The 288,358-nt window shown below is 51.0% G+C and overlaps 1 protein-coding gene across 1 annotated transcript; it reads left to right on the forward strand.

Moving 5' to 3' along the window:
* Positions 1 to 31,746: 31,746 nt before the first annotated feature.
* LOC147736708 (uncharacterized) lies at positions 31,747 to 207,599 on the forward strand. The gene is made up of 4 exons (XM_086953437.1): positions 31,747 to 31,825; positions 145,343 to 145,426; positions 160,846 to 162,158; positions 204,934 to 207,599. Exons 3-4 carry the CDS (start codon positions 160,877 to 160,879, stop codon positions 205,560 to 205,562), a joined length of 1,911 nt encoding a protein of 636 aa, XP_086809563.1. The 5' UTR covers positions 31,747 to 31,825; positions 145,343 to 145,426; positions 160,846 to 160,876; the 3' UTR covers positions 205,563 to 207,599.
* Positions 207,600 to 288,358: the final 80,759 nt, after the last annotated feature.

The following is a 288,358-nucleotide window of genomic DNA, read 5'->3' on the forward strand; positions in this document are numbered from 1 at the left end:
GCAAAACACGCACCCCACACCCACACGCAATTGCCCCCAGACCTGTTTTTGATTAGCATTTTGTTCGGTTATTACTTTCTTGAATTTGGTTTGAATCAAACATTCCCAGATTGGGATGTTGACAGTTGCATCAGTTAATACTCCTCCCTGGGCTACATGTAGAGACCGCCAAAGTGGATGACATCACACCGACGTTACAAGGTTCCCTGAAGCGGGAGTGTATTATTTGGTCGAGAAACGGTTGGTACGATCCCATGAGCAGGGATGATCCACTGAGAAAGCTGAGCCCTGACACTGGGGAGCACACTCAATTTTCCGCACTGCATATGCCCTGGTGTATCAATTACTCGAAACATTACATGTTAATAGCATACAGCCAGCACCACCTGGCTGGAGACACGCCTCTTGACTAATATAGACTTTGTTCAGTGCCTGCACTATATGGTTACAGTGTGGTATTTTTCACTTAAGTTCATTTAGCTCATAGGACGTATGCGGTGCCATTGGCTACGGCGCTGAACTGTTGTTGTATACGGATCCCAAGGCAAAAAATACCAGATGTGCATGTCTTACTGCATTCTTCAATTGCCCAGACCTAAACAACATGTATAACGAGTAGTACATGCGCCAGACCGATTGCTGCTGTATTTAATCCTGCCTGATGCATCCATGAAACCTAGTATTGTACAATGCAATAATGTTAATGGTAATAATAATAAAAACATTCAAACAAAACAAAAGACACAGACACTCATGACACAAGTGGAGAAGTGTGGCTCAAATGGTTAGAGCGGAAGACCCTGATGCAGAGGTCTGGTACGGGAACAGGGATCAATACCCGCCTCAGCGGGTCTTGGACTCAATTTCCTCAGACCTGATAATTCTCGCCTCGGTGCCTATCCTAATCATGGGTCCCACTCTGCAACTCTGAGCAATAACTTGCTTAATCTCCACAATCGCCCCAACAGCGCTGGGATGCCTCGCTTCACCTTGGGGGTGCCCAGGAGTGGACATTCCACAGGGAAAAACCAGGAAGGGTTCCTAAGCGGTATACGGACAGCACCGGGAAACCTCCGTTGGAGTTAGCTGTGCGCTTTACAAATGGCATTTACATTTACATTTACATTTACAAACACAGGCACTCATGACACAGGCACTCCTGATACAGGCACTCATGACACAGACACTCATGGCACAGGCCCTCATGAGACAGACACAGGCATTCACCACACAAGCACTCATGACACAGGCACTCATGACACAGGAACAGACACTCATGACACAGACAATCATGGCACAGGCACTCATGACTCTCATGAATCAGACACTCATGACACAGACACTCATGACTCAGACACTCATGACACAGGCACTCATGGCATAGGCACTTATGACACAGGCACTCATGACAAAGACACTCAAGACACAGACACTCATGACCCAGAAACTCATGACACAGGCACTCATGACACAGACACCCATGGCACAGGCACTCATGACAAAGACATTCATGGCGCAGGCAATCATGACAAAGACACAGGCACTCACCACACAGGCACTCATGGCACAGGCACTCATGGCACATGCACTCATGACACAGGCACTCATGACACAGGCAATCATGACACAGGCACTCATGACACAGGCACTCATGACACAGGCACTCAAGGCACAGGCACTCATGTCACAGGCACTCATGACACGGACACTCATGACACAGGCACTCATGACACAGGCACTCATGAAACAGGAACTCATGAAACAGGAACAGACACTCATGACACAGGCACTCATGACACAGGCACTCATAGCACAGGCACTCATGACACAGGCACTCACGACACAGGCACTCATGGCACAGGCACTCATGGCACAGGCACTCATGACACAGGCACTCATGACACAGACATTCATGGCACAGGCACTCATGACTGAGGCACTCATGACTGAGGCACTCATGACACAGACACTCATGAGACAGGTACTCATGACACAGAACTCATGGCACAGGCACTCATGACACAGACACTCATGACAAAGGCACTCACAAAACAGGCATTTATGACGCAGACACTCATGACAAAGGCACTCACGACACAGGCACTTATGACACAGACACTCACGACACAGGCACTCACAGCACAAGCACTCATTGCACAGGCACTCATGACACAGGCACTCATGATGACACAGGCACTCATGACACAGGCACTCATAGCACTGGCACTCATAGCACAGGCACCCATGAAACAGGCACTCATGACACAGGAACAGACACTCATGACACAGGCACTCATAGCACAGGCACTCATAGCACAGGCACTCATGACACAGACACTCACGACTCATGACACAGACACTCACGACTCATGAAACAGACACTCACGACACAGGCACTCATGACACAGGCACTTATGACACAGGCACTCATGACACAGGCACTCTTGGCACAGGCACTCGTGACACAGGCACTCTTGACACAGGAACTCTTGGCACAGGCACTCATGACACAGGCACTCATGGCACAGGCACTCATGACACAGGCACTAATAGCACAGGCACTCATGACACAGGCACTCATAGCAAAGGCACTCATGGTACAGGCACTCATGACACAGGCACTCATGACACAGCAACCTCCAAGATGATTAGAGGAAATAGTCGGGTGGAGGGCTGATACCTCGGTGTCTTATTCCGGATACTATTTAGTTGCCATAAATCCCATCTCGTGTTGCAATCGAGAAGATTGGGTGTAAAGTGTATATACAACCCTCGTAGGCGTATACACTTAAAATATCTTAGCTGGGAGTAAATACTCCTTAACTCGCGATCCGAGTCAGCTTCCAGGCGGTGTGCGCAATGGCAGTGCAGCCCTTCACGATGATGCGGTAGTTTTTAGGTCAAGACTGGGCTGTGAATGCGCTGCTTTGCAAGGCATGTTGTATTTGAGTATGGACTTAAAGCTCCGCCCACTCTCTGCCCATATTTTTTATTGGTTTGTGTCATTGATCTTTGTAAATGCTGGTTTCTGATTCGTTAATAGGCTTGTTAGTCCCTCCTTAGTATCGCCTTGTCTTCATTTCTAACCTTCCATGAGGACTGTCCCTTTTACTTCTGTTGTTACACGGTATGTCTTATTTAGTTTGTAAGCACTGTTTTGTTTAATGAGATTCTCTTACTGCATACGCAACATGCTTTCCTGCAACATTCAGCGCACCATGTGCACTTTCACTTTCCAAGCAGTCCGGAACAATATCGGCCGCTTCTTTAAAATGAAATAGGTCTCGCATTGCAAGAGTTTGAGCTATTGGCATTGTAAATGACAATGCTTCTTAGTTATCTGTTAATTATCAAAGTAGAGAAAGAAAGGCATTGTCATTTACATTGCCAATAGCTCAAACTCTCCCAAATTCGAGACCAATTGCATTGCAAATGCTTGTTTTGTAAAGGAGGGGGCATACAATGTGGAGGGGAGACACCCTCGAGAACAGATGGACTTTCTTGTTTAGGACAATGTACGCACTGAGCTCGGATAATCCGCTGGACACACTGGCTTTCACTCCTAAGGTCTGCATAGCTGCCGAGGTTTCAGATTGCTATGTGTGACATTTTAAAAATTTTAGTATATTTTCATTTCATTTCAAGAAAGCTTTATTCAATTGTAGAAGAAATCATAAAAGCATACAAACAATTTATACAAGACTAATTCCATAAAAGCCATAGTAATAACATTATACATAATAAAGGTAAAAAGAAGTTACAGTGTGAATCCTAACGTTTTAAGCATCATACTGTGCAAAGTAAGCATTCAGGTGGTCATAAACTTACTTTGGTAGAGCACTTTTTTCAGAAAGGATAAAATTCTCAAAACACAATTTGCCTCTGCTAATAACTGTAAGAGTAGCAGTGCCGGGCGAGATTGTCGAAATCCAAATCTCCTTAAGAAAGGGACTAGAAACATCTGCCTATCACTGGAATAAAACTTGCAAAATAAAATACCATGAATCGTGGTTTAGGGGAAAATGGAATCACAAGGGCAAAGTTGAAGATCATGTGACCAGCCATTCATAACAGGGAAAGTATCTAAACTATGGAAGGTTCCCAGCCTAAAACAAGTTAATAAAAATCTATCGTAGGCTCCTGGGACGAAAGACAGATAGGGTTGAATATTAAAAGTTGTTAAAATGAATTGATGATGAAGGACAGAGGGCTTTAGAATCTCTACCGTCATTCTCTGCATTCGCCGTATCAAGCAGCGTTAAACTCTCTTCTCAAGTCCTTTCTTTATACTGCTTCAATAGAAGAGGGATTTGTGTAATAGTGTAAATGGCCCATAAAAAAGTTATGCACATATCTCAGCCAGGGAATCTTCATGGCTCCTTCCAGTTTCAGTATGTCTGAAAGGATTTCTCTGTTTAAATTAGTCTGGGGTTTTGTCCACAGCCTGTGCCATAATAGCACAGGCGCTATTCTGATAGAGTCAGAAATTAACTGAATACCCAGTTTGGCGTGGCAGACACATCCTGAAGTACTTTTCGGTACAGCTAAAATGTATTTTAGAAAGGAGTTTTCGACTATCTGTATAGGGGAAAGATCTGCAAACCCCCATATTCCACTCCCATAAAGTACAACAGAAACACATTTGGCCTTATATACTTTAATTAGTTCTGCTGGTGGTCGCTTGCCAAGCTTCCTTGCAAAGATGATAAGTGCAGATGTAGAAAGTAAAAGGGCTAGTTTTTTAGCAGCCACTGCTTGTACCCAGGAGTCATTCTGGGAAAAAAGGATGCCCAGATAGGAGAATTTGTTTTTATCCTCGATCCTTTTACCTTCAATAAAAATATCTTTATTAATCCTAAAGCCAGTGCCACAACGCATAATAAACGTTTTTGTGGAATTGACCCTTAGGCCCAGGTCTTTCATAAAAAGGGTAAAGCTGTTCACGACTCATTGCAGCCCCACCTGAGTACGTGACATTAAAACAGCATCGTCGGCATATAATAGGGCTGGTATTGGCCGGTCGTTAATCTAAGGAAAGTCCTGGTTATCTTTACATAGGGCTTCTTCCAGCCCATTTATTAACAAATTAAAAAGGAAAGGGGCTGGACACAGCCCTGCCTGACACCACTCTTAATCGGGAATGCAGCTGTACACTCGCCCTTTACCCCGTAACGTACGCGTGCCTTGGCGCCGGAATAAAAACTTTAAAGAAAATAAATAATATTTACATCAACCCCCAGATCTCCCAACAATTTCCATAATTTCGAGTGGATCACACAGTCAAATGCGGCTGAAAGGTCCACAAAGGCTAAAAACAAATTCCCTTTCTTGGCCCTTGTGTATTTGCCCACCAATAAGGAGAGATTCAGACCCTTTTCTACTGTCAATAGTCCAGCTCTGAATCCATATTGCAGGTCAGATAGGATCGAATTATCATCAGCCCAGTCAAGGAAACGCTCTAATACAACCCGACCTGCAACCTTCGTGATGGAATCCAGAAGGGAAATTGGTCTGTAACAGCCCGGGTCGGACCTATCTCCTTTTTTAAATATAGGAACGATTACGGACTCAACCCAGGTCAGTGGGAGTCCAGCGTTACAACTCGCATTGAGGACCTGGACAAGAAGAGGCCCCCACAAAGATGTAATTGATTTGAACAAATCAATGGGGACCCCGTCAGGTCCAGGAGCCTTTCCGCCCCTGTTGCGTTCTAATCTAGGACCCCGATCAATACTGTGACCTTATGCCCCAATATGGCTATAATCCCTTTATACCCCTATAATGGCATAAACGATCAAGAGCGATATTTCAAAAACTCGTCTCTGGCCTAACACGATCAGAGCCACATTTCAGAATCTCTTCCTCTGCAGCTCATTAGAGCAAATGACACAGCAGAAGCCACTATCTAAGATTCCTAGATTACACTCTGAGTTCTTCAACAAGATAAAACTCAGCAACCTGGGAAAGCCCCGCTTGCTATGTTTTGATTAGTAATAGAACTCTAATGAGCACTGAGAGACGATCACTTCCTAGTGACATCTTTATTGACGTCTTATGTCCAAAAACTTACGTCAAACAAGGCACCTTTCAGGTATAAATATTACCAACGTTGCCTTAAGCAAACGCTGCCTCAACGACATCGATGATAGCGATGGTGTGGTGAACACAGGAGCAGATCAGCTGTCCCCTGCAGAGCCCAGCAGATGCAAGCTGCCCACGGACGCTGCCCCTCCTCCTCCTCCTTGACGCGCTGAGAGAGACGCTGTCTTTTCTCCTGTCGAGAAAATCCAGCTCTGGCGTTTCCAGCCTACTCTTGTGAGTAACTGGGATATCGAGTCCTGGAAGGAGATACAAGACCTCCAACATTCTATTTCAGAGGAATGGTGTTGACTAAACCCTTAGAGAGAATTCTTGAAGCAAACCTTGGCAAAACCAACTTAACTAAAACTGCTACTTACTTACTCCCTCCCAGGTATTAGGCTTAGGTCAGGTACACTGGGGTAGGCGTAGTTAGAAGCACCAGTTGAGTACGTTAGCTAAATGTATATATGAATGTATATATTTTATTCATTTTAACCATTGTATGGCTAAAAAACCATATCAATGCTTTTACAGTATTATTTCGCAATCCTCATTTTACTGTACGCACTTTTTATAATAACTAGTCTTGCAATTGTAGCAATTCATTTCTCTTGCATGAGAAGAAAGACTGTTCAATAAATAATACCTTTTTATTGAAAACGCCTGTCTCTCTATTTCTCTGCATCTTGGTGAAAGTAATCTGCACCACTGACTGAGTAAAATAACTGTCTATTGTTTCACACGACTCTAGAGATTGACTCTTATTCTAAGGAGCAAAGTTGTCATGTTTATGCGGTTGTTGGAAAACTGAATCCCTTCTTGTCTGTACCAGGGAAGTTGATCACTTCCTATTCAGTCAAGAAAGTTTCCAGTGACCTCTGAGCTAGTTGGTAACAAACCCAATTAAGTTTAGCAGAGTCAGACCTGGAAGACCGCACTTCTACGTCCATACTATTGTTTATGTTATTCCAATGCGCAGGGCCTATTGGGAAAATAGGAACTACACTACATGGCGCCCAACGTCTGGTAAGGCGATAAAATTAATGCAAGACGTTAGAGTAACTCAGTCGTGCATTTTTCACACAGACCCCTTTCTACCGTGAATACTCCAATAGACGTCTGGAGTGGGTGAAAGGTTAAAGTCCACCCGAACTTAGTAGGAAGAGATTCCTATGTAAAGCTCTGGTTTATTCAACGTTGAAGGATACAGTGTTCCAAAATATTGTGCACCTAATCTTTGTCTCCTTGGAGACCTGCTCTGCAAACCTTGCATTTATACAATGCCAGGAGAAAACGGAACCGCATAGTCAGTAGAGACCTGGAAGACCGCACTTCTACGTCCATACTATTGTTTATGTTATTCCAATGCGCAGGGCCTATTGGGAAAATAGGAACTACACTACACCCCAACTGGCATGTAAGGCCCTTTCGACCTCCTCCAGGGTAAAAGCTAAGGACATAGAATGAAGAGGATCACTTAAAACTTGAATCCCTACTGAATTTCCAGCTCCTCCATAAACCTGGGTAAAATGCTCTATCCACAGGGTTTCCGGGATAGCTGACTATAGTGGGGTAAATATCGCTGGATAGAAAGGGTGTTCTAATTACCTTCCAAAAGCCTGCCCAGTCATTGTTTACTGAGGCTAAATGAAGAGCCTCCCAGGCCTCATCCCTGAGTATATTCTTCCTATCTTTCAGAACTTGATTATAGGCTTGTCTAGCTCTCTTGACTTCTGAGGCAATCCTTGGTTTCCTGTGAAGTTCTTTTTTAAACAACAAGTGTAGTTTGGTGCACTTTGAACCGGACCACCCCCCCTTGTGCCCTCTTAACCTTATGTTGTCTGCTAAGACATTCCTTAATTGCCTTGGTTATCTTCTGAAAAGACACTAATAATACCGTGGAAGGAGTGTCTTCATTAAGGCATTAAGGCATGTCTCTATATCTCTAAAAGATGTAACAATAATTTGTTTGAGCATCTCTGTCTGATTTACCATTGCCCAGCGCAGAGAGTCACCGTTAGTGCTGGCAAAAGATAAATTCTCTAACAGTCGGTCTCTGTTATTGATAGCTACAACATTCTTAGACGGCAATGTGACTGTTAGACAGAGCGGGAAATGGTCGAGACATGAAAGGAGCGAAGTCTAGGAGCATGGCTACTAGAGGCCAACATAAAATCAATGGTAGAACAACAACCCCGAAGTTGTTGTCATGGGGACAGATGGTGAGCATAATTAGTTGGCAAAACAAAGATCAAAACTGTAAATAAATTCATTCAGTAGGTCCCCTAGAACAGAATGATTAAAATGTAGGGAGCAAACACCATCTTCACATAGAGCCCCACAAAGATTAGTCCCAGCATTGACACACTCAGTACAATTAAATTCCCCCACCAGAAGTAGCATGATATCTTTCCTATTACTTTTGCTTAACAGACTCAGGGATTTATGCATATTCTCGAATACGGCGCACTGTAAGCCTGAGGGAATATTATTATAAACGTTTACCATAGCTAAAGAAAATGTTGAGTCAAAGTCCAGGATGAGCAATTGATGATAAGAATCACTAGCAAGCTCAGTAATCAATTTCAGGCTTAGAGTGTTCGACACAAACACACACAAACCACCCTTTGCTCTGCCACTCCGGCATTCAACAGCAGGAATGTGGTACGTCATGTACCCATTTAAATGAATGGCTTCCTCAGCCCAGGTCTCCTGAAAACAGAGGGCTTCATAGTGTCGAACAAAGTCCCATCATAATTGGACATTTAGTTTAGAACCAATACCAGCGATGTTCCAAGATACGATTCGACAGACCTGGTTCTCATCAACAAGTGCGAGGGGTACAAGGGAGATTACGTCCTCAGTTGGAGTCATGGTAACGTGTACAGATTAAGCTAAATCATTACAACTATCGTGTTTACTATGCACAAGTTTGTTACCAGTGTCATGGGTCAATATGACCTTCTTGTAGTTCAGACTCTGTAAATCGCCACTTCCACACCATTCCTTAGATTTGAAACAGGGCGCATGGTTAAGTCAATCATTGTCCTCCAGACCACTAAAGACCTCAAAACGATTATAAGTAGGTAGGTAGTGACTAGGCTGTCTTATTTCCCAGTGTCTCTCTGGAGCACGATTGAGGCCAGGATTAAATGCAGGTTCTAAGGGGCGATAGAAATATCCTAAAGGTAGGATATTTATGTTGCGTGAGGTGACCGGCCCATTCCGCCCTCTCTCTATAATGGTGCTTACCAGGTGGGGGGCCCTAAAGGTTATAACTACGCAATCTCCTCTTAACAATTTAGGGGAGGGGCCAACCCAACCAATCCTGCGGACCATTTTGAATTCCGAGAAGAGGCATTCCTTCAGCCTTGTCCTGGAAGTCAAGAAATGGAGAGCCTTGTTCCTTAAGGTTGACCAATGTTCTAACACATTAGTAGCCAGTTGGGGGACATTGGTCAGAACCACCGTATACGGGGTTGCTTCTGGGGGTAGATTTAAGTTTTGTGAGGAATCAAAAAGAATCTTGTGGTATATATTCCTGCTGATTATTATCAGTAATGGCAACATTAGTACTTCCCCCTTCCTTCCCCCCAGCAATTTCCCTACTCTCAAGGCGGTCAGGGTGATTGGTGGTTATAATGGAATTTGCGGCCTTATTCCTCGTTTGCTCTGAGATTACCACATTAGAGGATGAGCCCGCAGTAGGCTCTTTCCCTATGCCGGGTGGTGGTGCACAGACAAAATATCGACTCCAAAATATCGACTGGACATAATATCGAGTTTTAAATATAGACTGGACAAAATATCGACTGGACATAATATCGACTACAAAAATATCGTTTTTCAGGTAAGTGAAGTAATATCGACTGTATAAAATATAGATAGCAAAAATATCGAATTTTTAATAATATATAATATTTTATAGTGTATTTTTATGTAATAATATGTGTGAAAAGTGTGTATTAATGTTATAAAATATTTTATTAAATGAATTTTGTTTTTATAATAATTGCGTAATGTAATTCTGTAGCGGGTTGTGGGTTTATAGGGGAATAGGGTGGGAAGTAATTTAATAATAATTAATTCATTAATATATGTTTGTAAATATTTTTAATTAATAATTAATTGATAATTAATTAATATTAATTAGTTAATTAATTAATATAATTTTGTACATATTTTGTATTAGTAATTAATTGGTAATTAATTAATTTTAATTAGTTAATTACATTAATTAGAGTACATTTTTAATATATATAATTTTGTGTTATTGTTAAGTAATTAATTGGGAAAAAATAATAATAATTATTAAAATAATTACAGCTAATGTGCTAATATATTTACTTTATTGTTATTGTTAATTAATAATTAATTGGTAATTAAATAATATTGATAAATTTTGGGTAAAGGAGTATTTTTAGGGTTCAGGGTCAGTTTTCAGTTTTAGGGTAAAGGGGTATTTTTAGGGTCCTCGGTCAGTTTTCAGTTTTTGGGTAAAGGGGCATTTTTAGGGTTCAGGGTCAGTTTTCAGTTTTTGGGTAAAGGGGTATTTTTAGGGTTCAGGGTCAGTTTTTGGGTAAAGGGGCATTTTTAGGGTTCAGGGTCAGTTTTCAGTTTCTGGGTAAAGGGGCATTTTTAGGGTTCAGGGTCAGTTTTCAGTTTTAGGGTAAAGGGGTATTTTTAGGGTTCAGGGTCAGTTTGGGGTTTTTGGGTAAAGGGGTATTTTTAGGGTTCAGGGTTAGTTTTCAGTTTTTGGGTAAAGGGGTATTTTTAGGGTTCAGGGTCAGTTTTGGGTTTTTGGGTAAAGGGGTATTTTTAGGGTTCAGGGTCAGTTTTCAGTTTTTAAACGATATTTTTGCAAGTCGATAATGTGACCGTTGATACTCTTTGGAGTGGGAATAGTATTTTTTACACTTCTGGTATTGTACGGTAATATAATAGTATCTTATTTAATTATAGTATGTTATTATATATATATGTTTTTACAAATATGATTGTAAAAAATTATTTTTATTAATTTCATTTATTATTTAATTATTATAATTTAATTTAAGTATTTTTAAGTATATTTTAGTAATTAAATTTTATTATTAATTTAATTAAACACTGTTTTTAACAAAGTCGATATTTTTTATAACTATATTATTGTAAACGATATTTTGTACTCGATATTTTTGTACTTACCTGTTTGTAGATACAAACTCGATATTTTGACTGTCGATATTTTGTCCACGATATTTTTGCAAGTCGATATTTTGTCCCTCGATATTATTTCAGTGATCCCCGGGTGGTGTGTAAACAGATTTAGAGGAGGCAGACTGTACCAGTTGGTGGGTGCCTGGTGCCAGCTCCTCTATCTTTGATTACCGAGATTCTATGTTGGAGATTTTTAGATGGATGGGTTCCAAAGCAGTTACCAAGATAGACTTCAATTTACCCCAAAAAGTATCGTCCTGTAGTAAACTTGCAGTGTTAGCTGTTTCTTTCTGCTTAATCGGACTGCCCGACTTGCATACACCCTCTGCCAGTTTCCTTTTCTTCCCCTTCGAGCAGATAGCATTCTTGCTCTGCTTAGGGGTATTTTTTCTTTTGACCTTAGCAGAAGTAGAAGGAAGTTCCGAATTGTGTATGTGTTGACGTTTACATTTAGCCATTTGGCCTCTCGTTGTGACAGTGTGTCTAATTGGGTTATATTCCAGAGATATTAGGGAAACGGGGTTCTCAGGTGAATCTGTTACGGACAGCAGTGGGGGACAAGTAATAGATTCGGGGGATAAGGGAGACACATTATTGGAGTCTGTGCTCGGTGCCATAAGATTAGGAGTCAGGGAGAGTCTGCTCTGAGGGCGTGACGGTTCTAATGACAACCTACAATCAGTAAGTTGAATTTCTCGAACAAGAACAGACTCAGCCCTCACCAGGAAGGCATCAAGTGTCCCGACCATGGTCCTACCTTTATCTTTGTTCCTGCTGGAAATACTGCTTACTGAAACCCCAGCCCTGTACTGCAGATTAGCAACTTCTGGATATCACTAACGACCCTATATTATCTGCTGAGGAAGACGAGGTAACAGGCCACAGATAAGATTAACATCCAAAGAATAACCATAAAATGAGTAAATGTATCTACGCTTAGCCAAAGTCCGTTGAAACAGTTTTTAAAGTGAATTGGCAAGTTCACTGAAGTGTTCCACTGGCTGGTGCAATTTGAACTTTCTTATAGCACAATACAATACAAACTGAATCCCCCTTATGTTCGGAGTCAAAGTTAGTCAGTCAGCTTACTTCGTGTCCAAGATGAGGATGTTAGGGGGATAGCCCAGCCCTGCCTCTGCCTGCCGCGGACGGGCGCGGATGGGCCCGCCCATGCGCGCGCGTCCCACGCTGCGGGAGCTCTTGCCTCTGTTTAAGCACCTCCTGGTGCATGTGACCTTGTTGGGCATGTTGGCGGCGCTACTGCCGCACGGGATGCTGGATGGTGTAGTCCCCTAGTGCTGGGTGGCAGTGACGGTCAAAGGCGGCTCTCGGCGGCACTCAGTAACCCGCACAAGTGTGGCGGCCCCCCTCGATCCTCCGGACTCTTCTTTGTGGCAGCAGGTAAGGAAAAGAACAACGATGAGTGACACTTTCATTTGATCAAAATCAAGCAATGAATACTACGGAAACGTATAAATATCAGAAATTACGCCCATTTGAGCAAAGAGAAACTCTAAGAAGAACTTAAAACTGGTGCAAAGTGCCAGAAATGGAAGGGCACTTAGGTGTCAATCAATCAATCAGGTGTTTGTTAAAGCGCAACTACTCACCCGTAAGGGTCTCAAGGCGCTAGGGGTGGGGGGGGGTGCAGGTTCCATTCCATCAAGGAGGGGGTCGGTCGAAGAGCCAGGTTTTGAGGTTTTTTTGCGAAGATGGGGAGCGATGTTGTCTGTCTGAGGTGGAGCGGACGGGTGTTCCATGCTTTGGCCGCGAGGAAGGAGAAGGAGCGGCCTCCCGATCTGGTCTTTCTGGTGCGGGGGACCTCGGCGTAGGAGAGCTGGGCTGATCGTAGGGTCCTTTGGGGTGCGTGGAATTTGAGCCGGCTGTTAAGGTATGCTGGTCCAGTGCCGTGGAGGGCCTTGTGTGCGTGGGTGAGCATCTTAAAGGTGATTCTCGCCTTGACGGGGAGCCAGTGGAGTGTGCGCAGGTGCTGGGAGATGTGGCAGTGTTTTGGCAGGTTGAGGACCAGTCTTGCGGCGGCGTTCTGGATGTTCTGTAGCTTGCGGATGAGGTTTTTGTTTATTCCGGCGTAGAGTGCGTTGCCGTAGTCGAGTCTGCTGGTGACCAGGGCGTGAGTGACTGTCTTTCGGTGTTCGAGGGGGATCCATTTGAAGGTCTTACGAAGGAGGCGGAGGGTGTGGAAGCAGGAAGATGAGACAGAGTTGATCTGGCGGTCCATTTTGAGCTCGGAGTCCAGGATGATTCCCAGGTTGCGTGCGTGGTCTGTGGGGGTTGGCGGGATTCCGAGGGCGGTGGGCCACCAGGTGTCGCTCCAGGCGTCGGGGTTTGGGTCCATGATGAGTACTTCTGTTTTGTTGGTGTTTAGTTGTAGGCAGTTGTTTTTCATCCATTTGGCGACGGCTTCCATGCCTTCTCGAAAGTTGCGTCTGGTGGTGTTGGGCTCGTTGGATAGGGAGAGGAGGAGCTGGGTGTCGTCTGCGTATGACACGATGTTGAGTCTGTAGGTTCAGACGATGGGGGCAAGTGGAGCAATGTAGACGTTGAAGAGCGTTGGGCTGAGGGATGAGCCCTGGGGGACTCCGCAGGTGGTAGGTGTGGGGTCTGAGAGGAAAGGGGGGAGTCTGACCCGTTCCGTCCTGCCGGAGAGGAAGGAGCAGATCCAGTCGAGGGCCTTGTCCTGGATTCCTGCGTCGTAGAGTCTGCGTATTAGGGTGCAGTGGGAGACTGTGTCGAACGCCGCTGATAGGTCTAGGACAATGAGGGCTACTGTTTCTCCTTTGTCCGGTAATGTGCGGATGTCGTCTGTTGCGGTGAGGAGGGCAGTTTCCGTACTGTGGTTTTTTCTGAAGCCGGATTGGGAGGAGTCGAGGATGTTGTGTTCTTCAATGAATGTGGCGTGTTGGCTGTTGATGGCTTTCTCGATGACTTTCGCTGGGAAAGGGAGCAGGGAGATGGGTCTGTAGTTTTTGAGGTCGGTGGGGTCCGCTGAGGGTTTCTTCAGGAGGGGGTTGACCTCGGCGCGGTTCCAGTCGTCGGGGAACGAGGCGGTCGCCAGGGAGCGGTTGATGGTGTGGCAGAGCATGGGTGCGATGGTGTCAGCGGCTCTGTTGAAGATGTGGTGGGGGCAGGGGTTCGTGGGGGCCCCTGAGTGGATTGACTTCATTGTCTTCAGTGTGTCTTTGGTGCTGAGGGCTGTCCAGTCATCAATCGCTGGTTTCCGGGTGTCGGGTGGTTGGTGAGGGTTCAGTGTGTTGGTTGTCTTCGTCAAAGTTGTCATAGATGCTCTTGATTTTGTGGTGGAAAAAGGTGCTGAGTTTGTCGCAGAGGTCTTGTGAGGGAGGGATGTCGGTAGACTCGCTGGTGGGTTGGGCGAACTCCTTGATGATGCTGAAGAGTTCCTTGCTGTTGTGTGCATGGGTGGAGATTCTGTCTTCAATCGCTTTTTTCCTCGTTTCTCTGATGAGTTGATTTTGAGTGTTGGTGGCGGCTCTGAAGTTATTGTGGGCTTCTGTGGATTTGGTGTTTCTCCAGGCCTTTTCGAGGCGGCGGCATGTGCGCCTGGACTCTCGAAGTTTGGTAGCAAACCATCTGGCTTTCTTGGCACGGGTATTGTTGTTTTTCTTGAGGGGGGCTATGGTGTTGGTGCTGTCCGAGATCTATCTATGCAGGGTTCAGGCTACGGTGTTGGGGTCCCCGTTTTCCGCGATGGTTGGGGTGGAGTTGTTGAGTGAGGAGATGAGCTGGTCTTTGATGATTTTGGTCCAGTTTCTATGTGGAAGCAGGTGCTGGTGTCTGTGGATGGTGGGTGTTCTGAAGGTGAAGTGGACGCAACGATGGTCGGTACATGGGAGTTCGGTGGTGTGGCTGAAGGTGATGGAGTTTCCTGTAGTGAAGAGGGGGTCGAGGGTGTGTCCTGCTGAGTGCGTGGGCTCGGTCACGATCTAGCAGAGTTCAATGTTGTGGAGGTTGTCCAGGAGGCATGTGGTGTTGGGGTCCAGTTGATTGTCGAGGTGGAAGTTGAGGTCTCCCAGCAGGGTGTAGTTGGCGGATGCGATGGCCTGCGGGGAGATAATGTCCGTGATGGAGTTGGCGAAGGGTCCGCGGGGTCCAGGGGGTCGGTAGATGAGGGTTCCTCGGAGGGCGGCAGTGGGGCTGGCCACTATCTTGAAGTGAAGGTGTTCCATCAGTTCTGTGGACTCGTCAGGGAGTGTGCTCAGGCGGAGGCTGGATTTGTGGACGATGGCGATTCCTCCTGTTGGGTGGGTGGGGCGGTCCTTCCTGTAGATCTTGTATCCTTGGGGGATGGGGATGGCGATGTCCGGTCCTGAGGTGGCGTTGGTCCAGGTTTCGGTGAAGAATGCTACGTCCAGGGTGGTGTTGTCGAGGAGGTCCCAGATTTCTGTGGCGTGTTTGTGGAGGGATCGGACGTTGAGGAGGATGCATTGCAGGCTCTTCGGTTCGGTTGTGTTCTTGTGGGCGGGTTGTGCTGGATCCGTGTTCTTGGCGGTGCTGCAGGTGTGCCGGCAGCGGTGACAGCTGAAGGGTCCATGGGTGTCGGCTGGTGATGCTAGCTTGCAGTTGTTGTTGCAGCCTGGGTTGAGTGCGTGGACTGCTGCTGGGTCGTAGCGTTGGCGGGGCGGAAATCCAGGGTTCCTGGTGCTGGTCGCGGATGGGCGCAGACGTGCTTGCCTTTGACGCACCTTCGGTGCACCAGCGGCGCGCCTGCAGCCTGTGGCCGCGCGGCAGTGGCCGCCATTAAGTAGGGGTCGGGGAGGGCTGTACAGCTGGGAGGCGTGAGCGGGGAGAGGAGCTGGATTGGGCCGGTCCCGCTGGGGGGAGGGAGGGGCCGCGGGGGCAGCAGCGGTGGGGAAAGGTAAAGGGAGGAAAGAAGGGATAAAGAAAAAAGGGAAAATAAGCAGAAATAAGGCACAAAAGAGCAGAGATGCAGGAAAGGGCAGAAAGGTGAAAGATGGAAAGGGTAGAAAAACGAGTGAAAACGAGTGAAGGAGCAGGGGGAGAGAAAGGGAAAATGAGCAGAAATAAGGCAAAAAAAGAGCAGAGGTGCAGAAAGGTGAAAAATAGAAAGGGTAGAAAAATGAGTGAAAACGAGTGAAGGAGCAGAGGGAGAGAAAGGGAAAATGGGCAGAAATAAGGCACAAAAGAGCAGAGATGCAGAAGGGTGAAAGATAGAAAGGGTAAAAAAACGAGTGAAGGAGCAGAGTGAGAGAAAGGTCCACTGGACCACCAGGGATGAGGCGCAGGGAAACCTGCGGGTGGAGGAGGGCCTCGATCACTAACACTCGAGAGTGCAGGGGCAGGGGCACCTCACTTAATGGTGGAGCTGCGAGGGTGGGAGAGCAATTTCACTGACAATGAGTCAGTGCTCTTGCTCGCCTGTCCCCGCAGGTGGGAGGTGCTCTGCTTTTAAGTGCCTGGCATCACACTGCCATCGACGACCTACAGCCCTCCATGGGTTCTGGGGAACTCTGTTCGCCCTATCATGACTCTCTCACTGCCATGTTTTCAGTTTGATTGTGTGGTATTTCCATGATTTCAGTATACTGAGGAGTGACATTCTATAGCCAAATCATTGACACTTTGAGTGACCATTATCTACTACTGTGCGCATTACAATCAATGACTTGCATAGTTAAAGTGCTTTCTCAGTCGTAGAAGCAGGGGATGTAATTGCATTATAAATAGAGAAGTCACCATGCCCTGCTGCGCCAAGCAGGTTTCAATTATTTTTGTCTCCTTAAAAACAGACAGACATATGCAGGAAGACTGAATTAACCAGGTGAGGTTCACAATGTAAGAGAATATTTTGTCACCGATTACTTGAACTTGCATTTATCTTTCAAAAAAGGTGCCTTATGTGTAAAAGTGAAATACTAACGAAAATACATACAGAATAATGTCCTATTTAACCACGCCTATGGCCCACACACTGACACTGCCCCCATTGCCGCTTGACTCACCTGTGCCATACCAGAAATGACTGACAGGGAAGGCTGAATCAGTAGATAATCACGTTCTGCAATGCACTGAGAGGAATAGTGTGTGTGCAGCATTTGAGTGTCATGCTACGTCATGCTACGCTGCCGGCTGTTTTCTAGCGTTGCTATCGGGCCCTAGTTAAGTCACGGTGTTAGAACCGGGGTCTCTAGTTGGCAGGCGTGTGCACCCTAGTCCAAGTAGGGACCACCGCTTCCAACCTGGTAGCTTGGTGCAGAGCAGCAAAGGCGTAACTTCAGAGGCAATGTGGGACACCCCGTTGGGGTAGCTGTGCGCGATACCAAAATACACTAAATAAAATAAATAAATGTGTAAAGTATTTGTGCAACACACAACGGCGATGACACAGTAAAAACACTCACAAAAAGGAACACCACACCTGTTTTGTATAAGGATAAAAATGTCTTTATCTAAAAGTTATGCGAGAACCAAAAGCAGGTAAATCCAGCTCTAGGCAAGCTGAATAATATAAAGGATTCCAGTTTCCAAGCAAGATCAATAATCAATAAGAATGAATCCAGTTCCCAGGCAGGATTAGCAGTCAGGTAAATCCAGTCGCATATAAAGCAGGTAAACCTATCTTGATCTTGAAATGGTGCACAGTTCAAAAATAGTCAGAATTCCCCACATAGAAAATCACACGTTTCAGTCCAATGTCTGGGGATGGTCGTTACTGTCTTTTAGTGGAAGAGTGACGGGGCCCGCATAACACTTCCTCAGTCACCCGCAGTTAGGCGCCAGTCTCTGCTCCATTAAGGCATACAGTTTCCCAAGGAAAGAACAGTTCCCTGATTGAGGCAAAAGGAAAGTGTTCCGCTGGTTCTACTCCCTTCGCCCCTGCTGCTCCGCTTATTCCCTCTTCCACCATAGTGTTGAAAGTACAAAGGCTCTTTATAGGCTGCGATACGGCTGGGCCCCTTAACCAACTGACTCCGGAGTCAGAGCGGACACACTATGCTCCAAATAGGAGTCCCTCCATGGGGGCTGCCAATCACACCCACAGCAGTCTCGCCGACACCCCAGCTCACCCGATCAACACAATCAGGGCACGCGCCTTGACGCCCTATGGGCTAAGTTGCGCAATTTAAGTTGGGTTTCATTCATTCATTCACGTTTACCTGGGGATGCTGGTCTCGTCTGCAATCTGCTTCGGGCGGTCCTCCGCCCAGAGGTTCTCCCCTCTTGTTGGGGCCACTCCAGGGGAGTCAGAACACTTCCTGGGGTCCAGCGGGGCAGGCTCCTTCCCCCGGACCCTCCCCAGCCTCTGGCGCCGATCTTCCTGTCCTGGCCACAATGCGGGGAAGCCCTCTTAGGCCGGGCCAATGACAGCGCAGTAGGCCGGTGACGCGGCGGAACTCCTGGGCGGTTGGAGCCAATCCCAGCGCGGCCCTGCCATGACGTAAGCTGCACAGGCCGCAGCTTCCTGAGGCTCCCGGGCCGCCGGCGGGGATTTTAAAGGGGCTTACCGGGCTGGCGGTGGTGCAGGGTTACATGCGCAGCTTTCCTCAGGGCACGGGCCGGCGGCGTTGACCTCTAGGTGTGCAATTGCGCTTTTCTCCACAGAACTTCCAGCGCACAGTGCGGCTGGGTGCCCGGACCAGTGGGGGTGATAATGGTTGGAACAGAGCTCCTCAGTGCGCATAAAAATCCTCACAGCACGATCAGGTCTCCGGGCAACAGCAGCGAAGTGGGGGCAATTTTGAGGCACTTTCCCCACGGACCAGCGCTGATGACGGTGGAAGGCAAGTTCCCACGCAGGCTGTAGTCATCAACACAAATGCGGCTGCAGCAGTTCTTGGCGGGGAGTCACAGAATTGCCTTTATGAGCTCTGCAGAGGGTTTCTTCAGAGAGAGGTGTTGCTGTCCTTTCGAACTCTACAGAGGCAGTTTTTAGAACAAGGTTGGTAGTCCCAGATAGGCAGTTATTATTATTATTATTATTAATTAAATTTATAGAGCGCGTAGTCACCCATGAGTATCCCAGCGCTAAGATCAGTACAGCTGCGGGTCAGTGGGGGCAAAGGGGGGGGGGTTGGGGTTTACGGGAAGAGGTGGGTTTTCAGCCGCTTTCTGAAGCGCAGATAGTTGGGTTCTGTTCTCAGGTCGCGGGGTAAGGCGTTCCAAAGGCGAGCGGTATGGACGAGAAGCGCCTTCCCCCAGTGCGCGCCTTCTTCACTCTGGGAACGATAATGAGATATTCCTGATCGGATCGAAGAGATCTTGGGGCTTTACAAGATTTAATGAATTTTCCTAGACTTGGGGGTCCTTTGTTTTGCAGCAGTCTGTTCTTGAGAATATGGTGGAGACATTCTGGAGATTATGTTTCAGTCTCCCATGCAGGGTAGGATCAGCAGACAGGGGGGCAGCTGAGCAGGTTGTGGGACAGCAGTTCCTTGGAGCAGTCAGCCTCCTTCCCAGTGGCAATCCTCTTGCGCAGCAGTCCTCACTCCAGCAGGGATTCTTCCAGGTCCAACAGTGTAACAAAGAGTGAGGCCAGGACCCTCCCTTATATATCTTTCAGTCTAGGGGCTAGAAAGTGGTAGAAGTCTCTGGAAGGGTCTGGGGGCAGGGGCTTCTGGAAGAGTCCAGGGAGTTCTGGTATGTTCCCTGCCTTCCCTGCCCTAGCTGTCACAGTGACGAGAGACAGGCCTTTAAGGCTACAGTGGGCAGCCCATCACAGCTCATCCCAGGGAAGAAGGTGTCAATCACCACTCCCACCTCCCAACCCAGGCAGGCTATCAGTATACAGAGGGGAGAGGGGATGCTGCAGAGCCTAATCTAAGTATAGGCAGCAAAAGGTCCCTGTTGGACCTGGGCCTCTTGGCAGGGTCATCCCTAAACTTTTTGCCTTTCTCCAATACTCTCTCTGACCTATTTTGTTTGCTTTAATGCCTCTGGGATCTTTACCACTGCTGACCAGTGCTAAAGTGCATATGCTCTCCCTACTGAAAACTGTACATGTGATTGATGTCCATGATTGCTTCATTGGATTTACTGTTAGTCCCTAGTAAAGTGCACCAGGAGTGCCAGGGCTTGTAAATGCCAATACTGCTAGTGGGCCTGCAGCGCTGGTTGCGCCACCCACAGAAGCAGCCGTAAAATGTGTCTAGGGTCTGCCATTGCAGAACCTGCGTGCAGTCTGGTACTGTCATGCTGGCTGGGCAAGTGCACCCACTTGCCAGCCCCTAAACCTTCCCTTAACTTCATATTAGTCACCCCTATGGTAGGCCTGAGGGCAGGGTGCATTGTAAGTGTAAGGTAGGACAAGCCCTGATGTGTGTGGCATGTCCTAGTAGTGAATTACATCCAAATTCGTTTTTCACTATTGCAAGGCTACCTGCTCCCCTTAGGCCAGAATGGGCTGCTGGAATTATTACACTCTATAATCCCAGCAGGCTCAGGGAACATGGTAGAGAGTCATGTTTAGTATGCCTGAACTCAGAATAATAAAATACTTCTTTTAGTAAAGTTTATTTTAATATCCTGGGTTTGCAATTTTACTTTTAGAAAGTTAGCATTTGCTTGCTTAACCATTTCAGCCCGCCTCTGCTCTTGTGTGTGTATCTGACTGTCTGGGTGTGTGAGTGACAGGGCTGGGAGTTGACAGGTTGTGAATAGCAGGATGACACCTTAGTGGGTGGTGGGAGTTTCCCCTGAGTGATGCATCAGGCTGTGCTCTGCCTCCACAATGCTGGCTCCGCCCTCCTGGGGAGCGACTGATGACTCAGCCTGCACCTGGACCAGGAAGGACCGAAGCTTGTCAACAAAGTGCTCAAGCTGCCCCTGTCTTCACAATGCCGGCTCCGCCCCCCTGGGGAGCGGCTGATGTGCCTGCCCTCACACTGAATGCAGAAGCAGAAGTACCCACCACAAGTGCTCAGGGACTGAGAACAGTTATGCAAAGGCCCCCCTGGCCTGAAAGAACAAAAGTAACTGGGTATAAAAGTAGGAGCCCTGCTCCTTGTAAATGAGATCCAGTTTGCGCAAAGAAGAAGCTCTGCCTGATGAGAAGGACCCTGGGAGCTGCAAGGAGAAGTACTGACTCTGACCCCAAGAGACTGGCCTGTGGTGGGTGCCTTGCTGTTGAAGGAGAGCAGGAAAAGAAAGACTGAAAGACTTTGCCTTTATTCAACTTGTGCCAAACTTTTACCAAGATCTCCAAGGGCTTGCTGTGAGCTTGCCCCCTGACCAGCGCCCCAGGAACAGTGGGCGCTACCCTGGAAGAGAAAGCTGCCGTGAGTCGTGCATCTGTCCTGCACCACTACTGAGGAGAAGCGGAGTGCACCGTGAGAGAATCACTGTGCCCTCTGAAAGGCTCTTGGCACCCCCGTCCAGCCGAGCACCACAACTGCTATCTGGCAGGCCCCAGCTGACATCGCCAGGACCAGCCTCGCTGGCCCCAGCACCGTGCCTGTCGCCTGCCTAACTGCGGTCTGCACCGCAAGAACGGACCCTGCCTTGTGCCTGCCTGCTTCACAGGAGAAGAAGTTGGCCTGAAGCCCCAGCCGCTGCCGTTTGCAAGCTGCAGCGGCGTGGGGAGAGAAGGACGACCCGCTGTGCGCCCAGAGGCTGTGTTCGCGCCTCTCACTGCTGCCCGGGGCCCTGCCCCCCTCTTGCCAGGCCGGGAGCACCTCGCCGGAAGATCTGACCCCCACCGCAACGCCGCCCTCCTGAGCCGAGCCGCCGCTCGGATCGACTGAGGAAGACACCGCGACGAGGGACCTACGATCAACCCCGGCATCGTCCGCCCCGGACCCCCGCCTTCAAGGATTAAAAGGTACTGTTGTGCTAAAGTGCGCCGCGCTCTGGACACGGAGTCCGTGAGGCGCGCACCCCTCGTCCCCTGCTGGCCCCCGCTCTGTGCGCTCTGAACTGCGAGACTCCGGGAAGCCGTCCCGCAGCTCAGTTCGAGACGCACTGCCAGCGGAACGCCTCTCAGCTTACGAGGTGCCCTAACGCCCTAAGGGGAGTCGGTACTCTGCCAACCTTGCCCCATCCTTGAAGGGCCCCTTCCCTGAGAGTGCCACATTCGAAGGTCCGCTCTTTGGCTGCCAAACCCTGTGCGCTAAGAATTGTGCGCCTACCACGGTGACTGGGAGGCCGGTACGCCTCCTCTCGGCCATCGGAGAGAACGCCGCGCACCCCTGCTCACGCGGAAGGCGTGAGGGTTAATAGGGACTTGCATCCAAAGCCGGGTACAGCGCCCAGAAGCCCTAGAAAAGCGCTGTACTGTCCTGGAACGGGGTAAAAGACCCCCAAGATCGCATTCAGGAACTGTGACACTCTTTTTGAAGGGTAAAGACTGCTTTTGATTACAAACTGAACAAGAACTGTGGTATATGTCGAAGAGTAAACTGGAATCCTGGAAAATAACCTGAAAAACTGTATTTACAAGCCTGCTTGAAATTATATAAAGAATATATATTTTTACAAAATACAGTTTGGTGTCATTGTGTGGTGGGTTGGTGGTGATGGTGTAATATTGCAAATGTTTAACCCTATGTGCCCCAGAGATTAGCCTAAGACTGCTTAAGCCACACTACCTAGAGGGTAAGCAGAGGTTGTCTTGAAGGTAACCCTCAGCCCTGACCAGGAAGAGAGAGTCCCTGCTTGTCGCTAGTACTGCACTGCGCCAACTAGAGACTCCCCCTTCCTACATTGGACGCAGCAGTGAGGATCGCGAATTTACATTTGCAGTGTTTTACCTTAGCTACTGACCATTGCATAGTGATTACAGTCCAGTAACTTAGCCACAGACTTTTTTTGATTTATGTTTTACTGAGAGAATCCCCATTTGTTGTGAAGTCATGCCTGGATCAGTCAGAATGGAAACTGAACCAGCAAGAAGCATCATGAATTTTGGTAGAGCCCTGTCGCCAGAGGAGTTGACGGACAGGAAGGAGGCCATAATACATGAAATGAAGTTGGCGGAGCTGAAATTGAATTGCCAACTGGAGCTAGAATCTAGGAAGTTAGCCCTGGAAGAAATGAAAATGGAGCTTGCGCATGACTTAAGAATGAGGAAACTTGACTTGGAGCTCGAGGGGCTTGAGGCCAGGAGGGCTTCAGCCCAGCAACAAGAAATATGTGTAGCTCAGAGATTGAGCTTTGCTGAGTTGGAGGTGGAGTCCAGCTCAGATGGTGGCAGCAACATTAAGGTATCTAGTGCTGACAGCATAGTGCGCGCACCTAGAGATATGGCACCTGACTTGGAGGGGGTTAACTTACATCAGGAGGTTCAAGGGCATGAGGTAGCTCCAGTAGTGCGCAGCGACCCTGAAGGGAGTAGGGTGACTGGCGTAGGAGTTCATGGTCCTAGTGGTGGGAGGGATTCCCCCATGGTTGAGGTCCTGGTGGGTGAGTGTAAGGACCGCCCAGAAGAGTGTGGGTTGTGTGACAGAGACAGTCCACTACTGTCTGGCCAGTCTCAGAAGGATGGTGTGGAGTATGTGTGTGAGGCGCTGGATGGTGAGGTGAAGGATAGTTTGGTTAACCCTGCTAGGGGGCTGTGTAATCCAATTGTGGGAGAGCATACTTTAAGTCCCAGTTTTCCAGAGCTATGCCAACACCTGTTTGAGAGTGAGTTCTCTGACCCCAGGGAGCTCACATTGGAGGCAGACCTTGTGGTGGATTCCAGAGGGTCTGAAGAGGCATTGGGGTGTGATCCTGTGGGGAGTGGCTCAGGTATCTACCAGCCCAGAGTGGTGGAAGTGGCGCAGAGTAGCCCAGCTAGGTCCTGTAGTAGTGAGAGGGGTGTAGGGCCTCACGTCCTGTCCTTGAGGGGAAGGAGTGAGAATGGGTTTTGTCCCGGTAGTGCCCAACCTCAGTCTCAGAGCCTGGATGGTTCTTTAAGGGAACACCAGGTGGGGAGCCTAGGCTGTCCGGAGGAGTCACCCGCTGAGGGGGATCCCCCAGTGGCTAGAGAACGTGGAGGCTCTGTAAACAGAGCTCCAGTAGTTCTGGTATCTGGCAGTACCGCTCCAGTTGGGAGGGTGCAGAAGTCCAGAAGGAGGGACGAGAGGGAGAAAGAGTCCCCAGTGGAAGAACCAGTGGGTCAGGGGCCAGCCAGCAGGGCTGCGTCCCCAGTGAATGACCATGGGGACACCACTTCTGTCCTGGGGGATCTTCCCGCACTGTCAGATGGACAGGGGTTGGGAGATCTGCGCCAGGCATACTGTCGCACGGCACATGAGCTATGTGCCACCCTCAGGGGGGGCATGCGTGCTCCCCGGGAAGTCCTGGTGCACCAGGCAAGTGTTCAACTGCAGGGTTGGGTCCCTGAGTTGGAGAGCCAGGTTCAGGTGTTGTCTGATCTGGAGGGCAGGACCACTGTAATCAGTGTCCTGGCCCATGTCGCTTCTAGGGGTACCACTCCAATTGGGAGTGGGCAGTACTCTGGAAGGGGGTGCAGAGGGAGGAAGTCCTCGCCTCTGACCCCGGTTCAACTAGAGGGTCTAGACCCTAGGTTTAAGGGCCAGGTGCAGGGTGTCCCCCCTGACCTGGTGCCCCAGTTGCAGGATAGCACCCCTGAACTGGTGGGCGAATTGTGCAGATCACCTGCCACAGGTGCGCTGACAATTCTGGAAGGGGGTACCACTCCAGGTGGGAGGGTACAGAGCCCCAAGGAGGAGGACCGGGTGTGGGAGAGCCCACCCCAGTTTTTGGTTCAGCTGCCAGGTACAGGCCTGGAGCTGGTGGGTCAGTGCCAGGATGACATACCTGACCTGACAGGAGGGAGAGTGGACAAAGGGTGCCAAGCACCTGGGGCTACTGCCCCCCACTCTCTGAGGCCACAGAGGTTTGGGAGCCCTGGGAGGCATGAGGCCTGGGTCTCAGCCCTGACTACTGTCAGTGGCCACTGTGATTTGATGACTGTCTGTTGGGACACACCTGTGAGCAAGTTAAGGTTAGAGGCTGCACAGGTGGTGTCCACAGAGGAAGAGAAGGGTGCCCCATGGAGTAGCTGGGTGGACCCTGAGAGTATGTACAGAGGATTTAAAATAGGTTCTGATTGGCGTAGAACTGGAATGTGCCCCTGCTGTTGCGGGCCAGGTCCATGTTCTATCGCCCCAAGCAGGGAAGCCCATCACAGTGGTGATTGGTCTACCCTGCGTTTTGGCTGGAAGGGGGTTGTGTTGGACCTGGGCCTCTTGGCAGGGTCATCCCTAAACTTTTTGCCTTTCTCCAATACTCTCTCTGACCTATTTTGTTTGGTTTAATGACTCTGGGCACTTTCCCACTGCTGACCAGTGCTAACGTGCATATGCTCTCCCTACTGAAAACTGTACATGTGATTGATGTCCATGATTGCTTCATTGGATTTACTGTTAGTCCCTAGTAAAGTGCACCAGGAGTGCCAGGGCTTGTAAATGCCAATACTGCTAGTGGGCCTGCAGCGCTGGTTGCGCCACCCACAGAAGCAGCCGTAAAATGTGTCTAGGGTCTGCCATTGCAGAACCTGCGTGCAGTCTGGTACTGTCATGCTGGCTGGGCAAGTGCACCCACTTGCCAGCCCCTAAACCTTCCCTTAACTTCATATTAGTCACCCCTATGGTAGGCCTGAGGGCAGGGTGCATTGTAAGTGTAAGGTAGGACAAGCCCTGATGTGTGTGGCATGTCCTAGTAGTGAATTACATCCAAATTCGTTTTTCACTATTGCAAGGCTACCTGCTCCCCTTAGGCCAGAATGGGCTGCTGGAATTATTACACTCTATAATCCCAGCAGGCTCAGGGAACATGGTAGAGAGTCATGTTTAGTATGCCTGAACTCAGAATAATAAAATACTTCTTTTAGTAAAGTTTATTTTAATATCCTGGGTTTGCAAATGTTACTTTTAGAAAGTTAGCATTTGCTTGCTTAACCATTTCAGCCCGCCTCTGCTCTTGTGTGTGTATCTGACTGTCTGGGTGTGTGAGTGACAGGGCTGGGAGTTGACAGGTTGTGAATAGCAGGATGACACCTTAGTGGGTGGTGGGAGTTTCCCCTGAGTGATGCATCAGGCTGTGCTCTGCCTCCACAATGCTGGCTCCGCCCTCCTGGGGAGCGACTGATGACTCAGCCTGCACCTGGACCAGGAAGGACCGAAGCTTGTCAACAAAGTGCTCAAGCTGCCCCTGTCTTCACAATGCCGGCTCCGCCCCCCTGGGGAGCGGCTGATGTGCCTGCCCTCACACTGAATGCAGAAGCAGAAGTACCCACCACAAGTGCTCAGGGACTGAGAACAGTTATGCAAAGGCCCCCCTGGCCTGAAAGAACAAAAGAAACTGGGTATAAAAGTAGGAGCCCTGCTCCTTGTAAATGAGATCCAGTTTGCGCAAAGAAGAAGCTCTGCCTGATGAGAAGGACCCTGGGAGCTGCAAGGAGAAGTACTGACTCTGACCCCAAGAGACTGGCCTGTGGTGGGTGCCTTGCTGCTGAAGGAGAGCAGGAAAAGAAAGACTGAAAGACTTTGCCTTTATTCAACTTGTGCCAAACTTTTACCAAGATCTCCAAGGGCTTGCTGTGAGCTTGCCCCCTGACCAGCGCCCCAGGAACAGTGGGCGCTACCCTGGAAGAGAAAGCTGCCGTGAGTCGTGCATCTGTCCTGCACCACTACTGAGGAGAAGCGGAGTGCGCCGTGAGAGAATCACTGTGCCCTCTGAAAGGCTCTTGGCACCCCCGTCCAGCCGAGCACCGCAACTGCTATCTGGCAGGCCCCAGCTGACATCGCCAGGACCAGCCTCGCTGGCCCCAGCACCGTGCCTGTCGCCTGCCTAACTGCGGTCTGCACCGCAAGAACGGACCCTGCCTTGTGCCTGCCTGCTTCACAGGAGAAGAAGTTGCCCTGAAGCCCCAGCCGCTGCCGTTTGCAAGCTGCAGCGGCGTGGGGAGAGAAGGACGACCCGCTGTGCGCCCAGAGGCTGTGTTCGCGCCTCTCACTGCTGCCCGGGGCCCTGCCCCCCTCTTGCCAGGCCGGGAGCACCTCGCCGGAAGATCTGACCCCCACCGCAACGCCGCCCTCCTGAGCCGAGCCGCCGCTCGGATCGACCGAGGAAGACACCGCGACATGGGACCTACGATCAACCCCGGCATCGTCCGCCCCGGACCCCCGCCTTCAAGGATTAAAAGGTACTGTTGTGCTAAAGTGCGCCGCGCTCTGGACACGGAGTCCGTGAGGCGCGCACCCCTCGTCCCCTGCTGGCCCCCGCTCTGTGCGCTCTGAACTGCGAGACTCCGGGAAGTCGTCCCGCAGCTCAGTTCGAGACGCACTGCCAGCGGAACGCCTCTCAGCTTACGAGGTGCCCTAACGCCCTAAGGGGAGTCGGTACTCTGCCAACCTTGCCCCATCCTAGAAGGGCCCCTTCCCTGAGAGTGCCACATTCGAAGGTCCGCTCTTTGGCTGCCAAACCCTGTGCGCTAAGAATTGTGCGCCTACCACGGTGACTGGGAGGCCGGTACGCCTCCTCTCGGCCATCGGAGAGAACGCCGCGCACCCCTGCTCACGCGGAAGGCGTGAGGGTTAATAGGGACTTGCATCCAAAGCCGGGTACAGCGCCCAGAAGCCCTAGAAAAGCGCTGTACTGTCCTGGAACGGGGTAAAAGACCCCCAAGATCGCATTCAGGAACTGTGACACTCTTTTTGAAGGGTAAAGACTGCTTTTGATTACAAACTGAACAAGAACTGTGGTATATGTCGAAGAGTAAACTGGAATCCTGGAAAATAACCTGAAAAACTGTATTTACAAGCCTGCTTGAAATTATATAAAGAATATATATTTTTACAAAATACAGTTTGGTGTCATTGTGTGGTGGGTTGGTGGTGATGGTGTAATATTGCAAATTTTTAACCCTATGTGCCCCAGAGATTAGCCTAAGACTGCTTAAGCCACACTACCTAGAGGGTAAGCAGAGGTTGTCTTGAAGGTAACCCTCAGCCCTGACGAGGAAGAGAGAGTCCCTGCTTGTCGCCAGTGCTGCACTGCGCCAACTAGAGACTCCCCCTTCCTACAGTCCCCTTTATCAAAGTAGGATCCCTAGCGTAGTAATTCCCAAACCCTATATATCATTGGAAAGGGTTCCCCACCCCGAGTCCAACAAGACCAAACATGACAGACTTATTAGGTCCCTGTCAGAAGTTATCCCATAAGGGGGGGTTCCCAATATTAGCCTATGGAGGATTACGCCTTACTGCGGTAGCAGTGGCTTGTGGCAGATATGCCAGCCTCACAAGGTTTTAAGGGAGAGCACCTGCTCCTCAGCACTGTTTAGCAGTGGTGAGGCGCCCAGAGTCCTAAGTCCAACAAAAGGTAAGGTAAAAATGAGAGGCTAAAGGGAAAAAAAGGTATGGGAAGACCACCCTAAGGCTGACAGGTCCAACACACGGTAACTGCAGTGGCCGGTGCTTGAAAGATGATTTGTGTCAGCTGAACAGGCAGCGTGACTCTCCCATGTCAGTGTGCCGCCACTCGCAAGGAACTGGAGTACAAAGAGCCCACATGTGACTGGAGGCAGGAGGGCAGATGAGGCCAAACAGGGTCCCTGCCCTCCACACATGTGGATGGTGGTTTTGGGAGCTGTTGGGGCGGGCTGTGTGCTACAGGACTGGCGCAAGGTAATTGGTGAGCCCACTACTGGCTGCAATCATGTGCGTGCGGACGGGACATTTGTTAAGTTGCGGCCGCCGCCTGCATGCGAGCTCTTGCATAATTATAATGCAGTTGCCATAACTGTACCTGAAATGCTGCAAGTTCACAAGAGGACCGGTGGGGTCTGGTCTATCGCTGCCTCACACAATGCGCGGTAGTCTAGGTTGTGAGCGGCCATACCCATTGCACAACCGGTCCGGTCCTCGGATGCTTGATTCCGTTCTGGGAAGGACATGGCTTTTGTAGTTCGGACTGGACTGTTCCCATGGGGCACAGGGTCAGAGCTGATTTGCATATCGCCATTGTCTAACCCAGGGTGGTGTGGAGTGCAAAAAAACGATGGATTTGGGCCCAGATCTTTGGACTGGGGTGAATGTGTGACATTGATCCACATTCTGTCCATCACCTGTTTTGTTTGCAATACCCATTGCACAAGTCACTGCAGTCCATGGAGAGAGACTGGTAAGGCGCCCAACGCGCCGCAGGAACCAGACAGTAGTTCTAAATTAAACTCCCCGCCTTTGGCAGGCGCAGCAGGAAGTGACGTCACCTGGCGGCACCAGGTATGGCTTTATCTCATTGGGGCTCCCCGGCCTGTGATGTTAGTAGCCTTTGAGCACTACCGTGCGAGAGCGGAGAGACATGCAGGGATATAATTTTCATATGATGGAGCTTCCTAGCACTCAGTCTAGCAGCTACAGAACCAAACCGGCAGGAGCAGGCCACGCTGCAGTGCTAGCTGCCAGATTCTATAATATTACCGTTTTAGGCAGCGCTTCGGTGATGCTCAGACACTATGCAAATGCGTGACAATGCATTTCAGTGAGGTGATGCGGATCACCCCACTGAAATGCGTTAGAGTCACGTCTGATGCATGATTCCTGGCAGGACTGAGTTTGGAATTATTTGTGGGAGTGTCAGTAGCTGCCATGTTTCTGAGCTCAATGACGCGTGATGGATTACTCCAGTCTGTTTTTTTTTATTCATCACGCATGGACCCCAGAAGGGTGGCAGGGCTGCTATCATCAAATGTTTAAACGTTTAATAAACAAGATAATATAAAAAGGGTATGTTTATGAGGTCAACAAAGGAAACAAGCAAGCTGTGGAAAGTGGAGCCAAGGAAATAACCACGTAAGACGTTTTAGTTTCTTTGCGGAAGTGTCCTGCAGGATGACAAACATGCCCTCCCTGGGCAGACATTTCCATATGGGGCAGAGGGGTCTGAGGTCAGTGGAGCGGGCTGTGAGGGTCTGAAAACGAAGGTAACTGCAGACAGACAGGGCTCCTCCCTCCACTGGTCAGACCGACAGACCCTCAGGGCTCCTCCTTCCCCTGGACGGACAGACAGACAGACAGACAGACAGACAGGATTCTTCCTTCCACTAGACAGACAGACAGACCCTCAGGGCTCCTCCTTTCACCGGACAGACAGATAGACAGACCCTCAGGGCTCCTCCTTCTATTGGACAGACAGACAGACCCTCAGGGCTCCTCGTCCCTGCCTGGACAGACAGACAGACAGACACTCGGGGCTCCTCCTTCCACTGCACAGACAGACAGACCCTCAGGGCTCCTCCTCCCTCCCTGGACAGACAGACAGACAGACACTCGGGGCTCCTTCTTCCTCTGGAAAGACAGACAGACAGACCCTCAGGGCTCCTCCTCCCCCCTAGACAGACAGACAGACAGACCCTCAGGGCTCCTCCTCCCTCCCTGGACAGACAGACGGACAGACAGACACTCGGTGCTCCTCCTTCCACTGGACAGACAGACCCTCAGGGCTCCTTCTTCCACTGGACGGACAGACAGACAGACCCTCAAGGCTCCTCCTTCCACTGGACAGACAGACAGACCCTCAGGGCTCCGCCTTCCACTGGACAGACAGACAGACCCTCAGGGCTTCTCCTCCCTCCCTGGACAGACAGACAGACAGACAGACCCTCAGGGTTCCTCCTTCCACTGGACAGACAGACCCTCAGGGCTCCTCCTTCCACTGGACGGACAGACAGACAGACCCTCAAGGCTTCTCCTTCCACTGGACAGACAGATAGACAGACCCTCAGGGCTCCTCCTTCCACTGGACAGACACAGACCCTCAGGGGCTCCTCCTTCCACTGGACAGACAGACAGACCCTCAGGGCTCCTCCTCACTGGACATGCAGATAGACAGACCCTCAGGGCTCCTCCTTCCACTGGACAGACAGACCCTCAGGGTTCCTCCTTCCACTGGACAGACAGACCCTCAGGGCTCCTCCTTCCACTGGACAGACAGACAGACCCTCAGGGCTCCTCCTTCTCCTGGACAGACAGACAGACCCTCAGGGCTCCTCCTTCCCACGGACAGACAGACAGACAGACGCTCAGAGCTCCTCCTTCCACTGGACAGACAGACAGACCCTCAGGGCTCCTCCTCCCTGGACAGACAGACAGACCCTCAGGGCTCCTCCTTCCAATGGACAGACAGACAGACAGACCCTCAGGGCTCCTCCTCCCTGGACAGACAGACAGACCCTCAGGGCTCCTCCTTCCAATGGACGGACAGCCCCTCAGGGCTCCTCTCCCCTGCAGGAGGCTGGGACCCCCGGTAACCCGGACACTATTCTCCTCCAGTCACAGAGGAGCTCAGCAGCATCCGGTATCTGGGCTGACTCTGCCGCCGCTGACCCGGAAACAGACCTTTCTTTAGGGGTCATGTTATCCTTCCTTCCGCCTCCGCTGCTGGTGTTGATTCTACCGCAATTGACCCGGAAGCAGCAGTTTGCTGGAAAAAAACAGATGCCACAAACAACCTCCGCTCAGAGCTGCCACAACCTCCTGTCACCCGGAAGTGAATATGTTCATGAGTTTACTACAGAGGGGAACAGAGGCAGCTGCGAGGAGAGGTGAGTCCAGGGGGCAGTGGGGAGAGGGGAGTAGGAGAGATGACACCAGAGGGGGTGAGTCCAGGGGAGAGGAGGAGAGATGACACCAGAGGGGGTGAGACTAGGGGGGAGGAGAGGAGGAGAGATGACACCAGAGGGGGTGAGACCAGGAGTGGAGGAAAGATGACACCAGAGGGGGTGAGACCAGGAGAGGAGAGATGACACCAGAGGGGGTGAGACCAGGAGAGGAGGAGAGATGACACCAGAGGGGGTGAGTCCAGGGGAGAGGAGGAGAGATGACACCAGAGGGGGTGAGTCCAGGGAGGAGGAGAGGAGGAGAGATGACACCAGAGGGGGTGAGTCCAGGGGGCAGTGGGGAGAGATGACACCAGAGGGGGTGAGACCAGGAGTGGAGGAGAGATGACACCAGAGGGGGTGAGACCAGGAGTGGAGGAGAGATGACACCAGAGGGGGTGAGACCAGGAGTGGAGGAGAGATGACACCAGAGGGGGTGAGTCCAGGGGAGAGGAGAGGAGGAAAGATGACACCAGAGGGGGTGAGTCCAGGGGGCAGTGGGGAGAGATGACACCAGAGGGGGTGAGACCAGGAGAGGAGGAGAGATGACACCAGAGGGGGTGAGACCAGGAGAGGAGGAGAGATGACACCAGAGGGGGTGAGTCCAGGGGAGAGGAGAGGAGGAAAGATGACACCAGAGGGGGTGAGTCCAGGGGAGAGGAGAGGAGGAGAGATGACACCAGAGGGGGTGAGACCAGGAGAGGAGGAGAGATGACACCAGAGGGGGTGAGTCCAGGGGAGAGGAGAGGAGGAAAGATGACACCAGAGGGGGTGAGTCCAGGGGGCAGTGGGGAGAGATGACACCAGAGGGGGTGAGACCAGGAGAGGAGGAGAGATGACACCAGAGAGGGTGAGACCAGGAGTGGAGGAGAGATGACACCAGAGGGGGTGAGACCAGGAGTGGAGGAGAGATGACACCACAGGGGGTGAGACCAGGAGAGGAGAGATGACACCAGAGGGGGTGAGACCAGGAGTGGAGGAGAGATGACACCAGAGGGGGTGAGACCAGGAGAGGAGGAGAGATGACACCTGAGGGGGGCGGGGTGAGACCAGGAGAGGAGGAGAGCTGACACCAGAGGGGGTGAGTCCAGGGGGCAGTGGGGAGAGATGACACCAGAGGGGGTGAGACCAGGAGTGGAGGAGAGATGACACCAGAGGGGGTGAGACCAGGAGTGGAGGAGAGATGACACCAGAGGGGGTGAGACCAGGAGAGGAGGAGAGATGACACCAGAGGGGGTGAGACCAGGAGTGGAGGAGAGATGACACCAGAGGGGGTGAGACCAGGAGAGGAGGAGAGATGACACCAGAGGGGGTGAGACCAGGAGAGGAGAGATGACACCAGAGGGGGTGAGACCAGGAGAGGAGGAGAGATGACACCAGAGGGGGTGAGACCAGGAGAGGAGGAGAGATGACACCTGAGGGGGGCGGGGTGAGACCAGGAGAGGAGGAGAGATGACACCAGAGGGGGTGAGACCAGGAGTGGAGGAGAGATGACACCAGAGGGGGTGAGACCAGGAGTGGAGGAGAGATGACACCAGAGGGGGTGAGACCAGGAGTGGAGGAGAGATGACACCAGAGGGGGTGAGACCAGGAGTGGAGGAGAGATGACACCAGAGGGGGTGAGACCAGGAGTGGAGGAGAGATGACACCAGAGGGGGTGAGTCCAGGGGAGAGGAGAGGAGGAGAGATGACACCAGAGGGGGTGAGACCAGGAGAGGAGGAGAGATGACACCAGAGGGGGTGAGTCCAGGGGGCAGTGGGGAGAGATGACACCAGAGGGGGGGGTGAGACCAGGAGAGGAGTAGAGATGACACCAGAGGGGGTGAGACCAGGAGAGGAGGAGAGATGACACCAGAGGGGGTGAGACCAGGAGAGGAGGAGAGATGACACCAGAGGGGGTGAGACCAGGAGTGGAGGAGAGATGACACCAGAGGGGGTGAGACCAGGAGTGGAGGAGAGATGACACCAGAGGGGGTGAGACCAGGAGTGGAGGAGAGATGACACCAGAGGGGGTGAGACCAGGAGTGGAGGAGAGATGACACCAGAGGGGGTGAGACCAGGAGAGGAGGAGAGATGACACCAGAGGGGGTGAGACCAGGAGTGGAGGAGAGATGACACCAGAGGGGGTGAGACCAGGAGAGGAGGAGAGATGACACCAGAGGGGGTGAGTCCAGGGGGGAGGAGAGGAGGAGAGATGACACCAGAGGGGGTGAGTCCAGGGGGGAGGAGAGGAGGAGAGATGACACCAGAGGGGATGAGACCAGGGGGGAGGAGAGGAGGAGAGATGACACCAGAGGGGGTGAGACCCAGGAGTGGAGGAGAGATGACACCAGAGGGGGTGAGACCAGGAGAGGAGGAGAGATGACACCAGAGGGGGTGAGTCCAGGGGGGAGGAGAGGAGGAGAGATGACACCAGAGGGGATGAGACCAGGGGGGAGGAGAGGAGGAGAGATGACACCAGAGGGGGTGAGACAAGGAGAGGAGGAGAGATGACACCAGAGGGGGTGAGTCCAGGGGGGAGGCAAGGAGGAGAGATGACACCAGAGGGGGTGAGTCCAGGGAGGAGGAGAGATGACACCAGAGGGGGTGAGTCCATGGGGGAGGAGAGGAGGAGAGATGACACCAGAGGGGGTGAGACCAGGAGAGGAGGAAAGATGACACCAGAGGGGGTGAGTCCAGGGGGCAGTGGGGAGAGATGACACCAGAGGGGGTGAGACCAGGAGAGGAGGAGAGATGACACCAGAGGGGGTGAGACCAGGAGAGGAGGAGAGATGACACCTGAGGGGGGCGGGGTCCAGGGGAGAGGAGAGATGACACCAGAGGGGGTGAGACCAGGAGTGGAGGAGAGATGACACCAGAGGGGGTGAGTCCAGGGGAGAGGAGAGGAGGAAAGATGACACCAGAGGGGGTGAGTCCAGGGGGCAGTGGGGAGAGATGACACCAGAGGGGGTGAGACCAGGAGAGGAGGAGAGATGACACCAGAGGGGGTGAGACCAGGAGTGGAGGAGAGATGACACCAGAGGGGGTGAGACCAGGAGTGGAGGAGAGATGACACCAGAGGGGGTGAGACCAGGAGAGGAGAGATGACACCAGAGGGGGTGAGACCAGGAGTGGAGGAGAGATGACACCAGAGGGGGTGAGACCAGGAGAGGAGGAGAGATGACACCTGAGGGGGGCGGGGTGAGACCAGGAGAGGAGGAGAGCTGACACCAGAGGGGGTGAGTCCAGGGGGCAGTGGGGAGAGATGACACCAGAGGGGGTGAGACCAGGAGTGGAGGAGAGATGACACCAGAGGGGGTGAGACCAGGAGTGGAGGAGAGATGACACCAGAGGGGGTGAGACCAGGAGAGGAGGAGAGATGACACCAGAGGGGGTGAGACCAGGAGTGGAGGAGAGATGACACCAGAGGGGGTGAGACCAGGAGTGGAGGAGAGATGACACCAGAGGGGGTGAGACCAGGAGTGGAGGAGAGATGACACCAGAGGGGGTGAGTCCAGGGGGCAGTGGGGAGAGATGACACCAGAGGGGGTGAGACCAGGAGAGGAGGAGAGATGACACCAGAGGGGGTGAGACCAGGAGTGGAGGAGAGATGACACCAGAGGGGGTGAGACCAGGAGAGGAGGAGAGATGACACCAGAGGGGGTGAGACCAGGAGAGGAGAGATGACACCAGAGGGGGTGAGACCAGGAGAGGAGGAGAGATGACACCAGAGGGGGTGAGACCAGGAGTGGAGGAGAGATGACACCAGAGGGGGTGAGACCAGGAGTGGAGGAGAGATGACACCAGAGGGGGTGAGACCAGGAGTGGAGGAGAGATGACACCAGAGGGGGTGAGACCAGGAGTGGAGGAGAGATGACACCAGAGGGGGTGAGACCAGGAGTGGAGGAGAGATGACACCAGAGGGGGTGAGTCCATGGGGGAGGAGAGGAGGAGAGATGACACCAGAGGGGGTGAGTCCAGGGGGCAGTGGGGAGAGATGACACCAGAGGGGGTGAGACCAGGAGAGGAGGAGAGATGACACCAGAGGGGGTGAGTCCAGGGGGCAGTGGGGAGAGATGACACCAGAGGGGGGGGTGAGACCAGGAGAGGAGTAGAGATGACACCAGAGGGGGTGAGACCAGGAGAGGAGGAGAGATGACACCAGAGGGGGTGAGACCAGGAGAGGAGGAGAGATGACACCAGAGGGGGTGAGACCAGGAGTGGAGGAGAGATGACACCAGAGGGGGTGAGACCAGGAGTGGAGGAGAGATGACACCAGAGGGGGTGAGACCAGGAGTGGAGGAGAGATGACACCAGAGGGGGTGAGACCAGGAGTGGAGGAGAGATGACACCAGAGGGGGTGAGACCAGGAGTGGAGGAGAGATGACACCAGAGGGGGTGAGACCAGGAGAGGAGGAGAGATGACACCAGAGGGGGTGAGACCAGGAGTGGAGGAGAGATGACACCAGAGGGGGTGAGACCAGGAGTGGAGGAGAGATGACACCAGAGGGGGTGAGACCAGGAGAGGAGGAGAGATGACACCAGAGGGGGTGAGTCCAGGGGGGAGGAGAGGAGGAGAGATGACACCAGAGGGGGTGAGTCCAGGGGGGAGGAGAGGAGGAGAGATGACACCAGAGGGGATGAGACCAGGGGGGAGGAGAGGAGGAGAGATGACACCAGAGGGGGTGAGACAAGGAGAGGAGGAGAGATGACACCAGAGGGGGTGAGTCCAGGGGGGAGGCAAGGAGGAGAGATGACACCAGAGGGGGTGAGTCCAGGGAGGAGGAGAGATGACACCAGAGGGGGTGAGTCCATGGGGGAGGAGAGGAGGAGAGATGACACCAGAGGGGGTGAGTCCATGGGGGAGGAGAGGAGGAGAGATGACACCAGAGGGGGTGAGACCAGGAGAGGAGGAAAGATGACACCAGAGGGGGTGAGTCCAGGGGGCAGTGGGGAGAGATGACACCAGAGGGGGTGAGACCAGGAGAGGAGGAGAGATGACACCAGAGGGGGTGAGACCAGGAGAGGAGGAGAGATGACACCTGAGGGGGGCGGGGTGAGACCAGGAGAGGAGGAGAGCTGACACCAGAGTGGGTGAGTCCAGGAGAGGAGGAGAGATGACACCAGAGGGGGTGAGACCAGGAGAGGAGGAGAGATGACACCAGAGGGGGTGAGACCAGGAGAGGAGAGATGACACCAGAGGGGGTGAGACCAGGAGAGGAGAGATGACACCAGAGGGGGTGAGACCAGGAGAGGAGAGATGACACCAGAGGGGGTGAGACCAGGAGAGGAGGAGAGCTGACACCAGAGTGGGTGAGTCCAGGAGAGGAGGAGAGATGACACCAGAGGGGGTGAGTCCAGGGGAGAGGAGAGATGACACCAGAGGGGGTGAGACCAGGAGTGGAGGAGAGATGACACCAGAGGGGGTGAGACCAGGAGTGGAGGAGAGATGACACCAGAGGGGGTGAGACCAGGAGAGGAGGAGAGATGACACCAGAGGGGTGAGACCAGGAGAGGAGAGATGACACCAGAGGGGGTGAGACCAGGAGAGGAGGAGAGATGACACCAGAGGGGGTGAGACCAGGAGTGGAGGAGAGATGACACCAGAGGGGGTGAGACCAGGAGTGGAGGAGAGATGACACCAGAGGGGGTGAGTCCATGGGGGAGGAGAGGAGGAGAGATGACACCAGAGGGGGTGAGTCCAGGGGGCAGTGGGGAGAGATGACACCAGAGGGGGTGAGACCACGAGAGGAGGAGAGATGACACCAGAGGGGGTGAGTCCAGGAGTGGAGGAGAGATGACACCAGAGGGGGTGAGACCAGGAGAGGAGGAGAGATGACACCAGAGGGGGTGAGACCAGGAGAGGAGGAGAGATGACACCAGAGGGGGTGAGACCAGGAGTGGAGGAGAGATGACACCAGAGGGGGTGAGACCAGGAGTGGAGGAGAGATGACACCAGAGGGGGTGAGACCAGGAGTGGAGGAGAGATGACACCAGAGGGGGTGAGACCAGGAGTGGAGGAGAGATGACACCAGAGGGGGTGAGACCAGGAGTGGAGGAGAGATGACACCAGAGGGGGTGAGACCAGGAGAGGAGGAGAGATGACACCAGAGGGGGTGAGACCAGGAGTGGAGGAGAGATGACACCAGAGGGGGTGAGACCAGGAGTGGAGGAGAGATGACACCAGAGGGGGTGAGACCAGGAGAGGAGGAGAGATGACACCAGAGGGGGTGAGACCAGGAGTGGAGGAGAGATGACACCAGAGGGGGTGAGACCAGGAGAGGAGGAGAGATGACACCAGAGGGGGTGAGTCCAGGGGGGAGGAGAGGAGGAGAGATGACACCAGAGGGGGTGAGTCCAGGGGGGAGGAGAGGAGGAGAGATGACACCAGAGGGGATGAGACCAGGGGGGAGGAGAGGAGGAGAGATGACACCAGAGGGGGTGAGACAAGGAGAGGAGGAGAGATGACACCAGAGGGGGTGAGTCCAGGGGGGAGGCAAGGAGGAGAGATGACACCAGAGGGGGTGAGTCCAGGGAGGAGGAGAGATGACACCAGAGGGGGTGAGTCCATGGGGGAGGAGAGGAGGAGAGATGACACCAGAGGGGGTGAGACCAGGAGAGGAGGAAAGTTGACACCAGAGGGGGTGAGTCCAGGGGGCAGTGGGGAGAGATGACACCAGAGGGGGTGAGACCAGGAGAGGAGGAGAGATGACACCAGAGGGGGTGAGACCAGGAGAGGAGGAGAGATGACACCTGAGGGGGGCGGGGTCCAGGGGAGAGGAGAGATGACACCAGAGGGGGTGAGACCAGGAGTGGAGGAGAGATGACACCAGAGGGGGTGAGTCCAGGGGAGAGGAGAGGAGGAAAGATGACACCAGAGGGGGTGAGTCCAGGGGGCAGTGGGGAGAGATGACACCAGAGGGGGTGAGACCAGGAGAGGAGGAGAGATGACACCAGAGGGGGTGAGACCAGGAGTGGAGGAGAGATGACACCAGAGGGGGTGAGACCAGGAGTGGAGGAGAGATGACACCAGAGGGGGTGAGACCAGGAGAGGAGAGATGACACCAGAGGGGGTGAGACCAGGAGTGGAGGAGAGATGACACCAGAGGGGGTGAGACCAGGAGAGGAGGAGAGATGACACCTGAGGGGGGCGGGGTGAGACCAGGAGAGGAGGAGAGCTGACACCAGAGGGGGTGAGTCCAGGGGGCAGTGGGGAGAGATGACACCAGAGGGGGTGAGACCAGGAGTGGAGGAGAGATGACACCAGAGGGGGTGAGACCAGGAGTGGAGGAGAGATGACACCAGAGGGGGTGAGACCAGGAGAGGAGGAGAGATGACACCAGAGGGGGTGAGACCAGGAGTGGAGGAGAGATGACACCAGAGGGGGTGAGACCAGGAGTGGAGGAGAGATGACACCAGAGGGGGTGAGACCAGGAGTGGAGGAGAGATGACACCAGAGGGGGTGAGTCCAGGGGGCAGTGGGGAGAGATGACACCAGAGGGGGTGAGACCAGGAGAGGAGGAGAGATGACACCAGAGGGGGTGAGACCAGGAGTGGAGGAGAGATGACACCAGAGGGGGTGAGACCAGGAGAGGAGGAGAGATGACACCAGAGGGGGTGAGACCAGGAGAGGAGAGATGACACCAGAGGGGGTGAGACCAGGAGAGGAGGAGAGATGACACCAGAGGGGGTGAGACCAGGAGTGGAGGAGAGATGACACCAGAGGGGGTGAGACCAGGAGTGGAGGAGAGATGACACCAGAGGGGGTGAGACCAGGAGTGGAGGAGAGATGACACCAGAGGGGGTGAGACCAGGAGTGGAGGAGAGATGACACCAGAGGGGGTGAGACCAGGAGTGGAGGAGAGATGACACCAGAGGGGGTGAGACCAGGAGTGGAGGAGAGATGACAACAGAGGGGGTGAGTCCATGGGGGAGGAGAGGAGGAGAGATGACACCAGAGGGGGTGAGTCCAGGGGGCAGTGGGGAGAGATGACACCAGAGGGGGTGAGACCAGGAGAGGAGGAGAGATGACACCAGAGGGGGTGAGTCCAGGGGGCAGTGGGGAGAGATGACACCAGAGGGGGGGGTGAGACCAGGAGAGGAGTAGAGATGACACCAGAGGGGGTGAGACCAGGAGAGGAGGAGAGATGACACCAGAGGGGGTGAGACCAGGAGAGGAGGAGAGATGACACCAGAGGGGGTGAGACCAGGAGTGGAGGAGAGATGACACCAGAGGGGGTGAGACCAGGAGTGGAGGAGAGATGACACCAGAGGGGGTGAGACCAGGAGTGGAGGAGAGATGACACCAGAGGGGGTGAGACCAGGAGTGGAGGAGAGATGACACCAGAGGGGGTGAGACCAGGAGTGGAGGAGAGATGACACCAGAGGGGGTGAGACCAGGAGAGGAGGAGAGATGACACCAGAGGGGGTGAGACCAGGAGTGGAGGAGAGATGACACCAGAGGGGGTGAGACCAGGAGTGGAGGAGAGATGACACCAGAGGGGGTGAGTCCCTGGGGGAGGAGAGGAGGAGAGATGACACCAGAGGGGGTGAGTCCAGGGGGCAGTGGAGAGAGATGACACCAGAGGGGGTGAGACCAGGAGAGGAGGAGAGATGACACCAGAGGGGGTGAGTCCAGGAGTGGAGGAGAGATGACACCAGAGGGGGTGAGACCAGGAGAGGAGGAGAGATGACACCAGAGGGGGTGAGACCAGGAGAGGAGGAGAGATGACACCAGAGGGGGTGAGACCAGGAGTGGAGGAGAGATGACACCAGAGGGGGTGAGACCAGGAGTGGAGGAGAGATGACACCAGAGGGGGTGAGACCAGGAGTGGAGGAGAGATGACACCAGAGGGGGTGAGACCAGGAGTGGAGGAGAGATGACACCAGAGGGGGTGAGACCAGGAGTGGAGGAGAGATGACACCAGAGGGGGTGAGACCAGGAGTGGAGGAGAGATGACACCAGAGGGGGTGAGACCAGGAGTGGAGGAGAGATGACACCAGAGGGGGTGAGACCAGGAGTGGAGGAGAGATGACACCAGAGGGGGTGAGACCAGGAGTGGAGGAGAGATGACACCAGAGGGGGTGAGACCAGGAGAGGAGGAGAGATGACACCAGAGGGGGTGAGACCAGGAGTGGAGGAGAGATGACACCAGAGGGGGTGAGACCAGGAGAGGAGGAGAGATGACACCAGAGGGGGTGAGTCCAGGGGGGAGGAGAGGAGGAGAGATGACACCAGAGGGGGTGAGTCCAGGGGGGAGGAGAGGAGGAGAGATGACACCAGAGGGGATGAGACCAGGGGGGAGGAGAGGAGGAGAGATGACACCAGAGGGGGTGAGACAAGGAGAGGAGGAGAGATGACACCAGAGGGGGTGAGTCCAGGGGGGAGGCAAGGAGGAGAGATGACACCAGAGGGGGTGAGTCCAGGGAGGAGGAGAGATGACACCAGAGGGGGTGAGTCCATGGGGGGGGAGAGGAGGAGAGATGACACCAGAGGGGGTGAGACCAGGAGAGGAGGAAAGATGACACCAGAGGGGGTGAGTCCAGGGGGCAGTGGGGAGAGATGACACCAGAGGGGGTGAGACCAGGAAAGGAGGAGAGATGACACCAGAGGGGGTGAGACCAGGAGAGGAGGAGAGATGACACCTGAGGGGGGCGGGGTCCAGGGGAGAGGAGAGATGACACCAGAGGGGGTGAGACCAGGAGTGGAGGAGAGATGACACCAGAGGGGGTGAGTCCAGGGGAGAGGAGAGGAGGAAAGATGACACCAGAGGGGGTGAGTCCAGGGGGCAGTGGGGAGAGATGACACCAGAGGGGGTGAGACCAGGAGAGGAGGAGAGATGACACCAGAGGGGGTGAGACCAGGAGTGGAGGAGAGATGACATCAGAGGGGGTGAGACCAGGAGTGGAGGAGAGATGACACCAGAGGGGGTGAGACCAGGAGAGGAGAGATGACACCAGAGGGGGTGAGACCAGGAGTGGAGGAGAGATGACACCAGAGGGGGTGAGACCAGGAGAGGAGGAGAGATGACACCTGAGGGGGGCGGGGTGAGACCAGGAGAGGAGGAGAGCTGACACCAGAGGGGGTGAGTCCAGGGGGCAGTGGGGAGAGATGACACCAGAGGGGGTGAGACCAGGAGTGGAGGAGAGATGACACCAGAGGGGGTGAGACCAGGAGTGGAGGAGAGATGACACCAGAGGGGGTGAGACCAGGAGAGGAGGAGAGATGACACCAGAGGGGGTGAGACCAGGAGTGGAGGAGAGATGACACCAGAGGGGGTGAGACCAGGAGTGGAGGAGAGATGACACCAGAGGGGGTGAGACCAGGAGTGGAGGAGAGATGACACCAGAGGGGGTGAGTCCAGGGGGCAGTGGGGAGAGATGACACCAGAGGGGGTGAGACCAGGAGAGGAGGAGAGATGACACCAGAGGGGGTGAGACCAGGAGTGGAGGAGAGATGACACCAGAGGGGGTGAGACCAGGAGAGGAGGAGAGATGACACCAGAGGGGGTGAGACCAGGAGAGGAGAGATGACACCAGAGGGGGTGAGACCAGGAGAGGAGGAGAGATGACACCAGAGGGGGTGAGACCAGGAGTGGAGGAGAGATGACACCAGAGGGGGTGAGACCAGGAGTGGAGGAGAGATGACACCAGAGGGGGTGAGACCAGGAGTGGAGGAGAGATGACACCAGAGGGGGTGAGACCAGGAGTGGAGGAGAGATGACACCAGAGGGGGTGAGACCAGGAGTGGAGGAGAGATGACACCAGAGGGGGTGAGACCAGGAGTGGAGGAGAGATGACACCAGAGGGGGTGAGTCCATGGGGGAGGAGAGGAGGAGAGATGACACCAGAGGGGGTGAGTCCAGGGGGCAGTGGGGAGAGATGACACCAGAGGGGGTGAGACCAGGAGAGGAGGAGAGATGACACCAGAGGGGGTGAGTCCAGGGGGCAGTGGGGAGAGATGACACCAGAGGGGGGGGTGAGACCAGGAGAGGAGTAGAGATGACACCAGAGGGGGTGAGACCAGGAGAGGAGGAGAGATGACACCAGAGGGGGTGAGACCAGGAGAGGAGGAGAGATGACACCAGAGGGGGTGAGACCAGGAGTGGAGGAGAGATGACACCAGAGGGGGTGAGACCAGGAGTGGAGGAGAGATGACACCAGAGGGGGTGAGACCAGGAGTGGAGGAGAGATGACACCAGAGGGGGTGAGACCAGGAGTGGAGGAGAGATGACACCAGAGGGGGTGAGACCAGGAGTGGAGGAGAGATGACACCAGAGGGGGTGAGACCAGGAGAGGAGGAGAGATGACACCAGAGGGGGTGAGACCAGGAGTGGAGGAGAGATGACACCAGAGGGGGTGAGACCAGGAGTGGAGGAGAGATGACACCAGAGGGGGTGAGACCAGGAGAGGAGGAGAGATGACACCAGAGGGGGTGAGTCCAGGGGGGAGGAGAGGAGGAGAGATGACACCAGAGGGGGTGAGTCCAGGGGGGAGGAGAGGAGGAGAGATGACACCAGAGGGGATGAGACCAGGGGGGAGGAGAGGAGGAGAGATGACACCAGAGGGGGTGAGACAAGGAGAGGAGGAGAGATGACACCAGAGGGGGTGAGTCCAGGGGGGAGGCAAGGAGGAGAGATGACACCAGAGGGGGTGAGTCCAGGGAGGAGGAGAGATGACACCAGAGGGGGTGAGTCCATGGGGGAGGAGAGGAGGAGAGATGACACGAGAGGGGGTGAGTCCATGGGGGAGGAGAGGAGGAGAGATGACACCAGAGGGGGTGAGACCAGGAGAGGAGGAAAGATGACACCAGAGGGGGTGAGTCCAGGGGGCAGTGGGGAGAGATGACACCAGAGGGGGTGAGACCAGGAGAGGAGGAGAGATGACACCAGAGGGGGTGAGACCAGGAGAGGAGGAGAGATGACACCTGAGGGGGGCGGGGTGAGACCAGGAGAGGAGGAGAGCTGACACCAGAGTGGGTGAGTCCAGGAGAGGAGGAGAGATGACACCAGAGGGGGTGAGACCAGGAGAGGAGGAGAGATGACACCAGAGGGGGTGAGACCAGGAGAGGAGAGATGACACCAGAGGGGGTGAGACCAGGAGAGGAGAGATGACACCAGAGGGGGTGAGACCAGGAGAGGAGAGATGACACCAGAGGGGGTGAGACCAGGAGAGGAGAGATGACACCAGAGGGGGTGAGACCAGGAGAGGAGGAGAGCTGACACCAGAGTGGGTGAGTCCAGGAGAGGAGGAGAGATGACACCAGAGGGGGTGAGTCCAGGGGAGAGGAGAGATGACACCAGAGGGGGTGAGACCAGGAGTGGAGGAGAGATGACACCAGAGGGGGTGAGACCAGGAGTGGAGGAGAGATGACACCAGAGGGGGTGAGACCAGGAGAGGAGGAGAGATGACACCAGAGGGGGTGAGACCAGGAGAGGAGAGATGACACCAGAGGGGGTGAGACCAGGAGAGGAGGAGAGATGACACCAGAGGGGGTGAGACCAGGAGTGGAGGAGAGATGACACCAGAGGGGGTGAGACCAGGAGTGGAGGAGAGATGACACCAGAGGGGGTGAGTCCATGGGGGAGGAGAGGAGGAGAGATGACACCAGAGGGGGTGAGTCCAGGGGGCAGTGGGGAGAGATGACACCAGAGGGGATGAGACCAGGGGGGAGGAGAGGAGGAGAGATGACACCAGAGGGGGTGAGACAAGGAGAGGAGGAGAGATGACACCAGAGGGGGTGAGTCCAGGGGGGAGGCAAGGAGGAGAGATGACACCAGAGGGGGTGAGTCCATGGGGGAGGAGAGGAGGAGAGAAGACACCAGAGGGGGTGAGACCAGGAGAGGAGGAAAGATGACACCAGAGGGGGTGAGTCCAGGGGGCAGTGGGGAGAGATGACACCAGAGGGGGTGAGACCAGGAGAGGAGGAGAGATGACACCAGAGGGGGTGAGACCAGGAGAGGAGGAGAGATGACACCTGAGGGGGGCGGGGTGAGACCAGGAGAGGAGGAGAGCTGACACCAGAGTGGGTGAGTCCAGGAGAGGAGGAGAGATGACACCAGAGGGGGTGAGTCCAGGGGAGAGGAGAGATGACACCAGAGGGGGTGAGACCAGGAGTGGAGGAGAGATGACACCAGAGGGGGTGAGACCAGGAGAGGAGGAGAGATGACACCAGAGGGGGTGAGACCAGGAGTGGAGGAGAGATGACACCAGAGGGGGTGAGTCCAGGAGTGGAGGAGAGATGACACCAGAGGGGGTGAGACCAGGAGTGGAGGAGAGAGGACACCAGAGGGGGTGAGTCCAGGAGTGGAGGAGAGATGACACCAGAGGGGGTGAGACCAGGAGAGGAGGAGAGATGACACCAGAGGGGGTGAGTCCATGGGGGAGGAGAGGAGGAGAGATGACACCAGAGGGGGTGAGTCCAGGGGAGAGGAGAGGAGGAAAGATGACACCAGAGGGGGTGAGTCCAGGGGGCAGTGGGGAGAGATGACACCAGAGGGGGTGAGACCAGGAGTGGAGGAGAGATGACACCAGAGGGGGTGAGACCAGGAGAGGAGAGATGACACTAGAGGGGGTGAGACCAGGAGAGGAGGAGAGATGACACCAGAGGGGGTGAGACCAGGAGAGGAGGAGAGATGACACCAGAGGGGGTGAGACCAGGAGTGGAGGAGAGATGACACCAGAGGGGGTGAGACCAGGAGAGGAGGAGAGATGACACCAGAGGGGGTGAGACCAGGAGAGGAGGAGAGATGACACCAGAGGGGGTGAGACCAGGAGTGGAGGAGAGATGACACCAGAGGGGGTGAGACCAGGAGTGGAGGAGAGATGACACCTGAGGGGGGCGGGGTGAGACCAGGAGAGGAGGAGAGATGACACCAGAGGGGGTGAGACCAGGAGTGGAGGAGAGATGACACCTGAGGGGGGCGGGGTGAGACCAGGAGAGGAGGAGAGCTGACACCAGAGTGGGTGAGTCCAGGAGAGGAGGAGAGATGACACCAGAGGGGGTGAGACCAGGAGTGGAGGAGAGATGACACCAGAGGGGGTGAGACCAGGAGTGGAGGAGAGATGACACCAGAGGGGGTGAGACCAGGAGTGGAGGAAATATGACACCAGAGGGGGTGAGTCCAGGGGGCAGTGGGGAGAGATGACACCAGAGGGGGTGAGTCCAGGGGGCAGTGGGGAGAGATGACACCAGAGGGGGGGGTGAGACCAGGAGAGGAGGAGAGATGACACCAGAGGGGGTGAGACCAGGAGTGGAGGAGAGATGACACCAGAGGGGGTGAGACCAGGAGAGGAGGAGAGATGACACCAGAGGGGGTGAGACCAGGAGTGGAGGAGAGATGACACCAGAGGGGGTGAGACCAGGAGAGGAGGAGAGATGACACCAGAGGGGGTGAGACCAGGAGTGGAGGAGAGATGACACCAGAGGGGGTGAGACCAGGAGAGGAGGAGAGATGACACCAGAGGGGGTGAGTCCAGGGGGGAGGAGAGGAGGAGAGATGACACCAGAGGGGGTGAGTCCAGGGGGGAGGAGAGGAGGAGAGATGACACCAGAGGGGATGAGACCAGGGGAGAGGAGAGGAGGAGAGATGACACCAGAGGGGGTGAGACAAGGAGAGGAGGAGAGATGACACCAGAGGGGGTGAGTCCAGGGGGGAGGCAAGGAGGAGAGATGACACCAGAGGGGGTGAGTCCAGGGAGGAGGAGAGATGACACCAGAGGGGGTGAGTCCATGGGGGAGGAGAGGAGGAGAGATGACACCAGAGGGGGTGAGTCCATGGGGGAGGAGAGGAGGAGAGATGACACCAGAGGGGGTGAGACCAGGAGAGGAGGAAAGATGACACCAGAGGGGGTGAGTCCAGGGGGCAGTGGGGAGAGATGACACCAGAGGGGGTGAGACCAGGAGAGGAGGAGAGATGACACCAGAGGGGGTGAGACCAGGAGAGGAGGAGAGATGACACCTGAGGGGGGCGGGGTGAGACCAGGAGAGGAGGAGAGCTGACATCAGAGTGGGTGAGTCCAGGAGAGGAGGAGAGATGACACCAGAGGGGGTGAGACCAGGAGAGGAGGAGAGATGACACCAGAGGGGGTGAGACCAGGAGAGGAGAGATGACACCAGAGGGGGTGAGACCAGGAGAGGAGAGATGACACCAGAGGGGGTGAGACCAGGAGAGGAGAGATGACACCAGAGGGGGTGAGACCAGGAGAGGAGGAGAGCTGACACCAGAGTGGGTGAGACCAGGAGAGGAGGAGAGCTGACACCAGAGTGGGTGAGTCCAGGAGAGGAGGAGAGATGACACCAGAGGGGGTGAGTCCAGGGGAGAGGAGAGATGACACCAGAGGGGGTGAGACCAGGAGTGGAGGAGAGATGACACCAGAGGGGGTGAGACCAGGAGTGGAGGAGAGATGACACCAGAGGGGGTGAGACCAGGAGAGGAGGAGAGATGACACCAGAGGGGGTGAGACCAGGAGAGGAGAGATGACACCAGAGGGGGTGAGACCAGGAGAGGAGGAGAGATGACACCAGAGGGGGTGAGACCAGGAGTGGAGGAGAGATGACACCAGAGGGGGTGAGACCAGGAGTGGAGGAGAGATGACACCAGAGGGGGTGAGTCCATGGGGGAGGAGAGGAGGAGAGATGACACCAGAGGGGGTGAGTCCAGGGGGCAGTGGGGAGAGATGACACCAGAGGGGATGAGACCAGGGGGGAGGAGAGGAGGAGAGATGACACCAGAGGGGGTGAGACAAGGAGAGGAGGAGAGATGACACCAGAGGGGGTGAGTCCAGGGGGGAGGCAAGGAGGAGAGATGACACCAGAGGGGGTGAGTCCATGGGGGAGGAGAGGAGGAGAGATGACACCAGAGGGGGTGAGACCAGGAGAGGAGGAAAGATGACACCAGAGGGGGTGAGTCCAGGGGGCAGTGGGGAGAGATGACACCAGAGGGGGTGAGACCAGGAGAGGAGGAGAGATGACACCAGAGGGGGTGAGACCAGGAGAGGAGGAGAGATGACACCTGAGGGGGGCGGGGTGAGACCAGGAGAGGAGGAGAGCTGACACCAGAGTGGGTGAGTCCAGGAGAGGAGGAGAGATGACACCAGAGGGGGTGAGTCCAGGGGAGAGGAGAGATGACACCAGAGGGGGTGAGACCAGGAGTGGAGGAGAGATGACACCAGAGGGGGTGAGACCAGGAGAGGAGGAGAGATGACACCAGAGGGGGTGAGACCAGGAGTGGAGGAGAGATGACACCAGAGGGGGTGAGTCCAGGAGTGGAGGAGAGATGACACCAGAGGGGGTGAGACCAGGAGTGGAGGAGAGAGGACACCAGAGGGGGTGAGTCCAGGAGTGGAGGAGAGATGACACCAGAGGGGGTGAGACCAGGAGAGGAGGAGAGATTACACCAGAGGGGGTGAGTCCATGGGGGAGGAGAGGAGGAGAGATGACACCAGAGGGGGTGAGTCCAGGGGAGAGGAGAGGAGGAAAGATGACACCAGAGGGGGTGAGTCCAGGGGGCAGTGGGGAGAGATGACACCAGAGGGGGTGAGACCAGGAGTGGAGGAGAGATGACACCAGAGGGGGTGAGACCAGGAGAGGAGAGATGACACTAGAGGGGGTGAGACCAGGAGAGGAGGAGAGATGACACCAGAGGGGGTGAGACCAGGAGAGGAGGAGAGATGACACCAGAGGGGGTGAGACCAGGAGTGGAGGAGAGATGACACCAGAGGGGGTGAGACCAGGAGAGGAGGAGAGATGACACCAGAGGGGGTGAGACCAGGAGAGGAGGAGAGATGACACCAGAGGGGGTGAGACCAGGAGTGGAGGAGAGATGACACCAGAGGGGGTGAGACCAGGAGTGGAGGAGAGATGACACCTGAGGGGGGCGGGGTGAGACCAGGAGAGGAGGAGAGATGACACCAGAGGGGGTGAGACCAGGAGTGGAGGAGAGATGACACCTGAGGGGGGCGGGGTGAGACCAGGAGAGGAGGAGAGCTGACACCAGAGTGGGTGAGTCCAGGAGAGGAGGAGAGATGACACCAGAGGGGGTGAGACCAGGAGTGGAGGAGAGATGACACCAGAGGGGGTGAGACCAGGAGTGGAGGAGAGATGACACCAGAGGGGGTGAGACCAGGAGTGGAGGAAATATGACACCAGAGGGGGTGAGTCCAGGGGGCAGTGGGGAGAGATGACACCAGAGGGGGTGAGTCCAGGGGGCAGTGGGGAGAGATGACACCAGAGGGGGGGGTGAGACCAGGAGAGGAGGAGAGATGACACCAGAGGGGGTGAGACCAGGAGTGGAGGAGAGATGACACCAGAGGGGGTGAGACCAGGAGAGGAGGAGAGATGACACCAGAGGGGGTGAGACCAGGAGTGGAGGAGAGATGACACCAGAGGGGGTGAGACCAGGAGAGGAGGAGAGATGACACCAGAGGGGGTGAGACCAGGGAGGAGGGGAGGAGGAGAGATGACACCAGAGGGCGTGAGACCAGGAGAGGAGAGATGACACCAGAGGGGGTGAGTCCAATGGGGGAGGAGAGGAGGAGAGATGACACCAGAGGGGGTGAGTCCAGGGGAGAGGAGAGGAGGAAAGATGACACCAGAGGGGGTGAGTCCAGGGGGGAGGAGAGGAGGAGAGATGACACCAGAGGGGGTGAGTCCAGGGGAGAGGAGAGATGACACCAGAGGGGGTGAGTCCAGGGGGCAGTGGGGAGAGATGACACCAGAGGGGGTGAGACCAGGAGAGGAGGAGAGATGACACCAGAGGGGGTGAGACCAGGAGTGGAGGAGAGATGACACCAGAGGGGGTGAGACCAGGAGAGGAGAGATGACACCAGAGGGGGTGAGACCAGGAGAGGAGGAGAGATGACACCAGAGGGGGTGAGACCAGGAGAGGAGGAGAGATGACACCAGAGGGGGTGAGACCAGGAGTGGAGGAGAGATGACACCAGAGGGGGTGAGACCAGGAGAGGAGGAGAGATGACACCAGAGGGGGTGAGACCAGGAGAGGAGGAGAGATGACACCAGAGGGGGTGAGTCCAGGGGGGAGGAGAGGAGGAGAGATGACACCAGAGGGGGTGAGTCCAGGGGAGGAGGAGAGACGACACCAGAGGGGGTGAGTCCAGGGGGGAGGAGAGGAGGAGAGATGACACCAGAGGGGGTGAGTCCAGGGGGGAGGAGAGGAGGAGAGATGACACCAGAGGGGGTGAGACCAGGAGAGGAGGAGAGATGACACCAGAGGGGGTGAGTCCAGGGGGGAGGAGAGGAGGAGAGATGACACCAGAGGGGGTGAGTCCAGGGGAGGAGGAGAGACGACACCAGAGGGGGTGAGTCCAGGGGGGAGGAGAGGAGGAGAGATGACACCAGAGGGGGTGAGTCCAGGGGAGAGGAGAGGAGGAAAGATGACACCAGAGGGGGTGAGTCCAGGAGAGGAGGAGAGATGACACCAGAGGGGGTGAGACAAGGAGAGGAGGAGAGATGACACCAGAGGGGGTGAGTCCAGGAGAGGAGGAGAGATGACACCAGAGGGGGTGAGACAAGGAGAGGAGGAGAGATGACACCAGAGGGGGTGAGTCCAGGGGTGGAGGAGAGATGACACCAGAGGGGGGGGTGAGACCAGGAGTGGAGGAGAGATGACACCAGAGGGGGTGAGACCAGGAGAGGAGAGATGACACCAGAGGGGGTGAGACCAGGAGAGGAGGAGAGATGACACCAGAGGGGGTGAGACCAGGAGAGGAGGAGAGATGACACCAGAGGGGGTGAGACAAGGAGAGGAGGAGAGATGACACCAGAGGGGGTGAGTCCAGGGAGGAGGAGAGATGACACCAGAGGGGGTGAGTCCAGGGAGGAGGAGAGATGACACCAGAGGGGGTGAGACCAGGAGTGGAGGAGAGATGACAGCAGAGGGGGTGAGTCCATGGGGGAGGAGAGGAGGAGAGATGACACCAGAGGGGGTGAGTCCAGGGGAGAGGAGAGGAGGAACGATGACACCAGAGGGGGTGAGACCAGGAGTGGAGGAGAGATGACACCAGAGGGGGTGAGACCAGGAGAGGAGGAGAGATGACACCAGAGGGGGTGAGACCAGGAGTGGAGGAGAGATGACACCAGAGGGGGTGAGTCCAGGGGAGAGGAGAGGAGGAGAGATGACACCAGAGGGGGTGAGACCAGGAGAGGAGGAGAGATGACACCAGAGGGGGTGAGACCAGGAGTGGAGGAGAGATGACACCAGAGGGGGTGAGTCCAGGGGAGAGGAGGAGAGATGACACCAGAGGTGGTGAGACCATGAGAGGAGGAGAGATGACACTAGAGGGGGTGATTCCAGGGGAGAGGAGGAGAGATGACACCAGAGGGGGTGAGTCCAGGAGAGGAGGAGAGATGACACTAGAGGGGGTGAGTCCAGGGGAGAGGAGAGGAGGAGAGATGACACCAGAGGGGGTGAGACCAGGAGTGGAGGAGAGATGACACCAGAGGGGGTGAGTCCATGGGGGAGGAGAGGAGGAGAGATGACACCAGAGGGGGTGAGTCCAGGGGGCAGTGGGGAGAGATGACACCAGAGGGGGTGAGACCAGGGGAGAGGAGAGGAGGAGAGATGACACCAGAGGGGGTGAGTCCAGGGGGCAGTGGGGAGAGATGACACCAGAGGGGGTGAGACCAGGAGTGGAGGAGAGATGACACCAGAGGGGGTGAGACCAGGAGTGGAGGAGAGATGACACCAGAGGGGGTGAGTCCATGGGGGAGGAGAGGAGGAGAGATGACACCAGAGGGGGTGAGTCCAGGGGGCAGTGGGGAGAGATGACACCAGAGGGGGTGAGACCAGGAGAGGAGGAGAGATGACACCAGAGGGGGTGAGTCCAGGGGGCAGTGAGGAGAGATGACACCAGAGGGGGTGAGACCAGGAGAGGAGGAGAGATGACACCAGAGGGGGTGAGTCCAGGGGGCAGTGGGGAGAGATGACACCAGAGGGGGTGAGACCAGGAGAGGAGGAGAGATGACACCAGAGGGAGTGAGACCAGGAGAGGAGGAGAGATGACACCAGAGGGGGTGAGACCAGGAGAGGAGGAGAGATGACACCAGAGGGGGTGAGTCCAGGGGAGAGGAGGAGAGATGACACCAGAGGTGGTGAGACCAGGAGAGGAGGAGAGATGACACTAGAGGGGGTGAGACCAGGAGTGGAGGAGAGATGACACCAGAGGGGGGGGGTGAGACCAGGAGTGGAGGAGAGATGACACCAGAGGGGGTGAGACCAGGAGAGGAGGAGAGATGACACCAGAGGGGGTGAGACCAGGAGTGGAGGAGAGATGACACCAGAGGGGGTGAGACCAGGAGAGGAGGAGAGATGACACCAGAGGGGGTGAGACCAGGAGTGGAGGAGAGATGACACCAGAGGGGGTGAGACCAGGAGAGGAGAGATGACACCAGAGGGGGTGAGACCAGGAGAGGAGGAGAGATGACACCAGAGGGGGTGAGACCAGGAGAGGAGGAGAGATGACACCAGAGGGGGTGAGACAAGGAGAGGAGGAGAGATGACACCAGAGGGGGTGAGTCCAGGGGGGAGGCAAGGAGGAGAGATGACACCAGAGGGGGTGAGTCCAGGGAGGAGGAGAGATGACACCAGAGGGGGTGAGTCCAGGGAGGAGGAGAGATGACACCAGAGGGGGTGAGACCAGGAGTGGAGGAGAGATGACAGCAGAGGGGGTGAGTCCATGGGGGAGGAGAGGAGGAGAGATGACACCAGAGGGGGTGAGTCCAGGGGAGAGGAGAGGAGGAAAGATGACACCAGAGGGGGTGAGTCCAGGGGGCAGTGGGGAGAGATGACACCAGAGGGGGTGAGACCAGGAGAGGAGGAGAGATGACACCAGAGGGGGTGAGACCAGGAGTGGAGGAGAGATGACACCAGAGGGGGTGAGTCCAGGGGGCAGTGGGGAGAGATGACACCAGAGGGGGTGAGACCAGGAGAGGAGGAGAGATGACACCAGAGGGGGTGAGACCAGGAGAGGAGGAGAGATGACACCAGAGGGGGTGAGACCAGGAGAGGAGGAGAGATGACACCAGAGGGGGTGAGACCAGGAGTGGAGGAGAGATGACACCAGAGGGGGTGAGTCCAGGGGGGAGGAGAGGAGGAGAGATGACACCAGAGGGGGTGAGACCAGGAGAGGAGGAGAGATGACACCAGAGGGGGTGAGACCAGGAGTGGAGGAGAGATGACACCAGAGGGGGTGAGACCAGGAGAGGAGGAGAGATGACACCAGAGGGGGTGAGACCAGGAGTGGAGGAGAGATGACACCAGAGGGGGTGAGTCCAGGGGAGAGGAGAGGAGGAGAGATGACACCAGAGGGGGTGAGACCAGGAGAGGAGGAGAGATGACACCAGAGGGGGTGAGACCAGGAGTGGAGGAGAGATGACACCAGAGGGGGTGAGTCCATGGGGGAGGAGTGGAGGAGAGATGACACCAGAGGGGGTGAGTCCAGGGGAGAGGAGAGGAGGAGAGATGACACCAGAGGGGGTGAGTCCAGGAGAGGAGGAGAGATGACACCAGAGGGGGTGAGACCAGGAGTGGAGGAGAGATGACACCAGAGGGGGTGAGACCAGGAGTGGAGGAGAGATGACACCAGAGGGGGTGAGTCCATGGGGGAGGAGAGGAGGAGAGATGACACCAGAGGGGGTGAGTCCAGGGGGCAGTGAGGAGAGATGACACCAGAGGGGGTGAGACCAGGAGAGGAGGAGAGATGACACCAGAGGGGGTGAGACCAGGAGAGGAGGAGAGATGACACCAGAGGGGGTGAGTCCAGGGGGCAGTGAGGAGAGATGGCACCAGAGGGGGTGAGACCAGGAGTGGAGGAGAGATGACACCAGAGGGGGTGAGACCAGGAGAGGAGGAGAGATGACACCAGAGGGGGTGAGTCCAGGGGGCAGTGAGGAGAGATGACACCAGAGGGGGTGAGACCAGGAGAGGAGGAGAGATGACACCAGAGGGGGTGAGTCCAGGGGGCAGTGGGGAGAGATGACACCAGAGGGGGTGAGACCAGGAGAGGAGGAGAGATGACACCAGAGTGAGTGAGACCAGGAGAGGAGGAGAGATGACACCAGAGGGGGTGAGACCAGGAGAGGAGGAGAGATGACACCAGAGGGGGTGAGTCCAGGGGAGAGGAGGAGAGATGACACCAGAGGTGGTGAGACCAGGAGAGGAGGAGAGATGACACTAGAGGGGGTGAGTCCAGGGGAGAGGAGGAGAGATGACACCAGAGGGGGTGAGTCCAGGAGAGGAGGAGAGATGACACTAGAGGGGGTGAGTCCAGGGGAGAGGAGGAGAGATGACACCAGAGGTGGTGAGACCAGGAGAGGAGGAGAGATGACACCAGAGGGGGTGAGTCCAGGGGAGAGGAGGAGAGATGACACCAGAGGGGGTGAGACCAGGAGAGGAGGAGAGATGACACCAGAGGGGGTGAGTCCAGGGGAGGAGGAGAGATGACACCAGAGGGGGTGAGTCCAGGAGTGGAGGAGAGATGACACCAGAGGGGGTGAGACCAGGAGTGGAGGAGAGATGACACCAGAGGGGGTGAGACCAGGAGTGGAGGAGAGATGACACCAGAGGGGGTGAGTCCAGGGGAGAGGAGAGGAGGAGAGATGACACCAGAGGGGGTGAGACCAGGAGAGGAGGAGAGATGACACCAGAGGGGGTGAGACCAGGAGTGGAGGAAAGATGACACCAGAGGGGGTGAGACCAGGAGAGGAGAGATGACACCAGAGGGGGTGAGACCAGGAGAGGAGGAGAGATGACACCAGAGGGGGTGAGTCCAGGGGAGAGGAGGAGAGATGACACCAGAGGGGGTGAGTCCAGGGAGGAGGAGAGGAGGAGAGATGACACCAGAGGGGGTGAGTCCAGGGGGCAGTGGGGAGAGATGACACCAGAGGGGGTGAGACCAGGAGTGGAGGAGAGATGACACCAGAGGGGGTGAGACCAGGAGTGGAGGAGAGATGACACCAGAGGGGGTGAGACCAGGAGTGGAGGAGAGATGACACCAGAGGGGGTGAGTCCAGGGGAGAGGAGAGGAGGAAAGATGACACCAGAGGGGGTGAGTCCAGGGGGCAGTGGGGAGAGATGACACCAGAGGGGGTGAGACCAGGAGAGGAGGAGAGATGACACCAGAGGGGGTGAGACCAGGAGAGGAGGAGAGATGACACCAGAGGGGGTGAGTCCAGGGGAGAGGAGAGGAGGAAAGATGACACCAGAGGGGGTGAGTCCAGGGGAGAGGAGAGGAGGAGAGATGACACCAGAGGGGGTGAGACCAGGAGAGGAGGAGAGATGACACCAGAGGGGGTGAGTCCAGGGGAGAGGAGAGGAGGAAAGATGACACCAGAGGGGGTGAGTCCAGGGGGCAGTGGGGAGAGATGACACCAGAGGGGGTGAGACCAGGAGAGGAGGAGAGATGACACCAGAGAGGGTGAGACCAGGAGTGGAGGAGAGATGACACCAGAGGGGGTGAGACCAGGAGTGGAGGAGAGATGACACCACAGGGGGTGAGACCAGGAGAGGAGAGATGACACCAGAGGGGGTGAGACCAGGAGTGGAGGAGAGATGACACCAGAGGGGGTGAGACCAGGAGAGGAGGAGAGATGACACCTGAGGGGGGCGGGGTGAGACCAGGAGAGGAGGAGAGCTGACACCAGAGGGGGTGAGTCCAGGGGGCAGTGGGGAGAGATGACACCAGAGGGGGTGAGACCAGGAGTGGAGGAGAGATGACACCAGAGGGGGTGAGACCAGGAGTGGAGGAGAGATGACACCAGAGGGGGTGAGACCAGGAGAGGAGGAGAGATGACACCAGAGGGGGTGAGACCAGGAGTGGAGGAGAGATGACACCAGAGGGGGTGAGACCAGGAGAGGAGGAGAGATGACACCAGAGGGGGTGAGACCAGGAGAGGAGAGATGACACCAGAGGGGGTGAGACCAGGAGAGGAGGAGAGATGACACCAGAGGGGGTGAGACCAGGAGAGGAGGAGAGATGACACCTGAGGGGGGCGGGGTGAGACCAGGAGAGGAGGAGAGATGACACCAGAGGGGGTGAGACCAGGAGTGGAGGAGAGATGACACCAGAGGGGGTGAGACCAGGAGTGGAGGAGAGATGACACCAGAGGGGGTGAGACCAGGAGTGGAGGAGAGATGACACCAGAGGGGGTGAGACCAGGAGTGGAGGAGAGATGACACCAGAGGGGGTGAGACCAGGAGTGGAGGAGAGATGACACCAGAGGGGGTGAGACCAGGAGTGGAGGAGAGATGACACCAGAGGGGGTGAGTCCAGGGGAGAGGAGAGGAGGAGAGATGACACCAGAGGGGGTGAGACCAGGAGAGGAGGAGAGATGACACCAGAGGGGGTGAGTCCAGGGGGCAGTGGGGAGAGATGACACCAGAGGGGGGGGTGAGACCAGGAGAGGAGTAGAGATGACACCAGAGGGGGTGAGACCAGGAGAGGAGGAGAGATGACACCAGAGGGGGTGAGACCAGGAGTGGAGGAGAGATGACACCAGAGGGGGTGAGACCAGGAGTGGAGGAGAGATGACACCAGAGGGGGTGAGACCAGGAGTGGAGGAGAGATGACACCAGAGGGGGTGAGACCAGGAGTGGAGGAGAGATGACACCAGAGGGGGTGAGACCAGGAGTGGAGGAGAGATGACACCAGAGGGGGTGAGACCAGGAGTGGAGGAGAGATGACACCAGAGGGGGTGAGACCAGGAGTGGAGGAGAGATGACACCAGAGGGGGTGAGACCAGGAGAGGAGGAGAGATGACACCAGAGGGGGTGAGACCAGGAGTGGAGGAGAGAGGAGAGATGACACCAGAGGGGGTGAGACCAGGAGTGGAGGAGAGATGACACCAGAGGGGGTGAGACCAGGAGAGGAGGAGAGATGACACCAGAGGGGGTGAGACCAGGAGTGGAGGAGAGATGACACCAGAGGGGGTGAGACCAGGAGAGGAGGAGAGATGACACCAGAGGGGGTGAGTCCAGGGGGGAGGAGAGGAGGAGAGATGACACCAGAGGGGGTGAGTCCAGGGGGGAGGAGAGGAGGAGAGATGACACCAGAGGGGATGAGACCAGGGGGGAGGAGAGGAGGAGAGATGACACCAGAGGGGGTGAGACCCAGGAGTGGAGGAGAGATGACACCAGAGGGGGTGAGACCAGGAGAGGAGGAGAGATGACACCAGAGGGGGTGAGTCCAGGGGGGAGGAGAGGAGGAGAGATGACACCAGAGGGGATGAGACCAGGGGGGAGGAGAGGAGGAGAGATGACACCAGAGGGGGTGAGACAAGGAGAGGAGGAGAGATGACACCAGAGGGGGTGAGTCCAGGGGGGAGGCAAGGAGGAGAGATGACACCAGAGGGGGTGAGTCCAGGGAGGAGGAGAGATGACACCAGAGGGGGTGAGTCCATGGGGGAGGAGAGGAGGAGAGATGACACCAGAGGGGGTGAGACCAGGAGAGGAGGAAAGATGACACCAGAGGGGGTGAGTCCAGGGGGCAGTGGGGAGAGATGACACCAGAGGGGGTGAGACCAGGAGAGGAGGAGAGATGACACCAGAGGGGGTGAGACCAGGAGAGGAGGAGAGATGACACCTGAGGGGGGCGGGGTCCAGGGGAGAGGAGAGATGACACCAGAGGGGGTGAGACCAGGAGTGGAGGAGAGATGACACCAGAGGGGGTGAGTCCAGGGGAGAGGAGAGGAGGAAAGATGACACCAGAGGGGGTGAGTCCAGGGGGCAGTGGGGAGAGATGACACCAGAGGGGGTGAGACCAGGAGAGGAGGAGAGATGACACCAGAGGGGGTGAGACCAGGAGTGGAGGAGAGATGACACCAGAGGGGGTGAGACCAGGAGTGGAGGAGAGATGACACCAGAGGGGGTGAGACCAGGAGAGGAGAGATGACACCAGAGGGGGTGAGACCAGGAGTGGAGGAGAGATGACACCAGAGGGGGTGAGACCAGGAGAGGAGGAGAGATGACACCTGAGGGGGGCGGGGTGAGACCAGGAGAGGAGGAGAGCTGACACCAGAGGGGGTGAGTCCAGGGGGCAGTGGGGAGAGATGACACCAGAGGGGGTGAGACCAGGAGTGGAGGAGAGATGACACCAGAGGGGGTGAGACCAGGAGTGGAGGAGAGATGACACCAGAGGGGGTGAGACCAGGAGAGGAGGAGAGATGACACCAGAGGGGGTGAGACCAGGAGTGGAGGAGAGATGACACCAGAGGGGGTGAGACCAGGAGTGGAGGAGAGATGACACCAGAGGGGGTGAGACCAGGAGTGGAGGAGAGATGACACCAGAGGGGGTGAGTCCAGGGGGCAGTGGGGAGAGATGACACCAGAGGGGGTGAGACCAGGAGAGGAGGAGAGATGACACCAGAGGGGGTGAGACCAGGAGTGGAGGAGAGATGACACCAGAGGGGGTGAGACCAGGAGAGGAGGAGAGATGACACCAGAGGGGGTGAGACCAGGAGAGGAGAGATGACACCAGAGGGGGTGAGACCAGGAGAGGAGGAGAGATGACACCAGAGGGGGTGAGACCAGGAGTGGAGGAGAGATGACACCAGAGGGGGTGAGACCAGGAGTGGAGGAGAGATGACACCAGAGGGGGTGAGACCAGGAGTGGAGGAGAGATGACACCAGAGGGGGTGAGACCAGGAGTGGAGGAGAGATGACACCAGAGGGGGTGAGACCAGGAGTGGAGGAGAGATGACACCAGAGGGGGTGAGACCAGGAGTGGAGGAGAGATGACACCAGAGGGGGTGAGTCCATGGGGGAGGAGAGGAGGAGAGATGACACCAGAGGGGGTGAGTCCAGGGGGCAGTGGGGAGAGATGACACCAGAGGGGGTGAGACCAGGAGAGGAGGAGAGATGACACCAGAGGGGGTGAGTCCAGGGGGCAGTGGGGAGAGATGACACCAGAGGGGGGGGTGAGACCAGGAGAGGAGTAGAGATGACACCAGAGGGGGTGAGACCAGGAGAGGAGGAGAGATGACACCAGAGGGGGTGAGACCAGGAGAGGAGGAGAGATGACACCAGAGGGGGTGAGACCAGGAGTGGAGGAGAGATGACACCAGAGGGGGTGAGACCAGGAGTGGAGGAGAGATGACACCAGAGGGGGTGAGACCAGGAGAGGAGGAGAGATGACACCAGAGGGGGTGAGACCAGGAGTGGAGGAGAGATGACACCAGAGGGGGTGAGACCAGGAGTGGAGGAGAGATGACACCAGAGGGGGTGAGACCAGGAGAGGAGGAGAGATGACACCAGAGGGGGTGAGTCCAGGGGGGAGGAGAGGAGGAGAGATGACACCAGAGGGGGTGAGTCCAGGGGGGAGGAGAGGAGGAGAGATGACACCAGAGGGGATGAGACCAGGGGGGAGGAGAGGAGGAGAGATGACACCAGAGGGGGTGAGACAAGGAGAGGAGGAGAGATGACACCAGAGGGGGTGAGTCCAGGGGGGAGGCAAGGAGGAGAGATGACACCAGAGGGGGTGAGTCCAGGGAGGAGGAGAGATGACACCAGAGGGGGTGAGTCCATGGGGGAGGAGAGGAGGAGAGATGACACCAGAGGGGGTGAGTCCATGGGGGAGGAGAGGAGGAGAGATGACACCAGAGGGGGTGAGACCAGGAGAGGAGGAAAGATGACACCAGAGGGGGTGAGTCCAGGGGGCAGTGGGGAGAGATGACACCAGAGGGGGTGAGACCAGGAGAGGAGGAGAGATGACACCAGAGGGGGTGAGACCAGGAGAGGAGGAGAGATGACACCTGAGGGGGGCGGGGTGAGACCAGGAGAGGAGGAGAGCTGACACCAGAGTGGGTGAGTCCAGGAGAGGAGGAGAGATGACACCAGAGGGGGTGAGACCAGGAGAGGAGGAGAGATGACACCAGAGGGGGTGAGACCAGGAGAGGAGAGATGACACCAGAGGGGGTGAGACCAGGAGAGGAGAGATGACACCAGAGGGGGTGAGACCAGGAGAGGAGAGATGACACCAGAGGGGGTGAGACCAGGAGAGGAGGAGAGCTGACACCAGAGTGGGTGAGTCCAGGAGAGGAGGAGAGATGACACCAGAGGGGGTGAGTCCAGGGGAGAGGAGAGATGACACCAGAGGGGGTGAGACCAGGAGTGGAGGAGAGATGACACCAGAGGGGGTGAGACCAGGAGTGGAGGAGAGATGACACCAGAGGGGGTGAGACCAGGAGAGGAGGAGAGATGACACCAGAGGGGTGAGACCAGGAGAGGAGAGATGACACCAGAGGGGGTGAGACCAGGAGAGGAGGAGAGATGACACCAGAGGGGGTGAGACCAGGAGTGGAGGAGAGATGACACCAGAGGGGGTGAGACCAGGAGTGGAGGAGAGATGACACCAGAGGGGGTGAGTCCATGGGGGAGGAGAGGAGGAGAGATGACACCAGAGGGGGTGAGTCCAGGGGGCAGTGGGGAGAGATGACACCAGAGGGGGTGAGACCAGGAGAGGAGGAGAGATGACACCAGAGGGGGTGAGTCCAGGAGTGGAGGAGAGATGACACCAGAGGGGGTGAGACCAGGAGAGGAGGAGAGATGACACCAGAGGGGGTGAGACCAGGAGAGGAGGAGAGATGACACCAGAGGGGGTGAGACCAGGAGTGGAGGAGAGATGACACCAGAGGGGGTGAGACCAGGAGTGGAGGAGAGATGACACCAGAGGGGGTGAGACCAGGAGTGGAGGAGAGATGACACCAGAGGGGGTGAGACCAGGAGTGGAGGAGAGATGACACCAGAGGGGGTGAGACCAGGAGTGGAGGAGAGATGACACCAGAGGGGGTGAGACCAGGAGTGGAGGAGAGATGACACCAGAGGGGGTGAGACCAGGAGTGGAGGAGAGATGACACCAGAGGGGGTGAGACCAGGAGTGGAGGAGAGATGACACCAGAGGGGGTGAGACCAGGAGTGGAGGAGAGATGACACCAGAGGGGGTGAGACCAGGAGAGGAGGAGAGATGACACCAGAGGGGGTGAGACCAGGAGTGGAGGAGAGATGACACCAGAGGGGGTGAGACCAGGAGAGGAGGAGAGATGACACCAGAGGGGGTGAGTCCAGGGGGGAGGAGAGGAGGAGAGATGACACCAGAGGGGGTGAGTCCAGGGGGGAGGAGAGGAGGAGAGATGACACCAGAGGGGATGAGACCAGGGGGGAGGAGAGGAGGAGAGATGACACCAGAGGGGGTGAGACAAGGAGAGGAGGAGAGATGACACCAGAGGGGGTGAGTCCAGGGGGGAGGCAAGGAGGAGAGATGACACCAGAGGGGGTGAGTCCAGGGAGGAGGAGAGATGACACCAGAGGGGGTGAGTCCATGGGGGAGGAGAGGAGGAGAGATGACACCAGAGGGGGTGAGACCAGGAGAGGAGGAAAGTTGACACCAGAGGGGGTGAGTCCAGGGGGCAGTGGGGAGAGATGACACCAGAGGGGGTGAGACCAGGAGAGGAGGAGAGATGACACCAGAGGGGGTGAGACCAGGAGAGGAGGAGAGATGACACCTGAGGGGGGCGGGGTCCAGGGGAGAGGAGAGATGACACCAGAGGGGGTGAGACCAGGAGTGGAGGAGAGATGACACCAGAGGGGGTGAGTCCAGGGGAGAGGAGAGGAGGAAAGATGACACCAGAGGGGGTGAGTCCAGGGGGCAGTGGGGAGAGATGACACCAGAGGGGGTGAGACCAGGAGAGGAGGAGAGATGACACCAGAGGGGGTGAGACCAGGAGTGGAGGAGAGATGACACCAGAGGGGGTGAGACCAGGAGTGGAGGAGAGATGACACCAGAGGGGGTGAGACCAGGAGAGGAGAGATGACACCAGAGGGGGTGAGACCAGGAGTGGAGGAGAGATGACACCAGAGGGGGTGAGACCAGGAGAGGAGGAGAGATGACACCTGAGGGGGGCGGGGTGAGACCAGGAGAGGAGGAGAGCTGACACCAGAGGGGGTGAGTCCAGGGGGCAGTGGGGAGAGATGACACCAGAGGGGGTGAGACCAGGAGTGGAGGAGAGATGACACCAGAGGGGGTGAGACCAGGAGTGGAGGAGAGATGACACCAGAGGGGGTGGGACCAGGAGAGGAGGAGAGATGACACCAGAGGGGGTGAGACCAGGAGTGGAGGAGAGATGACACCAGAGGGGGTGAGACCAGGAGTGGAGGAGAGATGACACCAGAGGGGGTGAGACCAGGAGTGGAGGAGAGATGACACCAGAGGGGGTGAGTCCAGGGGGCAGTGGGGAGAGATGACACCAGAGGGGGTGAGACCAGGAGAGGAGGAGAGATGACACCAGAGGGGGTGAGACCAGGAGTGGAGGAGAGATGACACCAGAGGGGGTGAGACCAGGAGAGGAGGAGAGATGACACCAGAGAGGGTGAGACCAGGAGAGGAGAGATGACACCAGAGGGGGTGAGACCAGGAGAGGAGGAGAGATGACACCAGAGGGGGTGAGACCAGGAGTGGAGGAGAGATGACACCAGAGGGGGTGAGACCAGGAGTGGAGGAGAGATGACACCAGAGGGGGTGAGACCAGGAGTGGAGGAGAGATGACACCAGAGGGGGTGAGACCAGGAGTGGAGGAGAGATGACACCAGAGGGGGTGAGACCAGGAGTGGAGGAGAGATGACACCAGAGGGGGTGAGACCAGGAGTGGAGGAGAGATGACAACAGAGGGGGTGAGTCCATGGGGGAGGAGAGGAGGAGAGATGACACCAGAGGGGGTGAGTCCAGGGGGCAGTGGGGAGAGATGACACCAGAGGGGGTGAGACCAGGAGAGGAGGAGAGATGACACCAGAGGGGGTGAGTCCAGGGGGCAGTGGGGAGAGATGACACCAGAGGGGGGGGTGAGACCAGGAGAGGAGTAGAGATGACACCAGAGGGGGTGAGACCAGGAGAGGAGGAGAGATGACACCAGAGGGGGTGAGACCAGGAGAGGAGGAGAGATGACACCAGAGGGGGTGAGACCAGGAGTGGAGGAGAGATGACACCAGAGGGGGTGAGACCAGGAGTGGAGGAGAGATGACACCAGAGGGGGTGAGACCAGGAGTGGAGGAGAGATGACACCAGAGGGGGTGAGACCAGGAGTGGAGGAGAGATGACACCAGAGGGGGTGAGACCAGGAGTGGAGGAGAGATGACACCAGAGGGGGTGAGACCAGGAGAGGAGGAGAGATGACACCAGAGGGGGTGAGACCAGGAGTGGAGGAGAGATGACACCAGAGGGGGTGAGACCAGGAGTGGAGGAGAGATGACACCAGAGGGGGTGAGACCAGGAGAGGAGGAGAGATGACACCAGAGGGGGTGAGTCCAGGGGGGAGGAGAGGAGGAGAGATGACACCAGAGGGGATGAGACCAGGGGGGAGGAGAGGAGGAGAGATGACACCAGAGGGGGTGAGACAAGGAGAGGAGGAGAGATGACACCAGAGGGGGTGAGTCCAGGGGGGAGGCAAGGAGGAGAGATGACACCAGAGGGGGTGAGTCCAGGGAGGAGGAGAGATGACACCAGAGGGGGTGAGTCCATGGGGGAGGAGAGGAGGAGAGATGACACCAGAGGGGGTGAGTCCATGGGGGAGGAGAGGAGGAGAGATGACACCAGAGGGGGTGAGACCAGGAGAGGAGGAAAGATGACACCAGAGGGGGTGAGACCAGGAGTGGAGGAGAGATGACACCAGAGGGGGTGAGACCAGGAGTGGAGGAGAGATGACACCAGAGGGGGTGAGACCAGGAGTGGAGGAGAGATGACACCAGAGGGGGTGAGACCAGGAGAGGAGGAGAGATGACACCAGAGGGGGTGAGACCAGGAGTGGAGGAGAGATGACACCAGAGGGGGTGAGACCAGGAGTGGAGGAGAGATGACACCAGAGGGGGTGAGTCCCTGGGGGAGGAGAGGAGGAGAGATGACACCAGAGGGGGTGAGTCCAGGGGGCAGTGGAGAGAGATGACACCAGAGGGGGTGAGACCAGGAGAGGAGGAGAGATGACACCAGAGGGGGTGAGTCCAGGAGTGGAGGAGAGATGACACCAGAGGGGGTGAGACCAGGAGAGGAGGAGAGATGACACCAGAGGGGGTGAGACCAGGAGAGGAGGAGAGATGACACCAGAGGGGGTGAGACCAGGAGTGGAGGAGAGATGACACCAGAGGGGGTGAGACCAGGAGTGGAGGAGAGATGACACCAGAGGGGGTGAGACCAGGAGTGGAGGAGAGATGACACCAGAGGGGGTGAGACCAGGAGTGGAGGAGAGATGACACCAGAGGGGGTGAGACCAGGAGTGGAGGAGAGATGACACCAGAGGGGGTGAGACCAGGAGTGGAGGAGAGATGACACCAGAGGGGGTGAGACCAGGAGTGGAGGAGAGATGACACCAGAGGGGGTGAGACCAGGAGTGGAGGAGAGATGACACCAGAGGGGGTGAGACCAGGAGAGGAGGAGAGATGACACCAGAGGGGGTGAGACCAGGAGTGGAGGAGAGATGACACCAGAGGGGGTGAGACCAGGAGAGGAGGAGAGATGACACCAGAGGGGGTGAGTCCAGGGGGGAGGAGAGGAGGAGAGATGACACCAGAGGGGGTGAGTCCAGGGGGGAGGAGAGGAGGAGAGATGACACCAGAGGGGATGAGACCAGGGGGGAGGAGAGGAGGAGAGATGACACCAGAGGGGGTGAGACAAGGAGAGGAGGAGAGATGACACCAGAGGGGGTGAGTCCAGGGGGGAGGCAAGGAGGAGAGATGACACCAGAGGGGGTGAGTCCAGGGAGGAGGAGAGATGACACCAGAGGGGGTGAGTCCATGGGGGGGGAGAGGAGGAGAGATGACACCAGAGGGGGTGAGACCAGGAGAGGAGGAAAGATGACACCAGAGGGGGTGAGTCCAGGGGGCAGTGGGGAGAGATGACACCAGAGGGGGTGAGACCAGGAAAGGAGGAGAGATGACACCAGAGGGGGTGAGACCAGGAGAGGAGGAGAGATGACACCTGAGGGGGGCGGGGTCCAGGGGAGAGGAGAGATGACACCAGAGGGGGTGAGACCAGGAGTGGAGGAGAGATGACACCAGAGGGGGTGAGTCCAGGGGAGAGGAGAGGAGGAAAGATGACACCAGAGGGGGTGAGTCCAGGGGGCAGTGGGGAGAGATGACACCAGAGGGGGTGAGACCAGGAGAGGAGGAGAGATGACACCAGAGGGGGTGAGACCAGGAGTGGAGGAGAGATGACATCAGAGGGGGTGAGACCAGGAGTGGAGGAGAGATGACACCAGAGGGGGTGAGACCAGGAGAGGAGAGATGACACCAGAGGGGGTGAGACCAGGAGTGGAGGAGAGATGACACCAGAGGGGGTGAGACCAGGAGAGGAGGAGAGATGACACCTGAGGGGGGCGGGGTGAGACCAGGAGAGGAGGAGAGCTGACACCAGAGGGGGTGAGTCCAGGGGGCAGTGGGGAGAGATGACACCAGAGGGGGTGAGACCAGGAGTGGAGGAGAGATGACACCAGAGGGGGTGAGACCAGGAGTGGAGGAGAGATGACACCAGAGGGGGTGAGACCAGGAGAGGAGGAGAGATGACACCAGAGGGGGTGAGACCAGGAGTGGAGGAGAGATGACACCAGAGGGGGTGAGACCAGGAGTGGAGGAGAGATGACACCAGAGGGGGTGAGACCAGGAGTGGAGGAGAGATGACACCAGAGGGGGTGAGTCCAGGGGGCAGTGGGGAGAGATGACACCAGAGGGGGTGAGACCAGGAGAGGAGGAGAGATGACACCAGAGGGGGTGAGACCAGGAGTGGAGGAGAGATGACACCAGAGGGGGTGAGACCAGGAGAGGAGGAGAGATGACACCAGAGGGGGTGAGACCAGGAGAGGAGAGATGACACCAGAGGGGGTGAGACCAGGAGAGGAGGAGAGATGACACCAGAGGGGGTGAGACCAGGAGTGGAGGAGAGATGACACCAGAGGGGGTGAGACCAGGAGTGGAGGAGAGATGACACCAGAGGGGGTGAGACCAGGAGTGGAGGAGAGATGACACCAGAGGGGGTGAGACCAGGAGTGGAGGAGAGATGACACCAGAGGGGGTGAGACCAGGAGTGGAGGAGAGATGACACCAGAGGGGGTGAGTCCATGGGGGAGGAGAGGAGGAGAGATGACACCAGAGGGGGTGAGTCCAGGGGGCAGTGGGGAGAGATGACACCAGAGGGGGTGAGACCAGGAGAGGAGGAGAGATGACACCAGAGGGGGTGAGTCCAGGGGGCAGTGGGGAGAGATGACACCAGAGGGGGGGGTGAGACCAGGAGAGGAGTAGAGATGACACCAGAGGGGGTGAGACCAGGAGAGGAGGAGAGATGACACCAGAGGGGGTGAGACCAGGAGAGGAGGAGAGATGACACCAGAGGGGGTGAGACCAGGAGTGGAGGAGAGATGACACCAGAGGGGGTGAGACCAGGAGTGGAGGAGAGATGACACCAGAGGGGGTGAGACCAGGAGTGGAGGAGAGATGACACCAGAGGGGGTGAGACCAGGAGTGGAGGAGAGATGACACCAGAGGGGGTGAGACCAGGAGTGGAGGAGAGATGACACCAGAGGGGGTGAGACCAGGAGAGGAGGAGAGATGACACCAGAGGGGGTGAGACCAGGAGTGGAGGAGAGATGACACCAGAGGGGGTGAGACCAGGAGTGGAGGAGAGATGACACCAGAGGGGGTGAGACCAGGAGAGGAGGAGAGATGACACCAGAGGGGGTGAGTCCAGGGGGGAGGAGAGGAGGAGAGATGACACCAGAGGGGGTGAGTCCAGGGGGGAGGAGAGGAGGAGAGATGACACCAGAGGGGATGAGACCAGGGGGGAGGAGAGGAGGAGAGATGACACCAGAGGGGGTGAGACAAGGAGAGGAGGAGAGATGACACCAGAGGGGGTGAGTCCAGGGGGGAGGCAAGGAGGAGAGATGACACCAGAGGGGGTGAGTCCAGGGAGGAGGAGAGATGACACCAGAGGGGGTGAGTCCATGGGGGAGGAGAGGAGGAGAGATGACACCAGAGGGGGTGAGTCCATGGGGGAGGAGAGGAGGAGAGATGACACCAGAGGGGGTGAGACCAGGAGAGGAGGAAAGATGACACCAGAGGGGGTGAGTCCAGGGGGCAGTGGGGAGAGATGACACCAGAGGGGGTGAGACCAGGAGAGGAGGAGAGATGACACCAGAGGGGGTGAGACCAGGAGAGGAGGAGAGATGACACCTGAGGGGGGCGGGGTGAGACCAGGAGAGGAGGAGAGCTGACACCAGAGTGGGTGAGTCCAGGAGAGGAGGAGAGATGACACCAGAGGGGGTGAGACCAGGAGAGGAGGAGAGATGACACCAGAGGGGGTGAGACCAGGAGAGGAGAGATGACACCAGAGGGGGTGAGACCAGGAGAGGAGAGATGACACCAGAGGGGGTGAGACCAGGAGAGGAGAGATGACACCAGAGGGGGTGAGACCAGGAGAGGAGAGATGACACCAGAGGGGGTGAGACCAGGAGAGGAGGAGAGCTGACACCAGAGTGGGTGAGTCCAGGAGAGGAGGAGAGATGACACCAGAGGGGGTGAGTCCAGGGGAGAGGAGAGATGACACCAGAGGGGGTGAGACCAGGAGTGGAGGAGAGATGACACCAGAGGGGGTGAGACCAGGAGTGGAGGAGAGATGACACCAGAGGGGGTGAGACCAGGAGAGGAGGAGAGATGACACCAGAGGGGGTGAGACCAGGAGAGGAGAGATGACACCAGAGGGGGTGAGACCAGGAGAGGAGGAGAGATGACACCAGAGGGGGTGAGACCAGGAGTGGAGGAGAGATGACACCAGAGGGGGTGAGACCAGGAGTGGAGGAGAGATGACACCAGAGGGGGTGAGTCCATGGGGGAGGAGAGGAGGAGAGATGACACCAGAGGGGGTGAGTCCAGGGGGCAGTGGGGAGAGATGACACCAGAGGGGATGAGACCAGGGGGGAGGAGAGGAGGAGAGATGACACCAGAGGGGGTGAGACAAGGAGAGGAGGAGAGATGACACCAGAGGGGGTGAGTCCAGGGGGGAGGCAAGGAGGAGAGATGACACCAGAGGGGGTGAGTCCATGGGGGAGGAGAGGAGGAGAGAAGACACCAGAGGGGGTGAGACCAGGAGAGGAGGAAAGATGACACCAGAGGGGGTGAGTCCAGGGGGCAGTGGGGAGAGATGACACCAGAGGGGGTGAGACCAGGAGAGGAGGAGAGATGACACCAGAGGGGGTGAGACCAGGAGAGGAGGAGAGATGACACCTGAGGGGGGCGGGGTGAGACCAGGAGAGGAGGAGAGCTGACACCAGAGTGGGTGAGTCCAGGAGAGGAGGAGAGATGACACCAGAGGGGGTGAGTCCAGGGGAGAGGAGAGATGACACCAGAGGGGGTGAGACCAGGAGTGGAGGAGAGATGACACCAGAGGGGGTGAGACCAGGAGAGGAGGAGAGATGACACCAGAGGGGGTGAGACCAGGAGTGGAGGAGAGATGACACCAGAGGGGGTGAGTCCAGGAGTGGAGGAGAGATGACACCAGAGGGGGTGAGACCAGGAGTGGAGGAGAGAGGACACCAGAGGGGGTGAGTCCAGGAGTGGAGGAGAGATGACACCAGAGGGGGTGAGACCAGGAGAGGAGGAGAGATGACACCAGAGGGGGTGAGTCCATGGGGGAGGAGAGGAGGAGAGATGACACCAGAGGGGGTGAGTCCAGGGGAGAGGAGAGGAGGAAAGATGACACCAGAGGGGGTGAGTCCAGGGGGCAGTGGGGAGAGATGACACCAGAGGGGGTGAGACCAGGAGTGGAGGAGAGATGACACCAGAGGGGGTGAGACCAGGAGAGGAGAGATGACACTAGAGGGGGTGAGACCAGGAGAGGAGGAGAGATGACACCAGAGGGGGTGAGACCAGGAGAGGAGGAGAGATGACACCAGAGGGGGTGAGACCAGGAGTGGAGGAGAGATGACACCAGAGGGGGTGAGACCAGGAGAGGAGGAGAGATGACACCAGAGGGGGTGAGACCAGGAGAGGAGGAGAGATGACACCAGAGGGGGTGAGACCAGGAGTGGAGGAGAGATGACACCAGAGGGGGTGAGACCAGGAGTGGAGGAGAGATGACACCTGAGGGGGGCGGGTGAGACCAGGAGAGGAGGAGAGATGACACCAGAGGGGGTGAGACCAGGAGTGGAGGAGAGATGACACCTGAGGGGGGCGGGGTGAGACCAGGAGAGGAGGAGAGCTGACACCAGAGTGGGTGAGTCCAGGAGAGGAGGAGAGATGACACCAGAGGGGGTGAGACCAGGAGTGGAGGAGAGATGACACCAGAGGGGGTGAGACCAGGAGTGGAGGAGAGATGACACCAGAGGGGGTGAGACCAGGAGTGGAGGAAAGGAGTGGAGGAGAGATGACACCAGAGGGGGTGAGACCAGGAGAGGAGGAGAGATGACACCAGAGGGGGTGAGACCAGGAGTGGAGGAGAGATGACACCAGAGGGGGTGAGACCAGGAGAGGAGGAGAGATGACACCAGAGGGGGTGAGACCAGGAGTGGAGGAGAGATGACACCAGAGGGGGTGAGACCAGGAGAGGAGGAGAGATGACACCAGAGGGGGTGAGTCCAGGGGGGAGGAGAGGAGGAGAGATGACACCAGAGGGGGTGAGTCCAGGGGGGAGGAGAGGAGGAGAGATGACACCAGAGGGGATGAGACCAGGGGAGAGGAGAGGAGGAGAGATGACACCAGAGGGGGTGAGACAAGGAGAGGAGGAGAGATGACACCAGAGGGGGTGAGTCCAGGGGGGAGGCAAGGAGGAGAGATGACACCAGAGGGGGTGAGTCCAGGGAGGAGGAGAGATGACACCAGAGGGGGTGAGTCCATGGGGGAGGAGAGGAGGAGAGATGACACCAGAGGGGGTGAGTCCATGGGGGAGGAGAGGAGGAGAGATGACACCAGAGGGGGTGAGACCAGGAGAGGAGGAAAGATGACACCAGAGGGGGTGAGTCCAGGGGGCAGTGGGGAGAGGTGACACCAGAGGGGGTGAGACCAGGAGAGGAGGAGAGATGACACCAGAGGGGGTGAGACCAGGAGAGGAGGAGAGATGACACCTGAGGGGGGCGGGGTGAGACCAGGAGAGGAGGAGAGCTGACACCAGAGTGGGTGAGTCCAGGAGAGGAGGAGAGATGACACCAGAGGGGGTGAGACCAGGAGAGGAGGAGAGATGACACCAGAGGGGGTGAGACCAGGAGAGGAGAGATGACACCAGAGGGGGTGAGACCAGGAGAGGAGAGATGACACCAGAGGGGGTGAGACCAGGAGAGGAGAGATGACACCAGAGGGGGTGAGACCAGGAGAGGAGAGATGACACCAGAGGGGGTGAGACCAGGAGAGGAGGAGAGCTGACACCAGAGTGGGTGAGTCCAGGAGAGGAGGAGAGATGACACCAGAGGGGGTGAGTCCAGGGGAGAGGAGAGATGACACCAGAGGGGGTGAGACCAGGAGTGGAGGAGAGATGACACCAGAGGGGGTGAGACCAGGAGTGGAGGAGAGATGACACCAGAGGGGGTGAGACCAGGAGAGGAGGAGAGATGACACCAGAGGGGGTGAGACCAGGAGAGGAGAGATGACACCAGAGGGGGTGAGACCAGGAGAGGAGGAGAGATGACACCAGAGGGGGTGAGACCAGGAGTGGAGGAGAGATGACACCAGAGGGGGTGAGACCAGGAGTGGAGGAGAGATGACACCAGAGGGGGTGAGTCCATGGGGGAGGAGAGGAGGAGAGATGACACCAGAGGGGGTGAGTCCAGGGGGCAGTGGGGAGAGATGACACCAGAGGGGATGAGACCAGGGGGGAGGAGAGGAGGAGAGATGACACCAGAGGGGGTGAGACAAGGAGAGGAGGAGAGATGACACCAGAGGGGGTGAGTCCAGGGGGGAGGCAAGGAGGAGAGATGACACCAGAGGGGGTGAGACCAGGAGTGGAGGAGAGATGACAGCAGAGGGGGTGAGTCCATGGGGGAGGAGAGGAGGAGAGATGACACCAGAGGGGGTGAGTCCAGGGGAGAGGAGAGGAGGAAAGATGACACCAGAGGGGGTGAGTCCAGGGGGCAGTGGGGAGAGATGACACCAGAGGGGGTGAGACCAGGAGAGGAGGAGAGATGACACCAGAGGGGGTGAGACCAGGAGTGGAGGAGAGATGACACCAGAGGGGGTGAGTCCAGGGGGCAGTGGGGAGAGATGACACCAGAGGGGGTGAGACCAGGAGAGGAGGAGAGATGACACCAGAGGGGGTGAGACCAGGAGAGGAGGAGAGATGACACCAGAGGGGGTGAGACCAGGAGAGGAGGAGAGATGACACCAGAGGGGGTGAGACCAGGAGTGGAGGAGAGATGACACCAGAGGGGGTGAGTCCAGGGGGGAGGAGAGGAGGAGAGATGACACCAGAGGGGGTGAGACCAGGAGAGGAGGAGAGATGACACCAGAGGGGGTGAGACCAGGAGTGGAGGAGAGATGACACCAGAGGGGGTGAGACCAGGAGAGGAGGAGAGATGACACCAGAGGGGGTGAGACCAGGAGTGGAGGAGAGATGACACCAGAGGGGGTGAGTCCAGGGGAGAGGAGAGGAGGAGAGATGACACCAGAGGGGGTGAGACCAGGAGAGGAGGAGAGATGACACCAGAGGGGGTGAGACCAGGAGTGGAGGAGAGATGACACCAGAGGGGGTGAGTCCATGGGGGAGGAGTGGAGGAGAGATGACACCAGAGGGGGTGAGTCCAGGGGAGAGGAGAGGAGGAGAGATGACACCAGAGGGGGTGAGTCCAGGAGAGGAGGAGAGATGACACCAGAGGGGGTGAGACCAGGAGTGGAGGAGAGATGACACCAGAGGGGGTGAGACCAGGAGTGGAGGAGAGATGACACCAGAGGGGGTGAGTCCATGGGGGAGGAGAGGAGGAGAGATGACACCAGAGGGGGTGAGTCCAGGGGGCAGTGAGGAGAGATGACACCAGAGGGGGTGAGACCAGGAGAGGAGGAGAGATGACACCAGAGGGGGTGAGACCAGGAGAGGAGGAGAGATGACACCAGAGGGGGTGAGTCCAGGGGGCAGTGAGGAGAGATGGCACCAGAGGGGGTGAGACCAGGAGTGGAGGAGAGATGACACCAGAGGGGGTGAGACCAGGAGAGGAGGAGAGATGACACCAGAGGGGGTGAGTCCAGGGGGCAGTGAGGAGAGATGACACCAGAGGGGGTGAGACCAGGAGAGGAGGAGAGATGACACCAGAGGGGGTGAGTCCAGGGGGCAGTGGGGAGAGATGACACCAGAGGGGGTGAGACCAGGAGAGGAGGAGAGATGACACCAGAGTGAGTGAGACCAGGAGAGGAGGAGAGATGACACCAGAGGGGGTGAGACCAGGAGAGGAGGAGAGATGACACCAGAGGGGGTGAGTCCAGGGGAGAGGAGGAGAGATGACACCAGAGGTGGTGAGACCAGGAGAGGAGGAGAGATGACACTAGAGGGGGTGAGTCCAGGGGAGAGGAGGAGAGATGACACCAGAGGGGGTGAGTCCAGGAGAGGAGGAGAGATGACACTAGAGGGGGTGAGTCCAGGGGAGAGGAGGAGAGATGACACCAGAGGTGGTGAGACCAGGAGAGGAGGAGAGATGACACCAGAGGGGGTGAGTCCAGGGGAGAGGAGGAGAGATGACACCAGAGGGGGTGAGACCAGGAGAGGAGGAGAGATGACACCAGAGGGGGTGAGTCCAGGGGAGGAGGAGAGATGACACCAGAGGGGGTGAGTCCAGGAGTGGAGGAGAGATGACACCAGAGGGGGTGAGACCAGGAGTGGAGGAGAGATGACACCAGAGGGGGTGAGACCAGGAGTGGAGGAGAGATGACACCAGAGGGGGTGAGTCCAGGGGAGAGGAGAGGAGGAGAGATGACACCAGAGGGGGTGAGACCAGGAGAGGAGGAGAGATGACACCAGAGGGGGTGAGACCAGGAGTGGAGGAAAGATGACACCAGAGGGGGTGAGACCAGGAGAGGAGAGATGACACCAGAGGGGGTGAGACCAGGAGAGGAGGAGAGATGACACCAGAGGGGGTGAGTCCAGGGGAGAGGAGGAGAGATGACACCAGAGGGGGTGAGTCCAGGGAGGAGGAGAGGAGGAGAGATGACACCAGAGGGGGTGAGTCCAGGGGGCAGTGGGGAGAGATGACACCAGAGGGGGTGAGACCAGGAGTGGAGGAGAGATGACACCAGAGGGGGTGAGACCAGGAGTGGAGGAGAGATGACACCAGAGGGGGTGAGACCAGGAGTGGAGGAGAGATGACACCAGAGGGGGTGAGTCCAGGGGAGAGGAGAGGAGGAAAGATGACACCAGAGGGGGTGAGTCCAGGGGGCAGTGGGGAGAGATGACACCAGAGGGGGTGAGACCAGGAGAGGAGGAGAGATGACACCAGAGGGGGTGAGACCAGGAGAGGAGGAGAGATGACACCAGAGGGGGTGAGTCCAGGGGAGAGGAGAGGAGGAAAGATGACACCAGAGGGGGTGAGTCCAGGGGAGAGGAGAGGAGGAGAGATGACACCAGAGGGGGTGAGACCAGGAGAGGAGGAGAGATGACACCAGAGGGGGTGAGTCCAGGGGAGAGGAGAGGAGGAAAGATGACACCAGAGGGGGTGAGTCCAGGGGGCAGTGGGGAGAGATGACACCAGAGGGGGTGAGACCAGGAGAGGAGGAGAGATGACACCAGAGAGGGTGAGACCAGGAGTGGAGGAGAGATGACACCAGAGGGGGTGAGACCAGGAGTGGAGGAGAGATGACACCACAGGGGGTGAGACCAGGAGAGGAGAGATGACACCAGAGGGGGTGAGACCAGGAGTGGAGGAGAGATGACACCAGAGGGGGTGAGACCAGGAGAGGAGGAGAGATGACACCTGAGGGGGGCGGGGTGAGACCAGGAGAGGAGGAGAGCTGACACCAGAGGGGGTGAGTCCAGGGGGCAGTGGGGAGAGATGACACCAGAGGGGGTGAGACCAGGAGTGGAGGAGAGATGACACCAGAGGGGGTGAGACCAGGAGTGGAGGAGAGATGACACCAGAGGGGGTGAGACCAGGAGAGGAGGAGAGATGACACCAGAGGGGGTGAGACCAGGAGTGGAGGAGAGATGACACCAGAGGGGGTGAGACCAGGAGAGGAGGAGAGATGACACCAGAGGGGGTGAGACCAGGAGAGGAGAGATGACACCAGAGGGGGTGAGACCAGGAGAGGAGGAGAGATGACACCAGAGGGGGTGAGACCAGGAGAGGAGGAGAGATGACACCTGAGGGGGGCGGGGTGAGACCAGGAGAGGAGGAGAGATGACACCAGAGGGGGTGAGACCAGGAGTGGAGGAGAGATGACACCAGAGGGGGTGAGACCAGGAGTGGAGGAGAGATGACACCAGAGGGGGTGAGACCAGGAGTGGAGGAGAGATGACACCAGAGGGGGTGAGACCAGGAGTGGAGGAGAGATGACACCAGAGGGGGTGAGACCAGGAGTGGAGGAGAGATGACACCAGAGGGGGTGAGACCAGGAGTGGAGGAGAGATGACACCAGAGGGGGTGAGTCCAGGGGAGAGGAGAGGAGGAGAGATGACACCAGAGGGGGTGAGACCAGGAGAGGAGGAGAGATGACACCAGAGGGGGTGAGTCCAGGGGGCAGTGGGGAGAGATGACACCAGAGGGGGGGGTGAGACCAGGAGAGGAGTAGAGATGACACCAGAGGGGGTGAGACCAGGAGAGGAGGAGAGATGACACCAGAGGGGGTGAGACCAGGAGAGGAGGAGAGATGACACCAGAGGGGGTGAGACCAGGAGTGGAGGAGAGATGACACCAGAGGGGGTGAGACCAGGAGTGGAGGAGAGATGACACCAGAGGGGGTGAGACCAGGAGTGGAGGAGAGATGACACCAGAGGGGGTGAGACCAGGAGTGGAGGAGAGATGACACCAGAGGGGGTGAGACCAGGAGTGGAGGAGAGATGACACCAGAGGGGGTGAGACCAGGAGTGGAGGAGAGATGACACCAGAGGGGGTGAGACCAGGAGAGGAGGAGAGATGACACCAGAGGGGGTGAGACCAGGAGTGGAGGAGAGATGACACCAGAGGGGGTGAGACCAGGAGAGGAGGAGAGATGACACCAGAGGGGGTGAGTCCAGGGGGGAGGAGAGGAGGAGAGATGACACCAGAGGGGGTGAGTCCAGGGGGGAGGAGAGGAGGAGAGATGACACCAGAGGGGATGAGACCAGGGGGGAGGAGAGGAGGAGAGATGACACCAGAGGGGGTGAGACCCAGGAGTGGAGGAGAGATGACACCAGAGGGGGTGAGACCAGGAGAGGAGGAGAGATGACACCAGAGGGGGTGAGTCCAGGGGGGAGGAGAGGAGGAGAGATGACACCAGAGGGGATGAGACCAGGGGGGAGGAGAGGAGGAGAGATGACACCAGAGGGGGTGAGACAAGGAGAGGAGGAGAGATGACACCAGAGGGGGTGAGTCCAGGGGGGAGGCAAGGAGGAGAGATGACACCAGAGGGGGTGAGTCCAGGGAGGAGGAGAGATGACACCAGAGGGGGTGAGTCCATGGGGGAGGAGAGGAGGAGAGATGACACCAGAGGGGGTGAGACCAGGAGAGGAGGAAAGATGACACCAGAGGGGGTGAGTCCAGGGGGCAGTGGGGAGAGATGACACCAGAGGGGGTGAGACCAGGAGAGGAGGAGAGATGACACCAGAGGGGGTGAGACCAGGAGAGGAGGAGAGATGACACCTGAGGGGGGCGGGGTCCAGGGGAGAGGAGAGATGACACCAGAGGGGGTGAGACCAGGAGTGGAGGAGAGATGACACCAGAGGGGGTGAGTCCAGGGGAGAGGAGAGGAGGAAAGATGACACCAGAGGGGGTGAGTCCAGGGGGCAGTGGGGAGAGATGACACCAGAGGGGGTGAGACCAGGAGAGGAGGAGAGATGACACCAGAGGGGGTGAGACCAGGAGTGGAGGAGAGATGACACCAGAGGGGGTGAGACCAGGAGTGGAGGAGAGATGACACCAGAGGGGGTGAGACCAGGAGAGGAGAGATGACACCAGAGGGGGTGAGACCAGGAGTGGAGGAGAGATGACACCAGAGGGGGTGAGACCAGGAGAGGAGGAGAGATGACACCTGAGGGGGGCGGGGTGAGACCAGGAGAGGAGGAGAGCTGACACCAGAGGGGGTGAGTCCAGGGGGCAGTGGGGAGAGATGACACCAGAGGGGGTGAGACCAGGAGTGGAGGAGAGATGACACCAGAGGGGGTGAGACCAGGAGTGGAGGAGAGATGACACCAGAGGGGGTGAGACCAGGAGAGGAGGAGAGATGACACCAGAGGGGGTGAGACCAGGAGTGGAGGAGAGATGACACCAGAGGGGGTGAGACCAGGAGTGGAGGAGAGATGACACCAGAGGGGGTGAGACCAGGAGTGGAGGAGAGATGACACCAGAGGGGGTGAGTCCAGGGGGCAGTGGGGAGAGATGACACCAGAGGGGGTGAGACCAGGAGAGGAGGAGAGATGACACCAGAGGGGGTGAGACCAGGAGTGGAGGAGAGATGACACCAGAGGGGGTGAGACCAGGAGAGGAGGAGAGATGACACCAGAGGGGGTGAGACCAGGAGAGGAGAGATGACACCAGAGGGGGTGAGACCAGGAGAGGAGGAGAGATGACACCAGAGGGGGTGAGACCAGGAGTGGAGGAGAGATGACACCAGAGGGGGTGAGACCAGGAGTGGAGGAGAGATGACACCAGAGGGGGTGAGACCAGGAGTGGAGGAGAGATGACACCAGAGGGGGTGAGACCAGGAGTGGAGGAGAGATGACACCAGAGGGGGTGAGACCAGGAGTGGAGGAGAGATGACACCAGAGGGGGTGAGACCAGGAGTGGAGGAGAGATGACACCAGAGGGGGTGAGTCCATGGGGGAGGAGAGGAGGAGAGATGACACCAGAGGGGGTGAGTCCAGGGGGCAGTGGGGAGAGATGACACCAGAGGGGGTGAGACCAGGAGAGGAGGAGAGATGACACCAGAGGGGGTGAGTCCAGGGGGCAGTGGGGAGAGATGACACCAGAGGGGGGGGGTGAGACCAGGAGAGGAGTAGAGATGACACCAGAGGGGGTGAGACCAGGAGAGGAGGAGAGATGACACCAGAGGGGGTGAGACCAGGAGAGGAGGAGAGATGACACCAGAGGGGGTGAGACCAGGAGTGGAGGAGAGATGACACCAGAGGGGGTGAGACCAGGAGTGGAGGAGAGATGACACCAGAGGGGGTGAGACCAGGAGAGGAGGAGAGATGACACCAGAGGGGGTGAGACCAGGAGTGGAGGAGAGATGACACCAGAGGGGGTGAGACCAGGAGTGGAGGAGAGATGACACCAGAGGGGGTGAGACCAGGAGAGGAGGAGAGATGACACCAGAGGGGGTGAGTCCAGGGGGGAGGAGAGGAGGAGAGATGACACCAGAGGGGGTGAGTCCAGGGGGGAGGAGAGGAGGAGAGATGACACCAGAGGGGATGAGACCAGGGGGGAGGAGAGGAGGAGAGATGACACCAGAGGGGGTGAGACAAGGAGAGGAGGAGAGATGACACCAGAGGGGGTGAGTCCAGGGGGGAGGCAAGGAGGAGAGATGACACCAGAGGGGGTGAGTCCAGGGAGGAGGAGAGATGACACCAGAGGGGGTGAGTCCATGGGGGAGGAGAGGAGGAGAGATGACACCAGAGGGGGTGAGTCCATGGGGGAGGAGAGGAGGAGAGATGACACCAGAGGGGGTGAGACCAGGAGAGGAGGAAAGATGACACCAGAGGGGGTGAGTCCAGGGGGCAGTGGGGAGAGATGACACCAGAGGGGGTGAGACCAGGAGAGGAGGAGAGATGACACCAGAGGGGGTGAGACCAGGAGAGGAGGAGAGATGACACCTGAGGGGGGCGGGGTGAGACCAGGAGAGGAGGAGAGCTGACACCAGAGTGGGTGAGTCCAGGAGAGGAGGAGAGATGACACCAGAGGGGGTGAGACCAGGAGAGGAGGAGAGATGACACCAGAGGGGGTGAGACCAGGAGAGGAGAGATGACACCAGAGGGGGTGAGACCAGGAGAGGAGAGATGACACCAGAGGGGGTGAGACCAGGAGAGGAGAGATGACACCAGAGGGGGTGAGACCAGGAGAGGAGAGATGACACCAGAGGGGGTGAGACCAGGAGAGGAGGAGAGCTGACACCAGAGTGGGTGAGTCCAGGAGAGGAGGAGAGATGACACCAGAGGGGGTGAGTCCAGGGGAGAGGAGAGATGACACCAGAGGGGGTGAGACCAGGAGTGGAGGAGAGATGACACCAGAGGGGGTGAGACCAGGAGTGGAGGAGAGATGACACCAGAGGGGGTGAGACCAGGAGAGGAGGAGAGATGACACCAGAGGGGTGAGACCAGGAGAGGAGAGATGACACCAGAGGGGGTGAGACCAGGAGAGGAGGAGAGATGACACCAGAGGGGGTGAGACCAGGAGTGGAGGAGAGATGACACCAGAGGGGGTGAGTCCATGGGGGAGGAGAGGAGGAGAGATGACACCAGAGGGGGTGAGTCCAGGGGGCAGTGGGGAGAGATGACACCAGAGGGGGTGAGACCAGGAGAGGAGGAGAGATGACACCAGAGGGGGTGAGTCCAGGAGTGGAGGAGAGATGACACCAGAGGGGGTGAGACCAGGAGAGGAGGAGAGATGACACCAGAGGGGGTGAGACCAGGAGAGGAGGAGAGATGACACCAGAGGGGGTGAGACCAGGAGTGGAGGAGAGATGACACCAGAGGGGGTGAGACCAGGAGTGGAGGAGAGATGACACCAGAGGGGGTGAGACCAGGAGTGGAGGAGAGATGACACCAGAGGGGGTGAGACCAGGAGTGGAGGAGAGATGACACCAGAGGGGGTGAGACCAGGAGTGGAGGAGAGATGACACCAGAGGGGGTGAGACCAGGAGTGGAGGAGAGATGACACCAGAGGGGGTGAGACCAGGAGTGGAGGAGAGATGACACCAGAGGGGGTGAGACCAGGAGTGGAGGAGAGATGACACCAGAGGGGGTGAGACCAGGAGTGGAGGAGAGATGACACCAGAGGGGGTGAGACCAGGAGTGGAGGAGAGATGACACCAGAGGGGGTGAGACCAGGAGAGGAGGAGAGATGACACCAGAGGGGGTGAGACCAGGAGTGGAGGAGAGATGACACCAGAGGGGGTGAGACCAGGAGAGGAGGAGAGATGACACCAGAGGGGGTGAGTCCAGGGGGGAGGAGAGGAGGAGAGATGACACCAGAGGGGGTGAGTCCAGGGGGGAGGAGAGGAGGAGAGATGACACCAGAGGGGATGAGACCAGGGGGGAGGAGAGGAGGAGAGATGACACCAGAGGGGGTGAGACAAGGAGAGGAGGAGAGATGACACCAGAGGGGGTGAGTCCAGGGGGGAGGCAAGGAGGAGAGATGACACCAGAGGGGGTGAGTCCAGGGAGGAGGAGAGATGACACCAGAGGGGGTGAGTCCATGGGGGAGGAGAGGAGGAGAGATGACACCAGAGGGGGTGAGACCAGGAGAGGAGGAAAGTTGACACCAGAGGGGGTGAGTCCAGGGGGCAGTGGGGAGAGATGACACCAGAGGGGGTGAGACCAGGAGAGGAGGAGAGATGACACCAGAGGGGGTGAGACCAGGAGAGGAGGAGAGATGACACCTGAGGGGGGCGGGGTCCAGGGGAGAGGAGAGATGACACCAGAGGGGGTGAGACCAGGAGTGGAGGAGAGATGACACCAGAGGGGGTGAGTCCAGGGGAGAGGAGAGGAGGAAAGATGACACCAGAGGGGGTGAGTCCAGGGGGCAGTGGGGAGAGATGACACCAGAGGGGGTGAGACCAGGAGAGGAGGAGAGATGACACCAGAGGGGGTGAGACCAGGAGTGGAGGAGAGATGACACCAGAGGGGGTGAGACCAGGAGTGGAGGAGAGATGACACCAGAGGGGGTGAGACCAGGAGAGGAGAGATGACACCAGAGGGGGTGAGACCAGGAGTGGAGGAGAGATGACACCAGAGGGGGTGAGACCAGGAGAGGAGGAGAGATGACACCTGAGGGGGGCGGGGTGAGACCAGGAGAGGAGGAGAGCTGACACCAGAGGGGGTGAGTCCAGGGGGCAGTGGGGAGAGATGACACCAGAGGGGGTGAGACCAGGAGTGGAGGAGAGATGACACCAGAGGGGGTGAGACCAGGAGTGGAGGAGAGATGACACCAGAGGGGGTGGGACCAGGAGAGGAGGAGAGATGACACCAGAGGGGGTGAGACCAGGAGTGGAGGAGAGATGACACCAGAGGGGGTGAGACCAGGAGTGGAGGAGAGATGACACCAGAGGGGGTGAGACCAGGAGTGGAGGAGAGATGACACCAGAGGGGGTGAGTCCAGGGGGCAGTGGGGAGAGATGACACCAGAGGGGGTGAGACCAGGAGAGGAGGAGAGATGACACCAGAGGGGGTGAGACCAGGAGTGGAGGAGAGATGACACCAGAGGGGGTGAGACCAGGAGAGGAGGAGAGATGACACCAGAGAGGGTGAGACCAGGAGAGGAGAGATGACACCAGAGGGGGTGAGACCAGGAGAGGAGGAGAGATGACACCAGAGGGGGTGAGACCAGGAGTGGAGGAGAGATGACACCAGAGGGGGTGAGACCAGGAGTGGAGGAGAGATGACACCAGAGGGGGTGAGACCAGGAGTGGAGGAGAGATGACACCAGAGGGGGTGAGACCAGGAGTGGAGGAGAGATGACACCAGAGGGGGTGAGACCAGGAGTGGAGGAGAGATGACACCAGAGGGGGTGAGACCAGGAGTGGAGGAGAGATGACAACAGAGGGGGTGAGTCCATGGGGGAGGAGAGGAGGAGAGATGACACCAGAGGGGGTGAGTCCAGGGGGCAGTGGGGAGAGATGACACCAGAGGGGGTGAGACCAGGAGAGGAGGAGAGATGACACCAGAGGGGGTGAGTCCAGGGGGCAGTGGGGAGAGATGACACCAGAGGGGGGGGTGAGACCAGGAGAGGAGTAGAGATGACACCAGAGGGGGTGAGACCAGGAGAGGAGGAGAGATGACACCAGAGGGGGTGAGACCAGGAGAGGAGGAGAGATGACACCAGAGGGGGTGAGACCAGGAGTGGAGGAGAGATGACACCAGAGGGGGTGAGACCAGGAGTGGAGGAGAGATGACACCAGAGGGGGTGAGACCAGGAGTGGAGGAGAGATGACACCAGAGGGGGTGAGACCAGGAGTGGAGGAGAGATGACACCAGAGGGGGTGAGACCAGGAGTGGAGGAGAGATGACACCAGAGGGGGTGAGACCAGGAGAGGAGGAGAGATGACACCAGAGGGGGTGAGACCAGGAGTGGAGGAGAGATGACACCAGAGGGGGTGAGACCAGGAGTGGAGGAGAGATGACACCAGAGGGGGTGAGACCAGGAGAGGAGGAGAGATGACACCAGAGGGGGTGAGTCCAGGGGGGAGGAGAGGAGGAGAGATGACACCAGAGGGGATGAGACCAGGGGGGAGGAGAGGAGGAGAGATGACACCAGAGGGGGTGAGACAAGGAGAGGAGGAGAGATGACACCAGAGGGGGTGAGTCCAGGGGGGAGGCAAGGAGGAGAGATGACACCAGAGGGGGTGAGTCCAGGGAGGAGGAGAGATGACACCAGAGGGGGTGAGTCCATGGGGGAGGAGAGGAGGAGAGATGACACCAGAGGGGGTGAGTCCATGGGGGAGGAGAGGAGGAGAGATGACACCAGAGGGGGTGAGACCAGGAGAGGAGGAAAGATGACACCAGAGGGGGTGAGACCAGGAGTGGAGGAGAGATGACACCAGAGGGGGTGAGACCAGGAGTGGAGGAGAGATGACACCAGAGGGGGTGAGACCAGGAGTGGAGGAGAGATGACACCAGAGGGGGTGAGACCAGGAGAGGAGGAGAGATGACACCAGAGGGGGTGAGACCAGGAGTGGAGGAGAGATGACACCAGAGGGGGTGAGACCAGGAGTGGAGGAGAGATGACACCAGAGGGGGTGAGTCCCTGGGGGAGGAGAGGAGGAGAGATGACACCAGAGGGGGTGAGTCCAGGGGGCAGTGGAGAGAGATGACACCAGAGGGGGTGAGACCAGGAGAGGAGGAGAGATGACACCAGAGGGGGTGAGTCCAGGAGTGGAGGAGAGATGACACCAGAGGGGGTGAGACCAGGAGAGGAGGAGAGATGACACCAGAGGGGGTGAGACCAGGAGAGGAGGAGAGATGACACCAGAGGGGGTGAGACCAGGAGTGGAGGAGAGATGACACCAGAGGGGGTGAGACCAGGAGTGGAGGAGAGATGACACCAGAGGGGGTGAGACCAGGAGTGGAGGAGAGATGACACCAGAGGGGGTGAGACCAGGAGTGGAGGAGAGATGACACCAGAGGGGGTGAGACCAGGAGTGGAGGAGAGATGACACCAGAGGGGGTGAGACCAGGAGTGGAGGAGAGATGACACCAGAGGGGGTGAGACCAGGAGTGGAGGAGAGATGACACCAGAGGGGGTGAGACCAGGAGTGGAGGAGAGATGACACCAGAGGGGGTGAGACCAGGAGAGGAGGAGAGATGACACCAGAGGGGGTGAGACCAGGAGTGGAGGAGAGATGACACCAGAGGGGGTGAGACCAGGAGAGGAGGAGAGATGACACCAGAGGGGGTGAGTCCAGGGGGGAGGAGAGGAGGAGAGATGACACCAGAGGGGGTGAGTCCAGGGGGGAGGAGAGGAGGAGAGATGACACCAGAGGGGATGAGACCAGGGGGGAGGAGAGGAGGAGAGATGACACCAGAGGGGGTGAGACAAGGAGAGGAGGAGAGATGACACCAGAGGGGGTGAGTCCAGGGGGGAGGCAAGGAGGAGAGATGACACCAGAGGGGGTGAGTCCAGGGAGGAGGAGAGATGACACCAGAGGGGGTGAGTCCATGGGGGGGGAGAGGAGGAGAGATGACACCAGAGGGGGTGAGACCAGGAGAGGAGGAAAGATGACACCAGAGGGGGTGAGTCCAGGGGGCAGTGGGGAGAGATGACACCAGAGGGGGTGAGACCAGGAAAGGAGGAGAGATGACACCAGAGGGGGTGAGACCAGGAGAGGAGGAGAGATGACACCTGAGGGGGGCGGGGTCCAGGGGAGAGGAGAGATGACACCAGAGGGGGTGAGACCAGGAGTGGAGGAGAGATGACACCAGAGGGGGTGAGTCCAGGGGAGAGGAGAGGAGGAAAGATGACACCAGAGGGGGTGAGTCCAGGGGGCAGTGGGGAGAGATGACACCAGAGGGGGTGAGACCAGGAGAGGAGGAGAGATGACACCAGAGGGGGTGAGACCAGGAGTGGAGGAGAGATGACATCAGAGGGGGTGAGACCAGGAGTGGAGGAGAGATGACACCAGAGGGGGTGAGACCAGGAGAGGAGAGATGACACCAGAGGGGGTGAGACCAGGAGTGGAGGAGAGATGACACCAGAGGGGGTGAGACCAGGAGAGGAGGAGAGATGACACCTGAGGGGGGCGGGGTGAGACCAGGAGAGGAGGAGAGCTGACACCAGAGGGGGTGAGTCCAGGGGGCAGTGGGGAGAGATGACACCAGAGGGGGTGAGACCAGGAGTGGAGGAGAGATGACACCAGAGGGGGTGAGACCAGGAGTGGAGGAGAGATGACACCAGAGGGGGTGAGACCAGGAGAGGAGGAGAGATGACACCAGAGGGGGTGAGACCAGGAGTGGAGGAGAGATGACACCAGAGGGGGTGAGACCAGGAGTGGAGGAGAGATGACACCAGAGGGGGTGAGACCAGGAGTGGAGGAGAGATGACACCAGAGGGGGTGAGTCCAGGGGGCAGTGGGGAGAGATGACACCAGAGGGGGTGAGACCAGGAGAGGAGGAGAGATGACACCAGAGGGGGTGAGACCAGGAGTGGAGGAGAGATGACACCAGAGGGGGTGAGACCAGGAGAGGAGGAGAGATGACACCAGAGGGGGTGAGACCAGGAGAGGAGAGATGACACCAGAGGGGGTGAGACCAGGAGAGGAGGAGAGATGACACCAGAGGGGGTGAGACCAGGAGTGGAGGAGAGATGACACCAGAGGGGGTGAGACCAGGAGTGGAGGAGAGATGACACCAGAGGGGGTGAGACCAGGAGTGGAGGAGAGATGACACCAGAGGGGGTGAGACCAGGAGTGGAGGAGAGATGACACCAGAGGGGGTGAGACCAGGAGTGGAGGAGAGATGACACCAGAGGGGGTGAGTCCATGGGGGAGGAGAGGAGGAGAGATGACACCAGAGGGGGTGAGTCCAGGGGGCAGTGGGGAGAGATGACACCAGAGGGGGTGAGACCAGGAGAGGAGGAGAGATGACACCAGAGGGGGTGAGTCCAGGGGGCAGTGGGGAGAGATGACACCAGAGGGGGGGGTGAGACCAGGAGAGGAGTAGAGATGACACCAGAGGGGGTGAGACCAGGAGAGGAGGAGAGATGACACCAGAGGGGGTGAGACCAGGAGAGGAGGAGAGATGACACCAGAGGGGGTGAGACCAGGAGTGGAGGAGAGATGACACCAGAGGGGGTGAGACCAGGAGTGGAGGAGAGATGACACCAGAGGGGGTGAGACCAGGAGTGGAGGAGAGATGACACCAGAGGGGGTGAGACCAGGAGTGGAGGAGAGATGACACCAGAGGGGGTGAGACCAGGAGTGGAGGAGAGATGACACCAGAGGGGGTGAGACCAGGAGAGGAGGAGAGATGACACCAGAGGGGGTGAGACCAGGAGTGGAGGAGAGATGACACCAGAGGGGGTGAGACCAGGAGTGGAGGAGAGATGACACCAGAGGGGGTGAGACCAGGAGAGGAGGAGAGATGACACCAGAGGGGGTGAGTCCAGGGGGGAGGAGAGGAGGAGAGATGACACCAGAGGGGGTGAGTCCAGGGGGGAGGAGAGGAGGAGAGATGACACCAGAGGGGATGAGACCAGGGGGGAGGAGAGGAGGAGAGATGACACCAGAGGGGGTGAGACAAGGAGAGGAGGAGAGATGACACCAGAGGGGGTGAGTCCAGGGGGGAGGCAAGGAGGAGAGATGACACCAGAGGGGGTGAGTCCAGGGAGGAGGAGAGATGACACCAGAGGGGGTGAGTCCATGGGGGAGGAGAGGAGGAGAGATGACACCAGAGGGGGTGAGTCCATGGGGGAGGAGAGGAGGAGAGATGACACCAGAGGGGGTGAGACCAGGAGAGGAGGAAAGATGACACCAGAGGGGGTGAGTCCAGGGGGCAGTGGGGAGAGATGACACCAGAGGGGGTGAGACCAGGAGAGGAGGAGAGATGACACCAGAGGGGGTGAGACCAGGAGAGGAGGAGAGATGACACCTGAGGGGGGCGGGGTGAGACCAGGAGAGGAGGAGAGCTGACACCAGAGTGGGTGAGTCCAGGAGAGGAGGAGAGATGACACCAGAGGGGGTGAGACCAGGAGAGGAGGAGAGATGACACCAGAGGGGGTGAGACCAGGAGAGGAGAGATGACACCAGAGGGGGTGAGACCAGGAGAGGAGAGATGACACCAGAGGGGGTGAGACCAGGAGAGGAGAGATGACACCAGAGGGGGTGAGACCAGGAGAGGAGAGATGACACCAGAGGGGGTGAGACCAGGAGAGGAGGAGAGCTGACACCAGAGTGGGTGAGTCCAGGAGAGGAGGAGAGATGACACCAGAGGGGGTGAGTCCAGGGGAGAGGAGAGATGACACCAGAGGGGGTGAGACCAGGAGTGGAGGAGAGATGACACCAGAGGGGGTGAGACCAGGAGTGGAGGAGAGATGACACCAGAGGGGGTGAGACCAGGAGAGGAGGAGAGATGACACCAGAGGGGGTGAGACCAGGAGAGGAGAGATGACACCAGAGGGGGTGAGACCAGGAGAGGAGGAGAGATGACACCAGAGGGGGTGAGACCAGGAGTGGAGGAGAGATGACACCAGAGGGGGTGAGACCAGGAGTGGAGGAGAGATGACACCAGAGGGGGTGAGTCCATGGGGGAGGAGAGGAGGAGAGATGACACCAGAGGGGGTGAGTCCAGGGGGCAGTGGGGAGAGATGACACCAGAGGGGATGAGACCAGGGGGGAGGAGAGGAGGAGAGATGACACCAGAGGGGGTGAGACAAGGAGAGGAGGAGAGATGACACCAGAGGGGGTGAGTCCAGGGGGGAGGCAAGGAGGAGAGATGACACCAGAGGGGGTGAGTCCATGGGGGAGGAGAGGAGGAGAGAAGACACCAGAGGGGGTGAGACCAGGAGAGGAGGAAAGATGACACCAGAGGGGGTGAGTCCAGGGGGCAGTGGGGAGAGATGACACCAGAGGGGGTGAGACCAGGAGAGGAGGAGAGATGACACCAGAGGGGGTGAGACCAGGAGAGGAGGAGAGATGACACCTGAGGGGGGCGGGGTGAGACCAGGAGAGGAGGAGAGCTGACACCAGAGTGGGTGAGTCCAGGAGAGGAGGAGAGATGACACCAGAGGGGGTGAGTCCAGGGGAGAGGAGAGATGACACCAGAGGGGGTGAGACCAGGAGTGGAGGAGAGATGACACCAGAGGGGGTGAGACCAGGAGAGGAGGAGAGATGACACCAGAGGGGGTGAGACCAGGAGTGGAGGAGAGATGACACCAGAGGGGGTGAGTCCAGGAGTGGAGGAGAGATGACACCAGAGGGGGTGAGACCAGGAGTGGAGGAGAGAGGACACCAGAGGGGGTGAGTCCAGGAGTGGAGGAGAGATGACACCAGAGGGGGTGAGACCAGGAGAGGAGGAGAGATGACACCAGAGGGGGTGAGTCCATGGGGGAGGAGAGGAGGAGAGATGACACCAGAGGGGGTGAGTCCAGGGGAGAGGAGAGGAGGAAAGATGACACCAGAGGGGGTGAGTCCAGGGGGCAGTGGGGAGAGATGACACCAGAGGGGGTGAGACCAGGAGTGGAGGAGAGATGACACCAGAGGGGGTGAGACCAGGAGAGGAGAGATGACACTAGAGGGGGTGAGACCAGGAGAGGAGGAGAGATGACACCAGAGGGGGTGAGACCAGGAGAGGAGGAGAGATGACACCAGAGGGGGTGAGACCAGGAGTGGAGGAGAGATGACACCAGAGGGGGTGAGACCAGGAGAGGAGGAGAGATGACACCAGAGGGGGTGAGACCAGGAGAGGAGGAGAGATGACACCAGAGGGGGTGAGACCAGGAGTGGAGGAGAGATGACACCAGAGGGGGTGAGACCAGGAGTGGAGGAGAGATGACACCTGAGGGGGGCGGGTGAGACCAGGAGAGGAGGAGAGATGACACCAGAGGGGGTGAGACCAGGAGTGGAGGAGAGATGACACCTGAGGGGGGCGGGGTGAGACCAGGAGAGGAGGAGAGCTGACACCAGAGTGGGTGAGTCCAGGAGAGGAGGAGAGATGACACCAGAGGGGGTGAGACCAGGAGTGGAGGAGAGATGACACCAGAGGGGGTGAGACCAGGAGTGGAGGAGAGATGACACCAGAGGGGGTGAGACCAGGAGTGGAGGAAAGGAGTGGAGGAGAGATGACACCAGAGGGGGTGAGACCAGGAGAGGAGGAGAGATGACACCAGAGGGGGTGAGACCAGGAGTGGAGGAGAGATGACACCAGAGGGGGTGAGACCAGGAGAGGAGGAGAGATGACACCAGAGGGGGTGAGACCAGGAGTGGAGGAGAGATGACACCAGAGGGGGTGAGACCAGGAGAGGAGGAGAGATGACACCAGAGGGGGTGAGTCCAGGGGGGAGGAGAGGAGGAGAGATGACACCAGAGGGGGTGAGTCCAGGGGGGAGGAGAGGAGGAGAGATGACACCAGAGGGGATGAGACCAGGGGAGAGGAGAGGAGGAGAGATGACACCAGAGGGGGTGAGACAAGGAGAGGAGGAGAGATGACACCAGAGGGGGTGAGTCCAGGGGGGAGGCAAGGAGGAGAGATGACACCAGAGGGGGTGAGTCCAGGGAGGAGGAGAGATGACACCAGAGGGGGTGAGTCCATGGGGGAGGAGAGGAGGAGAGATGACACCAGAGGGGGTGAGTCCATGGGGGAGGAGAGGAGGAGAGATGACACCAGAGGGGGTGAGACCAGGAGAGGAGGAAAGATGACACCAGAGGGGGTGAGTCCAGGGGGCAGTGGGGAGAGGTGACACCAGAGGGGGTGAGACCAGGAGAGGAGGAGAGATGACACCAGAGGGGGTGAGACCAGGAGAGGAGGAGAGATGACACCTGAGGGGGGCGGGGTGAGACCAGGAGAGGAGGAGAGCTGACACCAGAGTGGGTGAGTCCAGGAGAGGAGGAGAGATGACACCAGAGGGGGTGAGACCAGGAGAGGAGGAGAGATGACACCAGAGGGGGTGAGACCAGGAGAGGAGAGATGACACCAGAGGGGGTGAGACCAGGAGAGGAGAGATGACACCAGAGGGGGTGAGACCAGGAGAGGAGAGATGACACCAGAGGGGGTGAGACCAGGAGAGGAGAGATGACACCAGAGGGGGTGAGACCAGGAGAGGAGGAGAGCTGACACCAGAGTGGGTGAGTCCAGGAGAGGAGGAGAGATGACACCAGAGGGGGTGAGTCCAGGGGAGAGGAGAGATGACACCAGAGGGGGTGAGACCAGGAGTGGAGGAGAGATGACACCAGAGGGGGTGAGACCAGGAGTGGAGGAGAGATGACACCAGAGGGGGTGAGACCAGGAGAGGAGGAGAGATGACACCAGAGGGGGTGAGACCAGGAGAGGAGAGATGACACCAGAGGGGGTGAGACCAGGAGAGGAGGAGAGATGACACCAGAGGGGGTGAGACCAGGAGTGGAGGAGAGATGACACCAGAGGGGGTGAGACCAGGAGTGGAGGAGAGATGACACCAGAGGGGGTGAGTCCATGGGGGAGGAGAGGAGGAGAGATGACACCAGAGGGGGTGAGTCCAGGGGGCAGTGGGGAGAGATGACACCAGAGGGGATGAGACCAGGGGGGAGGAGAGGAGGAGAGATGACACCAGAGGGGGTGAGACAAGGAGAGGAGGAGAGATGACACCAGAGGGGGTGAGTCCAGGGGGGAGGCAAGGAGGAGAGATGACACCAGAGGGGGTGAGACCAGGAGTGGAGGAGAGATGACAGCAGAGGGGGTGAGTCCATGGGGGAGGAGAGGAGGAGAGATGACACCAGAGGGGGTGAGTCCAGGGGAGAGGAGAGGAGGAAAGATGACACCAGAGGGGGTGAGTCCAGGGGGCAGTGGGGAGAGATGACACCAGAGGGGGTGAGACCAGGAGAGGAGGAGAGATGACACCAGAGGGGGTGAGACCAGGAGTGGAGGAGAGATGACACCAGAGGGGGTGAGTCCAGGGGGCAGTGGGGAGAGATGACACCAGAGGGGGTGAGACCAGGAGAGGAGGAGAGATGACACCAGAGGGGGTGAGACCAGGAGAGGAGGAGAGATGACACCAGAGGGGGTGAGACCAGGAGAGGAGGAGAGATGACACCAGAGGGGGTGAGACCAGGAGTGGAGGAGAGATGACACCAGAGGGGGTGAGTCCAGGGGGGAGGAGAGGAGGAGAGATGACACCAGAGGGGGTGAGACCAGGAGAGGAGGAGAGATGACACCAGAGGGGGTGAGACCAGGAGTGGAGGAGAGATGACACCAGAGGGGGTGAGACCAGGAGAGGAGGAGAGATGACACCAGAGGGGGTGAGACCAGGAGTGGAGGAGAGATGACACCAGAGGGGGTGAGTCCAGGGGAGAGGAGAGGAGGAGAGATGACACCAGAGGGGGTGAGACCAGGAGAGGAGGAGAGATGACACCAGAGGGGGTGAGACCAGGAGTGGAGGAGAGATGACACCAGAGGGGGTGAGTCCATGGGGGAGGAGTGGAGGAGAGATGACACCAGAGGGGGTGAGTCCAGGGGAGAGGAGAGGAGGAGAGATGACACCAGAGGGGGTGAGTCCAGGAGAGGAGGAGAGATGACACCAGAGGGGGTGAGACCAGGAGTGGAGGAGAGATGACACCAGAGGGGGTGAGACCAGGAGTGGAGGAGAGATGACACCAGAGGGGGTGAGTCCATGGGGGAGGAGAGGAGGAGAGATGACACCAGAGGGGGTGAGTCCAGGGGGCAGTGAGGAGAGATGACACCAGAGGGGGTGAGACCAGGAGAGGAGGAGAGATGACACCAGAGGGGGTGAGACCAGGAGAGGAGGAGAGATGACACCAGAGGGGGTGAGTCCAGGGGGCAGTGAGGAGAGATGGCACCAGAGGGGGTGAGACCAGGAGTGGAGGAGAGATGACACCAGAGGGGGTGAGACCAGGAGAGGAGGAGAGATGACACCAGAGGGGGTGAGTCCAGGGGGCAGTGAGGAGAGATGACACCAGAGGGGGTGAGACCAGGAGAGGAGGAGAGATGACACCAGAGGGGGTGAGTCCAGGGGGCAGTGGGGAGAGATGACACCAGAGGGGGTGAGACCAGGAGAGGAGGAGAGATGACACCAGAGTGAGTGAGACCAGGAGAGGAGGAGAGATGACACCAGAGGGGGTGAGACCAGGAGAGGAGGAGAGATGACACCAGAGGGGGTGAGTCCAGGGGAGAGGAGGAGAGATGACACCAGAGGTGGTGAGACCAGGAGAGGAGGAGAGATGACACTAGAGGGGGTGAGTCCAGGGGAGAGGAGGAGAGATGACACCAGAGGGGGTGAGTCCAGGAGAGGAGGAGAGATGACACTAGAGGGGGTGAGTCCAGGGGAGAGGAGGAGAGATGACACCAGAGGTGGTGAGACCAGGAGAGGAGGAGAGATGACACCAGAGGGGGTGAGTCCAGGGGAGAGGAGGAGAGATGACACCAGAGGGGGTGAGACCAGGAGAGGAGGAGAGATGACACCAGAGGGGGTGAGTCCAGGGGAGGAGGAGAGATGACACCAGAGGGGGTGAGTCCAGGAGTGGAGGAGAGATGACACCAGAGGGGGTGAGACCAGGAGTGGAGGAGAGATGACACCAGAGGGGGTGAGACCAGGAGTGGAGGAGAGATGACACCAGAGGGGGTGAGTCCAGGGGAGAGGAGAGGAGGAGAGATGACACCAGAGGGGGTGAGACCAGGAGAGGAGGAGAGATGACACCAGAGGGGGTGAGACCAGGAGTGGAGGAAAGATGACACCAGAGGGGGTGAGACCAGGAGAGGAGAGATGACACCAGAGGGGGTGAGACCAGGAGAGGAGGAGAGATGACACCAGAGGGGGTGAGTCCAGGGGAGAGGAGGAGAGATGACACCAGAGGGGGTGAGTCCAGGGAGGAGGAGAGGAGGAGAGATGACACCAGAGGGGGTGAGTCCAGGGGGCAGTGGGGAGAGATGACACCAGAGGGGGTGAGACCAGGAGTGGAGGAGAGATGACACCAGAGGGGGTGAGACCAGGAGTGGAGGAGAGATGACACCAGAGGGGGTGAGACCAGGAGTGGAGGAGAGATGACACCAGAGGGGGTGAGTCCAGGGGAGAGGAGAGGAGGAAAGATGACACCAGAGGGGGTGAGTCCAGGGGGCAGTGGGGAGAGATGACACCAGAGGGGGTGAGACCAGGAGAGGAGGAGAGATGACACCAGAGGGGGTGAGACCAGGAGAGGAGGAGAGATGACACCAGAGGGGGTGAGTCCAGGGGAGAGGAGAGGAGGAAAGATGACACCAGAGGGGGTGAGTCCAGGGGAGAGGAGAGGAGGAGAGATGACACCAGAGGGGGTGAGACCAGGAGAGGAGGAGAGATGACACCAGAGGGGGTGAGTCCAGGGGAGAGGAGAGGAGGAAAGATGACACCAGAGGGGGTGAGTCCAGGGGGCAGTGGGGAGAGATGACACCAGAGGGGGTGAGACCAGGAGAGGAGGAGAGATGACACCAGAGAGGGTGAGACCAGGAGTGGAGGAGAGATGACACCAGAGGGGGTGAGACCAGGAGTGGAGGAGAGATGACACCACAGGGGGTGAGACCAGGAGAGGAGAGATGACACCAGAGGGGGTGAGACCAGGAGTGGAGGAGAGATGACACCAGAGGGGGTGAGACCAGGAGAGGAGGAGAGATGACACCTGAGGGGGGCGGGGTGAGACCAGGAGAGGAGGAGAGCTGACACCAGAGGGGGTGAGTCCAGGGGGCAGTGGGGAGAGATGACACCAGAGGGGGTGAGACCAGGAGTGGAGGAGAGATGACACCAGAGGGGGTGAGACCAGGAGTGGAGGAGAGATGACACCAGAGGGGGTGAGACCAGGAGAGGAGGAGAGATGACACCAGAGGGGGTGAGACCAGGAGTGGAGGAGAGATGACACCAGAGGGGGTGAGACCAGGAGAGGAGGAGAGATGACACCAGAGGGGGTGAGACCAGGAGAGGAGAGATGACACCAGAGGGGGTGAGACCAGGAGAGGAGGAGAGATGACACCAGAGGGGGTGAGACCAGGAGAGGAGGAGAGATGACACCTGAGGGGGGCGGGGTGAGACCAGGAGAGGAGGAGAGATGACACCAGAGGGGGTGAGACCAGGAGTGGAGGAGAGATGACACCAGAGGGGGTGAGACCAGGAGTGGAGGAGAGATGACACCAGAGGGGGTGAGACCAGGAGTGGAGGAGAGATGACACCAGAGGGGGTGAGACCAGGAGTGGAGGAGAGATGACACCAGAGGGGGTGAGACCAGGAGTGGAGGAGAGATGACACCAGAGGGGGTGAGACCAGGAGTGGAGGAGAGATGACACCAGAGGGGGTGAGACCAGGAGTGGAGGAGAGATGACACCAGAGGGGGTGAGTCCAGGGGAGAGGAGAGGAGGAGAGATGACACCAGAGGGGGTGAGACCAGGAGAGGAGGAGAGATGACACCAGAGGGGGTGAGTCCAGGGGGCAGTGGGGAGAGATGACACCAGAGGGGGGGGTGAGACCAGGAGAGGAGTAGAGATGACACCAGAGGGGGTGAGACCAGGAGAGGAGGAGAGATGACACCAGAGGGGGTGAGACCAGGAGAGGAGGAGAGATGACACCAGAGGGGGTGAGACCAGGAGTGGAGGAGAGATGACACCAGAGGGGGTGAGACCAGGAGTGGAGGAGAGATGACACCAGAGGGGGTGAGACCAGGAGTGGAGGAGAGATGACACCAGAGGGGGTGAGACCAGGAGTGGAGGAGAGATGACACCAGAGGGGGTGAGACCAGGAGTGGAGGAGAGATGACACCAGAGGGGGTGAGACCAGGAGTGGAGGAGAGATGACACCAGAGGGGGTGAGACCAGGAGAGGAGGAGAGATGACACCAGAGGGGGTGAGACCAGGAGTGGAGGAGAGATGACACCAGAGGGGGTGAGACCAGGAGAGGAGGAGAGATGACACCAGAGGGGGTGAGTCCAGGGGGGAGGAGAGGAGGAGAGATGACACCAGAGGGGGTGAGTCCAGGGGGGAGGAGAGGAGGAGAGATGACACCAGAGGGGATGAGACCAGGGGGGAGGAGAGGAGGAGAGATGACACCAGAGGGGGTGAGACCCAGGAGTGGAGGAGAGATGACACCAGAGGGGGTGAGACCAGGAGAGGAGGAGAGATGACACCAGAGGGGGTGAGTCCAGGGGGGAGGAGAGGAGGAGAGATGACACCAGAGGGGATGAGACCAGGGGGGAGGAGAGGAGGAGAGATGACACCAGAGGGGGTGAGACAAGGAGAGGAGGAGAGATGACACCAGAGGGGGTGAGTCCAGGGGGGAGGCAAGGAGGAGAGATGACACCAGAGGGGGTGAGTCCAGGGAGGAGGAGAGATGACACCAGAGGGGGTGAGTCCATGGGGGAGGAGAGGAGGAGAGATGACACCAGAGGGGGTGAGACCAGGAGAGGAGGAAAGATGACACCAGAGGGGGTGAGTCCAGGGGGCAGTGGGGAGAGATGACACCAGAGGGGGTGAGACCAGGAGAGGAGGAGAGATGACACCAGAGGGGGTGAGACCAGGAGAGGAGGAGAGATGACACCTGAGGGGGGCGGGGTCCAGGGGAGAGGAGAGATGACACCAGAGGGGGTGAGACCAGGAGTGGAGGAGAGATGACACCAGAGGGGGTGAGTCCAGGGGAGAGGAGAGGAGGAAAGATGACACCAGAGGGGGTGAGTCCAGGGGGCAGTGGGGAGAGATGACACCAGAGGGGGTGAGACCAGGAGAGGAGGAGAGATGACACCAGAGGGGGTGAGACCAGGAGTGGAGGAGAGATGACACCAGAGGGGGTGAGACCAGGAGTGGAGGAGAGATGACACCAGAGGGGGTGAGACCAGGAGAGGAGAGATGACACCAGAGGGGGTGAGACCAGGAGTGGAGGAGAGATGACACCAGAGGGGGTGAGACCAGGAGAGGAGGAGAGATGACACCTGAGGGGGGCGGGGTGAGACCAGGAGAGGAGGAGAGCTGACACCAGAGGGGGTGAGTCCAGGGGGCAGTGGGGAGAGATGACACCAGAGGGGGTGAGACCAGGAGTGGAGGAGAGATGACACCAGAGGGGGTGAGACCAGGAGTGGAGGAGAGATGACACCAGAGGGGGTGAGACCAGGAGAGGAGGAGAGATGACACCAGAGGGGGTGAGACCAGGAGTGGAGGAGAGATGACACCAGAGGGGGTGAGACCAGGAGTGGAGGAGAGATGACACCAGAGGGGGTGAGACCAGGAGTGGAGGAGAGATGACACCAGAGGGGGTGAGTCCAGGGGGCAGTGGGGAGAGATGACACCAGAGGGGGTGAGACCAGGAGAGGAGGAGAGATGACACCAGAGGGGGTGAGACCAGGAGTGGAGGAGAGATGACACCAGAGGGGGTGAGACCAGGAGAGGAGGAGAGATGACACCAGAGGGGGTGAGACCAGGAGAGGAGAGATGACACCAGAGGGGGTGAGACCAGGAGAGGAGGAGAGATGACACCAGAGGGGGTGAGACCAGGAGTGGAGGAGAGATGACACCAGAGGGGGTGAGACCAGGAGTGGAGGAGAGATGACACCAGAGGGGGTGAGACCAGGAGTGGAGGAGAGATGACACCAGAGGGGGTGAGACCAGGAGTGGAGGAGAGATGACACCAGAGGGGGTGAGACCAGGAGTGGAGGAGAGATGACACCAGAGGGGGTGAGACCAGGAGTGGAGGAGAGATGACACCAGAGGGGGTGAGTCCATGGGGGAGGAGAGGAGGAGAGATGACACCAGAGGGGGTGAGTCCAGGGGGCAGTGGGGAGAGATGACACCAGAGGGGGTGAGACCAGGAGAGGAGGAGAGATGACACCAGAGGGGGTGAGTCCAGGGGGCAGTGGGGAGAGATGACACCAGAGGGGGGGGGTGAGACCAGGAGAGGAGTAGAGATGACACCAGAGGGGGTGAGACCAGGAGAGGAGGAGAGATGACACCAGAGGGGGTGAGACCAGGAGAGGAGGAGAGATGACACCAGAGGGGGTGAGACCAGGAGTGGAGGAGAGATGACACCAGAGGGGGTGAGACCAGGAGTGGAGGAGAGATGACACCAGAGGGGGTGAGACCAGGAGAGGAGGAGAGATGACACCAGAGGGGGTGAGACCAGGAGTGGAGGAGAGATGACACCAGAGGGGGTGAGACCAGGAGTGGAGGAGAGATGACACCAGAGGGGGTGAGACCAGGAGAGGAGGAGAGATGACACCAGAGGGGGTGAGTCCAGGGGGGAGGAGAGGAGGAGAGATGACACCAGAGGGGGTGAGTCCAGGGGGGAGGAGAGGAGGAGAGATGACACCAGAGGGGATGAGACCAGGGGGGAGGAGAGGAGGAGAGATGACACCAGAGGGGGTGAGACAAGGAGAGGAGGAGAGATGACACCAGAGGGGGTGAGTCCAGGGGGGAGGCAAGGAGGAGAGATGACACCAGAGGGGGTGAGTCCAGGGAGGAGGAGAGATGACACCAGAGGGGGTGAGTCCATGGGGGAGGAGAGGAGGAGAGATGACACCAGAGGGGGTGAGTCCATGGGGGAGGAGAGGAGGAGAGATGACACCAGAGGGGGTGAGACCAGGAGAGGAGGAAAGATGACACCAGAGGGGGTGAGTCCAGGGGGCAGTGGGGAGAGATGACACCAGAGGGGGTGAGACCAGGAGAGGAGGAGAGATGACACCAGAGGGGGTGAGACCAGGAGAGGAGGAGAGATGACACCTGAGGGGGGCGGGGTGAGACCAGGAGAGGAGGAGAGCTGACACCAGAGTGGGTGAGTCCAGGAGAGGAGGAGAGATGACACCAGAGGGGGTGAGACCAGGAGAGGAGGAGAGATGACACCAGAGGGGGTGAGACCAGGAGAGGAGAGATGACACCAGAGGGGGTGAGACCAGGAGAGGAGAGATGACACCAGAGGGGGTGAGACCAGGAGAGGAGAGATGACACCAGAGGGGGTGAGACCAGGAGAGGAGAGATGACACCAGAGGGGGTGAGACCAGGAGAGGAGGAGAGCTGACACCAGAGTGGGTGAGTCCAGGAGAGGAGGAGAGATGACACCAGAGGGGGTGAGTCCAGGGGAGAGGAGAGATGACACCAGAGGGGGTGAGACCAGGAGTGGAGGAGAGATGACACCAGAGGGGGTGAGACCAGGAGTGGAGGAGAGATGACACCAGAGGGGGTGAGACCAGGAGAGGAGGAGAGATGACACCAGAGGGGTGAGACCAGGAGAGGAGAGATGACACCAGAGGGGGTGAGACCAGGAGAGGAGGAGAGATGACACCAGAGGGGGTGAGACCAGGAGTGGAGGAGAGATGACACCAGAGGGGGTGAGTCCATGGGGGAGGAGAGGAGGAGAGATGACACCAGAGGGGGTGAGTCCAGGGGGCAGTGGGGAGAGATGACACCAGAGGGGGTGAGACCAGGAGAGGAGGAGAGATGACACCAGAGGGGGTGAGTCCAGGAGTGGAGGAGAGATGACACCAGAGGGGGTGAGACCAGGAGAGGAGGAGAGATGACACCAGAGGGGGTGAGACCAGGAGAGGAGGAGAGATGACACCAGAGGGGGTGAGACCAGGAGTGGAGGAGAGATGACACCAGAGGGGGTGAGACCAGGAGTGGAGGAGAGATGACACCAGAGGGGGTGAGACCAGGAGTGGAGGAGAGATGACACCAGAGGGGGTGAGACCAGGAGTGGAGGAGAGATGACACCAGAGGGGGTGAGACCAGGAGTGGAGGAGAGATGACACCAGAGGGGGTGAGACCAGGAGTGGAGGAGAGATGACACCAGAGGGGGTGAGACCAGGAGTGGAGGAGAGATGACACCAGAGGGGGTGAGACCAGGAGTGGAGGAGAGATGACACCAGAGGGGGTGAGACCAGGAGTGGAGGAGAGATGACACCAGAGGGGGTGAGACCAGGAGTGGAGGAGAGATGACACCAGAGGGGGTGAGACCAGGAGAGGAGGAGAGATGACACCAGAGGGGGTGAGACCAGGAGTGGAGGAGAGATGACACCAGAGGGGGTGAGACCAGGAGAGGAGGAGAGATGACACCAGAGGGGGTGAGTCCAGGGGGGAGGAGAGGAGGAGAGATGACACCAGAGGGGGTGAGTCCAGGGGGGAGGAGAGGAGGAGAGATGACACCAGAGGGGATGAGACCAGGGGGGAGGAGAGGAGGAGAGATGACACCAGAGGGGGTGAGACAAGGAGAGGAGGAGAGATGACACCAGAGGGGGTGAGTCCAGGGGGGAGGCAAGGAGGAGAGATGACACCAGAGGGGGTGAGTCCAGGGAGGAGGAGAGATGACACCAGAGGGGGTGAGTCCATGGGGGAGGAGAGGAGGAGAGATGACACCAGAGGGGGTGAGACCAGGAGAGGAGGAAAGTTGACACCAGAGGGGGTGAGTCCAGGGGGCAGTGGGGAGAGATGACACCAGAGGGGGTGAGACCAGGAGAGGAGGAGAGATGACACCAGAGGGGGTGAGACCAGGAGAGGAGGAGAGATGACACCTGAGGGGGGCGGGGTCCAGGGGAGAGGAGAGATGACACCAGAGGGGGTGAGACCAGGAGTGGAGGAGAGATGACACCAGAGGGGGTGAGTCCAGGGGAGAGGAGAGGAGGAAAGATGACACCAGAGGGGGTGAGTCCAGGGGGCAGTGGGGAGAGATGACACCAGAGGGGGTGAGACCAGGAGAGGAGGAGAGATGACACCAGAGGGGGTGAGACCAGGAGTGGAGGAGAGATGACACCAGAGGGGGTGAGACCAGGAGTGGAGGAGAGATGACACCAGAGGGGGTGAGACCAGGAGAGGAGAGATGACACCAGAGGGGGTGAGACCAGGAGTGGAGGAGAGATGACACCAGAGGGGGTGAGACCAGGAGAGGAGGAGAGATGACACCTGAGGGGGGCGGGGTGAGACCAGGAGAGGAGGAGAGCTGACACCAGAGGGGGTGAGTCCAGGGGGCAGTGGGGAGAGATGACACCAGAGGGGGTGAGACCAGGAGTGGAGGAGAGATGACACCAGAGGGGGTGAGACCAGGAGTGGAGGAGAGATGACACCAGAGGGGGTGGGACCAGGAGAGGAGGAGAGATGACACCAGAGGGGGTGAGACCAGGAGTGGAGGAGAGATGACACCAGAGGGGGTGAGACCAGGAGTGGAGGAGAGATGACACCAGAGGGGGTGAGACCAGGAGTGGAGGAGAGATGACACCAGAGGGGGTGAGTCCAGGGGGCAGTGGGGAGAGATGACACCAGAGGGGGTGAGACCAGGAGAGGAGGAGAGATGACACCAGAGGGGGTGAGACCAGGAGTGGAGGAGAGATGACACCAGAGGGGGTGAGACCAGGAGAGGAGGAGAGATGACACCAGAGAGGGTGAGACCAGGAGAGGAGAGATGACACCAGAGGGGGTGAGACCAGGAGAGGAGGAGAGATGACACCAGAGGGGGTGAGACCAGGAGTGGAGGAGAGATGACACCAGAGGGGGTGAGACCAGGAGTGGAGGAGAGATGACACCAGAGGGGGTGAGACCAGGAGTGGAGGAGAGATGACACCAGAGGGGGTGAGACCAGGAGTGGAGGAGAGATGACACCAGAGGGGGTGAGACCAGGAGTGGAGGAGAGATGACACCAGAGGGGGTGAGACCAGGAGTGGAGGAGAGATGACAACAGAGGGGGTGAGTCCATGGGGGAGGAGAGGAGGAGAGATGACACCAGAGGGGGTGAGTCCAGGGGGCAGTGGGGAGAGATGACACCAGAGGGGGTGAGACCAGGAGAGGAGGAGAGATGACACCAGAGGGGGTGAGTCCAGGGGGCAGTGGGGAGAGATGACACCAGAGGGGGGGGTGAGACCAGGAGAGGAGTAGAGATGACACCAGAGGGGGTGAGACCAGGAGAGGAGGAGAGATGACACCAGAGGGGGTGAGACCAGGAGAGGAGGAGAGATGACACCAGAGGGGGTGAGACCAGGAGTGGAGGAGAGATGACACCAGAGGGGGTGAGACCAGGAGTGGAGGAGAGATGACACCAGAGGGGGTGAGACCAGGAGTGGAGGAGAGATGACACCAGAGGGGGTGAGACCAGGAGTGGAGGAGAGATGACACCAGAGGGGGTGAGACCAGGAGTGGAGGAGAGATGACACCAGAGGGGGTGAGACCAGGAGAGGAGGAGAGATGACACCAGAGGGGGTGAGACCAGGAGTGGAGGAGAGATGACACCAGAGGGGGTGAGACCAGGAGTGGAGGAGAGATGACACCAGAGGGGGTGAGACCAGGAGAGGAGGAGAGATGACACCAGAGGGGGTGAGTCCAGGGGGGAGGAGAGGAGGAGAGATGACACCAGAGGGGATGAGACCAGGGGGGAGGAGAGGAGGAGAGATGACACCAGAGGGGGTGAGACAAGGAGAGGAGGAGAGATGACACCAGAGGGGGTGAGTCCAGGGGGGAGGCAAGGAGGAGAGATGACACCAGAGGGGGTGAGTCCAGGGAGGAGGAGAGATGACACCAGAGGGGGTGAGTCCATGGGGGAGGAGAGGAGGAGAGATGACACCAGAGGGGGTGAGTCCATGGGGGAGGAGAGGAGGAGAGATGACACCAGAGGGGGTGAGACCAGGAGAGGAGGAAAGATGACACCAGAGGGGGTGAGACCAGGAGTGGAGGAGAGATGACACCAGAGGGGGTGAGACCAGGAGTGGAGGAGAGATGACACCAGAGGGGGTGAGACCAGGAGTGGAGGAGAGATGACACCAGAGGGGGTGAGACCAGGAGAGGAGGAGAGATGACACCAGAGGGGGTGAGACCAGGAGTGGAGGAGAGATGACACCAGAGGGGGTGAGACCAGGAGTGGAGGAGAGATGACACCAGAGGGGGTGAGTCCCTGGGGGAGGAGAGGAGGAGAGATGACACCAGAGGGGGTGAGTCCAGGGGGCAGTGGAGAGAGATGACACCAGAGGGGGTGAGACCAGGAGAGGAGGAGAGATGACACCAGAGGGGGTGAGTCCAGGAGTGGAGGAGAGATGACACCAGAGGGGGTGAGACCAGGAGAGGAGGAGAGATGACACCAGAGGGGGTGAGACCAGGAGAGGAGGAGAGATGACACCAGAGGGGGTGAGACCAGGAGTGGAGGAGAGATGACACCAGAGGGGGTGAGACCAGGAGTGGAGGAGAGATGACACCAGAGGGGGTGAGACCAGGAGTGGAGGAGAGATGACACCAGAGGGGGTGAGACCAGGAGTGGAGGAGAGATGACACCAGAGGGGGTGAGACCAGGAGTGGAGGAGAGATGACACCAGAGGGGGTGAGACCAGGAGTGGAGGAGAGATGACACCAGAGGGGGTGAGACCAGGAGTGGAGGAGAGATGACACCAGAGGGGGTGAGACCAGGAGTGGAGGAGAGATGACACCAGAGGGGGTGAGACCAGGAGAGGAGGAGAGATGACACCAGAGGGGGTGAGACCAGGAGTGGAGGAGAGATGACACCAGAGGGGGTGAGACCAGGAGAGGAGGAGAGATGACACCAGAGGGGGTGAGTCCAGGGGGGAGGAGAGGAGGAGAGATGACACCAGAGGGGGTGAGTCCAGGGGGGAGGAGAGGAGGAGAGATGACACCAGAGGGGATGAGACCAGGGGGGAGGAGAGGAGGAGAGATGACACCAGAGGGGGTGAGACAAGGAGAGGAGGAGAGATGACACCAGAGGGGGTGAGTCCAGGGGGGAGGCAAGGAGGAGAGATGACACCAGAGGGGGTGAGTCCAGGGAGGAGGAGAGATGACACCAGAGGGGGTGAGTCCATGGGGGGGGAGAGGAGGAGAGATGACACCAGAGGGGGTGAGACCAGGAGAGGAGGAAAGATGACACCAGAGGGGGTGAGTCCAGGGGGCAGTGGGGAGAGATGACACCAGAGGGGGTGAGACCAGGAAAGGAGGAGAGATGACACCAGAGGGGGTGAGACCAGGAGAGGAGGAGAGATGACACCTGAGGGGGGCGGGGTCCAGGGGAGAGGAGAGATGACACCAGAGGGGGTGAGACCAGGAGTGGAGGAGAGATGACACCAGAGGGGGTGAGTCCAGGGGAGAGGAGAGGAGGAAAGATGACACCAGAGGGGGTGAGTCCAGGGGGCAGTGGGGAGAGATGACACCAGAGGGGGTGAGACCAGGAGAGGAGGAGAGATGACACCAGAGGGGGTGAGACCAGGAGTGGAGGAGAGATGACATCAGAGGGGGTGAGACCAGGAGTGGAGGAGAGATGACACCAGAGGGGGTGAGACCAGGAGAGGAGAGATGACACCAGAGGGGGTGAGACCAGGAGTGGAGGAGAGATGACACCAGAGGGGGTGAGACCAGGAGAGGAGGAGAGATGACACCTGAGGGGGGCGGGGTGAGACCAGGAGAGGAGGAGAGCTGACACCAGAGGGGGTGAGTCCAGGGGGCAGTGGGGAGAGATGACACCAGAGGGGGTGAGACCAGGAGTGGAGGAGAGATGACACCAGAGGGGGTGAGACCAGGAGTGGAGGAGAGATGACACCAGAGGGGGTGAGACCAGGAGAGGAGGAGAGATGACACCAGAGGGGGTGAGACCAGGAGTGGAGGAGAGATGACACCAGAGGGGGTGAGACCAGGAGTGGAGGAGAGATGACACCAGAGGGGGTGAGACCAGGAGTGGAGGAGAGATGACACCAGAGGGGGTGAGTCCAGGGGGCAGTGGGGAGAGATGACACCAGAGGGGGTGAGACCAGGAGAGGAGGAGAGATGACACCAGAGGGGGTGAGACCAGGAGTGGAGGAGAGATGACACCAGAGGGGGTGAGACCAGGAGAGGAGGAGAGATGACACCAGAGGGGGTGAGACCAGGAGAGGAGAGATGACACCAGAGGGGGTGAGACCAGGAGAGGAGGAGAGATGACACCAGAGGGGGTGAGACCAGGAGTGGAGGAGAGATGACACCAGAGGGGGTGAGACCAGGAGTGGAGGAGAGATGACACCAGAGGGGGTGAGACCAGGAGTGGAGGAGAGATGACACCAGAGGGGGTGAGACCAGGAGTGGAGGAGAGATGACACCAGAGGGGGTGAGACCAGGAGTGGAGGAGAGATGACACCAGAGGGGGTGAGTCCATGGGGGAGGAGAGGAGGAGAGATGACACCAGAGGGGGTGAGTCCAGGGGGCAGTGGGGAGAGATGACACCAGAGGGGGTGAGACCAGGAGAGGAGGAGAGATGACACCAGAGGGGGTGAGTCCAGGGGGCAGTGGGGAGAGATGACACCAGAGGGGGGGGTGAGACCAGGAGAGGAGTAGAGATGACACCAGAGGGGGTGAGACCAGGAGAGGAGGAGAGATGACACCAGAGGGGGTGAGACCAGGAGAGGAGGAGAGATGACACCAGAGGGGGTGAGACCAGGAGTGGAGGAGAGATGACACCAGAGGGGGTGAGACCAGGAGTGGAGGAGAGATGACACCAGAGGGGGTGAGACCAGGAGTGGAGGAGAGATGACACCAGAGGGGGTGAGACCAGGAGTGGAGGAGAGATGACACCAGAGGGGGTGAGACCAGGAGTGGAGGAGAGATGACACCAGAGGGGGTGAGACCAGGAGAGGAGGAGAGATGACACCAGAGGGGGTGAGACCAGGAGTGGAGGAGAGATGACACCAGAGGGGGTGAGACCAGGAGTGGAGGAGAGATGACACCAGAGGGGGTGAGACCAGGAGAGGAGGAGAGATGACACCAGAGGGGGTGAGTCCAGGGGGGAGGAGAGGAGGAGAGATGACACCAGAGGGGGTGAGTCCAGGGGGGAGGAGAGGAGGAGAGATGACACCAGAGGGGATGAGACCAGGGGGGAGGAGAGGAGGAGAGATGACACCAGAGGGGGTGAGACAAGGAGAGGAGGAGAGATGACACCAGAGGGGGTGAGTCCAGGGGGGAGGCAAGGAGGAGAGATGACACCAGAGGGGGTGAGTCCAGGGAGGAGGAGAGATGACACCAGAGGGGGTGAGTCCATGGGGGAGGAGAGGAGGAGAGATGACACCAGAGGGGGTGAGTCCATGGGGGAGGAGAGGAGGAGAGATGACACCAGAGGGGGTGAGACCAGGAGAGGAGGAAAGATGACACCAGAGGGGGTGAGTCCAGGGGGCAGTGGGGAGAGATGACACCAGAGGGGGTGAGACCAGGAGAGGAGGAGAGATGACACCAGAGGGGGTGAGACCAGGAGAGGAGGAGAGATGACACCTGAGGGGGGCGGGGTGAGACCAGGAGAGGAGGAGAGCTGACACCAGAGTGGGTGAGTCCAGGAGAGGAGGAGAGATGACACCAGAGGGGGTGAGACCAGGAGAGGAGGAGAGATGACACCAGAGGGGGTGAGACCAGGAGAGGAGAGATGACACCAGAGGGGGTGAGACCAGGAGAGGAGAGATGACACCAGAGGGGGTGAGACCAGGAGAGGAGAGATGACACCAGAGGGGGTGAGACCAGGAGAGGAGAGATGACACCAGAGGGGGTGAGACCAGGAGAGGAGGAGAGCTGACACCAGAGTGGGTGAGTCCAGGAGAGGAGGAGAGATGACACCAGAGGGGGTGAGTCCAGGGGAGAGGAGAGATGACACCAGAGGGGGTGAGACCAGGAGTGGAGGAGAGATGACACCAGAGGGGGTGAGACCAGGAGTGGAGGAGAGATGACACCAGAGGGGGTGAGACCAGGAGAGGAGGAGAGATGACACCAGAGGGGGTGAGACCAGGAGAGGAGAGATGACACCAGAGGGGGTGAGACCAGGAGAGGAGGAGAGATGACACCAGAGGGGGTGAGACCAGGAGTGGAGGAGAGATGACACCAGAGGGGGTGAGACCAGGAGTGGAGGAGAGATGACACCAGAGGGGGTGAGTCCATGGGGGAGGAGAGGAGGAGAGATGACACCAGAGGGGGTGAGTCCAGGGGGCAGTGGGGAGAGATGACACCAGAGGGGATGAGACCAGGGGGGAGGAGAGGAGGAGAGATGACACCAGAGGGGGTGAGACAAGGAGAGGAGGAGAGATGACACCAGAGGGGGTGAGTCCAGGGGGGAGGCAAGGAGGAGAGATGACACCAGAGGGGGTGAGTCCATGGGGGAGGAGAGGAGGAGAGAAGACACCAGAGGGGGTGAGACCAGGAGAGGAGGAAAGATGACACCAGAGGGGGTGAGTCCAGGGGGCAGTGGGGAGAGATGACACCAGAGGGGGTGAGACCAGGAGAGGAGGAGAGATGACACCAGAGGGGGTGAGACCAGGAGAGGAGGAGAGATGACACCTGAGGGGGGCGGGGTGAGACCAGGAGAGGAGGAGAGCTGACACCAGAGTGGGTGAGTCCAGGAGAGGAGGAGAGATGACACCAGAGGGGGTGAGTCCAGGGGAGAGGAGAGATGACACCAGAGGGGGTGAGACCAGGAGTGGAGGAGAGATGACACCAGAGGGGGTGAGACCAGGAGAGGAGGAGAGATGACACCAGAGGGGGTGAGACCAGGAGTGGAGGAGAGATGACACCAGAGGGGGTGAGTCCAGGAGTGGAGGAGAGATGACACCAGAGGGGGTGAGACCAGGAGTGGAGGAGAGAGGACACCAGAGGGGGTGAGTCCAGGAGTGGAGGAGAGATGACACCAGAGGGGGTGAGACCAGGAGAGGAGGAGAGATGACACCAGAGGGGGTGAGTCCATGGGGGAGGAGAGGAGGAGAGATGACACCAGAGGGGGTGAGTCCAGGGGAGAGGAGAGGAGGAAAGATGACACCAGAGGGGGTGAGTCCAGGGGGCAGTGGGGAGAGATGACACCAGAGGGGGTGAGACCAGGAGTGGAGGAGAGATGACACCAGAGGGGGTGAGACCAGGAGAGGAGAGATGACACTAGAGGGGGTGAGACCAGGAGAGGAGGAGAGATGACACCAGAGGGGGTGAGACCAGGAGAGGAGGAGAGATGACACCAGAGGGGGTGAGACCAGGAGTGGAGGAGAGATGACACCAGAGGGGGTGAGACCAGGAGAGGAGGAGAGATGACACCAGAGGGGGTGAGACCAGGAGAGGAGGAGAGATGACACCAGAGGGGGTGAGACCAGGAGTGGAGGAGAGATGACACCAGAGGGGGTGAGACCAGGAGTGGAGGAGAGATGACACCTGAGGGGGGCGGGTGAGACCAGGAGAGGAGGAGAGATGACACCAGAGGGGGTGAGACCAGGAGTGGAGGAGAGATGACACCTGAGGGGGGCGGGGTGAGACCAGGAGAGGAGGAGAGCTGACACCAGAGTGGGTGAGTCCAGGAGAGGAGGAGAGATGACACCAGAGGGGGTGAGACCAGGAGTGGAGGAGAGATGACACCAGAGGGGGTGAGACCAGGAGTGGAGGAGAGATGACACCAGAGGGGGTGAGACCAGGAGTGGAGGAAAGGAGTGGAGGAGAGATGACACCAGAGGGGGTGAGACCAGGAGAGGAGGAGAGATGACACCAGAGGGGGTGAGACCAGGAGTGGAGGAGAGATGACACCAGAGGGGGTGAGACCAGGAGAGGAGGAGAGATGACACCAGAGGGGGTGAGACCAGGAGTGGAGGAGAGATGACACCAGAGGGGGTGAGACCAGGAGAGGAGGAGAGATGACACCAGAGGGGGTGAGTCCAGGGGGGAGGAGAGGAGGAGAGATGACACCAGAGGGGGTGAGTCCAGGGGGGAGGAGAGGAGGAGAGATGACACCAGAGGGGATGAGACCAGGGGAGAGGAGAGGAGGAGAGATGACACCAGAGGGGGTGAGACAAGGAGAGGAGGAGAGATGACACCAGAGGGGGTGAGTCCAGGGGGGAGGCAAGGAGGAGAGATGACACCAGAGGGGGTGAGTCCAGGGAGGAGGAGAGATGACACCAGAGGGGGTGAGTCCATGGGGGAGGAGAGGAGGAGAGATGACACCAGAGGGGGTGAGTCCATGGGGGAGGAGAGGAGGAGAGATGACACCAGAGGGGGTGAGACCAGGAGAGGAGGAAAGATGACACCAGAGGGGGTGAGTCCAGGGGGCAGTGGGGAGAGGTGACACCAGAGGGGGTGAGACCAGGAGAGGAGGAGAGATGACACCAGAGGGGGTGAGACCAGGAGAGGAGGAGAGATGACACCTGAGGGGGGCGGGGTGAGACCAGGAGAGGAGGAGAGCTGACACCAGAGTGGGTGAGTCCAGGAGAGGAGGAGAGATGACACCAGAGGGGGTGAGACCAGGAGAGGAGGAGAGATGACACCAGAGGGGGTGAGACCAGGAGAGGAGAGATGACACCAGAGGGGGTGAGACCAGGAGAGGAGAGATGACACCAGAGGGGGTGAGACCAGGAGAGGAGAGATGACACCAGAGGGGGTGAGACCAGGAGAGGAGAGATGACACCAGAGGGGGTGAGACCAGGAGAGGAGGAGAGCTGACACCAGAGTGGGTGAGTCCAGGAGAGGAGGAGAGATGACACCAGAGGGGGTGAGTCCAGGGGAGAGGAGAGATGACACCAGAGGGGGTGAGACCAGGAGTGGAGGAGAGATGACACCAGAGGGGGTGAGACCAGGAGTGGAGGAGAGATGACACCAGAGGGGGTGAGACCAGGAGAGGAGGAGAGATGACACCAGAGGGGGTGAGACCAGGAGAGGAGAGATGACACCAGAGGGGGTGAGACCAGGAGAGGAGGAGAGATGACACCAGAGGGGGTGAGACCAGGAGTGGAGGAGAGATGACACCAGAGGGGGTGAGACCAGGAGTGGAGGAGAGATGACACCAGAGGGGGTGAGTCCATGGGGGAGGAGAGGAGGAGAGATGACACCAGAGGGGGTGAGTCCAGGGGGCAGTGGGGAGAGATGACACCAGAGGGGATGAGACCAGGGGGGAGGAGAGGAGGAGAGATGACACCAGAGGGGGTGAGACAAGGAGAGGAGGAGAGATGACACCAGAGGGGGTGAGTCCAGGGGGGAGGCAAGGAGGAGAGATGACACCAGAGGGGGTGAGTCCATGGGGGAGGAGAGGAGGAGAGATGACACCAGAGGGGGTGAGACCAGGAGAGGAGGAAAGATGACACCAGAGGGGGTGAGTCCAGGGGGCAGTGGGGAGAGATGACACCAGAGGGGGTGAGACCAGGAGAGGAGGAGAGATGACACCAGAGGGGGTGAGACCAGGAGAGGAGGAGAGATGACACCTGAGGGGGGCGGGGTGAGACCAGGAGAGGAGGAGAGCTGACACCAGAGTGGGTGAGTCCAGGAGAGGAGGAGAGATGACACCAGAGGGGGTGAGTCCAGGGGAGAGGAGAGATGACACCAGAGGGGGTGAGACCAGGAGTGGAGGAGAGATGACACCAGAGGGGGTGAGACCAGGAGAGGAGGAGAGATGACACCAGAGGGGGTGAGACCAGGAGTGGAGGAGAGATGACACCAGAGGGGGTGAGTCCAGGAGTGGAGGAGAGATGACACCAGAGGGGGTGAGACCAGGAGTGGAGGAGAGAGGACACCAGAGGGGGTGAGTCCAGGAGTGGAGGAGAGATGACACCAGAGGGGGTGAGACCAGGAGAGGAGGAGAGATGACACCAGAGGGGGTGAGTCCATGGGGGAGGAGAGGAGGAGAGATGACACCAGAGGGGGTGAGTCCAGGGGAGAGGAGAGGAGGAAAGATGACACCAGCGGGGGTGAGTCCAGGGGGCAGTGGGGAGAGATGACACCAGAGGGGGTGAGACCAGGAGTGGAGGAGAGATGACACCAGAGGGGGTGAGACCAGGAGAGGAGAGATGACACTAGAGGGGGTGAGACCAGGAGAGGAGGAGAGATGACACCAGAGGGGGTGAGACCAGGAGAGGAGGAGAGATGACACCAGAGGGGGTGAGACCAGGAGTGGAGGAGAGATGACACCAGAGGGGGTGAGACCAGGAGAGGAGGAGAGATGACACCAGAGGGGGTGAGACCAGGAGAGGAGGAGAGATGACACCAGAGGGGGTGAGACCAGGAGTGGAGGAGAGATGACACCAGAGGGGGTGAGACCAGGAGTGGAGGAGAGATGACACCTGAGGGGGGCGGGGTGAGACCAGGAGAGGAGGAGAGATGACACCAGAGGGGGTGAGACCAGGAGTGGAGGAGAGATGACACCTGAGGGGGGCGGGGTGAGACCAGGAGAGGAGGAGAGCTGACACCAGAGTGGGTGAGTCCAGGAGAGGAGGAGAGATGACACCAGAGGGGGTGAGACCAGGAGTGGAGGAGAGATGACACCAGAGGGGGTGAGACCAGGAGTGGAGGAGAGATGACACCAGAGGGGGTGAGACCAGGAGTGGAGGAAATATGACACCAGAGGGGTTGAGTCCAGGGGGCAGTGGGGAGAGATGACACCAGAGGGGGTGAGTCCAGGGGGCAGTGGGGAGAGATGACACCAGAGGGGGGGGTGAGACCAGGAGAGGAGGAGAGATGACACCAGAGGGGGTGAGACCAGGAGTGGAGGAGAGATGACACCAGAGGGGGTGAGACCAGGAGAGGAGGAGAGATGACACCAGAGGGGGTGAGACCAGGAGTGGAGGAGAGATGACACCAGAGGGGGTGAGACCAGGAGAGGAGGAGAGATGACACCAGAGGGGGTGAGACCAGGGAGGAGGGGAGGAGGAGAGATGACACCAGAGGGCGTGAGACCAGGAGAGGAGAGATGACACCAGAGGGGGTGAGTCCAATGGGGGAGGAGAGGAGGAGAGATGACACCAGAGGGGGTGAGTCCAGGGGAGAGGAGAGGAGGAAAGATGACACCAGAGGGGGTGAGTCCAGGGGGGAGGAGAGGAGGAGAGATGACACCAGAGGGGGTGAGTCCAGGGGAGAGGAGAGATGACACCAGAGGGGGTGAGTCCAGGGGGCAGTGGGGAGAGATGACACCAGAGGGGGTGAGACCAGGAGAGGAGGAGAGATGACACCAGAGGGGGTGAGACCAGGAGTGGAGGAGAGATGACACCAGAGGGGGTGAGACCAGGAGAGGAGAGATGACACCAGAGGGGGTGAGACCAGGAGAGGAGGAGAGATGACACCAGAGGGGGTGAGACCAGGAGAGGAGGAGAGATGACACCAGAGGGGGTGAGACCAGGAGTGGAGGAGAGATGACACCAGAGGGGGTGAGACCAGGAGAGGAGGAGAGATGACACCAGAGGGGGTGAGACCAGGAGAGGAGGAGAGATGACACCAGAGGGGGTGAGTCCAGGGGGGAGGAGAGGAGGAGAGATGACACCAGAGGGGGTGAGTCCAGGGGAGGAGGAGAGACGACACCAGAGGGGGTGAGTCCAGGGGGGAGGAGAGGAGGAGAGATGACACCAGAGGGGGTGAGTCCAGGGGGGAGGAGAGGAGGAGAGATGACACCAGAGGGGGTGAGACCAGGAGAGGAGGAGAGATGACACCAGAGGGGGTGAGTCCAGGGGGGAGGAGAGGAGGAGAGATGACACCAGAGGGGGTGAGTCCAGGGGAGGAGGAGAGACGACACCAGAGGGGGTGAGTCCAGGGGGGAGGAGAGGAGGAGAGATGACACCAGAGGGGGTGAGTCCAGGGGAGAGGAGAGGAGGAAAGATGACACCAGAGGGGGTGAGTCCAGGAGAGGAGGAGAGATGACACCAGAGGGGGTGAGACAAGGAGAGGAGGAGAGATGACACCAGAGGGGGTGAGTCCAGGAGAGGAGGAGAGATGACACCAGAGGGGGTGAGACAAGGAGAGGAGGAGAGATGACACCAGAGGGGGTGAGTCCAGGGGTGGAGGAGAGATGACACCAGAGGGGGGGGTGAGACCAGGAGTGGAGGAGAGATGACACCAGAGGGGGTGAGACCAGGAGAGGAGAGATGACACCAGAGGGGGTGAGACCAGGAGAGGAGGAGAGATGACACCAGAGGGGGTGAGACCAGGAGAGGAGGAGAGATGACACCAGAGGGGGTGAGACAAGGAGAGGAGGAGAGATGACACCAGAGGGGGTGAGTCCAGGGAGGAGGAGAGATGACACCAGAGGGGGTGAGTCCAGGGAGGAGGAGAGATGACACCAGAGGGGGTGAGACCAGGAGTGGAGGAGAGATGACAGCAGAGGGGGTGAGTCCATGGGGGAGGAGAGGAGGAGAGATGACACCAGAGGGGGTGAGTCCAGGGGAGAGGAGAGGAGGAACGATGACACCAGAGGGGGTGAGACCAGGAGTGGAGGAGAGATGACACCAGAGGGGGTGAGACCAGGAGAGGAGGAGAGATGACACCAGAGGGGGTGAGACCAGGAGTGGAGGAGAGATGACACCAGAGGGGGTGAGTCCAGGGGAGAGGAGAGGAGGAGAGATGACACCAGAGGGGGTGAGACCAGGAGAGGAGGAGAGATGACACCAGAGGGGGTGAGACCAGGAGTGGAGGAGAGATGACACCAGAGGGGGTGAGTCCAGGGGAGAGGAGGAGAGATGACACCAGAGGTGGTGAGACCATGAGAGGAGGAGAGATGACACTAGAGGGGGTGATTCCAGGGGAGAGGAGGAGAGATGACACCAGAGGGGGTGAGTCCAGGAGAGGAGGAGAGATGACACTAGAGGGGGTGAGTCCAGGGGAGAGGAGAGGAGGAGAGATGACACCAGAGGGGGTGAGACCAGGAGTGGAGGAGAGATGACACCAGAGGGGGTGAGTCCATGGGGGAGGAGAGGAGGAGAGATGACACCAGAGGGGGTGAGTCCAGGGGGCAGTGGGGAGAGATGACACCAGAGGGGGTGAGACCAGGGGAGAGGAGAGGAGGAGAGATGACACCAGAGGGGGTGAGTCCAGGGGGCAGTGGGGAGAGATGACACCAGAGGGGGTGAGACCAGGAGTGGAGGAGAGATGACACCAGAGGGGGTGAGACCAGGAGTGGAGGAGAGATGACACCAGAGGGGGTGAGACCAGGAGTGGAGGAGAGATGACACCAGAGGGGGTGAGTCCATGGGGGAGGAGAGGAGGAGAGATGACACCAGAGGGGGTGAGTCCAGGGGGCAGTGGGGAGAGATGACACCAGAGGGGGTGAGACCAGGAGAGGAGGAGAGATGACACCAGAGGGGGTGAGTCCAGGGGGCAGTGAGGAGAGATGACACCAGAGGGGGTGAGACCAGGAGAGGAGGAGAGATGACACCAGAGGGGGTGAGTCCAGGGGGCAGTGGGGAGAGATGACACCAGAGGGGGTGAGACCAGGAGAGGAGGAGAGATGACACCAGAGGGAGTGAGACCAGGAGAGGAGGAGAGATGACACCAGAGGGGGTGAGACCAGGAGAGGAGGAGAGATGACACCAGAGGGGGTGAGTCCAGGGGAGAGGAGGAGAGATGACACCAGAGGTGGTGAGACCAGGAGAGGAGGAGAGATGACACTAGAGGGGGTGAGACCAGGAGTGGAGGAGAGATGACACCAGAGGGGGGGGGGTGAGACCAGGAGTGGAGGAGAGATGACACCAGAGGGGGTGAGACCAGGAGAGGAGGAGAGATGACACCAGAGGGGGTGAGACCAGGAGTGGAGGAGAGATGACAGCAGAGGGGGTGAGACCAGGAGAGGAGGAGAGATGACACCAGAGGGGGTGAGACCAGGAGTGGAGGAGAGATGACACCAGAGGGGGTGAGACCAGGAGAGGAGAGATGACACCAGAGGGGGTGAGACCAGGAGAGGAGGAGAGATGACACCAGAGGGGGTGAGACCAGGAGAGGAGGAGAGATGACACCAGAGGGGGTGAGACAAGGAGAGGAGGAGAGATGACACCAGAGGGGGTGAGTCCAGGGGGGAGGCAAGGAGGAGAGATGACACCAGAGGGGGTGAGTCCAGGGAGGAGGAGAGATGACACCAGAGGGGGTGAGTCCAGGGAGGAGGAGAGATGACACCAGAGGGGGTGAGACCAGGAGTGGAGGAGAGATGACAGCAGAGGGGGTGAGTCCATGGGGGAGGAGAGGAGGAGAGATGACACCAGAGGGGGTGAGTCCAGGGGAGAGGAGAGGAGGAAAGATGACACCAGAGGGGGTGAGTCCAGGGGGCAGTGGGGAGAGATGACACCAGAGGGGGTGAGACCAGGAGAGGAGGAGAGATGACACCAGAGGGGGTGAGACCAGGAGTGGAGGAGAGATGACACCAGAGGGGGTGAGTCCAGGGGAGAGGAGAGGAGGAAAGATGACACCAGAGGGGGTGAGTCCAGGGGGCAGTGGGGAGAGATGACACCAGAGGGGGTGAGACCAGGAGAGGAGGAGAGATGACACCAGAGGGGGTGAGACCAGGAGAGGAGGAGAGATGACACCAGAGGGGGTGAGTCCAGGGGGGAGGAGAGGAGGAGAGATGACACCAGAGGGGGTGAGACCAGGAGAGGAGGAGAGATGACACCAGAGGGGGTGAGACCAGGAGTGGAGGAGAGATGACACCAGAGGGGGTGAGACCAGGAGAGGAGGAGAGATGACACCAGAGGGGGTGAGACCAGGAGTGGAGGAGAGATGACACCAGAGGGGGTGAGTCCAGGGGAGAGGAGAGGAGGAGAGATGACACCAGAGGGGGTGAGACCAGGAGAGGAGGAGAGATGACACCAGAGGGGGTGAGACCAGGAGTGGAGGAGAGATGACACCAGAGGGGGTGAGTCCATGGGGGAGGAGTGGAGGAGAGATGACACCAGAGGGGGTGAGTCCAGGGGAGAGGAGAGGAGGAGAGATGACACCAGAGGGGGTGAGTCCAGGAGAGGAGGAGAGATGACACCAGAGGGGGTGAGACCAGGAGTGGAGGAGAGATGACACCAGAGGGGGTGAGACCAGGAGTGGAGGAGAGATGACACCAGAGGGGGTGAGTCCATGGGGGAGGAGAGGAGGAGAGATGACACCAGAGGGGGTGAGTCCAGGGGGCAGTGAGGAGAGATGACACCAGAGGGGGTGAGACCAGGAGAGGAGGAGAGATGACACCAGAGGGGGTGAGACCAGGAGAGGAGGAGAGATGACACCAGAGGGGGTGAGTCCAGGGGGCAGTGAGGAGAGATGGCACCAGAGGGGGTGAGACCAGGAGTGGAGGAGAGATGACACCAGAGGGGGTGAGACCAGGAGAGGAGGAGAGATGACACCAGAGGGGGTGAGTCCAGGGGGCAGTGAGGAGAGATGACACCAGAGGGGGTGAGACCAGGAGAGGAGGAGAGATGACACCAGAGGGGGTGAGTCCAGGGGGCAGTGGGGAGAGATGACACCAGAGGGGGTGAGACCAGGAGAGGAGGAGAGATGACACCAGAGTGAGTGAGACCAGGAGAAGAGGAGAGATGACACCAGAGGGGGTGAGACCAGGAGAGGAGGAGAGATGACACCAGAGGGGGTGAGTCCAGGGGAGAGGAGGAGAGATGACACCAGAGGTGGTGAGACCAGGAGAGGAGGAGAGATGACACTAGAGGGGGTGAGTCCAGGGGAGAGGAGGAGAGATGACACCAGAGGGGGTGAGTCCAGGAGAGGAGGAGAGATGACACTAGAGGGGGTGAGTCCAGGGGAGAGGAGGAGAGATGACACCAGAGGTGGTGAGACCAGGAGAGGAGGAGAGATGACACCAGAGGGGGTGAGTCCAGGGGAGAGGAGGAGAGATGACACCAGAGGGGGTGAGACCAGGAGAGGAGGAGAGATGACACCAGAGGGGGTGAGTCCAGGGGAGGAGGAGAGATGACACCAGAGGGGGTGAGTCCAGGAGTGGAGGAGAGATGACACCAGAGGGGGTGAGACCAGGAGTGGAGGAGAGATGACACCAGAGGGGGTGAGTCCAGGGGGCAGTGGGGAGAGATGACACCAGAGGGGGTGAGTCCAGGGGGCAGTGGGGAGAGATGACACCAGAGGGGGGGGTGAGACCAGGAGAGGAGTAGAGATGACACCAGAGGGGGTGAGTCCAGGGGGCAGTGGGGAGAGATGACACCAGAGGGGGTGAGTCCAGGGGGCAGTGGGGAGAGATGACACCAGAGGGGGGGGTGAGACCAGGAGAGGAGGAGAGCTGACACCAGAGGGGGGGGGTGAGACCAGGAGAGGAGTAGAGATGACACCAGAGGGGGTGAGACCAGGAGTGGAGGAGAGATGACACCAGAGGGGGTGAGTCCAGGGGGCAGTGGGGAGAGATGACACCAGAGGGGGTGAGTCCAGGGGAGAGGAGGAGAGATGACACCAGAGGGGGTGAGTCCAGGGGGCAGTGGGGAGAGATGACACCAGAGGGGGTGAGACCAGGAGTGGAGGAGAGATGACACCAGAGGGGGTGAGACCAGGAGTGGAGGAGAGATGACACCAGAGGGGGTGAGACCAGGAGTGGAGGAGAGATGACACCAGAGGGGGTGAGACCAGGAGAGGAGGAGAGATGACACCAGAGGGGATGAGACCAGGAGAGGAGAGATGACACCAGAGGGGGTGAGACCAGGAGTGGAGGAGAGATGACACCAGAGGGGGTGAGACCAGGAGTGGAGGAGAGATGACACCAGAGGGGGTGAGTCCAGTGGAGAGGAGAGGAGGAAAGATGACACCAGAGGGGGTGAGTCCAGGGGGCAGTGGGGAGAGATGACACCAGAGGGGGTGAGACCAGGAGAGGAGGAGAGATGACACCAGAGGGGGTGAGTCCAGGAGAGGAGGAGAGATGACACCAGAGGGGGTGAGTCCAGGGGGCAGTGGGGAGAGGGGAGGGGACACCAGAGGGGGTGAGTCCAGGAGAGGAGGAAAGATGACACCAGAGGGGGTGAGTCCAGGGGGCAGTGGGGAGAGATGACACCAGAGGGGGTGAGACCAGGAGAGGAGGAGAGATGACACCAGAGGGGGTGAGACCAGGAGAGGAGGAGAGATGACACCAGAGGGGGTGAGACCAGGAGAGGAGAGATGACACCTGAGGGGGTGAGTCCAGGGGATAGGAGAGGAGGAAAGATGACACCAGAGGGGGTGAGTCCAGGGGGCAGTGGGGAGAGGGGAGGGGACACCAGAGGGTGGAGGGGGTGTTTCGAGATCATTATAAGGGGGCTATTCTTATTGTCTTCATGCACTCAGAGGCAGAGGGGCTTTGAGCAGCCATGTCTCCTGCCTGTTGTTTAGACTGACATTGCTTTTATGCCGGATGTCCTGTAGCAGATCTTTGGTTATAAGAGCTTTAGACCTAAGAGGTATCTTCGCCTGAAGGGATATCTTTCCACATTTCTGGACAGAATATCACCTCTTCTAACTGATTCATATTTAGGTTTTCCTTATGACCCTAAATGTTCTGTTGTACAATGTTTGAAAGCGTATGAGCTTTGCTCGATGGGATTCAAGCAAGATGCTGAAGGCCATTTGTTGATTGCCAAAAGCCCTTTGGTCCTGTCAGATCAGCTGATCTGGTCAGATGGGTTGGGCATTCTATGGCAGAAGACGGGGTTGACGTGAGTATATGTAGGCACACTCAGTCAGGGGCTCAGTAGTGTCCAAAACATGTATATGAGGCTCTAGGTTGGTGAACATTATGAGGGTATAGATTGGTCATCTGATTTTACTTTCAAGACATTTTATTATAAACCAATATCCAATGTGCCATCTGTACTCGTTGACCAGCTTTAAACAAGCATAATCTCAGCCTCCGGTCCTGACATAGAATAAAAAATGATCTAGCTCCAGCATCAAGAATTTTCAATTCTATTAAGGGCACAGGATGAGGATTATCCCAGTGTTAGTCAACATGTGCATTAGGTGTGAATTAGGGCCTCATTTAAATGTTGGTGGCATGTCCAATGTAGATGTTTGACATGTAGTAATTGTTTTACTGTTTGTTACTGCCAGAAGGAACAATAAAAGCATTATAATGCTCCGCTCACCATGGGAGAAGACTCCCATGGCTAAAGGAGCATTATATTTTTTGTTTACACTACAGAAAGAAAATACCATTTCAGGATTCCTTTTTGCAAACAAAAGACAATTACTCCATGCTACAGGGCTGCGTCCTACTGGCACAGCCCCGTAGAATGGAGTAATACTCGATGCCAGGAACCGCTGTCATGTTTTGATAAACGAATGCCTGCTTGGCGGTAATTTATAAATTAGGTGGACGCCCTCAGCACCATGTGGATAGAAAAATTTACTTTCGTCCCATGGCGGAACTGCATACCATCCGCCCAATAATAAATCAAGCTCTTAATATTATATTCTATGATTGTGCCGGGTTTGAATATGTTCATTTAATGTCCTTCTCTGTTATTTGAATGTTCTGTTTTGGGTTGGACCTTATCTTGTTTAAAGTTGTTTCACGTACTAAGCAGGAGTAAAGGCTATTCCAGAAAACTGCACGACCATGTGGGCATTGCGCCATTAACAGGTTGGATCCTGTTGTCTTTCTGGAATGGCTGTCTTTAGTGACAAAGTTTTCTCCTCCATGACCTCCTGGAGGGTTTTACGCTATAGTGGAATTCTGTATCGTAACATCCATATTGGAGTTACAGTGACTTTTTGTTCTTCAGTAAGTGAAGTTCCAAGTTGTTGATCTTTTGTTGGACTGAGCAAAGAGGAGTAGTTTTGGTGCCTCTGATTGATAAAGGGACATGTATGTGCTGATTAATTACTAAATTGTTGGGAAATTAATTTTTTTGTTTTTGACTGTTCTTAATGGTTGCTGCAAATATTATAGCAAAGACTGAAAAGCATAATCTTCACCTCTGTGTTGTTAATAAAATTGATTGTTCTTGACGCAAAACCTACTAAACCTATTATCCTTTTAAGTGTTCTATTACGTAGTACACTCCAGTGCACATGAACAGTTTTCAACTCACAGAAAGCCCTTTAAATGTTCAATTATGCCCTCCACTCCAGTGAGCGTGAACAGTTTCCAGTGTAAGATGCATTTATGATGCCTCTCCATCTCTAGGACTCTCTGAGGCCACATGTCATATGTTGCTATGTACTGCAGGAGAGGGATTCGTTTATAACATTCTTCAGCCAGGCTCACGAAGCAGCACCCTCATCGCACATGTACTATCAAAAGTTCACATGCTCTTCTCTCTTAATGCTGGTAAGTGAGATCTGACAACTCACACCTGAAATATTGAATGTGGTGCAAGGGTATTCCAGGGAATCTTCATTTGCAACACTGCTTTAGCTCATAATACATCTGGTACTTGTCCTTCGTACTGATACAGGTGCATGGACTCTAGTCGTGAGTCAAAGATTATCTGCTATTGCTGTCAACTTGTGACCACTTGTTTAGCCCTAAGATATGCAGTGTGTTATCACATCTCCATCTCCATCACCAGACACTGACTTCAACCATCCATCTCTAACATTCTAACACATCATGCACACACCACAGTAGCATAGGTAGGTCGCAGGTGTAGCCACGCCCAGTGAACACCACAAGGCCTCTGTGTCTCCTTCCTTCTGAATGTGTATTGTGTTACACTGTTGAGCTTGGCCTTTGGAGTCAAGAACTGAGAGGAGCAGCTCAGGGTGTGGCAACAACAGACGATGGGAGACAGCAACTTGGCAACCCGCTAATTCACTCGGTGCCGCCGTGTGTCACACAATATCAGCTGAGCAGGTGATAACACACAGCCTGCACACAATTAGCTGGAAATCCCTTCATAGAACAGATTTCCTGCGAATTGTTTGGAGGTTCTGTGACGCCGATGTCCATGTGAGTTTAAACCATCCCGGGACAGCGGCGGCTGCCTCAGAAGCTTTATTTTTAGACAAACTGCAATTGGTAACAGTTAACAACAGGGCGCTCAACTCAAATTAAGGAAAAGTTACACTGAAAGTCTCTCACGTTGCTACTAAGGGCGAAGGGTATGGTTACCAAACATACCCACTTTAGATCCACTCAGGAGGATCTATATTAAAACTTCAAAAGGTTCTCCCTGAGCACTCTGAACCAAATTCACAAATACATTCTCATCTAATCAAAAGTGGTCATCCAAGTTTTCAAAAATTGCAGGAAGGCAATTATATTCCAGTCCTTATATTGATCCAGTCAACAAAGTCCTTGTATCCCAGTTAGACTTTATTCTTCCAATGTTCTCATCAAAACCGCAGCCAACACGTGTTTCGTCGTGCTATGTAAAGCACAAATAACTTCGTCAGGGCTGTCCTACAAGATCCCAGCAGAAAATCCTCTGCTCGTCCATAAAAAAAGTTCACCCAGTCAGTATCCGTATATTCGATATCCAGCGCTGTAAATTCGTAATCATCAATTCTCCTTGTGTCCTCTATATGTCCTTCGTTCCCCATGGTTTCAAATCGACACTTAATATTCTTCCAATCCTCTGTGTCAGTTCCCAATCTCACTGATCGCTAGTCTCCAAGTCTTGATCATGTGCATCTCTACACACGTCTTTCCTTCACGGTAGCCGGCGTCCTACGCTAGTGCCATCTTGGTGTTCCTTGATATACACTAGTATCGATACTGGTGTATATCAAGGAACACCAAGATGGTCCTACGCTAGCGACATCTTGGTGGATTAGGATAACACTTTCTAAGGTGGAGAAATAACCATCTATTACGGTCCGCTTATACAGCATTTGATTGTATAAGTATATTAAAATTATGCACTTTACCTTTAAAACAGCTTTAAAAAAAAATTCAAAAACTTAAACAGATTATAGCATACACATTAATTAACTGGAGAATTACACAGCAAGATTAAATCATTTGATAAAATAACTTTGTACTTTAACCCTTTCGATGCTGATGACGAGCTCAGCTCGTCATCACCCACAGGTGGCGTGTGCTGATGACGAGCTGAGCTCGTCATGTAACGCGGCTTTTAAAAAAAAGCCGCACAGCGCAAAAATCGCCGCAGCAGCGATGCGGTTAATTGAATTGAAATTATGTATCGTCGTCGATCCTCTACCATACTTGAATTAGGACAAATTAATAAAACGTGAAGCAAATCTTGTCATACTCCGTGACACAATTCACATATACCTTTAGCGTTATTTGTACCGTCCCAACTGGCTAAAACTGTTGCTAACGGAAGTATGCCCATACGTAAGAGTAGGATACAGTGCTTTACCCCATGTTCTAATTGAAATCGTAGATAGGGAGCTTGGGTATTAAATTCTATATTTTCTGCGAACACTTTGTAATGCTTTAGCTTGCTGCAATATTCTTTATCCTTTTCATAACTGATTCTAGGGGCCGGATGTTTTTAAAAAGAGCTTCAGGTGCGCGCGCTAGTGAGCGCTCCTGTAACAGTGCACTGTGAAATTTCAATTCAATCAAACTTTTTTGTGCAAAACCATAAAAGTGCAAATACAATATTACAGAAGATTCATAATTTCTTTTAAAAAAACTCATATTATAGCAAGATACAGAGGGGCAGAAGTATGATTTCATCATTTCATTAAAAAAAAAACAGGAAATTAAAAAATTTCATTGAATGAAGCCCATTACAAATCCATACATTTTCTGTATTTAACAGTTAATTAAAAAAAATTCAGTGACCTGGAGAATGCTATCTTTGTGCTAAAGTTGTAAATACATCTGGGCCGGTCTGATCTGAGTAAAGTTAAGATTTCTTAAAAGTGTCACCAGATAGCGCTTATGGGGGTATTCATAAAAACTACATAAAAATATAAAATGCAGCATGTCCTGCGGAGACTTTCCGTCGCAGCCGCAGGGAGCTGCAACTTCACTCAAATTAGCAGTTCTTGGCCTAATAAGCAAATGATGAAAAAGATTCAGCCTGAATCTATTCAACAAAAATTTTTCATGAGAGGTCCAAGAGCCCATTAGATACGGCTCAGTAAAAGCACATGTTTTCAGCATAACATATTTTCTGACACTCGGCTTCTGGAGCTCTACTCCTTCCCTTTGGGTCTTCCTATCCTTGAGGAAGGCCAGTTTCATTGCCTCCAGGTCCCCCTTGACAATGCTACTAGGGTTTTCAAACAGTTCGGGACGCCCCAATCTAGAAAAGCTAGACTTCAAGTATTTTATCCATGGGATGGTCAGTGCCTTATCCTGAGACAAACAATCCTTCAAGATTAGGTGCGTCAGTGGAATATCAAGATTCAACCAGAGTTTTATCCAACAGGTCAGTGGGTGTAGGGAGAAAGTGTTGCATATATATTGTGTCCCCAGTTCTTCATGGACTGCAAGATTAGACGTGCCCGAGGGGACACACAGGAGACGCTTCATGAAAGTGTTTTCCGCAATCTGAAGCTGCTCACCTGCGACATACCCCCATATTTCACTGCCATATACAGCCGTGGCCACTGATTTGGCGTTGTATAGTTGTAGCATGGCACCGGTTGGTTTTTTCCCCAGTTTGGAAGCAAAATTAAAAATAGAAACGTTCACCCTGACCAGTTCACCTTTCTTTTTGTGAAGATGCGGGCCCCAGTTTAGTTTAGGGTCAAAAAGGACCCCAAGGTAGGAGAACGTCTTTGATGTGGGGATTACTGCTTCGTCGACTTTGAATAAACTAGTGAAACAGCAAACAGTCCCCACCCTTCCCTGCTCGGCATACCCTTCTCTCACTAAACTCCCTGAAACAAACTAATAAAAACTTACTAATATCGAAATAACCTCCCGATTTTCTTTGAGCAAAGTCCACTTGTAAACACGTAGATTACTTCCCCGTGGTGACTCCCACCATACACCCCGTTTTTCAGTGCACCCTCATTCGGAATAATTAGGGAATACCTTGATGGAACCGCAGCAGGCGGCCTGACCTCCTTTTCCACCTTCCCCATTCTGTTAAATAACCCGTTCTAACCAGTAAATTTTAATCACCTGGTAATCTGCTTCCACCCAATCCTAACGTGGTGAATAACCATGTGACCTGTTCTTATACGCTGCGTTATTTCGATATTAGTTCATTTTTATTAGTTTGTTTCAGGGAGTTTAGTGAGAGAAGGGTATGCCGAGCAGGGAAGGGTGGGGACTGTTTGCTGTTTCACTACTTGGACGGGATACAGTAATGAATGGGAGTTAGCAGCTTTGGTTACATAGTGCGCATTATAATTGACTTTGTACGATTATGATTTAACTGTGAAGGTCAACTGGGAACAACTAGCAGAATTGTGTTTTTTGTTTTTTATTGAAACCCCTGACGAAGAGCCCATGAGGCTAGAAATGCATTGGGAGAATAACAGGATGAGCCTACTCTGTTTCGTTTCACCTCTAATGTATGAAGTGACTGTGACAAGCCTGGATGGGCACTCAGTAGACCGTTTAAGACGCTAAAATAAAGATTGGAGGAGAAAGGTTGCTGTCTTAGCTGTGTTTCGAAGTCTGCATAATATCTCGAATAAATAATGATAACGACGGATGTTTCAAGATTACATTTGATAATCTTGGTTTATGTTGAAGAAACGGATACAAAAGCAAGGGAAGGTTTCCCACGTTTGCAGTGCGTCAGGTGGGGTGCGAATCAGCGCCCCTCAGGCATATTGTGTATACAATGCTGTGTTTTAGGATGGTACACAGCACCTGTATCGCACGTAGTAAAGGACGACAGAAAATCAGATAAATAAAAGTTTGAATAATAACATAAGGGAAGGAGTGCATTTTCTACATATTTTCAGACGCTGGATTGGGACATGTGTCCAGTGTATGGATTAAGAACCTCAGTGGTAGTTCAGAAGGTACAATTTCAGGGCTTTTTTGAAGCTGTAGTAGGAGGGGTTGCAGCGTAATTCTATCTGGAGTGAATTCCAGATGGTTGGCACATTTCCAGAGAAGGAGCGTGATTGTGTGGATTTCTTATTTAACAGAGGGGTATGAGAGCGAGTGTGTCGGTGCTCCTCAACTCTCTGGAGCTGTCAGCTTTGTGGAGTTTCTCCGATAGGTACTGAGGGGTGTTTTGATGAAGGGCTTTATGCATGATGCAAGCGGTTTTGTAGGTGGATCTGCCTTCAACGGGGAGCCATTTGAGGGATTTGAGGGCAGGAGAGATGTGATCGAACCGTTTGCACTCTATGATAAGCCTAGCAGGAAGGTTGAGGACAGATTTGATTGAGGCTAAGTGGATTTTAGGTGTTCCAGTGAGGATGGCGTTACCATAGTCGATTTTAGACAGGACCAGTGATTGGACAACAGATTTAAAGTCCTCAGCAGGAATGAAGGTTTTGATTTTCTTGAGGTGATGTAGCGTGAAGAGAGCACCCTTTGCTGCATTTTTTATGTGGGAAATTAGACTAAGGTTCTGGTCAATGTTGATGCCGAGGGATTTACTGAGCTGGAAAAGGTGAGAGAACAGTTGAGAGCATTAAGGCCCGAGATCAAGGCCTGGATGAGCAGCGGGTTGTTTTTTGGCGAGAAGAGGATGATTTCGTTTTTTTAGGGTTGAGTTTGAGGTGGTTGCAATAGAACCAGGATTGCATCTTAATCAGGGTATCATTGAGGTGTAAGATATCAGAAAATGATTTAATCTTGCAGTAGATTTGGGTGTCATCGGCGTAAAGGTGGTAATTGATTCCAGATTGCTTAAGAATGAGAGTTAGAGGTTCCATGAAGAGGTTGAAAAGAGAGGGAGAGAGTATAGATCCCTGGGGGACACCAAGGGAGATAGGACTAGATTTAGATAGGCAATCGATCATTTTAATTTGTTGAGTTCGGTGTTGGAAGAAGGAAGAGAACCACTTGAGGACTGAGCCATTAAGGCCAAAGCGGTCTTTGAGAGTGCTAAGAAGGGCAGAGTGGTTAACAGTATTGAACGCAGCAGAGAGGTCAAGGAGGATGAAAAGGGAGGACTCGCCCTTGTCAAGGGATTGGTGAATGTCATCAATTACGTTAATCATGGCTGCTTCAGTACTGCAGCCCTTTCTAAAACCTGCTTGAAGTGGGTCCAACAGATTGAAAGTGAAAATGTGTTTGTCCAATTGATGCAAGACACATTTTTCGAGGGCTTTATAGAGAAGCGGGAGGTTAGAGATAGGACGGAGAATGTTAAGGTCATTTGGGTCTGCTTGAGGATTACACAGCCTGTAGCCAATGAAAAGTCAATGATACTGGTCCAATAGGGAGCAATGATGTGTTTTAAATCTTGGACAAGGTTAGTAGGGAGCGGGTCTATGGTGTGAGAGGAAGGTTTGAGTCTAGAAATGATGTTAAGGACATCACGTTCAGTAACAGGGTGGAAATTATGCCAGGAGGCGTTATTTTTTAGCAGGGGGTAGGAGGGGCAGAGTTCAGGTGGGGGAATGATGCAGGGGAGGAGAGAGGCGTCAGGAGGAATAGAAGGAACGGGGAAATCGTTGGGGGAAATGTCAAAGGGGGTAAGGTATTGAGGTGGTGGGGGGTTAAGATGAAGGATTGCTCAATTTTGTTGATTTTTTCAGTGAAGAAGTTGACAATTTCTTCACATTTCTCAGTTGAGGCCTGTAACTTGGGGAGAGCAGAAGCTGTTTTGTTTTTAACAATGCTGAACAGTTCTCAGGGTCTATTTTTGGCCCGATCCAGTTGTGAATGGAAGAAGGAGGTCTTTTCGTTGACAATGTGTTTTTTATACTTAGACCTTAGGAGGGTCAGATTTGTGGGAACGGGTGTTGTCTCCAAGTGCGTTCAATCATTCTAAGAGAACGTCTGTCCCTGCCTATCTCATTTCTTAGAGGGATTGCTACGCCGCCTTTTGCGTGGCCTCTTCCAGAGGCCTCTGCTGCCTTGACGAACATGAAATATTCTTTTTGAAAGAAAGGCGCCAAGGACCATGTTTCCTGTAGTAGCACAGTAGAAGGTGAATTTTCCAATATGACAGACATCTTATCATTTTTTTTCCTGCGATGTTCAATTGACTATCACTAAAAAGGCAGCTTCAATTCCTTGTCAGACTTATTCCTGTTCAGAGATCCCGCAATCCATGCCCAGGAATTTTCATCCGATAATGACGTTTTTCTTGTGTGCAAGCCATTCCAGATTCACCGAATTCCATCTTTTATAGAGATCAATAGGGGGTTATCTTGCACGAATTTCCTTGTTTCACCTCCCACACCCTGCTGGTTAAGATTATCAAAATTGGCCCTGTTTTCTTCATCATCTTTTGAATGATTACAAGTTTGGCTGGCCTATTTAACTATTCTGATGTTGAAACCGTTTTTATGAAGAATGTCTTGTTCTTTAATTATGATAGCTGGGCCTAGGTGTGACCAGAACTCCCTGTGAGCCACCGAGCAGAGCGATATATTAGGGGAAGAAACTAGTTTTATTTCTTCTGTGGTTAGTGATTGAAGGGGTCTAATTTTGCGTAATAAATCAAATATTCTCCTGCGGTTTAATGGATAATTACAGCTGGGAAAAATGTCAATTAATTCTAGGGTGCTTGAGTCTGAACATTCCAGGCCACCCTGATGTTCCTGGTTGGCATGTTGTACTTGAAAATTACGCTCTTTAATTTTTAAAGGTTTTATTGAGGATTTAAATCTTTTGTGGCTTTTGCTTCGACTTGAGGTGCTTTTGAAGACTGCTGCTGATTAGTATTTGAATACTCATTTCTGCTTTTCTTGCTGTGATTATTTTCTTCCATTTCTTGCTCTGAAAGGCTTGTCTGGAGAAATTTTACTTTTCGCAAGGCTCTTTTTGTTATTCTTCGTTTAGTTCTTTTCTTTGATGTTTTCTTCTTGTTAATTTGCCCATTCTTGTGAATCTCCTTTTTATGTGACATTGTCTCGGCTTCAAGTTGTGACGTTTTATTCGGAGTGAGGACTTCCTCTGACCGTTTTACGACTATCGATCGCAAAGTAGATAGATTAATTTTTCGATCTTTTCCTTGAAAAATTGGAAAAAGAGGTATTGGGTTTTGCATGGCATTTCCCCTTGCATTCTCTGGACAAAGGTCTTTAGTGGCACGATTAGATTTTTGAGGTTGGGTTCTCCACGTCTGGGTCGCCTTCTGCTCTACCTGCTTTCTGTGTGTCGGAGAATTGCTAGAGAATGGGGATTTTAGATTACACTTGTCTTCTCTGTCTATGTCGAGCTGTAAATGTAATGACTGCAGTTGGGCTATTTGAGCAGGTTGAATACGTTGAGTCAATTGTTTTTTCCTTTTTTTGTCAACCAGATATTGTAAGATTCCTGTATGAGTTTCTAATATCTGGTCCGTGTTTTCCAGGTTCTTTTTTAGAAGTGTTAACATAGGATCCATAATTCTCTGCAACGATAGTATGGTACCTGAGACAGGGTCTTGCCTATTTACAGTTAGTTGTACAATGTAAGACGGAAACTCAGAGAAATATGAGAAGTTGTGTTCCATCTCCGCCAGATTACTCGGAGAACTAGATAGAATATGCACTGGCTGTTTTTGAAAATCTTTTGTGTCAGGGTGGCGAGGCGACATCAAATTGATATCTGAGTGAGTGAAATCAATTACTGCTATTTGCCTAGGGCCCTCCTGGGTCTCTATTTTGACCTTATGCCCGATAGGTCTTTCCTAGGCCGAAGTTCCGCCGTCTCTTTGAACTTAGTCTCTTGTGATGTTGCAGAATAATGAACTTTCCAGTGGTCCATTGTTTGAATACTTTCATGTGCAACATCCTTGAGTAGGGAGAGATTAGGCTCTGAGCTCTCTATTCTTACATCTACTTTGTCTTTGTCTATACTAACAGGTTGTTCCTGCTGAGCCTCCAGAGGAATTCCTTTAGGTGTTGTTGTATTTGTTATTGTAGGTTTAAAAAAGTTTGTTATTATAGTATTCTCTGTGGGCGCTCCGAACTGAGACATTTTACAAATGCTCTTGTAATTAACTGATGTTCGTACAGTGCCCACTTTTTTCATATGACCTGTGCGGGACCACAACCTTTTATAGACCATACTGTTTGAACTGAGGCTGAACAGAGTGGGGTAATTACAGAGATGGATTAAGCTTTTCTAAACACAATGCAAACACTCTTGTGTTCTAGCAGTTTGTAACTGTCGTTTATGATGTGTGAAATATAAATCGAGCTTTATCAATTGTACCGTTGAGTTTTGACTTTTTTGAAAACGATGATATGTCCGTTTGTCAAAAGAGATGCTCAGGATTAATATTAAAAGTATCCTATTAAAGTGGGAGCACTTAAGTCAAGAACGGAGTCAAGTCCTGAGTGGGGGCACTCAGGAGCACTGCAAGCCTGGCCTGGCGGCTTCCGTGGTAGCTCCCGGCCCACTCTCTGCAACTATGAATGTTCTGTTGGAATGTTTCTGTTGGGCGACCACCAACAGGCGTATTCTTTACTGCCCCCCTTCCTTGCCACCTCTCTCTCCTCGCCCTCCTTACTTGCTGCTCTTGGCTACAGCCACCTCACATCAGCTGCTCACAGTCTTTTTCAGACGATTTCTTGCCTCCGCCTCATTGCCGCTCTCCTCTCCCCTGCCCCAGGCAACTCCGGGCTCAAGGTTCAAGGCTCCAAACTCCCCATAGCACTGTACACCTGGGTCCGCTCCCCACGGCCACAGTCGCGACCGGGGGATACATGTCCGCTGTCCCAGATCGTACCCCCTTAATCTAAATAGCACAGGTGTCTGGGGAGTTGGAGATCTGGGGGTCCGGGATCGGTGAGGCTTGGCGTGGTGCGGACACTGTGCCGAGCTCGAATACCGGCAGCTCTGCGGCGACGACAATTGTGAATACACGAAGTGGACTTCTCTTTGCAGTTACGATTCGAATGTTTGAAGGAGGAGCTGAGCTTGTTGCAGAGGTCCCGGGATGGTGAGACGTCCGTGGCTTCGCAGGGGGGTTTGGTGAAATGCTGTATAACGTTAACGAGTTCTTTTGCGTTACTTGCGTTGGTGTGGATTTTATTCTTGATAAAGGTCCGCTTGGTGGCTCTTGTGCGCTGGTGGTATTCATTCATGGCATTCGGTGGTTTTCCTGTTCCGCCAGAGTTTCACGAGGCGTCTGCAGGAGTGCCTGGATTCTTGGAGGTCGGTGGTGAACCAGGCGGCCTTCATGGGGCGTTGTATGACAGGGTTTATGAGGGGTGCGAGCTTGTCAGTGCAGCCAGCGATCCAGCTGTATAGTTCTTTGGCTGCGGAGTTGGCGTTGGTCGTAAAGGATAGGGGGGTCATGGAGGAGGTTGGTGTTGACGTGTTCCTCTGTAATCTTGCTCCAGTTCCTTCATGGTAGGCGCGGAGCGGGTTTTGGTGCAATGGTGGTGGTGAAGTGCACGCAGTGGTGGTCTGTCCAGAGGGTATGCGTGGTGTGGCTGAAGTGGATTTTAGTCCCTCCTGCGAAGATGGGGTTGAGGGTGTGTCTGGCTCTGTGGGTGGGGGTGGTGACAAGCTGCTTCAGTCTGAGGTTGGCGAGGTTCTCAAGGTGGGTGGTGGAGTTGCTGAAGTTGTTGAGGTGGAAGTTCAGGTCGCCAATGAGAATGTTGTCCGTGGAGGCCATGGCGTGTAGTGCGCTGAGGTCGGCAATAATGGTGGTGGAGGAGGCACGGGGGCCTGTGAACGAGGGTTCTGTGCAGTGTGGTTCTGGGGGCTGGTTTTGATCTGGAAGCAGAGGTGCTCTGTGTTGGAGAGGGGGTCATTCGTGCTGGAGGTGGAGAGTCAGAGGGACCTCTTGTGTGGGATGGCGAGTCCTCCTACTGGCCTGTGGGAGCGGTCCTTTCTCTGGATCTTGTATCCGTCGGCGGTGGCGGTGGCGATGTCGGGCGGACGTGGAGTTGGTCCATGTTTCCGTGAAGAAGGCGATGTCTGGCGGGAGGCTGTCGAGGAGGTCCCAGATCTCTGTGACATGTCTGTGGAGGGAGCACACGTTGAGGATAATGCACGTCAGGGCTTCGGTGGTGAGGGAGTCCGGTGTGGGTTCAGCGGTCGTGGGGGGGCTGTTGATGGTGAAGGATTGTCGATATTGTAGGCAGGAGAACTGTCCGAGGGTGGCGTTCAGCGTCGATCTCTGGCAGTTGTTGTTGTAGGAGAGTAGGGTCTGCTTCCTATGGTCACCCCCACTTTTTGCTGTGATTCTCTGGTTTTTCGACTTTAGTGTGGCTGTGGGCCTGCTAATCAGACCCACAGCCCAGCTGTTCTCTCTCTAAATTGATACCATGTACTTTAGGTACATACCTGATTGGTTATTGGGTCACCTTTGTGAGCCCCTGAATAGTGTACCATAGGTACCCAGGGCATAGGTGCATCCAAGGCCTACCAGGGGCTGCAGCATGTATGATGCCACCCCTGGCTGGCCATCCAAACTGACACCACAGGCTGATCACTCAGCTTGGGCAAGGTGGTGTAATCACCCCTTGCTTAGATATAGTATACCTATATCTACCCTTATATATAGACACATATATACCTATAAGTCACTCCTATGGCAGGCCTTGACAATCCTGAAGGCAGAGTGCTTGGTTTTATGTGAGAGGCTGATCTAGCATGAGCTGAGCCCTTCTGCAGCTTTCGGAACCATGTCCTTATAGCTGTTCTATGATATAGCAATACCATATACTCTTAAGTGCATTATAATCCTCGCGGTTAATGCTAACTTTGGTTTGGTTGTGTAAGGTGTCAAACACTTTGGAATACTACCCCCCCCCCCCACCCTCCGCCAGTTCTGGCGGCGGTGGTAGCATTACACCCTTCTAGAGGGAGAAGACATGTAGTTACTGCTTTACCCGGTTAAAGTTAAACAGAGCCGGGGGAGGAGCCAAGATGGCGACCGGGACGGTCGAGTAGTCCCTCGGCTCCTTGGACCATCTCCTCCTGCGCATCTATCCTGCCAGTGCTCCTGTATTAAAACGGCATGACTGTGTACCCGATTCCCTCCGGCGCCCGGCGGAGAAACTCTGAAGCCTCAACTTGAATGCTAGCGGTAGCGCCGATCGAAAACGTCGTGAGGCCTGTTGTGGACTTGAGACCGGGACCTCCAGTTGGAATCCAGGCCGGCCGCTGAGCGATCAACAGCGGATGACTGCGGCGATTGGGTGCCGGCCGGAACACGTCAACCGGGAAGTGGCCGATTTTCGAGCTGTGCCTCGGCTGGACTGGCGGCGAAGCTTGGGATGCGCCGGCTACTCTTGGGCGCATCTCTCAGCTGTGTTCACACGGCTTGCCCGGTTATAGTTACGGCTTGTATTTCGGCTGGCAATCGGCGGGCAACTCCCGATCTGTTGTTCGCTTTCACACCCGACGGGGCACTTTGCCTTACGAACTGCTCTTGAGGTTCTGACTTCCTTTGCCGCTACTGTAGCCCTACGCATTTATCCCGGCCTGTGACGGTGGGACCGTGCAGGTGAGTACAACGGACATGGATATCGCCAACCGGGAGGGGGCTGAATCCCGAGTGATTTCTGGATGGCAGGAGAGGACCGATGTTGTCGGGGTGAGGCACAACAGGGATGGCCGATATGGGGATCTGATGTCGGCTATTGCCGACCTCCGAAGTGCAATGGAATACTCTGCTCGAGATCTTGCCAGCAAATTTGATGCGCTTGGTTGTAGAATGGAGAGTTCGAGGCTGGCTGGCAGACAGAGCACGGCTTCACACCGCATCTCCTGCCTCTCCATTACAAGATGGCGGCCCGAGTGCCATTGATGAGACTCTTTGTCCTGTTGCATCCCCTGCTGAGGAACTTCTACATCCAGAACACGGTGTGGACTCTGAGCCGTACTCGTATTTGAAGCGCCCGCTCCGATCCTTGCTCCCTTCGTACTGGAAGTCGCCGTTGCTGCCATTGGTGGACTTTGTGTCTTCCTTCTTTTCCCGACACTGTCACATGCTACCTTGCCTATCTGCTTTCGGTCCTGGTTGGAGTCCCCGGAGCGCCCTGAGGCGGCCATGGCTGACGCCCGGTTGCCTAATATTGGTGTTTTTGGACTATGGTTCTCGCCCGTACTCCACAATGCGAAGGTGGTGTACTTTGTACCCTCTCTGGGATCACTGGATTTCCTTGTGCTTGACATGTCTGGGTGTTTATACCACTGTGACACTTTTGGACTACCGAACACGTCTTCCTCGGTTGCATTGATGTGCAGCGGCGGTAAGGAGAAAACGGGACAGGGATAAACGCTTCTTCCTGCGGACAGGCAGATTCCTCGTTATTGACCGTGGCAGATGGGCGGCGTGCTGTTTTCCCTGATGATGCGATGTGTTGACTTTGTGCTTTACACTGTTTTGCTGCGAACTGTTTCTTGTCACCGGACTACCTACCTTGTGTTCATAGTGTACTTGCGGGAGGGTGCAGCCGAGGGACGGCTTCCCTTTGGATTTTCATAGTTCGTGGTGGTGGAGAAGAGAGACTGGGTCAGGGGTGTGCGCTTGTGCTCATGGTATGGCGGTTTTCTAGTTGCTGCCCTGGACATGTGGGTTGTGTGTCGCTACCCTTGATTACGCTGTGGGCTGCTTTTGCGCTTCCAACTTCTTTTGATTGTAATGCTTACCATCACCGGACATCATACTTTGTGCTGTTACTGGCCTTGCAGGAGGGTGGAGCCGGGGGACGGGTGGTGGACTCCTCCCCGCCTTTCTTTATTTTATGAGAGTTTTAGATTAGGATCCTTTTCTTACTCTCTATATTTCGGGGCTCCTTTTATTGGGCGACAGGCACACTGCTAGGGGGGGGGTAGGCCGTAGCCAGCTGCAGGGGTGCAGGGTGGGGGGTGGATGGGGGGGGGGTTTGTTTTTATTTTTTGGTTCTATGGGCCTTCTATTCTTTTTCTTTTTCTTCTTTTCTGGGTTTAGACGTTTATCTTCTGGGTGGTGCGCAGCGATTCTGCCTTTTTGTTACACTGTGTATTTGTCTATCCTGATCGTATGAGGCTGGAACCAACTTGTTGTGCTGCAATATCCTGCTCCTGTCTATCCTTCAGAAAAACCCTTTAAAAATTTGACCTCAATATTCCTGTACCAGATCCTTTGCGCTTATTATGTTGCAACGTATTGTATCTGTGAGCCCTCGGGCTCTTTGCTGAGTTGTAATTGCGTTTTTCTATCAATAAAGGTCTTCCAAAAAAAAAAAAAAAAAAAAAAAGTTAAACAGAGCCTCAGCATCACAAAATGGATGCTGCTGCCACAAACACGAATCTGACCTCCTGCAGGTGGATGAAACTCCGGCAAGGGAGGCCTGGACAATAAGTTTCCTGTCGAGGGAGGTGCTAGCACCTCCCCAGACAGCCTGTAGTATATTGGGGCAGGATGGGTTGAATGGAAAGATGCTTTTCCAGACACTGCTTGGGCACTCAAGGTGCTCCATGCATAGCCCTATTCAAACCAGTTGCTGGGCACTCCAGCCCAGCTCTGGCGCAAAACTGGACAAAGAGAAAGGGGTGTAACCACCCCCTTCTCAGGTTCCACCCATAGGAGGGACCTAGCAGGTAATCCAGCCCCTTAGATTAGTGTAAAGATAGGAGCTGTGTCTAGAGACATTAGATTATCCTGGACTGAAACTCTGAAACGAAACTCTTGGACCTTCGATGTTCTATACCGACTAGAAGACTGAAGACATCTCCCTTGTGGTCAAGAAGTGACCACCCTGTGCAAACAGGCACCACCAGTAACTTGCCGGTTTGCTTTGTCGACCCTCCTGCCGGAACCCGAAGACTCAGCCACTCAGAACTGGACTTCCAGACTTCTCCGACACCGATCTACATCCACAGCAACGCTGAGACCCGTGGCGGACACGAGAGACATGGGACCGGACACCCTGGACTACCTGCAATTTGCTAACAGTGCACCCTCAAAGTTGTGTATTGGGGCTTGAGAAGCCCCAGACCCGAGCGCCATTTGCACCAAAGCTCAGCCCTCCACACTCCACGAGTGCCGCGTGGGGCCTGCTCTTGCATTTCAGCTCGATGCGTCTTCCAGGTTGCTCACCAGTTGGCTAGTTAGCCCTCCGAAGACTTTCTTTTAAAACTTCACCACTTTCCCGGTTGCTCCAGGTTTGCTCCAGCTTCCATGCGAAGGAGAAGCTCCCAAGACCTTGCTGGTCTGAACTGAAGCCCATCTTCCCTTCCTGCGTGGATTGTGTTTGCCAAGGCTTGTTGGGTCCAATCCGGATACCGACACTGCAGTCAACTAGATCCTTCGTGGGACAGCTCGAATCCAGCTTCTGGTCATCGTCGACGCGTCCTGGTCCTCGGGGCTGCAGAGACAAGCTTCACCTTCTTCACCTGAAACACTCGACATCACCTGGTTCCTTCCTGGTCACTGGCTAGTGACCCAGTCTCTGTCCCCTTTGCTTTCAGGTTCTTCTCATCTTCGATCCACCCTTGGATCCACCCGGACACTTTTCTCCTGGTCGCCTGCAGCACTTCTTTGCAGCTCTCCATAGGAAACAGCGACGAAACCCGACACGAAAAGACACCTATGCAGCCGGCTTCCCTGGGTGAGGTAACTCGAGTACTCCGGTGCTCCCGTGTGTTGGACTTGGCCCTGCAGGGTCATACCTGAACTTTTTGCCTTCTTCCAATATTCTCTCTGACCTGTTTTTGTTGGTTAATGACTCTGGGCACTTTACCACTGCTGATCAGTGCTAAAGTGCATGTGCTCTCCCTACTGTAAAATGTGTACATTGATTGGTTTCCATGATTGGCTTATTTGGTTTACTGTCAGACCCCAGTAAAGTGCACCAGGAGTGCCAGGGCTTGTAAATACAAATGCTGCTGGTGGGCCTGCAGCACTAGTTGTGCCACCCACAGAAGCAGCCTTTTAAAATGTGTCTAAGGTCTGCCATTGCATAACCTGTGTGCAGTCTGGTACTGTCATGCTGGCTGGGTAAGTGCACCCACTTGCCAGCCCCTAAACCTTCCCTTTACTTTATGTGAGCCACCCCTCAGGTAGGCCCAAGGGCAGGGTGCATTGTAAGCATAAGGTAGGACAAGCCCTGATGTGTGTGGCATGTCCTAATAGTGAATTACAGCCATTTTCGTTTTTCACTATTGTAAGGCTACCTGTTCTCATAGGCCAGAATGGGCTGCTGGAATTATTACACTCTATAATTCCAGCAGGCTCAGGGAACATGGTAGAAAGTCAATTTTAGTATGCCTGAACTCAGAATAATAAAATACTTCTTTTAGTAAAGTTTATTTTAATATCCTGTGTTTGCAAATGCCACTTTTAGAAAGTTAGCATTTGCTTGCCTGACCATTTCAGCCCGCCTCTGCTAGGATGTGTATCTGCTGTCTGGTTACTGTGAGTGACAGGGCTGGGGTATTCCAGGGGACAGTCTGGGCTGCCAGGTGGTGAATAGAGGGATTACCCCCAGGATAGGTGGGAGGAGTGCCCCTTGACTCTGAATAGGGCTGTGCTTTGCCACCGCAATGCTGGCTCCACCTCCTGCGGAGCGTCTCATGTCCCTGCCCTGCAACCTGAAAGCAACAGCAAGAGTCTCAACACCAAAGTGCTCAAAAACCGGGCTGAACCAGGCTAAGGCCCCCTGGTCTGTAAAGACAAAAGAAACTGTGTATAAAAGTGGAGCCCTGCTCCTAAACATTAGATCCTGCTTTTTGAAATCAAGAAGAACTCTCTGCCTGAGGAGGAGGAACCGGTATAGCTGAAGGAGGAATACTGTCCCTATCCTGGGGGACTGGCCTGCAGTGGTTGCCTTGCTACTAAAGGGGAGGAAGAGACCTTTTTCAAAGACTTGTTGCTTTTTAAAAGACTTGCTACTTTCTACAAAGTACTTGTGCTCAAAGCGATCTCCAAGGGCCTGGAAGTGAGCTGGCCCCCTGAACTGAGCCCGAGGACCATTGGGCTCTCCCCCCACCTTTTTGGAAACAAACTGCTGGGTTGACTGTGTTCGTGCCCGCTGGAAGCCGTCTCTGCGTGCGCTCAGTGAAACCCGACCGCCTTAAGGTGCCGTAAACCTGTGCTGTGACCGCCCCAACACCATGTGTCCTCGCTGTGCTTCGTGCAGCCCCCACTGTGTCCTCCTGAGGCCGTCCCGCACCCTGCTTCACCACCCCCTCTCTGCCGAAGCCGCACCACCCGCTGACAGCCGCCACAACCCCTTGAAGTCAATCACCCGACCGGGTACGATTCTTACGCTTGAAGACTCTCGAAGTGTCCTAGTTTAAAAGGGTTTTACCGTAGTCCATCCGGAAGTGTCCTTAATCTACTACTTTGTATTTATTTATTTATTTATTTATAAAGTTTTGTATAGCGCGGACAAGACCCGTGGGTATCAGAGCGCTTCACATGTAGGAAAAGTTACAAACATTATGGAGGCAATTGTATCAACAGACATACATGAGTGTCAGGTCTAAGGCGGTAAGCTGTAAAGGGGATTAAAGGTAATAGTTCTTCAGCCTATCCAATTAGTATTAGGAGGTGAATGAGGTAGGGTTGTATAACATAACAGTGCAAATATCTTGTATAAATAGCATTAAGGAGTAAAAAGTGCTGCTATGTAGCCGGTATCTAGCCGGTATCCTAGGCAATAAAACAGAGTGAGGTAGAGGGTATATCGTATTGTCTGAGAGTTACAGATATCGGATCTCCTTGATTTGAGGTAGTAGTAACGTGTGTGGCCAATGTATAAACATGAAATCAATCAGTTAACAGATAATTGATCTTCAAAAAGTTCCAGTCGAGGCCATCTCTCTTAGGTGGGGATATTCTCATCAGTACTCAATACTCTTTCCTAAGAGAGGTGTTTGCTCATCAAGTGGTTCTTCAGTTCGCGTTTGAATGATATCAAGTTTTTAATCTTCCTGATGTTCGGAGGTAAAGAATTCCAGACTCTGGGGGCGGCTCCTGAGAACGCTCGGTTGTAGGTCTTTTTCTTACGGAAAAAGGCTGGTCTCAGTATCAGTTCTTTAGCGCTTCTCGTTGGTCTGTTGCTTCCCGATAGCTTAATTTTCTTGGCAAGGTATCTCGGCATGCTGAAGTGAACTGCTCTGTGGGTAATACAAGCAATCTTCATTTGAATTCTGGCTTCATAGGGTAGCCAGTTTAGTGTTTTCAGGTGAGGAGATATGTGGTCGAATTTCCTCGATCCCGTGATCAGTCTTGCCGCTGCATTGAGACAGGCTTTTAGCGGAGCTATGGATGTTTTGGGTAGACCCGCTAACGTAGTGCAACCGTATTCAATCCTTGAAATAACTAGGGATTGTACGGCCAGTTTTAGGTCCGTCTTTGAGATGTATGGTTTCAATTTTCTTAGATAGTTCAGATGGAAGCGGGCACCCTTGGCCATTGAGTTTATGTGGTCTTTCATGTCCAGGTTCTCATCCAAGGTGATTCCAAGTGATTTAGCTGACTTAACTAGGGTCGGGGTGCAGTTCAGGGCTGTCACCAGTTTCGTCAATTCCTTTACCTCGGGACGGTTCTTCGTCGGTGATATTAACAGGAATTCCGTTTTATGGGCATTTAGTTTCAGATGGTTCGTGGTTAACCACTGTAGGGCTCTCTTTAGTGTCCTGTTCATTAGGTCAATGTCAACACGGGAGGCGATCTTTATGTATATTTGCGTGTCATCTGCATACATATGATAGGGTATCTGTGATCCCCGAAGAATCTCTGTGAGAGGTTCAACATATAGGTTGAATAGATCTGGGGATAATGTTGACCCTTGCGGGACCCCGACGGCAGTAGGACAAGGGGAAGAGGTCGCTTGATTGACCAGGAAACGTTGAGACCTATTCTGCAGGAAAGATCTAAACCAATTCAGCACATTTCCCGACAGGCCCATCCTTTCTTGTAGCCTGGTCATCAGCATTTCATGATTTACCGTGTCAAATGCAGATGACAGGTCTAGGAGAATCAGCAGGCATGCTTGATTTCTGTCTAGGGCTTGCAGGGCGTCGTCCACGATATGCAGGATCGCAGTTTCAGTACTATGCCCAGCTCTGAATCCAGATTGACAATCATCTAGTAATGAGAACTTAGCGATGTGTTGACTCAGTTGACCTTGTACGCATTTCTCAATAGTTTTGGCTAGTAAAGGTATGTTGGTCACTGGTCGATAGTTGTTCGGGTCAGTTGCATCCGCTGTCGGTTTTTTGATGATGGGCACTACCTGACCTGTTTTTAGGCAGTCGGGCAGGGTCCCTTGGGTAAGTGAGGCATTTATTATCTCAGTCCAGATCGGAACCAGGGTATGGCTAATTACTCTTACGCACTTTGCCGGTAGAGGGTCTTGATAATGGTTGTTCGGTCTGATTTCCCTTAGCATTTTGGTGATCTTATCTTGGTCATAAAGTTCGAATGTGTCCCACTGTGCCTTATTTTTTGTTTGGGGACTCTCTGTTGGCTCATTGGCCTCTTTTGTAGGTGAGGTAAGGGTTGAGATGTTAGTTGCAGCAGTTGAGAGTTCCACTTCAAGCAGTTTGGTTTTCTCCGTGAAAAATGTAGAGAATTCCTCACAGCTTAATGGAGTATTTGGATTCTCGTGAACTGTTTTAGCTAGCTTATTCGACTGTTGTTTTAAAATCTCAAAGAGTTTCCGAGGTCTGTTTGATGCATTGTCAAGTTCGGCTTTTATAAAATCTTTTTTGGATTTAATTATCTTCTTGTTATATTGGCTTCTGGTATTCCTAAGGGCTATCAGCTCGGGAGAGGAGGGATGTTGCCTCCATTTCCTTTCGACCATTCTCAATTTGCGCCTATCCTCATTTAGTGACTCACTGAACCAAGGATTTTTAGGTTTCTCGGATACTCTTTTCAGTGTCTGTGGCATGGTGTCATTGACGATATTTCCTATTGATGTTAAGTAGTGCTCCGTTAACTCGCTGACATTCAGTCTGTTGTTTGGTGGCTTCAAGACTTTCTCACATCTTTCCACCAATAGTTCAATATTAGCCTCTTTTGTGTCTCGGACCAGTTTTTTGGCCTTACCTTTTACGTTCCCATTATAACTCTATGGTAACTCGCGACTGTGTTTAGACACTGCACGCGTCTCCCGTGGGCCTCCTACTTCCTAACCTTTGGTTCTGTAGTGTAGCCCCAGCGATTCCCTAGGCCCTAGGCCTATTCACTATTCCTGAAGTGGTTCTAATACCACTTACTTAGTATATGGTTCGTGAGGCCCCTAGGACAGAATTGTATTTGTGCAATTTATAGTATGCTAATGAGTAACTTGTAACGTATCTCGAACTCTGACCTCATAAAGAGTGCAGAGGGGTTGTGTTAGTAATAAATACATATATATTTGATATATACCTTGTGTGGTGTCCTTTCATTTGGTATTCAAGGGATTATGATTGGTAAAACAGCTTGCTTCACATGCTCTCTGAGGTTTTAGCCTAAGACTGCTTTTGTCCACGCTACCACTAGGATAGCTGATCTATAAGGTTGACTTTACAACCATCATCATAAGGGTCGCTTAGACTGGTGCAAGGTGCCGACTAGAATAGTGGACAACATATGCCAGGCTAACTTCTCACATTGGTGTGCAGCGGTTGGGATAAGAGCTTGTTGTTGTTTTACCATATCATCTTAAGATATCATTTGAAAGATCACATTAAGGTACCTAGAGGTACATATAAATCAAGTCTTATAATACTTAAGTTCTACTGAACTTAGTTGTTGTAGAGCAAAGGGCCTAGCACCCCCTGACTACAACTCCTAGCGAGGTTTAGTAGATAACACTAAGTATAGGTACGTGCACACACCACACCTCACTAGAAAATGTCTTTAAGAGGAGAGCCTAGTGTGTCTCTCCCAGCAGAAGTTGACCCTCCCAGGGCACCCTCTAGATATGACACATTCACTTTTAATGAACTTAGAAGTTTTTGTTCACTCAGGAGACTGAGACAAGGACAGAGTCCAACCCTAAGACACCTAATAGATCTCTTAGTGGAGTATGATGCTGAGAAGGCAGCAACCCCAGATCAGACAGGTAGTGGTGGGGGGGGGCATCCCTCAACAGAAGACTCCAGGGATGACCAACCAGGGGGAACTGATGATGAAGAGGATGATGACCACGTTTAAGTTGGAGAACTGAACCAGGTCAACCTCAGGCTGCATGGGCCTGGGAAGGAGAGAATAAAAACCAGACCCCCAAGTAGGCTTAACACTGAGCACAAAAGGAGGAGATCACTTTCTAGTGAATCCCACCACTCTGGTGACTCAATAGGATCAGATGCCTCAGCTCTAGGGAGAATGACTTCCCCTCAGAAAAGAGAGCTTAAAGCTAGGATGAAGGAAGTGAATCTTAGGATCAAGAGGCAAGAAATTGCCCTTGCAAAAGAGACCCTGGCCATTGCAAGATAGCAAAGGTTGAGTGGGGTAGAACCCACTGGTGGCAGCAACATCCCTAGAGATAGGGAAAGGTCAAATGACCATAGAAACCTAAATAAGATTGTCCCTCCCTACCAGAGTGGGGATGACCTCCACAAATGGATAACTGTTTTGGAGAGGGCCTGCAAAGTACAGCAGGTACCCCAGAGTCAGTGGGCAGCTACACTATTGCTCTCCTTTTCAGAAAAAGGTAGAGACAAGCTCCTCACAGTTAGTAATGAGGATGCTGACAACTACACTGTCCTGAAGAGTGCTCTGATAGATGGGTTTGGCTTAACCACTGAGCAGTATAGGTTGCTGTTCAGAGACACCCAGAAGACACAGACTAAGGACTGGACTGACTTTGTAGATTGTGCCACTAAGGCTCTGGAAGGCTGATTACTGTGCAGTACGGTCAAAGACCATACAGGATTGTATAATTTGATTATGAGAGAACAAATTCTTAATAATTGTCAGAACCAGTTATTGCATCAACACCTGATTGACTCTGATATGACCTCTCCCCAAGAATTGGGAAAGAAGGCAGTGTGAGAAGCGGTCCCTCCCCACGCTCCCTAGCTGGATATCGCAGCGCTTGGCTCACACTGCTTGCGTGTGAAGATCGTAGCTTACTTAGCGGCCAGAACCTGGAACTCTCTCCCCACCCACCTCTGCCTTACACCGAACCACCTCTCCTTCAGAAAACAACTAAAAACTTGAATATTCGATAAGTAAAGCACCCCCCTCCCTCGGCGCCTTGAGACCCTCTGGGTGAGTAGTGCGCTATACAAATATTGAACTTGAACTTGAACAAATGGATCAGAACCAGGGTGAAGCAGAAGGTTCAGAACCAAGGTGGTGATCAGAAGAATCAAGACCAAAAGGTTGGGGAGAAAGCAAAAGACCAGAAGTCTTCGCCAGGTCCCCAAAAAGCTTCTAATGAGGGGGTTTCAAGAAATTCAAAAAGAAAGAAGGTCGAAAGAAACCATGGTGTAATTTTTGTAAGATTACTACTCACTGGACCAGTGAGTGCACCAAAAAGGAGGCAGCTCCAGCCACCATTGCCCCCAAGGCAACTGTTACCCCTAGTTCAGCTAAAGTGGTGGTTCTCAACAGAAGGGTGTAGTAGGGTTAACCCTGAGAACTGAAGTGGATTCTGGCCTAGTCAGAATACCCACTCAGGCTGTTCTTGTCTGTGATGTGGACATGGCTATGTCCTCTACTGTGAGCCCCAGTAACCCGGGCAAGTACAGACAGACTCCTTTGATTAATAATAAAGTGGCTCAGGCCTACAGGGACACATGTGCCAGTGTCACCATGGTGACGCCTAACTTTGTGGACCCTGGACAGATAATACTAGGTGATAATTACCTAGTGACCAATGCAAGCAATGTCACTACCACCCGTAGTATGGCAATTGTTAATTTTTCCTGGGGAGTGGTAACTGGCCTCAAAAGAGTTGTTGTTAGTTCAGACCTCCCTGTAGAATGTTTGTTGGGCAATGATCTGTAATCTTCAGTCTGGTCTGAAGTGGAGTATAAGACTCATGCAGAGATGCTGGGTATATCCGCACATGTCACTCTGCGTATGATTCCCTCCTGAGGCGGAAACCGGGAGGTTGCTGTGTCACTCTGCTCAGAATTTTATTATTTTACTCTGTTTCCACCGCTTGACTCACTAAGCTCTGAAATCGCCTTTTTAAAATTGAATGCTCTGATCTGCTTGATTAACTAAGCTTATCTTTTAACCTGTATGTACTCGTTCGGCTTGATTCACTAAGCCTCCTACCCTTCGGTAACCAGGAACTGCACATTGCACTTTGCTCTCCTCCCACCCCGCTTGAACCACTTAGCGCGGTCTCAGCACCTCCCCACCCCCGTATTTTCACACTCACAGGGTCAGTCCCAGCCGACTTAGACGCTGAGGGCATTTCCACATCCCCGGGCGAGCTCAAAAACCGCAGCGGCCATCTTAGGTGGGGGAAGCGTCAGACGCTTTCTAGTGGCCAGCATAAAAGGGGCACCCGAGTCAGGTATGGACCTCACTGTGTGTATGATTCCCTTCTGAGGCGGAAGCCGGGAGGTTGCTGTGTCACTCTGCTCAGAATTTTATTATTTTACTCTGTTTTCACCGCTTGACTCACTAAGCTCTGAAATCGACTTTTTAAAATTGTATGCTCTGATCTGCTTGATTAACTAAGCTTATCTTTTAACCTGTATGTACTCGTTTGGCTTGATTCACTAAGCCTCCTACCCTTCGAAAACCAGGAACTTCACATTGCACTTTGCTCTCCTCCCGCCCCGCTTGAACCACTTAGCGCGGTCTCAGCACCTCCCCACCCCCGTATTTTCACACTCACCGGGTCAGTCCCAGCCGACTTAGACGCTGAGGGCATTTCTACATCCCCGGGTGAGCTCAAAAACCGCAGCGGCCTTCTTAGGTGGGGGAAGCGTCAGACGCTTTCTAGTGGCCAGCATAAAAAGGGACGGGCATGCCTCTGCGCAGCGGACGCGATGGTGTTGGTGCTGCTCGACTTGTCGGCAGCATTCGACACCGTCTCCCACCCCGTCTTTCTCGATCGTCTTCAGGCAAAAGGCATACAAGGCAAGGCCTTGGAATGGTTTTCTTCTTTCCTGTCCATTCGGACACAGGCAGGGTTCACCCCCCCATATACCTCGGATAGCCGCCCGCTCAGGTGGGGAGTCCCTTAAGGCTCCTCATTAAGCCCCCTCCTGTTCAACGTTTATTTCTCCCCCCTGGCCGAGATTATTGTTCAATCAGGAATCAAGGCTACCTTATACGCTGATGACATTCAGCTTTTGCTTTCCTACGACACCCCGTCTCAAACTACCTTTGATCCTTTAAAAAACTGCCTCCGTAACATCGCAAGTTGGATGGATAACAACTCCCTCCGGCTTAACGCCGGTAAAACCGAGGTCCTCTTTTTTCACCAGCCCGCGCCACTGGACTCCAACCTGTGGTGGCCCCTCGACCTGAGTATGCCCCCTCTACCAAAGGAATCAGTAAAAATCCTCGGGGTAATTTGGGATTCCAACCTCTCATTCCATAAACAAGTTCAGACGGTATCCGCTGCTTGCTTTTCCAAAATCAGGATGGTGAAAAAGTTCATAAATTTCCTCCCTAGCCACACCAGGAAAACAATCGTTCAGGCATTGATCACCTCCCATTTGATTTATGCCAACGGCTTGTACATAGGACTATCCTCGGGTCTCTACCGTCGCCTTCAGACAGTCCAGAATGCTGCAGTACGTCTGGTCTGTGGTATTTCCCTCCGTGAACATATCCAACCACATCGGCGAAATCTACACTGGCTACCTATTCACAAAAGGGCAGAATTTAAAGCGCAAACTCTGGCCCACCGGGCAGTCAAGGGAAAGGGCTCTGCATACCTCTCCTCCTGCCTTCGTCCCTACAGCAACACCAGACTTCTCAGTTCCAGCTCTAAACATCTTCTTACCACCCCCAGATTTAAAAAAGTACGCTCTGGGGGCAAAACCTTCCAAGTCTGTGCCTCTGCTAGTTCCATCTGAGTTAGACTTAGCCTCAGTATACACAGGAGCGCCGGGACACCCCGTTGGGGTAGTTGTGCGCTATACAAAACACACTAAATAAATAAATGTCCTTGCTGTGACCAGGTCTCAGGCCAAAAAGTGCAAAACTGAACAGGCCCTGGATCCTGAAACTATGGACTAGTTGCCTACCAAGAGAAAGAGCAGTAGGGTTAAGGCAGTGCCTTCCCCCTTGCCTCAGGAAGAGGATCAGTCTTCCCAGGAAGCTGACTGTGAGACCCAAGAAGGAACTGTCCCAGAAGAGCTTGAGCCTGATCAGGTTGAGTTTCTTGGGACAGGGGGACCTTCAAGGGCAGACCTGAGGCAGGCGCAATTGGACTGCCCCTCTCTTGAACCCCTCAGACAGCAAGCTGCTGCTGAGGCTGCTGGGAATACTACAGGTACCCATAGAGTGTATTGGGATGAAGGGCTCCTTTATTCAGAGGCTAAAGACCCCAGACCTGGTGCTTCCAGGAGGTTGGTCATACCTTTGGCATTCAGGGGCTTCCTTCTTACCTTAGCCCATGATATTCCCCTAGCACAACATCTTGGCCTGAACAAGACTTCGGACAGGCGTGTCCCTCACTTTCGCTGGCCCCATATGTAAGAAGATACCAAGGAGTTTTGTCACTCCTGTGTCACCTGTCAAGCCAGTGGCAAATCAGGTGGCACCACAAAGGCCCCCCTAATACCACTACCTGTGGTGGGGGTCCTCTTTGAAAGAGTTGAGATAAACATTGTTGGACCAATGGATCCCCAAACAGCCTCTGGGCACAGGTTTATTCTGGTAGTAGTGGATCATGCCACCAGATAACCAGAAGCTATTCCACTAAGGACCACAACAGCCCCTGTTGTGCCAAGAGCCCTCCTGGGAGTTTTCTCAAGAGTGAGTTTTACGAAGGAGGTTGTCCCAGGCAGAGGTGCAAACTTTATGTCTGGGTACCCTTATTTTATTTATTTAGTGTATTTTGTATAGCGCACAGCTACCCCAACGGGGTGTCCCGGCGCTTCTGCACATTTGCTGAGTCTTACACAGATGAGTTTAGCAAAAAAGGAATGTTTTTAGTGCTTTGCGAAATGGTGGCTCCTCCCGAATCATCCGGATAGAGATGGGAAGTTTGTTCCATTGAGAGGATGCACATACCTGAAAGGTTTTTCCCCCAGATCGAACATTTTTAAATCTAGGGGTAGACAGCAGATCGGAGATGTCTGGCATTACTGTAGGGGTAAAGGCGGGAAGAGAGATACGCAGAGCCCTTTCCTTTGATTGCACGTTGAGCCAAGGTGAGGGCTTTAAAATCTACTCTTTTTTTGGTCTGGCAACCAATGTAGCCTTCGTCGGTGTGGCGAGATATGCTCACGTAGAGAAAGGCCACAGACCAGCCGGACTGCTGCATTCCGGATTGTCTGAAGCCGATGACAGAGGCCTGAAGCGAGTCCAAGATACAGGCCGTTGGCATAATCTAAATGGGATGTTATTAAGGCCTGAACAATGGTTTTCCTGGTGTTACTAGGGAGAAAGTTGATACATTTTTTAATCATCCTAATTTTTGAGAAACCGTCTGGACTTGATTATGGAAGGAAAGGCTCGTGTCCCATCTGACCCCCAGGTTTTTTACTGATTCCTTTGGGGAAAGGGCCGCACTCAAGTCTAGTGGCCACAAGAGGTTCGAATCCAGAGGAGAGGGTTGATGGAAAAAGAGAACCTCCGTTTTTCCTGCAGTAAGCCGAAGGAAATTATTGTCCATCCAGCATGCGATGTTGCGAAGACAGTCTTTCAATGGGTCAAATGTAGTCTGATTAGGAGCATCATAGAAAAACAGAAGCTGAATGTCATCAGCATACGAGGTTGCCTTAATTCCTGACTGAGCAATAAGCTCGGCCAGGGGGAAAAGTAAACATTGAACAAAAGGGGGCTCAGTGAGGAGCCCTGAGGGACTCCCCCCTTTAGCGGACGGCTATTAGAAGTGATGGGGTGGTTAACACCGCCTGTGTCCAATGGGATAGAAAAGAGGATACCCAGTCCAAGGCCTTACCTTGAATACCTTTAGACCGAAGGCGGTCAAGCAGGACGGGGTGAGAGACGGTGTTGAATGCTGCCGAAAGATCAAGCAGCACCAACACTGCTCTCGAGCCCCCGTCTAGCTTCCATCGCACGGAATCAGCCATCTCTAATAAGGCAGACTCGGTACTATAACCTGGTCTAAATCCATGTTGCGAGTCATTGAATAGACCATGAGTTTCAATAAAGCCTGCTAGTTGCTGATGAAGCAGCTTTTCAAGAACCTTGGATGGGGCAGGCAACAGGGAGATGGGCCTGTAGTTGGCCGGTTCATCTGGATCTGCGTTGATTTTTTTAAGAATAGGAACTAATTGGGCATGTTTCCACGAATCCGGAAATATGCCTGTCCTAAGGGAGTCACCTTGATACCCTGATAGTCTCTCCTCCGTGAGCTTTACCCGTAATACCCAAAGTAAGCAGTAATTCCAGACCGACGAGTAGGGCACTTGGAGGTGGGTCCTTACCATCTCTGCAACAGAGTGCGACGGTAAAATCTTGATCAGGACATATTGCGTAACCTATCCGATCCGCACTCCATCACAGTTGGCCTTCGATTTTGATTTTGTCCCTGGCCAGTGTGACCAGATAGCCTTGGTTGGCGCTTTGTGCTTTTTGGCACCAGAATGCACATATTTTAAGTTAGTCTTTGAAAATCCATATCTCCGGTTCCCTACATTCGATTTTTGTTGTTCTGATGTCATTTTAAAGATAACAATATTCTCTATTTATATATTTTGATGTTTGATTGTTATTGTGTTGTGTCTTTTACTTTTTTACTGTTTTGGTGATATTAAATGCTTTACACTTGCCTGTCTCCAAAATAAAGCCTGACTGCTCGTTGCTAAGTTACTAGAGTTGCGCAAGGATTAACTTGACTGGATTTGATTAGTGATTGTGGTATTATTACTAGCTGAAGGTGCATACCTCCACCTACTAATAAGTCCGTTTCCCACAGTAAGGCACTGGATCTTGGGCCATGAGCCTTTCCTGAGCTTGGTACTAAAAATATGTGCATGAAAAGAATTGTTTGTAATGGGTTTCTCCATTTTTTTTAGCAGAGCCCTTTGAGTTCCTCTTATTGCGTGAATTATACAATTTCAGCCAACATTTTGTCATCTAGGTAAACATCCATGAACACACCCATGCCTTTATACCATGACCATTATCATGCACAAGTTATGCGTTTGTCTTCTAGCGCTGGGTTAGTTTGTGCATTAATGTCTTTAAGCGTGAGGCATCAAAATCCTAAAAATTCTGTTACCTGGGCTGGACGTTACCTGTTCTGCTGCACAACGAGTTTTTAGTTTACCTTTTGTTAATTTTAGTCTTTAGTGTAAGTGCTTACGATTCTTGATTCTTGTCTCATTTTCTCTTGCAGTTTTTCAGGAGATGCTTTACAGACTGTCCACGGAGTCAGCAGGATTAAGCACTTTGAGGCCCTTGGGGCGCAGTGCCCGAGCAGGTAGGTGTGTGCTGGCAGTCTGGCGCAGTTTAAATTGACCGCGCCAAGAACACACCCAAATGGCAGATGGGATCACTAAATCCCACCAGATCTCGCTCTTAGCTGTTACGGGGTGGGTGGGGATTTTTGTAAACAATGTACATGATCCGTCTGCAATCACTGTCCTATGAGCTTCGAAGCTGAATTAGGAGTCCTCTACCTTGTCAATGTGGGGCTGCAGTAATTAGTATCATTATATGTGACCTTATCCTTTGGATCGTGTAGTACCAACCAAGTACTGTGTACAAGATTTTACAGGACAATGAATAGTACAACAATGACACAGAATTCCATACAGTTTGCAACACACACTGACTTTCGATACACAACCTCTGACATCAGGTCCTTGTGTAGTGTAGTTCCTACATCCCTGATAGGCCCTGCGCATTGGAATAATATACACTATAGTTGTGGCATAGGACTGAGGTCAGTATGCCTCTATCGAGTACATTAAACGTAAATACTTGTGTGTGCCAGCTAATTCAGAGGTCACTAGAAACTTCTTTAATAAACAAGAAGGGATAAGTTTCTAACAACTGCATAAACATGACAACTGTGTTTCCCTTAGAATCGGAACAGACTCAGAAACGTGGAAACAATAGATAACAGTTTTACTCAGTCATTTGGGCATGCTTTGTTTCTACAGAGTTAACACAGAAATAGGTAGACGGGCGTTTCAATAAAAAGTGTTTATTGAACAGTCTTATTTCTCGTGCAAGAGAAGTGAACTGCTACAATCGTAAGACAGAATGCGAAGTATAATACGTACAGCGTTAGCAGTAAGATAAAATAATACTGCAATAGCATGGTTTGTAGCTATGACATATATTCATAAAAATACATACATAAATAACGCAGGCTAAAATGTGAATACTCGTCTGGTACTTCTAGCTAGTTCTACCTCAGTGTACCTAACCGGAGTGAAGTACGAGGTAAGAAGTAGGTGCTGTTTTTAGTCTAGTTTAGCTATAGTTAGGATTGGTGTTGCCAAGATTTGCCAAAAGTCCCTCTAGGTTCTAGTCTGCTCCATACCTTAGAATAAGAGAGGTTGGAATCTCTTTCCAGGTCTCGATCTCTAACACCCCGCAAGGGGAGTCAGAAACACTGGTGCTGGGTTCTCTGCGAGGAGGATGACCGGGTTTGGTCAGTGCGTCAGGTGGGGACTTGACTTCCTTCCGAACTTGCAGTGGCAAGCCGTGCAAGTATGCAGCTGTGACTTGCCATGGCAAGTGAAGGTATATTTATACCTTGAAGGTGTTTAGGAAGGCCAGTATTGACGTAAAAGTCAAGCATATGAACGTCATAAATGAACCCCTAAGGAATAGAGGTTCATGCATAATAAATGAGTTCTTGGAGAAATCAATAATCCAAGCAAGGGGAAGTCCTAAAGGCTTAAGAGTCTGGTTTTCCAAGAACTCGTTGTGACGTGGATGGACAGATGTAGGGGGCCATGCCTGTATTTGGCTAGCATGGAAAATGCCTAAATAAGGATTGGATTTCTATGCCTAAATAAGGGCAATGCGAATTGTGCCTATATTAGGGCATAAGTCGGGAAACCTATATACAGTATCTAAATCGACACACAACACTTGAATCCGGAGTTCACTTAGGCGACGGCAGCCTGCTTCAGCGTGATTTATTTTGGGAAGTCCTTGTCCTCAGCGTCGATGATGGGCAGCTCTGGGGTCTTTAGCAGGGCACATCAATGCAGTCAGGCTGAATAGCCGTGATGGCGGCGGCAGCTTGGCTCTCAACATCAACATCTTTTTCTGGAGCTTTTTCACAAAACTTGACAAAAAGTTCTCAAACTTTCAGATCTTTTTTCGAAAGGTTCTTTGAGAGTCAGAAGGGGTCCATCGCCCCAGCCAATGGTTCAGAAGCTGTGGTTTGCTTCCAGGGGTCTGTGTCTCTAACTCCCACAATGCATCTGGTCAGTCTGGGAAAACCCAGGTGAAGCTGGTCAGCTTAGTTGTCCTCTTGGTGGGTGCTGCAGGTGACCTCTTCCAGCACTTTTCTACCTGTTATTGTTCAGGAAGTCCACTCCTTATTCTTGAAGACAGCCAAAGTCCTTGTCTGGAGCCTTTAAAGAGCAGCAGGTGCAGTCCTTCTGAGCGCAGTCCGTCTGTGTGCAGTCCGTCTGAGTGCAGTCCATCTGAGTGCAGTCCGTCTGAGTGCAGTCCGTCTGAGTGCAGTCCGTCTGAGTGCAGTCCTTCTGAGTGCAGTCCTTCTGAGTGCAGTCCAAGGGTCCAGCAGGTGCAATCCTTCTGAGTGCAGTCCAAGGGTCCAGCAGGTGCAGTCCTTCTGAGTGCGGTCCGTCTGAGAGCAGTCCGTCTGAGCGCAGTCCTTCTGAGCGCAGTCCTTCTGAGCACAGTCCTCCTGAGCACAGTCCTTCTGAGCGCAGTCCTTCTGAGCGCAGTCCGTCTGAGTGCAGTCCGTCTGAGTGCAGTCCGTCTGAGTGCAGTCCGTCTGAGTGCAGTCCGTCTGAGTGCAGTCCTTCTGAGTGCGGTCCAAGGGTCCAGCAGGTGCAGTTCTTCTGAGTGCAGTCCGTCTGAGTGCAGTCCGTCTGAGTGCAGTCCGTCTGAGTGCAGTCCGTCTGAGTGCAATCCTTCTGAGTGCAGTCCCTCTGAGTGCAGTCCCTCTGAGTGCAGTCCGTCTGAGTGCAGTCCGTCTGAGTGCAGTCCCTCTGAGTGCAGTCCCTCTGAGTGCAGTCCCTCTGAGTGCAGTCCCTCTGAGTGCAGTCCCTCTGAGTGCAGTCCGTCTGAGTGCAGTCCGTCTGAGTGCAGTCCGTCTGAGTGCAGTCCGTCTGAGTGCAGTCCGTCTGAGTGCAGTCCGTCTGAGTGCAGTCCGTCTGAGTGCAGTCCCTCTGAGTGCAGTCCGTCTGAGTGCAGTCCGTCTGAGTGCAGTCCGTCTGAGTGCAGTCCGTCTGAGTGCAGTCCGTCTGAGTGCAGTCCGTCTGAGTGCAGTCCGTCTGAGTGCAGTCCGTCTGTGTGCAGTCCGTCTGAGCGCAGTCCGTCTGAGCGCAGTCCGTCTGAGCGCAGTCCGTCTGAGCGCAGTCCGTCTGAGCGCAGTCCGTCTGAGTGCAGTCCGTCTGAGTGCAGTCCGTCTGAGTGCAGTCCCTCTGAGTGCAGTCCCTCTGAGTGCAGTCCCTCTGAGTGCAGTCCCTCTGAGTGCAGTCCCTCTGAGTGCAGTCCGTCTGAGTGCAGTCCGTCTGAGTGCAGTCCGTCTGAGTGCAGTCCGTCTGAGTGCAGTCCGTCTGAGTGCAGTCCGTCTGAGTGCAGTCCTTCTGAGTGTCCGTCTGAGTGCAGTCCGTCTGAGTGCAGTCCGTCTGAGTGCAGTCCGTCTGAGTGCAGTCCTTCTGAGTGCAGTCCTTCTGAGTGCAGTCCTTCTGAGTGCAGTCCAAGGGTCCAGCAGGTTCAGTCCTTCTGAGTGCAGTCCTCTGTTGTGCAGTCCAAGGGTCCGGCAGGCCTTCTTCGGTTGTGTCAGGCTGGGATCTGAGGGGCTCCTGCAGATCATCAATATGTAGTTCACAATCTGGGCTGGTAAGAGAGGGGGCACCGCAACCAATGGGGTTCAAGTTGCCGCCTTCTGTGATGACCACTTCCTGGGAAGTGTGGTATATTTTTGTCCTTGAACGTACAGTTCCTCAAAAATCAAAATGGAGAAATTCTCTCCTTCGAGTGCGTGTCTGGCTAACCCAGCTCACAGGTTTGGCTATCTTTTTCCTATACTCCCCTTGCAGCCCCTCTCCTAATCTAATCAGGGGGCTCCCATCTGGCTGGGGATCAAGGAACTGGGGGCTGGCCTCGGGCCTGTGACACCTTTTCTTCTCCCCAGCCCCCTTCTTGTCATTGCTTTTCCAGCACACAGCTCTCCTCCCATCAGATTGCTGTATTGTTTCAGCCCCAGGCCTCTTCACATCTACTCAGGGAGCACTTGCTCAAGTTGCTAAAAGGCTGACCATACGAAGAGGCTGAAGCTACAGGGCATCTTTAAGTAACTTCAGGATAAAAACTTCTAAAACTACTTTCCTGTAATAGTTATAATAATTTGTTCGATTTATTGTAACTATTATTTTGATACTTTGAATTATGTTGCCACATAACTTTATTCAAAATTTAGACTGTATTAAAGTTTAATAAAGTCTTCCCAAGTTAGCCTACGGAGCTAGCAGCACCACAATGGAGGAACAACACATTTGCAGTTTTTCCCTGCCAAGGTTTATAAACATATTTTATATTGTCTTAACTTTTTATAACAAGGCTCCCTACCCTTGGAGCACCTAGGGCTGGCCTTAGGGGGGACTTAAACCAAAGAAAAAGGAGGTTTTGGATTTTGGAAACACTTTTAATTCCAAAGTCAAATTTGAACCTCGTTTTATTTTTAAACCAGCCGGCAAGGCAGGTATGGCTTTAAAACGAGACTAGACACCGCAGCAGTGCACACTTAAGTGCTTTAAGTCCACTGACGTCCTTAAACCTCCCTGCCATATTATATATTAGGGACCTTCAGTAGGGTGTCTTGGTCATTTATAATTATACCAAACACCATATACTTTTAAGGACAGAGCACTGGGCCTGGTTAGGGTCAGTAACCACCAATAATGGGTCATTAAGGGGGTGAGGTGTTCAGGGCAAAAAAGGATGACGTTCCTACGCCCCTCTGGTTCAATCAGTCATGCCGGGCACTACTCATTATTTACTGACCAAGACTCCACTCCTGTGCACCTATAACCTCATTAAGATGCAACCATGTTTTGGAATTTTTAAACACTGAATGCTCCTTGTTGTGGTCATAATTCCAGTCTATTCAAAAGAGAAGTAAACAAACTAAACAACACAGAGCTCTACCCAACCTTGGACCCAAATATTCCATGTGGAAAGTTCCAGACTACAGCCCTGTCTAGTTTCCCAGGTCCATGCAGGATGTACTACTCCAATCCAGGTTTTTTCTTTGAATTCTGGGATTTGTAGTCTTCTTTATTCCATCATCAAACAGGACTACAAGTCTAAGAATTCAAAGAAAAAAACTTGTCAGCACATTGTTCATGGACCTGGAAAATTTAGTAGCTATGTGGACTTTAACTAGAGAAACCAGTTACCCATCACCCCCCACCCCCACCCCACCAAACAGACCACAAAGGACAGGGAAGGAGAAGAAACAAGCATTCGTAAATCTCATAGGTTTCCCCTATGTGATTAATATATTTTCTTTGTTGAAAGTTTTAGTTTAGTGAGCAGTTTTGCAATACAAGTTACTGAAACTCGGTAAAAGTGTTATGGCCTGTTTATTGAGATGGGTGTCAGGTGCCCCACAAGTCTTACCTTTGCTTGTGGTGCAATTCCGCAGAGACGACAAGAGCACCCGTCCCTGTACCCACCTGACCCTTGTGGAAGGAAATACCCAGCGGGGATGAGATGGACGCAGGGATGGGAGCCAGGTTGTAGGGTGAGGAAAGCGTGGAGCTGGCGGGGCGTTCCGGTGTCAACTGGAAACCAAGAAAGAGCAAGATTACAGACAGACCCACAAAAGGAACCACCCCCCACATACACACACAGACCGGGTAACCGTCTGTGGGCTTACCAATGCTTCCGGTAAGGCAGGACCTCAAATGGGTTCAGCTCTGAGGATGAGAGGCGAGGGCAAGACGCTCCTGCGAGTTATCCCCGAGTTCAAACTAAAGAAAGCGCTCCTGCGCGTATCACAAAAGCTATAACAAAAGAAAGCGCTCCTGCGCGTTGCACCCCAGTGTACAAAAACGAAAAGCGCCCCTGCGCGTTGCACCCCAGTGTACACAAACGAAAAGCGCTCCTGCGCGTTGCACCCCAGTGTAAACAAAAGTAGTCACTCAACCCAAGAATGCAGGCTGAGCTGTTTCCCTTTTTTGCGCTCCTGCGCGGTGGGAAACTGATAGTGAAAATCTTTAGCCTGTTCAGGAGCAGTCCTGGAAGAACCCAGGTGAAGTTTACCTAAGCGCTCCTGACTAGCGCTGTCTCAAGATGCCGAGTTGCGCTTCAGCGCGGCTTGTCTCCCGTAGAGACGGACAATGGCGCTTCAGCGCGGTTTGTCTCCTGTAGAGACGTGCAGGTCAGAGACAGCGGGACTTCAGCAAAGTATCTGGAATCCGAAGCACCAATCCGGCGGGAAACGCGATGTATAAGCGTTCTCCCCAGAAGTGCTTCTGTGCTCAGCAGCCTGGGACTAGACCGGGTACTCGACTTCCGGCCGGAAGTGAGTATTCCGGCCGCCCGTGTGTGTATGCGGGAATGGCCGGCCGCGGCAATGCCGCAAACCGTGACAAAAGGTCCCTCTAACATGCCCGATTGTGAGCAGCATAGGCTGTGGATTCTGGGTTCTTGAAATGTGTTATTGGAACCCCACACCCAGCACCTGCAAAACCTCTCTCTACAGTAACTTGAAATAAACTGAAAAGACAGTTGTTCTAACGCCACCTCTTTAAGGGATCATGTGTCTATTCTAGACATTTCCCTCTAAAGCTATTGCAAGTAATCCTGTTAATAAGGTTTTGTCCCTTTGTTTATTCCTTGGTTACTCACTTGTGTTCCTGTGCGCTCCGCTGCTAATATTTACACAAATTAATATGTCTGACGGCGCCGCGTTACCTCATTTGTATCCCCTATATCTGCATTGCTTGTGGGGCTTACACAGTGTAAGTGATGTTAGGTTTCACTGATTCCTGTGTAATGTGGTGTTTGCAACTATGGCTCTTGTCACCTATAACCGGCAGCCTAGTTACATTGTAGACCTCTGTCACCCACCGGCTCGGGGATGCCTTATGTACACCTGCTACTGTACAAATATATAAGTCCGCGTTCGAGGTAGTCATTCTTCCTTTATTGTACTAATGCTGTGAGTGGGCAACGAAGGAGGTGTTGTATAATTTTAGCTTCTGTGGCCTGCTGTAGCATCATTTCAGATACATGGCATGTGTAACATGCAGTGCTTTTGGCCTCAATCTTACCTATTAAAACATATCAATATGCTAGACCTACCTAGGCTGAACCCATGTGAATGCACGCGCCCTCCTCCGTGCAAGGAAGTTACACTCCATAGAGTCAAAAACACTCTTATATTCACTGTTGAAGCCTCACATCTGATGAATCTCTGCCATCTTGTCCTGCTCTTCCTGGGCGTCCTGTGTTCCATGGACAGGAACGTCGATTCAGCAAAATGCAAGAGGGAGCAGTAGTGCGAAGCGCATCCTTTGGCCACCTCCCCAGTTTTACTTCAGGGGTTTGTATCTATGCATCCATATGGTATTTGTACAGCGCGCACACCTAGCCAATGAGCAGCGGAGCGATGCACAGGGTTAGCACCATGTCCAAACCCTCCCCTTCAAAGCCTTCTACCTGCTGCTGAGGGACTGGGAAGGGGTCATGAAGCGCCTGCCTTCATGATCCATGGTATTAGGGGTAGCAGGTGCCACGCCAAGGGTGCCAAAGGAAAAGTCATGGGTAACATGTCCTACCCTTAGTTGCCCCTACTTGACGTCTGTGTAAGTGCAGTAAAGGGTGCTACAATTAAGGGACTTAGATCAGTTTAGAAGGTTTACAGACACTTGGGAGCTCCACCTGCAGAGTCTTTTGTGGGGCAAGAAAATAAACGAGGCAGGTCAATCCAAAACCTGCCTTTATTTATTTATTTCTTCATAAAATTTTATATAGCGCGAACAAGAGCCCGAGGCATAACAGAGCACTTTACAATATGATGGGAGCAGGGACAAAAGCAATATTTATAACAATATCAATAAGAGGAAGAGAGAGCAGGGATATACAGTGCAACATACAACCTAGAGGGTAATACAATAACACAAGTGTAGGTGGGCAGCAAGGGTGAAACACAGGGAACATTAGAGGGAGCTGTAGCACAAAAAAAGAACAGAAAAAGAACAGAAAAATAGTCCGCAGGAGCAATTTCCACGGGCCAGTGGGTATCACCCTATAAGGGTATGAATTTGTTCATTAGGAATCTTTTGGCTTCCACTTTGACCGCCGCCAATGAGGAAATTCTGCGAACTTCCAGTGGGAGAGAGTTCCAGATCTTAGATGCAGCTCCCGGGAAATAATGGTGACAACTTCTCTTTTTCTTAAGGATGAGTGGTGTCGGAAGGAGGGTAGAGGCGCTTCTTGAAGCTCTTATGCCACAGGATAGTTTAAGTTTTTGCGCAAGGTACGTAGGGGTATTTAGGTAAAGGGCTTTGTGTGTGAGAACAGCAATCTTTAGTTGAATTTGTGCTTCGAAGGGCAACCAATTAAGGGATGTTAGAACTAAGGATGTATGATCTTTTCGCTTGGTATCTGTAACCAGTCTAGCAGCCGAGTTAAGTGCAGCCCTTGGGGGAGCCAGAGCGTATTTGGGAAGTCCACTGAGGGTAGCACTACCGTAATCTAACCTCGGCAGGACAAGCGCTTGGACGACTTGCTTGAAGTCATTTAGAGGAAGGAAAGGTTTGATATTTCTGAGTGATCTCATCAATTTGAATTTAAATTTGAATTTAAAAGAATTTGTATAGCGCACTTCTACCACGCGGTTTCTTGGCGCTTTTGGATTTGCGAGGAGACAACAGGAGCGGAGGGAATCTAGACATTGTGGGCACGGGAGAAGAGCAGAGTTTTAAGACCTTTCCGGAACTCGATGTAAGAGGATGTCATACGGAGTTCCGTCGGAAGGGAGTTCCAGAATGCAGGAGCGAGAACTGCAAATTTTGTTCCGCCCGCCTTTTTCTTTCTGAAACGGGGGGTTGTTAGCAGGGCCTGATGGGTGGATCGAAGCTCTCTACCCGGCGTGTAGGGCTTGATGGCGGAGCAAATGAACTCCGGGGCGGTGCCCATTTTGGCCTGAAAGGTGGTACAGCCAAGCTTGAACAAGGCTCGCTCTTTCACCGGCAGCCAGTGCAGAGCCTGCAGTAAGGGAGTAGCTCGGTGGAATTTGGGCAGGCCGTGAATCAGGCGGGCGGCCTGGTTCTGCACGAGCTGCAGACGGTGAATGGCGTAGGCTGGGGCGCCATTGTAAATGATGTTGCCATAGTCCGGGCGCGAGAGCACCATAGCCATCACTATGATCTTTAGGGCAGGTAGAGAGAAAAAGTGAGAGATCTTCCTGATGGTTCTGAGGGAAAAAAAGTAGGAGGAAACAACCGCATTGACCTGTGAGTGAACAGAGAGTGAAGAGTTAAGGAAGATACCAAGGGTTTTGACCTTAGGTACAGGGAGCGGGGGGACACCAAGTGAAGGGGGCCAGTGGGAAGGGGACCAGGGACTGCAACCACCTCCGGTCAAGACTAACTCCGTCTTGTCCGGGTTGAGTTTGAGGTGGTTGCAGTTCATCTAATCCTGGATGAACAACATGACGGATTGGACGTTCAGGGAGGATGAGGAAGAGTGGGAAAGGTTAAAGATTAGCTGGAGGTCATCGGCGTAATTGAACACCGTGACCTCAAGCTGCTGTAGCATAAAAATAAGAGGGTAGATGTATAAATTAAACAAAAGAGGGGAAAGTGAGGAACCTTGGGGGACTCCACATACAACCTTACGAGAGGCAGCGGTGAAACCAGGTAGGTGGACCGCCTGAGCCCTATCACTCAGGAAGGACTCAAGCCAGGCGAGGGCCAGGCCCTCTATGTCCGCCGCCCTGACACGGGTGAGGAGGATTGAATGGTCCACCGTGTCAAAAGTGGCGGACAGGTCTAAGAGGATGAGGGCCTGCGGAAGGTTGGTGTCAATGCCCTCGCGTAGGCTGTCCATCACTGAGGTCACCACCTTCTCCGTAGAGTGGAGGGGGCGAAAGCCCGCCTGCCGGTTAGTTTCCACATAGGTGCTCAGGGTGCTGGTTACATGGGTTTCTAGAACCTTGCCCAGGTAAGGCAGAAGGGAGATGGGAAGGTAATTAGAAGGGGATGAAGGGTCGGCACCGGGCTTTTTTTAGGATGGGGATAACAGCCGCAAATTTGTGAGCAGTGGGGACCACTCCATTGCTAAGTGAGTCATTCAAAAGAGTGAGGGGAGGGGTGGGGCAGTTTAGGAAGATTTCTCTCAGGATGTGAGCAGGGGCAAAGTCTAGGGGGGAGCCTGACTTTACCTTTTGGAGCAGGGGGAGAAGCGTAGCCTTAGTCAGGGGGGGGATGGAAGTGAGTTTGGAAGTGACAGCGGGCGGGGAAGGGCTGGTGAATGTGGGGGAAGGGAGGGGGATGTTGGCCTTGATCTTTGCGACCTTATCAACGAAGAAATCGTTGAGTGAGTCGCAGAGCGATTGGGAGGGGGGGATAGAGGCCGTGGCTCTATTAGATGAGGCAAGCTCATGTACTGTAGCAAAGATTTCTTTGGTTTGGGATTCTGCTGCCAGTATCCTGTTAGAATAGAACAGGGTCTTGGCCTCGAGGATGCCTTGCTTATATGCCTTGAGCACGGAGAGGTAAATGATTTTTTTGGCGGGGCAGTATTCTCTTCTCCATGAGCGCTCTGCTCTGCGTGCGGCTAGTTTCTTCTCCTTGAGGTCAGGGGTGAACCAGCGGTTAGCAGCATGGGCTCGCTTAACCGCGATCCGCCTCAAAGGGGCAAAGTCGTCGCCTGCCTGGGTCAGCCAGCCGTCGATAGTGGCCAGTTGGACCGGGGCGGCGAGGCCGGAGAGGTCGGGGCAGGAATTGGCTAGGGATGAGCAGAAGGATGGCATGTCTGCCTTACCCCATTTTCTAACCCAGGTGTTCTTGGGAAGGGGAGGTTTGGCCGCTGGGGCTAAGGCAAGGGAGAAGGAAATTAAAAAATGGTCTGACCAGGAGCAGGGGGAGATGTTAGGGGGAGTAGTGGGAATATTCAAGGTCCAAACCTGGTCGAGCGAGTGGCCATGCACGTGGGTAGGGCTGTGAACATGGGGGGTGAAATTGAGGCTGGTCATAAGGTCGGTGAATTCTTTGGATAGGGGGCTTTCGGCAGGATCGTTGGGCCAAAAGTTGAGGTCGCCCAGGACCAGCACTGACGAGTTGTTGACGACCAGTGTTGCGAGAATGTCCTGGAGGCTGGAAACAAAAGTGGGAGTGGGGTGAGGGGGGCGATAGATGAGAACGGCAGTTAGGGGGGCCGAATGAGAACTAGCGCAAATTATCAAGCAGTCGACTTCAGAGATGGTGGGGAAAAGGAAGAATCTGAAAGTGGAAGTCAGTATGAGCTATCAAGGCCACTCCACCGCCTCTTCTGCCCTCCGGTCGATCCGCTCGGATAATGGAGCATGAGGGTGGAAGTGCGGCTAAGACATTGGGTAGGGAGTCGGCCTTAAACCAGGTCTCTGTTAAAAACAAGAGATCCGGATTGTGGATGTCGAGGTAGTCGAATAGCTCATACTGATGACTGACTGCTGATCTGGTGTTAAGAAGCGCAGCTGTGGTGTTAAAAGTCGGCGTGTGGGGGACAGGAGGAGGGGAGAGAGTAGGGGAAACAGTGCAGGGCAAAGGGAATGAACTTGATATGGCGGCAGGTGGAATGGGCGGAGGTCTCGAGAGAAGACTTAGGTTTAGCAGCAAATTAGTCACATGTGCACTGATGGTACCTGGGATCCAATGGGAGAGAAGATCGGGGGATGAATACGTCAGCGGTGGGACATAAGGAGGTGGCCCTTGCCCCGGCCTGCCGCGGAAGGCGCAGACGGGCTGGACTCTGGCGTGACTCCGGCGAGCCTACGGCGCGCCCGCTGCGCTGACACATGGGGGACGTTTAAATGGAGGAGCAGCGTGGGGGGAGTGGCGTGGGTGGGGTTGGGCGAACCAGCCCAAACCAAGATGGCGGCCACTGCCGCTGGGAGCCTGGGATGTTATCAGCTGCCAGCCAGCCCCGCCGAGCCCCTAGGAAGCAAGGTAGGAAATTAGTGGTACCTGTAGATTTTCAGTGTAGGTTAGACACAAAAGATCACAATTTAAAAATTAAAGCGTGTCGCCGCTTTTAATCAGCGTGACAGCGCGCTAAAATCAAAGTGCTCAAACGCAGCCCTCAGCTCCTGCAAGCAAGCCCACTGCCACCGGGCTGCTCGCAATCGCTGGGGACACGTCAGGATCACTCCTAAATGGAGGAGCAGCGTGGGGGGAGTGGCGTGGGTGGGGTTGGGCGAACCAGCCCAAACCAAGAGGGCGGCCACTGCCGCTGGGAGCCTGGGATGTTATCAGCTGCCAGCCAGCCCCGCCGAGCCCCTAGGAAGCAAGGTAGGAAATTAGTGGTACCTGTAGATTTTCAGTGCAGGTTAGACACAAAAGATCACAATTTAAAAATTAAAGCGTGTCGCCGCTTTTAATCAACGTGACAGCGCGCTAAAATCAAAGTGCTCAAACGCAGCCCTCAGCTCCTGCAAGCAAGCCCACTGCCACCGGGCTGCTCGCAATTGGTTGACTCCTTTGTATACATTACTGATATGACCTTTAATATTCAGGTGTTTGTCCATGGTGATGCCGAGAGACTTGGCTGCGTCTACGATGAGAGGCGTACAGTTGAAAGCAGTGAGGTGACTCAGCCAGAGTTCTAGCTTGGGGATAAGTTTCGGTGGGGAGATGAGCAGGTATTCCGTTTTAAAAGTTTTGAGCAGTAGATGATTCGCTGTTAACCAGTTCTGAGTAAACATTAGGGGAGTATTGAGTGATATGATGTTTTCAGAGGATGAGATTTTCAGATATAGTTGCGTATTGTCCGCATACATGTGGAAGAGAATGTCCATGGAATTTAGTGAATGTGCAAGAGGTTCCAAGAAAAGATTGGAGAGGATAGGAGATTGAGCAGATCCTTGGGGGACCCCGATGAGTACGGGAGAGGGCTGGGAGAGAGAGTTGTTTGCCTTGTGATTTCTGCTGAATCTTCAACACACGAGCCACCTGCTTTCCACCGCTGCCGAATTCATTGCCACCGCTGAGTTTGAGCAGTGATAGATGGGACAAGATGAAAGGAGCAACTTGACAAGATTATGCCAAAGGGATAAGAGTTTGGTGAGAAGAGGAGGCAGTCTGTTTCTGTGCCCTTACGGTCAGCAAATCAAAGGAGCACAGGAGGAGCAAGCTCCTGCCTCTCTCAAGAAAAGGGAGCACTAGAGTGGATGCCTGCTTTGGCCCCTGGGGGATTGGCGAGTGCCGTTGTGATAAGGGTTTATGTTTTGGCAGGAGGCAAAGCATCCAGTGTTTCTGTGCAAATCACTTAATCTCTCCGTGCCTGTAAAGCGCTTATATAGCTTCTTCGGGGTTTGCGTTATGTGTAAAGTAGCAAATCTATTAAGAAAATAAGTTCAGAAACCAAAGCGGATGAAAACAGTACTTGGGCTTCAGGATACTGAAAAGGAGAAACACATGAGGAACAACAGGATATAGTATGTTACAGCTAATTGAAACAGAGGAAAAGTAAGGGACAGGCACAAAAACCAATGAAAAGCAGGAGGCAGGATTTTTCTCCTTTTAAGATTCATATTGAATATAATAGATTTCACAAGCACAGTGCAAGATCTGTGCATGCGAAACCTAAAAGTGAGACACACATAACAGCCGAAAAACAATGCCCATCAGAAAGCAAAGGTAAACAAAATAACAAAGAAATGTTGCCCCTTTCTAATTACTGAAATGTGTTTCAGGTTCTTAATTCGAGCTTCTTCTAACTCCATATCCCCATAGACTAACCTAACAACTTTGAGAGGTTGGCTAACTCTGAAACGTCCATTAGATTTACAGGTGATTTAACAACAACCAAATTGCCAACTGAAAACTTTACATCAGCCACTGCTTTAAACACATCATATTTTGCATCACTTTTCTGCTTCCCTTCTCTTACTTGCACCTCTAGTACTTTCACTCAACCCGCAGCCACTTGCCACATAATTAGAAACCGTACCAAAGCAGCAAAAGGCCCGGAAAGTCCACAGCAATTTGATCCCAGGTGCCAGTGGGGATCTCTTTGCACGCCAGTGGGGGAATCTGTACCTTCCTAGTCTTATCACTTTTACTACATCCCAAACACTCCCTCAATGTTCAATCTGTAGATCCATACTCGGCCACCAATAACTGTTATGTTATCGGAATTGTAAAGTGCATGGCTGCCCCAGCAACAGGGCATTCTAGCGCTCAACCTTACTTTTGTTATGGATTCCTGTGGATGTCCTGCAAGTGCTTATTCGATAAAAGTGGCCCTAATCTCTAGGGGAGCCCTAATCAAAAACTAAAAACAAAAATGTTCTGCACTCGCAATTTATACTTGACTTTGCGAATTACAGTCTTGCAGTGCCACAATCCACTTACACAAATAACACATTTCTTGCTAAAAATCTCATGCAAGGATTTGTAGTCTACCTCGAATGGTACACTTCCAAGAATTTACATTTTGAGGGGGGACTTGAAACACGGTCAAAGCTTTCTTCTAGGTAGCGAAATGTCTTCATTCAGCCCCCGGCAAAGCCCTACATGCAAAGGAAATCATGGCTTCTTTTCGATCATGCCCCTGTTTCAGTTTCACTCCTAGGCCCTTGTCGCTGGAATTCGTCTTGACAAAATGGGAAAATCCTGTGGCAAAACTATGCAGACTGTGAGCATTCACAAGAAACTTCTTAACAGCTTCAAATTCCTTCTCGCATTCCTTACTCCACACATAGTCTGCACCCTTCCTAAGCAGGGCTCATATGGCACAAGTAAATTGGGTACAAACAAAGAACAAAATCTTCCGAACCAAAAAAGTTTTCTGCTTCTTCTTTCTTTGTGGGTCTAGGTATTTCCTGTGTGGCTTTAATTGATTCATCTTAGGGGCAGAGCCCATCAGCAGAGATTACGTGACCTAGGTAGTCCAATTCAGCTATCCACTAATTAATATTTGAACAAATCCGAGTGCCGGGGTTTAGCTTTATGTTTGACATTTACACTGGGTTCATTTGAACCCCAGTGGGTTGACACCTGAGGTAGTGGGGTGTATGTTCTCAACCTCGAGGGGCACCAATACTGTATTTCAATCCTTATTATATACAAAGAGTGATGTGCTAGCATTAAAACCACCACTACCATCTGTGAATTATTGTAGTCCGATTCTTGACAGGCAAACTTGCAGGAACAGCCTGACCTGGAGCTGGGGTAGATCCTCTCCAATTCTTGAGATGAGCTAGTTGTTTGGAACCGTTAGGTGGAATGTTGCTGACAGAGCTCCTCGAGGCATGGTGGCTGAGAGGGCTGGTACTAAAATGTTCTGCATTCTGGAAGTGTAGAGAATTAATTAACTCTGGCAAAAGAAGGAGGCATGTATAACTAAAACTATTGGATCATTTTTATTTTGAGCTTAAACATGCCATGTGGTGATGCAGGCAGGAGTATTTTGACTTCACTCTCCTGTTATAATTTGTTGTCTTTTCTCTTTTCCTTCCCTTCACAGACACTCGATACTTAAAACTCAGAATATCAGAATGGGCAGGAGAAAGGCTACAGGAAAAAAAGAAGACGTGCAGTGTTCAGGTGAACCCGAAACAGCCACTCTACCATCTTCTCATATCCATAATGTGTCATCTTTAAGATTCCACATTGATGCTCAGAGGGACTGTGAGATGGAACCGCTATCTGGGAACATGCCGAACATGATCCTTTTATCTATGTTGGAGCAGTTGGAAGCCAAACTGGATAAATTGCAGAATACTCTAGAGGACGTGCCGTCAAGAGTCGCTGGGCTAATGGAGCACATCTGGAAAGCAAAGGGTCTAGATCACCTTGAAAATGGGGCAGTGTCTTTGGAGATGGTCGGTCCAGAGACAGTTAGAGGTTGTTGTGTCAGCAGGTCCCCTCCGATCCCTCTTTCAGTCGGGTCAAGGGAGCTGAACCAGTGCCTTCAACATGCATCTCGACATTGGCGTAAACCACAGGAGATTCAGTGTCTTCAACCTGTGTCTCCTCATGGGCATGATGCAAAGCAGAGCCAGTGCCTCCAACCTCTCTCTCCAGCTGTCCCCGTACCACAGCAGGACTGTACTGTGTCCAGGTGCCCTCCTCCAGATGTTCAAGTCATCCCAGGTGAGCCAAGCCTTCGTTTTCCACCAAGGTTTGATGATGGGCCGGAACCACAGCAAGACCAGTGCATACAACTTGTTTTCCAAATTGAACACGAACAAGAGGAGCAAGTGAAGAAAGAACCATTGTATGCAGATAGTTGGGACCCACAACAGAATATCTGCCTACAGCCACTGTTCCACGAGGGACATGAGCCACAGCAAAACCAGTGCAGACAACCAGTGCGCCCAGATGGGGAGGGACCTAGTGAACTCCTAAAACAAGAGTTGTTGTGGTTTGATGGTGAGGGTCAACAGCAAAAGCTTTGCAGACAACCAGCATTTCAAGAAGACCAGAGTCTGCAGCTCAACACATGTCTGCAGCAGGTGCCCTATAATGCACATGAACCACATCAGAACTTCAAGACCGAACCAATACACCTTGAGGCACTCAGTCCTGATCAAGGCTATAAGCTAGAAACACCGAGTCCTGGGGACTACGATCAGAACTACAAGCAAGAACCACTGCATCCTGAGAACCGAGATGAGAACTCTGATCTACAACCAACATGCACTGATGTGCAGGGCCCATCTGGATCCTCATCATTCCTGCCACAGAATGCTCCTGATACTGATGAAGTTATCGCTACAGACCCACTGGAGAGAGGAAATACAGACGTAGATGGATTGGTGCTCAAATCCATCCCAGGTATTTGGTTCGTACTGAACGAACATCCAGAATGTCTAGTAAATTGTACAGTTCTTGTTAGAAATGGGGGTCTCTAGTTGGCAAAAGTAGGTACCTTTATCCAAATAGGGACCCTTGCTTCTAGTCAGGGTAAAGGGGATACACTTCTGAAATAACCCCTGCTCACCCCCTTGGTAGCTTGGCACGAGCAGAGACTTATCTCAGAGGCAGTGTGTAAAGCATTTGTGAACACATACAGTAATACAATTAAAACACTACAAATGGACACCGCACCAGTTTAGAAAAAAATAAGTAATCTTTATCTAAACCAAAGCAAGACCAAACAACAAAAATCCACAATACAGTATTAAAAACAAGGCTTTCAAATGGTATAAATAGTTCAGTTCAGTGCAAGTTGTAAATATAACACTTTTCTCACAAAGTACCTGGGATGCGTCACGCAAAACAAACAAAATGGCCGCAGGGAAGGTGATGCGTCAGTTCCTTACACGCAGGGAAGATGATGCGTCGGTTCCTTGCGTCGGGAGAGGTGACGCGTCAGTTCCTTACTACAGCACTGGAGAGGTGATGCGTCGTTTCCTTACTGGAGAAGAGGTGATGTGTTGTTTCCTTACCGCGTGGGGAGTTGATGCGTCTGTTTCTTACTGCGTCCCTCAACGATGCCACAGTCTTGGCGCCTCGATGTGATGCGTCGATCTGGTACGATGCGTGGCTTTGTGCAGCCGCAGAACAGGCTTGCGTCTGGATCGGTGCAGTGATCTCGGACTTCAGAGATCGTTGCACCCGATGCGTCATGCGACGATTTAGCGGCAGGCTCTGCGACAGTTTCTTCTGTGATGCGTCGGAAACTGATGCAGATGCGACACACTTCTTCGATGTTGGGTCGATTTTCAAGCTCCCAGCGACAAACAGTCTATAGAGGTCCTAAACAGCAGCAGGCACTTCTTTGCAGGTGGCAGCAAGGGAATTCAGGGGAGCTGGTGGTGAAGTCTTTGTGCCCCTGAGACTTCAGAACAGGAGGCTAGCTCAGTTCCAAGCCCTTGGAGATCTTCCTTAAGATGACAAAGCAAACAGCAAAGTCCTTTTCTCCTTTCCTTGGCAGCAAGAATTGACTACAGGCGAACCCCAGACAGCAAACCGCACAGGGGCAGTAGTCCTCCTCAGCTTAACCGGCTTTTTTCCTTGGCAAAGGTTCCTCTTGATTTCCCAGAAGTGATCTAAAGTCTGGAGTCTGGGCCTCTCTTTTTATACACACAAACCCTTTGTTCTCTGAAGGCAGAGATTGTCTGTTCCCAGCCAAAACCAGTTCTGTGGGGCACTTTGCAAGTACACAACAACCTCCATTGTCAGTGTGAGCCCTGGATCCAAACACACCACGGGGGGCGGAGCCATCATTGTGGAAGGCAGGCACAGCCTTATCAGGTGAAGATGTTATTCCTCCAACCACTCCAAATTCAGAATAGGCATATTCAGCCCAGCCCCGACTCATCCGACTTCTGGAGCCGCTGCCCCTCTCCACACCTGTAATCCAAAAGCCAGACATGCAATACTCAAACGTAGCAGAGGCACACTGGATGGTTAGGCAGGAAAATACCTACATTCTAAAAGTTGTATTTTCAAACACAGAATGTAAAAATCACCCTCACTAAAAGATGCACTTTAACATTCTGAGTTCAGGCATACTAAACTTTACTTTTCCATCTTGTTCCTAGGGGCAGTTATGTTCATAAGATGTTATAAACAAACTCCCCATTCTGTCCTAGGAGAACAGATAGCCTTGCAATAGTGAAAAAAGAGATTGGCAGTATTTCACTATCAGGACATGCCGCACACATCAGGGCATGTCCTACCTTTTACATACAATGCACCCTGCCCACAGGGGTACCTTGGGCCTACCTTGGGGTCACTAATATGTAGAAAAGGGAAGGTTTCGGGACTGGCAAGTGTGTGCACTTGCCAACTCGACATGGCAGTCCCAGATTGCACACAGGCTCTGCAATGGCAGGCCTGAGTCACATTTTACAAGCTGCTTCTCTGGGTGGCACAATCCGTGCTGTAAGCCCACCAGCAGCATTTGAATTATGGGCCCTAGGCACACATAGTGCACTGTACTAGGGTCTGAAAAGTAAATCAAATAGGCAATCATGGAAACACTAATCCATAGCACAATTTACAAAAGAGAGCATATCCACTTTAGCACCTATCAGCAGTGGTAAAGTGCCCAGAGTCATAAAACCACCAACAACAGGTAGACAAAATTCAGGAGTAAGGCAAAAAGTTCTCGGATGACCCTGCAAAAAGGGCTAAGTCCAACAGTTCTGAAGGAATTTAACATAAAATATCTCAAAAGTGGATGTTTCCCGATTTTTTGTAAGACCTGCAGGGGCCTAATCTGAGTTGCGTGGAGTGGTATCTTTGGGGGCGGGGGCATTGAGTACACCAGAAGCGGTCGTGTACCTGGTATCTCCTTTATTTTTGCAAAGGATTTTCTTATTCCCGTTCAGTGATAGGCTAAGAAATGGGACCCTGCACATGAAAAATGTCCTGAATTCTGGTCCGTGCATGAGACGCCCCATTCCGGGCTCAGGACCTCAGAGGAATTATGTGGTAGAATCTGTGATTTCAATCCAAGCACTGCAGTACTCATGGACCCCTGTCCCAGTGTCAGATGTAAGTGAGGTGTTATTTATCGAGGGTAACATTGCCCTTTTTTGTTGCTAGTGCAAATTAAAGCACTTTAAAGATTGGGCTGGGTCTCTGTGATGTTTGAGTGCACAGAATTTAGGAGAATTTCTGGGTCCGTCAGGGTGTGCTGCTAGGGGGGGGTGGATGTGTGAACAAGACAAGTGGGATCTGTAAGTCAGGTCTGTAGTGATGGAATGGGTAGGGCAAAGTCCACCGCACCCCAGAGCATTCAATAAGAAGTGGTTGTTTTTTCTGCAGTGTGTTGGTTCAAGTGCATTGAACTGGGGGGCCTGCAGATCAAAGAGGGGGGTTGTATTACAACATTCTACATCATGTAGAACAACGTACAAGTTCAAAGAGGTTTTGATATAAAGTGTGGTCTGTAGGGTTAGGTGCACAGTACAAGGTGGTCTAAATGTCAAATTAGGGTAGTCGTATTACAGTATACAGGATTAGGTGTGATTTGCTTATGTTTTTTAATCTAATATGATCCCATTACAAGACCCCTACTATGTTTGCTGTTCTGTCTCCTATTAAGTTTTTGTCCCTTTTCCCTCTGGGTAAGTCACCAATATCAGTGGTGGGAGTAATTTTGCTGGTGGGTGGTGTGAAGTTAATGGTGATTGCTCTAAGATATGTGGAATTACTCAGGAAATTTGGCATCCGATTCCCCCGGTGAATCCTAAATACTATGATTGCTAAGGAATTATTGGCTCTGTGATCATGTTTGTGAGGACAATAGCTTTGCAATATCACATGTATCTTTTGAAGGTCAACTTATCTTTCTTCCTTCTTTAGATGGCAGATGTTTCTTGGCCTCTCTTTCGACGTTCCAGTGCACATTACGAGGTCTAAATCATGCACGTTTATGCCTCACAGGGCACATGAGGCAGTAAAGTGTGTCATAAGCTGAAAGCACAGCCCTGCAGCATCTTCCACTTTGACAACTGCCACCAAAAAACCCCTGATGCACTCGCTGACCACTCTGTTCTTCCTCTCTGCTTGGCCATTATCTGTAGGTGATACAGACTAGTACATTTACGCTTGATACCAGTTCCATCCAAAAACTCTGTTGTCTCCCCCAAGACAAATTGTACACCATTATCTGATACCAACTTACAAAGAAAACTCTCTCTGACATGTACAAAACTTACTTCAACCACTCTGACGTGTAGTCCATAAGCACACTGGCAAATTTGTGATGCACGGAAAGCATCTAAAAAAGGCCTAACAAAACAATGCAGTTTTTGGCCCACATTCTGTCAGGAAAACCCACTTCTGCTATTGGCAGAAATCTGGATGCCAGTCTTTGTTGTGCTCGCTCCAAGGAACGTTTCCACATCCATGTCCATGGCAATCTACCAGGGTTGCATCATCAATCTTTTCTTGTTGGATATCATACCTAAATGTCCATCACGGCTCACCTCTACAGTCTTGCTATCGGTCTGCAATTCACACAACAAAGGATTTTCCCTAGGTCGTCCCTCCTGATGAAATCAATCGCTTTCAATGAAACAGAACCTGCATCCAGTGTCTTTCTCTACATTTGTTTTCTCTCTCTCTCTCTCTCTCTCTCTCTCTCTCTCTCTCTCTCTCTCTCTCTCTCTCTCTCTCTCATACTCACTACAATACATTCCTCAAATTTGCAGTAATTCACATTTTTCTCAGGCAAAGAAAGCAACCAGCATTTCTGTTCCTCTCTCCTGCAATGTGTTCAACATCAAAATGATGTTCCAAAATGTTCCTACTTAAACCTTGTTTGAATGATAACAATGTGAGGTTACGCTCATTTTCTATTCTGAACTTGGTCCCACACATATATGAGCATCGTGTAAAACTGATATGCTCCATCAGAAGCTACAAATTGTTATCCTCTCCGTCCTCAGGATCAGCTTGTGATATAAGTAGGCCACCTCCAGATCTATCCAAGCCCCGAATGCTGTTATAGCCGTGGGCTAGAGAAGGATCAGGTGAGGGCAAAAATAATAAACAGGAAGGAAAGGAAGGGGACTGCAGGGAGGGAGAGCTGTGAAGACAGAAAACAAACAAATAATTGATTGGTATCTATTCTCCTCCTAACTGTATTAATACTACTAGGGTTATCAATCTGGATATACTGTCCTGTACCTGTAACTGGACAACGAACCGCGTTTAACTCAGGAGATGCTTCTCTTCCACTGAGAACACGTAAAAGCAGCCTGTGTCTGTCTTCCCCTGTAAGCACAAACCTCACTATTGGACCAGCCCATAAGACCCCGTTAATAGCCACCCTGTATTGATTAAAGAAGGATACTACCTACCCTGATATCTTTCCCTCAGAGCCCTGAAGAAAACGTGGTAGGAGTTCCAAAACAACTGACAGTACACAAGATCTCCCTGCAGACTAGTCAAGGGTTACGTCACCCAAAAGTAAAGAAAACAAATGTTACCTGATTAGTTGAGGGTTCAGGTGCAATCAAACAATACTCTTCGTTCCCGCATGGAACCTAGAAATAAGCATCCTCCGCAATAGCCGGTGCAATAAGGCTTTCCAACAGAGGATGTAACACGATATATAACGTGTGCGAACAAACCAGAAATGTTTCCTCCGCAATAGCCGATGCAAAGAGGCTCGCCAACGGAGGAAACGGAAACGGAATAAACTCTCCTTAACTGGAGTATAGCAAACGTGTCCTCCGCAAGAGCCGAAGCAAAGAGGCTCGCCAACGGAGACACGCAAAAGGTAAACGATAGAAAACGTGTCCTCCGCAAGAGCCGAAGCAAAGAGGCTCGCCAACGGAGACACGCAAAAGGTAAACGATAGAAAACGTGTCCTCCGCAAGAGCCGAAGCAAAGAGGCTCGCCAACGGAGACACGCGAGAGGTAAACACTGTTGCAGAAAAGACCGTCCTCCGCAATAGCCGGTGAACAAGGCTCTCCAACGGAGGACAACGAAATGTGAAACACAGCAATTCCACTCACGATAAACAATATCCAAACTTCACGGTCGACAGGAACTATGGCAGTCACGAACCAGAATATCCGACACCGGCTGCAGGAAGTGGTGTCTGTTTTATACCCCGCCTATGGCCGCTGAGCATTCTGGGACATGTAGTTTTTACTCGGTCCGTACCCATTAGTTATCTCGAGGCGCGACAGAATCTGACAGTACATCCCCCCTCACCTAGAGCGCCGAAGGGGGCCGGGACGCTCAGGGAAACGACGATGATAGGCAGCCACCAGACGTGAAGCATGAACACCAGATGCAGGCTCCCACGAGTTCTCCTCAGGACCGTAACCCTTCCAGGCCACCAGATACCGAAGTCCACGTCCACGCCATCTCGAGTCCAGAATCCCCTCCACCTCGTATTCCAGGCCCTCAGGGACCAGCAAGGGGGGAAGGAGGCGTCGTACCACCACAGCAGCAGGCTTGAGCAGGGACACATGGAAAACGGGATGTATACGCAGATGTCTCGGTAACAGCAACCTCACCGCCACCGGGTTGATGCGTTGCACCACACGAAATGGACCTATGTAGCGAGGGTTAAACACGCTGTAGTGTCTGAACCTGAAGTTCCGGGTGGACAACCACACCCAATCCCCCACTTGATACAAAGGACCTGGACGACGTCTTTTGTCTGCCGTATTCTTATATGCCACCTTGGATGCCTTTAGGGAGTCCTGTACACGCTCCAATACCAACTTGAGTCGGGACACACTCTTGGCGGCTTCAGGCACCGTCTCCTCAGTGTAAGGCTGTACAAAGGGAAGAAACCGGGGATGATGGCCATAAGTACTATAGAAAGGCGATACTCTTATGGCAGAATGTGTCGCATTATTGTATGCCACCTCCGCAAGCCAAAGGTGCTCCACCCAATTCTTCGTACCCTGGGACACATAGCATCGCAAGAACTGTTTCAATGTCTGGTTGAGACGTTCCGTCTGTCCATCAGTCTGCGGATGGAAGCTCGTGGACAGAGCTGTGTCGATATGGAGAGAGGAGCACCATGCCTTCCAGAACCTCGCAGTAAATTGAGAGCCCCTATCTGCACTATGACCGTTGGTAGGCCATGCAGACGCACCACATGGATCATGAGGAGTTGTGCCAATTGACCTGCCGTCGGCACCTGAGGACAAGCAATGAAATGCCCCATCTTAGTCAAATAGTCAATGACTACCAACACAGCTGTACAACCCTGATCTCTGGGTAGACCTACCACAAAATCCAAGGATATACGCTCCCATGGGGTAGAAGGGGTAGGCATGGGTTGCAGAAGCCCTGCCGGACGACGGTGATCTGACTTGGCACGAGCACAAACATCACATTCAGTCACCCATCTCCTTATATCGTCCTTTATCGTTGGCCACCAACATCTACGCTGAATTAGGTCCATAGTTTTTTCTCCACCCACGTGTCCAGCACTGGGAGACTTGTGACACCAATAGAACATTTGTTTCCGCAAGGATTCAGTGGGCACCAGCAATCGCCCTTGTTTAACTGGAAAGCCATGTAGTACTTGCCATTCAGGATGTGTCTGCAACCATCTCTTCCATGAATCCGTTCTTATCCCATACCTTATGCCCTGCAAAAAGGCATCAGGTTGGATACCACAGACCACCTTGACAAGGTCCACTATAGGGGTCTCTACCACGACCTCAGATGACTTCATGGATGATTGACGGGACAAGGCATCCGCCTTTCTATTGTCCGCTCCAGGCCTGAAAGTAATAATGAAATGAAACTCTGAAAAGAAAAGCATCCACCTTAGTTGTCGAGGGGTGAGATGTCTAGCTGCTGACATAAACTGTAGATTGCGATGATCGGTATGGACCGTCACCACGTGCTTGGCCCCCATGAGAAAATGTCTCCATTCTGTGAATGCATTCCTGATTGCCAAGAGTTCTTTTTCTGCTATGCAGTAATTGAGTTCTGCTCCCATCAGTTTACGAGACATGAAAGCCACTGGATGTAATTGTCCTGTGGTTTTATTTCTTTGTGACAGAATGGCTCCTATAGCCACCTCTGAGGCGTCTGCCTCAACTATGAACGGGATCTCGGTATCGGGATGTGTCAATATTGGAGCAGTAACAAACGCTTCTTTTAGCGTTACAAACGCTTCTTGGGCTTTCCCATCCCACCCAAACTTGTGGTCTTTTTTCAGCAGTCTGGTTATGGGAGCCACCACTTTCGAAAACTGGTTGATAAAGCGCCTGTAGAAATTGGCGAACCCTAGGAAACATTGAACATCCTTGATGTTTCGAGGAATCGGCCAATCTCGTACCGCTTGAATCTTTCTCTCCGCCATCTCCTGTCCCTGAGGGGTGAGCATTACTCCCAGAAATTCTACGGTGGTAACGTGAAAGTCACACTTGGACAATTTACAATATAGATGGTGTTGTTGTAGGATATGCAGGACAGATTTGACATGCTGCACGTGCATGTCCTCCGACTCAGAATAGATGAGTATGTCATCAATATACACTATGACGTGTCTATCCAATATTTCTCTCAACACGTCATTTAAGAAAAACTGGAACGCTGCAGGGGCATTACATAGCCCGAAAGGCATGACCAGGTATTCGAACAACCCATACCTGGTCTGGAAGGCCGTTTTCCATTCATCCCCTGCTCTCATTCTCACGAGATGATATGCTCCTTTCAAGTCTAACTTGGTGAATACCTTGGCCTTTTTCACCTGTTCCAATAAGACATTGATTAACGGCAAAGGGTATCTGTTCTTTATCGTTACCGCGTTGAGGGCTCGAAAGTCTACACAGGCTCTTAATTCCCCATTGGCCTTGGGGATGAAAAACAAAGGGGATGCCGCCGGTGATCGTGAAGGGCGTATAAACCCCAATTCCAATAATTTGTCTAAATATGTTCTCAAGTGAGCGTTTTCTGGCTCTGTTAACGCATACAGCCTGCCCTTGGGAATCACTGCCCCAGGAACTAACTCAATCTGGCAATTGTAAGGCCTATGTGGAGGCAGCTCTTCTGCCAGTACTTCATCGAATACCCCTTCATAGTCCTGATATACCTCTGTAAGGGTTACTGCCTTTTCTGCTGCCGTAGCTATCAGATCCCCACATGCCAAAGCAAACGAGGGACTCTGTGTATATCTAAAACAATGCTCCTCGCAATGTTTGGAATTCATCATTATGGTGTCAGTTTCCCAATTGATGTCAGGGTTGTGTCTTTTCAGACAAGGAATGCCTAGTATCACCCCATACTGTGGTGCTTTGATTATGCTGAAAGAAACTCGTTCTCTGTGATACCCAAACCTCATCTCTGTCTGTGCCGTCTGATAACTTATGGGTCCTGTATTCAGTTTCCTACCATCTACTGCAAACACATCGGTACCATCTTCTTTAGGGATCAGAGGAATATAATTCTTGGGTCGGATATTCTGTTATCCTCTCCGTCCTCAGGATCAGCTTGTGATATAAGTAGGCCACCTCCAGATCTATCCAAGCCCCGAATGCTGTTATAGCCGTGGGCTAGAGAAGGATCAGGTGAGGGCAAAAATAATAAACAGGAAGGAAAGGAAGGGGACTGCAGGGAGGGAGAGCTGTGAAGACAGAAAACAAACAAATAATTGATTGGTATCTATTCTCCTCCTAACTGTATTAATACTACTAGGGTTATCAATCTGGATATACTGTCCTGTACCTGTAACTGGACAACGAACCGCGTTTAACTCAGGAGATGCTTCTCTTCCACTGAGAACACGTAAAAGCAGCCTGTGCCTGTCTTCCCCTGTAAGCACAAACCTCACTATTGGACCAGCCCATAAGACCCCGTTAATAGCCACCCTGTATTGATTAAAGAAGGATACTACCTACCCTGATATCTTTCCCTCAGAGCCCTGAAGAAAACGTGGTAGGAGTTCCAAAACAACTGACAGTACACAAGATCTCCCTGCAGACTAGTCAAGGGTTACGTCACCCAAAAGTAAAGAAAACAAATGTTACCTGATTAGTTGAGGGTTCAGGTGCAATCAAACAATACTCTTCGTTCCCGCATGGAACCTAGAAATAAGCATCCTCCGCAATAGCCGGTGCAATAAGGCTTTCCAACAGAGGATGTAACACGATATATAACGTGTGCGAACAAACCAGAAATGTTTCCTCCGCAATAGCCGATGCAAAGAGGCTCGCCAACGGAGGAAACGGAAACGGAATAAACTCTCCTTAACTGGAGTATAGCAAACGTGTCCTCCGCAAGAGCCGAAGCAAAGAGGCTCGCCAACGGAGACACGCAAAAGGTAAACGATAGAAAACGTGTCCTCCGCAAGAGCCGAAGCAAAGAGGCTCGCCAACGGAGACACGCGAGAGGTAAACACTGTTGCAGAAAAGACCGTCCTCCGCAATAGCGGGTGAACAAGGCTCTCCAACGGAGGACAACGAAATGTGAAACACAGCAATTCCACTCACGATAAACAATATCCAAACTTCACGGTCGACAGGAACTATGGCAGTCACGAACCAGAATATCCGACACCGGCTGCAGGAAGTGGTGTCTGTTTTATACCCCGCCTATGGCCGCTGAGCATTCTGGGACATGTAGTTTTTACTCGGTCCGTACCCATTAGTTATCTCGAGGCGCGACAGAATCTGACACAAATGCCATCAAATGTCCTGACTTCTTGCTGAACACCACTTCAGGATGCCCTGACAGCAGATCCAATTTTGAGAAGATTTTTGCTTCAGCAAAAGTCATCATTTCATCTTTTTTTGGTCAAGGATAACCATCAACACAAATGACTCTATTAAGGCTCCTGTAATCTACACAAATCCTGAGTTCATTGAAGCACCTATATACCCTATCGATTGATTAGCCGCACTTTATGAATCCTGACTGAATGTTCTTTTTTTTATGTGTCACAACTATGAAAGACAGATACAATGTAGAGGCTGCAGGTTAAATCACCCCTTCATTACGCAGTTTCTTTAACAGATTACTCATCTCCGTTCTTATGCTGTACGGCACACATATACATTTTTGGTTTACCGTCACACTGCCTTCCTTGATCTTAATGGTATGTTCAAATCTGGTCGGTATTCCAAGTTCTTCCCAAAACATTCCCTTATTCTGCTATAATATCCTTTCCAGATGTACTCCAATATTAATTCCATCATCCACCCATAACACTCGTCGATCCGATCTTAGGCTATAAAACAATCCATAACCATCCTTGGTGAGGCCAGCCTAGTATGTCTGGATCTTCTATAGAAACAAGCATCTTCCCTACTACAGCTCATCAGTTGAATTCCACTGTTTTCTCTAATTAACTTTCCAAATCAGTTCTACCATCGTACCCATCCCACTAGCTTAATATCCGTGGGACACTGATCCCGTGCCAACTCTTCTTTTTCTAAGGTGTCATGGAATAGTAGTAATCTTGAATCCTGAGTCAGCCGAGAGCAATAGCCGCCCTCCCAACAATGACATCTTCAATAGCATCCTTGGTACATCTTTCTTCTGGTGCACTCTCTCACACTACATCATTAAGCCTGTTGGCCAACCCCTTATCTTCTCCTCCACCACCATATTCACCTTGTTCTTTTTAGAACTATCCTTGCATACCCTGCCAAAATGTCTAACAAATCGCATTTAACACATTCTCTCCTGTTGGACCTAGATTACCCAAGTCTACATAAGGTAGCTTGGCACAGTAGTGGCTACAGCTAACTCCAGGCGTTGGCTAAGTACTTACAAGTCTCACTCACAGTAACTCAGTGATGAACCACTAAAATAAAGACACAACACCACTGTTTGGAAAAATACCGTTATCTTTTATAAAAATAATATGCTTTTCTTGTTATACTTTTTAGTCAGGGATAAAAGACAATCAAGTTACACCTTGTACATGAAATTCAGATCACACTTCAATATTTTTCCTGGTCAGAATTTGAGAATCAAAGGTACATTTAAGGGCTGTAGTTATTCAGGTCACAATACACTTCACTAATAAATTTACAGAAAGGAAAATGCAGTCTGACAGTGCAATACGTTTTTAAAGACTCAATACATTACCCCACAATACATTACCCCACAGCTCTTAGGCACTGCTTAACTCAACAGAATGACCTGGTTGTAGATCTTCACTGCATAACCCACCAGTTATGTACTAAAAAGGAAGGCACAATAATATTAGCAAGGTACCCCTCACTCTAATTTAAAGGCACACCTATTTAGTAGAGGATCTACTTCTTCAATTATCAATAAACTGCAAGTGTTTTTACCCAGGAACCCTGTGATTCCCTACACAACTTCCTTCTCTTTCCTCCGTGCCACTTATGGGATGTTTTAATCAGAATTAGGCAGTATACTAGCCCGCTTTCTCCAGTCAGGCTTCCCTGGACAGTTCAGTTTATGCTCTTAGTCGCAGCCCCACTGTCTTGTTTCCTTCACCCGGTGCTGCTGCCTCCCGTCCCCACACTACCCGGCTTACTTGAAGAGTTGTGGGCGTGTCGCGGGTGTTTCCTCCACTCGCGCTGAAACCTGGCAGCAGACGGCTGCTGGGGAAGGTCGCTAGAAGCTTTCCTGGCCCCAAGGCTCCTTACTGCAACGTCCGCTGTGGCGCTTCTGCCTCCTCAGGAGGGGGGACGAATACCTGAAGCTCCGACGCGGACGGCTTCCTCGTTGACGCGACCGGCTCTCCTCAGGCGCACTACTCCGCTGGGCATGCGCGGAAGCGCTCGCTCTTCTCCCGCCTCCGCACTCACTCAAAGGGAGGACGCTGGTCTTCCGGTGACGCTGCTCTCCCGGGCCTGCCCGATCATAGGCCCCTCCTGCCTCCACGGAAGCGTTCGCGCTTAAGGCATGCGCGGCAGCGCTCCCTTCTCGGATCGACGCGGCTGGTGCCCCCGGGGTCCCACAGCCGATCTTAGCAGCGCCGCTGCTCCTGGTCAGTCACTGCTCACTCCGGCCTCTCAGGAAGGATGTGCACACACGGCGCCCACGCTCCTCAGGTCGCTAGGGTGCCACAGACACCCGCCTTCACTTCAGCTGCTCCACAGCACCGGTAAGCGCAGCGCTGGGTGTGGGAAGTCAGGGATACCCTCAGTTAAGGGTGTCCTGAGAGGATTCACTGGGGCTCCAGTGCAGAAGGATCTTCTTCCTCAAGTAGCTTACTGTTCTTATCAGCAATTGTTGTTTTGAGAGAGGGATCGGTCAAAGGTTGAAGGGGGAACAATCCTCTGAAGAAACTGTCAGCCTCAGAGACAAACTAGCTGCTCTCAGTGTGTCCACCTCCTCTCACCACTGCCTCACTCCTCTACTCTGGGGTCAGCACAAAATGGCTGCTGGTCACTGGCCTTATATAGGGTGGCCTGAGACCTGCAGAAGTCTCTAGTTAATTCCAGAAAGTTCCCTAATGTTATCCTATGGACCTGTCCTCCAGTAGTGTCCGTTATGGCAGTTGGTGGACACCATTTTAGGTCTCTGGAGATCCCTAGATTTTCAAGGGGGCTGACTAGGCCTCACAGGTTATGAGGGAAAAATGGCGTCATCGCCAAGGAACACCTAGCCCCCTGACAGCATTAAAAATTCCTGGTGGACATATGTAAAAATAAAAATAGAAACTCTGGGAGGCTAAGGGGGACAAAAATAAATCATAATGGTTAGAGTCTCCCCAGAAGCAGACAGGTCTAACATCTCCTAATAGGAAGACACTGTTCAGACAAATCTACATGCAGTTTAGATTCACATCTGAAACCAGTTATTCATATTGACAACTTTTCTCCTCGGTGGTATTGGTCTTGCTCCAACTTTACCAAATTTTGCCGCATAGACCGCTTACTCCATTCCTTTGTTTGATTCTTTGGCTTGTGTGCTATAACCCATCTCTACTGCTTCTTCAAATGACAGATTTTTACACGTCTTCTTTTAATATAGCACCCAGTCACGGGTTAGTCTCTAATTACCTGTGGAGTGAAGGTTTCACATTCACATTTAACAGCAACACTCTAAGCAATACCACATACATATCGAATAGTTTCTTACCTGTTGGTGTAGTTTTGCAGCTTGAAGATCTTTCTGGATTCACTATGCTGTGCATTATTCCGCGGTCTAGTGGTTGGGTCCGGAATCGTAGTCTTTTCTTTTTGTAGCCCGGGTGGGCGTCGACGTCCCATCTTTTGGTGTACTTCCTGTGACGTCGGCACGCTTTGGGCGCATTCTTCAGATTCTTTTTTCTTGTTGTTGTGCTCTGTTTGCGAATACTTTGGCAATGTTCTGTATTTCTTTTTCAAGTAAGTGGTTTTTCCGCTTTGTCCTTCAAGGTGTCTGTTTCTGTATTGTCCTTGTATTACTACCTGCTTCTCCAGCCTCATCTTTCTGGCAGAGGTGGGGGGGTTCGCTAGTGAATCCAGAAAGATCTTCAAGCTGCAAAACTCCACCGACAGGTAAGAAACTATTCGTTTTGCAGCGTGAATCTTTCTGGATTCACTATGCTGTGCATAGACTTTGTAGTGGTTTGTTATGTTTTTGGCGGCTGGATGAAAGATGAGCGTTGGTTGTTGAATATGTGTTGAAGCACCTTCTGTCCTACTTGTGCTTCCTTGTTCATTTGTATATCAACACAGTAGTGCTTAGTGAACGTGTGCACTGAAGGCCATGTTGCCGCAAGGCATATGTCTTGAATGGGTGTGTTAGCCAGGAAGGCTATCGTTGCTCCTTTTTTCCTGGTAGAGTGGGCCCGTGCCCCTTCTTCTAGTTCTTGGCCTACCTGCTTGTGGCAGAGTTGTATAGTTTGTGCGATCCATCGTGCGATGGTTCCCTTTGTTACTGGTCTACCCAGGAAACTGCTTGCGAAGGACACAAAGATCTGTTTTGCTTTCCCGTGTTCCTTGGTTCTTTCTATGTAGTGCATTACTGCCCTTCTAGCATCCAGAGTGTGCAGCGCCCTCTCTGCGCTTGTCGCCGGTTTCTGAAGGAAGCTTGGTATTTGTATTGTCTGGCTGATGTGGAACCTTGACACCACTTTTGGCATAAAGTGTGGGTCAGTTCTCATCACCACCCTATCATTCTGTTCTGGATGTAGGGTTCTTGCAGTGATAGCGCCTGTAGTTTGCTCACCCTGCGCAGCGAGGTGATTGCAACCAAGAAGGCTGTTTTCATTGTTAGCATTTGTAGTGAGGCTTTATGAATGGGTTCAAAGGGCGCTTTCATGAGCTCTGTTAGGACTAAATTGAGGTTCCATGCCGGTGGCGGCATCCTCTTTGGTGGTGCAATCCTCTCTGCCCCTTCCAGGAATCTCTTCACTATATGTGATGTAAAGAAACTCCTCCCTGTTTCTCCTCTTGTGTAGGCTACTATTGCAGCTAGGTGACTCTAAGTGAGGATGAACTTAGTTTTGCCTTCAGGAGGTGCGTGAGATATCTTAGCACCTTTGATTCCCTTGTCATCTTCTTGTGTAACTTTTTCTTGCTGCACCATTGTGTAAACATCTTCCATTTTGCTACATAGCACCTTCGTGTGCTAGGTCACCTTGCCTCTCGTAGTACCCGCAGGGTACGCCCAGGTAACTTCAGGTGTGCAAACTATATCTTCAGGAGCCATGCTGCTAGGCTGAGGTTCTCTGGCTCTGGGTGTAGTACTTCTCTGTTTTGCATGGAGAGTAAGTCTTTCCTTTTCCCGAACTTGTGGGGAGCACCTTGTGCCATTTCCATTATCTGTGAGTACCAGGTCTGCCCGTCCCACCGGGGTGCCACCAGGATCAGAGTCATGTTGCTGGTCCTGCACTTGTTGAGTACTCTGTGTATCAGTGGTATCGGGGAAAAGCGTAAGCAAATGTTTTCGACCAGCTTATCCATTGGGCATTCCCCAGGGATCCTTCCCCTGGTTGCCTAGATGCGAAGTTTAGGCATTTTGCATTCTGGCGTTTTGTAAATAGGTCTATTGTCGGTGTTCCCCAATTTCTGAATAGCTTTTGCGTTTCCTGTGTATTGAGCTCCCACTCGTGGGATGCCGATGTCTGTCTGCTGAGCCCGTCTGCTTCCACATTGTCCTTCCCTGGTAGGTGTATGGTTAGCAGGTCTATCTTTATTGGGATGGCCCATCTCCCTATCTCCTGTGCTTGGCTCAATAACGGGGCGTATTGTGTTCCTCCCTGCTTGTTGATGTAGAACATCGTTGTTGTGTTGTCTGTCTGGATCAACACTCTCTAGTTGTATAGTTTTGTCTGGAAGACTTTCAGGGTGAGGAACAGTGTCTTTAGTTCCAGGTAGTTGATGTGTTTGACCGCATCCGTTGGAGTCCACAGACCCCTCACCCTGAGCTTGCTCATGTGTGCTCCTCATCCCTTCTGGGATGCATCTGTGGTGATGGTCACCATTGGGGTCAGTGGTTTTAATGGCTTCCCTTCCGTTATGTTCTCCTTGTTCCGCTACAACATCTCCTCCTGCACTGTGTGCGTTACAACCACTAGATCTTCCCAACTCCCTGTAGCTTGTGACCATTGTTCCTGCAGCCATTCCTGGAATGGTCTCATGTGTAGCCGTACATTTGGGACCAGATGGATGCAGGAGGCCATCATGCCAATGACCTTGCTCGCTGTCCTCACTGTCAGAGCTCGCCGCTTCTGGTAGAGGCGCGTCTCCTTCAGCAGGGCCAGTGTTCTCTTGTTGCTTGGAAACACCTTGCTCTGTATGGTGTTGATCTGTGCTCACAGGAAGATCTTTACTTGCTCTGGTTCCATTGAGGATTTCCCCCAGTGAATGGAGAATCCCAGGTCCACCAGTGTACTTGTCACGCGCTGTCGTGTCCTGTGTGAACTTGCCTTTATTAGCCAGTCGTCCAGGTAAGGGTATACATGGATCCCTTCCCTCCTTAGTTGCTCTGCCACTGCTGCGAGGCACTTTGTGAAGCCCTTGGTGCGGATTTTAGTCCGAATGCTAGGGCTGTGAACTGGTAGTGCTCTTAGTTGATGGTAAATCTCAGTAGATGTTTGTGCTGCCTGTTCACTTGGATGTGCAGGTAGGCATCTTTGAGGTCTATGGTGGCATGAAGTCTCCGTCCCTTATCTGAGGAATGACCTCTTGTAGGGACGTCATTTTGAACATTTGTGTTTTTATGTACTTGTTTAGGAACCTTAGGTCCAGGATGGGTCTCAGTGTTTCATCCACCTTTGGTACCAGGAAGTAGGTTGAGTACCCCACTTTGTTCCTTTCTCTGTATGGTACTGGTTCGATGGCCTCCTTTTGGAGGAGTTCCTTTGCCTCCTTTTGAATTAGCCCGAGCTCCTTTCCTGACTGCGCCTTCCTTTTTGGCTTCCTGTTTGGCGGTGTCTTTTCCAGTTCTATGCAGTATCCGAACTGTATGATATTGAGTATCCATTTGTCTGTGGTTATCTTCTTCCACTCCCGGAAGTAATTACTTAGCCTGCCTCTTACTGGTGTTACATGTTCGTTGATGTTTTGTCCGTGTAACCCTATATTGGTCTTGTTGTGCTCCACCCTGGGAGGAGTTGCATGGGTGGGCACGTATTGCGTGACGGAGTAACTTTGAGGCGGGTTGTTAGCCCCCTCTTTTATTTTGTCCACGTCCGCTCGCCCTCCCGCGAAAGGACTGTCCCCTGTTGTGTCTGGCTGTCGCCCTGGTGGGACTGTTGGAAAGTCTGGTGTGACGTTCCTGGCTGGTTTCCCCCTCTTCCGTTCGGTCTCATTGACGGAGTACCCATTTTCGTCCTCCTGAATTGTAAGGCCCCCATGGACCTTGAGGTTTCGTTTTCTTTTTTGAGCTGGATGAGCTTTTCATCCACCGGCGCCCCAAACAGCGTCTCCCCATTGAACGGAGTGCTTAGAATGTTGTGCTGTACCTCTGGTTTGAAGCCTGAGATCCTGAGCCAGGCCTGTCTTCTCTCTGTTATTCCCAACATCATCAGCATGCTGGATGTCAGTTCCATCCAAGGCTGTTTTGAGGCAAGAATTTGTCACATTTTTCCCCTCTTCCACAAGGTGTGAAGCTCTTTGTTGATACTCGTCTGGGAGGTGCTTGATCAGCTCTCCGATCTCATCCAGAATTTGGTACTGGTGCCTGTTCAGCAGGGCGTTTGAGTTTTCCATGCGCCAGTGCATTGCTGCATTTCTTTCTTTCTTCATCCTAGTTAGGTCCATCCTCCTGCTTTCCTTGTCTGGTGGTGGCCCTGATGTTGTTGGCACACTTGCCCTTTTCCTGGCGGTCACCGCAATAATGGAGTCCGCCGTAACTTATTCTTGGATGTAGCGGGGATCCTTAGAGGAGTGTTTATATTTCTTCCCCGTCCTAGGCGTAACGGACCTGCATGTTGCTGGTTCCTTCAACGCCTCTTTCCCCTGGGCCATGACACTCTCAAGCATGGGGAGGTACTGGCTCCTAGTTTGTGTCAGCAGGATCCCTGACATAATATCGAGGGACATAATATCGACTAGCAAAAATATCGGCGAAAAATATCGACAGACATAATATCGACTTTGTATCTACAAACAGGTAAGTACAAAAATATCGAGTAAAAAATATTGTTTATAAAAATATCGACTTAATTAAAAACAATGTTAAATTAAATTAATATTAAAAATTAACTACTAAAATATACTTAAAAATACTTAAATTACCTTATATTAATTAAATACTTCATTAAAACTATAAAAAAATTTACAATCATATTTGTTAAAACATATATATATATATATAGTAACATAATATAATCAAAAAATATCCAATATTATTACTGTAGGATAGCAGAAGTGTAAAAATTACTATTCCCACTCCAGAGAGTGCAACAGTAAATAAGGCGTTGGATAGCGTAGAGGTAAGAATTACTATTCCCACTCCAGAGAGTGCAACAGTAGGGAAAGCGTTGGATAGCGTAGGGGGAAAAATTACAATCCCACTCCAGAGAGTGCAACAGTAGAGAAAGGGTTGGATAGCGTAGGGGTAAAAATTACTATTCCCACTCCAGAGAGTGCAACAGTAGGGAAAGCGTTGGATAGCGTAGGGGGTAAAAATTACTATTCCCACTCCAGAGAGTGCAACAGTAGGGAAAGCGTTGGATAGCGTAGGGGTAAAAATTACTATTCCCACTCCAAAGAGTGCAACAGTAGGGAAAGCGTTGGATAGCGTAGGGGTACAAATTACTATTCCCACTCCAGAAAGTGCAACAGTAGGTAAGGCGTTGGATAGCGTAGGGGTACAAATTACTATTCCCACTCCAGAGAGTGCAATAGTAGGGAAAGCGTTGGATAGCGTAGGGGTAAAAATTACTATTCCCACTCTAAAGAGTGCAACAGTAGGGAAAGGGTTGGATAGCGTAGGGGTAAAAATTACTATTCCCACTCCAGAGAGTGCAACAGTAGGGAAAGCGTTGGATAGCGTAGGGGTAAAAATTACTATTCCCACTCCAGTGAGTGCAACAGTAGGGAAAGTAGATACTTCAAATATAATTTAAATAAATATATATATTAATATCTATAAAAAAATTAATTACAAGTAATTACCAATTTAATATAATATAATAATTAATTAATTACAAATACTAATTTAAATTAATCATTACAATTAGTTATCTATTAATACTAATTAATTACAAATTAACAATTAATTATTTAGTAAATAAAGTTACTTAACAATTAAAATCTAATAAATACCCCAAAAAATAACATATGTAATTAGTTATAATTAAATTACTTCCCACCCTATTCCCCTATAAGCCCACAACCCGCTACAGAAATTAAATTAGTTAAATTAACATAATTATCAATTAATCAATTAAATAAAATGAATTGGCAATTAAAATTTAATTAATGACCAAATAACAATTATTTAACAATTAAATATAAATAAATAACACTACATAAATTAACATATTTGATTAATTATAATTAAATTACTTCCCACCCTATTACCCTATAAACCCACAACCCGCTACAGAAATTACATTTGTTAAATTAACATAATTATCAATTAATCAATTAAATTAAATTTATTGGCAATTAAAATTTAATTAATTACAAAATAAAAATTAATTAACAATTAATTATAAACAAACTATATCTTCAGGAGCCATGCTGCTAGGCTGAGGTTCTCTGGCTCTGGGTGTAGTACTTCTCTGTTTTGCATGGAGAGTAAGTCTTTCCTTTTCCCGAACTTGTGGGGAGCACCTTGTGCCATTTCCATTATCTGTGAGTACCAGGTCTGCCCGTCCCACCGGGGTGCCACCAGGATCAGAGTCATGTTGCTGGTCCTGCACTTGTTGAGTACTCTGTGTATCAGTGGTATCGGGGAAAAGCGTAAGCAAATGTTTTCGACCAGCTTATCCATTGGGCATTCCCCAGGGATCCTTCCCCTGGTTGCCTAGATGCGAAGTTTAGGCATTTTGCATTCTGGCGTTTTGTAAATAGGTCTATTGTCGGTGTTCCCCAATTTCTGAATAGCTTTTGCGTTTCCTGTGTATTGAGCTCCCACTCGTGGGATGCCGATGTCTGTCTGCTGAGCCCGTCTGCTTCCACATTGTCCTTCCCTGGTAGGTGTATGGTTAGCAGGTCTATCTTTATTGGGATGGCCCATCTCCCTATCTCCTGTGCTTGGCTCAATAACGGGGCGTATTGTGTTCCTCCCTGCTTGTTGATGTAGAACATCGTTGTTGTGTTGTCTGTCTGGATCAACACTCTCTGGTTGTATAGTTTTGTCTGGAAGACTTTCAGGGTGAGGAACAGTGTCTTTAGTTCCAGGTAGTTGATGTGTTTGACCGCATCCGTTGGAGTCCACAGACCCCTCACCCTGAGCTTGCTCATGTGTGCTCCTCATCCCTTCTGGGATGCATCTGTGGTGATGGTCACCATTGGGGTCAGTGGTTTTAATGGCTTCCCTTCCGTTATGTTCTCCTTGTTCCGCTACAACATCTCCTCCTGCACTGTGTGCGTTACAACCACTAGATCTTCCCAACTCCCTGTAGCTTGTGACCATTGTTCCTGCAGCCATTCCTGGAATGGTCTCATGTGTAGCCGTACATTTGGGACCAGATGGATGCAGGAGGCCATCATGCCAATGACCTTGCTCGCTGTCCTCACTGTCAGAGCTCGCCGCTTCTGGTAGAGGCGCGTCTCCTTCAGCAGGGCCAGTGTTCTCTTGTTGCTTGGAAAGACTTTGCTCTGTATGGTGTTGATCTGTGCTCACAGGAAGATCTTTACTTGCTCTGGTTCCATTGAGGATTTCCCCCAGTGAATGGAGAATCCCAGGTCCACCAGTGTACTTGTCACGCGCTGTCGTGTCCTGTGTGAACTTGCCTTTATTAGCCAGTCGTCCAGGTAAGGGTATACATGGATCCCTTCCCTCCTTAGTTGCTCTGCCACTGCTGCGAGGCACTTTGTGAAGCCCTTGGTGCGGATTTTAGTCCGAATGCTAGGGCTGTGAACTGGTAGTGCTCTTAGTTGATGGTAAATCTCAGTAGATGTTTGTGCTGCCTGTTCACTTGGACGTGCAGGTAGGCATCTTTGAGGTCTATGGTGGCATGAAGTCTCCGTCCCTTATCTGAGGAATGACCTCTTGTAGGGACGTCATTTTGAACATTTGTGTTTTTATGTACTTGTTTAGGAACCTTAGGTCCAGGATGGGTCTCAGTGTTTCATCCACCTTTGGTACCAGGAAGTAGGTTGAGTACCCCACTTTGTTCCTTTCTCTGTATGGTACTGGTTCGATGGCCTCCTTTTGGAGGAGTTCCTTTGCCTCCTTTTGAATTAGCCCGAGCTCCTTTCCTGACTGCGCCTTCCTTTTTGGCTTCCTGTTTGGCGGTGTCTTTTCCAGTTCTATGCAGTATCCGAACTGTATGATATTGAGTATCCATTTGTCTGTGGTTATCTTCTTCCACTCCCGGAAGTAATTACTTAGCCTGCCTCTTACTGGTGTTACATGTTCGTTGATGTTTTGTCCGTGTAACCCTATATTGGTCTTGTTGTGCTCCACCCTGGGAGGAGTTGCATGGGTGGGCACGTATTGCGTGACGGAGTAAATTTGAGGCGGGTTGTTAGCCCCCTCTTTTATTTTGTCCACGTCCGCTCGCCCTCCCGCGAAAGGACTGTCCCCTGTTGTGTCTGGCTGTCGCCCTGGTGGGACTGTTGGAAAGTCTGGTGTGACGTTCCTGGCTGGTTTCCCCCTCTTCCGTTCGGTCTCATTGACGGAGTACCCCTTTTCATCCCCCTGAATTGTAAGGCCTCCATGGACCTTGAGGTTTCGTTTTCTTTTTTGAGCTGGATGAGCTTTTCATTAACCGGCGCCCCAAACAGCGTCTCCCCATTGAACGGAGTGCTTAGAATGTTGTGCTGTACCTCTGGTTTGAAGCCTGAGATCCTGAGCCAGGCCTGTCTTCTCTCTGTTATTCCCAACATCATCAGCATGCTGGATGTGTCAGTTCCATCCAAGGCTGTTTTGAGGCAAGAATTTGTCACATTTTTCCCCTCTTCCACAAGGTGTGAAGCTCTTTGTTGATACTCGTCTGGGAGGTGCTTGATCAGCTCTCCGATCTCATCCAGAATTTGGTACTGGTGCCTGTTCAGCAGGGCGTTTGAGTTTTCCATGCGCCAGTGCATTGCTGCATTTCTTTCTTTCTTCATCCTAGTTAGGTCCATCCTCCTGCTTTCCTTGTCTGGTGGTGGCCCTGATGTTGTTGGCACACTTGCCCTTTTCCTGGCGGTCACCGCAATAATGGAGTCCGCCGTAACTTATCCTTGGATGTAGCGGGATCCTTAGAGGAGTGTTTATATTTCTTCCCCGTCCTGCATGTTGCTGGTTCCTTCAACGCCTCTTTCCCCTGGGCCATGACACTCTCAAGCATGGGGAGGTACTGGCTCCTAGTTTGTGTCAGCAGGATCCCTGACATAATATCGAGGGACATAATATCGACTAGCAAAAATATCGGCGAAAAATATCGACAGACATAATATCGACTTTGTATCTACAAACAGGTAAGTACAAAAATATCGAGTAAAAAATATTGTTTATAAAAATATCGACTTAATTAAAAACAATGTTAAATTAAATTAATATTAAAAATTAACTACTAAAATATACTTAAAAATACTTAAAGTACCTTATATTAATTAAATAATTAATTAAAACTATAAAAAAATTTACAATCATATTTGTTAAAACATATATATATATATAGTAACAAAATATAATCAAAAAATATCCAATATTATTACCGTAGGATAGCAGAAGTGTAAAAATTACTATTCCCACTCCAGAGAGTGCAACAGTAAATAAGGTGTTGGATAGCGTAGAGGTAAGAATTACTTTTCCCACTCCAGAGAGTGCAACAGTAGGGAAAGCGTTGGATAGCGTAGGGGGAAAAATTACAATCCCACTCCAGAGAGTGCAACAGTAGAGAAAGGGTTGGATAGCGTAGGGGTAAAAATTACTATTCCCACTCCAGAGAGTGCAACAGTAGGGAAAGCGTTGGATAGCGTAGGGGTAAAAATTACTATTCCCACTCCAGAGAGTGCAACAGTAGGGAAAGCGTTGGATAGCGTAGGGGTAAAAATTACTATTCCCACTCCAAAGAGTGCAACAGTAGGGAAAGCGTTGGATAGCGTAGGGGTACAAATTACTATTCCCACTCCAGAAAGTGCAACAGTAGGTAAGGCGTTGGATAGCGTAGGGGTACAAATTACTATTCCCACTCCAGAGAGTGCAATAGTAGGGAAAGCGTTGGATAGCGTAGGGGTAAAAATTACTATTCCCACTCTAAAGAGTGCAACAGTAGGGAAAGGGTTGGATAGCGTAGGGGTAAAAATTACTATTCCCACTCCAGAGAGTGCAACAGTAGGGAAAGCGTTGGATAGCGTAGGGGTAAAAATTACTATTCCCACTCCAGTGAGTGCAACAGTAGGGAAAGTAGATACTTCAAATATAATTTAAATAAATATATATATTAATATCTATAAAAAAATTAATTACAAGTAATTACCAATTTAATATAATATAATAATTAATTAATTACAAATACTAATTTAAATTAATCATTACAATTAGTTATCTATTAATACTAATTAATTACAAATTAACAATTAATTATTTAGTAAATAAAGTTACTTAACAATTAAAATCTAATAAATACCCAAAAAAATAACATATGTAATTAGTTATAATTAAATTACTTCCCACCCTATTCCCCTATAAGCCCACAACCCGCTACAGAAATTAAATTAGTTAAATTAACATAATTATCAATTAATCAATTAAATAAAATGAATTGGCAATTAAAATTTAATTAATGACCAAATAACAATTATTTAACAATTAAATATAAATAAATAACACTACATAAATTAACATATTTGATTAATTATAATTAAATTACTTCCCACCCTATTACCCTATAAACCCACAACCCGCTACAGAAATTACATTTGTTAAATTAACATAATTATCAATTAATCAATTAAATTAAATTTATTGGCAATTAAAATTTAATTAATTACAAAATTAAAATTAATTAACAATTAATTATAAACAAATACCAATAAATAAATTTACATATTAAATTAATTATAATTAAATTACTTCCCACCCTATTCAACTATAAACCCACAACCCGCTACAGAATTAAATTACGCAAAATTTAAATAACATTAAATTCATTCATTAAATTATATTATAACATAAACACTTTTAACACATAAAATACACTATAAAAAATTCGATATTATTAAATGTTCGATATTTTTTTTAACCTATATTATGTACTTAGATATTTCAATTCAATTCAATTCAGTGATTTATATAGCGCGCTACATACCCAGAGGGTCTCAAGGCGCTTGGAGAAGGGTGGGGAGTTACTTGTCGAATATCCAGGTTTTAAGTTGTTTTCTGAATGCTAGGTGGTTCTGGGTGAGGCGAAGGTGAGTGGGAAGTGAGTTCCAGGTTTTAGCCGCCAGGTAGGAGAAGGATCTTCCTCCCATGGTGGTTTTGTTGATGCGAGGTACAGCAGCAAGGGCTTGGTGGGAGGAGCGTAGCTGGCGGGAGGGGGTGTAGAAGGAAAGTCGTGTGTTGAGGCATTCGGGTCCAAGTTCGTAAAGTGCTTTGTGTGCGTGGGTTAGAAGGCGGAATGTTATCCTCTTATTGATGGGAAGCCAGTGGAGGTTTTTCAGGTGACCAGGAATGTGATCTTTACGCGGAATGTCTAGAATGAGTCTGGCTGATGCGTTCTGGATGCGTTGGAGTTTTTTCTGAAGTTTTGCGGTGATACCGGCGTATAGGGTGTTTCCGTAGTCCAGGCGGCTTGTAACCAGTGCGTGGGTGACCGTTTTTCTAGTCTCAGTGGGGATCCAGCGAAATGTTTTTTTGAGCATGCGAAGAATATTGAAGCAAGATGATGAAACTGCGTTGACTTGTCTGGTCATCGAGAGTGAGGAATCCAGAATGACACCCAGGTTTCGTGCGTGGTCTGTTGGGATGGGTGCTTTTCCAAGGGATTCTGGCCACCACGAGTCGTCCCAGGCGGAGGGGGAGGTACCTAAGATAAGGACTTCTGTTTTGTCGGAATTCAGTTTCAGGCGGCTGTGCTTCATCCATTCGGCTACTTCTCTCATACCTTTATGTAGTTTGGTTTTGGCGGTGTTAGGGTCTTTGGTGAGTGAGAGGATCAGTTGAGTGTCATCAGCGTAGGAGATGATGTTGAGGTTGTGTTGACGTGCGATGGCCGCGAGGGGGCTCATGTATACGTTGAAGAGGGTGGGGCTGAGTGAAGATCCTTGTGGCACGCCGCAAATGACTTCAGTGGCTTCTGATTTGAATGGTGGTAGGCGGACTCTCTGAGTTCTTCCGGCAAGGAACGAGGTGTTCCAATCCAGTGCTTTTCCTTGAATTCCGATGTTTCTGAGGCGTTGTAACAGGGTGCTATGACAGACTGTGTCGAAGGCTGCGGAGAGGTCAAGGAGGATGAGGGCGACGGTGTCACCATTGTCCAGTAGAGTTCGAATGTCGTCTGTTGCTGCGATGAGTGCGGTCTCAGTGCTGTGTTTGGCTCAGAAGCCGGACTGTGAGGAGTCGAGGGATTTGTTGGTTTCGAGGAAGGTGGCGAGCTGGTTGTTGACAGCTTTCTCGATGACTTTGGCCGGGAATGGAAGGAGTGATATGGGGCGGTAGTTTTTGAGTTTGGTGGGGTCAGCTGTGGGTTTTTTCAGAAGGGCGCTGAGTTCGGCGTGTTTCCAGCTATCTGGGAAGGTGGCGGAGGTAAGGGAGCAGTTGATGACATCTCGGAGGTGGGGTGCGATGATGGAATCTGCTTTGTTGAAGATGTGGTGAGGGCATGGGTCTGTGGGGGATCCTGAGTGGATGGAGTTCATCAGGCGGATGGTATCATCCGTGGAGATTGGGTTCCAGTCATTAAGGATGTTCAAGGGGGGTGAAGGTGTGGCAGAAGGTTGGGTGGGTTGGTCTCCGGGTTGGTAGTCGAAGCTGTTGTGGATGTCTGCGATTTTGTCGTGGAAGAACGAAGCTAGTGAGTCGCAGAGGTCTTGAGAGGGAGTGATGTCGTTGGAGTTGGCAGTGGGGTTGGTGAATTCTTTGACAATGTCGAATAATTCCTTGCTGTTGTGGGCGTTGTTGTCAAGTCGGTCTTTGAAAGCGGCTTTCTTGGCAGTTCGGATCAGTTTGTGGTGTATGCGGGTAGCGTTTTTGAAGGCGTCTCTGGTGCTGGTGTTTGGGTCTTTTTGCCAGGCCTTCTCAAGGGAGCGACAGAGTTTCTTGGATTTCTTAAGATCATCGTTGAACCAGGGGGCGTTTTTGCTGCCTAGTTTGATTTGACGTTTTTTCAGGGGTGCTAGGTTGTCGGCGCTGTTGGTTAGCCATTGAGTGAGGTTAATGGCTGCTTGGTTGGCGTTCGATGAGTGGGCAGGGGGGTTTTGAAGAAGCGATGAGGAGATCTGGTCGATGGTGATTTTGTTCCAGTTTCTTCGCAGAGTAGGTTGAGGATGGTTGTGGGTTGTGGTCTTTTTGTAGATAAAGTGAACGCAGTTGTGGTCCGTCCAATGGAGAGCTGTGGTGTGACTGAAGGAGATATGTTTGCTGGAGGTGAAGATAGGGTCGAGTGTGTGACCTGCGAGGTGAGTGGGGGTATTAACAAGTTGTTTGAGTCCGAGGTTGGCGAGATTGTCCAGAAGGGTGGTGGCGTTGCTGTCGTTGCTCTTTTCCAGGTGAAAATTGAGGTCTCCCAATAGAATGTAGTCCTCGGAGGGGAGGGCGTGTGGGGTGATAAAGTCAGTGATGTCTTCACTGAATTGTGCTCGGGGTCCTGGTGGCCTGTAGAGGAGGGTGCCTCTGAGTGTGGTCTTGGGGTCGGTGTGGATCTGGAAGTGAAGGTGCTCAACTATCTATATTTTAAAATTCATTATTACATTACTTACCTGCAAAACGATATTTTTGATGTCTATATTCTGTCCATTCGATATTTTTTCCAGCCTATATTTTGTACTCGATATTATGTCCATTCGATATTTTGTAGTCGATATTTTGTCTGTTTACCGTGTGGGGAGCAGGGTCTCCAAGAGGAAGTCTGCTTTCAGTTTTTCCTCATCCAGCTTGACTCCAAAAGCTGTTGCTGTGTTCTTGATGACCATATTGTAGACCCCAATGTCATCTGGCGGCGAAGGCCTCGAAGGGTACGTGTCCACGGCCTCTTCTGGGCTTTCGGTGTCTAGGTCCTGCCACCCCAGGTCCTGTGTCCCCGAGGATGCCGAGCCGAGAATCGTCCGCTGATCGTCATCGCCCTCCTCCTCATAGTAGAAGGTTTCTTCCTCTGGATGGTACTGGGTCTCGGGACTTTTCGGCAGCTCTTCGGCGTCGAAGTTCTCCTCCTCTTCTACTTCAACGGTCACCGTCTTTGGCTTTGACGGAATCGCGAACCTCTTCATCTTTTCGTCAAACTCCTTCTTTCTTTGCAGGATGTTATCCATTTCGGCCTCGAGCCGTCTTTTCTTTCTCTCGAGTTCGGGGCCTGTTCAGTGTCGAACGGTTCGGCTGATCTCTTCGACGTATACTTCGACGTAGAAATGGGCTTCGGGTCCTTAGTCGACACTGAAGCGACCTTCGGGTCCTTCTCTTTCAAAGTCGTACTTTCCTTTTCTGGGACGTGCTTCGAAGACCTTAGCTTTTCGCCGGTCTTCGCCGCCTGGGAGTCCTTTTCGAAGGATCCGTTGGGCTGTTTGTCCTTGGATGCAGCTGCGGGCGTGGAGATTTTCGGTGCCAGTGCTCCCTTCGAGGACTTCCCCTCTGTTTTTTGAGAGTCTGACTCAGACTTTCGAGGTTCTGTCGGGGTTTAGGGGTCGTCGACTCCCCTACCTCTAGAAGTCTTCTTATCGCTCTCTGCGACCGTGTAGTCGTCGTCTTCTCGGGCGACGTTGTCCTCCTCGTCGCTCGAGAGCCCCAGGTCTCGAAGGGACGGTGGTTGTCCCTTGCCTTGCATGCTGTAGTTGGCTCTTCTCTGTCGCTCTCTAACCCGGAGAGTCTTCGGTGTGAAGGCGGAGAAGGCGTTGCAGTCCTAGCTCTCGTGGTCGACCGGTAGGCAGAGGTTACAAACCGGGTGCTGGTCCTTCTGCGCGTATTAGTGGTTGCAGTTACGGCATAATTTAAAAGGTGTCTTGTCCATTTCTTGCGCTCAGGGGGCCCCCTGTGTGCGCATTCTCCGTTGGACATCGAAGTTCTCAAAGATCTCCTTCTCCTTCGTCGCAGGTTAGCGGTCTAGTGTTCCCTCTCACAGGTATAAATGGCAGTATGGAGGAAGCGCAGCGGACGAGCGCAGCGGGAGCGCCGACTTCGTGCCAAAGTCGCGCATAAGTCAAGCCCGTCTTCGCCCGTCCGCGGCCGACCAGGCCCAGGGCCCCGTCGTAATGCCCATTTCTTGACCTACTCCGCGACCGAGCTCCTCAACCTGAACCTCCCTACGCCCATCTCTGATCGTGCCACCAGGGCCGCCCAACAATGCGGCATCTTAATCCCTCAGGATATCCCTGCCCTTAACACTATCTCCTCCCTGGAATGCCCTTCCTTCCCTTCCTCCTCTACGTCTCCTGCGCCTGTTCCTCTGAGGGTGCTGTACTTAAACACCCGCTCCTTAGTTCGCCACCAGCTCGAAGTTTTCCAACTCTTGCATGATAGCTCCATCGACATCCTCCTTCTAACCGAAACGTGGTTAACCGAGGACTCAGGCCCTGACATTCTAGCCGCTATTCCAGCAGGGTACTATATTATGCAAGCCAACCGACCTGCTGCTAAGTCGGGTGGAGGGGTGGCGGCCATTATCCGTTCTGAACTAAAATTCTCGGAGCTGACGATGACCCCCATCCCCAAAACTGACTGTCTTACTATAAAATTCTCCTCACCCAAATCTTCATTTGTCTGTGTTCTAGTCTACAGGCCCCCGGATCATATGCCTCTCTTCTCCCAGCTTTTTGGTGATTCCATCTCCCAACTTTTGATCAATCATGCTAACATCATGATCATAGGAGATTTTAATTATTGGCCATCTGATACCCATGAAAGCCATCTCTCCGTGGAATTTACGGACCTATTAGTAGGCATGAACTTTCACCAACATATTCACACCCCTACGCACTGTAAAGGTCACGTCCTGGACCAAGTGTGGACATCTAATCTTGACATCTCCCCTCCCTCTGTACTTCCCTGTCCATGGTCTGATCATTTTTCAATTTCCTTCTCCCTCCACCTTCACATCCCTCGCCCACCTCCCCTCATCAAAAACCTATCTGCGCGTAATTGGAAGAAAGCCAACATAACTGACTTTCACGCTCTATTGGCTTCCTCTGTTCCAGTCCCTGCGAGCTCGGTCAATGATCAAGCCGCCCATCTGGAGGAATGGCTGCTAACTGCCTGTGATATTGTTGCTCCCTACAAAACCATCAAAGCGAAGCGCCCCCATGACGCTCAACGCTGGTTTTCTGATCAGCTTAAGACTGATAAACTTGCGCTGCGGCAGGCAGAGCGCCGCTGGAGACGCAACTATGACCCTCAATTCAAACTGGTCTATGTAGATACTTTAAACACCTATAAAAAAACTATACTATCTGCCAAAACAGCCTACTTCTCTCAAAAGATTCTTAATTCGAACACCAAAGCCAAAGACATCTTTTCTATTGTTAATGAGCTCTCCCTGCCGGATAGGATTACCCCCCAACCTCAACCTACCCAAAGCTTATGCGATTCGTTGAACTCCTATTTTATAGACAAAATTTCTACCATCAAAGACAACATTCCCCCCCCTTCATCACCCCTTCCTTTACCTCTTCCCCCTATGAATTCCAGCCGCCTGACTCAGCTCCCACCAATTTCTCAAGATGAATTCTTCATTCTTCTCCGCAAAGTCAGCTCAGGCTCTCCTAATGACTGCTGCCCCCCTCAGATCCTCAGAGAAGCCTTTCTGTCATGCCCTGGCCCCCCATTAGCCTTGCTCAACAACTCTCTCGCTACTGGGGAGGTCCCCCGTTCCTTCAAACAGGCAGCTGTTCTGCCTATTCTAAAGAAAACCAATGCTGACCCCACAGTTTTAAGTAATTATCGCCCTATTTCCCTCCTTCCCTACTTGGGCAAAATCCTTGAGACCTATGTCACTCGCTGCCTGAGTACCTTTATAGAGAATTCCTCCTTCCTGGATAACCAACAAGCTGGCTTTCGACCCCTCCACTCCACCGAGGCGGTCATAGTAGCCGTCATGGATGCCTTGAGGAAAGGTGCCGACAACAACATCTCCCAGGCCCTTGTCCTCTTGGACCTGTGAGCTGCATTTGACACGGTCGATCACACCATTCTGATCGACCGTGTCCACAATGCCGGCATCCAGGGGGTGGCCCTCGAGTGGCTCAGATCCTTTCTGAGCCATCGTACTCAAGCAGTCCACCTATCTACCTTTTCTGCACACTACTCACTCCTCTATACACTACTCGGGGTCCCTCAGGGCTCCGCGCTCTCACCTTTATTGTTTAATTTGTACCTCCAGCCCCTTCTTGTTTCCCTCCGTAACACTCCGGTCACCATTTTTAACTACGCAGATGATCTTCAGTTAATTTTTCCCATTGACCCCCTTCCTTCCTCCCGTTCCAACTTTCAATCCAGTATGCTTAACATTGCTGAGTGGATGCTCCACAGTCAGCTAAAACAGAACCCTACAAAAACTGAGCTGGTACTAGTTGGAGGCTCCACTAACCCGTGGAATTCCACCTTTTGGCCCTCCTCTCTGGGGACTCCACCTAACCCAGTCAGCACGGTGAAGAGTCTGGGGGTGATCATTTCTGAGGACCTTTCCATGAGGCCTCAAATTAATGCAGTTACCTCATCCTGCTTTTCCACCTTAGGCGGATCCGTAAGATCAGTAGGTTCCTCACTAGAGATGCTCTGATCCTGGTCATCCTAGCATTGATCACTTCCAGGCTCGACTACGCTAACACGTTGTATGTCGGAATACCATCTATCCATCTCCACCGGCTACAACTTGTTCAAAATCAGGCAGCCCGCCTGATTTTTCGCCAGCCGAAATACCAGCATGTCACTCCTCTTCTGCGTAGTCTCCATTGGCTCCCCATCACTAAACGCTGCATCTTTAACTTGGCTGTGTCATCTTCAAAGCCCTATCAGACTCAGCCCCTGCTTTCATCTCGTCCTGCCTGACACGCTACGTCCCTCATAGAGACCTCCGCTCTGCTACTCACAACCTCCTGGTTATCCCTAAAATCAGGCCGAAAAAGCACGGAGGCCTCAGCTTCTCTGCCATGGCACCCGCCACCTGGAATTCTCTCCCCAATACACTCCGCCTCTGTCCCACTTACGATCACTTCCGAAAACTCCTAAAGACCTTTCTCTTCCAGTCAATCCCCGAGTAACTCCTCCACCCTAGCTGCCGTTACGTCAAGAGCGCCATGAAACCGTTGGTGAACGTGCGCTATATAAATACTTTTAACGTAACGTTCGTCGTCCCGGCTCGATGGTGTTGTTCCTCATCGTCTTCTCGGTCTTTTCCGCGCAAATTCGACTTTTCTGCGTCTTCTTTCCTCCAAAACTCTGGAGCCCCTCGAGAACGATCCAGACCCAACGGCGGCAAAAAGAATCAGAAGATGGCGCCCAAAGGTGGGAGCTTCAGCAGGAAGCGTGCCGACGTCACAGGAAGTATACCAAAAGGTGGGACGTCGATGCCCACCTGGGCTACAAAAAAAAGAAAGAAAAGACTACGATTCCCGACCCAACCACTAGACCGCAGAATAATGCACAGCATAGTGAATCCAGAAAGATCTTCACGCTGCAAAACAATAGTTTCTCTGGCAGTTTGCTCTCTTGATAAAAACTGATGTCTCCTTAAATTTGGGGGGATGCAAAAATGTCTTTCCAACTTTTTGACAGCTTACTCGTCCAATTCCTCTTCGTCTTACACACCACCACTGATAAATGTTCAAAGATGTCTTCGCCCCCCATGCCCAATGTCTATTCAAGTTACCATCTTTTTTATCAGCTTTGAATTTGAACCTATCGGTAGCGCCTAAAAACTCGTTGAACGCTGTAACCCGCTGCTTTCATCTTATAGGTGGCTTTCAATCAATCCATCAATCATAGCATTTATAAAGCACACTACATACCTGTGAGGGTCTCAAGGCGCTGAACCCACTTGAGCTTTCCTGGTAACTGCAAAAAAGTAGGTTGCGGTGTAACGGATCGCGTGACGCTGAGATGATGATATAAATGATCTTCCAGTAACTGTTAAAATATATTAGAATGAGTTTCAGGTAAAAGAAGAGAAATAGCGTTGCGTCTTTATTCAGGAAATCTCAATGAAGATGCCCAAAACTGTCAAATCCTCCTCAGGGTTTCTTTGAATGAAAAACAAATGTATTGCTGAGAAGACATAAATATGATCACATTCAAAATGTCTCCCAACAGTAATTGAGTGCACAGGAACAATCAGTGGGAGTTCAGAACATTTGTTAATTATAGGTGTTAACCAAGCAAGTTGGAAGGCAGTATACCTGGCTGGCATCTTTGCAATTGCAATTGACTTTTAATGTCGCGTCCCATCCACATGAGGACACATGAGTGACGTGGCAAATCGCTGCTTTGAAGTCCTATTTGTGTTTTGGAGAGAGGTATGGCACAGCGGCCAGAGCGGCTGATGCCGGAGCACGGGATCACAGTCCGATCCCCGGCAATGGCGACAGCTCAGACCAGCATCATGTGACTCTGGGCAATAGCTCGCTTAATTTCCCCGAAGGCCCCCAACCCCCCAGCGCCTTGAAACCTTAAGGGGTGATATGTTTGCGCTTTACAAATATGGATTATTTAGATATGGATTTCAACGACACATGTAACTTAGAACTCCACAATGGCCGCTTCAAACCGCTGGATAGAATTGTTGCACACAGTGGCCTGTATGCGCTGCCTCACAACGTTGTAGAGAGTAATCCACATCGTTTGCCTTGATGGTGAGCGAAGATCTGCATAAAATGCTGCAGCAGAATACCTTAACCCCTTCAATGCTCATGACGAGCTCTGCTCGTCATGATGCACGGTGCTCTTGTGCTCATGACGAGCTGAGCTCGTCATGAGCCCATCCATTGACATTGACCTCCAGCACAGGAGGAGAATAGCCCAAGCACCCAAGGTGGTAATGTAGTCTGTGCCCAGCTTTTCAAAAATCAGTCCATGTACTTGATATATTCTATAGACCGGTTGAGTCGCCATCCTCGTTGCTGCATGGTGACTAGCCTCCTGGAGTCGTCGGATGTATGATGACTATCTTTATTTCAAGAACATCATCAGAAAAAGTCAACTCAGTGGCAGCAAATGCTCCTACCAACCACCGACCTTGCCAACCATCGCCCTTCCACAAGTACTAGAATACACTTGTGGAGCTTCCTGAAACGGGACATATCAGTATCATGCATAAAGAGTGTGCCATGACCTTAAGTACAGAAGCTATAAAAACACGAATCACACTGGCAGACACACACAACACGAGTGAGACAGAAAACAAATGCGAACCTAGCAATGATAACTTAAAACACCATCCGTTCATATTTTGTTCATACTTTGTTGGTTTCAAACACAGTAGGCATTAATTATGAGAATAAAATAACATACCTTTCAAATATTAGCTAATGTACATTAACTGCAAGCTGTACAGAGATGGAAACTCCATCTGATACAGCTTTACAATGTGCTTAATCCATGAATTTGAAAGAAAACTGCTGCGAGTTGCAAATCTACCACTCAAGGGCAATAACTGCCTCTGAACCCTTCCTCATGCCAAAGCAAACTAAAATCTATCTCAGGAAGTATCTGCAAACATTAATTAGGTCCTGATTGATACATGGAATATCTACAAATGTTTCTTTTATGGAAAAACATGTGGGATGTTAAGTTACTCTTAACTTTCTAGGTGGATCTGTAATCAGAGAGTGGGAATTCCTGAATCTAAGCCTGCACAATGAATGCTTCTGTTGGAGTGACCTTGACAAATTATGGTATTTCTTTACTTTGCTCTTTTTTGGTTTTATACAAATCTTTATTTTTGCATACTCCTACCATCTAGTGTTGGGTCCGGATGTTGCAAGTTGTTTTTCTTCGAAGTCGTCTTACCAGTCATGCAGTTAGGTGACACCTCCTTTCGGTGATAGTCGCATGGGCAGAGACTCCAGTGCTAGATTGTTTTCCTGCAAGAGGATGAGAATGGAGTAAGTAAGTGTAATGTAGATATGTCCATGCATATTTAGTGTGAATAATAATAACTGCAACAACCTCAGGTGTCCGGGGAGGAGGGTGGGTACATGGGAACCTACAGCTCCGTATTGCCAAGAACAGATGATTACAGGGTAAGTAACATAATCCGTTTGAGGTACGTGTTGCTGTAAATACACATGCTTTGCATAGACTATATAGCAGTACTCCTCAAAGCGGTGGCTGACCAGTGGATATTGCAGTTGTCTGAAAGAGTGTCTTTAGCACTGACTGTCTCACATTAGCTTGTTGTCCTGCTAAGACATCCACACAATAATGTTTTGTAAATGTGTGTGGTGTGGACCATGTAGCTGCTTTACATATATCAGCTATGGAATTGGTACTTAAAAAGGCCACAGATGCTCCTATTTTTTGAGCAGAATGTGCTCTAGCGTTAACATAAGTTTGAATTTGACTATCCACCTAGGAATCCTAGATTTCAAAACAGGATTTCCTTTATGAGATGGAGCAAATGCAACAAAAAGTTGTTTTGTTTTTCGAAAACCCTTTGTCCTGTCAATATAGTATGGTAATGCTCTTCTAACGTCTTCTAGCCCTTTTTGCTACTGAATCAAGCTGGGGAAAGAACACAGGTAACTCAACTGACTGATTAATAAGAAAAGCAAAAACTACTTTTGAGAGGAAGTTAGGATTTGTACGAAGAACCACTCTTGCTTTGTGTAGCTAAAAGAAGGGTTGTTCCAAGGCTGTAACTCACCAACGCACCTGAGTGAAGGGATGGCGATTTAGAAGGCAACTTTCCATGAAAGAAATTGTAACTGACAACTATGTAATGGTTCAAATGGTTGACCCATAAGACTTGTAAGAACAATGTTCAGGTTCCAAAGAGGTGCAGGTGGGACCCTGGGTGGTATTCTTTTAAGCCCTTCCAAATAAGCTTTAATAATTAGAACTTTGAATAAGGACAACTGTCTGTTTTGCAGATATGCAACTACTGCTGCAAGGTGTAGTCGAATGGATGTGTAGGCTAAGCCTACTCGAGGAGATGCAAAAGATAACAAATAGTATGTTGTATAGATCCATCTAACAGATCAATTGTGTTCATATTACAATATATGACAAACCTTTTCCACTTTGCTGCATAACATGCTCTAGTGGTAGGTTTTCTTGTTTCTTTAAGAATTGTCATAGAGCATTGTGGTAGGTTTAGATAACCAAACTCTAGGACTTCAGGAGCCGGATCGCTAGGTTGAGCTCCTTAGGGTTTGAATGTCCGATTTCCCCATGGTTCTGTGTGAGAAGGTTGGAAGTAAGGTGCAGTTTTTGGTGTGGAACCACTGACGGTTCTAGCAGTGTGGTGAACCACGGTTGAGGAGCCCAGGTGGCAGTATCTAGAATCAGTGTGAGTGGTGTCTGCCTGAGTTTCCGATCCAGAAATGAAAGGAGGGAGAGGCGGAAAAGCATAAGCAAATATCCCTGACCAGTTCATCCATAGGGTATTGCCTTTGAATAGATGGCATACCTTAGCTACACAAGTTATGTGAAAAGATGCATAACATTACAAAATTACATAGACCGCAGAATGGGACGGCAGTGCTACTGACAGAGGCCACAGTTGATTTGGTCATTGTAGGGCTACAGTCAATGAGAAGTTAGAGCTGGCACCATTGGCGTGGGTCTCCCTTCCATTTTTTGCTGTTGCCTCATGTATTTTTGCTGGTGTTAGATGCTTTGGGCACTGTGCTACTACTATCCAGTGCCACCGTGCAAGTGCTTCCTATTGTAAATTGATATATTAATCAGTGGTTCCATGTTTGGCTATTTGGTTTACTTGTCAGACCCTAGTCTAGTGCACTGAGTGTGCCCAGGGCGTGTAAATCCAAATGCTGCTGGTGGGTTTGCAGCATTGGTTGTGCCACCCACAGAAGCGGCCTGGTAAAATGCGTCTAAGGTCTGCCGTTGCAGAGCCTGCGTGCAGTCTGGTTCTGTCATGCTGACTCGGCAAGTGCACCCACTTGCCCGTCCCTAAACCTTCCCTTTTCTTCATATCAGTCACCCCTATGGTAGGCCCAAGGACAGGGTGCATTGTAAGTATAAGGTAGGACATGTTCTGATGTGTGTAGCATGTTCTAAAAGTGAATTACAGCCATTTTCGTTTTTCACTATTGCAAGGCTACCTGTTCTCCATAGGCCAGAATGGGCTGTTAGATTATTACATGTTTAAAATCCTAACTGACTCAGAGAACATGGTAGAAATTCGAGTTTAGTATGCCAGGACTCAGAATGATAAAATGCATCTTTTAGTGAAGTTGGTTTTAACATTCAGTGTTTGCAAGTACCACTTTTAGGAAGTAGGTATTTGCTTGTCTAACCTTTCAAACCGGCCTCTGCTAGGTTGTGTATTCCTTTGTTTGGTTTTGTGAGTGACAGGGCTGGGGGATTCCAAGAGACAGGATGAGTCAGCCCAGTGGTGAATAGAGGGATCTGCATCTAGATGGGAGGGAGGAGTTGAACCTGAACCTTAAATAGGGCTGTGCCTGTTTTCCACCTCCTGGGGAGCGGCTGATGTCTCTGCCCTGCACACTGAAAGAAGAGAAGGAGTCATCTAAACAAAGTGCTCCAGGACTTGCCTTCTACAATGCTGTCTCCACCTCCTGTGGGGCGTCTGATGTTTCTGCCCTGCACTGTGAAAGGAAAGGAGAAGTCTGGTAAACAGAGTGCTTCAGAACTGGTTTGGACTGGGCAAAGGCCCCTCTCCCCCCAGGGAACAAATGATTTTGGGGTATACATATTGGGACCCGGATCCCATGATATTAGACCACTTTTGGACTACAAGAAGAAATTGATTGGCCTGAAGTTGTTGCCCTACTGCCAAAGGAAGGAGAAAGGAACTTTGTGTACTTTGCTTTCAACTTGTGAAGGATCTCCAAGGGCTTGGAAAAGAGCTTGCCTCCTGCTGAAGTCTCAGGGATAACAGACTTCACCCCCCCCCCCAGCTCCCCAGAGTTCTTTAGAAGTGCCTGCTGCTGTTTTGGGCCTTCTGATGGACTGCGTGTCGCAATGAGCTGGAAGCGCGGCTCATCGAAGAAGAATCACGTTGCCGTCGCTGTGCCTGCCGTTGTAACTCCGAAGGAGGGTGTCGCCGCTGGAAATGTCTCACTGCACCGCATCGAGAGAAGCGTGCTGCAACGAAGAGGAAGCGTGTCGCCGTCGATGCTGCTGCCGTTGCAACTCCGAAGAAGGGTGTCGCCGCTGTATCTGCCGCATTGCACCGCATCAAGAGAAGAGTCTCGCAACGAGGTCGGAGCGTGTCACCGTCGCTGAGCCTGCCGTCGCAACTCCGAAGGAGGGTGTTGCCGCTGGGACTGTCGCACAGCACCGCATCGAAGTAAAGCGACTCGCATCCCCGAGAAGCGCGTTGTCGTCGGAGCTGCTGCCGGCGCATCATGGATGTCGCCGCTGTAGTTGTCGCATCATGCGGAAGCTTCACGCATCGTGGGAGAAGAGTGTCGCAAGTGGAGCTGCTGCCGTCGCATCGTGGAACAAGGGTGTCGCCGCTGCAGTCCACGCATCGAACCAAGAACTTCTCGCATCCCCGGAGAAGCGTGCTGCATCCGGAAGATCTTCACGTCTTTATTTCTTCGCACCTGAACTTTGCCGCATTTCCCTCGTTGCGACATTGCTTGTCGTGGAAGCGCAACGCAACCTAAGGTACATTGACGCAAAGTGTCGCATCTTAAGAACTGAAATTAACTAAGCTAAATCTACCATCTTAAAGTAACAGTATTGTGTATTTTTTTTGTTTATGGTCTTGTGGTAAATCTATATAAAGTATACTTATTTTTGATATAAAACCTTGCATGGTGTCCATCTGTAGTGTTGTCACTGAGTACTGTATATGGTCCCAAATCCTTAACACACTGCCTCTGAGATAAGCCTGTTTGCTCGTGCCAAGCTACCAAGGGGGTGAGCAGGGGTTATATAGGAGTGTAATCCCCTTATCCTGATTAGAGGCAAGGGTTCCTATTTGTCACAAGTACCTACCTGTGCCAACTAGAGACCCCCAAAACTAACAGAGGGTCACATGTATACGGTGAGGGCAAGTCAGGGAGAACGTGGGGAGCTTAGCTTCTCTCTTTCTCTGAGCCTCGCCGCTTGTTGCTTTCTCCTCATCCCCCACTTCTAACCCGTAGTAATTCACCCAGGGGGTCCAGATCTTCTTACATGTTTGGGGGCATCCTCTAGCCTTATGTCACTCTTTCCGCTACCATGTAGAGATCCATGCTGGCCTTCCATTCATTCAGTGTAGGGGGCTTTGGGGCTCATCAATATTGGACTATATCCCTTTTGGCCACCACCAACCCTAAGTTGCATAGTAAAAGTTTGCCGCATGGCCAGTCTTTTGGGGATAACATACCTAGCCTCAAATTCGAGCTGTGCTCCAAGTATTCTGTTCCCCCAATATCTGTGTCCAGTACGATTTTATACAGCTACATTCCCAGAGGGTATGCATGTATGTGCCATGTAGAGCCTTACATCATAGGCAGTTGGGTGTGTCTGCTCTTTCCATAGTGTGTAGACGTGCTCTGCCACAATATACTCTGAGAAGGATCTTAAATTGGATTAGACAAAGACTTTCTTTTATGGCTACCTCTCTTGGGTGCATCAGAGCCGACTCCCAATCAACATCTTCTAGTGGTCCTGTGATATTCTCCCACTTGGCCCTAAGTGGTCCCAGCTTGTCTGTATGTTGTTAAGTAATGTTTTGTAGGCCCATGAAATGGCTTTATTAGGGATCTCCTACTGCAAGAGCCTGTCTTCGAGGGGGTCACATTCAGGGATATCTATTGTGTCCAACCCCTCTGCCCTCCATGCATGCTTCAGCCTGAGATATGCACAGCTTTGGTTGTCATTTAGTTGATATGTGGTCTGCAGTGTGACAAAGGAGGCAAGGATGTCTCCCTCTAGGACATCTCCCAGTTTGAAGATTCCGTTACCTGACCTGGTGCTGGATAGTTCCCATGCCTCACTGGCCCTACATGTGCAGGCAGATCGCTTTGAAATCTGGGTACACCACTGGTCACTTAAAGATACTTGTCGATCCAGACACCCTGAATCCGCAAGGCCCTCGCGGGAATCTGACCCGAGGTGAATGTCTGGCAGTCCCTTCCTCTAACCCACATAAGTAGGCCAGTTGGCCTTCGCAAAGATGCACATTCTGCCCCACCTTCTATATTATTTTGCGAACCTCCCGGTCATTTCACACTACTCAAAGGAATTAGACTCTCCTCTGCACACTCATGTGGGGAGCTAGACCCAAACAAATCACTATTGTCAAATTATAGCTGTAGATGGACAGGGAGGCTTGGGTGCCCCCTCCTTCAAGCCATACTTTCTGGCAGCGTAGTTCCAATGGTTGTCCCGCTGATTAGCTGTGCACTATCTAGACGAAGCCAGTACCAAGCTTAGGTCCCTGTCGATACCTAAGCTCTGGGACTTACTCCTCCCAAAGGTTCTACCCCCATCCCCCTGGCCCCTGCAAGTGGCAATAGCAAAGACGTGCATGGCCAGGATACACCGCCTCTCCCGGAAGACCCCACTAAGCTCCCCAAATGTACCTCTACTCTGTCTTTCTCGAGACCTGGGTTCTACAGTGTTGGGGACCTGAGGGCCTGGGTAGACCACTCAGTACTCACCGCGAGAGACCTCTTTGTCGAAGGCAAACTCCTCCCCTTGAACCAACTGGCTGAGGAGAATGTCTCCCTCCTGGACAGTTCATCCTACACAGACAGCTCAGTCACACATTTCACACCCTATGGGACCTTTCAGAGGGCGAACCCACAGCACATCCTAAAAATAGGACCTGGCCGACACCTTATGACCTGGTTATATAAGGTCTTACGCAAATTGATGCCTGCATATTCAGGCACAAGAAACAACAGAAAGTACGAGCCCGCTCCACACCCCTGGCACTTCTGCTAACCAAATGTACGCTCACACTTTACTGGCGTTCCCCATGGCCCCCCTGTTGGAAGCGTGGAGGGGAGCAATGCACAATGGTTTGCAGCAGAAGATGACCTCCGATACGAGGAGGTACGACAGCTGCACAGACAACCTATATCCCCTAAGTTGGCCACCCTACTCATACACTTCCAACAGGAGGTGAGAAATGACAACCTATCCCCATGAACACACTATGCACTTCCCATGCTTGTTATCAACACCAATCGGGGATGCCCACGTTAACAGTCACTGCCAAAACACCTTTGCCAGCTCCAACATAACTGTGGCACACCAGCACAAAGCCATGCATCCCACCCACACCTTGCCACCTACACCACCCTCTACAGCTAGTCACTACAACAGAGTACATTCGCTCCTCACTCTGACCCCTCTGTTTATCTTCAGTTTCACCTTAAAGACATTTTGCAGTAGTATAAAAGTAGCAAGCACTCACAACCGTGCAGACTCCGGTGCCTATGTGCACCCTGCAGAGATGTTTTATATAATACACCCATGCTTAATTACCCTGATCTCTCTGCTCAGCACTAAAGCAACATGCTGTAAGGCGTCATATGACTGTTGTTTAAGTTGTAAAACTCAATCAAGATATTTACGGGGAAAAAGTGGGGTCTAGCCCCCTTGCCAAGGATAGTGATGCCATAAAGGTAAGCACTCAACAGAGGCTTCCGACAGCTGTCAGTGCACAGAACCACACTCTCAATCTCCACTGACAGGTGGGTGGGCTACAGGCGGGCCTACTGTGTTTTCTTGGGGCTCTCCATCTTTCCGAGTGGGGGGCTATCACCTCAGATGATAGGTACCCGCCCAAATACCACTCACGATCCATGCACACTCTGTCACTGGAACCCTGCTATATCGGGCTGATGATCCCATAGCAAGGGCGAAACCAGTCCTAGGATGCTTGTGTTCCAGGTCAGGGAGAACCTGTCTGGGCCGGCTGGACTGTTCCCATTGGAGGAGGGTCAGCACTGATTTGCATATAGCTGGGTCCAAACTGAGTTGGTATGGTGTGCAAAATAACAATGGACTGGGAAGCGGCCGAGTAATTACCCGTTGCTGAGATTAATTCAAGCATTCCATCCACCACTTTTTGTACAACTTGCCTCTAGATTTGCTTCTTGCAAAGAGACTCCGCAAAGAAACACCACTGGTTGATTCAGCAGGTGACAAAGATGCCACCATGGATGTTCTAAGCAACGTCCCAATGGTAGAGATGTGTAAAGCAGCAACATGAGAGGCTGTGCATCTCTTCTTAAAAGAGTTCTGGATGGACAGGCATGCAAGGAAATAAGCCCAAATGTGCCTAATTTTTCTAAAACATTAATCACTCAACTACCTCTTTTTCCCTCCTCCTCAAACTTAAATCTTCTTTTTAAGTTGTTGCACAACCTGTGATTCTGCCACAGCATGGTGCCAATGGAAAACATTACTTGTAATTAGTTGCAGCTTGTCATGTTGATAGTTCACATGCACCACTAACTTGCAGTGTGGGTGGAAAATATATAGCAGGGCCATCCAGCCTTTTCTATAGTAAGATCTACTTATATTCAATACAGATCACCCTCCGCTACTAACACAAATTATGAGTGTTACTGTGGGGACCACGTCAGACAATAATCCATTCTCTAACAAAGCAGTGTCCGGCTGAGCACATCCGGTATCATCTCCAACAATAATGTCACAAACAGCTTTATCAATTGTAACTCTGAATGCCTCTGTGTTACAGCAGTCATATACACAATGCCCCCAGGCACCAGAGACAGAACATCAGTATTGGATTAACATTTAACCATCAGCCTTAATTATATTTTTCTGCAAACATTAGATGATAAGTTCTGCAAATAAACAGATTGTGCTTTTAAATATATCTTTTTCCAATCTGGAGGCATGCCAAATCCAAACAAATGCTTTTATTTACCAGGCTGGGCAGCACGTCAGGGAGCTACTGACTCCTATCTAGAGCTCGACCAGTGGGTCTCGAGCTACTCGTTGGAAAACCATGGGATATAGGTTACTCAGCTTCACTAAGCAGTTCATTTTTAATAGTACAAATGTAAGAAGACATACGTATATTTGCAGAGAAACAACACAATAATTTGCAGTCTGCGTGCTGATGCATTATGCATTTCAGCTACAGGATTAAAAGTCGGTCTCCAAATCAAAATTCACTCTTTGAACTCAACATGTTGTACTATTCAGAACCCTATACGTGACCTCATGTGAACTTTATTACTACAAGCGGAAACAAATGGTTACAGGTAGTAGTATTTTCCTTCCTTCCTAGATATCACTGTCCACCTTTCGCATATTATAACAGTGCATTTTAAAAAAAAATATTTCCTATGTATAATGTTCAATGTTCTTTTCTTTCTGCAGCTCAGCAGTCACAGACAGAAAGTATGAATGGGAAAGAGAAACTTAAAGCTTTTGGAGGAAGGAAGAACTTTGCTTACAAAATGAATGAGAGAAAACACCAAAGAATGTACAGGAGTGATAATTTTAACAATAAAACACTACTTGCAAGGCATAAAAGAATTCACACTGGCCTACGAGCGTATCCCTGTGCTGTGTGTAATAAGACATTTACTGGAAAGACGCATCTTTTACTGCACGAACAAACACACACAGAACAGTATCCCTACACTGAGCATGAAATGAGGTTTGCTGACAAGCCAACTCTTGCACATCATGAAAAAACTCTCAAAGGAGAGCAGCCATTTCACTGCAACATCTGTGAGAAAAACTTTACAAAGAAGACAAGTCTTATACAACATCACAGAATACACACAGGAGAGAAGCCTCATCACTGCAGTGTGTGTTCCCAGAGCTTTACTCGTAAGGGCAATCTTTTGCGCCATTACACCTTACACACAGGATGGAGGCCTTATCACTGCACTGTGTGTGGCAAGAGCTTTAACCGTAAGGAACGCCTTGTAGGACATCAGAGAACACACACAGAAAAAGGCTACGTTGCAGCACAGGATACGACAATCGTTTTAAATTAAAGGTGGCTTCAAATAACACATACAAGATAGAGGCCGTCTCAAAGCACTGCAAACAGAGCATCATTTTAAAAAAGAAATCTGATTTTTTTAATGCAGTCTAAGAATTTACAGCTGAAGTTAGACCTTCTACGATGTCTTGGAAACCATCAGGGCTGAGGTCCTCGCTTTCCTCTGAATGTCAGAAGAGCTTTAAGTTGACGGACAAACTTCAACATCTGCAGCGTCTCCAAACAGAAGGTTGGCCCTTCAGCTACACTCCACTGGGCAAAGAACTTCAGAGAAAATTGCTTTACTGTGAATGAAACTTTTTAGACACACATGAAATGTTTGCAGTGGTAATGAAGTGTGGAGCAAAAATAACTCCTAGGACCCAATAAAAAATGATTGAAAACCTGGGCAAAAGAGCAAAATAAACGTATAGATGAAATATTAATCAATACCCACTTGAGGATGAAAAATATAAACTCCCTTCATCACTAAAATAGAAACATCTACTGCCTATCAGCAGCTTCAGACTCATTGATTAAGCATTCATAAGAGACCATCCAGGCAGATAGATCAAAACAGAATGCATGGCTGTGTGAATTCAACAACATACAAAGGTGACACAAATCTAAATATTCTGAAATTTCAACTCTGAAAAAAATTTTAGGATTCAGTTTTGAGACGGTTTGTATCAGGTGAGGGTTAAATACCTAAAAACTAAGTTCCTTATAGATTACAAAACAGGGTAGAAGGGCAGGTAAAGATAGTGTAGGAATTATTTCAACAACTGCTGTTATGTGTTTTGTGAGGTCAGTTGTGTCCTGTTCTAGTGTGAGGGGTGAGATTGACAATTAGACTAGATACATTGTCGCAGTGAGCTGTTTGCCAAGAATGTCTTATTTATGCCATAAAACTTTGCTAATAAACCAATCCGCCTGCCCTTTCCATGTGACAATGAGATGGGAGATACTTCAACCTCATCAGTGCATTCAGAGTGTTTATTTTCTATCTTGGTGATTACTCTGTCCCAGAATAGGGTAGGCAGGAACTTGCCCTCCCCTGCAGCCCTTCCACCACCAGCCCCTCAGATGTGAGGCATTCCAGTGTGTAGTTCGCACCATCACTGTGTTTATTAGAGTAGTGCAAGCATTACAAGTACAATTTGCACTGTTGATATTTCAGACGACAACTTTTGAAGTTTAATAGTGTAATAGCTTTGGGAACAACGTTGTCTCTTGGACCTTTTCCTTCACTGAGCGTACTGATTGGCTTAAAATAGTCCGATTACTCTGGACCCTGTGCCATCTGTGAGCGCCCAAGGCTTGCCTCCAAACCATTATATCGAAGCAACAGTTCTAGTGTATGGAGTCGTGAAGCATCCTGGTGAATGTTGTGTGTCCTCCACAAGATCCACCCGTGGTCATCAGTGACCATGTGTGATAAGTTCCCTTTAGAGGCCACTGAGTTCTCCCTTATTTTAGCCCCATTGCATGTTTTAGGCCGCTTTGCACGCTTGTTTTTGTGTCACAATATTATTTTAGAAATACGCTGCATATGTTTTTATTATTCTGTTCTACTACTGGGTTTCAGTCTGAATATTTCATACAAGGTCGATCAACACCATGCCCTGTTTTTTCTGTGATCAGTTAGCAACACTGCTTGGCATTTAGACACAACACAGAGGAACAGCGGCTGTTTTCATGTGAGGCACCTCTTACCATATACACCAAGACCTGCCTTTTAAAAACAGAGAGGAGGATTCTTGCACAGGTCCCAGGACGGACGCACTAGCTTTGCGCAACCTGAGATGCAGACCACCTAACTATATATGTCCGTTATGTGGACCAGTTCTAATCCCAGAGATCTCTTATATATCATTGTGTCCACATAGTGAGGATAGTCTTAGGTCTATCATTCGCCATGAGAGGGCTTTTTATTGTGTATAGTTTGCTCGTAATGCTAATTACATTGCTCAGCCATATATGTTTCCTAATTGCAGCACAATTGCTTCATGATAGAGCACCACAGTTTCAATAAATATTGTAAACTTTCCTCGTGTCTTTCTTTTGTTTATTATGGACCTGCATGATTGAGGGAACAAAAGGTGACGATCGGTTTCCACGGTTCCCCTGGGGACTAGAGTGTTGTGTTCTGCGGTGCCAATTTACCTGTTACTCTGGTATGGTTTGGAGGGCAGTTAAGGCACTGTGGGCTTGTTGGATGTTGGCCCAGTGGTATTGAGGTGGTTTGGTGACACAGGGGCAGGTGTATAAAGATTCCGTTTTGTGAATCTCAAATTGCGAAATTTTGCGATAAGCAGTTGCAGATTCGCAAAAATCTAATTAATCTCTAAATTTTTGCGATTTCTTAAATGTCGCAAAAAAAATCGCAGAATCATGGTTTGCGATTCTTTAATTGCGAAATTCGCAATTTAAGAGCTAGCAAATCCGGGAATCTGCAATGCAGGTGCAGCTTGATGACATCACAACCAGGAAGTGGGAGTGATCACCTCCACCTGCTTGCCTGAGCCACACCCAGAGGCAGTTAGGAGTGTGTTTGGAGGCTTCACAGAACTGCTAGCTCTACAATGGTGTCACAGAGGCCACAGGAGGGCATGGACGCAGAAAAAAAGAAAAAGGAAGCACCAGTTTTCAGAAAAGGAGCAGGAGGTTTTAATTGAGGAAATGGTGTGCAGGCATGAACTGCTTTTTGGGAAGAAAGCCTTGAAGGTTCCAGAGTCCAGGAAGAGAAAGATCTGGATTGAAAATCAATGGAAAGTAAATGCAGTTGGAGTCACCACAGGTACCATAGAGGAACTGCGAAAAAGATGGTACGACATGCGCCAGAGGTCAAAAGAGAGGGTGGCAGCCAGGCTGAAGGAGGCACAGAAGACCGGTGGTGGAACTTCAACTGCTGAACAACCAAAACCACATGAGAAGCTTGTGGAGGCCACTCTCCTGCCTGAGAGTGTTAGTGGAGTGGCTGAGATTAACAGCTCCGACCCTGCTTCCATTTCTCAAGGTAAGATGCATGGCAAAAAGATAGAATCAGCTAGGTGTTGCATGCACACAGTGTAGATAGAGGGACATTAAGTAAACATTAAGTGGCTTCAGGTCCACTCCTCACCACACACATACAAATGCATCATGGGAGTTGTAGTATGATGAAGGATATTTCGTACATGAGAGCAATGATACACATGCTTAGATTGTGGATTGCATTTTAGGCAACGTAAGAGTACCAGGATTGATGGAACTTCAAAATTTAAAACTTTATTTGGTCTAAGATGCATGACAATACACAAACTCATATGTCCCCCTTTACATCCACAGCACAATCAAGGGCACCAGGGGACATTGCTGAGGGAGGACTCCCAAATTAATGTGGATTCTGACAATGAAGGGGAAAGCAGTGAGGAATGTGTGACAACACCAATAGTGCGCAGGAAGCGTAGACATGTGCCCCCTCTGCCTCCTTTGAAGGATGACATGGACAACCCTGGGAATGCAAGAGACAGTAGTCAAGACACTCAGGAACCTGGTGAGAGCCAAGGACAACCGCAACCACAACAAAGATCACGCACATATGGAGCACAAAGGTCCTTGTCCAGGAGTAGTAGTGTAAAAGTAGAGGCGACCACTGTATTTGCAGGACTGGAGCAGGACATGCTTCAAGTGCAGCGCCTGCAACACAAGGCCCTGCGGTCAATAAACAGGCAGCTGTCCACTTTGAACAGAAATCAACGTAGCATGGGTGAGGGCATGATGGTGATGGCAGGTGCAAAAGAAAAATTATGTTCTACACTTGAGCGCACTGAAAGTGCAAGAAACTGGGCTGCACAACGTGTCCATGCACGTATGCACTGTTACACGGAGGCTGTGAACCGCCTCTGCACAGCAACATCCAACCTCACACGTCGCAGCATCACCATGCAGATGCAGATGACTCACTGCAGCCAAGATATTGCTAGAGGGCTAGACCATGTCACTAATGCTGTGGAAATTTTGCAAACAGCCAACTCTGGTGGCAGCACTCTAATGGTCTCAGGAGAAAGTGAGGAGACCTCCAGCAGGAGCAGTAACACTCCTACATTGCCACTAACTCAACGCCGCAGTGGCAGACATGGTGCTGCTAGAAGCCATGGAATGGAGAGCACACAATCTGAACACCACCCTGCACCCAGCCGCCACCGTAGGGAGTGAAGTGCTTTAGAACACTATTGTATTAAATGGTGAAGCAACCAAACTATCATTTTGTAATTACTTTACTCAACAGTGCCATGACCGTGTTGTTACATGTTATGGGTTCTGATATCAAAAATGTGTGTGAAGTGTGAATAAACACAGCACCTGTGACACAGATATTTTGTTACAATACATTCATTTCTTACCTAAAAGTAATTCCGTGTGATCTCAGACGGTCTCTGGCGTCCAGCTGCTGCCCCTAATCCTGCTGCTGCCCTGCCAGGGGGAGGTGTGCAATCATCATCCGATCTGTCTGAGTCGCTCACTTCAATTTCAGTCCCGTTCCTCATTGCCATGTTGTGGAGCATTGTGCAGCTTGTTACTATTTTACAACATGTCTCAGGGCTGTAATGCAGTGCCCCTCCACTTTTATGTATGCACCTGAAACGGCTTTTCAAAATGCCAAATGTGCGTTCTATAACGCAGCGCGTTGACCGGTGTGCCCTGTTGTACCTCCTCTCACTTGCATTTGATGGATTAAGATATGGTGTTAGGATGAAGTCTCGCACGGCGTAGGCACTGTCACCTGCATGGATGGAAATGAAAAGTAAGTGAATGTTCCCCTGCAAAATGAGTAATGGATGGATGGGTGGATGTGTGGGTGGATGTGTGATATTAATTTACCTAGCAGTTATCTCCAAACTGTCCAGCACTCAGACGTCCATGTATCCCACTATGCCGGAAGATGAAAGAGTCATGTGTGCTGCCAGGGTATTTTGCCACAATGTCATTGATGATGTATTTTGCATTGCACACAATCTGGATATTCAGGGAAGGGAATGGTACCTTTTCCTGTTCCTGAACACATATTCTGTAGCTGCTGGCGGTGTGATGGCGATATGGGTCCCATCAATGCAGCCAATAACATGGGGGAAACGTGCAATTTGATAAAAGTCTAATTTGGTTTCTTGTAATGCCTATTGGGTGCATGAAAAAAGCATGAAAGAGTACTCTGGGACACCCCACCAACCTCTGCTATGTTTCCTTGGAAACTCCCTGAGGCCAGAAGCTGCACTGAGCACAATACCTGCACATGGGTGGGAATTTCTTCTGTCCTGCCTGTTGGGTGCTCAAATAGGGTTTCAGCTCATCTATGAGGTTCAAGATGGTGTGTGGGTGTAGCCTGTATTTTTCATGGACGTCCTCTTCAGTCTGCTGGAACAGCGTAATGCGCAGTCTGAATATTCTCTCCTGTCTCTGGGCCCGATTTACAGAATGAACTTAAGACTCAATCCTAAACTTACTACTATTTTGGTATTCACAAAATGCACTTACTACTTTTGGCATTCACAGAATTAACTTACTACTTTTGGTATTCACAGAAGTTAGGATTTTGTCTTAAGTCTGTCTTAAGTCTGTCTTAAGACAAATTTAAGGCAAAATCCTTTGTAACTGTAATGTTATCCCCCATTGGCATCAGTTTTCACCTCATTGCTTCACTAATGGTTGCTTCCCACAACCCTTTGCCATTGCTGCTTATCCCATATGTTTATTGGGGTTATAAAGCGCATGGCTGCCTCAGATGAAGAGTCCCAGCATCAGGATTCTGTCTATTTGAGAGGTTCTCCTAGCATTAAAATAAATCGAGGGGAAATACTCATGTGTGTCTGGTAGGTGGCTAAACTACTAGTTAAATCCAAAGAGCCCCCAGCTCTGTACTGTGGGGGCTGCAAGGCTCTGTGTGTGTGTGACTCTGTGAGGCTGTTTGTGTGTGGCTCTGTGTGTGTGTGTGTGGCTCTCTGTGTGTGTTTGGCTCTGTGTGTGTGTGTGTGTGTGGCTTTGTGTGTGTGGCTCTGTGTGTGTGTGTGTGTGCGTGGCTCTGTGTGTGTGGCTCTGTGTGTGTGTGTGGCTCTCTGTGTGTGTGTGTGGCTCTGTGTGTGTGTGTGTGTGGCTCTGTGTGTGTGTGGCTCTGTGTGTGTGCGTGTGTGTGGCTCTGTGTGTGTGCGTGTGTTGGGCTCTGTGTGTGTGTGTGTTGGGCTCTGGTGTGTGTGTGTTGGCCTCTGCGTTTGTGTGTGTTGGGCTCTGTGTGTGTGTGTTGGGCTCTGTGTGTGTGTGTTGGGCTCTGTGTGTGTTGGGCTCTGTGGAAGTGTGGGCCGATAATTCGCTGAATTTCTGCAATTTGTGATCCACGAAACTCACGAAATCGCAGAAAAATCTGCGAATCCGCGAGCGAGATGAATTTTCCATGAAGCACTTACAGGGTTACAGCAGCAGGTGCCCAAGTTGAAGCTAATTTCTTTGTAACCATTTACAAATGGGTTACAAAGAAATTAGCTTCAACTTGGGCACCTGCTGTAACCCTGTAAGTGCTTCCTGAGCGGCGCCTCGTTGCCTACTTGCAACTATTCTCTGACCCTGCTCTGACCCTCAAAGCAGGGTCAGAGAATAGTTACAATTAGGCATCGAGGCTCCTGTCACAAAAATTAAACCTCAGCAGGAAGCACTTACAGATATAAATAAAGCAGGTGCCCGAGTTGAAGCTCAAATTCAGTAACGCATTATAATCAGCCCAAGAATCTTGTGAGCACGGTCGATGCTAGGCAGGTGTGCTTTCTTCCCAAATCTACAGTCTACAAATAGCTGTAATCCGTGATGGAGGTCTAGGCATCCACGAGTTTCTCGAGCGCAATCCCCCTGTACTTCCAGTGACCAGGAGGCTGCTTTCTCCTCATCTGCTGCTCTGATCGGTCTCTGACCCTTAATAAACAAGAGGCATGTGAACTCGCACAGAAGCCCGGCCCCACAAACACTAGACTATGCAACTTCTTCCCGCCCTTTCCCCCACTGTGATGGACAGCTCACTCGATGGACCTCGGCGCCAATGGGCGTGGTGGCAAAGTTACAGACAAATGTGGTGACTGGACAACTCTTCTGGCCCTTTACGCAGCTGTAGTGTAGGAAAAGCACAATATATTTACCCAACGAGGTAGCACTTACTGCTTTCTCCTCATCTGCTGCTCTGATCGGTCTCTGACCCTTTATAAACAAGAGGTATGTGAACTCGCACAGAAGCCCGGCCCCACACACACTAGGCTATGCAACCTCTTCCCGCCCTTTCCCCCACTGTGATGGACAGCTCACTCCAGGGACCTCAGCGCCTATGGGCGCGGGGGCAAAGTTACAGACACACGAGGTGACTGGACAGCTCTTCTGGGCCTTTACACAGCGGTAATATAGGAAAAGCACGATACATTTACCCAACGAGGTAGCACTTACTGCTTTCTCCTCATCTGCTGCTCTGATCGGTCTCTGACCCTTTATAAACAAGAGGCATGTGAACTCGAACAGAAGCCCGGCCCCACACACACTAGGCTATGCAACCTCTTCCCGCCCTTTCCCCCACTGTGATGAACAGCTCACTCCAGGAACCTCGGTGCCAATGGGCGCGGTGGCAAAGTTACAGACACACGTGGTGACTAGACAACTCTTCTGGGCCTTTACGCAGCTGTAGTGTAGGAAAAGCATGATACATTTACCCACCGAGGTAGCACTTACTGATTAGCCAGTAGAAAGTACTCCAGTTGAGTATAGTGCAATTGCAAAAAAATCTGCGATTTCGCGGGGAAATCTGCGATTTCGCGGGGAAATCCGCGGATTTCTTTGCGAATTTGCACAAATTCGCGAACCGCGAATTCGCAAAATTCGCCCATACTTAGCTCTGTGTGTGGTTCTGTGTGTGTGGGGCTCTGTGTGGCTCTGTGTGTGTGTGGCTCTGTGTGTGTGTTGCTCTGTCTGTGTGTGTGTGTGGCTCTGTCTGTGTGTGTGTGTGTGTTTGTGTGGCTCTGTCGGTGTGTGTGTCTCTGTGTGTGTGGCTCTGTCTGTGTGTGTGGCTCTGTCTGTGTGTGTGTATGTGTGGCTCGGTCTGTGTGTGTCTGTTTGTGGCTCTATCTGTGTGTGTGTCTGTGTGTGTGGCTCTGTGTGTGTGTGGCTGTGTGTGTGCCTCTGTGTGTGAGTGCGTGTGGCTCTGTGTGTTTGTGGGTGCGTGTGGCTTTGTGTGTGGCTCTGTCTGTATGTGTCTGTTTGTGGCTCTATCTGTGTGTGTGGCTCTGTGTGTGTGTGGTTGTGTGTGTGCCTCTGTGTGTGAGTGTGTGTGGCTCTGTGTGTTTTTGGGTGCGTGTTGCTCTGTGTGTGGCTCTGTGTGTGTGTGTGTGTAGGTGCAAATGCAATAGGTCTCGCATTTGCAAGAGATTAAGCTATTGGCATTGTAAATGACAATGCCATTTATTTATATGTTTTAAAAACAATAAAAATTTCATGAGCAATGCCAATAGCTCTAACTTTAACAAAGACGAGACCATTGCATTGTAAATGCTTGTTATACCTCATTAAAAAACCGAATGCAGATGCCAAACTGCATTCCAATTATAGGCCAATCTCGCTGCTTCCTGCCCTGGCCAAGATCACTGAAAAGTATGTTCATACCACCCTTACCAACTTTGTAGAGGGTAACTCCCTTTTACATCAGTCACAGTCTGGATTTAGATCTAACCTGAGCACCGAGACCGCTCTACTTGAGGTAACTGAGATTGTGAAGGAGACCCTCGATAGGGGTGGAAAGGCCCTGCTCATCATGCTTGATTTGTCGGCGGCCTTCGACACCGTCCCCCACGACCTCCTCCTAATTAGACTCTGGGAGATTGGGCTGCGGGGTACGGTGTTCGCATGGTTTCAGTCTTTTCTGGCCGATCGGAGACAAATGATCTGGGCTCCCCCTTTCTCCGCCCGGATGCCGCAGCTTGAGGTAGGGGTCCCGCAGGGCTCCATACTGAGTCCTTCCCTATTTAATATCTTCCTTACACCTCTTGCGGCACGGGTGGAGGAGCTAGGGGCCCAGATCATATCCTATGCGGATGACACACAGCTCCTGTTCACTTGTGACATGGGCTGTGACTTCGATGGAGCAGCCATTCGGAAGTGTTTGGAGTTTGTGTTTGACTGGTTTGGGAAAAATGGCCTCAAATGCAACTCCGACAAATCCGAGATATTGTTCTTTGGCTGTCCTGCAGACCCACGATGGAAGCAATGGTGGCCTTCGGCCATGTCTCCCCCTGCCAGCGATTCGGTCACAGCTAAGAACCTGGGTATGATGGTCGACAACACTCTTTCCTTTAAAACCCAGGTTGCTGGCTTGACTGGGAAGTGCTTTGCCATCTTAAGGATGTTGCGTAAGTTTCTGCCCTATTTATCTTTGGAGCATAAGAAAATCACGGTGCAAGCATTAATTGGCTCGCGCCTAGACTACGCCAACATCCTTTACTTAGGTCTTCCTGAGTATCTGCTGACTCGTCTGCAGATAGTTCAAAATTCTGCAGCCAGGGCAATCTTCGGGCTAGCTAGAAGATCTAGGGCCAGCAATCTCCTTGTCTCTCTGCATTGGTTGCCGATTCGTAAGCGTATCTTCTTCAAGACCCTAACTACAGCTTTTAGGGCGCTTCACAATTTCGGCGCTGAATATCTGCAGAGAAGGGTCAATTTCTATCTTCCATCTAGACCTTTGAGATCTGCTGCCCAGGCCAAGGCTATTGTTCCAACAGTGAAGCGTGCTCGCTGTGGAGGTCGCTCCTTTAGTTACCTTGCACCCCGCCTCTGGAACACACTGCCCTTGACGTTGCGGGTGTGCACCAATCTCTCTGTTTTTAGGAAAGGACTTAAAACTTATCTGTTTGCTTTGTAATGCTGTTATGGTTAATTCTGGTTATATTTTCTGTTATGGCTGTTTGTTTGCTGCTGGTATTTGGTGTGATGATCTTTAGCGCCGGGACGCTCTTTGGAGCAGCTGAGCGCTCTACAAAACAAACAGTAACATAACATAACATACCTTCCACCTGGTTACCACCTGCATCCACTTGGTGATAATTGCGATTTCTTAAATTGCGATTTTCATGATTTCGCAATTTGCACATTTTTCATACATATCATTGCAATTTCTTAATTTGCGATATCAGGTTTGTGAATTTCGCAAACTTGGAATATCGCAAAATTAGAAATCGCAATATTATTTGCAAAATTCATGTTCTCGCAACGTAAATAATCGCAATTCATGCGATTTCTTATTTTGCGATGCGATTTCTTTCATACATACCGTTTCCCTAGTCGCAAACGCTGTTTTTTTGCGATTTGCAGCGTTTGCGACAAAAAAATAGGTTGATACATCTGCCCCACAGTCCCTACATTCTAACGTCCTTTGGTCCCAGGCATAGTTCTGTTTTTAAACAGAATCCCTGCAACGTGGCCCCACCAATGCTTGTTCTGGTACCTATTACACGGGTCTCCTGAGTTGTGCTTGTTTATGTCCATAATAGCCCTTACATGTACCACCGGGGATGTCTGTGGTGCTGGGGATTAATCCTCCACAGTGTTTAGGAAGCATCAAATTATGTTGGTTGTTTAAGCTTGGACGTTTATTAGGATAATCCATTTTCGTGTTTGCACTCTGTTTCCGTTTCTGTTCTACTTATGGCTGCATCAGCACCTATTGTCATTGCAGGTAATTGCAGACCTGCTGCCCACGCGACATACCTTGAACTTCCTGATGCAGGTGGTGATTTTATTTTCGTGGTTGAAGCCCATGATGGCTATCGCTTTAAAGTATTTTATTCTTGGGTCAATTCTCTGGCTGTGGATGCTCAAACACTTGTCATGAATATACAGTATTTGCACCACTAGCACAATACATAGCATATGTGCCATTATCTCATTGGGAACATCACATTTGGTTCTGAGACGACCTTCCACATATACTTGCACCAGTACGCAGAGATTCCCTTAGTAATGATGGGTCCATCTGGCTAGCTCTAGCTGGTTATACACCATTCCCTAGAGGCGGCTCCTCAGCTATGGCGAAAGAGCGTCGCCCACTGCTTTCAAGGCATTTGAGAAGGGGAAACATAACATGATAAGTTTGAGTTATTATGTTGTGTTTCCTCTGCGGCCCCGCTTCTCTGCTCACATAGCAGGGGTGGAGTAGTTTACCCACTCAAGTGCACATGACTGGTTTTGGCAACCCGAGAGGGCTGACCAAACAGTTATTGTGCACTTTCGCCTCCTCCATTCAAGCCCAGGCTCCTATTCCCTGGTTGAGCATCCAACCGGGCGCTCACGGAGCCGAGCTGGCAGGCCTGGTGGCCCATCGATATGTTCCCTCCGTCCGGTTCTTCCCCTATGGCTAAAAACTTGGGGGTTAAGATGGACAAGGGGCTGACGATGAAAGTCCAGATCCTTGGAGTGACCGGCACCTGTTTCGGCCTATTAAAGATGCTGCGGAGGTTCTTGCCTCTTCTGTCGGAGGAGCACAGGAGGCTGACTGTGCAGGCCCTGATAGGTTCCAGGCTGGATTATGCCAACATTCTTTACCTGGGCCTACCAGAGTACCTGTTGCAGCGTCTTCAAGTTGCGCAGAACGCGGCTGCCAGGGCCATTTTTGGTCTAAACAGACGTACTAGCGCCTCGGGCCTGTTGTTGACTCTGCACTGGCTACCCATCCGTAAACGGATCGCCTTTAAGGCTATGACTTTGGCATACAAGGCTCTCCATGCTGTGGGAGCAAGGTATCTTCAAAAGAGACTGGCCTTTTACCAGCCAGCTCGTTCTCTGAGATCAGAATCTTTGCTCTTGGCGGCTGTTCCTCGTGTTAAGAGAGCGCGCCTGGGTGGCCGCTCCTTCAGCCTGCTGGCCCCACAGATGTGGAATTCGCTTCCGCTCCCTCTCAGGGGGGCTTCGAATCTGCTTGACTTTAGGAGAGGTCTTAAGACCTGGTTGTTCACTCAGTAGTCCCGCTAGCAGTCCTCACTTTTTTCCTGTGTGTTCTTTGCTCTTTTAATGTGTTATGTTATTGTGAATCAGTTCTCCTTACCCAAAGCGCCGGGACACTCTTTTTGAGTAACCGTTGCGCTATACAAAAGAATAAATAACATAACATAAATAACATAACATAACAACCAAACACAACGCTGCTTTGCAGGGTTGGATTGGGTCAGTGGGGCCTGGCTGTGCAGTGCTTCCTCCTCCTCCTTTTCCTACTCCTCTGCCTCCTTTCAAAAATAAAATAAATTGTAGCTGTGTTTCCCCTTATGGAGGAGCACAGAATATCAACTACGTGCTTACCCCACGGGATGATTCCTGCATTAGATGACTGTAGCACTTGGGGCACAGTCTTTGCCGCTGTATATACAATCAGTCATGGCACTCCATCCTTGTCAGTCTTGGCAGATGTGTTAAAACAAATACAGCTCCTGCCCTGGATTTGGGGATGAAACTAATAGATATTTTTCCTGTGGTGTCCACAATGATTCTGTCTAGCATTAAAGGCAAAACAGCATCTCTGACTATACACTAGCGGCTTGCAGAGGTTGCACAAGTCGAATGTCAGCATGACTTACCTATAAATATTGCTGATGGGTATACATACTTAGTACGCAATAATTTGGGAACCAGACCTCCTTAACCAGTTCTTGGAAAACCTAGAAGAGATAAGTAAGCCAATCAAACCCTTGATTTTGTTAAAAAAAACACAGGATAAATCTAAACATCTACAAAAAGGTAAACTATCTGAGAGATGCTACGATTTTCGTGATTGCCCTAAAATCAAGGCTTCAGACAGCTATCAGATTTCCGATACACGTTCTCCTCGTTTCCTGCAGGACTCATCTGAGTGCAGGCAGGAAGAGTACGTGAAGAAGAAAAGAGACTCACATTGCTCGTCTGATGTGAAGATAAAGGTGGGGAAATCTCCTCTATTTAAACCCAAATTTCAGAAAAGACGGTTGCGGCTATAACAACTAAATTAACCACAAACACTGAGAACCCTTCTCTTGAACAGGGTTCACTAACATAATATTGTCACTACTAATATCGACCTACATAATTATCGACACACTAATATTGATAACAAAATTATCGATAACCTGTATTTAATTAAAAAAATACACAAATCAATAAAAAAATGATTGTCATAAAAATGTCTATCAATATAATCGAACACACCAATATCGTTGACAAAAATACCATCAACATTAAATAAACATAATAAAAATATCGAAACAAAAGATATTGACTAACTAAATATCTTGCATACACCTAAAAATAACCTTTACAAAACGATAAGTTTGCACATTTACAATAGAAATAGAAATATATTAAAAAAATCACACAATAAATATGTTCTTTAAATAAACCATATTTTTACAATTCTAACATATCACATCATATTTTAGACAATTGCATTACTCACCAAAAAATAAGTAACATACATAAACAGCATAAGATAAAAATACAAATATTTCTTACATTAATTAAATTATATCTATGTATTTAAAAACGAATGTATGTCTGTCTGTCTGTCTGTTTGTCCTTTATGCATTACTACACCATTCATCCGATCGCAATGAAACTTTAGGAAGTTGTTGAGTACACTCCCGCGAAGGTTTCTGGCATAATTATTTTTTAAAATATCGTTCCCCCAGACGGAAAAACAACAAATCGTGTATCCACAAGCACTCAAATAAATAAATAGAATTAAAACACCATTCATCCGATCGCCATGAAACTTTGGGAAGTTGTTGAGTACACTCCTGCGAATGTTTCTGGCATAAAATGTCTTTAAATATCAGCCCCCAAGGGCCCTCATAATCTTTCGAATGTACGCACAAGACGGAAAAACAAAAAATCGGGTATCCACAAGCACTCAAATAAATAAATAGAATTAAAACAACACTTTGAAATGTTTTCCATATTAAAATGAATAAGTTTAAATAAAAATGACACAATGTAAATTGAATGTTATCATAACGAGTTTTCTTGTATTTCCTTTCTTCGGAGATCGCAGCAATGCGCGATCGGTAAGCTAGTTGCATATAACAGAAATACCTATATTTTAATAAATACACATTTAAAGCCACACATACCTTTAAACAAAATTAATTAGCGTTTTGCAAATAAGGAAATAACTGACAAAACAATTGAACAGACACTATAACAACCACTAAATAAAACTACATACAACAATAATCCATAAACAATTTCTACCAGTTAAATAAACAATATAAAAGGTGCCAAAAATTACAAAGAAACTTCCTCTAAAACTGGAGAACAAAACTCTTTAAATACATAATTCACACACCAGCTTTACAAAGTAAGTATACTCTAATTAAATGCAACACCTAAGAAAATTTCAATTAAATGCAATATAAAATAATTAATGTTTTCTGTCTTTACACTTTCTCTTCGCTACAGACTAACCCAACTTCAGTCAAACCAACTTCATAGAAGAACAAATCCAAAATAACTAAATATTGTAACTATACATTAAATGCAAACTAACACACAAGTAAAAATTCTTAACCAACCCCACCCACACACTTTCCCCTCTTAAACAACATGCTATTTCTAAACAAAATAGCTAAACATTTATTCTTATTTCAACAGGAAAAATCAGCAAACTGAAAACAAGAAAGAACAGAAATGGCAATGAAGACACCAAAAAATGTAATGCACCTCAGATATGTAAGTGTATTAACAAATGTGTAATGTTAAAATGTCAAAAATGAGTATAATATATATTTAACGTTTTCTACATATATATTTAATTTCAGTACAATTAAGAACATGACAAAAGGTGCAAAGTTGATATCTTTGCAAAAAGGCAAACCTTTGTTATGCTATATGGGGTACACATACAGCCAAGAGAAATCAACTGCTAACCACATAAATTGGAAATGTAAAAATATTATTCAAATGCTTGCAATGGGATGGCAACAACTCGAGAAACAACTGTTATAAGTGTCAAGGAACATAACCACCCCCTAACATGACAGGAATTGAAGTCAGAAATGTATTAGAAAGTATTAAAGAAGCAAGCAGTAGCTCCCAAAAACCCACAACTGAAATTCTCAGACATTTTGCTCAATGGCCCAGAGCACATAACTGATCAGTTACCTGCCATAGCAACTTTAAAATGACTAAGTTCCAGAACCAAAAAGCCACGACTCATACACAACTTGCCTCAAAAACATTCAGTGAGGTAGAAATTCCACCTGAACTCGCAATAACTCTCAAAGAGGAACAATTTCTTTTACATGACAATAAATGTCAGGAAAAAATAAGTATCATTTTTACAACACCCAAAAACCTATTAAAACAAAGGCCAAACATGGATGATGGATGAGACATTTAAAATATGCAAACCATTTTACCAGCTTTATACCATCCATGGAGAATACCACAACAGTATTATCCCTTTCATCTAGCCCTCAAGCCTAATAAACAAACAACTACCTATGTAGACCTCCTAACCTAAATAAAACAGCAAACTTAACAATTATTACCCCCAAAAACATATCAATGCCGTTGAACAATCAATGATACAAGCCATTCCAAAAATGTTTCCCCACACAGCCATAGAGTGCTATTACCATTTTAACCAGACCCTATGGGAACACCGACAAAGAACTACCCTAAGGGGCAGATTACCGTCGGTCGGAGCCTTCCCAACAGCATCGCAATATGCAGGTTGATTCCTTTCCGCCCACCTCATTACAATAGAGGCGGTTGGAAAGGAATCTGACTGGTCATTCCAACTGACTTCCAATGGGCTCAGATAGTTTGTCCGCCAGTTGGAATGCTGTCAGTAATCCCAAGAGCGGTTCTTTCCACCCGAGGGATTACAATGTCTGATTTCGACAGCCTTTCTGTGCTGGCCTTTACAACACAGAAAGGCTGTCAGAATTCGACTTTGGGTGCCGATGGCAGGGCCCCCATTGTTGCACGGCCTCCATCCCTCTTGATTACTGCACCCCTTGGCAGGCACCTCAGGGATGAACTGAACCTCCTATTTTACAAAGGAAGCATGTATTCTCGCTGGAATACATGCTCCCATTGTAAAGTACAGGAATGTGACCGAACAGTATTCGGACATATACTAATTAGTCAGTCGGACCGCCGATCGCGTGTCAGTCGGTCCCATGACTAAGAAGATGTATGGTGGAGGAAACTCCGCCGGACATCGTGATAGGGCCCTAAGTGTAGAATATGTGACAAATAGCCACTTTGCATATGAAATAAAAATATGTATTGCTCTAGCCTATGTCCCCATAACAGAAGTAGCAAATCATTATTATTGGGGAGAAGATGTGGCCTAACGGCTTGGGCGGCCAACCTCAAATCTGAGGAACTGGGTTCGAGTCTAGCCAACAACGCTCAACATCCTGTGACTTTGGGCAAATCACTTAATATCCCTGTGCCTTTCAAAAAAATTATGTGTCCTTGTGTAACGCAACTGGTGCTCATGTAAAGTGCTCTGATACCTTTGAGTCAAGTTCGGCCGAAATAAAACTCTGAAAAAATAAAATTAAAATTAAATTATGACCTATTAATATTAGGTCACCTCTGCCAAGACAATGAAAATAAATTACCTCCCCCTACTGGACTATTTTGAGAATCCCTGGGTAGGAAGACTGCATAGACCTGGACACAGGCGCCATTCAAAATTCCACATTCCATGGTGGAATGTGTACAACAGTATCCTAACCCAACAAGCCAAAACCAACGATGCAGTGGAAGGATGGCATAATGCCTTACAATCCACAATGGAAAGAAGTAAAGCTACCCTACAAAAACTACTAGACGCTATACAAAAAGAACAGAGCTTCCAGGAACTTAGACTAGACCAATCCATAACACAACTATGCCCTAAACTAACTAAAGAAACTAAAACAATGTATGAACATTTATAATACAAATGTAGACTCTAGACAAATACAAAGGTCTAGAATACCTTGAAACCATTGCAAAATCCATACTCTAAATCTGACCTATGACCAATAATTAGCAAGCATAAAAAAACACAACAACCTAACTTCTATACATTTTTTAATTTTTTTTTATATTAGGTCAAAGAAATATATAATTTCGATAATATTTGACATAATATAAATATTTTTTACATTAACAAAATAATGCAAATTAATAATACAAAAATCAATAGAAAATAGCCAACCAAACCTAATATAACCCTCCACAGATGCATCTAAAATTGAAGCATCAAACTACAAAGAAATAAATAACCTTTCCCACCCTTTTAGAAAAATTTCAATTACTTAGTTTTGTAGCTGCAGACCTTATTCTTTTTTGCCAAAAAAGAATAAGGTGACAGAAATCCTTTAAAATCAAACAATTAAAAAATCCCAAAAAATGGAAAAAGACAACTATATAAAATAAATCCTCCGTCATATTTCTCTGTAGCGTAGAAGCATAAAAAAACAACAAAAGAAACGTTCCCGGAGAACCAAAAAAGTAATATAATAATGATAATTGTTTATAAGAAACTAATCTACATATCCATTAAAAAAAAAGAGAGTAGAATGCATCCTCCGACACAACTCCAAATCAGGAACAAAAGCACCTATGAAAAAGAAAAAAACAATTCACTCCCACACATACATATACTTTGCAATACTTCACATTTCACTTAAAAACACCAACAACTACAAAACACACACTCAAATACTCATAACTAATAACCTACAACACTTCATATCATCAAGAATACAACGCACTAAAGCTATTCCTCATACTACCACAAGCACCTTACACTACACAATATAAAAAATAACATACTACATTGCTAATTGCCTCTCTTCCCTTAAATTACCTTAGAAATAAGTCAAATCAAACTTACCTTAATGCTTCTGAAGCAGCCCCCAACCGCGAGCTTCCTTCTCCAAAACTGACTTAATAACAATACTGAAAGAATACAAAATTCTTTATCCAAGAGTACTGAGAAATGGAGGAGGAGGCGCTCACATACCCCTACCTGAATAGGCTGTGTCTGCCCTGCACAATGCTGTCTCCACCTCCTGTAGTGAAGCTGGAACAGGGAGGAAAAAACTGGTTTGTACTGAACTCAGAAACCTTCTGGCTAAAAAAGCAATATAAATATTGGGGCCATGACCCCAAAATATTAGAACTCCTTTGGACTAAAGAACCTCCCAAGAAGAGCTGGAGAAGCTGTGAGGAGGAACTGCCACGTTGTAGTGTGCTTTGCTGCATTGTCCTGCAGTGGCTGCTTCTGTCTTGGGTAGTAAAAGTACTGGACAGAACCTTCTGCAACTTATTTTTCAAAGATTCTCCAAGGGCTTTAAGTACAGCTTGCCAGGAAAAAGCAACTCGACGCAGCTGCCGGCTCAGTGTCCTCTTTGCACTGCAGAGAGCACTCTCCCACTTTGTACCGTAACCATGGTCTCACCAACGCTACCACTGTATGCACCGTGACCGGAGGGCATTGTACTATTCATAGCCTCACTTTACATCGCCGCCCTGGTATCCCCGACAATGCCGCTTCACGCTGACATTGACGCCTCTGCCTTCACCAATGCCTGAGGGTACTTCTCGAAAGATACTCAATGCATCGCCCCATCCCACACCACAGATGTGGCCTACTGATGCCAGCACAATCAATTCCAGATTGTCTGCCAGTGACAGCACTTCAGCAATGACGACACCGCTGCTTGCACCATGACCTACCGGCGCCGCGACAAGCTTCACACTGCAGCCCTGGTCTCACCGACATCGCTGCACACCGTCAAGGAGCCGCTGCCTGCACCACCGCAAGCCCACTGTTACACTTCACACCGACGCCAGCCTGCGCTCCTGACTTCAACTCCACAGAGTTCGATCCACAACGCATGTGGCTTCAAGAGACCGATGATTCCTGCACTGAGGTCCAAGGCTGACGCCTTCTGAAGCCGCATCTTTAGATCTCATTTCAAGATCCACAGCACCCTGTATTTCCAAGGTGCTGTTTGTGGGTCTCCGGACACTGTAGCTGACCCACGCCGCTGCGATCTGCCTGAACTGTTGGATTTGTTTGTTTACGATATAGTGATCACCCAAACTCTTGGGAGAGGATGTGGCCTAACAGCTAGGGCGGTCTATCTTAAATCTGGGCAACCGGTTTTGAGTCTCTGCAATGACGCTCAACATACTGTGATTCTGGGCAAATCACTTAATCTCCCTGTGCCTAACAAGAAAATATGAATGTGTCCTTGTGTAACGCAACTGTGCTCATGTAGAGCGCTCTGATATCTGATACTTCTGGTCATGTTCACACTATATAAAACTGTGGGGGGGGGGGGGCAAAATGAACTGTGTCTTAGGGTTATTCTTGCAGCATTTGTATTTTGATGACTGTATGTTGGATTTTTATCGTTTTGGTCTTATTTACACACATAAATATTGGCTATTTTTCTAAAATTGGTGTGGTGTCCTTTTTGTAATGTTTTCACTGTATTATGTAAATGTGTAGGCATTTATATAGCGCACTGCTACCCGTAGGCGTCCTGGCGCTTCGACCGCTGCGAAACCCTTCCTGGCTTCCCTGAGAGATGGTCCCTTAATGGGTATCTCCAGGGTGAGACCAGGCATCCCCGGCGGTCTGGGGGGCCGTTAGTGAAGATGAGGCAAGCTAATGCCCAGAGTTGCCGAGTGTGATCGCTGATCAGAGTGGGCACCGAGGCGAGAGAATTATCGAGTCCGCTGACCCTGGTCCAGAAACCTGCCGCGCCGGGAATCGAACCCTGGTCCCGGGCCGTCCTCTGCTCTCGGGTCTGCCGCCTCTAACCAGTGAGCCACACTACTTCACTGAGTATTATGTATTACTGTGTATTATGTGCACATTCTTTACACATTGCCTCTGAGATAAGCCAGACTGCTTGTGCCAAGCAGGTGAACAGGGGTTATTTTAGAATTGTAATCCCCTTATCCTGACTAGAAGGAAGGGTCACTACTTGGACAAGGTGCATAATGCTGCCAAATAGAGACCCCTATTTCTAACAGGTACGAAACATCACAGCTTAATACACCCACAATGATGCCCGTGTTAGATTTATTAAGAAATGCACCCAGAGGTGCCCCCTGAAATCCTACTTTGTAGTGTGTGGCTGACTGGTCCACATCAGCCGGTTACCTCTAGACCTGTTTCTGAACCCCAGAGGTGGAAAGCCTTTTGCTCCTGTGGGTCAGAAACAAAGCCTGCTCTTAGTGGAGGTGCTTACAAGTGCAAGTGCGGGTCTTGGTTCACATGGACCCTGGTGCCTATTCTTGTTTTCCGGCTCCTGAAAATACTAGGCTAAAACACTGAGTTAGTAACAACCAAAACTCGAGGGTCCGAAACACAAAGAAAGACAGAAGAAAGAATTGTGTATGGAGACCGATAGTACTGGATGCATCTAACAGGAGAAAGTAGCTACTAAAAAATATATATCAAGGGGAATATAAATTAAGAGGACTGATTCCCATCACCCCCCGAAGTGGCATGCTTCATCATTTGGGGATATCCTCCCGGCTGAACACTAGTGCAACCAAGGAGCTACCACTCCTTTCTAGTGTAAAAGGAGGAGCTCGTGGATGTTTTCAGTGAGATTCAAGTCAAGATCATCTAAGATAAATAAGGCATACTACAGTGTGGTGAAAATGTGGTGCGGTGTGAAAATTAATGAAATAAAATTGGCTACCGGAGAAAAAATATATTTATTAAGTATCCTCAGGTGTCAAAGGTTAAAAAACGTGCAAGAGCGCTCTGAATTAATATGCAAGCGCGCATATTCGCACACTGCACTACATTTTCACCACACGGTAGTATGCCTCATTGATCTTAGAGGATCTTGACTTGAATTTTGGTTGTTACTATAGATGGTTAGGGGATTTATTTGCGCAGGTCTTTAAATGTCCTTGGACCCTCTTTCTCAACTGGTAGTTATTGTTAAAACACTGAGTTGCCATTAGCCATACGGAACCCCCATTGACTCCTGTACCTACCAAACCAGGATATAGGGTATTCAATAGACTCTTGCAGCGCAGGTAAGGTCATCGGCTAATCTACAGCCCCCCGGCTCCCGGACACACTTTGCCACCACCATCACCGACTTCATTGCACCCCACGTCATTGCCTCAATGAACTACATAAGTCACGATGGTCTCGCTCCTCAGGATCAGAACGATGCTCAAAGGGGTCCACCTCTTGACGTCATCGTTCTCTGGCTAATATAAACATATACAGAGCATGGAGCAATCAAGCGAGGGATAGGGTTAGGAAGGGAACAGCAGTGGATAGGGGACACCTGTAACAACATAAGCAAAACTTTAACAGTTCATGAAATCCTCGCTACTTTCATATATTTCTGGCTACAGGTTTAATCCATACCATGAAAGACAGCGATACTCGGGGACCCCTTTCCTCTCTCTACGGCAAGATGCTTCTCCCACCTCAGATAGTGTCTGAACCTGTAAACTAAAGCACAACATTAATTCTTTCAGTCAACAGAACCATCCATCATATTGTGTATTGCTCAATCACCCTAAACGGAGAAACAGCCAGGCCCCAAACCACCTTGGACTCCCACGGGTTGAAGTTCATTGAGGAAAATAAGGCTGGATCAAAAGAACTAATAAATGCTATTCCAAACTACAATCCTGAATGGCTAATTAGCACAGTGCAGTGTTCCTTGTAGGAAAGTAACTTAGAGTTAACCAAAGAAAAATAAAAAAATCTAAGTCACAAACTTTACTGCTCTCCGTGAACACAGAGTTCGAAAAGAAAACCTTACCAGGTCTCCCAGAATCCCAGAACTCAAAAGGGCTGAACTATCCGCCAAAAAAACACTCGGATCAGGAAGGAGCAGTCGGTAACAGAACCACAGCAATTAATTACTCGCAGCCGCGAGCTGTCTGTTTCAGAGAAGGCAAAAGATTCCTACTCCATCGAGCGGAATGTTGAATGACGGCAGTAGCTTCCAAAGCACACCGAAGCCCCACCAAGGTCTTCCCCCCACCCCCGCCCCACAGCCGCCGGAGGAAGAAGGTAATTAGCCACCAGAGCGTTCAGAGCTCAGCCGAGCCGAACGCTAATCACTATCTCTTCGCGTCTCACTGAGAACTCTAAATCCAATACACGATGTCTGCCACAGCCGCAAGCAGAAATAAGGAAAACGGAACAGAAGCATTTCACGCTCGTCCGAGCGGAACGCCAACCACAAAATCTTCGCGCCAATCCAAGGACATATGAGCAACCTGGACCGCGGGGACAAATCGTCCGCTCCCACAGGCGCTACAGTTCAACTAGAATCACGTACGTCGCGCCCTGCGAGTCACGTGACTAAATACTGCTAGTTCCACCCAGAAGGCCTTCTGGGAGATGTAGTCTGGTCTGTGTCAACATCGTTCTGTGGGCACAATCTGTCAGGTCCTGACAGTACGCCCTCCTCCCACGTGCCTCCTAGCACCCGGTTTACGAGGATACCGGGAATAGAACATCCTCAGCGCCCGAGGGGCACGGACACTGGAACAGGGCTCAAAGGAGTCGTCTTCCGACTGATAACCCTTCCATGATACCAGGTACCAGAGACGTCCCTGGCGGTATCTGGAATCCAGGATACGTTGTACCTCATATTCCAATTGGCCCTCTCTCAACACAGGAGGAACAGCTTTGCGACGGGCGCAGACAGCGGGTTTTAACAAACTGCAATGGAACACCGGATGGATCCTCAAAGAAGCGGGCAACTTCAGTTTATAGGCCACCGGATTGATTATACGGAGAATGGAATATGGGCCTATGTATCGAGGGTGGAATATGCTGCGACAGCGGAAACGTAGGTTCAGTGTGGTCAACCATACCTTGTCACCCACCTGATACCGAGGAACCTCCTGCCATTGAAGATCAGCCCATTTCTTGTAGGAGGTCTTAGCTTTATCCAAAGAACATTGGATCCGGCGGTGTGCTTTCAGTAGAGCCTTCAAATGGGCCGACACGGTTGGTTGGTTTTGCACGTCTCGGGATCACCAACGGCAGAGTGTTGGCATGATATCCGGTATTGGCCCGAAACAGGGTATTTCCAATAGAACTATGCCATGCATTGTTATATGACAGTTCAGCCAACCACAGTGATGACACCCACGATTGTTCTGCTTCCTCCGGGTAACATCTTAGGTATTTTTTCAGAGTTTGGTTCAGACGTTCGGTTTGTCCATCCGTCTGGGGATGGAAGCTTGTGGACAAAGCACTTTCCACATGAAGCGCCCTGAACCACATACGCCAAATGCGAGCAACAAACTGAGGACCCCTGTCCGAAATGATGACTCCAGGAATCCCATGTAAGCGGACCACATGGGTTAGAAGCAGCTGTGCGGTTTGACTTGCCGCCGGTAGTTTTTTGCAGGGGATAAAATGTCCTATTTTTGTCAGACTGTCAATAACCACTAAGATCGCATTGTAACCTTGGTCAGGAGGTAAACCCACTATAAAATCCATACTGATTGACTGCCAGGTTGAGACGGTGTGGGCAGCGGTATGAGTTTTCCTTTGTTCTTGGTCTGAACCCACTTTGCACGAGCACAGATCTCACATTTGCCCACCCACTTTTCAATGTCCTTTGCCATTGCCTCCCCACCAGAACTGACGTTGGACGAGATGTAGTGTTTTCTTATATCCGGGATGTCCTGCTAAAACAGAGTCACGGCACCAGTTAAAAGCCTTCAACCGCAGCAAGTGAGTGGGTAGGTATAGTTTGTTGTCATACATCGGGAAGCCATGTTTGAGGGTGCGAAGAGCATTCCGTTCTGACCATGCCTGCCACTGGGCCTGGGATTGATGTCCGGTGACTTGTTCAAGGAAATGGTCTACTGTGACCGCACATTTGACTCTATCGGGCTTAATGATGGCTCTCTGAATATCTTGTTGGGAGGAAGCGTTTTCATGTTGTCTGGATAACGTATCCGCTTTTCTGTTGTCTGACCCTGGGCGGAAAGTGATAACAAAATCATACTCTGCAAAAAACAAAGTCCATCGCATCTGACGCTGTGAGAGATGCCGGGCCATCTTCATGAACTGCAAGTTCCTATGATCAGAGTAGACCGTTATAGTATGTCGTGCCCCCCACAAGTAGTGCCTCCACTCCTGGAAAGCCTTTTTGATGGCTAGAAGTTCTTTTTCCGCCACCGTGTAGTTGCCTTCGGCTGAGTTCAGTATTTTCGACAGAAAAGCCACCGGATGTAGTTGACCGGTCTGTTTGTCTCTTTGGGACAACACTGCCCCTATAGCCACATCAGAAGCATCTGCCTCCACTACAAAGGGCAGATCGGTGTGCAGGTGCTTTAGGATTGGGGCGGTACAGAAGGCTCTCTTCAGTTGATCGAAAGCCTCCATAGCTTCCGGTGTCCACACAAAAGGAATACCCTTTTGTAACAACATTGTTACAGGAGAAGCCAGCTGAGAGAAATGTGATATAAACCTCCTGTAATAATTAGAGAACCCTAAGAAACACTGTACCTCTTTCACACTCTTGGGAACAGGCCAGTTCTGCACCAACTCTACCTTCCTTTTTGCCATGCGAAACCCCCGGGGATTCAGCATAACCCCCAAGAACTCTACTTCTGTGATGCTGAACTCGCACTTGCTTAGCTTGCAGTACAGGCTATTGGCTGATAGTTTTTTGAGGATTAGGATGACATGACTCACTTGTTGTGGCAAGTAAACCGAGTAGACCAGAATGTCATCGATATAAACTATAACAAACTGATCTATATAGTCTTTTAGTATGTCGTTGAGAAAATACGGTAAAGCCACCGGGGCGTTGCACAACCCGAACGGCATAACCAAGTATTCAAACAACCCGTATCTGGTTTTGAACGCCGTCTTCCACTCATCCCCTGCACGGATTCTCACTAAATGGTAAGCCCCTCTGAGGTCCAACCGGGTGTAGATGCTAGACTCTCGTACTTGATCCGGCAAAACCGGGATGAGTGGTAACGGGTATCGATTTCTCACCATGTTTTTATTCAGTAGGCGGTAATCGATGCATGTTCTTAACTCGCCATTAGCTTTTGCTGTAAAAAAAATTTCAGGGGTGTGCCATCCACTGCCAACACCATTTCAGGCGGAGCTTTAGGCACTCTCACTAACCCCAGCCGGCACACCAATCCGCAATCAATGAAGTTCCCGGTGGCCCCGGAATCTATCATAGTCCTTACATCATACTGTTGTTGTCTCGTCCGGAGAACCATGGACAATAAGATGTGTGACTCGGTGCTTTTTATGTCAGCGACCGCTAGGGACGGTATCTTCCATTCCTTGTCTTCTGAACCCTTGTTCGCTACAGTCAAGATATGCGGCTCACCTTGAGTGGACTTTCCTCCTGATGTGCTCGCAATTTGCTTACCAGAATAAAAAGTGTTCTTTTTCTTAGGTTTCAAGGTGCAGTCCCTTACGTAGTGCCCCATATGTTTATGTTTATGTTTATGGCAATTTTTAGAGCGTGCAAATACCCGGGGGTGTCTCGGCGCTAGTGCAGAACCGTCACTGAGGAGGTGAAATTATACTGGGAAGAGCCATGTTTTTAATTTTTTCCTGAAACTGAGGAGAGTCGGAGCGGTTTTAATGTGGAGGGGCAGTGTGTTCCAAAGTTTAGAAGATGAAATGGTGAAACATCTGTCACCCCAGTTGACCTTTTTTGTTCGAGGGACTTTCAGCAAATGAGCAGAAGAAGAGCGGAGTGTTCTTGGGTGCTCAAGCGGGCGGAAAGCTGTTCTGAGGAACTGAGGACCCACATTGTTGACAGCCTTGTAGGTGATACACAGGGCCTTAAATATTGTCTGGCTCCTGACAGGGAGCCAATGTAGTTGGCGGATGTAGGAGGAAATGGAAGTGAATTTGGGGATGTTTAAGAGTACTCTAGCCGAGGCGTTCTGGACTAGTTGAAGTTTGTTAAGGACTTTTTTCTGGGCGTTGAGGAAAAGGGCATTACAGTAATCAGTTTTTGAAAAAACCAATGTACTAATCAAAGTTCTACCGGCTGAAGCTGGAAGGTGAGGGAGTAGTTTTTTAATTCTTTTTAGGATATAAAAAGATGAAGAGACCACTGAATTGACATGATGCTGAAATGTCAATTTGTCATCAAAGATGACTCCAAGGTTGCGGACCTTGGTAACAGGTTGGGGGGGTCTCCCAATTCCGCTGGCCACCAGCAAGGGGACCAGATGGGGTCCAGCCTCCCGAATGTCATCACCTCTGTTTTGTCAGAGTTCAGTTTAAGACAATTAGATGACATCCAGGAGCTGATAGCCCTCATTCCCATTTGGAAGTTTGCTGCCACTGATGTACCGCTATTATGTACAGAGAGCACAAGTTGGGTATCATCAGCGTAAGTAGTAAGGGCGATTCCGTAAGATTTTATTACTCTCGCTAAGTCCGAAACATAAATGTTGAATAGTGTCGGACTTAGCGAGGAGCCCTGAGGGACGCCACAAGGGAGGGTGAAAGCCTGGGAAGTGAAGTGGGCCATTTTGACTGTTTGGGGACGATCAGCCAGAAAGGATGCGAGGAGGTCTTTCGCTTTGTTTTTAACTTTTTCCCGCAATACATACAGTGCCCTAGTGATCTGCGGCTTTCTCTCTCAGTTCTGGACAGGGGTGCCCTGACAGCTCCGACATCCATAGGTTCAGGACCTGCTTCCCTAGAAGAGTGGGAAACGCGATATTCGGACTCTAGACCCATCATGGTTTTTTTGCTTCTCTTACGATCCCCTCCCCTTTCTGTGATTCTGTGATCTAACCTTAGCGTAAGATTTATTAAATCAGTACAGGTGGTGGGCTGCGGATCAATCTGGGCCAGCACATCTTTGATCTCATCCTTTAGACCCTGACCAACCGGTTAAAAGTAGTCATATAGGAGACCAGGTCTTTCTTACCCTGACGTAACTCAAGCAGTTCTCGATCAGCGCTAAGTGTGGTGGCCCTACAATCAAAGACCCTCTCGAATTCTCTCCTAAATGCCACCCAATCAGATAGGAGGGGATCATCATTCCTGACCAGAGGCACTGCCCAATTGGCGGCATCCCCAGTCAAATAAGAGATGGCAAATGCCACTCTGGAAAGTTGGTGGGAAACGAAGCAGGTCTTCAAGAGAAATGCAGGGTTATTTGTGTAAGAAAGGTCTGTATCTTGAATGGATCGTCAGAATAGCGTTCAGGACTAACCAACGGAATGGGTGGAGGTACCGTCACCTGTATCTGCTGGGCCCCTACTGAGGCGTCAAAAGGGTTCTTGGTTTGTCTATCTAATCTCTCTTTCAGTGCGGCTGACTCGGCTCGGGAAGTGGCTAGCTCCTGTTGTACCAGGACTAAGGACTGTAGAACATTATCTAAGGTAGCCATCTTCGAGAAAAATCATGATCGGGAGGAGAATGTATTCGTGGGTACATGATTCTGTCACGATGGCCTCGCTCCTCAGGATCAGAATGATGCTCAAAGGGGTCCACCTCTTGACGTCACCATTCTCTGGCTAATATAAACATATACAGAGCATGGAGCAATCAAGCGAGGGATAGGGTTAGGAAGGGAACAGCGGTGGATAGGGGACACCTGTAACAACATAAGCAAAACATTAACAGATCATGAAATCTTCGCTACTCTCCCATATTTCTCGCTACAGGTTTAATCCATACCATGAAAGACAGCGATACTCGGGGACCCCTTTCCTCTCTCTACGGCAAGATGCTTCTCCCACCTCAGATAGTGTCTGAACCTGTAAATCAAAGCACAACATTAATTCTTTCAGTCAACAGAACCATCCATCATATTGTGTATTGCTCAATCCGCATACATACGCTCTTTCAATCACCCTAAACGGAGAAACAGCCAGGCCCCAAACCACCTTGTACTCCCACAGGTTGAAGGTTCATTGAGTAAAATAAGGATGAATCAAAAGAACCAATAACTGCTATTCCAAACTACAATCCTGAATGGCTAATTAGCACAGTGCAGTGTTCCTTGTAGGAAAGTAACCTGAAGTTAACCAAAGAAAAATGAAAAATCAAAGTCACGGACTTTACTGCTCTCCGTCAACACAGAGTTCGAAAGGAAAACCTTACCAGGTCTCCCAGAATCCCAGAACTCAAAAGGGCTGAACTATCCTCCAAAAAACGACTCGGATCAGGAAGGAGCAATCGGTAACAGAACCACAGCAATTAATTACTCGCAGCAGCGAGCTGTCTGTTTCAGAGAAGGCAAAAGATTCCTACTCCGTCGAGCGGAATGTTGAATGACGGCAGTAGCTTCGAAAGCACAACAAAGCGCCGCCAAGGTCTTCCCCCTCCCTCCGCAGCCGCCGGAGGAAGAAGGTAATTAGCCACCAGAGTGTTCAGAGCTCAGCCGAGCCGAACACTAATCACTATCTCTTCGCGTCTCACTGAGAATGCTAAATCCAATACACAATGTCTGCCGCAGCCACAGGCAGAAACAAGGAAAACAGAACATAGGCGTTTCACGCTCGTCCAAGCGGAACGCCAACCACAAAATCTTCGCGCCTCCGTAATGGGCGCCAATCCAAGGACATAACAGCAACCTGGACCGCGGGGACAAATCGTCCGCTCCCACAGGCGCTACAGTTCAACTAGAATCATGTATGTCGCGCCCTGCGAGTCACGTGACTAAATACTCCTAGTTCCACCCAGAGGCCTTCTGGGCGATGTAGTCTGGTCTGTGTCAACGTCGTTCTGTAGGCACAATCTGTCAGGTCCTGACAACATACTCATCGGGACCTTAACTTCCACCTTGACAACCCCAGCGACCCCAACCCCACCATCTTTCGTGACAACCTCGCCAATATCAGACTCAACCAACTCGTCATCACACCAACACACAAAGCAGGACACGCCCTCAACCCCATCTTCGCTGCAGGTTATAGTGTTCTCTACAGTCACACAACGCAACCACCATGGACCGACCACCACTGCGCACTTCACCGTAAATAAACCCAAGGCACCAAGACCAGCCCACCACGAAGGAACTAAAGCAAGGTCACTGATGAGCAACTGAACTCCACCCTCACCGAGACAACCACACCTGGGCATCCAACGCAAACATCACAGCCAGAGGACTCCACACTTCGATCTCCAACTACGCAGATGAGCTCGCCCCTCTACGCAACCCCGGTAAACACCGCAGCAGAAAAGCCACCTGGTTCACCACCGACCTCCAAAAAACCAGGCGCACCTGCAGATGCCTGGAAAAAACCTGGAGGAACACCAAGACAACTGATTACTGCACCTACAAGGACGCCATGACGGACTATCACAACCAAATCACAACAACCAAAAGGAACTTTATCCACAATAAAATCCTCAGCAACTCCACCAACTCCAAGGAACTTGTCAGTGTCATTCAGGAATTGACCAACCCACGCAGCGAAGCCACAGACATAACCCCGTCCCAAGAACTCTGCGACAAGCTTGGAACCTATTTCCACCTCAAGATTAGAACACTCTACGACAACTCCATCGACCACACGCAAGACGCTGAACCAACCCCCATTCCTCCCCAAGACACCAGCCAGCCCACCATCTCCAACTGGACACCAATCATGACCAAGGACACTGCCACGACCATGAAAGGCACCCATTCAGGTACCCCCACTGACACCCGCCCCCACACATCTACCACAGAGCAGCAGACACCATCATACCTGAACTTCAATACACCATCAACACCACCTTCAAAACAGGCACCTTCCCAGATGACTGGAAGCGCGCTGAAGTCAGGCCCCTGCTCAAAAAAACCCCAGCCTACCCCACCGACCTTAAAAACTACCAGCCCAACTCGCTTCTCCCCTTCGCAGACAAAGTGGCAGAGAAAACAGTCAACAGAGAACTGACACGATTCATCGAAGAGCACGCCGTCCTCCACCTGTCCCAAGTCTGATTCCGTCGCAACTACAGCACCGGGACCGCCCTACTCGCTGCCACAGAGGTCCTGCGCACTCTCCTGGACCAAGGCCACTCCACAGCCCTCATCCTCCTCGACCAGTCTGCAGCCTTCGACACCGTCTCTCACCACACACTCGTCGCCAGACTACACAACGCCGGCATACAAGGAACTGCCCTAGACTGAATCTGCTCGTTACTCAAGGAAAGAAGCTAAAGGATCAGACTACTACCCTTCCTCTCCACCCCCACGGAAATCTCCTGCGGAGTCCCACAGGGGTCATCTCTGAGGCCGACCCTCTTCAACCTCAACATGGCCCCCCTCGCAGCCATCGTCAGACAACACAGCCTTAACATCAAATCCTACGCCGACGACACCCAGCTCTTCCTCTCCCTCACCAAGGACCCTACCATAGCAAAACTCAACTTCCATGAAGGAATGCAAGAAGACTGAATCTGGATGACCAACAGCTGCCTAAAACTCAACGCCAAGAAGACAGAAGTCGTCGTCCTTGGAAACACCCCTTCAGCATGGGACAGCACCTGGTGGCCCACCACCCTCGGAAGTCCCATCTACCCCCACAGACCATGCCAAAAACCTTGGCATCGTACTCAATTCATCACTCACCATGAACCGACAGGTCAACGCCATTACCTCCAGCTACTTCAACACCCTCCACATCTTCCGAAAGACCTTCAAATGGATCCCCTCCCCACCCCCGAGTCGAGGAAAACAGACACCTATGCACTCATCACCAGCAGACTGGACTATGGTAACACACTCTACACCGGCATCAAGTCCCTACTCCGCAAACTACAAACTATACAGAACACTGCAGGCAGACTTGTCTACGGCATCCCCCAGCACAAACACATCAACCAACACCTGCGTAGACTCCACTGGCTCTCCATGGAGAAGAGAGTCACCTACAAAATCCTCACCCACGCCTATGAATGCCTGCACAACAACGGAGCCAATTACCTCAACGACAGAATAAACTTCAACATACTCAAAATAAACCAGGAATCATCCAACATCGCGATAGCTGAAACCCCGCACATCCAGAGAGCCAGAGCAGGTGGAAGATCGTTCTCTCACATTGCTGCCAGGACCTGGAACGAGCAAACGGCAGACATCAGACGTGCCTCCTCCCTGAACACCGTCAGAAAGGCTCTCAAGTTCTGGCTTTTCGGCTGAACAGAGCTGCATGCCCCTCAGCGCCAGTAGACCCTCACAGGTGAGTAGCGCGCTTATAATTCCCTGATTGATTGATTGATTGATTGATCTGTACATATTCTCGGGGACAGAAACTTTCTACACAATTGTTTTTGTCTTCTCTGCCAGACATCATATAGTATATGTTATGTCATTACATACCCGCAGCATCTTTGTGTACTTTATTTATTTGAAAAATTTTCCACAGCGCGGACTAGACACTGTAAGGGTATCAGAGCGCTTTAAAAAAGTTACAACATGTAGAAGTTTAATGCAAATAGTTACAAAGAGAGAGTGACAAGTAGGGAGGGCAGATTTGTTTTCAAACAATCTTAAAGGTCCAAGGGGAGCCAGGAGTGTGAAAATCAATCGTCCTGATGATCCAGTGTAGGTTCTGTTTCGTGAGCAAGTTAAGTGAGGGGGTTGTTTAGTAATTTTTTCTTTAAAAGCAGTTTGACTTCATTTGTGAAGGAGGTGCTCGAAGGGTTCATTCTAATTTCCGGGTGGCAGGGCATTCCAGATTCTGAGTGCTCGGCCGCGTAGACAGTTTGGTTGTATGTTTTTTTTTCCAGACTATTGCGGTTTCAGTAGCCAGGTGCTGGAGCTTCTCGATGCTCTGCACCTGCTTGATAGTTCAGTTTATCTGCTAGATACTTTGGTGTGCTGAAGTGCAAGGCTTTGTGTGTCATACAGGTGATTTTTAGCTGTAATCATGCCTCGAAAGGGAGCCAGTTCAGGGCCTTTAGATCAGGGGTGATGTGGTTGTTCCTTTTGGAGATGGTGACCAGTCTTGCGGCCGCGTTTAGTGCGGCTTTTAGTAGAGCTAGGCTGAAGCTCGGCAGACCACATAAGGTTGTATCCCAATAGTCTAGTCTGGGTATCACTAGGGATTGCACTGCTGATTTGAGGTCGTCGATGGGAAGAAAGGGTTTTAGTTTTCTGATGATGTTCTTGTGGAAGTTTGCTCCTTTGGTGGTTGCACAGATGTGTTCCTGCATGTTGAGATTTTTGTCAATTGTTATTTCTAGAGATTTTTCTAAGTCTATGATGTGTGGTTTGCGTTCAACGGCTGTTAAATGTTTCATCCAGTCTTCTATGTTAACGTGTCCTCGCGGAGGGGTAATTAGTAGGAATTCGGTTTTGAGCGCGTTAAGTTTGAGGTGGTTTCTGGTTAGCCAGTTGTGTGTTTTTTGCAGAGTTGTATTGAGTGAGCGGATATCCTCAGGTGATGATACTTTTAGGTATTGTTGGGTGTCATCAGCATATATGTGGAATTGAACATTGGAGAGTTTCAGAATTTCGGTTAAGGGCTCCATGAATAGTTTGAAGAGGGTAGGTGAGAAGGAGGAGCCTTGTGGTACTCCTAAGGTGACAGCCATGGAGGTCGACAATGATTGGTTGAGCTTGATTCTTTGTGTTTGGCTGTCTAAGAAGGAGGTGAACCATTTTAGGACAGTCCCAGATATCCCAATTCTGTGTTCGAGTAAGGAGACTATCGTGTTTGACCGTATCAAAGGCGGAGGATAGGTCTAGGAGGATTAGGAGGCAGGATTCATTTTGGTCTAGTATTTGGAGCGTGCTGTCCTCGATGTGTATCATGGCAGTTTTCGTGCTGTGGTCCTGACGAAAGACCGATTGGAACTGGTCAATGAGGTGGAATTGAGCTATGTGGCTACATAGTTGGGAATGGACGCATTTCTCCAGTACTTTTGCTAGGATAGGGATAGTGGAGATTGGACGGTAGTTATCTGGGATAGCGTGGTCAGCTGTGGGTTTTTCTAGAATGAGGGATACCTGACCTGTTTTTAGGCAGCTCGGATGGGTTCCTTGCAGTAGCGAGGTATTCACTATCTTTGTCCAGAGTGGGATGAGAGAGATTCTGATCTCATTGAACATATTTGCTGGAATAGAGTCGCAGAAGTGGTTAGATGGTTTAAGTGTTGTTAAAGATCTTGAGAATGTCATTTTCGTTAAGAGATTTGAAGGTGTTCCAGGACGCTTTGTTTTTGAGGGCGAGTTTGTTTTGGTTAGTGGTTTGTATAGACTGGGGTGAGTGGGGGTAGGGTACGGTATTTTTTTGATGTGATCATTTGTTGTTCAGAGTTCATTCTCTATGTTTTTAATCTTGTCAAGGAAGTGGGAGGCAAATATGTTGCAGTTTGGTCCTAACTTGGAAGCAATGGTTTGGTGAGCGGATTGTTGCTTGATAATTTCGAAGAGTTTCCTTGGCCGATTTTTAGCCATGTTATTTGCACTTTGAAGAAATTTGCTTTAGAGGGTCTGATATGCTTGTTGTAGGTGCTTCTTTGAGATCTTAATTGCTTAAGGTGCTCTAGCGATGGTGAGGATCTCCATGTCCATTCAGCTATTCTCAGGTTGCGTCTTTGGTCATTTAGGCACCCATGAACCATGGTTTGAAGTCTTTAGAGAAGGTTCTTTTTAGCAGAAAAAAACACAACTGTGTCAAGAATTCTTGTCATCGAGCTGTTGTAGTGGTTAGTGAGGTCAAGGGCCTCTGTCGTGTCTACTGGCAGCAACACAATGTTGTTGCTGAGGCAGGTCAAATCATGGAGGTTGATGTCATGGGTGTTCCTTTACCATTGTTTGGGTTTCTTAAGTTGGTGTTCATGTGTTTTAGTTGGTTCGGTTATGAGGAAGGTGATGTAGTGGTGATTTGTCCAGTCAGAGGGGATGATTGATTCTAGTTTGGTGGAATTTGGTCTAGCCATGACGAGGTCCAGTATTGCACCCTGGTTGTGAGTTGGGCTGTCACATATTTGGACGAGGTTAAGGTCAGTGAGAAAGGTTTTAAGGCTATTGACTGAGGGGTCGTTGTGATCATTCAAGTGGAGGTTGAAGTCTCCAAGGAAGAGATGGTCTCCATGATTTGTTCGATGAATGAGTGGTTGTTGCCTGGAAGGTGGTAGATCAGGTGTAGTTTACATAGGGGATGGTTGTTGCTCACAATATTCATGCTAGGTATTAGCAGGAGGGGTGGTTGGTGGGTTGAAATTGGTTTACCTTGAGGTTAGTGCGATGTATACAAGCTATGCCACCCCCTGATCTTTTTGTTCGGTCTGCCCGTATGGTGTCATAGCCTGGAGGGATTAGAATGTCAATGATGGGTTTAGAATCGGTCTTTAGCCATGTTTCGGTTTGGAGGATTAGGTCATGATCATTTGTAATAAAGAGGTCTGCGATGTCGGCTGCATGTTTTACAGCTGACCTGCAGTTTAAGAGCATGCACTTCAAGTGAGGTTTGTTGTTCGTAGAGGTTTTCTCTGTCAGGGGTAATGTTTTGAGATTAGCCTTATTTATCTCTCTTGAGTTTGGTCTTTGCTCTGTGTATGTGTTTGATGCAATTGTTGAGATGGGGTTTAGATTATGTGGGAAGTCCTGATGTTTTGTCTGTATCTGAGAAGGGCTTGGATGTCCTTTTAGAGAAGGGAATCTTGGTCCTGGCTGGTCTAAATGAGGGGTTGTGGTAGGGTGTGGAGTACAGTTTTTCTGCCAGGGGTCACTCCGTTCTTCTTTGCCTCCATACGCCCTGCCTAGAACAGATGTCTGTCATTGTGAAGAATGACTGACTGCAAGCAGCCATTGGAATCAATGGGGGCTATGTACAAGAATAGCCGCTAAGTAACACTAATGTTAGTCAGCGGCAATTTATTTACCGCCTTGTACTGCTGGAAACTATCTGCATGGTACCAATGTATTTACAATACGTTGCTACATGGCAATAGTTTCTCATCGCGGCAGGAATTGTTAAGACCTGCGTCACAGCAATAAAAATCTTCCTGCAAATGTGAAAAAAGGGCTGGCTGGCAAGAAACTGCACGCTAATCAGTGCAACGCTACTTTTTTCACGTTTTGCAGTAAAATTAACAACAAAACGCCCACGAAATTCACAAAACACTCCCCAAATTTTCTTAACAGAATAAACATGGAGGAAGCTGGACCCAGTTTGTTTCTAGGAAGTTGTTCCTTCAGTGGTCATATGTATCAATAGGCAATATACATCAAATAATTTAAGAAAGGTGACAGAATTATATAAGAATGTTTACTTTATCATAGTTTTTATTTTCATTTAATTAAGTTTTTCATTTCAGTTTTTCATATAAAAAATACATGATTCATCATAAATACATTTTTCAAACTCGAATTTTTTGCTTTTTTTTAAAAAACACACATTATTATTAACACACCAGTATTTAACACACGATTATGGTAAACAATTAATTTTTAAGTAGCCCACCTGATATTGAATACTCAACTCAATTCGCAAACATACACACATGCATACCACAACCACACTACCAAAAGGGGAAAAAAGGGAGAAACCATGTATTAATTGACAAGTTCACAAGTTGTCAAATTCTGAGGTCTCAGAAAGACTCGAGACCCCTGCACATGATCGGTCGACGCGCGTTTCGGTGGGTGAACCACCTTCCTCAGGACCTTTTTTTCTCTTGTGGATCAAAGATATCAGGGGACCTAAAAAGATTTATTTACAAAAAAAACAAAAAGTATATCTGTCACCAACCCTTCTCTTAGTGATTTACAAACACAAATATCAACACAACAATATAAAACATTGTTTAGATCTGACATGGCTATTCCTCACATGGCCGATAGTTATATAAAGGAAGAGTGCATTAAAGCCAGTTATTCCGATGTAGATGGATCATGAATGTGTAATTTATTATGATGTGGATGGGAAATAATTTGGATATAGGACTCTAGTTACATAAGAATGAGGAAGGGATATTGCCCGTATTGTTTAACTGAGATCCCTTTATACTAATTTGAAACACCGGGGGCATTGTCATATAAACCAAGACATGGTACTACTCACGATAAGAGATAGGCCAATTCGTGATCCTTGAGTGCTCCGTTGCTAGGTTTTAGGACCGGGTATTTATTAAGAGACACCTGTATGGAGGAAACAATGCTTCTTATTCTAACATATATAGCTAAATTTGTACAGCATGTGGTACCCTAAGGGCGGTCAGTCTTACCAATTTTAGTTCCAAGCCAAGGTACAATTACTCCAACCTGTTCTGAGATAATTATCTGTTCTCCAGGGAGTCACATAAAAACTACAAAGCAAAAGAATGTCCGTATTTAATATATGGTTTCTACTTCTAGTTTATGACCACACTATTTGAGCGCGATGTAACCTGCCTGGATGTTATGATGTTTAACAATATACCTTTTAGTGATTGGTGATGCCCTCAGCGGTACAAAGTGGATCGATAAGAGGACGTCTCAACAGCTACAGTCTACATAGGTAGAAAAAAGGAGACACAAAAACCCATTTCGTCAGATGTATTCCACTTTGATACAACGGGTTCTACGAGTGAATATTAATGAGATGGACTTACATTTTGTTAGTCGCACAGTGGAGGAAAGTATTCCTTTATTTAGTTAGGGATATGCCGCCATTCTTCGGACAGGGAGTAAGGACATTCCTTTCTTCGATTTGGTAAGTAACCCCGTTCTTTATACTGCATCCACCTAGTGAATTGAGAGGTTGGAGACATTTGTACAGCCAGGAGCGGTAAGGTGAGTTTAATTTGCTGTAGCGTCTAAAGTTTCTCCCGTTTATGGCAGGAAGAACTCGGTGTTATTTAAGCGCTAAGATAAAACGGTCTCTCCCGTTTCTGGCAGGAAGGGCTCGATGTAGTTTGAGCGCTAAGATAGACCAGTTAAAGCAAGATGACATAGGGGCTCTAATCGTGCAAGGTTTTTAACGAGGTAGTCTCCCCTGTTATTGGCAGGAAGAACGTGATGAGGTTTAAACGCTAAGATCGGACAATTTATACAAGATGACATGAGGGCTCTAGTCATATAAGATTTTTAACGAGGCGGGCGCAGCAAAGATATTTGTCAAGATAACCGACGGGCAGCGTCTGGGGTGGTTACATACCTGCACATACGAGGTCTCGGCGTCTATTCTGATCTTCCTCGGCAGTCGGCGGTTGGCGGCGTACAGTGCTTCCGATCTCATTTATAACGCCTCCCTAGTATATCGCGAGAAGACGACTGTCGGGTTGCAGTTAACATAGAGAATGACTCTTGTTTTGAAGTATCAAGAACATAAAAGGTGGACACTAGTTTGTTGCACAACTCAATGGAAGAGAACACAAAAAGCGGACACATTGTTTTTTTACTCGTCTTTTGGTTGGCTAAGAACAGAGGCTGAACAATCATTTATTAATCAGTTTCGCACCCTTTCACCATCGCCTATGTTCTAATAGGGCGTAATAGGCGTAAAGGTCGATGACTGTAATACTAGAACATAGTCGGGAAACGAGGTTTAAAACTTAGAAAAAGTGGACCAAGAGAGTTGACACAACCAAATGAAAGTCAGTGATAGGGATCAAAGGATTTAATGGGTAAATACAGCAAGGTTCATCAAAAAGATAGCATAAATTGAATATCATGCGGGGGAAAACCCTTTGTATATACTTTGGGCATGATTCTGCAAGGTAGTTATGTGTCCAAAGTAACACAGAAAAGGGAGGGGACCAGGGTTGTGTTCAAGAGAAGTGCTAGAGTATGAATGTTGGATGGGAATGAGGTATGTATATGTTTATTTTGTAACATACCAGGAGATTTCCTCATTCAGTCCATGTTTCACACTGTCAAGATGGTATATCCAGAATGTTTCTCGTTTTTTGCGAGTCACTTCATTTGGCTGACCTATTTTAGTGATTACTTTCTCCAATATCGACCATTTGATGTCCTGCTCAGAGTGATTTTTATCCAAACAGTGTTGGACCAAGGGTGCCAATAATTTTTTTGTCTTGATGGCAGACTTGTGTTCGCTATAACGGACGCGAAATTCACGACCCGTTTCTCCCACATAGGCTAGGCACAACTGCAGAAAAGAATATAGACAATGTTGCTACTGCGGCAGTTAGTCAGATGGCGTAATTTAATCTCTCTATCGTTGTAATTTAGGGTATCAGAGGTAATCGCTGAGTCACATGCGTGGCATGAACCACATCTGTGGTTACCTAGGACAGCCGGAAGGCCAGTAATTGAACGCTGGTTTTCTGAAGGGAAGATTTTGTTTTGTCTAGTATGTACTAGCATATCCCTAAGATTTCTATTTCTTCTGTAGGCTACCAATGGTAGTGGTAAAGGGGAAGCGTTTTCATCACAGTTTAGGATTCTCCAGTTCTTATTAATGATATTCCTGATTTTAAAATTCAGGGTGGAGTGATTGATTACACATGTAATCCGATCTTGTTTCATCCTTTTGGAGCCTTGAAGTAATGCTGACCTGTCATAATATTTGGCTCTTTTATAAGCATGCCGCACAAGGCGGGGGGGATATCCTCTTTTGAGTAGTCTGTCCTGGAGGGCATCTCCATGCTTATGGAAGGATTTCATGTCCGTACCATTGCGACGGATGCGCAGAAATTCCCCAAAGGGAATGGATTCCCTTTGACAGTTGGGGTGATAACTGTCAAACTTGAGAATAGTATTCTTGGCTGTGCTTTTTCTAAAGAGGCTTACTGACAGGTGACCATTGTTGTCCTCAATACTGATGTCTAAGAAGTCTACTTTATAGTTGTTAAAGTTCACTGTGAACTTCAGATTTGTATCGCTGGCATTCAACCAAAGGACAAACGATTGTAAAAGTTCTTCCGGGCCTTTCCAAATAAAAAAAATATCGTCTATAAAACGTTTCCAAACGGAAACATTTTCAAAGAATGGGGCCAGTTCGTTGTAGATGTTCTTAAGCTCCCATTCTCCCATGAAGGTATTAGCCACACTCGGGGCACAAGAAGCCCCCATTGATGTCCCTTTAATTTGTTTATAAAGGCGGCCATTGCACTCGAAGAAGTTGTTCAGTAAGACGACCTCCAGACATTGTAAAATAAACATGTCGGGACGGTCCGACGGGTACCTCTGTAGAAGGTCTGAGACCGCCTGTAACGCTCGGCATTGAGGAATATTGGTGTATAATGCCTCAATGTCGAGCGTCACTAGGATGTCTGAGTTAGAGTTAAATGGTAGGCCCTCTATCTTGTTTATTATGTCCCCAGTATCTCGGATGTAGGAAGTATATTTCTGGGTCAGGGGGCAGAGGAATCTATCCACATATTTGGACAGTGGTTCCGTACAGGACCCAATGGTTGATATTATGGGTCGCATGGGTGGATTCTGACCTATGCTGATGACACCCAGCTTGTTGTATCATTAAGTCAACAGAACCATCCCTCCATCAATCTCTACTCCTGTCTTAAGGATATAACTAGCTGGATGGACCAGTCCCACCTTAAGCTTAATAGCAACAAAACAGAGATTCTGGTTATAGGTAACCAGTCACACTATCGCCCAGAGTCTCTGTGGCCTCCTTGCATGGGTCCGCCCCCGTCCCCAAAGTCAGACATCAATAGCCTGGGAATTTGGCTGGACCAAGGCCTCACGCTCAACACCCAAGCAAGGAAAACCGCGGGAACCTGTTATGGCCTCCTTCGCACTTCCTGTAAAATTCTACCTCTGCTCCCCATCCAGTCGAGGAGGCTTCTGATCCAGGGCCTTATATTGTCCAGATTGGACTATGGTAATGCCCTATACCTCGGTGCCCCAAAGAAAGTCACGGCCAAACTGCAGGTCATGCAAAACACAGCTGCCAGGCTCCTTACTGGCACTAACAATCGATGCTCAGCGAAACCGACCCTCAGCTCACTTCACTGGCTACCGATACTGGAAAGAGTACATTTTAAAGCCCTCTGTACTACCCATAAAATCCTCCATGGCAAGGCCCCTCCTATTTTAAAAGACCTTATTGTCCCTTATAAAACTTATAGAACTCTTCGGTTTCACACACCTTCATCTGGCCTCGACGCCCAGGATCAAAAAGGATCGATCAGGGGGTCGCCTTTTTGCTTACAATGCCTCCAAATTGTGGAATTCACTTCCAATGGACATCCGCGCTCAGACTAATCTTCTCTCTTTTCGTAAACTTTTGGAAACCTAGCTGTTCCCTTAATCTCCCTCTCTTGTTCACTCTATCTCTCTCACTAGCGCTGGGACGCTCACGGGCAGCCATGCGCTCTATAAATCTATAAATAAAAATAAATAAATGAGTCAAGGATTTGGTGACAAGACAATTTTCACATATGGAGCAGTTGCCACATTTGTAATTTCCAACTGCTCTGTTCCCTGTGATCGTCCTTTGGTTAATATGGCTTTCTTCTCGATAGGTATGAACCAAATTGTTGCGTAAATTGTCATTGGGTCTAAACGCAAAAATAGGTTCAGGAATTTTTACTTCCTTGCCCTCATTTAGAATATTCCAGTTTGAATTGATTATATTTTTCAATCTGTTACTGATGTTAGAAAACTGACTCACAAAAAACAATTTTGAATCAGTGGTAGTTTTCTGTTTCTTGAGACTAGGGTCTGGGTTCAGCATCCTGTCCTGATTATAAAATCGTGCCCTTTTAAAGGAACGTTTTATGAGTTTTTGGATACCCCCTATCTTTCAATTTGTTACTTAAGAGTTCAGAATGTTTATAATAATCATCAATATTTGTACAGTTCCTCCTCAACCGGAGGAACTGGCCAAATGGCACATTGTCACGTAGCTATTTTAATGTAGGAGGGTATTTTTGTCCGTGGGTTTGGTGTAAAGTTCCACTTCCAATGATCCCTCCACATTCTGGATTGTAATGTCCGGAAAATGAACAGCACTGTTGTCATATGCAGCTGTAAATATAAGATTGGTGTCCCCAAGATTGAACCATTCAAGATATTCACCCAAAGTCTCTTCATCTCCTTCCCAAATAAAGAAGATGTCGTCAATGAAGCAACGCCACATCTCAGCTGTTGAAGAAGCGAAAAAACGATTAGATGAATTGAACTTAGAAGTAGATGGATTCAGAGACTACCTCATAAATAAAAACAACCATTAAGCTTATAAAAGACATCAATAAGTTTAGCCTAGAAATAGTGTATCCCTATACCAATAAGGACTATTTCCAACAACCTAGACATGAAAGGAATTTTGAATAGAGACCTATTTATAGAAGAGGAGGTAAGAAAGGGGTCACCTTCTCTGACACCTCGGGGTCTAGCAGTGAAGAGGAGGGACCTTCCAATAGTGACAATGGTGGCCAAAAAGGAGGGTACAACGGGGGACAACCTTTTTTAGAGAATCGCCCAAGGACAGGCGTAAGAATAGATTGGACCCCGTATCCAACTTGGGGTCAATATCAGAGGAATCAACAGCAGGACTATCAACAAGCACAGAGGGGGGACTATCAGCGCAACCAACCACAAGAATACCTCAAAACGAGAAACAAGAGATACTGGAAGTAGAGAGAATTAAGAATAACACATTTCCTATTATTAATCTTTCTTCGCATGCCCTTAGTGAATTAGAATTTGAAGTTTTAGAAAGAGGCTTTACATTTGCACCAACTGCGAATGTCTACAAATTTAATTTAGAAAAGTATCTTAAAGCGTTTTTTCGTAAAATACAATTAAAAGACTTCTTTGAGGATAAGGATTATACTCCAGCCGAGAATATCTCAGGATTCAGGGAGAAATCTACCTTTACACCTGCTATTACGCAGGTATGTAAGAATGTGGAAATTTTCGAAAAAGTTGTAGAATCCAAAGTTAGACAGATTATAGGTCAAGCGCACCCAGATACTAACAATATGTCGAAAGAACTGAGAAAGGCAATGATGGATTTTAGGAATAATCTACAGCTTACTATTAAGCCTGCATACAAGGGCGGTGCGGTGGTAGTCTTTAACACAGATGAATTATGAGACAAAAATGTTGCAGCTACTGGATGTAAAAGAACACTACTCCAGAGTACCAGTTTCAAGATTAGAATCATTAAATAGGGAAGTAGTTACCACCATCAATGTCGCCCTGGATAATGAGTGGATTTGTCTAGCTGAATATAAATTTCTAAACAACAAAAATGCTAAGATTCCCGCAACATACGGTCTCCCAAAAATACACAAAAACACAAAAATCCCCCCATGAGACTGATAGTCAGCTGTATCGGCTCATTGCTTGAAACCTTGAGTCAATACGCTGATACTTTCCTTAAACCATTAGTAACTCAACGAAAGTCTTATGTTCGTGACTCAGCTCACATCATCTCTATGATTGAGGGTATGTCTTTTAATCCTTTAAATCAGATTTTAGTGACCCTCAACATAGAGGCATTGTAAACGAACATACCCCAAGATGATACTATTCAGGTCATAAGTGAAACTTTAGAGACCCAGGATCTGAAAGGAGCCAGCAAAGAAATTATAGCACAATGCATCAGACTAGTGCTTAAAAACAATATGTTTTTGTTTATAGATGAGCTGTTTCTTCAAGGCAAGGGCACGAGCATGGGAGCAACCTGTGCTCCTAGCCTGGCATGCCTGTATGTGGCCAATTCTGAGGACAAACATGTCTTCAATGAGGCGGCGCCCTTCTTTGAATACATCAAGATGTGGCGTTGCTTCATTGATGACATCTTCTTTATTTGGGAAGGAGATGAAGAGACTTCATCTCAGGACACCCCTACGCCGCACGGCCCCCAGCTGTAGGCGAGTCTGTGCCCCCTTGCTGCTGCTCGTTGCTCTGCTTTGCCCTCCTGTGCTTTTAACTGCTTTCAATTGTACTTTGTGCCTCTGTCTGTTAATTAGTATTTGTTCGTATTTGCACTGTTTTTCCTGTTGTCCCGGTCGTCAGCTCCCCTGGTCTGCCTTTAACTGCTTTCAATTGTACTTTGTGCCTCTGTCTGTTTATTATTATTTGTTCGTATTTGCACTGTTTTTCCTGTTGTCTCGGTCGTTAGCTCCCCTGGTCTGACCCCCCCTCCGCTCCCCGCTTCCCGCCGCCGTGACATCGCGGCCCGCCCCCTTTTCTTCTCTGTCCTACCCGCTCCCGCCTCCCAGCTGCTCCTCCCTCCCACTTCGCCTTAAATGGAGACCGCGCGTACGTGCAGCGGTCACGCGCAGCGGTCACGCCGATTGTGCGCCAAAGGAAAGCCCGTCCGCGCCTGGACCGCGCCCAGCGCCAGAACCCCTGGTCCGCACCGATGCTAGCGCACCCGGAGAATCTACGACGCCACAACACTCCACGCACTCAATACCGGCTGGAACCCCACCTGCTACCGAGCCACCCCGAAACGCACCCAGGGACCTTTCACCTGCCAAGCCTGCAAATTCACCTGCCTCCGGACCAGCACTGCACCCGCCAAGCCAAGCTCCAGCAGCAACCACCTCAAGTGCATCCTGCTCAACACCCGCTCCGTCCACAGACACGCAGTCGAACTCTGGAACCTCCTCGACACAACATCACCAGACATCGCCTTCCTCACGGAAACCTGGATGAACGCCTCCTCAGCGCCCGACATCGCCATCGCCATCCCGGAAGGATACAAGATCACCCGAGGGACCGCGTCAACCAGACTGGAGGAGGCATCGCCATCGTACAAAAGAACACCATCCGCATCACGACCAACTCCAACGACACATTCACCGCCGCCGAACACCTCCACTTCCAGATACCCACCGACCCCAAGACCACACTCTGAGGCACTCTCATCTACAGACCTCCGGGACCATGCACACTATTCAGCCAAGACATCACAGACTTCATCAGCCCACACGCCCTCCCCTCCGCTGACTACATCCTCCTAGGGGACCTCAACTTCCACCTGGAGAACAACAAGGACAACAACACCAGCACCCTGCTAGACAACCTCGCCACCCTCGGACTCAAGCAACTGGTGAACACCCCCACCCACTACCCGGCCACACGCTTGACCCAGTCTTCTCCTCCAGCAAATACATATCCTTCAGCCATTCCACCGGACTTCATTGGACTGATCACAGCTGCGTCCACTTCAGCTTCAGAAGAACAACGACCCACCACCACCCGCAACAGGTACCTCGCAGGAGCTGGAGCAAGATCCCCGCCGACCAGCTCACCACCTCCCTCAGCCAAAAGCCTCCCGCCAGCACAACGGACCCCAACTAGGCAGCCAACAACCTCACACAGTGGATCACCAACTGCGCAGACGACCTCGCACCACTAAAGACCCCTCCCAGCGGACACGGCAGCAAGAAAGCCTCTTGGTTCACAGTCGAACTTAGGGACTCCAAGAAGAACTGCCGCACCCTCGAGAAAGCCTGGCGCGACGCCCAGACCACAGACAACATGACAGCCCTGAAGCACGCCACCCACAAACACCACCAGCTGATCCGCACCACCAAGAAGACAGCATTCAAAGAACGACTGGACAACAACGCCCACAACAGCAAAGAACTCTTCGGCATCGTCAAAGAGCTCTCCAACCCCAGCGCCGGTAGCAACGACATCACTCCCTCGCAAGACCTCTGTGACTCACTCGCCTCGTTCTTCCACCTCAAGATCGCCGAGATACACAACAGCTTCAGCACACCAACCAACGCCCCCCACCACCACCCTCTGCGCCTGGACTCCGGTCAGCACCGAAGACACCACCCGCACGATGAACACCATCCACTCCGGATCCCCAACCGACCCCTGCCCCCACCACTTCTTCAACTAGGCCGACTCCATCATCGCACCCCAACTCCGGGACGTCATCAACGCCTCCTTCAACACCGCCACCTTCCCGGAAAGCTTGAAGCACGCCGAGCTCAGCGCCATCCTGAAGAAACCAACAGCGGATCTCACCGACCTCAAGAACTTCCACCCCATCTCGCTCCTCCCTTATCCTGCCAAAGTCATAGAGAAGATCGTCAACAGGCAGCTGGCCGCCTTCCTCAAGACAAACGGATCCCTCGACCACTCGCAATCCGGCTTCCGAGCCAACCACAGCACCGAGACCGCCCTCATCGCAGCCCCTGACGACATCAGATCCCTGCTCGACAACGGGGAAACAGCAGCCCTCATCCTCCTGGACCTCTCTGCGGCGTTCGACACTGTCTGCCCCCTCACCCTAGTACAGCCCCTCAGCAACATCGGAATCCAAGAGAAGGCACTGGGGTGGATCATCTCATTCCTCGCCGGTAGAACACAGAGAGTCCGCCTCCCCCGTTCAGATCCGAGGCCACAGAAGTCATCTGCGGCGTACCACAGGGATCATCACTCAGCCCCACCCTCTTCAACATCTACATGAGCCCCCTCGCAGCCATCGCACGCCAACACAGCCTCAACATTATCTCCTATGCCGACGACACCCAGCTGATCCTCTCCCTCACCAACGACCCAGCCACCACCAGAACCAGCCTACACGAAGGGATGAGAGACGTCGCCGAATGGATGAAGAACAGCCGCCTGAAACTGAACTCAGACAAGACGGAAGTCCTCATCCTGGTGTCATCGCCCTCCACTTGGGACGACTCCTGGTGGCCTCCGGCCCTGGGCACCGCACCCAAGCCAACGGACCATGCACGCAACCTGGGCTTCATCCTGGACTCCTCCCTCACGATGACCAGACAAGTCAACGCCGTCTCATCATCGTGCTTCAACACCCTGCGCACGCTCCGAAAGAACTTCGGATGGATCCCCACCGAAACCAGGAAGACGGTCACCCAGGCACTCGTCAACAGCCGACTGGAATATGGCAACTCCCTCTACGCCGGAACCACAGCCAAACTCTAGAAAAGACTCCAACGTATCCAGAATCCCTCCGCTCGACTCATCCTGGACATCCCCCGACACAGCCACATCTCCGGCCACAAGAGACCTACACTGGCTCCCCGTCAGCAAGAGGATCACGTTCAGACTCCTCACCCACACACACAAGGCTCTCCACGACCAAGGCCCCAAGTACCTCAACAACCGCCTGACCTTCTACACGCCCACCCGCCAGCTACGGTCGACCAGCCTCGCCCTCGCCGCCGTTCCACGCATCCGCAGAGCCGCCGCCGGAGGAACATCCTTCTCATTCCTGGCAGCCAAGACATGGAACTCCCTCCCCATCCACTTTCGGCGACCCAGGACCATCTCTCCTTCAGGACGCTACTCAAGACCTGGCTTTTCGAGCAGTAGCGGACTCCTTCCCCCAGCGCCTTGAGACACTTCCGGGTGAGTAGCGCGCTATACAAATGCCATGATTGATTGATTGATTGACTTTGGGTGAATATCTTCAATGGTTAAATCTTGGGGACACCAATCTTAGATTTACAGCTGCATATGACAACAGTGCTGTCCATTTTTCGGACATTACAATCAAGAATGCGGAGGGATCATTGGAAGTGGAACTTTACACCAAACCCACGGACAAAAATACCCTCCTACATTATAATAGCTACCATCCCCGGTTTCTTTTTTTTTTCTTTTTTTTTAACACCTTTATTTGTGTACTGTGGGTATACACAGCTTGTAGCCTACAACCTCCAGGGCCGGCAGCGTAAACATCCAAATGGACCTGCACCTGATTAGTACGATAATACACAGCCAATTGCCGACAACCCTGGGGTCCGGCGACATACCATTAGCCAAAACAAAGTCATGATTCACTTAACAGTTATCACATAGCAAATATCGTCCGCCGGGCATTCTGGTAACGTGAGGGCCAGTACAATGTAGGTCATATCATAGCATGTACTTGGCAGCGGTGTGTTTGATTTTCTGAAATCCCCTTCCAGTGTTCTACCCCTTATAAACTACCCCCCCTCCCCTATAGTGTGCAACCCCTGAACTCCCCACCCCCAACTAGTTAACTGGTTCCCTAGCTTATGTGACAGCCATTTATCTCACTACGTGTGTCGCCTGTCCTTGTGGTAGCTCGCTGTGTGGTTACCCGCCTGCAGGTGTCAAGAATGTGGCTCCCAGGTCTGACCTACCTAATCTGGACATGCCTCAAACCACCCAGGGGAGCGACTACTCAGGTATCGCCTGCCGCGTCTACAAAGTCACTGGCCAGCCTTCCTCCATGATCGTCTAGGCGTCCCCCTAAATTGTGGTGTATAAGTGGACTGCCAACTAGTAGACCGTTACGATATAGACTCCAGAAGTCTTTCGGGCGACTAGTAGGAGGGAGAAGCTTGTTATAGTGTTCCGATTGCGTGCAGCAATATAACATGTCCCGGGCCCATCTCCTCTTTGTCGGGAGCGGTCCTCTCATCCATTATTGTGCCACTACCCGTCGAGCTATTAGCATGCCCATGTCTGTCAACCGTCTAACCGCTACAGGCAAACCTCTGGAGTAGCCAAGCAGCGCAAGGGCTGGGTCCACAGGTAGTTCAATGTCTAGTATCTCTCCCAACTCCGCTACCACTCCCTCCCAAAAGGAGTGTATTCTGCTGCATCCCCATGCCAAATGCAAAAAGTCGGCGTTGGGTGCATGGCATCTAACACACTCGGGAGACTGCCTGAGCCCATAGCGGTGCAGGCGTTCCTGAGTGTAATACACTCTTTGCAAAAATTTAAAAAGGATCAACCGGTGCCGTCCATTTAAGGACAATCTCTTGGTGCTAGAGCAGCAGTACTTCCACATTGGGTCGTCAATAGTGATCTGCAAGTCCCTTTGCCAAGCAAGTCGGCCTTCGAGGGTTCCTGCGCCCTGTGCGCTGCATTGGCCTTGTACAGGTGTGATATCATTTTCCGTGATTGTGCCGTTTTAATGACATGGGAGAGTTCCGGGAGCTCCGGGGGCTCCTCCAACTCTGGGCCTAGAACATCCTTCAATGCACTACGGACCCTGTGAAATTGAAACCGTTGCAATAACGTAGATCCCTACGCCAACTGGCACACATTTTCCCAAGTTCTCACCTTGCCATCCACGTAAAGCTTGCCAGCCTTCTCAATTCCCAGCGCATGCATCGCTTGCACTGTGCCCTTCTCCTCCATAGGTGACAACCAAAGTGCCCATTCCACCGCCATTAAGGGGGAGTATATCAATGTTCTTTCACTAGCCCATAGCAAAGCGTACCATGCGTGTTTCGTGGACGTGATCGAGTCCAGCACTCCAGTCCTGCGGTCCATGGGGGAGCATATCGTGGCCGGTAGTGGGACTGGATCCGCGAATAACCGTTCCATTCGCACGTGGGGAATGGTTTCTTCTCCGTGTATCCACGTGTGTAAGTGGGCAGCTTGTGACACTCTATAATATCGTTCCATGTCTGGGGCTCCTAGTCTTCCCAGCTCGTACGGAAGCGCGAGCGTAGTCCATTGTACTCTTGGCTGCTTTCCTCCCCAGGCCAAACGAACCATGAGTGACGTCAGATTCCTGGAGAAGGTCTTCGACAGAATAATGGGCAAATTATTGAATAGAAACAGAAACCGGGGCAGTACCACCATCTTCATGATGGCTATGTGGCCCATCAGTGATAGCGGGAGTCTACACCACCTCTCCACATCCTCTTCGCATTTGCTAAACGCCACCCCGTAGTTCTCTCAGAACAGCACCTCGGGGTCCGTATGGATCATGATGCCGAGATAGCGAACCGGCTCTGTTGACCAACGTAGAGGGTATTCCATATCAAAATGGCTCGTGACCGGGGTCAGTGGAAACGCCACTATTTGTTCCAATTGATCTGGAGTGCGGAGAGCGCGCCAAATCGGACCACTTCCCGCAATACTGCTGCTAGGTTCACCTCTGGGTTGTGTACATAAAGCAATGTGTCGTCTGCGTAGGTAGAAATTATAATCTTGTACGTCGGGAAGCTAACTCCCCGGTGCCAGTGGTATTCCCGCAACGCGCTGGCCAACGGTTCAGCCACTAGTGCGTATAATAATGGCGAAAGCGGGCAGCCTTGCCTAGTACCCCTACTGATTTCAAAGGGATCAGACACGCGATCACCAATGCGCAGCCTGGCCGTTAGTTTCCAGTACAAGGCGCCGATCATTTGTAGGAAGGGTTCCCTCAGTCCTAATCTCCGCAGAACCCGCAACATAAACGGCCACTCCACGGAGTCGAAAGCCTTCTCCATGCCTAGGAAGATGGCGACCGCTTTCGTGTCCGGTCTAACATGCTGTATGGTCCCCAGTACTGTGCGGATATTATAGGTTAGGTTCCTCCCTGGAACAAAGCCTGCCTGTTCTGGGGCCACTAGGTCCGGGGCTATCAAAGCCAGACGTGTGGCGAGCACCTTGGCATATAATTTCGCGTCTACATTTAGCAAAGATAGAGGTCCATACAAACCACACTCATTGGGGGGTCTGCCGGGTTTTGGAATGGTGACTATTAGTGCCTCTCTCATTGACAGCGGCATACTACCTTCCATGCAAATGTCGCCGAATAGAGCGGCCAGATGTGGAATGAATTTAACTTTGAACGCCTTATAGAACCCCACTGTTAGGCCATCCACCCCAGGAGCGCTATTCACTCTCATACTAACCAATGCTTCCGAGATCTCATCTTCCTGTACTGGGGACATTAGCAATTCACGATCAGACTGTGCTAAGAAGGGCAATTGTATGTGTTCTAAATAATCATCCATGTCTGTTTCCAGATTTTCAGTTTTAGACGTGTATAGATCGGAGTAGAGTAGAAGTCCCTAAATTCCATCAGTATCTCCTCCTCCGACGTGACAGCCACCCCCAAAGCCGTATCCAAAGTCGTCAGTTTCAGGGCCCTCCTGCTGTTTCGCAGTAGTTTAGCTAATAGAGAAATTGGGCGTTCACTTTCCCCATATGTTCTTGCTGTCGCATATTTCCCCATATGCCATACTTCCCTGTCTGCCTCCTCGTTGAATTCCGCTATAAGGGATTTAATTCTGTCTGCTATGTCGGGATCAGGGTCGCTCACTTGTTGTTTCTCTAGTTCAGCCAACTGAGACTTTAAGTAGTTCAAGCGCTGCTGTATGGCTTTTAGGACACTCGAGTGTTTAGCCATTGCTACACCTCGTATAAATACCTTAAACGCCTCCCAGACTGTTTGGAAGCTCTCAACTGAGCCAATATTTGTATCAAAAAAGGTGTCAATCTCCTCAGCCAGTTACCCTCTAAAAGTTTCATCAAGCAATGAATACGGGGGAAAGCGCCACGTAAAAGGGGGGACCCGGATTATCGGTGTCTCACTCTCTAGCACTAGGAGGAGTGGCGAGTGATCCAAGAGTGTGCGTGACAGAACTGTACATGACAATATGTGTCTAGAGACTGAGTAGGAGGCCAGCCAGTAGTCAATCCTGGTGTGGATGTCATGGTACGCCGAGTAGTGCGTGTAACCCCCCCCTATCATTGTTTCTCCCTCTCCACACATCAACCAGATCTAACGTTAGAAACTCTGCTTGAAGCAAGACCGCAGCAGCTGAGGGTCTACGCTGAGGGCCTGAAGATCTATCTAATTTCGGGTCCATCACTAGGTTGAAGTCCCCTACTCTGCGCTGTGGAGTATTCTCGGCAGATCCTCGCCAACTTCTCGTAGAAGTCTGGAGAGTCGTAGTTTGGGCCATACACGTTGACCACAATTAGATCATGTCCCTTCCCCGTGCATCTTGATATTAGGTACCTACCCTCTGGGTCTGCTAATACTAATCTCAAATCTAACTTGGCTCTAGGGTTTGTCCACGTAAGGACTCCTCTGGAATGCGTAGTGAACCCCGCCAGTGTGGTGTTTCCTGATAGGCCCCTGTATTTACTGGTCAGTGGAAGGTGAGTTTCTTGTATGAGTGCCAGGTCTATGTGATGTCTCTGCAAATAATTCAACACCTTCCTCAGTTTACGGTAGTCGTTCAACCCTCTGACATTCCAGGTTAAAGCTCTAAGGGTTTCCGAGGCATCACCAGCAGGCACTGCCGGTGCATTGGTCATCTGTGCCATTCGGTCGGGCAACAACAGCAAGTCTTCACATTGCAACACAGCTTCACCATACTAGCATGCGAAACCAACAGCAATACTTTGAACTTCCCCATACCCCACCCGGCACCCTCCCGCTCCGCCCACTGCAGACCCTCCCCAACCTGGTCCGTCAGAAGTCCATCCCCCACCCTCCATCCCATTGTCAGAACCCCAACTCTAAATGTTAACAGTGCAACCATGCTTAACGCGCAGGGGCCAAGGTAGCCTTGAATCATAGTCTCCTCCTAAATCTCAGAACTCTCGTTTAGCCGCCCACCTGCCCCCGCCATGCACAGTTTGTGTGATCAGAGCAACGACTTCTTATGCACTATTTCTTAAAATGTATACCCCAGTTATTCCCCCCCCGCCCCCCCCCCCCCACACCAATACATGTACCATAAATGACATTCACGTCGATTAGGCATTGCAGTGTGACCAAAACTGGAACCTGTGAGGAAATAAATGTGGGAAAGAGAAAAAAAAAAAAAAAGAGATCATGCGGGCCGGTTAACAAACTGCGCCACCCGCATCCATGCAACAAACCACTTATCTGCAGGTGTCTTCTTTCCCCGATGCCTATGTCGCCTTATCGTGCGCCCAACTTGGGGCACCTGGCAGAGACACATTCACCCCCACGCCAATCTGATGTGTAGTAAACACACGTGCTCAAGAGAAACTTAGTCCTGATCATTCAGGCGACTTCCACTCTCGCCATCCTCCTGGTTCTCTACATTGTCCGCAGTTTGTTCCTTCGACCAATGCTTCATGGCCTGCTGCAATTCCCTGGGATCTGTAAATATATGGGAGTATCCACATCTATTGACACGTAGCTTTGCCTGGTACAACAGCGCATAGTCCAGTCCCATCTCTCTGAGACGTTTCTTGTGCGGAATGAACTGTTTGCGCTTTTCTTGGACCTTTGCAGTAAAGTCTGGGTACAAAGATATGGCTGACCCTTCGTATTGCAGCGGTTGCTTGGATCTCGCCAATCTGAGAGCCGTGTCTCTGTCCCGGTATTTGAGTAACTTCGCTATTATAGGACGAGGAGGCGCTCCGGGCTTGGGGCGCAGAGCTAAGGACCTGTGTGCCCGCTCCACCGTGAACATGCTCGAAAAAATTCCTTCACCCAGGACTGATATAAGTAGCTTTTCCACAAAGTGTTCCATAGGGCCTGTATGGGTGCTCTCCGGAAGGCCCGTGATGCGGAGGTTACAGCGCGGCTTGAGCGAGCCTCCAAATCCTCTGTCTTGTCCTGCAGGACTTGCATCATCCTCCATCTTTTTTTGCGTGGTGTCCAGGTATGTTTGCGTCTCCTCCACTTCTGTCATCCTCCTCTCGGCCATATCGTGTCTCTCCGCGTGTTTATACAACCGCTCTGCCATACGATCCATTCGGTATGACATGTCGTCCATTTTGGTGCCCAGCTCTGATATACTCGACTGTAGGCTCTGCTCCATGGATAGAAGCATGGTTTTGATGTCCGAGCTTGCCCCTAGGTCTTCCTCCGCTCGCGTAACCGTCCCAGTCTCCGGCAATGGGCTATGCTGTTGTAGTCTTCTTTGCGAAAAGGGCAGTTTGCTCTGGGTTTTGTCGCCTTTGCCCATCTTGTGGCAGGCATCCCACCCGCCAGTAGGGAGAGCACAGAGTCTGTTCGCTGCCCTCAGGGTCGCCAAGTATGCTGTGCAGACCACCTCACCCCGGTGCCACTCGCAGCCCTTCTTGCCCCCGAAAGAGCGTCCCACGCAGCGCGGTAGGGAAGCGTAGCCAAACCTCCTCGAGCCCTCGTGTAACCAATGCGGTGTCACAGGGTTCAGGCTTACCTCCTACTCAGGTCAATCAAGGATTAGGCTCACCACAGTACTGCTTCGGGCAACCAGCGCTCTAGGAGTTATTCCCAATAACGACCCTCCACCGAGAGGGGAAAGGGAAACGACCTTGCTCCATGTGGCACAGTAGTTAAGCGCTCAGTAGGTCCTCCGTGGACTGGCCGAGCCCCAGAGTCCGGCCGAGGCAGCACGAGGCGCTAGTATTGTTACTGTTGGTGTGCGGGCCACACATGCGCCGCTCTCGGATATCAATGTTGCGCCGCTCTCCTTTTGCTTTGTCTGGGGGAGTCTTGGTGTTCAAGATGTTGGATCAGGGTCAGACGGCGGCACTGATCCTTTTGGATCTCAGTGCCGCCTTTGACACGGTGTCCCATCAGATTTTATTACATCGTCTGATGGAGGCTGGAGTCGGAGAGACGGCACTCGAGTGGTTCCGCTCTTTTCTTAAGGATCGAGGTTTTAAAGTGTCCACCCCTCCTTTTGTTTCTGCTTCACGTCCTATTCTTCAGGGTGTTCCCAAGGTTCGGCTCTTAGCCCCACTTTATTTAATTTGTATGTTCAGCCTTTGGCGGAGGTAGCCCATAGCTTTGGTCTTTCCTTAGTGTCATACGCCGATGACACGCAGCTGGCGGTGGCACTTAATGGAGACTCCAACATGGACGCCCCCACCTTCCAGTCAGCGTTAAAAGCTGTTTCTGGCTGGATGGCGGACAACCGACTACAACTAAATGCCTCTAAGACCGAGGTCATTATCTTCGGTAAGGAAAGTGGTCTATGGGGAGATCAATGGTGGCCTACTGATCTTGGCCCTGTGCCTACCCCTGTGAGTGAAGTCAGAAACCTTGGGGTGTGGTTTGATGACAAGCTTTCATTTATTTCCCATACTAAACGCGTGGCTGGCGTATGTTTTGGTACTTTGCATGGCCTGAGACCCATTTTTAAATTCTTCGATGCTGAGACAAGACAGATTATGGTCCAGGCTCTGGTTCTTACCAGACTGGACTATGCCAATTCTCTGTTCTTGGGTTTAAATCAGGCCGAACTGTCCCGTCTTCAGAGGGTTCAGAACGCGGCTGCTAGGATGCTTGTTGGCCTCCCGAAATTTGTCTCAGCTCGCCAAACCATCCGGAATCTTCATTGGCTTCCGATTGAGCAAAGAGTTAAGTTTAAAGCCCTCTGCTTAACTTTTAAAATTCTCAATCTAGCCTCTCCCCCGATCCTTTCACAGACTATTCTGCACTATGCTCCTGCTAGAGCTCTTCGCTCTGTTGGACTGAACCTCGCCATAGTGCCCCGCTTTAAAAGGGCTAGAATGGGTGGTCGCTCGTTTTCAGTGCTGGCGGCTGCCCTTTGGAATTCTCTTCCAGCTCCACTCCGTTCAATCCCAGATCTCTTTTTTTTTAGGAAGACCTTGAAGACCTTTCTCTTCTCCACAGTCTAGTCTGTTTCCTGTCTAGCCTTCTTACTCGTGTTGTGTTATTCAGATCTCCAAGCGCCGGGACGCCTCTTAGCTGCGGCATCCGTGCGCTATATAAAAAATAAATAACATAACATAACATAACGCTACAGGCATCGGTCCGACCGACCGAACTCCACTCCAGCAGTTCCCAGACATCAAGGGGCCCTAATGTGCAGCCCACCAGGCCTCCGCAGCAGAAGAGACCCGCCGGGTAACCATAGGCGCCCCAGCCTGTAGGGAAGCACACCTCTCAACGCCGGCAGCAGCGAACGCACCCAGCAGTGCCCTGATTAATGATATCTGCCTCCGTACCTCGTCCGCTTTTTCCAGGCACTCCAAGCGCCGGGGCTCCGGGTCACTCCCCGTCCGGCAGCCGCACGTCGCGTCACGTCGCCCGGCCTCCGGGCACACGCAAGGACGCGGCTTCATGGCCTACCAGGGCTGATGCGACGTACAGAATGTGTTTCTGCCCTATTCTTTGAGGGTTGCCAGTTGACCCCACTATCATGCGACTGGGGGAGCTGGTGGGGAGTCTAGTTTGTCGCTCTGAGGATTTTAAAGGATTCATTATCTGTGCTCGGCGGAGCTCCGGCGTTAGGCGTCCCTTACGCTTGCTGGCTAGCTCCGCCCCCGTCTACCATCCCCGGTTTCAGCGTGACAATGTGCCATTTGGCCAGTTCCTCCGGTTGAGGAGGAACTGTACAAATATTGATGATTATTATAAACATTCTGAACTCTTAAGTAACAAATTGAAAGATAGGGGGTATCCAAAAACTCATAAAACATTCCTTTAAAAGGGCACGATTTTATAATCGGGACAGTATGCTGAACCCAGACCCTAGTCTCAAGAAACAGAAAACTACCACTGATTCAAAATTGGTTTTTGTGAGTCAGTTTTCTAACATTAGTAACAGATTGAGAGAATTGGTGGAGCTCTTTCATGGCAAGATGGCCGCCGGCGGTCCGTAGGGGGTAGCAGCACCCAAGCCACTCTCCTGTACTAACTCTTGTCTAGGGTCTACTACATGCTGGTATGGCTCAGAAATAATGTGCAGTGGTAGTCTTTCTGCTACATTGGCTATCGGTAACCGGTTACATTGGTCAATGAGATGCTGGAGGGCCTATATACCTTGGAGATTACATCTGCTTGGTCGCTTGTGTCAGTTGAGTTAGAGGCACCGACATTGCACCGCAGAAAGCTAGAGTTGGAAGTACTGAGAAGCGCCTGGCAGACTGCTTTGTTTAAAGCACTGACGAAGATTAAGAAGAGGGTTACATCATGCCAAGAGATCTGGGGGGCTATCAAGCGTGTCATGGCCCCTAAAGTGCTGAGGGCTATTAAGAGCACCCAGAGGCAAGAAGAATTGGATACATCTAGCGAGCCCGATACTCCTGCAGTGAAGCTCAGAACCAAGGCACAGCAGAGGGCACAGACTCGAAGAGAAGCGGCGAAGAAACGCGAGGAGGAACGATTGGTGGCAAGTCAAAAGAAGAGAGAAGAACGACGTAAGGAATTACCTGTATTGGACCTGGCCACAGAAGCGATCCTACACCAGTCTTTGATTTTCGAATCATTTCAGGCACGAGGTTCGTCACCCTCTTCGTCATCGGCGGTAGTGAGAGGTCTGCAGAGAGTCGAAATGGAGCTAGCTTCGGCGTCTACTGCAACGTGGGGCGCTGTGACAGGATCGGAAACAGGCTCGCTACAGAGGGCTGCAGGAAGTGTATCTGCCGTAGCAGATAGCGCGGAGTCTGGCCCACAGTTACTGTTGAAGACTGGAGCGGCAGTGTCACCAACGGAGCCTTCAGGACGATCAGCGGCAGTAGCGCCGGAGGTTGCAAGAGCAATAGACATCGAGACAAGTGAAGAGCCTGGAGCGGTGGCTGCAGTGGGAATAGAGGCGGGAGCGACGGCTCTGCATCCGACTCTGTCTGAGGTTACAGAAGGTATGCCCGAGATTCTTTAATAGGCGGAGTGTCCAGCGGGGGCGGAGCCAAAGGCACAGAGGTGGAGGAGGTGGATGCGAAGCCTCTTAATGAAGGAGGAGGAGGACCCGGAGGAACAGGTCTATCGAGAGGTACTGGGGGAGAGGGGGAACATAGCGGTCATAGTGCTCACATCGGTTTGGAACTAGAAATGAGCAATGTGGATGTCAGCACACTGGGTGAAAGAGACAGAGGAGACAGTGTGAAAAACACGGGTACACAAGAAGCATTATGTATGAACAAAGGCAAACGCAATGGCATGCAGGGTGTAGATGTGTTGCCCCAAGTAATGGTTCTGGAGACGAATGGGGGTCTGGAAGCGAGTACTCCAGAGAGGGAAATATTAACTGTAAACATAGGATATGTAGAAAACCGGAGTATGCCACAAGATCCCACAAAGGAGGCGGAAATAGAGGAAACAGCTGTGCGTTCAGGAGCTGTGGCGGATTGTTCAGGCAAAAGTGTAAAGGAGCCCGTAAACGACTCTGAAGCTACAAAAGGTGGTGATGAATGTGCAGCTGCCATTAGTAAAGAAGAAGGGCTGAATAGTGGCAACATAGTTAATTCACAAGCTACAATATCAACTCTAGCAGCAACTGGACTCAAGAAAGTACCAGTATCAAATCAAGGAGCAATCCCTAAGGATAAGGCTAGGGGTAAGGGCACGGGTGAAACTAAACCTTTGGCCTATACTAAAAAGTCATTGTATAGCGATGAGATACTGGAGGAGGAGGAGGAGGAGGCGGAGGAAGAGGAGGAAGAGGAGGAAGAGGAGACGGAATCATCATTCACTTCTTCTGCAGAGCCGGAGAATTCTTCACTGAGTGAATCCCAAGAGTCTGAGTCTTGCTCCCTACTTCTAGATAAGGCGCAGAGTAGGGCGATGAAGAAAAAAAGTAATTTGAAACCTAAAACTAAAAGCAAAACTCATAAGACTAGGGGAAGACCCCGAGAAAGAAATAGCAAGAGAGGAACCATCCCGCAAAAGGACATATCTAAAATGCCGGATTGGGATAAGTCGGATATTGACCCGCACAAGGATAAATTTGATCTTTTACTCTCCACTATGCAACAGATACAAGGAGAAGCCCGGCTGGAAAGCCAAAGAGCCAAGCGTGCCAATAAGAAAATACAGAGATCTCTCCAGAAAGTGCAGGAAATGTATGCTGAAGCAACAGGTAGATTGACGGAGGTAGAACAGAGGACGGGCAAAATAGAGGACGAGATGGTAAAGATCCATGAATTCAGGCAGATGCAGGGGAAGACAGAATCTGACATACTTTGGAAGTTGGAAGACTTCGAAAATCGGCAGAGGAGAAACAATATAAGACTGATTGGAGTGGAGGAAGGCAAGGAAGGAGGAGATATAAGAGCGTTTGTCGTAGATTTGTTGAAAGGCGCGTTTCCAGAGATGGACGCTTGGGACTGGGACAAAGAAGTGCAACGAGCGCATCGTTTTCCTCTTGTGCAGAAAAAGGGTAGTGCGGGCGTAAGAGCAAGGGCAATTCTTGTCTATGTGGGAAACTATCTGTTAAGAGAGGAAGTGATAATGAAAGCTAAACCCATGAAGAAACGTACCTATAAAGACATAACCTTTTTTGCCCGTCCAGACTTTTGCCATACAACAGTGGAAAGAAGATGGCGTATGCGGCAACTCATAGTACCATTTCAGAATTTAGGTTGCGAAGCCTACTTGTTGTTCCCTTCCCGCCTCAAAGTAGGCTTTAATGGACAGTTCAGAATTTTCTTTTCTGAAATCGTTGCCCAAGAATATCTGACTTTTCTCCGAGAAGAGAGAACACATAGGGACCGAAATACACAATCTCACCGTATAGAGAGCTTAAAACAAGTAGCTTCTATTACAAAGAGATAATTGAGCCTTTTTCCTTTTTTTGAATAATTTGGTTTAAATTTTCAAAATGATGTATCAAGGGGGAGTGGCTGGGGGAAACTCCCCTGGGGGGGTGCGGCTGTCACATATAGGTCAGACCTATTTGCCAGTAAGGGAAAGGGGGGGGAGGGAGGGGAAAGAGAAGGGGGTGCGGGGTGGGACGTACGGGGGGAACAAGGCACGGCACGACACACAATAGAGAGATGGAGTTCAAAAAGGACATCCTCTAGTCAAGGGGAACAGGTGGGGTGGCAAAAATGGAAAGGAGGCAATATAAGAAACAACGCTAATGTAGTGATGATAATATGTTGGATAATTAAATGGAGAATGTATAGAAGAGAGTGTAGGAGGGAAAACAGATGTGAGAATGTGAACGATGGGTATTAGGGCTGTAACATGGAATGTATGTGGGCTCAATGATCCCCAGAAAAGAGCAAAAATAGCGCTAGCTTTGAAACAAATGAATCTGGATTTTGTATTTATACAGGAAACTCACATTTTGACAACACAAGCATATGTCCTGTCTCAGCTAGGATTCCACTTGTTAGTGCATTCAAGTCAAGGGGTTAAAAAAAGAGGGGTAGCTATCTTAGCTAGGAATAATAATATCTTAACCAGGAAGAGAGCACAGGACAAATGGGGAAGATGGGCCATGGTTGAGTGCTTTATCGATGGAGAGTGGATAACATTCGCAACTGTTTATGGTTCAACAGAGGATGACCCTGATATCTTCCAAAGATAGATGTCGAGCTAGCAACATGGGCACCAAAAATTATATTGGGAGGCGATTTCAATATTAATGGAGCAGATGGATTAGGGCTAGGTTCCTTTGGAAAGTATAAAGGCAGGAAAAAAAAAGTAAATCAGGCCCTACATAGTCTGGTTTTAAACAATGCTCTCTCAGATGTGTGGGGGGAAAAGAGAATGGATAATAAAGGCTTTACATATTATTCTGCCCGCATCGAACATGTGCAAGATTAGACTATTTTTTCATTTCAAGTACTACCATTTCAAATTCAAAGATCGAAAGGTTGCCACGGATCCTCAGTGATCACAACCCTCTAGTACTCACTATAGCAACAAAAACAAACACTAGACAATACACAAACTGGACATTTGAACGAGAGTTATTGAAAGATGAGAAGTATATAGAACACATGAATAAATGGATTATTGATTTCTTTACTTTGAATAGGGATACAGCAGAAATGGGAGTGGTCTGGGACACTTTTAAAGCTGGAATACGAGGGGAAACAAAGAGTTATAATTCTTATAAAAGGAAACAAACCCAGCTGAGGAATTCAGAACTAGCTCAGAAGGTCCTGAAGGCAGAGGAAAACTTAGAAAATAGTGTTTTGTTGGGGAGGGATTTGGAAAAGGCTTGGTTAGATTTAGTGAAAGTTAAAAGTGAGGCAGAGGGCGAAATTGCTAGTAAAGCAGCGAAAATCTATAATATTAAAAGAGAGAAGTGCTATGAGTTAAGTGAGTCAGTAGGCAGAATTTTGGCTACTCGGACAAGGCAACAAGAAGCTATAGGTATAGTTAGAGAAATTAGGGATACATCTGGCACGGTTCACTCAGTCAACGAAATAAGAGAAGTCTTTAGGACATTCTACGAGAAATTGTATGACGATGAACTAGAGGGTCGTGATTCTCAAATAGATAAGGAAGAAATGTAGGAGTATCTCCAAGAGATTCCTATAGACTTAATCAAGGAAGAGGAAGCAGATGGATTAGAGGGAGCCCTACAGATAGAAGAAATTAAGGAGGCAATATGGAATCTGCCCTCTGGTAAAGCAGCAGGTCCTGACCAAATCCCTATAGAATTTTATAAAGTATTTTGGGACTGCTTGATAGAAGAAATAATGAAGGTGATGCAATTGGCACAGCTGGGCAAATCACCACCTAAGTCATGGGGGGCGCTGAGGTGGTAGTAATATTAAAGAAAGGGAAAAACCCGGAAGATCCAGGATCGTACAGGCCTATAACTTTACTAAATGCGGATGTAAAAGTCTTTTCTAGAGCATTGGCATCAAGGCTTGCAAGAGTTATTGATAAAATTGTTTCTAGCTGCCAACACGGTTTTATACCAGGGAGAGGAACTACCCACCATATACGAAAAGTAATAACGTTACTCGATGTAACGTCAGTCACCGGAGACCCGATTGCAGTGATGTTACTTGATGCAGAAAAAGCATTCGATCGGGTCTCCTGGGGCTACCTTTGGTTTGCTCTGGCAAGAACAGGCATTAAACAAGGTTTTATTAAAGCCCTACAAACTCTTTATCTAAAACCGGTAGCAACTTTACGAGTGAATGGTGGAAACACAGGCCAATTCCAAATAAAAAGAGGGACTAGACAAGGGTGTCCTTGCTCACCGCTATTGTTTGCCATATATATGGACCCATTCATTCGTAGAATAGAGGCATCAGAGATGATTGCTCCGTTAACAACACTCATTGGGCAGTGTAAAATCTTAGCCTACGCAGACGATATCGCTGTAATCTCTCCAAATCCCTCTGAAACTATAGAACACCTTGAAATTGAGGCGTTGAAATTTGGAAAGATATCGGAGTATAAATTAAACACATCTAAAACACAGATAATAAAAAACTCATTTACCCCGTGTATAGACACTCGAGTGGTGCAGGAAGGCACGTACTTAGGGGTTATCATAATGTCAGATCTGGATATCTTAGTAGAAAAGAATATTAATCCTTTGATCAAAAAAGTAGAAAAAGACTTGGATAGGTGGGACAAGTTGCATATGTCAATAGTGGGACGGTCGAACATAGTAAAAATGCTGATACTCCCAAAATTCTTATACTTATTTAGAGCAATACCTTTATTATTTGATGGTAAAATATTCAAAAAACTGGAGGGCATAATAAATAGATTTATTTGGGCAAAGGGGAAAACGAGAAGAGCCCTTAGATACTTGACACTTCCGAGAGACAGGGGAGGCTGGGGAGTTCCAGACTTAAAATCTTATTACTGGGCGGCGGCTTTACAGAATATGATTGGTATGCTGGGGGGGGGGAAGAATCAGAAGTGTGGAGCAAATTTGGATCATTAGCAATCTATGGATTAACCTTGGAAATGGAAGCGAAGGATGTGTTGTTGAAATTTACAGAGGCCAGTTATTATAAGAGGACGAAGTTTAAGACGCTTATAGCAGCATATGAAATCTGGAAAAGCTTCTCTAAAAAAATTGGTCTGGGGAAATATAATTCGTATACGAGACTTTCACATAATTTAAACCTTCCACAAGATATCTTCTCGGGACCTATATTTGCAGAGTGGGAAATCAGGGGAATTAGAACAATAGGGGATGTAAAGGGGGACCAGGGGATTCTTCAATTCTCAGACTTACAAGCTAGATTTAACTTAGAAACTAGACAATTCTTTAAATATCTACAAATCAGGAGTTTTCTTCTAAACAAAAAAGGAGGCGCTCTGGGATTCAGGCGGAACGCTATTATGGAGATAATTCAAGGAGGGCAAGATTGCACAATCAAAAGACTATATGCTGAACTGATAAAAGCAAAACAGGACGATTACCAAAAATGGAGTGAAAAATGGAAGGACAATCTTAATATTAGTTCTGAAAGTTTTGGGATCTCTTTAGAAAAGGGTTATACCTTGTTATGTTCAGCACCACTGCAGGCGCAACACTATAAAACATTATATCATTTATATTTTACACCCGCTAAAATAGCACAATGGGGAGGCACAGTGGGTATTAAGTGCTATAGGTGTGGAAGCTTGGACGCTGATCTACAACATGTATTCGCTACATGCCCTCATCTAGACTTAGTATAAAAAACATTGAATGTTTCATAAACAAAATCTTAGGAACTGAAATTGTGTTAACCCCTGGAACCATTCTATTAGGAGTCAATGTTGAGGATGTACGACCTTTTTGTGGGAGGGAATTTCTATTTGTTGCAATATCTGTTATGAGATTATGTATAGCCTCTGCATGGATTGACCCCACACCACCTACTTTTCACAAATGGCTGGCTAAGTTATTATCAACATACAATGTGGAGAAAGAGATTTATGCAAGGAAGGGAAAAAGGGGAAGGAAGCTAGGTAAGATAATATGGGATCCTATAACACGGTGGAAAGATGATTTAACAGTATAAAATTGAGGCCTATCGGTAATTTGGCTAAATTAGGTATATATACGAGATACAAATGGCTATGTTGGTTATAATGGGAGATTCTTATTTGACCTCGCAGAAAGATTAGGAAAGGATAATTCTGATTGATTATACCAAGGTTATATAATTTGGAATAACACTTTGGTTTATGTTACTTCACTCCTCTGTTTTAACTGTATGCTGCTTTCTACATCCCGCCTGTTGATGATTTATTGGCTGTTCTTCCTTAATGATCTGCATTTATTTTTGCTATCTTCTTTTTGTTAATACTGCCGTGCCTTGTATATAATTGCAAAATATCTTAATAAAAATATTAAAAAAAAAAAAAAAGTAACAGATTGAAAAATATCATCAATTCAAACTGGAATATTCTAAATGAGGGCAAGGAAGTACAAATTCCTAAACCTATTTTTGCGTTTAGACGCAATGACAATTTACGCAACAATTTGGTTCATACCTATCAAGAAGAAATACATATTAACCAAAGGACGATCACAGGGAACAGAGCAGTTGGAAATTACAAATGTGGCAACTGCTCCATATGTGAAAATTGTCTTGTCACCAAATCCTTGACTCATAACAACTATACCATGACAGCTAAGAGCTTTACAATTGCAGGAGTAGTAATTTAATCTATTAACTCTTATGCCCCTGCGGACTGGCGTACGTTGGGGAAACTAGTAGAGAACTTAGGCTACGTCTTCTTGAGCATAAATCTGCATTGAAGACAAAGAAAATGAATGCCCCAATGGTGGACCATATTATTAGATTCAACTATAAACATACTGAACTGTCATGGTTTATTATAGAAAAAATCTTGTGTTCAAAGAGGGGTGGCAATGTTGAAATAAAAATAAAAAACTAGGGAGCAGCGGTAAATTTCAACTCTGGATACCATTAATAATGGGTTAAACACCAAAGAAGAATGGATGAGAATTGCACCTCATTAATAAATTAATAAAGAAATATATGCATATATATATACGCTGCAGGAAACTGAATTGTAAATGGTTAAGTTTACAGTTGAGAACAACACGAGTTACATCCATTGACAAGAACAATAGAAGAAGATTTAAGGTGGAGATAAATATGTTATATCCATGAGTTATGTTCTTGATGTAGAAATCATAGAATATAGAGATTTGGAATATCACCATCTGAAGAAGAGTTCATGGGTCTCATGTGGACCATGATGATTTATTGTTACAATCTATATGTGAGTGTTAAAAATGTCTTCCTGATAATAATAACTATATAATAGTTGAAGACTTATAAATAAATTAGGGGATTTATTATTACTTGTAATTGAGATTAACTTCCACCCATATGTACGTAGAAACAATAAGATAAGCTATACTTAATATTTAGAGGGTAGCAAAGTGAACTTGTTAGCGCAGCAGGATTCAATAAAGCATATGTTGTAAACTGCCCGTGACCTAAGATTGCGGCACCAAGATCTTGCATAGAGTGTATGTGACCGGCCCCCGGCTTGTGCGTATGGGATACTCGCCCGACGGTCTCTGTCGTCGGGGCTGTGGAGCCCTCGCTACTTTCCTGCACATTCTGTGGGACTGCCCCGCCATTGCCTCCTACTGGAGAAGGGTGCACCGCATTATGGGTGAAGTGACTGGGGTGGTGTCTAATGCAGAGGCCCGAAGGTGCCTCCTTAACGTCTGGGAACCAACTGATCACAACACGGCGCAGACTCGGTGGGTGACCCTGGGTAACATGGTGGCCAAGCGAGACATTGCTCAAAAGTGGGGCGCTGCCACAGCTCCCCTTGTGGTACAATGGAAAGCCAACATGGATTGGTGTATGTTCCGGGAAAAGACGGTATATGTGGCCAGAGGGAGGCCCCAGACATGGAGTAAAGTGTGGGGGGCCTGGAATGCCTACAGGGGCGATGTGTGCCTGCCGCCAGAACCTGTTTCTCTAGATGAACATATGTCACCATAGCCTGTGACACCAACTGATATATGATGTACTGCTTGATCCTGTACTTCCTCCTCCCTTCTACCATCCTGGTTACCTCTCCTTACTTCTTGCTTTCCTGCATGCTCTCTGCTGCCCACTGCCAACACCCTGACAACTTTCTCGATTCCATTGCCACTCTTTTGCGCCTCTAGGCGTTTCTTTCCTTGGTTTTAGTTCTCTTTCTATAAAAAAATAAAACCAACATTCAATGTTCTGAAGTGAATATTCTTGCACTATTGCTCTCCTGATTCACCATGCTGCCTTGCCTCCGGGATGTTAGGCTGAATAGCTGTGTGCTCTTTTATAATAAAGGTTTTAAAAAAAATTTTAAAAAAAAGATTACGGCACCACGTAGATTTCGTCAATCAGGACGTATTTACAAGGCGCCATGCAGATCGTGCGTACCTCCTACTAACACGGGCTGCGATACGTGGTACACGGAGAATTGACTGCGGGGAAAGTGGTCCGTCGGAATTGAAAGGTAAGCCACTCATGAGGGGGATGGTTTATGTTTCCGAGAGATTAGATTGGAAACTAGAAGCGTGGCACAATGCTTACGTAGGGCTGTTGATCATACGTAGTTTTTAACAGCACGGGAGGATGGAACTCGTAGAGCGTTTGGGCCCTTAGATAGGCCATCAGTATTGTGGGGTGGGGTGGGCGCCCTTTGAAATAAAGCTGAGTGACCACTCTTACTAAATAGACAAAGCCTATCTAGGAGATGGAAGGTGAACGAATATATTTGTGCGGGGGGGAACAAACAGATGTGATGTGATACCATTACCAAAAGGGAAACTTTTCTTTTATACTTTTCACTTCATGTAAGCCTCTAACATCACACATTTCTGTGATGTCGGTGCCCATTAGATGGTCTTGCTACACAAATGTACTTGACTAGCAGGCAGTCACTACTTATCTATGATATCCACAAAGCAGTATGCAATGCACAGCTGTGACTGCACAGTCACATTAGAGTGTATGCATAGATGGAGACAAAGAATGGGACATTGATGACCGTCTGTGCTACGGCACTCATGGCTTCATTTTTACAACATATGTTTACACATTTCATGCAATGCTATGCATCATATGGTCTATGGTCAGTGTGCAACGACCATCTCAATTGTCAACATTGCCTAAAATGCTAGGCTAGGCGTTACAGGGTGTGAGTATATTCTTGTACACGCAACATCACAGGCAAAGTCCTGCATGTCAGTAATGCGCTCAGATGATCTGGTGTGTTAAATGATGTTTGAATGGACAGATACCATTGCAAGTTTGTTTTAGTGTTGCGTGTACACATATCACTAGTACTCTATGTAATACAATATCATACAGACACAGCTCCTATAATGCATACTTAAATGTGTGTAACGGATAGCATAATGGAAGTGAAATGTTCGATGTATGCATTGCTCTACATGAAACACTGAGCCATGTGCAAGCATGTTGGGGACCCAGCTTCACATGTCAACATGGCATTGGTACTTTGTAATGTCAAGGCTGCACTTTGCATGTCACAGTCCTGTGAGAACAAGCAGTCCACATGGCCTGAGGAGCATGCTGTGCCTTTGTATGAGACCCTGGTGTCTACACACAGATACTGCCGAGTTACAGCCAAGTGACTGGGATGACAATGCCTGTCTTGTGCCTGATATGGTGGTATCATTTCCTTGACCTTCGTGCATGAACAATGAACATCACGTGATGGCAAGTCTTGTCATGTTATTGTTTTAACATCCGTGACATGCAAACTATGCATGTTGCAGCTGGTTGTGCTCATCATTAAAGGCTGTTACTGGTACCGTAAGTGTGCATTTGCAGGACACACAGAGCACACTAATGTTACACGGCAGCCATCCTATCTCTTGGAGTGTCATTTCAGCATATTTAAGCAAGAGCAGGTTGCGCAGATCGTCACTGTCGAGGAGGAGGACCATCTGCTTTACAAGACTTGTGATGCCAGGGACATGTCATGAGGTCAATGGGAGTGTCCACCACCGTCGCCTGCATCAGTTCTTTGAATTGCATCGTTTGCATTCCATGCTGTACCCTGTATGTTAGTATCTGTGCTCACCAAGGTTTATGCTTGCTCGGTCAGTGAGTCGGAGAGAGTGATGTATATGGACGGCTGCTGTAGTAGTGAATTGTTAGTAATGGTTGTGAGTGAAGGAGAGGAGGACCATGGCTTGAATTTGCAGGTTATTCTGGTAACAAATGCTTGTACCTAACAGTTTTACATGGACTAAATGCAACCTGTGATCTGCTTGCAAATCTTGCCCTCCACGAAGCAACATGTGTTGCATCCTATCATCAGTACATGTTAATAAGCATTTTGTATGTATGTTTACATGGATTATTGATGTTCGGTCCACTGCTATATATGCTCGCTGGGTGGCACATTTGTTTTGTTAATTGTCACTTGGCAGATATATGAACTTGTGATGTAATAAAACAACTATACAGGACTTTTATGTATTAATATTTTATTAGACAAATTGGCAATCTGTTTTTATTTAAAGAAATATACTTGCGATGTAATATTAGTTTCCTGTGATGAAGTAAAAAAATTACATATTGTTTGATCCCTTCTTGCTGTTCCAGCAGCAGAAGCTGTGGTGCGTCGAGCATCCACCTCTTCGTCATGGCCATCATAGGATTTGTCCTGCTCCTCCTAGTCTTCATCCAGTCCTCCATGTCCTTAATTCTATTAAGGACATGAAGGCGAGGATAGGCTTGTACCTATCCTGAAGAAAACAGATGCGGACCCCACACAATTTTGTAATTATCGGCCCATCTCTCTCCTTCCGAAACCAGCGAAGGTCTTGGAAAAGGCCGTCCAATTACAACTTGCTGAATACATACAGACTAATTCCCTGCTCCACGACTCCCAATACGGTTTTCGCACGGGTTTCAGCACGGAAACCGCACTGCTGGAAGTAGCGGAGACTGTTCGAGAATGTGTGGATAAGGGCGAGGAGGCCATGCTGGTTCTCCTCGACCTATCCGCCGCTTTCGATACGGTGTCCCACATAATACTTTTAGATCGCCTGGAACAGATCGGACTGGGTGGCACTGCCCTGTCGTGGATCACTTCTTTCCTCCAAGGACGATCACAGAGGGTTCTTCTCAGACCTTTTAAATCAGGATGCAAACCTCTGGCCTGTGGAGTCCCGCAGGGCTCGTCCCTGAGTCCTCTGTTTTTCAATGTATATCTGGCCCATCTGGCCAAGGTAGTGGAGGCTTGTGGGGTCAGAGTGATCTCTTACGCTGATGATACACAGCTGATATTCTCCTTTAGAGATCACTCTGACTCCAGCCTCTCCAGCTTTCGCCACTGTCTGGGCGAAATCTGCTCTTGGATGGCCTCGAACGATCTTCGTCTTAACACCGACAAGACGGAGGTCCTGTTCTTTAATCAAAAAATGACCATACCCCCCTCACTTTGGTGGCCAACGGTACTCAATCCCCCCCCAACCCCGGTACACACCGCCCGTAATTTGGGGTTCCAGTTCGACGATACGCTATCCTGTAGCCCTCAAATCAAGAAAGTAACTGCTGCTTGCTTTACAAAATTAAAGATGATGAGAAAAATCTTTCCTTTTCTGCCGATGGACGCGCGCAGAACAGTTACTCAGGCCTTAATAACATCCCATCTAGATTATGCCAACAGCCTTTATGCTGGGGCCCCTTTGTATCTAATTGAACGCCTTCAGGTTGTTCAAAATGCGGCAGCAAGACTGATTGGCAATATCCCTTTCCGACACTCGATCTCATCGTTTCGCAAAGAGCTTCACTGGCTTCCTATAGCCAGCCGCATAAAGTTTAAAACACTCACTCTTGCCTTCCGAGCTCTGAACGGAACCGGACCAGAATATTTAAGAAAGCGACTGACACTATCCCACTCAGTCAGAGACCTACGCTCCAACTACCTACGTCTTATGGTTGTGCCATGCTTCCGACGCACAAGAATGGGTGGCAGAGCCTTCGCTGTCCTTGCTGCCAAACATTGGAACAGCCTACCTCTAGACCTTAGATTTGCCCCATCAGAAGCACTGTTCCGTAGCCGTCTGAAAACGTGGCTATTTTCTTCTAATTAGATAGGCCCTCCTTCTCCTGCTGACAGTATTAGCGCCGGGACACCTCCGATGGGGGTAGCTGTGCGCTCTATAAGATTCATAAATAAATAAATAAATAAATCCCACTTGATAAGGTACATTTCATATATTATGTAGTGTATTTTTCCCTCTTGATTGTGTTTCCACACTTGCTGTTGACGCATAGTCATATTTTGCTCCCTTGCTTTGTCTTCGGGAGACAGAGTTTACCAAATGTGTTTCTTTTCTATCTGGAGAACAGAAGCAAGAGTGAGCAGTCCTATTTCTGGCGGATTCGGATTTTCTGGAATGCAATTCTGCTCATCTGAGGGACGTTTATACAACTATTGCAGTGTCCAGGTTAGACAAAGAAGGTAATCCCATCTAGGACCCGGATACTGTGGTTGGACTGTTTGAAACTGAGCATACTCAAAGACGAGGCAGTAAGATGGTGCCGGCCATACCGGAGCATAATGGGCAGTGATTTGTGGACTGTGGTTACTGACATCAGGGGAAATGTTGTTTTTAAGTTTTCTTTTGATTGGTTGCTGTGCAAATTTAGTAAAAGAAAAAGAAGCATTTTTCTCACCCATATGTGCTTAATAAAATTGTTAATTCTTGATGAGATAGATAAAAAAATATTGTCCTAACAATTATATACAGATACATAAACATTAGGCCTGGGCGGTGAACTCTGCTCCGTTCATGGACTTTGTGGAGTTTTCCGCACTCTGCAGAGCACTCGGAGTTCTGAAAAACATTTCCTTGCTCGTGCTCACCAACATTAAATTGGCTACCGCAAGCAAGGAAAATCCAGCACTAGACCATCTCCCAGCGAGATTTCGCAACGCAGGTGCCCGGGGATTTGCACTCGCACTCGTGTTGAGAAACCTTCCATTCACGTTGAGGAAGCTGCCGCTCTAGTAGAACTTCTACTCAAGCGGCGGTAAGAAGCAGCGCCCTCTTGAACTGTGCGTGGTGCCGTTCACACTGATTTTACAGTGCGGGACAAACATCTGGCGCAGAAAAATCAGTGCGAAAGGCGCAACGTATTCCACTCCACCCCTTGCTGAACTCCACATAGCGCGGTGGAGATTTTGTCCCTTCTCAGAGTCCTGCTTAGCAAAACTCGCTGAACTCAGCCCAGGCCAAATGTACATTAGGCAATACAACATTAAAAATTTTAAATGTAGAGACGGACATCCCTGCAATGAAATCCTCACTTATATCAGCACAATAAAAGTAAATAACTTAAGCGGCCGCCAATCCCTATATGAACCGCAGCTACCACCACTGTGTACTAAGTTATGCCTACAAAAAAGAATATATATATATATATATATATATATATATATAAAGGCCTAGAAGTTAATTTGCTTCAAAGAAATTGGATTTCCCAAGGGGAGGCACTTGCACTATCCCAACACTTCTTTATGCGGAAGACGCAGCCCTATTACCAGCCCCTGGATACACTCACGGGTGAGAAGCCGTGCTCTACAAATCTGGATGTTGGACTTGGCCCTTTCTGTAGGGTCATCCCTGAACTTTTTGCCTTCCTCCAATATTCTCTCTGCCCTGTTTTTGTTGGTTTGACTCTGGGCACTTTACCACTGCTGACCAGTGCTAAAGTGCATATGCTCTCCCTATGAAAATGTGTATATTAATTGATTTCCATGATTGGCTCATTTGATTTACTGTCAGTCCCCAGTAAAGTGCACCAGGAGTGCCAGGGCTTGTAAATAAAATTACTGCTAGTGGGCCTGCAGCGCTGGTTGCGCCACCCACAGAAGCAGCCTTTTAAAATGTGTCTAAGGTCTGCCATTGCAGAGCCTGCGTGCAGTCTGGTACTGTCATGCTGGCTGGGCAAGTGCACACACTTGCCAGCCCCTAAACCTTCCCTTTACTTCATGTGAGTCACCCCTATGGTAGGCCCTAGGGCAGGGTGCATTGCAAGCATAAGGTAGGACAAGCCCTGATGTGTGTGGCATGTCCTAATAGTGAATACCAGCCATTTTCGTTTTTCACTATTGTAAGGCTACCTGTTCTCATAGGCCAGGATGGGCTGCTGGAATTATTACCCTCAATAATCCCAGCAGGCTCAGGGAACATGGTAGAAAGTCAAGTTTAGTATGCCTGAACTCAGAATAATAAAATACTTATTTTAGTAAAGTTTATTTTAATATCCTGTGTTTGCAAATACTACTTTTAGAAAGTTAGTATGTGCTTGCCCAACCATTTCAGCCCGCCTCTGCTCTTGTGTGTATCTGACTGTCTGAGTTGTGTGAGTGACAGGGCTGGGGATGACAGGTGGTGGGAGTGCCCCTTGACTCCGAATAGGGCTGTGCTCTGCCACCACAATGCTGGCTCCACCTCCTGGGGAGCAACTGATGACTCTGCCCGACACCTGGCCCAGGAAGAGGGAAGCCTGTCAACAAAGTGCTCCTGGCTGTCCTTATCATCTCAATGCCGGCTCCACCTCCAGCGGAGCGTCTGCTGCCCTGCCCCACACACTGAAAGCAGAAGGCACGTCCTGCACAACAAAGTGCTCAGAGACTGAAAGAAACTATGCAAAGGCCCCCCTGGCCTGGCAAGACAAAAGAAATACTGTATAAAAGAAGGAGCCAAGCTCCCAAAAGATCAGATTCTGTCAGCCCAAAGAAGAACCTCTGCCGGAGAAAAAAGGACCTTGCTGCTAAGAAGACAAGAAGAAACCTGCAAGGACCCCTGACTCCCCTGGCCTTATTCCTGCAACCACGGGGCCTCTGACGATCTCCAAGGGCCTATAGCTGAGCTGGTCCCCTGACTAGAGTCCCAGGACCATTGGACTCTGCCTGATCCTCTCTGACCCGCTGCTGGACCCCCCTCTGGAGTGCCTCGCTCTCACCTCGGCAGCTCGTGCCCGGCAGCCCCCGCCTAGAGCTGCACCGGCGTGTGGTTCTCGGCCGGGTACGACTCGCACTAGCCTGCATCTGGTGAAGTTCGCGTCATACGCCTGAAGTGTACCATTTGCCCACACCTTGTCCCCGAGGCCGCGCCACACCAGTGAGCCGCACTGTAACGGTGTACAGGTCACCCCGTGCCGCTGCCGCCTCTGGGGAAACCTCCTGGCACTCGAGGACGTCTGCCACCAGCCGGACCGGCCCTGACACATCCAGCAAGCAAAAAGGAGACAGAACCTCTAGGAGGGCCTATATTTCTTTCAACATTGAATATATCCTAAATGATTAGTCAAAAGATGCCAAAAAGAGATCTTTGAAATATTATTCAAACATGGAAAATTTTTATTAGACTATTTTGTCATTTTTTATAATAAAATTTTTAAAGACTCATATATAAAAAATACATTGCATTATCATTTCACAAATCAACATTTTACATACATTTGGTGATAGTCCTATCATACCAAAAATGCCCTCTAGTAGCAATTGATCCTATTGATCAGAGACACAGAGACACACATTCATCACACAGTATCAAAATACAATAATGAACATACCTAACAAAAACAGCTAAACAAAATTATACAAGACATTGACTGACATAAGTGGTAGCTCTAAGGTGTATTTGAGAGGGTACGTATAGGAACCTAGATGGAGTGGTTCTGTTGGTTATGATGTACTTGACCAAAGCGTATCCAAGACAGGGGTGTTGGGCCGACGTACGTTTCGGTGGAAAGCCACCTTCCTCAGGGCCAGAGACAAAAGACTAACAGGCAAGTGACACAAAATCTTTAAAATATGAGGGCAACATTCAAAATTCTGAAAAAACAGAGAATAGGAAAAATATATAAGTATCATGAACTCTTTTACTTTTTACATTTTTACATCTTAGTTTTTGGCATCATGTAAATACACACATTTGCTTTACATATTTTAGGTGTTTGCTGAGAACTCATAGCTAGCTAGCACTCTTGCTAAGTATGGTTAGGTAGACCTAAGAACATGGTTAGTCCACATAGTAAGAAGATAGAAGGAGAAGAAGAAATCAGAAACGATGAGCCCACTAGGTCTAAAGCACCTAGAGTGATTGGCCAAATGCCTAAAGCATGCAGTGCTTTTAGGGTCTGTAGTAGTGCGCTGTTACCCTTATTTGAGAAATATATATATATATATAAGTATAGGGGTTACCTATGTTTTGAAGAGGCTGCATATATAAATGTTTACGATTCTGGCTGGACTTTTTTGGAGTGTGTGCTGAAAATTAGAGTACAGAGAGTTTCTGTAGTTTTATGGGCCAAAGGGTGTTGTATTAATAATGCTGGTTTAATTTATTGTCAATTACCTCAGAATGAGAGGCCCATGCCTCAAGATTTCCTTAATTTTTTAGAGCCACCCAGGGCGTTTTCTCAGGGCAGTTAGGTAGTTTCTGTACAGATGCAAAAAATGAAGGTGAACAATGGGCTGGAACCGTGCTTAACGTAAAATTATACTAAATTGTGGTTGCATTACCTGTTAGGAAGTACACGATGTATTGTCAGTAAAACCTTAGGAAGCTTCGTTTAGGGCGCCATGATCTGTATAATAAGGTAGTCAAATATATAAAAAAAGATTTTTGAGTATGAAGCACACCATGTTGATCTTAATTCATTTAAACTACTCTAGTGTGGAAAGACTAAACGATAAAAAATGCTTGTGATATTTAGCTAGTTTTCTACATTGGAAGCTAAGCGTTGTTTATAGCTGGCTCCGCTACACAGTGAAACATTGTAGCTGACTTTCTACATCGGAGGCTAAGCGTTATTTATAGCTGACTCCGCTACGCAGTGAAACATTGTAGCATTAGCATAGAGATATGGCTATAGCTTTTCGAGTAAGTGCAGTGTGGGTGAATTTCAGATTTTTATCGGCTAAGTTCAGCCATTCCATGAATTCCTTTAAAAGATCTTCTGTCCCCGACCAGATAAAAAACACATCATCTATAAATCTGTGCCATCTGCTGATGTTTTCAAAAAACGGCGCAATTTCATTGTAGATGTTTTTACGTTCAAATTCCCCCATATAGATGTTCGCTATACTGGGGGCACAAGAGGCCCCCATACTAACACCTTTTATCTGATGGTATACCTCATCTCCGAATTCAAAAAAGTTATTTTGTAAGACCATTCTCAGGCATTGTAAAATAAAGGTGTCAGGTCTGGATCCTGGAGTTCTTGCTAAGAGTGCTGCAACAGATTCCATCGCTTTGTCTTGAGGAATGTTTGTATATAGTGATTCTATGTCACAAGTCACTAGTAGTTGCGTAACATTATTGAATGGAGAGTTTTCAAGAACTTTAATCATATGCCCTGTATCCTTGATGTACGAAGCATACGTGGTGGTTAAGGGGCATAAGAAGCTGCATGCAAGAAACACAACGTTACTAATCAGGTACGACAATCTACCCGTAAGCCCCATTTAGCATGTCACAAAAGTGTTCCACTTATTTAACAAGCTATAGCTTAAAATGATGAGACAAAGCTTGAATGTGAAGCTGTTATTTCTTTAACGAGCGCTCAGCTTCTGTCCTTTTCTGAAAGTGTCCTTTTTCACCAAACGCTGCACTTACTCGAAAAGCTATAGCCATATCTCTATGCTAATGCTACAATGTTTCACTGCGTAGCGGAGTCAGCTATAAATAACGCTTAGCCTCCGATGTAGAAAGTCAGCTACAATGTTTCACTGTGTAGCGGAGCCAGCTATAAACAACGCTTAGCTTCCAATGTAGAAAACTAGCTAAATATCACAAGCATTTTTTATCGTTTAGTCTTTCCACACTAGAGTAGTTTAAATGAATTAAGATCAACATGGTGTGCTTCATAGTCAAAAATCTTTTTTTATATATTTGACTACCTTATTGTACAGATCATGGCGCCCTAAACGAAGCTTCCTAAGGTTTTACTGACAATACATCGTGTACTTCCTAACAGGTAATGCAACCACAATTTAGTATAATTTTACGTTAAGCACGGTTCCAGCCCATTGTTCACCTTCATTTTTTGCATCTGTACAGAAACTACCTCACTGCCCTGAGAAAACGCCCCGGGTGGCTCTAAAAAATTAAGGAAATCTTGAGGCATGGGCCTCTCATTCTGAGGTAATTGACAATAAATTAAACCAGCATTATTAATACAACACCCTTTGGCCCATAAAACTACAGAAACTCTCTGTACTCTAATTTTCAGCACACACTCCAAAAAAGTCCAGCCAGAATCGTAAACATTTATATATGCAGCCTCTTCAAAACATAGGTAACCCCTATACTTATATATATATATATATATTTCTCAAATAAGGGTAACAGCGCACTACTACAGACCCTAAAAGCACTGCATGCTTTAGGCATTTGGCCAATCACTCTAGGTGCTTTAGACCTAGTGGGCTCATCGTTTCTGATTTCTTCTTCTCCTTCTATCTTCTTACTATGTGGACTAACCATGTTCTTAGGTCTACCTAACCATACTTAGCAAGAGTGCTAGCTAGCTATGAGTTCTCAGCAAACACCTAAAATATGTAAAGCAAATGTGTGTATTTACATGATGCCAAAAACTAAGATGTAAAAATGTAAAAAGTAAAAGAGTTCATGATACTTATATATTTTTCCTATTCTCTGTTTTTTCAGAATTTTGAATGTTGCCCTCATATTTTAAAGATTTTGTGTCACTTGCCTGTTAGTCTTTTGTCTCTGGCCCTGAGGAAGGTGGCTTTCCACCGAAACGTACGTCGGCCCAACACCCCTGTCTTGGATACGCTTTGGTCAAGTACATCATAACCAACAGAACCACTCCATCTAGGTTCCTATACGTACCCTCTCAAATACACCTTAGAGCTACCACTTATGTCAGTCAATGTCTTGTATAATTTTTTTTAGCTGTTTTTGTTAGGTATGTTCATTATTGTATTTTGATACTGTGTGATGAATGTGTGTCTCTGTGTCTCTGATCAATAGGATCAATTGCTACTAGAGGGCATTTTTGGTATGATAGGACTATCACCAAATGTATGTAAAATGTTGATTTGTGAAATGATAATGCAATGTATTTTTTATATATGAGTCTTTAAAAATGTTATTATAAAAAAAATGACAAAATAGTCTAATAAAAATTTTCCATGTTTGAATAATATTTCAAAGATCTCTTTTTGGCATCTTTTGACTAATCATTTAGGATATATTCAATGTTGAAAGAAATATAGGCCCTCCTAGAGGTTCTGTCTCCTTTTTGCTTGGTTTGTCTCCCCCCTCTGGGCCTCAAAATATTTGGGAGTACTCTCTTTTTTCATACCTGACACATCCAGCATCCAGAGTCTGTCCCGCACCCCGCGGGGCCCACGCATCCTCGGGTACTGTGCCCGCCTTGGACTGTAAAGTCGAACCCTTACTGAATCCAAGGGCAGAGCTGTACTGTTACCCCCCTCGGGTCGCCCCACAACAACGACCTGCATTCAGGGAAAGTTAACGTATTTCAACAGACAGCCAAATTCACACGAAGGCCTCATTTTGAATCGATTGAAAGTTTAAAGAAAGCATCGTTTTACATCACTGAAGCATTTGTTTTTTTAGAAAGCCTCATTTTTGTGTATTATTGAAACGTGATAAGCAAGCCTTGTTTTTCCTCACTGGAACATCCAAAGAAAGACTGGTTTCACCTTTTTGAAGCATACTGCCTGATCTAAAGACCCTGATAAAAGCCTATATCCTCAAACCCAAAGTATTGTGTGCATCCCAAAGTGAATGTTATTATGAATATTATTAACTAGGACAGCAATGAGCCTTCAAAAAGCCCTGGATACCTTTGTGGAGTCTCTGACATCCCAAGATTTGCCGTTAATCAGCAGAAGTCATTTGTACTACTCTGTGGGATAAGAAATGTAAATCTAAAAGCACAAGCTGACTCTAGTCAATTACAAACTGTTGGACTTGGCCCTTAGGGCAGGTTCACCCCTAGACTTTTTGCTTGTTTGTGACCCTGTGTTAGTGATTTTTGGGTCTCTTCGCACTTTTCCCTGGGTCCCAGAGTGAATGTGCGTGCGTGTAGTATGGCTGGCCTGCCCTCCCATAGGAATGGATGGGGAATGTCTGTGTCCCTGGTAGTTCCTGATGCGTGAGGCGTGCCTTCTCGAGTTTGATATGTGCGAACCCGTGGGAGTGAATGCTTCGCAATGGTGTGTGTTGCATGAGTGTGTCATATGTAGAAGTGCCACTTCTGGGAGTTAAAAGTGAAAGGGTGAAGGTGCCTTCAAGGGACTTTATTTAATCTGTATTCGTTGATTCAAATTATTTTAAGTCAAGTCAAGTCAAGTCAATACATTTGTATAGCGCTCTACATACCCAGAGGGTCTCAAGGTGCTTGAGGAAGGGTGGGGAGTTACTTGTCGAATAACCACGTTTTAAGTTGCTTTCTGAATGCTAGGTGGTTCTGAGTAAGGCGGAGGTGAGCGGGAAGTGAGTTCCAGGTTTTAGCTGCCAGGTAGGAGAAGGATCTACCTCCCATGGTGGTTTTGTTGATGCGGGGTACAGTGGCAAGGGCTTTGTTGGAGGATCGTAGCTGGCGGGAGGGGGTGTAGAAGGACAGTCGTGAGTTGAGGCATTCGGGTCCGATTTCGTAGAGTGCTTTGTGTGCGTGGGTTAGGAGGCGGAAAGTAATCCTCTTATTGACGGGAAGCCAGTGGAGGTTTTTCAGGTGACCGGAGATGTGTTCTTTGAGCGGGATATCTAATATGAGTCTGGCTGAGGCGTTCTGGATGCGTTGGAGTTTATTCTGGAGTTTTGCTGTGGTACCGGCGTAGAGGGTGTTTCTGTAGTCCAGGCGGCTCGTGACGAGTGCGTGGGTGACCGTTTTTCTAGTTTCGGTGGGGATCCAGCGAAATGTTTTTTTGAGCATGCGAAGAATGTTGAAGCAAGATGAAGAAACGGCGTTGACTTGTCTGTTCATCGAGAGTGAGGAGTCCAGGATGACGCCCAGGTTCCGTGCGTGGTCCGTCGGGATGGGTGCTTTTCCAAGGGCCTCTGGCCACCAAGAGTCATCCCAGGTGGAGGGGGAGGTGCCTAGGATGAGGACTTCTGTTTTGTCTGAATTCAGTTTCAGACGGCTGTGCTTCATCCAATCCGCTACTTCTTTCATTCCTTCATGTAGGTTGGTTTTGGCGGTGTTAGGGTGTTTGGTGAGTGAGAGGATCAGTTGAGTGTCATCAGCGTAGGAGATGATGTTGAGGTTGTGTTGGCGTGCGATGGCCGCGAGAGGGCTCATGTATACGTCGAAGAGGGTGGGGCTGAGTGAAGATCCTTGTGGCACTCCGCAAATGACTTCAAAGGCCTCTGACTTGAATGGTGGAAGGCGGACTCTCTGGGTTCTTCCGGCAAGGAACGAGGTGATCCAATCCAGTGCTTTTCCTTGGATTCCAATGTTTTTGACGCGTTGTAACAGGGTGCTATGACAGACTGTGTCGAAGGCTGCGGAGAGGTCGAGGAGGATGAGGGCGACTGTGTCTCCATTGTCTAGTAGGGTTCGAATATCGTCTGTTGCTGCGATGAGGGCGGTTTCAGTGCTGTGTTTGGCTCGGAAGCCGGACTGTGAGGAGTCGAGGGATTTGTTGGTTTCGAGGAAGGCGGCGAGCTGGTTGTTGACCGCTTTCTCAATGACTTTGGCCGGGAATGGAAGGAGAGAGATAGGGCAGTAGTTTTTGAGTTCGGTGGGGTCAGCTGTGGGTTTCTTCAGGAGGGCGCTGAGTTCGGCATGTTTCCAACTTTCCGGGAAGGTTGCGGAGTTGAAGGAGCAGTTGATGACGTCTCGGAGGTGCAGTGCTATAATGGAGTCTGCTTTGTTAAAGATGTGGTGAGGGCAAGGGTCTGTGGGGGATCCTGAGTGGATAGAGTTCATCAGACGGATGGTGTCCTCAGTGGAGATAGGGTTCCAGTCATTGAGGATGTTCAGGGGGGGTGGGGGTCCTGCAGAGGGTTGGGTGGGTTGGTCTTCAGGTCGGTTGTCGAAGCTTTTGTGGATGTCTGCAATTTTGTTGTGGAAGAATGAGGCTAGGGAGTCGCAGAGGGCTTGAGAGGGGGTGATGTCGTTGGAGTTGGCCGAGGGGTTGGTGAATTCCTTGACGATGTTGAATAATTCCTTGCTGTTGTGGGCGTTGCTATCTAGTCGGTCCTTGAGAGCGGCTTTCTTGGCAGTCCGGATCAGTTGGTGGTGTATGCGGGTGGCGTTTTTGAAGGCGACCTTGGTGCTGGTGTTTGGGTCTTTTTTCCAAGGCCTTCTCAAGGCAGCGACAGAGTTTCTTGGATTTCTTAAGATCCTCGTTGAACCAGGAGGCCTTCTTGCTGCCTGGTTTGATTTGTCGTTTTTTCAGTGGTGCTAGGATGTTGGCGCTGTTGGATAGCCATTGGGTGAGGTTGGTGGCTGCTTGGTCGGGGTTTGAGGAGTGGGCGGGGGGTATTGAAGAAGCGATGAGGAGATCTGGTCAACGGTGATTTTGTTCCAGTTTCTTCGCAGAGTGGGTTGGGGGAGGTTGTTGGATGTGGACCTGTTGTAGGTGAAGTGAACTCAGCTGTGGTCAGTCCAGAGGAGAGCTGTGGTGTGGCTGAAGGAGACATGTTTGCTGGAGGTGAAGATAGGGTCGAGGGTGTGACCTGCGATGTGGGTGGGGGTAGTGACAAGTTGTTTGAGTCCGAGGTTGGTGAGGTTGTCCAAAAGGGTGGTGGTGTTGCGGTCGTTGTTATTTTCAAGGTGAAAGTTGAGGTCTCCCAAGAGGATGTAATCCTCGGAGGGGAGCGCGTGTGGAGTGATGAAGTCCGTGATGTCTTCACTGAATTGTGCGCGGGGTCCTGGTGGTCTGTAGAGGAGGGTGCCTCTAAGTGTGGTCTTGGGGTCGATGTGGATTTGGAAGTGAAGGTGTTCAGAGTTGGCGAGGTTGACGTCTGAGGTGGTGGAGATGCGGATGCATTTCTTATGGACGATAGCGATTCCCCCTCCTGTGTGTCCGGTACGGTCCTTGCGAATGATCTTATAGCCTTCCGGGATGGCAATGGTGATGTCTGGGGCTGAGGAGGCGTTCATCCATGTTTCTGTTAGGAAGGCGACGTCCGGAGAGATGGTGTCTAGTAGATTCCAGAGGTCGATGGCGTGCCTGTGGACCGAGCGGGTGTTGAGCAGGATGCATTGTAAGTGGTTGGGGTGGGATATCTGTTGTGTGTTTGTAGATGATGAGTTGTTCTTGGTGCCGTTGAACTTGCAGGTGTTGCAAGAGAAGGGTCCATGGGTGTGTCCAGGGGCGGCTTGGACGCAGTTGGGGGAGCGGCCGGGGTTAAGGGCTAGGAGGGTGGTGGCATCGTAAGTGATGCGGGTGGGGTGGGGGGTGCGAGGGCCAGGGGGTATGGCGCTGGGTGCGGTCCAGGCGCGGACGGGCGTAGACGGGCTTACCTTTGGCGCACCTTCGGCGCGACTGGGGCGCGAACGCTGAGCGTGGACGCTGCGCACATGGGCTACTGTCATATATGGATGGTGGGAAGGGGGAGGGGCGAGGGCGGCTCAGCTGGGAGGCGGGGCGGGCTCACGAGGACGCAGAGCGAGGACAACAACAAAATAAACAAAATGACAGCGGGGGGGGAGGGCAGAGCACAGCGCTGGGGGTAAACGCGCACTAAAGCTCAATTAATAGCAGCGGAAGCAAGGCTAAGCAGCGCTCAGTGCAATACAGTACAAACAAGCTATGCAAAACAATACACTTCAAACAGAAGCGAGGCGAAGCAGCGGCCAATGCGCTACAGTGCAAATAAACTATCACAATACAATACAATTCGATCAGATCAGAAGCGAGGCGAAGCAGCGCCTAGTGCAAAGACAAAATGTAGCTGGAATGCAGCAGAGATGTAGCACAACGATACCAGGTCGCCAGGGAGGCTGGGGAGCGACCTCTCAGCAAGCAGCGCTGAGGGGATCACAGCGCTTCCAGGTGCGGGAGCGCTGTAAATACAAAGTGGGAGGGCGGCTCGGCTGGGAGGCGGGGCGGGCTCACGAGGACGCAGAGCGAGGACAACAACAAAATAAACAAAATGGCAGCGGGGGGGAGGGCAGAGCACAGCGCCGGGGGTAAACGCGCACTAAAGCCCAATTAATAGCAGCGGAAGCAAGGCTAAGCAGCGCTCAGTGCAATACAGTACAAACAAGCTATGCAAAACAATACACTTCAAACAGAAGCGAGGCGAAGCAGCGGCCAATGCGCTACAGTGCAAATAAACTATCACAATACAATACAATTCAATCAGATCAGAAGCGAGGCGAAGCAGCGCCTAGTGCAAAGACAAAATTTAGCTGGAATGCAGCAGAGATGTAGCACAACGATACCAGGTCGCCAGGGAGGCTGGGGAGCGACCTCTCAGCAAGCAGCGCTGAAGGACCAATCGATCGTCCTTAGAATGAGCTAATCCAATATCAATTGTCTTAATACAGAATATGAATACTTCGTATTGTCAACATATAACATATAACATATAAACAAAGACACAAGGTGTATACGAAAAAATAGTTTTATCAAATAGTTCATTAAAGTAAGCAACTTCATATACAGATAAATAAACAAATACGATTTAGGACTGTGGGTACACACATAAATAAATTACTAAGTGACTCAACAGAACCTAAAAAACACCTATCCCAAAATACATTGAATAAAACAAAGATAGGGATAAGATGTGCTGTCGACGTTTCGGTTTCTTAAGAATCAATTGCTGAAACCATCCTCAGGACTGTTATCAATTGTGATCTGTATAGAGGTATTGTAATCTGTTTACAGAAATACTGCCACTTCGTCACATAAAGGATTCGTTGGAGATCGGGGTGTCTTTATAAATTGACTGTTAGTTGTTAGAAATCTGCGTTCACAATTTAATCAAAAGGAGACGTGAAGTCGGGTCTTCACTCATAGAAGACAAGTAATTTGTTAAGCGGAGATCATCCGGTATGAATGGGATGGAGTCTTGTCCATCACCGGGATCGATATGGAATAATTCGAAGCGGTTTAGGTGGAATTAAGTGGAAGGAGTTATATAGGGGGCAGTCGTCAATCCTGCATCATCTATCTAATTTCAAAGCGGAGTGGAGTCACAGAGCGTCTCGTCGGTACGTTGCTCCGTACCGACGAGACGCTCTGTGACTCCACTCCGCTTTGAAATTAGATAGATGATGCAGGATTGACGACTGCTCCCTATATAACTCCTTCCACTTAATTCCACCTAAACCGCTTCGAATTATTCCATATCGATCCCGGTGATGGACAAGACTCCATCCCATTCATACCGGATGATCTCCGCTTAACAAATTACTTGTCTTCTATGAGTGAAGACCCAACTTCACGTCTCCTTTTGATTAAATTGTGAACGCAGATTTCTAACAACTAACAGTCAATTTATAAGGCCACCCCGATCTCCAACGAATCCTTTATGTGACGAAGTGGCAGTATTTCTGTAAACAGATTACAATACCTCTATACAGATCACAATTGATAACAGTCCTGAGGATGGTTTCAGCAATTGATTCTTAAGAAACCGAAACGTCGACAGCACATCTTATCCCTATCTTTGTTTTATTCAATGTATTTTGGGATAGGTGTTTTTTAGGTTCTGTTGAGTCACTTAGTAATTTATTTATGTGTGTACCCACAGTCCTAAATCTTATTTGTTTATTTATCTGTATATGAAGTTGCTTACTTTAATGAACTATTTGATAAAAAATTTTTTCGTATACACCTTGTGTCTTTGTTTATATGTTATATGTTGACAATACGAAGTATTCATATTCTGTATTAAGACAATTGATATTGGATTAGCTCATTCTAAGGACGATCGATTGGTCCTTCTTAAAATAATTTGAATCAACGAATACAGATTAAATAAAGTCCCTTGAAGGCACCTTCACCCTTTCACTTTCATTACCCAAGCCCTCAAGGGTATTCCGGGTCGCTCACTTCTTTGATAATACTTCTGGGAGTTGGCATATTAGTGTAAAATATGCCTGGCGTGTGATTGGCTGGAGCAGGCTGGTGAGCCTGGCTCCAGGAAGGCTGGGTGGGTCTGCCCGGTGGTGAGTGTGAGATTAGCATGAGTGATGTGTGGGAGGAGTGTACCTGTGTCCTGGATGGGCTGGGTTTTCCCCACACAATGCTGGCTCCGCCCCCCTGTGGTGTGACTGATGACCCTAGCCCTGCCAGTGAAAGAAAGGGGTGGTTGGGCCATCAAGGGTACTCAAGGACCAGCTGCGACTGGGTCTGCCCCCACCCTGTGCCAGAACAAAGGATTTGGTGTATAAAAATAGGGCTGTGTCCCCACTGAAACTGTTCTCTTCCAGGATCCTGAGGGGGCTGTTCCTGCTGTCGCTGGGCCAGAGGACCGCCACTTGGACTGTCTCCCTGCCTGGAGACCCAGTGTGCTGGCTCTGGGCCCAGCCTTGCCCCCTGCCTGCCCTGAAGGACTTTGCTGGAACTCTG

Source organism: Lissotriton vulgaris, chromosome 1_2 (genome assembly GCF_964263255.1).
Source record: "Lissotriton vulgaris chromosome 1_2, aLisVul1.2, whole genome shotgun sequence".
Taxonomy (NCBI): domain Eukaryota; kingdom Metazoa; phylum Chordata; class Amphibia; order Caudata; family Salamandridae; genus Lissotriton; species Lissotriton vulgaris.

What these genes read in the sequence shown, in the direction of transcription:
- LOC147736708 (XM_086953437.1), top strand. Translation starts at nt 160,877, where the DNA reads ATGGGCAGGAGAAAGGCTACAGGAAAAAAAGAAGACGTGCAGTGTTCA. An exon ending in GGTGCTCAAATCCATCCCAG is followed by an intron (nt 162,159 to 204,933) that starts GTATTTGGTTCG and finishes TTCTTTCTGCAG; the next exon opens with CTCAGCAGTCACAGACAGAA.